At 39.6% G+C, this 263,407-nt stretch overlaps 19 protein-coding genes, 3 long non-coding RNA genes and 3 pseudogenes across 38 annotated transcripts; 11 read left to right on the top strand and 14 right to left on the bottom strand.

Moving 5' to 3' along the window:
- The first annotated feature begins 10 nt into the window (after positions 1–10).
- Positions 11–1,035, top strand: LOC146376625 (uncharacterized). Its single transcript, XR_014801851.1, has 2 exons — positions 11–302; positions 575–1,035. It is a non-coding gene; the product is annotated as an uncharacterized LOC146376625 (long non-coding RNA).
- Positions 1,036–1,226: 191 nt separating this feature from the next.
- On the top strand, positions 1,227–7,997 carry LOC146376624 (nuclear factor 7, ovary-like). The gene is made up of 2 exons (XM_084945244.1): positions 1,227–1,958; positions 5,886–7,997. The coding sequence occupies exons 1-2, from the start codon at positions 1,227–1,229 to the stop codon at positions 6,639–6,641; spliced, it is 1,488 nt and encodes a 495-aa protein (XP_084801370.1). The 3' UTR covers positions 6,642–7,997.
- Positions 7,998–12,835: 4,838 nt separating this feature from the next.
- On the top strand, positions 12,836–14,573 carry LOC146376623 (E3 ubiquitin-protein ligase TRIM35-like). The gene has a single exon (XM_084947450.1). The coding sequence runs from the start codon at positions 12,959–12,961 to the stop codon at positions 14,375–14,377; it is 1,419 nt and encodes a 472-aa protein (XP_084803576.1). The 5' UTR covers positions 12,836–12,958; the 3' UTR covers positions 14,378–14,573.
- A 6,007-nt stretch (positions 14,574–20,580) lies between these two features.
- On the top strand, positions 20,581–22,819 carry LOC146376622 (E3 ubiquitin-protein ligase TRIM35-like). Its single transcript, XM_084947368.1, has one exon. It carries the CDS (start codon positions 20,704–20,706, stop codon positions 22,120–22,122), a length of 1,419 nt encoding a protein of 472 aa, XP_084803494.1. The 5' UTR covers positions 20,581–20,703; the 3' UTR covers positions 22,123–22,819.
- A 10,247-nt stretch (positions 22,820–33,066) lies between these two features.
- LOC146376621 (nuclear factor 7, ovary-like) lies at positions 33,067–34,491 on the top strand. The gene has a single exon (XM_084945243.1). The coding sequence runs from the start codon at positions 33,067–33,069 to the stop codon at positions 34,489–34,491; it is 1,425 nt and encodes a 474-aa protein (XP_084801369.1).
- A 672-nt stretch (positions 34,492–35,163) lies between these two features.
- LOC146376620 (uncharacterized) lies at positions 35,164–45,379 on the top strand. 3 transcript variants are annotated; one of them, XM_084945870.1, is made up of 13 exons: positions 35,164–35,266; positions 35,874–36,573; positions 37,224–37,291; positions 37,541–37,621; positions 38,128–38,217; positions 38,327–38,416; positions 38,685–40,557; positions 40,874–40,954; positions 42,046–42,318; positions 42,835–42,987; positions 43,374–43,649; positions 43,816–43,971; positions 44,726–45,379. In XM_084945870.1, exons 2-13 carry the CDS (start codon positions 35,937–35,939, stop codon positions 45,022–45,024), a joined length of 4,077 nt encoding a protein of 1,358 aa, XP_084801996.1. In that variant the 5' UTR covers positions 35,164–35,266; positions 35,874–35,936; the 3' UTR covers positions 45,025–45,379. The 3 variants fall into 3 exon arrangements, with proteins under 3 accessions (XP_084801996.1, XP_084801994.1, XP_084801995.1); XM_084945868.1 differs by having other exon boundaries at positions 42,835–43,005; XM_084945869.1 differs by lacking the exon at positions 35,164–35,266 and adding an exon at positions 35,273–35,537 and having other exon boundaries at positions 42,835–43,005.
- Positions 45,380–45,968: 589 nt separating this feature from the next.
- On the top strand, positions 45,969–57,620 carry LOC146376619 (protein transport protein Sec24C). Of its 3 annotated transcripts, none has more exons than XM_084945871.1 (21): positions 45,969–46,206; positions 46,522–47,217; positions 47,311–47,369; positions 47,651–47,704; positions 48,001–48,112; positions 48,255–48,382; positions 48,516–48,651; positions 49,179–49,288; positions 49,397–49,509; positions 49,590–49,778; positions 50,675–50,771; positions 50,890–50,988; positions 51,114–51,281; positions 51,804–51,900; positions 51,980–52,128; positions 52,306–52,468; positions 53,024–53,145; positions 53,266–53,445; positions 54,266–54,463; positions 56,489–56,578; positions 57,087–57,620. In XM_084945871.1, the coding sequence occupies exons 2-21, from the start codon at positions 46,569–46,571 to the stop codon at positions 57,225–57,227; spliced, it is 3,054 nt and encodes a 1,017-aa protein (XP_084801997.1). In that variant the 5' UTR covers positions 45,969–46,206; positions 46,522–46,568; the 3' UTR covers positions 57,228–57,620. The 3 variants fall into 3 exon arrangements, with proteins under 3 accessions (XP_084801997.1, XP_084801999.1, XP_084801998.1); XM_084945872.1 differs by having other exon boundaries at positions 45,970–46,206; positions 52,306–52,444; XM_084945873.1 differs by lacking the exon at positions 54,266–54,463.
- Positions 57,621–62,460: 4,840 nt separating this feature from the next.
- LOC146376617 (calcium/calmodulin-dependent protein kinase type II subunit beta-like) lies at positions 62,461–144,328 on the top strand. 12 transcript variants are annotated; one of them, XM_084946529.1, is made up of 25 exons: positions 62,577–62,769; positions 69,841–69,935; positions 78,681–78,740; positions 79,261–79,315; positions 79,742–79,807; positions 94,549–94,621; positions 97,705–97,807; positions 98,223–98,306; positions 98,475–98,569; positions 100,838–100,960; positions 101,168–101,251; positions 103,650–103,692; positions 106,740–106,835; positions 113,483–113,517; positions 115,737–115,769; positions 124,609–124,677; positions 128,773–128,817; positions 130,946–130,994; positions 134,683–134,772; positions 135,408–135,551; positions 136,569–136,745; positions 137,347–137,422; positions 137,512–137,606; positions 137,894–138,127; positions 139,438–144,328. In XM_084946529.1, the coding sequence occupies exons 1-24, from the start codon at positions 62,708–62,710 to the stop codon at positions 138,124–138,126; spliced, it is 2,085 nt and encodes a 694-aa protein (XP_084802655.1). In that variant the 5' UTR covers positions 62,577–62,707; the 3' UTR covers position 138,127; positions 139,438–144,328. The 12 variants fall into 12 exon arrangements, with proteins under 12 accessions (XP_084802645.1, XP_084802650.1, XP_084802648.1 ...); XM_084946519.1 differs by lacking the exons at positions 94,549–94,621; positions 115,737–115,769; positions 134,683–134,772; positions 135,408–135,551; positions 136,569–136,745 and adding an exon at positions 87,986–88,058 and having other exon boundaries at positions 62,461–62,769; XM_084946517.1 differs by lacking the exons at positions 115,737–115,769; positions 134,683–134,772; positions 135,408–135,551; positions 136,569–136,745 and having other exon boundaries at positions 62,462–62,769.
- LOC146376618 (uncharacterized) lies at positions 79,814–83,082 on the top strand. Its single transcript, XR_014801819.1, has 2 exons — positions 79,814–80,294; positions 81,719–83,082. It is a non-coding gene; the product is annotated as an uncharacterized LOC146376618 (long non-coding RNA).
- A 1,354-nt stretch (positions 144,329–145,682) lies between the features above and the next one.
- On the bottom strand, positions 145,683–148,522 carry LOC146376616 (nuclear factor 7, brain-like). Its single transcript, XM_084946530.1, has one exon. The coding sequence runs from the start codon at positions 148,201–148,203 to the stop codon at positions 146,755–146,757; it is 1,449 nt and encodes a 482-aa protein (XP_084802656.1). The 5' UTR covers positions 148,204–148,522; the 3' UTR covers positions 145,683–146,754.
- Positions 148,523–149,883: 1,361 nt separating this feature from the next.
- On the bottom strand, positions 149,884–152,548 carry LOC146376615 (nuclear factor 7, brain-like). The gene has a single exon (XM_084947328.1). It carries the CDS (start codon positions 152,221–152,223, stop codon positions 150,796–150,798), a length of 1,428 nt encoding a protein of 475 aa, XP_084803454.1. The 5' UTR covers positions 152,224–152,548; the 3' UTR covers positions 149,884–150,795.
- Positions 152,549–153,903: 1,355 nt separating this feature from the next.
- LOC146376614 (nuclear factor 7, brain-like) lies at positions 153,904–156,375 on the bottom strand. The gene has a single exon (XM_084947320.1). The coding sequence runs from the start codon at positions 156,229–156,231 to the stop codon at positions 154,816–154,818; it is 1,416 nt and encodes a 471-aa protein (XP_084803446.1). The 5' UTR covers positions 156,232–156,375; the 3' UTR covers positions 153,904–154,815.
- A 1,977-nt stretch (positions 156,376–158,352) lies between these two features.
- On the bottom strand, positions 158,353–159,858 carry LOC146376613 (nuclear factor 7, ovary-like; annotated as a pseudogene).
- Positions 159,859–162,793: 2,935 nt separating this feature from the next.
- Positions 162,794–166,886, top strand: LOC146376612 (uncharacterized). Its single transcript, XR_014801878.1, has 5 exons — positions 162,794–163,774; positions 164,235–164,313; positions 164,609–164,645; positions 165,263–165,358; positions 166,137–166,886. It is a non-coding gene; the product is annotated as an uncharacterized LOC146376612 (long non-coding RNA).
- A 3,414-nt stretch (positions 166,887–170,300) lies between these two features.
- LOC146376611 (E3 ubiquitin-protein ligase TRIM35-like) lies at positions 170,301–173,664 on the bottom strand (annotated as a pseudogene).
- Positions 173,665–175,369: 1,705 nt separating this feature from the next.
- LOC146376610 (zinc-binding protein A33-like) lies at positions 175,370–177,890 on the bottom strand (annotated as a pseudogene).
- Positions 177,891–179,084: 1,194 nt separating this feature from the next.
- LOC146376609 (nuclear factor 7, brain-like) lies at positions 179,085–182,616 on the bottom strand. The gene has a single exon (XM_084947316.1). The coding sequence runs from the start codon at positions 182,301–182,303 to the stop codon at positions 180,873–180,875; it is 1,431 nt and encodes a 476-aa protein (XP_084803442.1). The 5' UTR covers positions 182,304–182,616; the 3' UTR covers positions 179,085–180,872.
- Positions 182,617–190,255: 7,639 nt separating this feature from the next.
- Positions 190,256–192,202, bottom strand: LOC146376608 (nuclear factor 7, brain-like). Its single transcript, XM_084947421.1, has one exon. The coding sequence runs from the start codon at positions 192,088–192,090 to the stop codon at positions 190,645–190,647; it is 1,446 nt and encodes a 481-aa protein (XP_084803547.1). The 5' UTR covers positions 192,091–192,202; the 3' UTR covers positions 190,256–190,644.
- Positions 192,203–194,329: 2,127 nt separating this feature from the next.
- Positions 194,330–196,085, bottom strand: LOC146376607 (zinc-binding protein A33-like). The gene is made up of 3 exons (XM_084946863.1): positions 196,080–196,085; positions 195,763–195,826; positions 194,330–194,808 (listed from the first exon to the last, which is right to left on the bottom strand). The coding sequence occupies exons 1-3, from the start codon at positions 196,083–196,085 to the stop codon at positions 194,330–194,332; spliced, it is 549 nt and encodes a 182-aa protein (XP_084802989.1).
- Positions 196,086–196,250: 165 nt separating this feature from the next.
- Positions 196,251–196,769, bottom strand: LOC146376606 (E3 ubiquitin-protein ligase TRIM39-like). The gene has a single exon (XM_084946862.1). The coding sequence runs from the start codon at positions 196,767–196,769 to the stop codon at positions 196,251–196,253; it is 519 nt and encodes a 172-aa protein (XP_084802988.1).
- Positions 196,770–207,378: 10,609 nt separating this feature from the next.
- On the bottom strand, positions 207,379–211,101 carry LOC146376605 (nuclear factor 7, brain-like). Its single transcript, XM_084947214.1, has one exon. It carries the CDS (start codon positions 211,005–211,007, stop codon positions 209,565–209,567), a length of 1,443 nt encoding a protein of 480 aa, XP_084803340.1. The 5' UTR covers positions 211,008–211,101; the 3' UTR covers positions 207,379–209,564.
- Positions 211,102–212,718: 1,617 nt separating this feature from the next.
- LOC146376604 (E3 ubiquitin-protein ligase TRIM35-like) lies at positions 212,719–217,075 on the bottom strand. The gene has a single exon (XM_084947247.1). It carries the CDS (start codon positions 216,959–216,961, stop codon positions 215,528–215,530), a length of 1,434 nt encoding a protein of 477 aa, XP_084803373.1. The 5' UTR covers positions 216,962–217,075; the 3' UTR covers positions 212,719–215,527.
- Positions 217,076–218,387: 1,312 nt separating this feature from the next.
- LOC146376603 (nuclear factor 7, brain-like) lies at positions 218,388–220,587 on the bottom strand. Its single transcript, XM_084947355.1, has one exon. The coding sequence runs from the start codon at positions 220,453–220,455 to the stop codon at positions 219,037–219,039; it is 1,419 nt and encodes a 472-aa protein (XP_084803481.1). The 5' UTR covers positions 220,456–220,587; the 3' UTR covers positions 218,388–219,036.
- A 2,531-nt stretch (positions 220,588–223,118) lies between these two features.
- LOC146376602 (retinol dehydrogenase 14) lies at positions 223,119–225,929 on the bottom strand. The gene is made up of 4 exons (XM_084945805.1): positions 225,518–225,929; positions 225,086–225,328; positions 224,372–224,674; positions 223,119–223,540 (listed from the first exon to the last, which is right to left on the bottom strand). The coding sequence occupies exons 1-4, from the start codon at positions 225,636–225,638 to the stop codon at positions 223,281–223,283; spliced, it is 927 nt and encodes a 308-aa protein (XP_084801931.1). The 5' UTR covers positions 225,639–225,929; the 3' UTR covers positions 223,119–223,280.
- Positions 225,916–249,122, top strand: susd2 (sushi domain containing 2). 2 transcript variants are annotated; one of them, XM_084945801.1, is made up of 14 exons: positions 225,917–226,328; positions 226,474–226,672; positions 227,006–227,154; positions 227,415–227,766; positions 228,561–228,762; positions 229,274–229,359; positions 229,458–229,726; positions 230,269–230,412; positions 231,190–231,342; positions 231,828–232,079; positions 232,825–233,103; positions 233,394–233,570; positions 241,956–242,052; positions 248,179–249,122. In XM_084945801.1, exons 1-14 carry the CDS (start codon positions 226,232–226,234, stop codon positions 248,228–248,230), a joined length of 2,508 nt encoding a protein of 835 aa, XP_084801927.1. In that variant the 5' UTR covers positions 225,917–226,231; the 3' UTR covers positions 248,231–249,122. The 2 variants fall into 2 exon arrangements, with proteins under 2 accessions (XP_084801928.1, XP_084801927.1); XM_084945802.1 differs by lacking the exon at positions 241,956–242,052 and having other exon boundaries at positions 225,916–226,328.
- The last annotated feature ends 14,285 nt before the right edge of the window (positions 249,123–263,407 follow it).

Genomic DNA, 263,407 nt, shown 5'->3' with positions numbered 1-263,407 from the left:
ATGTTAGTATTTTGAGTTCACTGTTAAGTTTTATTAAGTTAAATTATTTTGTTGAGAATTAATAAAATAGAAGATGTCTATAATGTCCTGATGGTCCTTGAAGTATACAGGGGGAAGTACCGCCTCCTGCCGTTCACTGCGTAGCAGCTACGGATATCAGGAGAGAGGGAGAGGAAGAAAGGTCCGGTTTTCCCAAGTGGAAAACGTGGTTGTTTTATTCAGTCGGATTGTACGGTGGAAATAAACTATCTGGAAATTGTTCTTAACCAGAAAGGAGTTTGTAACTGCTTGGATTCTTCTGGGTGAGTTAATTTGTTGTGAACAAGAATATTGTGAGTTTAAGCCCCTAACGATGACATGCTAGCGGCTATTGCTATTAGCCATGTGGCTGTACATGTGTGATTGTAAGGATTTAACTGTATGTTAGAGTTTGTTAGCTTCCTATGACGATGCATGTAAAGATTGTAAGTTATATGTATGCTGTAGATGTTGATATGTTCCAATATCAATCCTTAATTGTGTTCATTGTGAGGTGAATACAGTTTAAAGAAAATGGGGTTATCTTTCTTTGTAGTTGTGCTACAACGCTTCACCATCGCCATTTTGAAGCTCCAGGGGAGCCCATTTTATTGGTTACTTTGGTCAGGTTTGTTTACTTGGGAGTACAGTTCAGTGATGATCCAGTCCAAAGATGGCGAGCCACCCCTCCAGGATCCTTGAGATGATTGCTTTAAGAAGAGAACTAAATTCTTTGGACGAACCGTGAACTGTACAAACTCTACTTAAGTGGTAGGACAGATTTGCACGTCATTCCTCCTTTGCACATCCTGCAAAGAGAATCCTCATTGCTGGACTCACACTTAAGGGTGTCGGCTGACACGAGAGAGAGAGACTGAGTCAAATCCCCCGGGGTTGTGTGTGTTTTGTTTATTATTTTCCATGACTTGGGCCCAATTTTTCCTTTCATGTGCTGTTATTGTTCTCATTGTATGTATGTGAGATTCTTTAATTGTGAATACAAATTGATCAAACCAAGTTCTCAGAGCGTTTCATTAGTCATCCACTCTGCTCCAGTAGTCGAACCTCACCTATTGGCCCAACACACAGGTAACCATTTAAATCTGTATCCCAAGTGTTGAAAGGGGTGTTACACAAACATTTGGAGGATTGTAATCAGAAAGTTTGAGAGACACTAATTTGGTGAGTTAAAAATACTTAAAGATCAAATGGCTGAGAAACTTAGATTTTTTGAAAATTTCCTGAGCTGCCATGTGTGTTCAGAGACTTTCAGAGATCCTGTGTCTCTGAGCTGCAACCACAGCTTCTGTTCAAGCTGCCTGCAGAAATTCTGGGAACAAACTAAAAACAAAAACTGTCCCATATGTAAAAGAAAATCTTCAAAGGAATATCCAGATGTGAACTTTACACTCAAAGAACTTGCTGATTCATTTGCTGGGAGACAGAAATCTGGATCATCTGAGACAGAAAAAGGAGAGAAGAAAATAACAGTGGTGTGCAGTAAACATGAGGAAGTGCCTGAACTGTTCTGTGTGGACGAGCAGAGAGCTGTGTGTCCTGTGTGTGAGTTTTCTCTCCACCAGAGTCACAAAGTGGTTCCTGTAGAAGAAGCAGTCAGTGACCTGAAGGAGCAGCTGAAATCTGACTTAAAGTCTCTGCAGGACAAGAGGAACAAATACAAACAAGTGGAGGAAACATACAATGAAATGAGGGAACACATAAAGAAGCAGCTGTTGTCCACAGAGAAGCAGATCAGAGCAGAGTTCAACAAGCTCCAGCAGTTCCTGAAAGAGGAAGAGGAGTCCAGACTGGCAGCTCTGAGGGAGGAAGAGGAGCAGAAGGGGAGGACTGTCAGCAGAGAGATGAAGATGATTGAGGAGCAGATCTCCTCTCTGTCAGACAGCATCTCTGCTGTTGAAGAAGAGCTGCAGAAACACAGCGTGCCATTCCTTTTTTTTTTTTTTTTTTTTTCTTCTTCTTCTTCTTCTTTTTGCCTGTCCTGTTTGGCTCTTTTGCCATCAGAATTATTGTCTAAAGGCAAAGAAAGATGCCCAACGGATTTACTTTACCAAATTGACCATCCCAGCCTTGCCGTAATGGTCCATTTGATTCACCTTTTATTGTTTATTTTATTTTCACTTGCTGAATACGGGACAGACTTGACTGGGGGAAAGAAGGGGAGAAAGAAAGAGGGAAAGAGAAACAGCTGAGAAGAGGGACAAGGGCAAAAAACAAAAACCAACAGAATGGGCAGAAAAAAAAAAAATGCATCTATCGATCACCTGGATCACCTGTTGAGAAAGAAAAAAAGAAAACAAGCAGAAGAGAACAAGAGTAATAGAATAAACAACATCACAATGATATATGGGAATATGACAGTAAATACTAAATATTAAACATTATTGTGCAGCACATAAGATCAACAGAACACAGTGTGCTTTGAGGTAGGAGCCAAAAAGGGTGTAGTTTGTGTGTGTGAGCACCCGTGTGTACCCCTGTGAGCATGGACGCGCTTGTTTTTTTAAAAGGTTCCTTCATGTAATGATCTGCTAGAGGGTGTGGGGAGCCACTGCCCCGTCCTCCAGGGCATGAAGCAGGTATGGAGGAGATCAAAACTCCAGACATCCAGAGGCTCCCAGAACACAAGAGACCAAGGAAGACCAACAGAGGGGCAGCCGCGCCACTGTCCCAGAAAGAGCTGAGGAGAGTCCCAGATGAGGGTTCACCCAGCAGCCGCAGAGCAGAAGCCAGGGGGGGTTGCAGTGACGCGCCCGTGAGCTCCGCCGGCAGCCAGCTGTGCCTCAGTGACCGAGCCCCAGGCTGAGAGGCCGAGGGCACCCCACCCCCGAAGTGGCCCGAGCGAGCCCCAGGCTCCAGGCCCTGACAAGCAGCCACCAAGGAGTGAGCCGGTGTGTACCTGTACGCCCACCCCCGGACACAAAGAACCACCAATGCACCGATGTCTGAGGGCGTCTGCCACTGGCAGGGGAAGTGGTGGGGGGAGATAGGCCTCCAAACCTTGGAGGGCCTGAGATGTCCCCAGAGAGGTGGCGTCTGATACCCAACCTGACATATAGACACAGACATACAGGCACACACAGATACAAACATCCATTCCCACCCTCATGCTCTCATATGCACTTACTCCACACTCAACCAACGTGGAGACAAACATAAAGAGACGCTGTACACACGATCACACTCCCCAAGCGTACTCTACGAACCGGGTCTAGGTACCCTTGCCCCTGGAGGGGGGAACTGCACCCAGACCCAGGTGGTGTAACCCTTTTCCCTGCGGTGGGGAGAGGCAGACCGCCCCGACTCCGCAGCAGCAGGGAGGCCCCACACTCCAGACCGCAGTCGGACGGCCAACTCCTCCTTCTAGCCCCCCCCGCTCCAGCAGGCCGCAGAGAACGGGGGTGAGAGAAGACTCCAATCCTCCCTCCACCCGCTCATTGTAGTGTTGATGCATGTGTGTTCTAAGGTGCATTTAAAACCCAGGAGGGCATGGAGCTACCTGCCAGAGAGCAGCAGGTAAGCGCATAGTCCCTCCTGCTAGCCCTCAATGTCTACGTGTATTTAAAATTGAGAGGTGGGCAACGACGCCAGGGGTGAGGTGTACACCCTGATGGTCTTTTGGAATCCGTGTAGCGTGCCCACCCCCAAGATCCTATATGTATGTGTAATGAGAGTGTGAGTAATGTGAATGTCTAAGTTGTGGGATAAAATTGAGGCAGAGGCAGCCAGAAGGGGACAGAGGGGGGGGTAGCCTCCTCTGCACCCTGGTGATACACCCCTACTCCAAGGCCCTGCATGTGTGGGTGGTTGTGGTGGAGCGGGAAGAGGGAGGCAGCTGGAGATGGGGAGGGAAGGAAGGGAGGGGCAAGTGACCCCTCCCTGGGGCCAGCTCCCCCGCTGACCCCAGTAGGCACCCCCATACTCCGCGACCCGCCAGGGAAAGGGGGCCCAGGCCCATCCAGACCCAGCAGCGCCGCCCGGCCCCACAGAGCCCGGGACAGTCCACCCAACCCCACCACAGAGAAAACTGCACCCACCCCACCATCCACTCATCTTCCAGACTACATAAGACAATAGACGCCCAGGCTGAGATCTTCCTCCACCTCTCCTGTATCTCCCCCTCCTGCAGAGAGAGTTCCCGAAGAGAGGAAAGCTCCTGCAAGATGTGACAACCTCCCTCACCAGTTGAAGAGCCCCCCAGGTGGCTCGATGCACCGGCAGCACCCTGCGCCAGGGCCGGGCCCCCATGCACCCACCCGCCCACAACCCCGGCAACACACCAACCAGGACCCAAGCCCCCGAGGCCCGGCCAGGGCCCCAGCCCAGAGACGGAGCGCCCCCAGAACCTCACGCCCATCCCGGACCCACCCAGGGGCAGCCAGGCTACCAGGTCAGTAACCCACATCCGTCAGCACAAACCCTCCTCTAGCCCCGCTGCACGCAGCCACGAGGAAACGGTCACCTGAGAGCCAACAGAGCCCCTAATTGGACATGACCGCTACCCCGGGTTGAGCCCCCCAAGAAAGATGCCTCCGGGGAACCCCCCGACGCCCTAAGCCTGTCCCTACCCCCACACCAATCACAACAGTGAAGGCGGGACCAAACTATGACCCCCCACCCCCACTAGGTGATGGAGCTGATCAAAGGAGCCCAGAGCAATTGATCTGATGTGGTGGCAGAGGCTGTATCAAGACTAATGTAATCTAATAGATAATTTCTATATTGGTTAGAATTAAGATTATTTTTATTTTTCCAGTTCATGAGGACTGTTTTCTTGGCTATGCATAGGGCAGTGAAAACCATATGGGCTATATTCTTTTCTGAAGTGACATTATCTAAGCTGCCCAACAAACACACTAAGGGGGAAGTTGGAATGTTACATTTCAGACACTTTGATAAGTCTTCACATATCTCGCGCCAAAACTTCTGAACTGGTGGACAGAACCAAAGAGCGTGGATATAATTGTCCGGTGAATTGGTTTGGCAGTGTGAGCAGTTGTTGGTAGACGTAAAGCCCATCTTCCTTTTAATTCCCTGCCACGGCTTTTCACATGTTGCTTTTGTTTGAAGTGGCCGAATTTGGCCACGATAGGACGTGGTCTCCCGGCCGTAGCCCGAATGGGGCCGAGGCGATGCACCCGATCGAAGACGATGTTCTTCACCGTGTCCTCCGGCAGCTTCAGGTGGGTTTTGATGAAGCTTTTTACCGTGGTCTCCGCGTCCTCTCCAGCGGCTTCTGGAATACCAGAAAATACCAGATTATCACGCATGCTACGAGCTTGTAGATCAATAACTGTTTCTTTTATTTTTTTATTTTCTCTATTGAGCTGGGTAACATTTTCTGTGAGACATTTCACCGACTCCCTTAGCGTGGCATTTTCAGCAGCAAGCGTTTCCACCTGCTGCTGGCTGAACTCCAGGGATTCTCGCAAGCATTTAAATTCTCGGTGAAGAATCTCCACCAAGGACAGCCTTGCGTCGAAACTGGACAATCGCTTGTCGATTGACTCCAGTATGTCGGCAATATCTTTGCCGGCTGGCGATGTTGAGCTGGGGGAATCTGCCGGGCGTTGTCTTTTCGACGACGGCGTTTCAGGTTTGGCCGGGGAAGCTGCACACTGGGCCTTCTTCATCACGAGATCCTGAAAGCACTGATCAATATAATCTTGGAGAGTCTCTAAACTCTCCCCGTTGTTCTCCAGGGTGTTGGAGATTATTTAGACAAATATTGTTAGTTATAAGACAATTGATAAGTGTATTTGGTAATACTGAAGCTTAAATGAATTTGTTCAAATCTAAACTACCATTTGCTTTAATTTTCCGCCAAAATCTCCGGCGTCTGACGTCAGTTACAACATGAGTCGCTTACCTTGTCCGTCACTTACCTCACGTGTCCGTTCTCTATTCTTGCAGCCAGCGTGCCATTCCTCAGCAGTTATAAAGACACTCAGAGCAGAGCCAGAGCCCAGAGCTCAGTGTCAGATCCACAGCTGGTCTCAGGAGCACTGATAGATGTGGCCAAACACCTGGGCAACCTGTCCTTCAGAGTGTGGGAGAAGATGAAGGAGAAGGTCCACTTCAGTCCTGTTATTCTGGACCCAAACACTGCAAACTGCTGGCTCTATCTGTCTGATGATCTGACCAGTGTGCGACGTGGAGACACAAAGCAACGTCTTCCTGATAATCCAGAGAGAAACACAAAGTATCATACTGTTTTTGGCTCTGAGGGTTTTAGCTCAGGAAAACACAGCTGGGAGGTGGAGGTGGGAGACCATCCTTTGTGGACTGTAGGTTTAGTTAAACAGTCAGTTGACAAAAATGAGCCATCTGCTTCACCAAAGTATGGATTCTGGTGTTTAGTTTATCGCAGTGGAAAATACACTAATGTTGTTGGTCAGATTGTGACAGTGAAGAAGAGTCTCCAGAGGATCAGAGTCCAGCTGGACTATGACGGGGGGGAGGTGTCCTTCTATGACCCTGAAGACATGACTCACATCTGCACTCACAGACACACATTCACTGAGAAACTCTTCCCATTTTTTAATATTGGAAATGCAGGAGACGCCAAAACCTCTGATATCAAAATCTGTCAAAGTGAGATTTGATTGTAAAGTGATTCTTTATTTTAACTGGGTTTTTTTTTTTGTCTTGTTTTGTTTTGGGGTTTTTTTTTCCTTCAGTCCAGCAGCTTACTTTTAGGGAAATTATTAATCAAACTAACTTCATTATGAGGTTTTTTATTTTATTTTATTGATTCAATGGAACTATTAGCAATTCAGTGAAACCAAAGGAACTTTTTCTTGTGAAAATCTGACCCACTCGAGTTTCTGTAAGAAATTTTTGCTTTTAATATTCTTGTTTCTTTTAAATTAATATTTTCACAATATTTCTCATGTTGTTTATGTAAATATTTTATTAATTTTAAAATCTAAATGATGATGATTTCTTTGCTTTTCAAAGTTGTTGAGTGTGAACAGTAAACTGTGACACTTCTTAAAAGAAGGATTAATGATTAAACTTGTGTCACATCAGCAAGAGTCAACTTTACAACTACAAGATCTAAATTACCCTGATTATCAGCATCTTGTTTTCAGTTAAATAACATTTTATAGTAACATGTCTACTTTAAAGTTTTCCAAATTCAAAGAAATGACTTCTAAGTTCTGAAACTGTCTCATCAGCAGGTTAAAAATGTTTAAACAGATAAAATTACAATATGTTTACTTCAGCAGCATCTTCATTTCAGCCATTTCAGTTGATTATTGAAAATCACTAAATGTCTCTGTGAAGTGAAATAAATCAAATTCGGTGATTCTGTTGTTGTAGTGTTTGTCTGTAAATCAGCTTTCAGACACATTCAGTCATTGGTTCAGATTTATTTAACATGAAACTTCACTTTGATTGTTGTGTAAACATTTACTGACTCCTTAGAATAAATGATCATTTACTTCTGTTGGTTTGTAAATACAAACATTCACATGTAACCTCAGCTCTCTTAAACTGCATATCAGAGAAGACTTGTGCAGTTTGCTTTGATGGAGTCACTGATTCTCACTTTGGTCTGATCCTCACAGAAATCAAATGCAAATGTTAATGAAGTTTACATTCTCACACCTGTATGTTTATAAACTCTAACATATGTTGTGTAAGAGTAAAAATAAAATTCAGACGTATCCTACAGAAATATTTACACACCGACAGAGCTGAAAATAGTTTGTTTGAAAGCTGCAGAGATGTCAGCTGAAGGTCAGATTTTATAATATTTCTTTAAAAACATTTAACACCTAAACAGGACTGCAAAACAAATTTTCCTGACATGCTGCCATGTATGTTGTTGTGAGACCTTCGGAGATCCTGTGTCTCTGAGATGCCATCATAGCTTCTGTTTAAGCTGCCTGCGAAGATTCAGGGAACAAGCTAAAAACAAATTCTGCCCCACTAGCAGCAGGCAGCCATCTCTGATAGTTTGATCTTCTGATGTTTTATAATAAGGTTTTAATTTTACTTTTTACACTTCACTCTGAGTTTCAGTGTTTCAGTGAATCAAAAGTTATTATAACTCTCATTTCTATTTTATTTTTAGCTGACATGTTAGAATATTGATCACAAAGCTGTTCAACAAGTTGCCTCTGTAACGTGAAACAAAAATCAATTTAGGTGATTTTTTGTTGTTGTGGTCCACACTGCACAGAGACAAGCATAAAACACGAGTAGTTTATGGAACAACTTTAGTATTTGACAGCAGAAGTTCACCATTCCTGCCTACTGCACACAGTACATGACAAACAAAACTTATTAGAGCAACTTAGAGGTTTCTGTTTGCCTTATCCGGTGTCACAGAGATCCACTAGCAGACACATTTGAAAGGAATAGAAAAATAGGATTAATAAATAAAAACAGTAAGACCAGGGTAAATGACACAGAGGCTTCAATAAGAAGCCAAAACAGTATGTGCAGATTAAGTGCCGTAACTGGCTATTTATTAAAAACATTACTAAAACTGTATGAAAAATGGGAAAAACACGAGAAGACATATCTGACAACTGCAGGAAGCCAACCAACCCCACTAAACAAACATGTAAACAAATTCTATCACCAGAAAAAGTGAGTGAATTCCCAGCATGCCAATAGAATCAAAACATTTCAGAAAATAAAACTATGAATCACTAAGTAAAACAATATATCAGTACAGAAACAATAAAACATTACAATATCTAAAACAACTAATAATAAGTCCAACATTTTGTTGGTCACTTCAAACTACACGAGGAACCCAGCACAGTCAAAGGAAATGGCTGCAGGTAGTTTTCACCTATTTATCCACTTGTGCTCTACTTGGTTATTCTTCTGTCTGGAGTGGCTTTGCTACAATCTGGCCCATGACGTCCCAGGCACTATGAAACACTGGGAGGGAGTGTGACTTGATTTATGCAGGGGACAGTGGATCTGAAGTGGTGATTTTCTGTTTTCCTTTAATAACATTGTCTACCCTGCTAGGCCTTTCCCAGCATGTTGTGAGGTGATTCCAAAATTCCCCCAAAAAAATAAATAAATAAAAAATAAAAATCTGAAACTGAGATTTCTCTTTAATGTTCAGAAAAAAAAATGTTGCTCAATAATTATCTCATCCTGCCAATGGACAGCACAACCTTCATGCACACTACTTATAATTTCACCAAACACTGACTCCTGATGTACTGCAATAAAACTTGATCATGTGGACGAAACTGTGAACAGTTTTGTTCCTGCAAAAACCACAAGATGGAGACAAAGTTGATATTTTCTCAACGGAATCAGAATCAGAATTGGTTTTATTGGCCAAGCATATGCTCAAACACATACAAGGAATTTGTTTCCGGTAGATGGAGTCTCTACCGGCTCACAACAATATGTAAATGACTCAATACGCACACACATCTATTGCAGTCTAGGTGAAGCAATGTGAGACTTAGGAGGGAGATGGTGAGGGGAAAGAATATGTTCCTGTGTCGGGTGGTCCTGGTCTGCAGGCTTCTATACCGTCTGCCAGAGGGCAGCAGGTCAAAAAGTCTGTGTCCAGGGTGGGAGGGGTCTGTGATGATTTTCCCTGCGTGTTTCCTGGTTCTTGAGAGGTGCAGGTCCTGGGTGGAGGGCAGGGGGCGCCCATGATCTTTTCAGCTGCCCGTACAGTCCGCTGCAGTCTGCACCTCTCCTGTTTAGTGGCTGCACCATACCAGACTGTGATGGAAGAGCACAGGACAGACTCAATGACTGCAGTGTAGAACTGGATCAGCAGCTCATGTGGAAGACTGTACTTCCCCACTTGTCTCAGGAAGTACATCCTTTGCTGGGTCTTTTTAAGATGTTGGTCTCCCACTTCACCTCCTGGGAGATGGTGGTACCCAGGAACTTGAAAAACAGTATTATAACACAATTTATTTTCATTCTGTGACACTTTTTCATATGTAATATGATTTGCTTTAGTAACCTTAGTTCACAAGTAAAACAAAAAAATCAAGACTGATTTCTGAAAATATTGCAGATACATTCATTAAAACCTTGTACTGTGTCTGAATATGGCAGCGTGGTGGCAAGAAGCAAGAAAGTCCTGAGTTCAAATCCACAAACTGGCTTTCTGTTTGCCTGGGTTTTCATCAGCTACTCCCACAGTTAACTGATGATTTCAAATTGACCGTGGGTGTGAATGTGGGTGAAAACGGTCATTTGTCTCCTTGTGTTGGCCCAGGGGCAGACTAGCATGTCTTGATATGACAGCTGGGATAGGCATTTTGTAACAATGTGTCCGTTTATGAATTTTGAATCATCTTGATTAAAACATGACTGCTCTTTTTTTTTTTTTTTTTTTTTTAGCATTTTACACTTTCTCTTTTGGTTCAGTCTTGATTTGGATTTGATAAAAATTGTAAAAAGATTTCTTTATTTTCTATGCATGTTGATGTTGTTGTTAAAGTCATGCTGGGAAAGTGTTTCCTGTGGCAGTTGCTGAAAAAAAAATGTTGTAAAACTGGTTTAGTATCTGTCAGTTGAAATCCTCCTCAGCAGACTAAAACAAATCTGATTTCTCCTTCTTTCTGTCATTTTTATACTTTATTTAAGTAAAAGCAAATCCTGAGAGCTCAACATATAATTTTCTTCTTTCATTTTCTTTCTGTATGGAAACAAAACTGCCAAGATCTTCTAAGATTGTATTACGACAACACCATCGCCTGGTTGACTTGTTTTTAACAGTCATGAATGAAAACATTTCCACACTGTCAAACAGACTTTAAATTCCACTGCAAGGTGTGAGATCTCCTGCTGAAAAATATAACTACGAAGAACAGTCCTGTTGTTGGTTGGATTCTGAAAATAACTGTTAAGAGTTTTACACATTTTTTTTACATGCTATGTTATGAAGAATATGAAATTATTATCATTGGCCTAACACAGTTATATGTGACTCTGTGCATTTACTGTGCAACCTAACATTGATACTGTGGTTTCTTAGACATGTTAGTCAGTGCATTGTAGCATTATCTCGGCACTTATCTGTTTACACTGACTCTATTAGTAACAGTAATGTCTTCAGTGCACTGCTGTTTCTTTAAATGAATGATCAAAATATTTGTTAAATGAGTTTTGTGAGCAGACACCTGCTAGACTTCACATCACTAGAGAGAATCTGTAAGTGAAATCTACTGAACAAAACTTGGAGGAGAACCCATTTCTCTTTAATAAACTTCTGTCCAGCTGAATCTTGTTTCACGTGTTCTCCAAACCCTCTGCCTTTTCTTTCAACACATGTTCAGTCCCTTTAACTTCTCGTGTGTTAAGCTCTTCAAAGCATTGCAGTTGTTTCCTATAAATATGTTTGTCTTTAATTTCCTAGCAGTTACTGCACAGGTGCATTTATCTTAAAAACAGTAATTGTATGTTAATATATATTTTTAACAGGGAGTGGTGCTTGATGACAGAATTCATCATTGCTGAGTCACCAACCTGATTGGATTCCTCCATCCAAATGACTGCTGCTGTGGTGACCCAGACCATCCTCTGCACCTCTTACTGGACCTGCAGATAAACACTTCCTTCAACAACTGTTTCACCCTCACTGCCACAAGGATACAGAAAATCTACACCTCACACCACAATCCCTGTACTCAGTTTAGATGTAAGCTCCTTATTGTGTCATATTATGTATTGATTTATTGAACACTTCACTTTTTTGTATTTTTTTTTTGTGTGTGTGTCATTGGCTGCTGTAACAAAGTAATGTCACGACGTCTGGGATAAATAAAGTATCGGTTGTCTTGTCATGGATTCATTTAATGCATTTATAAGAGGTCTACAGTGTTCTTTTTCATTTAAAAAAGTGGATGTGATTGACAACTTCAAGGCAGTAGTACCTTAAACATGACTTTGACCAGCAACTGATTTGTGACATTTCTGTGTTGTCACAGTTTAATGTCATATCAACAAGTTTAAATCAGTTTCAGTTCAAGGCAAACTTGAAAGTTGGAGTCTAAAAGTTTAACAGCTTATGCAGGTTTGAGGTCACAGCCCAGGAAGTAAAAGCAGACAGTAGTGTGTTTGGTGTTTATTAATTAACTAGAACACCATTACAGCAGGTGAATTCTCTAAAAGAACTTTGCTTTCTTGAAGGACTGTAAGGTACAAGCTGTAAAGATGTGACATTTGATGAGTGTAGAAACTTGCCTAAACTGTAACGTGTTCAGAGACATTCAGAGATCCTGTGATCTTGAACTCTGACTACTTACAGGATGTCAGTTTACAATAATAGAGAAATCTTTAATGGAATCTGGTCAAAGGAAATAAACTTCACTGGTATACATTTAGTTTATAACAAGCATATTTTAATGATGTATTATTTGAAACAATGAACTTTTGATTTTATGTATTTCAGCTGCATTTTACTCAAAATTATTGCTTCATGTTCATGAGGGTCAAGAATTTTTTTTGAGTGTGAGAGCAGGGCTCTGGTAGGTTGACAATCTAAACCTTGTGATTAATCGAAATTTCTGTCCTTTTGAACTTTAGTTCAAACTGCAGATAAAAATTCTGAGAACATATTGACTTGTGCTACATGAACTTCTGAAACACCACAGCTTCATCTTCTTTGTGTCATTTTTATGTTCTGTTTAGCTTTTCTTTTGTTTTTAATTAAGAGGTTAAGACATTATCGCTTTTGTGTCGTTTTAAAGAGCACAAACTGGAAACTGTTTAAATGACACAGACAGCGCCCTCTGGCGGACACAAAAATTCAAAATGAAAATGAAAGTAAATTCCGACACTACTGAACTGAACTGAGCTGAGACGCCATTACAGGGAGTCAGATCTCTGCTGAAAAACACACATTTGGAGTATTTTAATCAGAAAGTTCGAGAGACACTAATTTGGTGAGTTAAAAATAATTAAAGATCAAATGGCTGAGAAACTCGGACTTTTTGAAAATTTCCTGAGCTGCCATGTGTGTTCAGAGACTTTCAGAGATCCTGTGTCTCTGAGCTGCAACCACAGCTTCTGTTCAAGCTGCCTGCAGAAATTCTGGGAACAAACTAAAAACAAAAACTGTCCCATTTGTAAAAGAAAATCTTCAAAGGATCATCCACATGTGAACTTTACACTAAAAGAACTTGCTGATTCATTTGCTGGGAGACAGAAATCTGGATCATCTGAGACAGAAAAGGGAGAGAAGAAATTTACAGTGGTGTGCAGTAAACATGAGGAAGAGCCTAAACTGTTCTGTGTGGACGAGCAGAGAGTTGTGTGTCCTGTGTGTGACTTTTCTCTCCACCAGAGTCACAAAGTGGTTCCTGTAGAAGAAGCAGTCAGTGACCTGAAGGAGCAGCTGAAATCTGACTTAAAGTCTCTGCAGGACAAGAGGAACAAACACAAACAAGTGGAGAAAACATACAATAAAGTGATTCAACACTCCAAGAAGCAGCTGTTGTCCACAGAGAGGCAGATCAGAGCAGAGTTCAACAAGCTCCAGCAGTTCCTGAAAGAGGAAGAGGAGTCCAGACTGGCAGCTCTGAGGGAGGAAGAGGAGCAGAAGGGGAGGACAATCAGCAGAGAGATGAAGATGATTGAGGAGCAGATCTCCTCTCTGTCAGACAGCATCTCTGCTGTTGAAGAAGAGCTGCAGAAACACAGGGTGCCATTCCTCAGCAGTTATAAAGACACTCAGAGCAGAGCCAGAGCCCAGAGCTCAGTGTCAGATCCACAGCTGGTCTCAGGAGCACTGATAGATGTGGCCAAACACCTGGGCAACCTGTCCTTCAGAGTGTGGGAGAAGATGAAGGAGAAGGTCCACTTCAGTCCTGTCATTCTGGACCCAAACACTGCACACCCCCATCTCTATCTGTCTGATGATCTGACCAGTGTGAGGAATGGAGACACAAATCAGCAGCTTCCTAATAATCCAGAGAGAAACACTTATGGTGCCACTGTTTTTGGATCTGAGGGCTTCAGCTCAGGGAAACACAGCTGGGAGGTGGAGGTGGGAGACCATCCTAGCTGGCTTGTGGGTTTAGTTAAAGAGTCAGTTGACAAAAATGAGCAATCTGCTTCACCAAAGTACGGATTCTGGTGTTTAGTTTATCGCAGTGGAAAATACACTAATGTTGTTGGTCAGACTGTGAAAGTGAAGAAGAGTCTCCAGAGGATCAGAGTCCAGCTGGACTATGACAGGGGGGAGGTGTCCTTCTATGACCCTGAAGACATGACTCACATCTACACTCACAGAGACACTTTCACTGAGAAACTCTTCCCATTTTTTAATATTGGAAATGCAGGAGACGCCAAAACCTCTGATATCAAAATCTGTCAAAGTGAGATTTGATTGTAAAGTGATTCTTTATTTTAACTGGGTTTTTTTTGTCTTGTTTTGTTTTGGGGGTTTTTTTTTCCTTCAGTCCAGCAGCTTAATTTTAGGGAAATTATTAATCAAACTAACTTCATTATGAGGTTTTTTATTTTATTTTATTGATTCAATGGAACTATTAGCAATTCAGTGAAACCAAAGGAGCTTTTTCTTGTGAAAATCTGACCCACTCGAGTTTCTGTAAGAAATTTTTGCTTTTAATATTTTTGTTTCTTTTAAATTAATATTTTCACAATATTTCTCATGTTGTTTATTTAAATATTTTATTAATTTTAAAATCTAAATGATGATGATTTCTTTGCTTTTCAAAGTTGTTGAGTATGAACAGTAAACTGTGACACTTCTTTAAAGAAGGATTAATGATTAAACTTGTGTCACATCAGCAAGAGTCAACTTTAAAACTATAAGATCTAAATTATCCTGAATATCAGCATCTTGTTTTCAGTTAAATAACATTTTATAGTAACATGTCTACTTTACAGTTTTCCAAATTCAAAGAAATGACTTCTAAGTTCTGAAACTGTCTCATCAGCAGGTTAAAAATGTTTAAACAGATAAAATTACAATATGTTTACTTCAGCAGCATCTTCATTTCAGCCATTTCAGTTGATTATTGAAAATCACTAAATGTCTCTGTGAAGTGAAATAAATCAAATTCGGTGATTCTGTTGTTGTTGTGTTTGACTGTAAATCAGCTTTCAGACACATTCAGTCATTGGTTCAGATTTATTTAACATGAAACTTCACTTTGATTGTTGTGTAAACATTTACTGACTCCTTAGAATAAATGATCATTTACTTCTGTTGGTTTGTAAATACAAACATTCACATGTAACCTCAGCTCTCTTAAACTGCATATCAGAGAAGACTTGTGCAGTTTGCTTTGATGGAGTCACTGATTCTCACTTTGGTCTGATCCTCACAGAAATCAAATGCAAATGTTGATAAAGTTTACATTCTCACACCTGTATGTTTATAAACTCTAACATATGTTGTTTAAGAGTAAAAATAAAATTCAGACGTATCCTACAGAAATATTTACACACCGACAGAGCTGAAAATAGTTTGTATGAACAAAGCTGCAGAGATGTCAGCTGAAGGTCAGATTTTATAATATTTCTTTAAAAACATTTAACATCTAAACAGGACTGCAAAACAAATTTTCCTGACATGCTGCCATGTATGTTGTTGTGAGACCTTCGGAGATCCTGTGTCTCTGAGATGCCATCATAGCTTCTGTTTAAGCTGCCTGCGAAGATTCAGGGAACAAGCTAAAAACAAATTCTGCCCCACTAGCAGCAGGCAGCCATCTCTGATAGTTTGAGCTTCTGATGTTTTATAATAAGGTTTTAATTTTAATTTTTACACTTTACTCTGAGTTTCAGTGTTTCAGTGAATCAAAAGTTATTATAACTCTCATTCCTATTTTATTTTTAGCTGACATGTTAGAATATTGATCACAAAGCTGTTCAGCAAGTTGCCTCTGTAACGTGAAACAAAAATCAATTTAGGTGATTTTTTGTTGTTGTGGTCCACACTGCACTGAGACAAGCATAAAACACGAGTAGTTTATGGAACAACTTTAGTATTTGACAGGAGAAGTTCACCTTTTGTTCCACCATTCCTGCCTACTGCACACAGTACATGACAAACAAAACTTATTAGAGCAACTTAGAGGTTTCTGTTTGCCTCATCCGGTGTCACAGAGATCCACTAGCAGACACATTTGAAAGGAATAGAAAAATAGGATTAATAAATAAAAACAGTAAGACCAGGGTAAATGACACAGAGGCTTCAATAAGAAGCCAAAACAGTATGTGCAGATTAAGTGCCGTAACTGGCTATTTATTAAAAACATTACTAAAACTGTATGAAAAATGGGAAAAACACGAGAAGACATATCTGACAACTGTGGGAAGCCAACCAACCCCACTAAACAGACATGTAAACAAATTCTATCGCCAGAAAAAGTGAGTGAATTCCCAGCATGCCAATAGAATCAAAACATTTCAGAGAATAAAACTATGAATCACTAAGTAAAACAATATATCAGTACAGAAACAATAAAACATTACAATATCTAAAACAACTAATAATAAGTCCAACATTTTGTTGGTCACTTCAAACTACACGAGGAACCCAGCACAGTCAAAGGAAATGGCTGCAGGTAGTTTTCACCTATTTATCCACTTGTGCTCTACTTGGTTATTCTTCTGTCTGGAGTGGCTTTGCTACAATCTGGCCCATGACGTCCCAGGCACTATGAAACACTGGGAGGGAGTGTGACTTGATTTATGCAGGGGACAGTGGATCTGAAGTGGTGATTTTCTGTTTTCCTTTAATAACATTGTCTACCTTGCTAGGCCTTTCCCAGCATGTTGTGAGGTGATTCCAAAATTCCCCCAAAAAAATAAATAAATAAAAAATAAAAATCTGAAACTGAGATTTCTCTTTAATGTTCAGAAAAAAAAATGTTGCTCAATAATGATCTCATCCTGCCAATGGACAGCACAACCTTCATGCACACTACTTATAATTTCACCAAACACTGACTCCTGATGTACTGCAATAAAACTTGATCATGTGGACGAAACTGTGAACAGTTTTGTTCCTGCAAAAACCACAAGATGGAGACAAAGTTGATATTTTCTCAACAGAATCAGAATCAGAATTGTTTTTATTGGCCAAGCATATGCTCAAACACATACAAGGAATTTGTTTCCGGTAGATGGAGTCTCTACCGGCTCACAACAATATGTAAATGACTCAATACACACACACATCTATTGCAGTCTAGGTGAAGCAATGTGAGACTTAGGAGGGAGATGGTGAGGGGAAAGAATATGTTCCTGTGTCGGGTGGTCCTGGTCTGCAGGCTTCTATACCGTCTGCCAGAGGGCAGCAGGTCAAAAAGTCTGTGTCCAGGGTGGGAGGGGTCTGTGATGATTTTCCCTGCGTGTTTCCTGGTTCTTGAGAGGTGCAGGTCCTGGGTGGAGGGCAGGGGGCGCCCATGATCTTTTCAGCTGCCCGTACAGTCCGCTGCAGTCTGCACCTCTCCTGTTTAGTGGCTGCACCATACCAGACTGTGATGGAAGAGCACAGGACAGACTCAATGACTGCAGTGTAGAACTGGATCAGCAGCTCATGTGGAAGACTGTACTTCCCCACTTGTCTCAGGAAGTACATCCTTTGCTGGGTCTTTTTAAGATGTTGGTCTCCCACTTCACCTCCTGGGAGATGGTGATACCCAGGAACTTGAAAAACAGTATTATAACACAATTTATTTTCATTCTGTGACACTTTTTCATATGTAATATGATTTGCTTTAGTAACCTTAGTTCACAAGTAAAACAAAAAAATCAAGACTAATTTCTGAAAATATTGCAGATACATTCATTAAAACCTTGTACTGTGTCTGAATATGGCAGCGTGGTGGCAAGAAGCAAGAAAGTCCTGAGTTCAAATCCACCAACTGGCTTTCTGTTTGCCTGGGTTTTCATCAGCTACTCCCACAGTTAACTGATGATTTCAAATTGACCGTGGGTGTGAATGTGGGTGAAAACGGTCATTTGTCTCCTTGTGTTGGCCCAGGGGCAGACTAGCATGTCTTGATATGACAGCTGGGATAGGCATTTTGTAACAATGTGTCCGTTTATGAATTTTGAATCATCTTGATTAAAACATGACTGCTCTTTTTTTTTTTTTTTTTTAGCATTTTACACTTTCTCTTTTGGTTCAGTCTTGATTTGGATTTGATAAAAATTGTAAAAAGATTTCTTTATTTTCTATGCATGTTGATGTTGTTGTTAAAGTCATGCTGGGAAAGTGTTTCCTGTGGCAGTTGCTGAAAAAAAAATGTTGTAAAACTGGTTTAGTATCTGTCAGTTGAAATCCTCCTCAGCAGACTAAAACAAATCTGATTTCTCCTTCTTTCTGTCATTTTTATACTTTATTTAAGTAAAAGCAAATCCTGAGAGCTCAACATATAATTTTCTTCTTTCATTTTCTTTCTGTATGGAAACAAAACTGCCAAGATCTTCTAAGATTGTATTACGACAACACCATCGCCTGGTTGACTTGTTTTTAACAGTCATGAATGAAAACATTTCCACACTGTCAAACAGACTTTAAATTCCACTGCAAGGTGTGAGATCTCCTGCTGAAAAATACAACTACGAAGAACAGTCCTGTTGTTGGTTGGATTCTGAAAATAACTGTTAAGAGTTTTACACATTTTTTTTACATGCTATGTTATGAAGAATATGAAATTATTATCATTGGCCTAACACAGTTATATGTGACTCTGTGCATTTACTGTGCAACCTAACATTGATACTGTGGTTTCTTAGACATGTTAGTCAGTGCATTGTAGCATTATCTCGGCACTTATCTGTTTACACTGACTCTATTAGTAACAGTAATGTCTTCAGTGCACTGCTGTTTCTTTAAATGAATGATCAAAATATTTGTTAAATGAGTTTTGTGAGCAGACACCTGCTAGACTTCACATCACTAGAGAGAATCTGTAAGTGAAATCTACTGAACAAAACTTGGAGGAGAACCCATTTCTCTTTAATAAACTTCTGTCCAGCTGAATCTTGCTTCACGTGTTCTCCAAACCCTCTGCCTTTTCTTTCAACACATGTTCAGTCCCTTTAACTTCTCGTGTGTTAAGCTCTTCAAAGCATTGCAGTTGTTTCCTATAAATATGTTTGTCTTTAATTTCCTAGCAGTTACTGCACAGGTGCATTTATCTTAAAAACAGTAATTGTATGTTAATATATATTTTTAACAGGGAGTGGTGCTTGATGACAGAATTCATCATTGCTGAGTCACCAACCTGATTGGATTCCTCCATCCAAATGACTGCTGCTGTGGTGACCCAGACCATCCTCTGCACCTCTTACTGGACCTGCAGATAAACACTTCCTTCAACAACTGTTTCACCCTCACTGCCACAAGGATACAGAAAATCTACACCTCACACCACAATCCCTGTACTCAGTTTAGATGTAAGCTCCTTATTGTGTCATATTATGTATTGATTTATTGAACACTTCACTTTTTTGTATTTTTTTTTTGTGTGTGTGTCATTGGCTGCTGTAACAAAGTAATGTCACGACGTCTGGGATAAATAAAGTATCGGTTGTCTTGTCATGGATTCATTTAATGCATTTATAAGAGGTCTACAGTGTTCTTTTTCATTTAAAAAAGTGGATGTGATTGACAACTTCAAGGCAGTAGTACCTTAAACATGACTTTGACCAGCAACTGATTTGTGACATTTCTGTGTTGTCACAGTTTAATGTCATATCAACAAGTTTAAATCAGTTTCAGTTCAAGGCAAACTTGAAAGTTGGAGTCTAAAAGTTTAACAGCTTATGCAGGTTTGAGGTCACAGCCCAGGAAGTAAAAGCAGACAGTAGTGTGTTTGGTGTTTATTGATTAACTAGAACACCATTACAGCAGGTGAATTCTCTAAAAGAACTTTGCTTTCTTGAAGGACTGTAAGGTACAAGCTGTAAAGATGTGACATTTGATGAGTGTAGAAACTTGCCTAAACTGTAACGTGTTCAGAGACATTCAGAGATCCTGTGATCTTGAACTCTGACTACTTACAGGATGTCAGTTTACAATAATAGAGAAATCTTTAATGGAATCTGGTCAAAGGAAATAAACTTCACTGGTATACATTTAGTTTATAACAAGCATATTTTAATGATGTATTATTTGAAACAATGAACTTTTGATTTTATGTATTTCAGCTGCATTTTACTCAAAATTATTGCTTCATGTTCATGAGGGTCAAGAATTTTTTTTGAGTGTGAGAGCAGGGCTCTGGTAGGTTGACAATCTAAACCTTGTGATTAATCTAAATTTCTGTCCTTTTGAACTTTAGTTCAAACTGCAGATAAAAATTCTGAGAACATATTGACTTGTGCTACATGAACTTCTGAAACACCACAGCTTCATCTTCTTTGTCTCATTTTTATGTTCTGTTTAGCTTTTCTTTTGTTTTTAATTAAGAGGTTAAGACATTATCGCTTTTGTGTCGTTTTAAAGAGCACAAACTGGAAACTGTTTAAATGACACAGACAGCGCCCTCTGGCGGACACAAAAATTCAAAATGAAAATGAAAGTAAATTCCGACACTACTGAACTGAACTGAGCTGAGACGCCATTACAGGGAGTCAGATCTCTGCTGAAAAACACACATTTGGAGTATTTTAATCAGAAAGTTCGAGAGACACTAATTTGGTGAGTTAAAAATAATTAAAGATCAAATGGCTGAGAAACTCGGACTTTTTGAAAATTTCCTGAGCTGCCATGTGTGTTCAGAGACTTTCAGAGATCCTGTGTCTCTGAGCTGCAACCACAGCTTCTGTTCAAGCTGCCTGCAGAAATTCTGGGAACAAACTAAAAACAAAAACTGTCCCATTTGTAAAAGAAAATCTTCAAAGGATCATCCACATGTGAACTTTACACTAAAAGAACTTGCTGATTCATTTGCTGGGAGACAGAAATCTGGATCATCTGAGACAGAAAAGGGAGAGAAGAAATTTACAGTGGTGTGCAGTAAACATGAGGAAGAGCCTAAACTGTTCTGTGTGGACGAGCAGAGAGTTGTGTGTCCTGTGTGTGAGTTTTCTCTCCACCAGAGTCACAAAGTGGTTCCTGTAGAAGAAGCAGTCAGTGACCTGAAGGAGCAGCTGAAATCTGACTTAAAGTCTCTGCAGGACAAGAGGAACAAATACAAACAAGTGGAGAAAACATACAATAAAGTGATTCAACACTCCAAGAAGCAGCTGTTGTCCACAGAGAGGCAGATCAGAGCAGAGTTCAAGAAGCTCCAGCAGTTCCTGAAAGAGGAAGAGGAGTCCAGACTGGCAGCTCTGAGGGAGGAAGAGGAGCAGAAGGGGAGGACTATCAGCAGAGAGATGAAGATGATTGAGGAGCAGATCTCCTCTCTGTCAGACAGCATCTCTGCTGTTGAAGAAGAGCTGCAGAAACACAGCGTGCCATTCCTCAGCAGTTATAAAGACACTCAGAGCAGAGCCAGAGCCCAGAGCTCAGTGTCAGATCCACAGCTGGTCTCAGGAGCACTGATAGATGTGGCCAAACACCTGGGCAACCTGTCCTTCAGAGTGTGGGAGAAGATGAAGGAGAAGGTCCACTTCAGTCCTGTCATTCTGGACCCAAACACTGCAAACCCCCGTCTCTATCTGTCTGATGATCTGACCAGTGTGAGGAATGGAGACACAAATCAGCGGCTTCCTAATAATCCAGAGAGAAACACTTATGGTGCCACTGTTTTTGGATCTGAGGGCTTCAGCTCAGGGAAACACAGCTGGGAGGTGGAGGTGGGAGACCATCCTAGCTGGCTTGTGGGTTTAGTTAAAGAGTCAGTTGACAAAAATGAGCAATCTGCTTCACCAAAGTACGGATTCTGGTGTTTAGTTTATCGCAGTGGAAAATACACTAATGTTGTTGGTCAGACTGTGAAAGTGAAGAAGAGTCTCCAGAGGATCAGAGTCCAGCTGGACTATGACAGGGGGGAGGTGTCCTTCTATGACCCTGAAGACATGACTCACATCTACACTCACAGAGACACTTTCACTGAGAAACTCTTCCCATATTTCTGTATTGGAAAGGCAGGAAATGCAAAAACCTCTGATATCAAAATCTGTCAGACTGAGATTTGATTGTAAAGTGATTCTTTATTTTAACTGGGGTTTTTTTTGTCTTGTTTTGTTTTGGGGTTTTTTTTTTCCTTCAGTCCAGCAGCTTAATTTTAGGGAAATTATTAATCAAACTAACTTCATTATGAGGTTTTTTATTTTATTTTATTGATTCAATTGAACTATTAGCAATTCAATGAAACCAAAGGAACTTTTTCTTGTGAAAATCTGACCCACTCGAGTTTCTGTAAGAAATTTTTGCTTTTAATATTCTTGTTTCTTTTAAATTAATATTTTCACAATATTTCTCATGTTGTTTATGTAAATATTTTATTAATTTTAAAATCTAAATGATGATGATTTCTTTGCTTTTCAAAGTTGTTGAGTATGAACAGTAAACTGTGACACTTCTTTAAAGAAGGATTAATGATTAAACTTGTGTCACATCAGCAAGAGTCAACTTTAAAACTATAAGATCTAAATTATCCTGATTATCAGCATCTTGTTTTCAGTTAAATAACATTTTATAGTAACACATCTACTTTACAGTTTTCCAAAATCAAAGAAATGACTTCTAAGTTCTGAAACTGTCTAATCAGCAGGTTAAAAATGTTTAAACAGATAAAATTACAATATGTTTACTTCAGCAGCATCTTCATTTCAGCCATTTCAGTTGATTATTGAAAATCACAAAATGTCTCTGTGAAGTGAAATAAATCAAATTCGGTGATTCTGTTGTTGTTGTGTTTGACTGTAAATCAGCTTTCAGACACATTCAGTCATTGGTTCAGATTTATTTAACATGAAACTTCACTTTGATTGTTGTGTAAACATTTACTGACTCCTTAGAATAAATGATCATTTACTTCTGTTGGTTTGTAAATACAAACATTCACATGTAACCTCAGCTCTCTTAAACTGCATATCAGAGAAGACTTGTGCAGTTTGCTTTGATGGAGTCACTGATTCTCACTTTGGTCTGATCCTCACAGAAGTCAAATGCAAATGTTGATAAAGTTTACATTCTCACACCTGTATGTTTATAAACTCTAACATATGTTGTTTAAGAGTAAAAATAAAATTCAGACGTATCCTACAGAAATATTTACACACCGACAGAGCTGAAAATAGTTTGTATGAACAAAGCTGCAGAGATGACAGCTGAAGGTCAGATTTTATAATATTTCTTTAAAAACATTTAACGCCTAAACAGGACTGCAAAACAAATTTTCCCGACATGCTGCCATGTATGTTGTTGTGAGACCTTCGGAGATCCTGTGTCTCTGAGATGCCATCATAGCTTCTGTTTAAGCTGCCTGCGAAGATTCAGGGAACAAGCTAAAAACAAATTCTGCCCCACTAGCAGCAGGCAGCCATCTCTGATAGTTTGATCTTCTGATGTTTTATAATAAGGTTTTAATTTTACTTTTTACACTTTACTCTGAGTTTCAGTGTTTCAGTGAATCAAAAGTTATTATAACTCTCATTCCTATTTTATTTTTAGCTGACATGTTAGAATATTGATCACAAAGCTGTTCAGCAAGTTGCCTCTGTAACGTGAAACAAAAATCAATTTAGGTGATTTTTTTGTTGTTGTGGTCCACACTGCACAGAGACAAGCATAAAACACGAGTAGTTTATGGAACAACTTTAGTATTTGACAGGAGAAGTTCACCTTTTGTTCCACCATTCCTGCCTACTGCACACAGTACATGACAAACAAAACTTATTAGAGCAACTTAGAGGTTTCTGTTTGCCTCATCCGGTGTCACAGAGATCCACTAGCAGACACATTTGAAAGGAATAGAAAAATAGGATTAATAAATAAAAACAGTAAGACCAGGGTAAATGACACAGAGGCTTCAATAAGAAGCCAAAACAGTATGTGCAGATTAAGTGCCGTAACTGGCTATTTATTAAAAACATTACTAAAACTGTATGAAAAATGGGAAAAACATGAGAAAACATATCTGACAACTGCAGGAAGCCAACCAACCCCACTAAACAAACATGTAAACAAATTCTATCACCAGAAAAAGTGAGTGAATTCCCAGCATGCCAATAGAATCAAAACATTTCAGAAAATAAAACTATGAATCACTAAGTAAAACAATATATCAGTACAGAAACAATAAAACATTACAATATCTAAAACAACTAATAATAAGTCCAACATTTTGTTGGTCACTTCAAACTACATGAGGAACCCAGCACAGTCAAAGGAAATGGCTGCAGGTAGTTTTCACCTATTTATCCACTTGTGCTCTACTTGGTTATTCTTCTGTCTGGAGTGGCTTTGCTACAATCTGGCCCATGACGTCCCAGGCACTATGAAACACTGGGAGGGAGTGTGACTTGATTTATGCAGGGGACAGTGGATCTGAAGTGGTGATTTTCTGTTTTCCTTTACTAACATTGTCTACCCTGCTAGGCCTTTCCCAGCATGTTGTGAGGTGATTCCAAAATTCCAAAAATTAAAAAAAATTAAAAAATAAAATCTGAAACTGAGATTTCTCTTTAATGTTCAGAAAAAAAAATTGTTGCTTAATAATGATCTCATCCTGCCAATGGACAACACAACCTTCATGCACACTACTTATAATTTCACCAAACACTGACTCCTGATGTACTGCAATAAAACCTGATCATGTGGACGAAACTGTGAACAGTTTTGTTCCTGCAAAAACCACAAGATGGAGACAAAGTTGATATTTTCTCAACAGAATCAGAATCAGAATTGCGTTTATTGGCCAAGCATATGCTCAAACACATACAAGGAATTTGCTTTCGGTAGATGGTGTCTCTACTGGATCACAACAATATGTAAATGACTCAATACACACACACATTACACACATACACACACATCTCTCTCTCTCTCTCTCTCTCTCTATATATATATATATATATATATATATATATACACATACATACATGCACATACACAACGGTGTGTAAACCAATCATATAACACCAATCTTAATCTTATATACAGAAAATATACAGGATTGCAGAAATGAAATGAAAGCCACAGAATGTACATAAGGTGCAGTTGCAGCCTAGCAGTGTGAAGCAATGTGAGACTTAGGAGGGAGATGGTGAGGGGAAAGAATATGTTCCTGTGTCGGGTGGTCCTGGTCTGCAGGCTTCTATACCGTCTACCAGAGGGCAGCAGGTCAAAAAGTCTGTGTCCAGGGTGTGAGGGGTCTGTGATGGTTTTCCCTGCATGTTTCCTGGTTCTTGAGAGGTGCGGGTCCTGGGTGGAGGGAAGGGGGCGCCGATTGTCTTTTCTGCTGCCCGTACAGTCTGCAGCAGTCTGCACCTCTCCTGTTTAGTGGCTGCACCATACCAGACTGTGATGGAAGAGCACAGGGCAGACTCAATGACTGCAGTGTAGAACTGGATCAGCAGCTCATGTGGAAGACTGTACTTCCCCACTTGTCTCAGGAAGTACATCCTTTGCTGGGTCTTTTTAAGATGTTGGTCTCCCACTTCACCTCCTGGGAGATGGTGGTACCCAGGAACTTGAAAAACAGTATTATAACACAATTTAGTTTCACTCTGTGACACTTTTTGATATGTAATTCGATTTGCTTCAGTAACCTTAGTTCACAAGTAAAAAAAAAAATCAAGACTAATCTCTGAAAATATTGCAGATACATTCATTAAAACCTTGTACTGTGTCTGAATATGGTAGCGTGGTGGCAAGAAGCAAGAAAGTCCTGAGTTCGAATCCACCAACTGGCTTTTTGTTTGCCTGGGTTTCCACCAACTACTCCCACAGTTAACTGATGATTTCAAATTGCCCGTGGGTGTGAATGTGGGTGAAAACGGTCATTTATCTCCCTGTGTTGGCCCTGGGGCAGACTAGACTGTCTCGATATGACAGCTGGGATAGGCATTTTGTAACAATGTGTCTGTTTATGAATTTAGTATCATCTTGATTACAACATGACTGCTCTTCTTTTTTTAGCATTTTGCACTTTCTCTTTTGATTCGGTCTTGATTTGGATTTGATAAAAAAACATAAAAAGATTTCTTTATTTTCTATGCATGTTGATGTTGTTGTTAAAGAGAAGTCACAGTTTAGTGCCGCGCAGCAGGCTCCCACTGTTACACCCTTAGGCTCTAAAGAGTCGAGAGTGTTTCTACTGTCATAAACCGGGACATGTCATTGCGGACTGTTTGGCCCTAAAACACAAAACCGTGAATTCTCAGCAACCCAAAGGTGTTGCCTTTGTGAAAGCAGCGTTCCATCCTGAGGTGCTTGATTGTGGTGGTAAAGTGCCAGACCCTTGTTTTGACCCATTTATCTTTGATGGTTTTGTATCACTAACTGATAGATCCACTGGTCTAAAGTCGGTGCGCATACTGAGAGACACCGGAGGATCTCAGACCTTAATCCTTTCTAGTGCTTTACCTTTCTCAGCAGACAGTGCATGCGGATTTAATGTTGTGCTGCGTGGAATAGAGATGGGTTATGCTCCTAAACCAGTTCACAAAGTCTATATCAAATCAGAACTCGTTACGGGATTTTTCCCGGGGATTTTTCCCCGTCGCAGTATGCCCAACCTTACCCATAGAGGGGGTTGCCATGTTGCTAGGAAATGACATTGCGGGCGGATTAGTGCGTCCTAGTCTAGAGGTGCTGGATAAGCCCCTCAGTTCTGATGTCCCAGAGATTTCTGTGACCCCAAAGCTGTACCCAGCCTGTGTGGTTACTCGTGCCCAAGCCCGTAAAGATGGTTACGTTACCCTCGCCGATTCTGTGTTGAGGACCTCGTTTTCTGAGGAGGGTGTCGCGTTATCTGAAGAAAACAATGTTTTGTCTCCACCAGACTTTGTGAAACCTGAGGAGCCTGGTCCATCTGAAAAAGATATTCCACTGCCTTTGACCCGAGAAAACCTGTCGACAGCTCAGATAGCTGGCAAATCATTAAAGCCATGTTTTAAGCGTGTGGTAAGTGCTGAGCAAGCCAGCCATGAGCAACAAGCCTGTTCCATAGAGCAAAATGTGCTAATGTGTCAATGGTACCCACCTGGTGCAGGAAGTGTGGACTGGGGTCAGGCCAGTGCTCTGGATAAGTGGCTCATTGTCATTTCACAAAGAAAGATGAAACGCACTTATGATGAGGCTTCTCTCAAGAGACACCTCAGAGTAAGTAAAGTACTTATTTATTTTACTCACTAACTTATTTTTACTTGGGTACCTTGAAAGTACAAAATCCCTCTTATGCCACGCTTCTGTGTTAACTGCTCCCGACTTGATGCAACCATGCAAGTTAGAAATTGACGCCAGTGCCGTTGGGGCTAAAGCAGTACTGTTGCAAAAAGACTTGCAGGGATTGGACCACCCCATTTGTTACTTCTCCCGCAAGTTTAAAAAGCATCAGGTAAATTACTCCATCATTGAAAAGGAGACATTGGCTCTGTTGCTAGCTCTTCAGCACTTCCATGTGTACTTGGGGTCCGGCACATTACCCAATGTAGAGTACACTGTTCCTATTCCTCTTGTATTTCTTGCCTGGATGTTTAGCCGCAATAAATGCCTCATGCGATGGGCCCCGCTGCTGCAAGAAAACAATTCAGAGCAGAGATTTGGCATTTACAAAAAAAAAAAAAAAAAAAAAAACATACTGATAAAGTACTAGTTGAGGACCTCTCCCGGTTGTGAGTATGACTTGTTTTGTTTGTCACGAATATTGAAATCTGTGTATACAAAACGTAGTCTTGTATTTTAAGGAAAGGGGTGTTACGGCCCTGGGCCTTGGAGGGAGTGAGACTGCCTTTTTGTGTTCATGCAAATCCATGTGTGCCATGACTTGTGTGTGATTGGTTACTGGGAGACCCGTGCCAACCCTCTCTTATGCAGAATGAAGTGTGCCAGGCCACACGGACGATTGGCTGCCCGGGGAGAAAATCCCAGCTCAGCCCAGAGCTAAGCATGTTGATATTATAAGCATTTTACTACATAACGTGTGTTTCAAATGATCAAAAACAAGAAAAGTTGAGAAAACTTGATAAGGCTGTGTAGTCATTCACACGACATCTCCTTTTAAGTTTACTTATCAAGACATAATGTGTTCTATCAAGTCATGCTAAGGTCAGTCAACGTGCTATCTTAGGTTTGTCATATTTAGCATGGGTCTACACAGGTGATGCAGAGGTTTACATATCTACTTTATGTATCCCTGGTGTAAGATCCCTGGTCACAACCTAATGTTCTCCTACTCCTACTGGGAGAGTTGCCCTAGGAAAGCTGTCTAATGTAAACATGTGGATCCATTGTGGTGAGCCATTTGGAAATAAGGGAGCAGTTCAGAGTAACTTCTTCTCCGCTGGTAATTTTATTAGGAATACTCAAGGGGTCTTCCAGTGTTTCAGAAGCTCGATGGTGCATCAGGTCTCAATCGATTCCCTCACTGAGCCCAAGAACTCGGGAATCATTTTTAAGCAAAAGCCATAACTGTTAATTTCAGCTATTAACTGCTTATCAATCAGGACTGTGGGTCACTGTTCCAGCCAACAGTCTGGAATCACAGGGCCATCACAGGGCCTGTGATGGCCTGCATGCATGCTATATTCACCATCTAATATAACATGCATGTCTTTGTACTGTGGGAGAAAGCCAGAGTACCTGGAGAAAACCATGGAGGCATGGGAATAATGTCATGCAAACTTGACACAGCAGTGCTCCAGTTAGCCAGCAGGTTTAAACTCATAGCCTACTTGCTATGTGGTGACAGTGCTAGCCGGTGTGCTACTGTGCTATGGATACGTTTCTTAATAGCCTTCACTTACTATAGATTAAAAACAGCCACCCACAGTGATGACAACAGCAGCTACCAATGCACTTACTCTGTGCCACAATTAGAGTTATAGTAGGTAGATAGCACTGTATTAATCATGCTTACTTTTCCCTCATTTCTTTACTTTCTTCTTATGCATAATAAAAGAAAAAAAGAACGAAAGAAATGAGCAGACACAACAGCATCAAAGCATACATAGTGAGGAAAAAGCTTATTAAACTGAAGCAACAGAAGCGTATGTGGCGATCATGAATTTCTAAAAACAAAGGAAACAAAACAGATGAGGAGTAACAGATGTGGACTCATTTTTCGCTGCAGCTGCAGAGTTTGTTTTGAACACAGTCACCTGGGGATTTAGCTTGTGCAAAGTCAAGTTCTGCAATGCTTTCATCTTTTTCTATCAATTCTGGATCATGGCTTATATCGCCTTGTCAGTCAAGACTGCAGCTACAGTGGCTCTGAAAGGAAGGAAGGTGGGTAGGCAGGCATGAAAGACCAGGTATTGGTCTAAAACTATGAATTAGATATAGGGCAGGAAAAACAGTAATATATTGTATTAGCCTCTTATCAATACTCTGCAACGAATATCAAAATATTTTATTTTTTCTTATTTTCAGGCGCACTAAACAGATGAGTCCTCATTTTGAGGCTTGTCAAATGAACAAGGGTAAACTTGAGGAACAGCAGACAGCACAGACCACGCCACAACTTTCAAGCAAAGAAATGAAGACAAGCCGATGAAGCCAATCCCCAAAGACTCCCAAATTAGAAAGCCAAAAAAAAGGCTTATAAAACTGCCAATAATTTAAATTTCATTTAATTTCTGAACAGCTCCTTGAGCATTTCTGTGAAGCCTCCAAACTGCAAAAATTAAGGATTCAGAGCGAGACTTCCCAAACCACAATTGTCTTTTAAATCTGCATAATCAGAAATGCCGTGTTGTCATTCTTACTGTTGGTTATCTATTACAGCCCTACTTAGAAATGTTCCACTTGCTACTATACTACATTTATCTGATAGTAATACTTGCATTGTGCCATCACCATTCTGCATAACGATTAAAGTAAAATTACAAAGAGGTTTTGATTACATTGCAGTTTGGCTTTTGTTAGTGTAAGTAAATTAAAATGAAAGCCCTTATAACAAACTGCTTTACAGTTATAAAGAGATTCAGTCATTTGACAGGGTTTTTTTTACCTTTTGTTCGATGAAAGAGAATATAAGCTTTCACACTTTCATTCAGTTTCTATCGATTCTGCACGACAGATAACAGCCTCGTGTCACTCTGAGGGTTTAATTTCAAAGCTGCTGTTTGAAAGCGAAGCAAAGGGATGTCTTATGTTTTTTGATCTGAAAATGTTCAGATCTCTCTACAGTAAAATGTTACTGATTGAGCAATCTGAGGTAGACAACCACTAATATAAAAACTACATTAAAGCCGTACGAGGATCAGTTGAGCATCACTGCTGCTGTTAAGTTTGGTTGTCCTAAAACAAACATTTTTGTAACTAAATCAACAGAATTTTAAAAACATATGTATCCAATCAGCATTCACTGTGTACTTTTTATATATACACAAGGAAATATACAAAATGATTTTTTTATTGCTGTTTCTTTTGGAGATGGACCTAAAAGTCAAAAGCGGTGATGTCATAACCCAAGCACACTGTGAAGACAGCATCTGTAAAGCAAAATCAGAAGTGGGCAATGTCACTGCAACCAAAAGCATGGATACACATAAACATACACCGATTGTTTTGTGCCACAGTACTGATAGATACTGGAGTATGTGGTGATTGAAGCCACAGACGTTACTCTCTGTGTTGTTATAACATCATATAACCTTCTGAATTTAGGCTGTTCAGTAGATTCTGAGGGGATTTTTGCCATTGTTACGGCCCTGGGCCTTGGAGGGAGTGAGACTGCCTTTTTGTGTTCATGCAAATCCATGTGTGCCATGACTTGTGTGTGATTGGTTACTGGGAGACCCGTGCCAACCCTCTCTTATGCAGAATGAAGTGTGCCAGACCACACGGACAATTGGCTGCCCGGGGATCCCGTGATGCTCCAAGAGGCAATCAGTGGCTGATCGTGCCCACCTGTGGCTACAAAAGGCTGGAGCTCCTTCACTCAGTGGCTGCTGCTTAGGACTGAACATGCAGTTTGCCCTTCGTGCCTCCCTCTTCGATCTTTGTTGAACTTGTTCATATTGCTGAACTTTGTCAAACCTAGGTGCATGCTTGAACTTAGCCTGATTAGAGTTTTGAGCTGCTAGCTGGCTATGAGTAGAATTTTGTGATGCTGGCTTGCCTTAGTTAACGCTTAGCTTTTATTTTGTGTGTGGCCAGCTTGCCTTAGTTAACCTTTAGCGTTTACTCTTGACTGTTCTTTCTTTATGTAATAATTGTTTGCCCAGTGGTCTGTTGAACAGCCCTGTCGGTTTTCTGTTTAAAGTTTGTAATTAAAACCTTTTTCTTTACTCAGTTTTGTGTTGGGGGCTTGTGTATGTCGTCGTAACATAAGTGGGGGCTCGTCCGGGATCCTCCTTTTCCCCATAAGGAGAATTCCCTTTTGTGAAAGAGAGAACGTGTGTTTTGCTCAGTTGTGGGGGTTTTTTCTTCTTCTGCCCTCTTCCCTGTTTTGAGCGCCATGTCGGCTCCATTTTGTTTAGAGGATTTTTTAAAAGCTCCGTCTGTTGTGCTCCTTGAGCGGTGCCACAAATGCAAATTGCTGCAAATTGCAGAACACCTTATGCTACAGGTCTCTAAAACACTCCGTAAGAGTGACCTGAAAAAGCGGGTAGTAGACGAGTTGGTGGAGGCTGATCTAATGCAAGTCCCCGATCTGCCTGAAGTGCCTGTGGTCTCTGGTGAGCCTAGTCAAACCTCCTCATTTGAGGGGGACCATAAAGATGGTACGGGTCATGACAGTGTGGGAGATGAGCGGGGGAAGACGCCGCGCACGCTCCCTCGCTATGATCCCCTTTCCTCTGGAAGTTCAGAAGCACGGGACGGGGCCCGGCTAAAGATGCGCTTGGCACGGCTCCAGTTGGAGGCCGAGGAGAACGCTCAAGCCAGGCGAGCTCAATTAGAGCTTGAGATCAGAAAGCTGGAAATGGAGGCAGATAAAACAGTGAGGCTGCGTAAGCTGGAGCTGGAGTCTCAGCCACGGGCCTCATCTGTCTCCGCTGATGGTCTAGGTTCTGCCCCCGTGTCTACTACTCCTTATGACATTAGTAAGTGCATTTCTTTAGTGCCTGCATTTAAAGAGGCTGAGGTGGATTCTTATTTTGCAGCATTTGAGCGCATTGCTGGTGCTTTGCGGTGGCCTAGTGAGATCTGGCCCCTTTTATTACAGTGTAAACTGACTGGAAAAGCCCAAGAGGTGGTAGCTGCGCTTCCCTTACAAGACAGTTTGGAGTATTCTTGTGTTAAATCAGCTGTGTTGCAAGCATATGAATTGGTTCCAGAAGCATACAGGCAGAAATTTCGGCTACAGAGGAAACTTCCCTCCCAAACGTATGTGGAGTTTGCCAGGGAAAAAGGTATCCTCTTTGACAAGTGGTGCGCTGCTTCAAAAGCCAGTGATTATGATTCATTGCGTGAATTGATGTTGCTGGAAGACTTTAAAAAGTGTCTTCCAGAGAGTATAGTGTTATACCTGAATGAGCAGAAAGTAACCACTTTAGCAACTGCAGGAGTTCTCGCAGACGAGTATGTGCTCACCCATAAGTCCTCTTTTCTGGTTAAGGCAATGCTGGGAAAGTGTTTCCTGTGGCAGTTGCTGAAAAAAATGTTGTAAAACTGGTTTAGTATCTGTCAGTTGAAATCCTCCTCAGCAGACTAAAACAACTCAGATTTCTCCTTCTCTCTGTTATTTTTACACTTTATTTAAGTAAAAGCAAATCCTGAGAGCTAAAACATATAATTTTCTTCTTTCATTTTCTTTCTATATGGAAACAAAACTGCCAAGATCTTCTAAGATTGCATTACGACAACACCATCGCCTGGTTGACTTGTTTTTAACAGTCATGAATGAAAACATTTCCACACTGTCAAACAGACTATTCCACTGCAAGGTGTGAGATCTCCTCCTGAAAAATACGACTACGAAAAATAGACAATTCAACAAGAATTTGTTGAGTAAGAAGGAAGTTCAAATGGATGAAAAAGTTCTTGAAAATTACCTGAGTTGCCATGTGTGTTCAGAGACTTTCAGAGATCCTGTGTCTCTGAGCTGCAACCACAGCTTCTGTTCAAGCTGCTTGCAACAATTTTGGGAACAAGCTAAAAACAAAAACTGTCCAGTTTGTAAAAGAAAATCTTCAAAGGATGTTCTATTTGTCAACTTTGCACTGAAACAACTGCCTGACTCCTTTACACTGAGACAGAAATCTGAATCATATCTGACAGAAAAAGAAAAAAACGTGGCGGTGGTTTGCAACATACATCAAGGATATAAACTGTTTTGTGTGGATGAGCAGAGTACTGTGTGTCCTGTGTGTGAGTTTTCTCTCCACCAGAGTCACAAAGTGGTTCCTGTAGAAGAAGCAGTCAGTGACCTGAAGGAGCAGCTGAAATCTGACTTAAAGTCTCTGCAGGACAAGAGGAACAAATACAAACAAGTGGAGGAAACATACAATGAAGTGATTCAACACTCCAAGAAGCAGCTGTTGTCCACAGAGAGGCAGATCAGAGCAGAGTTCAACAAGCTCCAGCAGTTCCTGAAAGAGGAAGAGGAGTCCAGACTGGCAGCTCTGAGGGAGGAAGAGGAGCAGAAGGGGAGGACTATCAGCAGAGAGATGAAGATGATTGAGGAGCAGATCTCCTCTCTGTCAGACAGCATCTCTGCTGTTGAAGAAGAGCTGCAGAAACACAGTGTGCCATTCCTCAGCAGTTATAAAGACACTCAGAGCAGAGCCAGAGCCCAGAGCTCAGTGTCAGATCCACAGCTGGTCTCAGGAGCACTGATAGATGTGGCCAAACACCTGGGCAACCTGTCCTTCAGAGTGTGGGAGAAGATGAAGGAGAACGTCCACTTCAGTCCTGTCATTCTGGACCCAAACACTGCACACCCAGTTCTCTGTCTGTCTGACGATCTGACCAGTGTGAGATTTGGAGACACAAAGCAGCAGCTTCCCAACAATCCAGAGAGAAACACTCAGTATTTTAATGTTTTTGGCTCTGAGGTTTTCAGCTCAGGGAAACATGGCTGGGATGTGGTGGTGGGAGACCATCCTCGCTGGAATATTGGTTTGACTAAAGAGTCATCTAACAGGAAGGGAGAGCATTCTGCTTCACCTGAATTTGGAGTCTGGTGTTTGCTATATGGCAGTGGAAAATGCTGTAATGGTTTTGGTCAAGCTATGACAGTGAAGAAGAGTCTCCAAAGGATAAGAATCCAGCTGGACTATGACACAGGAGAGGTGTCCTTCTATGATGTTGATGGCATGGCTCACATATACACCTACAAAGACACTATCACTGAGAAACTCTTTCCATATTTGCATATTGGAGAGCCTGGTAGCATAAAAGTCTGTCAGACTGATATTTCCCCCATAGTGAGAAAGATTTTTGTAGTATAGTCAGTGTATCATGCTTCTGTGTACTGTATGCACAAGTGTACTTAAATGTATGTTTATACACTACATGGACTGCATTAAACACATTTTGAGATGACTGTATGGAGATGACTTACATTTGTTACTTTTTTATATTGAAAATAGTCCGTGACTGATTATATTTTCTTTCATCCCACAAAAGAAATGATTCGTTGCTTTGATTGCTTTTACCCGAAATACTTGAGAAATTAGATATATTTTTGTTTTAAAAAAATATGTTAATGACAATGATAATAACTGTAAACAAAAGGAATCTTTCTGTTTTGAAATGTACTGAATGTATTTTGATGAGATTTATCACCAGTAGGGGGCTGTCTATGGGGAAATGGTCAGCCAACAAACTGATCTTAGGTTGATAAATTGGAACAGCACATATCAGATGCTGTCATGGCTACATGATGAGAAAGAACCAGTGTGGGTATCTCTTGCTTCTCTTCCAACAGATTTAACGTCACTTACGGCTGATGAATGTGACATCGTAAGGAAGGATGCGGTAACATTAATTTAAAAAATGACCTTTGTTTGCTCGTTATTGAGCTTTTACAGCGTGGCAGAAATTATTTTTAAATAAATACAATTTCTTCCACCTTTGGCTCATTAAATTTTTTTTTAAGTGAAAGTCCAATTTATTTTATACTTATAGAACTGTATCTTATTTTGGAAAAAATAGACGGAAGTTTTACTTTCTCAGTGATGCTGTGATGTAAACAACGACCACTACTTCCGGTTATGGCCGCAGGTATGGTTTTTCCTGGTTTCTAAAGCGGTTTGCGGGAAATTAAATTGATTTTTTGCACACTCTGTTTATTTCATATCACTAATTTTAGAACTAGTATCAGTTTTACGGATATTTTTATGGTTTTTGATGCTGAGCGCGCTAACAGCTAACAGCTAGTTAAAAAACTGACTTGATAGCACATTGTTAAGCTAGTTACGTTTTTCTCGTTTCGACCGTATTTGCAGCAGTTTAAACGCAACTGTCCATTTCTCGCTGTAAACATCAATGCCCAGTAAGTATTCATTTTTTAAAAATATCATTCAGAGACTGATATGTTATTTGGTGCGGTGCAGCTTCAAGGGTCGGTGACCCACTCAGCTAAAACACATTTTGGTGCTAAGCTGACCTGTTTTTCGTAAAGCGAAAGGCTGATTTCAGTTACTACATTTTCCCTTCTTGCATGTTCTTACGTGTGCGTTTTCCAAAATGTTTTGGTATTGATTCATTATTTTATGATTTTTCTATTGTCTTCTGCCCGTTTTCAGCTTTGAAAACCTGGATTAAAAATTCAAAACACACCACAGAAAAGTAATGAAATTCTGGTATTATAATGTTCTATTTCTGTTAGGACCTCTACTCAAGGAAGTAAAGGAGACTTTCAAGGAGTGAACTTTGATGGTGATGGAGAGTGATGGATAACCCGACAGCAAATAAGAGCCACATTCCCTGTCCGTCTTGGATGGCCCAGAATGGCTGGTCAGCAGCTTCATCTCAGAACCCGCTTGTCAGCCTTCTCCCCACCTCCTATGAGCACATGCAGGCATCCAATCAGAGTTGTACTAACAACTTGAACACTGTATCTTCCAGAAACAACCCCCATGCTGACATGTATAAAACCTCTCATATTGGCTGCATTCCATCATCCGGCTCGCTGTTTGCCACAGATATCCCAAATCTCTCTCAAGGTATTTCTTTTAATCAGCAAAGCTCTAACCTTTCATCGATCATGGTATCAGCGAACCAAGGAAAAAATGTTACCCCACCAGCTCTTCGACAGTCAAACCAAGGACTTCAGCTTTGTGGGCCCCAGGATTTATCTGTTCTCTCATCCCACAATGCCTTCAAGACATTTCAAAATCCAGTATCCAGTCAGGGTTTGTCAAGTGGGATTCAAGGTCTACCCCCCCGCCTGCCATCATGCAGACAACATCAAGCTGCTTTTGAAGGAGAAAATGTGGAGTCCGCTCATGGTGCAGGAAACACTCAAAGCTACACCTCATCCACCTCTCAGGAGCAGCGTGAGTGGTTACCTTCATCACATTGCAGAGGTAAGCTGTAGCTGTATTACATGCATGTTACAATGTATTTTTTCATATCATATTAATGTAGGTACGCATGCAAGGTTGGATTTAAACTCGGTCCAAAGCAGTGTTTAGTATTTTAGTTGGTGCATTAGTTAAGCGGCTTACATAAATGCAAATAGTTGATTAAGTGTTAGGGTTTTGAGGGGTGTTGAATCATATTCTATAGCTATCACGGGACAAAAGAACAACACTGTATGACAAAGCTAACAAATTAAATTCTTGAATATCTGATATTTAAGGAAAGCATGAAATTCAGAGATTAGGATTAAAACTTAAAGAGTTCAGTTTTGACTAAATCCTCAATTATTTTTTAGGTTTCAGATATATATATAGCAGTTGGCTCTAATAGATCCACCTGTTTGTTTTTTTTGTTTTTGTTTTTTCGGAAGTGTAGATGTCTTTTAAAGTCTTTTAGCTCTTCCTCACACAGTCTTTAAAAATGTAGCCAAAATGTAGATTATGTTACGTTAGACTGATCTAATTTGTCTGTTGTGGATTGTTATACTTAAAAAAATGTAAACTAAAAAGTTGACTTTGTTTCGCCTGTCTAAACAAGTGTTTGCAGAACTGTTTAACACTTTGTGTGTTTGTTTTTAACTTTACTGTCTTCTCAGCTGGAGCTGTGAATGACCCCGTCCCAAAAGCAGCTGTTCAAAACAAAAATATAAATAGATCTACTACGGTGAGGAAAATAACAGCAAATGCAGATGAAACTTCTGCTGTTTGATGGATGATTTGAAGATATTTGCATTTTTCCACACCTTTTTGCTTTTATTGCGGTTTATATTTTAAGTCACTTTTAACTGTAGTACTGCAGTATGAATCTTACCTTTTAACCAACATCATGTTAAAGAACCTTGGAGATTTTAGATGATTACTACTATAACTATTATATTTTGTCCTGTAATGGTTTTATTATGTCTGCTTTCAGGCCAGCAGTGAAAAGCGGCGTTCAGATGTTTTACAGCAGCGCGCTGAGCTGCTTAAACAACTGGCAGAGATGGATAAACTTGTAAGTGTGTTATGGCTTTTTTTTTAAATGAAGAAGGTAATTGATGCTTTTAAATAGTTCCCAACAAACATAGTTGAAACCCTGATAGCACATCTCTGGTCAAAATTGTGCGCAGTACAACAACAAAAACAGAACTGTGAAGTGGTGGACATACCGATTAATTTGTTAACTAAGTAGTCGTGAACAGATGGGAACACGTTTTCTCCATGTACAATAAGTAGAATTATGAGAGTCTGTTATTGCTATTTGTGTTAACATACATCAATTTTGTCTCACATGTTGCAATATGAACTTAAGTTAGTTCCCCCTGCCCATAATGTCGGCGTCTCCCAGACTGAAAGACGTGGTGTTTAATTTTCTTTCTTGCTAGAAAGTGTAATGATGAAGTTGATGTTTTTTCAAAGTCAAAATGTTTGCTGGGTTGTTATCTGGTATTAATACTTTAAAATACTTAAAGAAAATTCTACACAGTTCCTCCCTGCTTACTTCACTTTCCTCCTGTTAAGCTGAAAGCATTGCCATCAGATAACAGCAGCGATGGGCAGTCATCAGATGATGAGCCACCTCAGTGTGAACAGACTGCTGCAAATTCAAAGGTAACTGCACAATAAATTATTGCTTGCACATTCTTTGGGCTTTTCATATGCTGTGTGATTGTCAAGGTTGTTATCACATCATATCACCTTTTAATTATTGCTATTACAGTCGCGTAATTCAGCAAATGGTTCTTCACCTTCATACTATGACGAGGAAAATGATGCTTGTGATACGCCAGAGTCACCTGCAGAATCGCTGGTATTTACCTGCATTTTTTACTTTGTTTGTGATATTAAATTTTGCATGCTGATTACAGCATGTTGGATTTTATTATTGTATTACATTATGAATTTTAAATTATCATTAATAATAAAAAGTGACCATAACCCCGTGTTTTGGGGAAATCAAAAAGGACTTTTTTGAAGGGTATAATGTTAGAGATTTTTAATTTGTTTATATATGTTTTTGTTGTTGTTTTTGTTTAATCTTAAGTCAAGGAAAAAAAGATTTCTTTTATTTCTTTCAGAAAAAGGAAGTTGTTTCAGACATGTCAGGGGAGGACGATGATCAGGATTACTCACCAGGGAGTGATGAAGAGTTCAAAGAAGGTTCTTCAGATGAATCCAGTCATAGCGATCCAGAGTCCCCCGTGAGTGAAGAACCGCACCAAGAAGAGCAGAACTCAAAATCAGAAAATTCTTCAGAAAAGGATAAAGGAGTCACTCCTATAAAGAGGAAACCTGTGATTAGTCAGGCAGAAGCGTCACAAACGCCAGTGTTGCCAGCTGTAAAACGACCAAATTCAAAAGCTCGATTTTATGACAAGAAGAATTACTGCTTGTTTTGCTCCAAGGCTGTATTAAAACTGTCACGGCATTTTGAGTCAATTCACAGTGACAAACCAGAGGTTGCAGCTGCATTTCAGTATCCCAAACACTCCAAAGAAAGACAAAATATATGGAAAAAATTAACAAATGAAGGAAACTTTGCACATAATAAAAATGTTTTGAAAACAGGAGAGGGAACTCTTGTCGTACGACAAAGACCGAAAGTGCTTGGACAGGCCCGTGACTTTCTTCCTTGTCTTCACTGTCATGGTCTTTTTGTGAAGAGAAACCTGTTCAAACACATGAGGACGTGCCCAGCGAAAAGCAAGATTGAAAAGGATTCAGGTATTGGAAAAAAGCGCATTGCATCAATGTGTGTGCTGGCAACTGTGGACTGTGAAGACCGTGGCATAAGTGATGTCGCTAGGAGCATTCTGAATGAAATGATATACGATGATGTGACGCGAGCTGTCATGGATGACAGGATTCTCTTGCAGTTTGGGGAATACATGTACAATCATTATGGCCGTGATGCGAAAAAGCACCCATATATAAGACAAAACCTTCGTCAGATAGCAAGACTTGTGCTTGAGGCTCAAAAAACGACCCCAATGAAGAAGCTGGAGGACTTCTTTCACCCTTCAAACTTCCAGCGTGTGGTGTCTGCAGTGAACGTCCTGGCAGGCTATGATTCAGAAACCAAAATTTACGCCGCTCCTTCAGTTGCAATCAAGCTTGGTCACAGCCTGCAGAAGACCTGCAGTATTGTTAAGGATAACGCGGTAAAGTCTGGTGATACAAAACAGGCAGAGGCTGCTAAAAACTTCCTCTCTGTGTACCAAAAGAAGTGGACTAAGCTTGTTTCTTCGGCCGCATTAAGAAGTCTCAGAGAAATTAAATCAAAACGAGCAAAGCAGATACCACTTGTTCAAGATATGAAGCGCTTGCATTTCCACTTGGAGAAGGTTCATACTACAGCTGAGAAGAATCTACGAGACAGTCTTTCTACAGAAAACTTTGTCGCTCTGGCCAGAGTCATGCTTTCCCGGATAATCCTCTTCAACAAGAGAAAGCCTCGAGAGGTTGCAACGATTCAGCTGACGGAATTCATGTCACGAACAAAATCAGATCCGCCTGATGACTTGGACCCGTCTGTCACAGAGTTGGAAAAAACCATGTGTAGGTTCTTCACCAGAGTTGACGTACGTGGGGACTGCGGGAGAAAAGTCCCTGTTTTACTGAAGCCCTCATTTGAGTCGGCTCTGGAGCTTCTAGTGGATTCTCGTGAGGCATGTGGGATCACCAGTAAGAATCCCTTCGTCTTTGCCCGACCAAATGCTCTGTCTAACTACAGGGGGACAGATTGTCTTCAAGGATTTATCAAAGAATGTGGAGCTCAAAACTCTGAAGGTCTGACATCAAAAAATGTCCGCAAGCATTTTGCAAAAATGCTACAACTGATGAACCTGGATGAAAATGAAGCCAACCAAATTTTTGGGCCTAATAACAAAATCCAGATCCTGCGGCAGTGCAATGACTCCACATTGGATGATATTGAAATGGATTCTGAAGGTAATAAGGCTTATAAAAAGTAGGCCTACACTACATTAGACTAATTGGCACTGATTCCTGACTCCCATCACTAGCTAGAAATATACGAAAAAAGTAAGAAAGTTGGATATTTTTAACTGGTTAAAAAAAACGTACGCCATGAGCTACTCAGTTGTGATTGTTTACAGAAGGCAACATGCTGAGTGAATATATAAAGCAGGAGTCACTCAGTTAAGTTAAAAAAACAAGTGTGTGTAAATCCTGCAATTTATTTGAAGAAATGTGTGTATACGTGCGGGGATTTCTGAGAGAAAACATCTTTTTGTCTTTAATTCAGCTGACTCGTGGGATCATAGTGAAGGCAGACCAGCATCTCTTAAAAAACGTGGAGGAAAAAGTGCCAACAAATCTATCAGAGGTAATCATGGTGAACTTTAACAGACTTTCTCATGTTTCTTTTTCATTTTTAGCCAAAAAAAACAGGACAGAAAAAAATAATTAATGGCAGTTAAGTCATTAAAAAAATAGCAGGTCATGAAACAGTAAAAGAAGCAAAAGATTTGTTAAGCTGTTGTGTTCAAAATGTTCCAAAAGAGGTGCGCTCGTTGGCTTTTTTGCTGTTGATAAACCTGAACCTAAAAAACATTCTCACTGTCATCATCTGTCAGATGATTCTGTCCTCGATTATGCTCTGCATCCGTGAGTCCGCTTGGGTCCAAGTGACTTAATATTCATGATAAGTTAAAAGGGTCTGTGCAGACGTCCATGTGCTTTGTGTTTTGTGACTGTGTAGACTCGTCCACAGGGAATTTCCATTACAGTGCAACAGTAACTTGACACAGAAAAAATCCAGATTACAACAAGCGAAAGTGAAAATGCACAAAACACAGTTTATGTTTGGATGTTTTACATTTTCAGTGGAAAACATGTTCTCAGGTTCAAAATGTTAATTTGAATCATTTTACTACTATATTTATATGTGCAAACATGTTTCAACACATGGCTGAAATATGTTGGAGGTCACTAGAAAGATTTTAACGTGAAATGCATTCAGAAAAAGATTGTCTTACAGGGAATTGCAAACCTTTCTGAAACCCTACACCGTAACCTGATGTCCACCTCCCTTGAAATGTAACTCTAGTCTGGGTCAGTGCAGCCCACAACTCTTCTGATTGGCTAACTCAGTACTGTTGATTCTTTCTATGCATTTACTGCTTAATATCTAAGCACGTTTGTAAATATGTAAATGTGTGCAAATTGCTCCAATATGAGATTTGACATCGACTGTATCAATAAATAAGGGAGAACTGAGTGATGGTGGAGGTGTAGCAGGAGAGGGTGAGATTCAGAGCGAATCTGTGGAAGAAAACCTGCCACCAAGCAGGTTGATTTCAGTCTGTTACCCCAGTAATTGTCAGAGAGTTTAACTTGGTTCTGTTTCTGGAACAGAAACTCCACACATTTCCTCTTCTCAGGATTAATGTGAGTTCTCTTTTTTTATTCTGTCAGGCTCCAAATGTACACCCAAACACGTATGGGGGGATGCTGAGGTTTGTGCTGTAGAAAAACACATGATGCGCTTCATTCAGGAGCACAAAGTGCCCCAGAAGGACGACTGCGTCAAGTGTCTTGAAGCTGAGGCAAAAGCACTGAGGAACCGCACGTGGAAAGGTCTAAAGAACTACGTCCGAAACAGGATCACAACTCTGAAAAGACAAAATGACTCTTCGCAGGATTCACCGACCAGCTGCAAAAGGCCCAGAGAAGCAGAACCACAGCAAAGTACTGCACATTACCTACAGCTATAGATGTGATATGTTGTTAAAGGCCAGACCTGGTTTTTTTTGTTGGTTTTTTTGGGGTGGGGGGGGATTGTGAATTTCTTCAACAACCCTTTTTGCTTATTCTTTGCTATTCTTCCTTTGCTTATTCTTTACCTCCTTCTCTCACTCTTCGATCTCTCTGTTCAGCTTTTTTTTGGTATCTGTCTCTTTCACAAAGTCATGAGTGTCTTCCTCTATTAGAATGGCCAACAAAACCTAATAATTGCCCACCACTTTAACAATACCAGTCTGTTCTTTTTATGATCACAGCAGTTTTCATCGTGGTGTTGTTTCAAATAATCCAGCTGATTTTTTTGAATACTCACAGTTTTATGCTGTACCCTTAAATGCTGTTTTAGGGTACAGATTAGAGTTATATTTGCTGTAAAATCTGTATTGTATTTGCATGTCTGTGTATATGTGCTGGGATTTCTAAGGTGAACATAAACTTACTTACTTACTTATTTATTTATAGCGAGACAGCCTACGAGTGGACGACAAGCTGACTCACAGGATCACGATGAAGGCTCTACTGCAGACAATGGAGAGGCACCTTTTAATCATCAAAAAGCACATGGAGAAACAAGAAGCTCCAGCAAGACTACACGTCCCAAATCTGTCAAATCAGGTGGACAAGCTAATAATGGTAGTCTTTAAGACTGACACGGTGTTTTTAGGTAATATCATGTCATGCTAGCTACTACCTGCTGCAGAGATGTTTTCATTACCAGACTTTCGGACTTAATTTTACTTACAGTTCAGTACATTAGTAGAATTCAGTTGATCTTTTAGACCTCCATGGCTCTTACTCTGTCATTGCGTGGCTAGCATTTTAGCCCAGGTTTTAGGGATACCTGCTTTTTATCAGTGCAAATTAAATAATTAGATTTTATTTTTGGTTTTGGGCTTGCACGCAGATCACAAGGAAGTTCTCAGAAAAATATTCCTATACTCTCTGCCCAAGATGAATTTTAATGTCAGGATCATTGATTTCTTTTCTTTTCGTCCTGACAGGTTCCCTTCATAAAACTAAACACACGTGGGAGGAGGCAGAGGTCCACGCTGTAGAAAGACACATGATGAGTTTCATTCAAGGCCACAAGGTGCCTCAGAAAGACGACTGCATAAAGTGTCTTGATGCTGAGCCAAGAGCGCTGAGAAACCGCACGTGGAAAGGTGTGAAGGACTACGTCAGAAACAGGATCACAACCCTACAAAGACAAAGCGGCTTCTCCCTGGATTCACCGAAAAACAGGAAAAGGCCCAGAAAATCAGCAGAGCCACAGCAGAGTACTGCACATTACTAACCGCTGTAGATTTGATATGATGTTATTTTCTTCAACATTCCCTCTTAATTGACTTATCTCTCCCCATACTCTCCCCATTAAGATTCCCAGTAAAAAGTAATAAAGTAATAATTTTCCTTATACGTATATATTTTTTGTCTTCAATACAGTGAGACAGTCTGCAGGTGGAGAACAAGCCAGTTCATGGGATCACAATGACTTCTCCTATGCAGGTGGTGGAACAGAAATGTTTTATGATCAACAAGAACATGAAGAAACAACAAGCTCCAGCAAGACGAGCAGATCTGTCAAATCCAGTGAGAAAGGTAATAATGGTCACCTTTAATATACTTCCTGTCTATTCATTTCTGTTTGCCTTTGGTTTAGATTGCCTTCATCAAAATAATGGGACTGTCACACAAACTTATTATAAATTAATAAAAATACAAGAGTCAAATTAGTAGGCCAACCACCTTTTATGTGTTGCTGGTCCTGAACCTTACATCTTTCTTCATCTGCCTCGTTCATCTTTGCCAATTTTTGGAATGTTAGCTTTTTACCACGATGAATGAAATAATCACATATTTTGTCAAACAATATTCAAACTATTTCACAATATATTAACAGTATATTAACACAATCTAGACATGGTGGTCCTACATGCAGCATTTTAGGTGAAAAGAGCTCATGGAAAATAAACAAATGTAAACAAATAGTATCCAAAATGGAACAAAGTCTGTGTGTGGAGCATTTTACTTATAGCCCTTCCAGTTCAATATTATATATTTCATAAAAAGTAAAGTAGTCATTTATATTTAACATCTAAAAATAAACGGAATAGGTATACCCACTTCTTTGTTGGGCATGATGGATGCACTTTCTCAACAAGCAGTCATTAGCATCCAAATGAAACAGTCATCTGGTTTTATCTATAAAAACAAGGTGAGCAGAAATACAGCAAATAATACATTCAGTTGCATGATAGAAGCATCTACAGATGGCCCCTGACAAAATCATAAAAAGAAATAACCATGAAAAAATAATATATTGTTATATGTTTGTTTTTTTTCATCCTCATAGGTTTCCACCATAAAACGAAACAAACGTGGGAGGAGGCAGAGGTCCACGCTGTAGAAAGACACATGATGAGTTTCATTCAAGGCCACAAGGTGCCTCAGAAAGACGACTGCATCAGGTGTCTTGATGCTGAGCCAAGAGCGCTGAGAAACCGTTCATGGAAAGGTGTAAAGGACTACGTCAGAAACAGGATCACAACCCTGCAAAGACAAAGTGACTGTTTCCAAGATTCACCAAAAAGCAGGAAAAGGCCCAGAAAATCAGCAGGACAGCAAAGTACTCCACATTACCAACAGCTGTAGATTTGATATGATGTTAATACTCAAACCTGCAACATTTCACATCCTTCAGCCGACTTATTGTTCTTTAATCTTTCTGTCCATTTGTATATCAGATGTGAGAATATCTTTCCATTATAGTTCTCAGTTTTTGTTTTCATGTTTTTTTTATGTTTTATTTTATCAAATTTGTTTAACAGAGACTGTTCATGAATACTGAAAAATTACTGTTTTATTCACATTTAGATAAAAGGTTTTTTTTATGGTGTTCCTGGGTACTGTGACCAATTTTGAATACAGTATCTGGTTACATTGGTTGGTATACTGGCACATGATGCTTTGTTAAAATAAATGTTCAACAGTAAAGTCTAAAAAATAATATTGTAGCTTTTTTTTTTTTTGGTCAGGGGGGCAAAACCTTGTGTCTTGATGACACATTATTGTACACCGAGAGTGTACAGGAGTGGTAGGAAAATTAGTCATTCAGAATGTTTGAATTTGATCAAATATAACTATAAAAGGTTCATCAAAACAGTATCTTAATTTCTCAAAAAGAAAGTACTTGGTGACAGAACTGCACTGTTCATTCTTAACAGTAACAGAGAGATGCATGGTACACCCTTAGTAGGTCGCCAGTCTGACACTCAGCACTCTGATATTAATATTATATTGCAACATTTAAAAAAGTAATGAAGCATTTAAGCACGTGTTTAGTATTGTAGCTTCTTGTTGGCTGACCTTATTTCATTTACCATATTTGTATTTAGTTAGTTTTCAGGTTTTCTGGGCATCTTCAGCTGGAAAGAATTAGCAGCTACTTTTAAATTATTTAAATAAATGTGCAATAATCTGAAATTCAGCACAGATGATATAGTATAGAAAACATTTTCATCTAGTCCCATTGTATAACTCCAAATTAGTAACCGAATTAAATATGTACGTTTTGGAGGATTTTACTGTGAAAGGACATGCGGAAACGTTGCGTGATGACGCTTCCATTGCAGTGAGGCTCAGGTGTATAACGGGAACCGGGGATGCTGGAGCTACTAACAAACGCTTACAAAACTACTATTATCGCATTCGTGCATTTTTCTACATTTTAATATAACGTAAAGCATTTCGCTTCCGGTGTAGGGGAGGCGAAAATGAGGACGCAAATGTTCAAGTGCTGCATGCGGAGCCCGCCGTTTCCTTTGATGTCCGAGGGTATTAAGTCTTTTATAACCGAATATCAATTTGTTTCTTGAGTCATTGGTGTTTTATCTCATCATGTTTGCTTATGTGTACTGTTACTGATCTGTTTCATGATCATTTAGATCCGGTGCTATCCGAAGGACAGCTAGCGGTTATGTAGACTCGACAGTTTCTGCTAAAATTTGCTTAAAAATCATAGAAACTGAACTCATAGCGAAAAATCTGTGTTTTTGAAAATGCAACGTATTCCAAAATATTACCTGTGTCAGTGGAGAGCGCAGGATCACATTACAACCCTCCTGATATATTTTTCTGTTTTCTCTTTAGGTAACGCCTCCAAAGAGAAATACACCTATCAGTGATGGTTGTGGAGCATGATGGACGTCCCCTCAGCCAATCAGAGCCAGACACCCTGCCAGCCGTGGGCGGGTCAGAAGGACTGGTCCACAGCTTCACCTCCAAGACACCTCTTTGACCCTCTGCCCAGCTTTCAGCATCTCAACCTGAGGTCTCCTTCTGATTACACTCCCTGCTACAACCACCTCCAGATGTCCAGCTCCAGCTTCCAGAGAGACTTCACTGCATTTTCACCCAATAACAACAATCCTCATAACAGCTTGTTACATGTTAATAACACTGACCACAGTGTGCAGCCAGTCATTCCTGATGTTTCAGCCACGATTCCAGCTGCAAGCCGAGGAAGTAACATGAATGAAGACATTCATCCTTGTGACACCCAATGGACATCACTTCATTCCCCTCACAACCCTTACCAAGCTGTAGCTCAACATTTCCAGCATCTCTACACACAGCAGGATTTAGTAAATGGACCTCAGTCACCACATCCAAATCATTTGCCCATTAGGCCTCCATTATATGGAAACGAGAGTCCACAGTGTATACCTCAGCCTGGATTTGAGGGAGCAAATGCCAGATCATCTGCTGTATTTACTCACAATCATGCCTCGCCCACCTCTCCCATCCAACAGCAGCCTCAGTGGACACTTCCAGCACACTCTGGAGGTGAGTTCATTAATATTAATCAGATGTCATGTGCTGTAGTGTGAATAAAAATAGACCACTTATTACTATTCTGGATCTCCCCTTTCTCCCCAGAAAACATAAACCAATTTGTTCCCACTGCAGCTACACAGGTCAAAAGCTTCACACCTCAGGTGAGGAAACATCTAATATTAAATATGCATATATATAATTCTAATAATTTATAGCGAAATAATTTCTTAGTCTTTAGAACCCCATAAATTTAAGGAAGTTGTTTATAAGTTTCTAACATTATAAGCTAACTTCTTCATGTGTGTTTACTCTGCTGTAAAACTGAGGAACCTTTATTCTTTCAGAATCAGAAAATAGGTTGAACATCAGCTCGTGTTGACTCTGTTATCACCTGTGTGTCATCTTAGCTCTGAGAATGAGCTTTTACGTTTCCTCTCTGCAGTCTCTTAACTCTGAATCTCGTTATGGTCTGGACCCAGAGCTCCTGCCTAGCGCTGTAAGTTCTTTTATCCTCTTACCTTTCTGTCTTTTCCTAACTAACTCCTGCCTGCTCCTTTAAAATGAAGAAAAAATTTTCTCTTGAACTTCTCTCAGGCTTTTAGTCTGAAGGACGATGCATGTTCTCTCTAATATGTCTAATGTCCATTAATGTAAAGTATCGTTAACTATTTCTGCTTGTTTCTTTTGCAGCTTAGTATTGATCCTTAATTCCATGCATTTACACGTATATGTCTTTCCTCTGAAATGTTAACATATTCATGATTCCACTTCTTGTTTCTCTCTTGGCCTTAGGTGAAGGTGATGACGGAAGACAAGGCTGAGTGGGAGGGGAAGGTTTTTACCTCTGAGCCTTTTTCCAGTCTTCCTCCATTGGCAACTACTTCCTGTATCGTGGAGGACAGAGGTGAACACACACAAAACTGTCTGTTTTCCTAAATTTATTTTATCCAGCACTCTGGTTGCAGATGGCATATTCACCAGTGCATCACCATTACTTAAAACCTGCATCCCATCTGTGATCCTCTGTGTGTTTATCTCTGTTGTAGGTAATGCAAGTCCTTTTGCCATCCGCTCCACTTCGTACTGTGTGCCCTGTGAGGGTCAGGCCGCTCTGCTTAGCCGTCTGCCGCTGGGCGCTCTGATCACCCCTCTGGTAAAACAAAGTGCTGAAGAGGTTAGTTTCTCGCTGCTCAGTTTGCTTCATATTCTGTTAAAAATGGAGATGAAGCTACAATACCGTTGCTACAATTAACTAATATGGCATTTAGATATTAGATGCATTAAATGTGTTTGTTTGTTGCCTCTAGAAGCCTCTCCCACTGTGCAAAGAGACAGAGTGTGTTGTGGGCTGTGGGGGGTGTGGAGCTTCCATGTGTCCAGCGATGGGCTGGCAGGATTGTGGTCAAAGGTTTTACTGCCCCTTCTGTGGCAAACTCAGTGAAGGTAAGATTTAACAGAGAGAAGGTAAACTCACAAATACAAAAAAATACAAAAAAACCCTAATTTGATAAAATTCAAATACAGTAAACTTCATCTATGCAGTAGTTATGTGGTCTGTACAAACACTGAGGTCAGTCGTGTATTCCAGGGGTCGAGCTCAATAATAAAGGAGGCAGAACATTTGTAGTCATTGTCCCAAGGCTCTGGCCCTTTAACTCCTTGCTTTCACTTTAAATTAAATTAAATTTGTGCTGTCTTTTGTTTCCTTTAATAGTTTGTCTAACTTTTTCTACACTGTACTGTTTATTAACAGAAAAATATTTTGTGTCTTTTTGACCTGAAGACTTTATGGATTTATGGAACGTACTTGTTTGAGTAAAAATACTTAAAATATTGGTGGAATGAAGACAAGTAAGAAGTTTAAAAGCCATTTCAATGTATTGAACTGCTGTGGACAAACTGAGTGTAGTTTGTTGTATTTTGTTGCTTTTTGTGTAGCTGCAGTTTGTCTGTCTTCTCTTGTGTTTCAGTACCATGGCAGCACTACCAGCCTACCAATGGTGTGAATGGGGTTCGGGTCGATAAGGAGAAGAGGCCTGAACTCAGCACGGGGTCATATGAAATCCTCAATTCTCAGAAGGTTACCCATTTACAGTTTTGTTTGCACGTTGATGATCACTAGCTGCTCTTGAAAACAGGCTTTGTGAAATTTAAGTACAACTGTGACACACTTGTCATATTGTTTCAGGGGGAAGCTGCTGCACTCCTTCTAGCCATAGATGTGTCTGTCTCAGCACTGAGAGGAGGACACTTGGAATTTGTAACACAACAAATACAAATGCTGCTTAACTCTATGAACAGGTAAAACAGTGTTCAGTAATATTCCTGTGCAATTTTGATAAATCCTGGTTTGTCTTTAAGGTTTCATCCTGTGTGTTTAGGGAGGATGGTGATGCTTTAGATGTCCGTGTTGGTTTGATGACGTATGACAGCAGGATCCACCTCTACGACCTCAGTCCTGAACTGTCCCGCCCACACATGCTGGTCATCACAGAGACAGAAGACCTGCAGCTTCCTGTGAGGGAGGGACTTCTGGTGCCCCTCAAAGACTGTATCAGCAGCATCGACAGGTAACAGAGATGCTAACAGTTTTTTCAGATTTTGCCGAGTCTGTATGACTAACTGATGCAGTGGTGCTACTTTGTTCATATCAGTGTTTCATGTATCACTCTTTCAAGTAATATTCTTTTCTTCTTCTTTCTTTTACCAATCTTTTATTGGTAGCAAAGCAGGCAATCAGCACAGGCAACCACAACGTTTGAGGTCCATGTTGATAAAGATCTGTGGAATTTGGCACATTTGTCATGGTTACTCCCCTGATCTCATTCAGTGGCCTTGACCACTGTGGTGCCACAAATGCTGCAGTCACTATAGTGAAAACGCTGGCTGGAGACTATAGAACAGGCAAAATAATTGCAAATGTATGCAATAAACCTGCAGTCATGTTGCCTCTAAAATGATTGCTTCAAACACAGGTACCAGGTGTGCGACCATGTGGGGTCAAGCTGGCATTTACATGCAGGCTGTTTCTGATAATGCAGCAATTAACTTGACCCATCACAAACAGGTGAACTCTGTCTTATTGCCATTTTATTTCTCACCTTTCCTCGTTTACAAAAATTAAACTCATGAGCTGCTTTTATGGCTTAATAAGGTAGATAATAGCCCTATTACCCTAATAACCCTAACCCATGGTAGACATGTTTTTAGGAAAACAATACTAGTATGCTAATTGCCACAAAACCCTGGCAGGCAGGCGGTTAGGTGTCATTTACATTCAAGTTTGTTAATGCACTTACTTAGGAAGTCACCCAGGAATTTCAAATTGATACCATAAGTGCATCTACTAGGAGGCTGATTGGTAGCACTTGCAGGTGCCACTGTTTTTAAAGTCTGATGAAAGTAACTTCTTGTCTTGATGTCTTTCATGAGTTTCACAATCTGTTTGTCTCTGTTCTTCATGCAGCGTGTTACAACTCGTTCCTCAGTTCAACACAGAAGGAACTGACTCCGGTGGAGTTCCCATGGAGCTGCCTGTCAAAGCAGGACTTGCTGTACTACAGGTTTGGCATAACTGCACTAAACTTCATTAGGCTAAATGTCACAATTAAAGGTTTTTCTTTGTGCGATGTGGCTGCATTAAATATTGATAAAATCATAATTGACTGTATTACAAACTAGGGTCTGGGTTGTCCTGGCAAGCTGCTGATCTTCCATACTACCTCTCTGATAGAGACTGGACACACAAGCTCAGGCTTCTTTGGCACCAACAAACCAAAGGTAGACTATCTCAATGCTATAAGGTGTAAACACCTGTGGGTACTAGGGTTGCAATGTAACCGTTGAACTCATCCTTTGGCGAATGACCACTCTCCATATGTTTCTTTCTCCTCCCCCTCCCACAGTCCATCTTTCAGCCATCAGAACAGGCCGTGTCAGTGGTCAAGGAGTGCGTCGGTCAGGGATGTGGTGTTCATCTGTTTGTCCTCTCTCACCAAGATGTGGGTGGGGCTTGGCCAGGTGACATTCCATATTTGACAGGTGGAGCTCTGCACACTTACAGCCACCTCCAGGTAAATCAGCGGCTTTTCCTACTGTATCACTGAGAATTCCACAAATTAAATGGTTAAAATCCTGGATGTTGAATAATACTGAATTAAGTGATGGTTGTAAACACCGCAACATCAAACATGGCATATTTATAACCATGAAGGTTGCCACATGGGAGACACAGTAACAAAAAATGACACTACACTAAAGTCCAGCTCAATTTAAAGCCTACAGCCTGCAGTTAGTTATCCTAATGGGGTGACAAATTACATTCTGCTTCACTATTACAAATCTTGTTTAAAATGTGTGTAAATACACGTGACAAATGGTGCTTTTTAAACCAAGAATAAAAACAGGAGGTCTAGATTCTTACATCAGCAGACAAGCAGATGGAACTAGAAAAAAGCCATCTGGAGAAAATTAAAGAGGCCATCAGATTTATCAGTACTGCAGGAGGTCTTTTATCTGTATCTGTATAATGACGATTTGGAAAATGTTTTGTGAGGTCTGGTTGTAAACTGGTATTTTTTTTATATGCTCCACAGGGAGAATTGGACAGAGAGCGTTTCAGCACTGATCTAAAGAGGACTGTAGAGACACACACAGGCTACAAGGCTGAGCTCAGGATATTTGTCAGCAAAGGTGAGATTTATTTCTTACTTAAGATTTTGCAGGGAGTGCTCTGCAGAAATGCTTCCATTACTTGTACGCGTCTCACTAGATTTACGCGTGTCCGGCTGTTACGGGCTGTTTGTTCCTGGTTCTAACCCTGGACGTGTCACCTTGGCCACCCTCGACACGTGGACCACACTGGCTGTGGAGCTCGCACACACCAGAGCTCTGGATGAGACGAGGGGCGTAGCCATACAGGTGGGTCTGTCATTTAAATCCATTATAGTGACAATTTTAAAGCTTTTTTGCTGATGTAGTTTACAAATAAGGTGATATCGATGTATCGATGAAACGGTAAGTGCACATACTGGGAACCAGTTTACATGTTAGCTGTACACTAAACCTGTTTTTTTTTTCTTTTGTCCTGTGTGTCAGGTTGTTTTATCTTACACCCTCCAGACAGGAGACCGGAGGACCAGGGTTCACACTCTGACCCTGCGGTGCTCACGTCAGCTACAGGACACCTTTCGTCACTACCAGGCCCAAACACTACTCACCTTCTACTGCAAGAAGAGTAAGGAGTTTGCACTGTTCACGGGTAGACTATTAGAGCTGTCTTTGATCTTTTCTAACTTTATAACAATATAAATTATATTGTGTGACAAAATCTACCTACACAGTTAAGTTAAAGGAAGGAGTCCTGCTGGGATTTCAGCTCTACTTTCATGGAATATGAAGACTCAGAGAGCTGCAGCCTTCTGTCACTCGATAAACAGAACAGGAGCAGAGAGCAACACCAAGGAAACGAAAGTCAGATTAAACAGCTTTCTGCTTTTTAAGACGAATAAATAACTAAATCCTTAAAGTGAACAAATATTCAAATACTAAAATATTTAGGTAAATATTTAGGTGAGTCAATCCTAAACATAATAAAAATTGCATGAAAACCTGAAATTAAGGTTGGTAAAATTATTCACTCACCCCTGTAAAGTGACGGCATTTACACTGAGGTCTGAATGAAGCTTGATGTAAAGATTCTGAGGTATTGATGTTGTCTTCTCTTCTTTTAATAAAGGCACCAACATCCCCATAAATATTGACATCTGAAGCTACCAAATGATATTCAAATGATGCCTTCGTTCTGTCTGGTCAGTGTACTGTGCAGTACAGGAGCGCCCCCTGCAGGAGCTGAGGGAGGAGCTGCAGACGGAGGTTACGGAAGCGCTGGCGTCCTATCGAAAACACTGCTGCTCTGCTTCAGTGTCCGCGGGGCAGGTGAGAACATTGTGTACACATGTACGTCAATGCCGCTGTTTATGGTTTTATTATATTGCACATAGTTGAATTGTTTTGAATCTTGCTGACCATACGTACTGCACTGTGTGCGTCCTGTAGCTGGTTCTTCCTCAGTACCTGCGAGCTCTTCCTGTTTACATCAACAGCCTGAGGAAGAGTGAAGTGCTGCTGCCAGGCTTGAGGAGCTCCATCCATCAGCGCCTGCAGCAGCGCTGCCAGGTGCTGCGCATGGACACCTGCAGCACTGCCACACACTTCTACCCTCTGCTGCTGCCTCTGGTCAGTGCCATCAACACATGGGAGTTTGTCTTACATGTCTTTATTCTGTTAAATAAGGGTGTTCTTGATCAGAGTGACACTAATATGTCAGGATAAAGTTGTGCACACTTTAGCTGAAGAACAGGAGAGAGATTACCAAATTGCCTGTTTACAGTAAATAAAACTGCCTTCAGCCAGCTATCAAGTATTGTGTGCGATAAAGTAACTTTAAAATAGTGTCAGATGCTCATTCGGATGAAGCAGAGAGAAATGGTTAGAATTTATGCTCACATTACGTGATGACATATTCTAAAAGCAAGAAGAAACTCCTTATTCTTATGGTACAATAAGCATCATGAGCTGTATTAAAAATTATTTATTTTTAATTGTATCATTACCGTGATTTTTAAATTTAAATATATATTTAAATGCAGTGAGGTTTCAGCAGAAAAACTGGCTGCACAGTTTAGTTTCTCATTCATAAAACGAAAGGAGAAAGAGAAAGGATTGATTTCCTGTTACATGTAGCAAACTACTGTCTATTTTAAGAACAGAGTGCAGTCACAGCCCAGCAGCACAGGCCACGGTGCTGATGAGTCATTGACAAACTGGTATTTCTCCAGCCCTGCATTAGTGGTGAACTGTGACCTCTTTTTCCATTGAACAAGTCAGCATAGAGATTACGCTTAAAATAGCAACGCTATGTATTTAGTAAGTGATTGCTCCCTTTAAATAGTCACCATTAGCTTAGCCTTTGCACCATTGGACAGTTCCACTTGTGCCATTTTGAGCTTTGAAGACTTTTACTAAATTCAGCTTTTCACTCCTCCGTCACCTGCAGCCTTTATCAACTGACGGCTCCAACCCTCCGAAACCAGAGGAGGCACTGCGCTGCTCTGCAGCTAGCCTGGAGCCCAGAGGTCTTTATTTGGTTCATACACCCCTCACGCTGCTGCTATGGGTGGGCACCCAAGTCCCAGCATGCACACTGGTTGAGCTCTTCAACACCAGCTGTTTTTCATCCCTGCCCTCTGGAGAGGTGAGGATTGAGGAAAGATATGGATGCATAGAAGAGATCATGTCAGATTTTAGTGGTATTTAAATTTTCTTTCTTTATGATGATAAATATATTTATTACTTTATTGTAAATAAAATGTGATCACTATAATAACTGATTTACAGAGCAGAGCTTTGTTATTTTGATGGAAAGGGTCACAGAAGTCTACCATAATGTAATTTCTGCTTTCATTTTTGATGCACTCATTAAAATGAGTCATATTTAATAACATTACATTTTCAAAAACAACTTCATTACAATAACATATACACAGAAAACACTATGCATTTATGAGGGCATGGAGATAAAAGATAAGAGACACACCGTACGGTCGCTTCCCACATCAACACCACATGAATCGGATGAATGATTTATTTTCTGCAGTTACAGCAGAGACTAAAGCGCTGCAGTCGTCGTGCCTAAACAGGCAAACATGAACTAAAGGGACTGAAGCTGGCTGCTTATTTGAGTGAAATTAAATGTATCAAGGGAGGTTGCTGCAGAGGCAATGTTTTTTCAGTTTTACATCTTCACTGTTTTATTTCATTCTGACTGCTGAACCCTCGCTCTGCTGCCCCCCTGGACACTAAAATTACCGTCAACATTTCAGCTAATTTTATAGTTGGGCAATATTTCTCCCATGGAGGTGATCACAAGTCAAAAACCTCTGAGTGTGCAGCTTTCTAATCCTGCAACCACCTCACAGAGAGTGAAGAATGCGGTATCTGTTATAAGAGCGCAGAGAAGATGAGTAGAGATGCACACCGTGTGGTCACTTCCCGGTGGAGCAGCACATAGAGCAGAGATTTTTTAGCCCATTGTGACCATGGAGGCCATTAAAGCAAAGCAGCCACCGTGTTAAAAAATAAACTAAATGCACTTAAACTGGAAGCTCGTCTGATCATCAGAGATTACTCCAGAAACAAATGGCATTCAGTGTAACATGAATGCTTGTCTAACCAGAGCTCACAGCATAATCATCTGGGTTGGGATGCACGCTCAATAATCTGAGTAAAACCCAGGAAAGTTGATTCTGTTTATCTGCAGCGCTTTCACTCATCCGAGTGACTTCTTCAGTCTCAGCTGACTGCAGGTTTCACAGCCTTTTAAACAGTACAGCTGCATAACAACCGAGACTATCACCGCTGACTAACAATGAGCCATGAGCTCAGTCTCTTTAAACGTATACTTTCCCGTCAAGTCAGAGTTATTGAATCACATGACAGAGAAAACAAGTCGAAAAAACTCCACACACTAGGGCCCAGCTGTAACTTTAAATGTATGATTTAGTGTCTTTTCTGATAATTGAACTTGTCTGGACTCTACCAAAGAACCACCTAAGTTTCCTGATCCTGCGAGCTCGTTTCTTCTGGAGGAAATCCTGAAGCATGAGCGTCGTCCACACCAGGGTGCAGCTGCTTCCCTCTATAAAACTTAGTGGCCACAGATGCACTCCAGGACCTTGAGGGAGGATTCAGCAGTGTCATGTTGGATGTTAGGAGTAAGATAGACCACTGATGCTGCGAGCACTGTTTCTGACGGTCCTGCTTGTTTATTTAAAGGTGCAGTAGCTCACCGTCAGTGTTAGTGAGCCTGTAGGTCATATTTCAACATTTAGCCAGTGGTGGAAAATATCCAGTTTGCATCACTGAATTAACAAACAGTAAGGCCATCATTCTGTAATCATTTTAATATGTGTGTGTGGGGGAGGGAGTTTAACTGTCCTACTCTGTTGAGTCAGTAGATGTTAGTCAAAAGTGGCCAGAGTAAAAAGAAAAAACACAAAATCCCATAAAACTGTTAAATCTCAGCTCTTTTAGTAAAAAAAAGAAGGTAAAAAAAAGATTTTAAGTACATAAAGTGATGATTGCTTTTGTTTGTAACAAAGTGCTATAAAAACACACCTATAAAAATCCACAAAGCAGTTTATGTGGAATGAGAAGTTCTTTTAAAAAAAAATCTTTTTCAGGTGTTTCTTTTTAATTTTTGTTACATTTTTTCCTCCAGACCAAGCTGCCAGTTCTGGAAAACCATCTGTCCATCAGTATCCGATCCCTGATCAACACACTGAACTCAGGGGCATCGTGCACCCGCAAGGTGAGCGGCTGTGTCAACTGCAGCTGAAGGCTGAGTTTATTTGTTTAGACAGCATCACCCCAGTATGATGACCTTATGTTACACATCTGCTGTCATCTCAGCGAGTTCAGTCCACATCTGTTCCCAGCTCTCATTTGAGCTATAAACCTGCACGCTGAGATACACTGCTTCTTTCAGGAATGGTGATGCCGTTTTGTACAGAATCAGTCAGTAGGCAACAGTTTTGTAGGGGCTTATTTATTATCTGGAACATAAACTCCTCTGGAGAAGGTGAGTTATGCATCAGCTGCAAGCTGAAATCTTGCAAGAAAGTTTCCCTGCAGAGCCCAATGCCTTCTTCACAGTAGCACCCTGTGATTTCAGGTCATAGACAGAGACAGGGTTAGCTGCAGAAACTCGTGTTTTGAGTCTTGGTGTGTATATGTAATGCAGCTGTGTACAGATTAGCACGACTTAAGACCGGAGACGCTTTCGAAAGCGTAACCTCCTGCGTATCGTTCTTTTTCAGCTGTGGGTGGTAAAGCAGGGCGACAGTTGCGAGGAGGCCCTGCAGCGCCACCTTGTGGAAGACAAGAGCCCCAATGGAGGCGCGTCCTACGCAGACTTCCTCTACCATCTCCACGTCAACTCTGTCCGCCTGCTGCAGTGACACACACACATATTTTCAGATGTGGATACAATGTCTTTAACACAAGAGGAAACCACAGAGTATCCACCTCAAACAACAATCACAGGAGGAACAAAGCTCTCATACAGTAATGTAATCGAGTAATGAGGAAAGTCTATAGTCAGATATATAAGGAATGCATGGAGACATTTCAAATGATGCAATATTTGATCTGTTCAAGGACTGCTGTGATATTATTTATGTTTGTGTGACTTCTTTTGTTTTGAATGGACTGTTCATTTATTCCTCTATCATGGAAAGTCTCTAATCTTTGCCTGAGATTTTTGTGTACGTGTGTCTCAGTGTGTGTGCGATGCCCAGAATGTGCTTCTGTGTGAGAAATATGTCCAATAAATAAATGAACTCAGTCAAGAAGGGAAGTTTCAGGTGTCATCTTGCAGCAGCAGATTCATTTGTGACTCAGGAAGCCAAAGGGGCAACTGTCTAATGAGTCCACGTGGCTGATAACATTAATTCGCAGCAATTATGTTGCTACAAGCAACACTCAAGCATGTTGCTGAAGCATGGGCGAGGGGCTGCGGGGGGCACGTGTAGTTTGACTCACTCTGTGAGGTTGTAGTTGAGCCCTGGGTGCTTTGAGCTAAATGCCAACAATTGCTCATTGGCTGTCAACAGAAAATATGTAAAAAAAAAATGTTTCAGGTTTCTTTCATAAAGTGCATTGGACCAACAAACCATGGTGGTGTCACTGCAAAGAATACGAGAACAACAGAGTTTTCTCAAAAAACAGCAAATATAAACCTTGTGATTTGGGTGAAACTACACAGTGTCATAGAATTACTGAAGGTATTGTCTTCGTATATTTTGGGAACTGTAAATTTACCTCGTCCACGAGTCATTCTTTGAAATATCTGAGATTAGACTTATTTCAGACCAACACCTCTTGTAATCTCTTCTTGTGAGGAAAGGTTTTATTGACAGAAGTGCTTAAGTAGAAAGAGGTGCTTATTTTTAAATAACCTATGAAGATTTGATCTCATAACGACAGAGTTTAAAAGGTCAGTGCTGTAATATTATTTGTCCTGCAGCGAATGGTTTCTTTCAGAGGTAATCTGATTACCAGCAGCCATCTGGGCCTGCATCAAACTCTGTCTCATTCTTAGTCCTCGTGTCTCTGATCTCACAGCTTTTATTTTTAGATCTTGTTACCTTCTTATCCTCCCAGATTCTCACGATTAATCACAGTTATTTTTTTGTGTGCATTTCTCTGAAGAGTATTTGTTTCTGTTCTAGCCCATTTCAGGCTTTGCCGGCCAATTTCACAATGTCCTCTGTCCAGGTCTTGAGTCCAGCTCATTAAGAAAAAGAAAAGACGCAGATAGAACATTCAACATTCATTATTAGTCAGCGTGTCCTTCCAAGAAATCTGCTAACTGCTGAGTTGATGTCTGTAGTTTTTATTGGCAGTGTGTAGGCTTTTCACGCATTTTGGGTAGAGCTCAGATCAGTGAAACCATTTTCACTAAAGAGGATGTGGACCTCAGGAGTAGAGGTTAAACTGCAACCAGTCATTGTCCAACACTATCTGAAAGGAAACTTGACTTCTTGGGAGAGTCCAGACGGTGATGAGGGACAAAAGCTGTGGATAATCTGAATCCTCACAAATAAGTAACAAAATTTAAAATAAAAACAAGGTGGTAAAGAAGGTATTCAGATCCTTTACCTAAGTTAAAGTGCCAAAACTGTGCTTTAGAAATAAGCTATGAAATATATACTGAAGTAGAATACTTTAGTAAAAGTACTTTTACATACGCTTAACATTAAAGTAACCAGTACTAAATACAGTTTTGCACTTTTTCATAGTTAATGAGTTTTTTATTGTATTTCCTGCACAGCTGTGTCCATTACTTGACACATATTTGTTGTTTTGTGGAAGTCACGACGATGCTGATGTAACTCTTCCTCAAACTTGAAGAGAAAACTTATATTTACTGCACACATAGCGGCACGTTTTGACAGCAGAAACAAGCTCTCTCATATTTGCCCCTATTTGGAAATACGCACCAAGCTGGCGGGAGGTGTGTTCGATTACGTTGTCGCGCTTGCCGTTGGACTGTTTGTCCAGCAGAGAGCGACAAAGAGTCGAAGCTCCGCTGCCGCTCAGGAAGCCGCAAACCAACTCAAGCTGACTGCGTCAATTTAGCCGAGCTGATCAGCACGAGACCGGAAATTCATTATTGCTGTTTTCATAATAGAATCCAACATCGTTTCTTAGACGAAAATAAAGACGGATGCACTCATTTGGATAATGATAATTAGGTGAACTATGACATTTAATTACTAATCTTCACAAAGGTGCATGAATAAAATTATTAGATTTAAGGATAAATTATATGCTACCCAGCTCTGTTTTCTGTCAACTTGCATGTAGCTAAAAAATAGTCCTGATGTGGTGGCATGACCAAAGCGATGGTGAGAGGAGTGGTTTATGCACACACGTCGATACAGACTATACTGAGCGCCTCCAAATATTAATGAATGACAATACAAAATAATACCAAATACAAAATTTCTAACTTATTTTTTTTAGATAAAGAATGAGGAAATGTAGGCTGTGCATCATGTTCAAGTATTTCAAAGATTGAACATCACATATTCAAATTGCTCCAAATACACACTTAAATGCATGCAGAGAGAATATAGCTGTATTGCTGACTTTAACCACCAGGAGCATTACAACCCGAAAATAATCTTTGCTGTCAGGACTTAGTATCAAAATATATAGTCAGTACTCTTTTCTGATTTTCAGTAAAAAAATAAATAAAAAAAGGAAACAGTGACGATAACGTTATGGTATTACAACTTTTATCATATTATATAATGGTATTATTTTCTAAAGGCAAATTTGCATTTTCTCTAATTTTCTCACTATAATGCACATTTTTTCAAAAAGCTTCAAAATTATTTTTTGTAAGTAATGAATTTCTGATCAGTTCTTCCTGCTGGAAAAGGGTCCATCTGGTTATATAGCCTAGCCCTTAGCCAGGCTTATCCCACTTTTCGGGTGAGCTTTAATATTTTAGGTGAACCAGTCAATAGTCAGTAGCAATGTTTAAAAATCAAATAACTCTGGGCACTCTTCTTTTTCAAATAGCTAAAATGCTTTTATTCTCATAAGACTGTAAAATAACATGAAAAAAATTCATTTCAGCATACAACCCATTTCATGGAAACAATGGCTGTTTGCTAGTGATATTTTCCATTTGTGCTTTTCCACCGACTGGAATCTTCCACTTGTGGTAATATACCAATAGGAATCATCAGCTTGGAAAATGTGTAGGAATCAAAAAATATGTTAACTTCTAAAAAGCTTTTAGCTGATTGAAAATGCTGCTGAAAGAGTGCTAACGAACACTGGAAAGAGAAGTCATGTTTCTCCCATATTAGCTTCTCTTCATTTTCTCCCTTTTAAATCCTTCTTTTCACATCGTGCCAATTTATCCTAACAGTGCTCTTTGCTCTTGCACTGCAGACTTACTTCCCGTTACTCATCCAGTCTGAGAAAGCACTGGTTAAAGTGTTTGTGTATTTATTGATTTATTTTAAGTAATTGTGTTTTATGTATATTATGGTTTTATATTTTTACAAATGCTTTATATACTTATATATATATATTTAATGGTTTATACCTTGTGTTGGGGGGGGGGTTGTGTGTGTGTTTCTTGTTTCTTGTCTTGTTTTTATGGACATGAAGTCTGCCAATAAAGATTGAATTGAATTGAATTGAATTGAATTGAATTACATGTGGCTCCTAGAGTTTCCAAAAATGGAACAGGAGACAGAGCCTTCACCTCTCCTCTGGATCCAGCTCCCAGTTTGGGCTCGGGAAAAAGACAGACCCTCTCTACTTTTAAGATTAGACCTTTATATATATATATATATATATATATATATATATGCTTATTAGAGGTGAATAAGGTTAGTGTAAAACATCCTTTAATTTTTCTTTCCTGTCTCTTTGCTATTCTACTTTATATTCTTTTCCCCCTCGCCCTCAGCTGGTTACATATATGGGTGCTGAACACGGTTCTCTGTTGGCATTATATTGACAGGCAGCTAAGGATAGTTTGATTGCCTGCAGAGAGCATTTGTTGCCAGATGGAGGCTGTGTCCAAAGTATATGGTACAGCTGGTCTTGCTGTCTCTCTTGTTCTGTTGTTGGTCCATCAGCCACAGAAACTGATTGTTAAAACAATGGATTACTGTATTTTTTTTTGTCTATCTTTAATGTTTTTTCATGTTTCTTCCAATCACGGAGGACTCTGGAATGGGGGAAAGCCTGATTCCTCTCCCTGCTCTGGTTCCACCTTTCAACAAATAAGTATTCAGACTACAAACAGCACTACACACTGTTGTGTTTTCAGAGAACTGCATTGGAGTATGTTGGAAAAATACCTACTCAAACAGACACAACCACAAAACGATACCCCTTCCTGACTCTTCGGTCCGTCCGAAGGAGTCTTCCTGTTAAAAGGGAGTTCTTCCTGCACACCAGGAAGAACTATAGTATTTTAGGGTCTTCATAAATAACATTATGAACAGCATTAACATAAACAGTTTAATTGTTTCTGTGGTACTGGTCACATAACCACCTGAGCCCTATGGTCCTGGTTGGGATGCATGGGATGCAACAGGTCTATGCAGAGCAGAATGATGAGGTGTATAAGGTGCAGAAAACCCAAATGTAATGTTCTCCTCTGAGGGTGAAGGGACACAGGAAGTAGCAGTAGAGCATTTTTCCCTTTATAGACAGGTTAGCAGTGAAGACTAGACAGGGAACAGAGTAAGAGACACAGCAAAGAACTGGGGTCAAACTTCAACCTTGTTTTAACTATAGGAGATATGAGTACCTGCTCAACCAGTGAGCTAAACTGGTGCCCAAATATGGGACATTTAAAATCTCTGCCAGACTGCTTCCAAACAGCAGCAGAGACAAAGAAAAAAACCCAAAACAAAACATTGTGACACTGTAGCCAAAGTGCTTGCTCGCAGGGGGTCATATGATTGTTGGGTTTTTCTCTGTATGTATTATTGTAGTGCTTAGGCTAAATAAATGTCCGTTTAATAGAAAACCAAAGGTTGCAAATTTTTCTGTTTTGAACGTAGACAATGTCAAAGCTTTTATTATGAAAATCTCAAAAGGAAGTGGCTTGTCGTAGCTCAACTGGCTTGTTTATAGGACCGCAGAGCGCGGTAGCTGTCAGATAGTGCAGAGAGAGGGAGGGAGAGAGAAAGAAAGATAGAGTGAACACCCACCCAGGCTTCCTCGGCTCTTTATATCAAACCCTCCGTCACTCGGCGCCTCCTAAAAGGCACTTCTCCGCTCCACCGGCCGTCTCGCTGTTGGGCGGACCTGCACTTTTTTTACGCACATTCAGCCCGAACTAACCGCGAATCTTCGGAGTTCATTAACAAGAAGAAGCGAGAGACAGGGGAGAGACATGGCCACGACAACCTGTACGCGATTCACAGATGAATATCAGCTGTACGAGGAGCTGGGGAAGTGAGTATCTGTCGCTGTTTCTCTGTCAAAATTCACGTATTTATTATTTTAGTTGTGCATGTTTGCGGTACAGTTGTCTGCTAGAAAGTGTAGTGTAGTTGAAATGTAGGAGGAGGGCAGGTTTCCAGGCAGTGCAGAGCTGAGCGAGTCTGCAGGCCAGCAGTGCTGAGCGTGTGCGCGCTCTGATGGTGCGCGTGTGTGTGCGCCTTTTCAAAGTACCCCCCCCCCCCCCCCCCCCCCCCCACACACACACACACACACCTCTGTTTAAGCTCACCAAGTGTTTTGTTTGTTTCCTGATCATCACGAGAAACGGACGTCAGAGGCAACAATATTTGCAAAAACGTTGCCGATGTTTTTGACGGGTTCGCTCGTTTCACGGTGAAACACAGAGAAACGTGGGGTGTCAGCAGAGTCCTGTGGTGTAACCATTTGAACCACAGATGAAAAGAAGACATCTGCGGTTTATGGAAAGTGCAGTTGCACGCTTTTTTTTTTCTTTTTTGAAGACTGAGAGTCAAAGTTTACAGAGAAAAACTAAGGGTTTCACATATGACACTTGCGGGTATGACCAAATATCAAATTCCTGTCTTCTGCAAAGCTATGCAATAAATATCCGATCAAAAAACCCTTTAAGACCGCATCTCGATTGACCATTTTGTCCTGTTTTATTGCATTGGTTTGAAGTGTGTGTGCTTTACTAACCTTTATATGAACAAACAGCCTTTTTTCCCTAGAAGACATTTTTTTTGCAGCACTATGGTGGCAGATTACACCAGATAAGATATTCTGCAGTGCAGCAGCAAGCAAAAAAAAAAATCCATCCGATAAAAGCCGATCTGTCAAAACCATAGGAATCATACTTTATCATACTGTAGGAAAAAACAACCATATGGCAGTGCATATGCAAAATATATTCTAGGTACTATTGTTGTTGTGGAAAGTTTTGATACCATAGGGAATTAAAAGTAGTAAATACGGAAACTGAACTCATATTTTTTCATTATTTGTGTAACTAAATACTTTGTGTATAATAATAGATGGAGGGAAGGGAATAGGTATGTAATATGTCTGAACCTAATCTTTGAACATGACACACGGTGTGTAGTGTGTAGCCCTTAAAAGGGCTGGGCAGTTCATTAAATATTATTTTAAATTATGGTTGTGGTGTCCCGTAATTATAAAAAACAAATTATTCGTGATTTAAAAAAAATACAAATTAGTTGTTTTGCATCGATGCTCTCATTTTCTAGTCATTTAATAACCCAACACACCTTTTCCTGTCCAGCAGTGGCTGTTGCGTCTTCCCAGAAGCATGTTTAGTTTAGTTATGTATAAATTTTGTTATATTTTCGTATTTAATTGGAATTCTACACACCAGCCACTTTGTTAGGTACACTTGTTCACCTGCTTGTTAACCCAAATGTTTAATCAGCCAATCACATGGCAGCTACTTGAACTACGCTTGAAGTTGAAACTGAACATGGGGAAGAAAGGTGATTTAAGTTACTTTGAATGTGGCTTGTTTGTTGGTGCCAGAACAGGCTGGTTTGACTGTTTGGGAAAAAAACTGCTGAGCTACTGGGCAAAGTCACCTCTAGGGTTTACAGAGGATGGTCCGAATAAGAGAAAATATCTAGTGAACGGGATTCCTCTGGATGAAAATGCTTTGTTGATGCCTGAGGTCAGAAGAGAATGAACAAGTGCCTTTGAGTTGACAGAAAGGCTACAGCAACTCAAATGACCGCTTGTTACAACCTCTGAACCTTGGAACGCACAACATGTTGGACTCGAAGTAGATGGGCAGACACAGAGTTCCAGTCTAACCAGCTAAGAAGAGGAAACTGAGGCTACAGTTCACAACCTCACCAAAATTGGCCAACAGAAGACTGGAAAACTTCTGGCTGCTCTGATGAGTCTCAGTTTCTCTTGCAACATTCAGACGTTAGGTTTAGAATTTGGTGTAAACAACATGGAAGCATGGATCCATCCCGACTCATATTAACAGTTCAGTAATTGTGTAATGGAGCAGGGGCATATTTTCTTGGCATACTCTGGGCGCCTTAGTACCATCTGAGCATCCTTTAAATGCCACAGGCTATCTGAGTATTGTTGCTGACCACTTCCACCACTCTGGGACCACAGTGTACCCATCTTCTGACAGCTGCTTCCAGCAGGATAGTGCACCATGTCAGTGCAGCTCAGATAATTTCAAACTTCTTTCTTGAATGTGACGATGAGCTGAGTGTGGTCAAATGGCCTCCACAGCCACCAGATCAGAATCCAAGATAGCTCCATTGGGATGTGGTGGAGCGGGGGATTTGCATCATTGATGTCCACCTGTGATGCCACCGTGACCAAAATCTCTGAGGACTGTTTCCACCACCTTGTCTAATCTATGCCACCAAGAATTAAGGCAGTTCTGAAGGCTGAAGGGATTCAATTTGGTGCTCTTAAGGTGTACCTAATGAGGTGGCCAGCATATCGTTTCAGGGATTCCAGAGTTCAGTAAATGCATGATTATTAGTTAATCAGTACTCATTTTAAATAATCACAATTTGATCACGATGATTATGAGAGATAAAAAAAATTAATATAGAGGCAAACAAAACTTTTGGTGATTTCATTACAGTAGGTGATCTACACTTGGCACAGGGCAAAGGAGTAAAAGGGACAATTTCAAATCATCCTTCTGTGTCTATTGTTTACTTTGTTGCTGCAGCCCGTCATGCATCTTGCACTGGCATTATTTGATTATCATTCATATCACTCGTTATGTACTGCTAGCTTGATTTGCCTAATGCTGTTTATTCAGCCACCACAGTGATGACAACTTCAATGAGAACACAGAAACGGCCAAGTTATCTGGAGTGAAGTGCAGTTAATGTTGTGTTAGCTTTGTGGCTCTGACAGAATAGAGACTGAACTATGCTGTCATTGAGGAACACTGGAAAAGACCCTAGTGCAGGGCTGTCAAACATAAGGCCTGGGGACCAGAATTGGTCGGACAAAGACTTTAATTTTTTTTTTTTTTTACAATAGATCCACAGTTTTAAAAAAAAAAAACTGAATTTCTTTCATTTAAGTGGTGCTGACAGATTTATTTAATTTACTACAGCACCATTTCTTTATCATGTTGAAAAATTGAGATGTGCTGTTGAAATTGCACTTCGTTTTCTTATGTTAAGATCTCTCAGTGAATAAATGTTTAGTTAATCCTCTTTACACAGACAGAAAGGGGAGTTTCACTGGTCTGGCCCACTTACGATCAAAGTGGGCTGTATGTGGCCCTCGATGTAAAATGAGTTTGACGTCCCTGCTCTAATGTAATCCACCTCCGTGTTCCAAAGATTATATAATGACAGATATTTTTCTTTAAGTTTTATTAGCTGTTGCATGATGATGTATAAACATGGAAATCGTGTTTTTCTTGGACTTTGTTGGCTTGAATCTTTAATCTATTTAAAAACAATGGAAAACGAGCCATGTTAAAGTATTCTTTTAATCTATTAAGTGTTGTCCTAGATTTATATTATTTACAGGCCTGTGGAAAGATAGCAGGATTATTCATAGGTGCTGAGAGACTTTTTAAACATGACGGCATAGTACTATTTTGTACATTTGGAGTGTTAACAGGTGTTTGTGACAGCTCATTTGATGTCTCTCTTCAAAGGCTGGAAAAATACGCACCTAATATGCAAATATGTCAAGAAAAAGTCAAGATTCATTGAAGGATTAATAAAAGGAACTGAAAAGATGCGTCACTAGAAGCCTTTGATTTTGAATATTTACATTCACTCCTTGCTAACTTAAAACTGGCTCAAAAAGATGGCAGTTATCTGTGATTGATTATGAGAAACAGAAAGTTAGATAAAAAGCATATCTGGTATTTAACCATATTGTGGTGATGATGGGTTTTACAAAGCACACTTAATGCAGGGAGTTGTAGCAGAGAGGTAAATTAGTAATTAGTTTATATGAATATTTTTAAGTCATGAATCTAGGTCGCCATTTCAATTTCATGCACTGCAACTGCTGTGAAGCTAATCTAGCCACGGCTGCCATCCATAGTGAAGTGCAATCTATGAATTCTTCAGAGTCTTCACTTACAGGAGGGGAGTGTATATACTCAAGTCCTGTTTCCTTGAGCGAGCATAAATAGACAGAGTCATCGTCTATGTGACTGACTGCTGTAGAAGACACGGGGATCAGACTAATTTACGACACTGCATCCCTCCCATTCTCTTTTCATCCCATAAGTAATAAATACTGTTCGCAGGGATCATTATGCCAGCGTAGCTCCAATGCCTCCTGAACCCTATGAGATTTCATTCTATGGTGCCGGCTGTTGATTTGGGAAAAAAAAAAGAAAGACATTATAAAGACTGTAACTTATCAAATGCATTGGCTTCGCTGTGTTGAGATAAATCTCAACTTCTACCAGAAACTACCGGCTTTGAAGCTCTGGGTGCATGAGGGACTAAGCTGCACCCCCCGGTATGCAAAAACCTTTTTCTGTAGGCCCATCTTATTATTCACCCAGGCACATAAAGCTTGGAGGAAGGAGTGCAGGTGTGAGTGGCTTGGCATCCTTATGGTAACACTCTCTGGAACTTGGTAATACTAATCCAACATCTGAGGAGAGCTAATGATTGTGTGCTCGCTCTCTGCTGGTGTCACTTTCTTAGCAGGACTCGTGACATTTAAGCTCGCTCCTTTTGCTTTAGTGTGCTTAGCCCGTTTGTTACAAATATTGCCAGGCTTGTTTTAATAGAAACACCACAGCACCGATTGAGGTGTGCTGAATACTGGCTCCTGGTTAGATAATGCTTCTGTGTTTTGTTCTTGCACAGAAGTAATGCACATCATTGCTTAAATTGGTCAAATTGATCTCAATTAGAACACAGATAACAAGCTGAACAATAACGTGAACAATCGCAGAGGCTTGAGTGTAGCTTGTGTTTGTCCTTCTGCTGCACAGCTGCTAAAAAGAAGTCTGTAACAGCACAAAGGCTTTTGAAAGACTTTTTAAACACATTTTTTGTTGTTTGTCTCAGTTAGGCTTGAAACCTAAGAGTATAGATTTACACATCACACAGTATTTAATTCTTCCACATCAGAGGGAGACTGTAACAGAACACCAGAAGCTCAGACTTCTCCAGTTACAAAACCCTTCACTTCTGAAGGCACCAGTGTTTTTCCCTCAAAAATAGTTTTAGGCATGTTTAAATCTCTCCATGTCAACTTTCTGGATGTCAGACCACAGTCGTGATTCATGACCTGTTACCCCATTTAACCGTCTATGTGTGCTAAAGCATATTTAGTCCAGACGTTAGATACTTACCTCATGGTGTATGAACTTTCCAAGCACAGCTGTGGAGTTTGGTGTCAGTAGCATATGCGTTTGTTTGTGTGTGTGACTAGTGAGTTTTTTGCTTCAGGCGAGTTGATTCCTTATCAGAATTCTGATTGGACAGTGATGACCTTGACGTTGGGGCATTAAATGCACTTGTGTTGAAAAAGTGATGAAATGCCCTTTGTATTCTACAGAGTTTGTGCCTTTATATAGAAGTTTACCCCAGTGTCAGGTCAGCTGGCCTTCACCTTTGGCACTGACCTTGCTGGCTGTCTGTAACTATCCCAGTGTGAAGGCAGACTAGTGGCACCATTCAACATCAGACTGTTTCACACCCATCTAAATCCAAAACCAAGGCTGGACAGGACTATGTAGTCTTGTCCAGCCTTGGTTTGTATAAGTATATTCAAACATTTGTTTTTGGTTGAGCGTTTATTGAAATTAATGGTTATATTTTGCAGAAATGCATAGCTGTAATAGCAAAATTTGGCTTTGGACACTAAAACGAAGGTTTAGATGAGTTGGCAGTAATTCAGCTTTCATTCAGTTTAATTTGATTTAGATAACGCCAAATCACAACAACAGTTGCCTAAAGACCCTTCAATAACACAATACAGTACGGCATTATGATTTGATTTTGTGTTTGACTAAACGTGCCTAAACAATACTGAACTTTTGAATCTGGTATGTCAAATATGTATTGTGTGTTAAGTTATACTGGTGGATCTAAAGGGGAAAAAAAAAAATCTAAACATCTGTGACGGCGCAGTGAAAAACATTCAGGTATTAGGGCGACATATGCTGTCCTACAGATGGTCGTTCCCTTTTTCGCTTTCTCTCATTTTTAAAATGTATTATCATTAGTTTTGGGGGGAATATTCTGCTTATTTACTTTTTGCTATTTATTTATTTATTTTTGATTAAAGTAAGACCGACAGTATTTGAAGGTACAAAACATAAGGTGCAAAGACATCATGCTTAAATGTCACAATAGGAGACCTGTCCATAGTCCAGACCTGTCACCCACTGAAAACATTTGGTACATTACAAAACAAAGAAATAAAACGTATAACGCAGGAATAAGAACACAAACTACACCAGCAGGTCTCTATGGGTTCCAGGTACAAGACAGTGGGAAACACGGTTGTAAGTGAAACAAATTTTAAGCTTTATGTCCTGACAAAAAGAAAATCATATTCATGCATATCAAACAACATAATATTGATATTGATATATCCGTGATGGGCTAGTGTTGGCTGATAATATGGGCTGTGTGACTCTACATCTAATGTGTTTGAGAGCCCAGTTTAGCTCTTACATTTTACCAATTTACCTTTTGACATCCGACGTGTTCACATTACTTGTATCCTGACTGGAGATCTCATGGGATCTTATTAACTAAGCAGCAAAGTGTTTAATGTATCCACGGTGAACATGAGAAGTGTTATCAGTTCTGTTATGTTCTGAGTCTGAAAAATGCTCATTCTGCAAAGTTGTGTGCAAACTTGTTCACTCAGCAAAACCTTCACCATACTCATTATTATCCAAGGTCCATAACCACTCAAGAATTTGCACGAGAACAATGGTCCTAACTTGTTAATTTATGATAAAGAAATGAAGTGTTGTTTCAGCTGTTATTTTTTCCTGATAGAGTTGTCCTATGATAACCATGCATGAAATGTTAGTCAATGGGGTTTTTTTTCTGTGTTTTCCAGGGGAGCATTTTCAGTGGTGCGCAGATGTGTTAAGCTGTGCACAGGACAGGAGTATGCTGCTAAAATAATCAACACCAAAAAGTTATCTGCAAGAGGTAAGCACAACTTATTTCAGTGTTCTATCACATATGCATCCAGTTCTATTGAATCACAGCTTCCATGGGAACCAAAGTGTGATCTCAAACAACACCACTGTTGCTATATTTAACTGTTAATTCATGAGCTAAAAGTACAATTTGCAACCATTCAAAAATGACTAAGTTGTTCATAGCTTCTCTGTCCCAGTGGTCACCACCCCCACCTGTAGTGTAGACAGTTATATAAGCAAAATGTAGCAGCAAAATTTGGTTTCCTTCTCAGATGCCACTTCATAGGACAAACTTTTAATTACATTCATGTCTGTTTATAAGAAATGGAGGAAGCTGGAAAAGCCCTAGCAGCAGTAGAAACAGCACTGGTATGGTGATGTGACAGTGTTACAGTAGATTTGCTCAACACTGGTTCACCTTTTACACTACCCTGTTTCTGAGTTGTGTTGAGGAACCCCTAGAGAAAAATTATATGGTATTGTTTGTGTGCCCTATATATGACTGCAGGAAAGATCGTAGCAGTAATTGTCTTTAAATCAAGTCCAAAGAGTTCAACGTAAATCAGTCAGGACCATTAAAGTCGAAGCTATTTTCAGCTGCAGTGATTTCTTTTTAGCTGTATGCTCTATTCTGGGATCTTCCTGCCCTTCTACATGCATACATGCAAATGTGAAAAGCAAAAGTGGGCAGAAGAGAAGTAAAACTCAGCACAGCAGAGAACAGAGCAGGCATCACTGATAACCAACCCTATACACACTACTTATCTTGAAACCATCTAGTTTAGTTGTTTAGCTGCAATTCATATTCTGCTGCATGTGTTGCAGGATAATATGGGCGTGCCAATAAATCAGTCAGTCTTCAAATACTGGCTTGTATAATAATGTAAAGTGAAAAGGTTTTTCTATATATTGGGATTTTGTTTCTTCTGAATAACAGACTGTGTAACCACCGTAATTAGTGTCACATGCTACTCAGCCAGTAATGACTTAAGCCAAAGCCAAGGCTAAATGCCTTTGCCACCAAAGCCAGTCGAGCACCACTGTGGTCACCGTGGCAATTTACACCACCACTTGCCCAGTGTAAATCTCCTGCTGCCCTTGCAGCCTCGTAACTGGAGACCCAGTGCCGTGGCCCTGCCAGGTGGCACCACACTGTCACTTGACTGTTACCCTGCCTTGACATACGCTCACCAACGGATTGTGTGTTAAAATGTTGAGTGTGGTAGAAAAGGCATTTTAACAGGCATGAAGCAGAGGGCTTGATCCTGAAATGTCTGTCCTTATCTGCCTTCTCTCTCAAATGTTACCCTCAGTTCGGCTTGTCAGTTTGTAGGTATTAATTTTCTTACCAAACCATCAGTGCTGTATGCAGACAATTTAAAAAAATTATGCTTTGTGTGTTCACGATTATGTGAGCTTCTTAAAGGTCAGGCTCCTGGGTATAAAATTCAATAATAATGTTTGAAAATATTAGACTTGAATGTTTATATAGTCAGGTTAAACTCATGTGTGTTCATCTCCTTTACTATGCAGACACTTGGAAACAGTGCAGTGTAATAAATAAATGAGATGATGTTGTAATGCACTTTTAGCATTGTATTTCAGCATACTATTTCCAGCTCCAGCAGGCATCAGACACAAATGAGCATTGCTACTGTCACTCATAACTCATCACATTTTGTGCAGTGAAATTACAAATGTGTTTCTGATTTCAAACATTACGAGGGTGGTAGAGGGTATATGATCTGAGCGTCTGTATTTATCTTTCTTACTAAGCCGTAACGAAAATATAGTCTAATATTAAACTTTGCAGACAAGCTTTTTATAAAAATTTAAGTTTCTATAAAAAATAGAAGAAGTCGACTGCAACAAACATTGTTCTAATTGTGGTGTCACATTATTCTTGGCAGTAATTCTATCTCATTTTTTGCCTGCATTTTATTGCATTGTGCAGCATTTAATGAGATTAAACCCATCCTAGATTATCCGGCCTCTATTAACTGCAAGAGGCTAGCAGTTCATTCTAGAGATTGGTTTAATGAGACTTAAAGTTACACATACACAGACACACAGAGTATAAATACACTTCCTATAGGTTATGCTATCATTCTGCATAATTTCACTCCAGCTGCTTTATCGGGCAGTGCAGCTGCTTTCCACCATTTTTCGGAGGCACAGTGTAATCTCTCTGCTTCAACATTTGATAGGGTGACTGATCTGACCTGACTGAGCGGTGCGCGAGGCCCGTGCTGCGCTCCTTACTAATGGATGAGCCATGTTCTGTGAAATAGCAGGGCTATGCTAGAGCCAACAGAGCTGCTGCATACTACTTCTACTCAAAGTCCTTTTTATAGCTCCATGACCTTTGTGACATGGGCTGCTGCTGCATTCACGCTTTATGGCAGCCCTGATGGCTTGCTGCTCTACTTTAGAAGTGGGATTTGGTTTAGGCCTTTTATGATGTTGTAATATTTCTCAGGCCGCAGGTAGGGTCGGTGAGTTTACAGCCCTGGTTTCACCAACTTAAGAGGAGCGTTTGTTTAGGATCAGCAGATGGAGATGGTAGCTGAGGGGAGGGTGGGGTCATCAGAGCAAAGGCACCCCAGGCATTTGGCAGCTGAGGGCCATGCGCCTGTACGCCTACATGCCTTTAGCACGGGATACTCATCTGACTCTCCCTCTCTTTCTCTCAGACACACACGGGCAGATATTCAGACAGTCACAGCAGAGAAGCGGTGTCTGTGATGCAGGCAGTCAACTGGACAGTGAACTCTATCAAGAAACTATTAGTTACAACCAAAAAGTGTCACAATTTGTTGGTTGTTGTAGTCATAACTCTTGGTTCACATACTAAACATTCAAATTTATGAATAGAGTAGTAGTCGGGCTTCCCATTACATCTTCCCACCACCCCACCCTGCCGTTCCCTTTTCTAGCCGACAAACGGTTAATGCCAATCCAACACATGTCAACAGGAAATATAGGGCAGGTCTGCTGGGCAAGGCTTCCAGCCAATCATAGGACTTGTCTATTGGCAATGATCTCTGGACAGTGGATGCCAGAGGTTCCTGTATGGCCATGTAATTATATCATGATAGAGTAGAGCTTGTGTGGGAGTGTGTGTGTCTATATACAGGTGTGCCTCTGTATATATATGTGTGTGTGGGGGGGGCTTGATGTTCACCTGCAATGCAGTAGAAGTGATCTGACCTGGTTTTGGCCAGTGAGCTTTGTGTCAGTGTCACATAACCAGGACAGATATAGTCAACTAAATCACTGCGGCTGCAATTACAAATGTAAATAATTCAAGATGTGTTGGTACTTTTTCTGTGTTTATATGGAAGTATTTCACTCATTATGTAATTATGTAATGTCATGTAATGAGATTACAAGTTCAGGTGTTTCACTGGAAAAATGATGCTTTCTTAATCATATTACTCTCAGGAATCCACTTAGATTTCTATATACATGCAGCGCCTCTGCACCACCACTGTCATGCTTCACCTTAAACTCAGAGGCTGCTTTTTGATGCTGTGCTTCTGTGGGATCTATAGGATATAGGAAACTTTTCAATCCGCACTCCACATTTCCCTGCTGGTAGGGCTCACGCTGTTACGAGTCAAGTGTTCCGAACAGTGGTTATATCTGGCTGTCTTTGTGGCTGTCTTTTTACATCTCCTCCCTCTCTAGAGACTTAAGTCCTCACTGGTGATGATTAACCCAAATATATTCCTCTCCTCTGCTCTCTTCTCCTTCAGCATGAAGATTCCCACTGATTTCACTGAATGTTGTCCTTGGGTTATCTCACTCTGTGCATGTGTTCTTGTCCTTGCCTTTCTTCCTTACCCCACTCCCTGGTCTCATTTCTTATTTACCCTGCTGCTTCTGACTGACCGGCACTTTTAAAGACTCATTAAATGAATATTTTAAGCAGCCTGCACTAAAAGAGCCGCATGGCCACAGTTGCTAACAGTCAAGTAATTACAGTGAGAACCACACAAGGAAGTTCTCATTTGATCTTGTTTGTGTGTCATGTTTTTACAAAAGAGTACTTTTTTTTTTTTTTTTTTTTTTTTTTAACCCCAGAGTGAATGCATTTTGGACCAGCTTTTACGTTTTCAGCATATAACTGTAAACTGCAATAATTAATTAAAGTCCAGAAACAAGTGTAATGTTGGACACGTTTCAAGATACGTGTTTAGTGTTTTCTGACTAGAAATGGGCCTTTGGGAGTGAAAGGGTGGGGGTTGGAGCGCCTTACTTAACAGAAATCAGTGCATTTTACATTAGGTGGAGGGCCAAAAAGGCCTTTTTTTTTCCTTTTCTCTGTGGAATAAAAGTTCTTGGTGTTTTAAGTGAGTGCCGTTATGCTCATGTCCTGCTCCATGTTTTTATTCTGACTCTACTGGAGGTGCTATGCACAACTCAGATTTCACAGTAATCTTCATTTATCTTATAATTGGTTGTTTCTTTATCTGAAACGAGTTGTCTCAAATCTTTCGTCCGTTCCTTTTGGTTAACTTTCTTTGAAAACTCGCCACATGTATTTACATCACCAACAGCCTAAACCCTGTTAATAAAAGGCAGCATTGTTCTGTTCTTTTATCTTACTTATACCAGATTATGATCCTATTATCTAAATGACAGAGCAGGACTAGTCTGAAGGCCAGGCAACATTTTTCCAATATTTTATTGTTTAGTTTTGGCCATCCAGTCGAACTGTAGCATCAGTGTCCTATTCTTAGCTGACAGGAGTGGTGTCTAATGTGGATTTCTGCTACTGTAGGCTTTATGCTTCTGTTATAACTTGTTGTGCATTCAGAGAAACCCTACAGGTGGTATTGCGGGAAAAATCACAGAAGATCATCAGATTCTGAAATGAGACCAGTCTGTCTGGCACCATTTGAACAATGACATGTTCAAAGTCACTTAAATCACCTTTCTTACCCATTGTAATGCTCGGTTTGGTCTTCTTCACCAAGCTTGTCTGAGTGTGCTGAGTTTCGGCCATGTGATTGGCTCATTTGCATTAATGAGCAGTTGAGCAAAAGATGAAATTAGGAGTGAAAATATATTAAACTTGTAACTAGATAACAATAATGCACATGATAATCTTATTATATGATCTGCCACTACATCAGCTGTCCCTACTTAGAATACTTTCTACCTAGCTAAACATGTAAACACAACTATGAAAACAGTAAATCTATTTAAGTAAATGTTTAGTGTTGCAGTAGCTCTGGCAAATCTCCCACCGTTTATACATGAGAGAAGGTACCTTTTATAAACCGGGTTTTTAACTGTCAGTTACATATCAGTTTTATTCTGATACACTACATGCAATACATAAATAAAATTACATTAATCTCCATAGTTCTTGTTAAACTACGCTGACCCCTCATATGCAGTACTAAAAATACTGTCGTACAGTTGAACCTGATAGCTGACTTCTTCCTTGGTGTACACACACACACACACACACACACACACACACACACACACACACACACACACACACACACACTCACACTGCATAGACAGTTATCAGTTGTGTCCTCTTTTATGCAGGGCAGTTGAGAAGAGCATCTGTTATGAGTGTTCTGCCATGGGAAGGTCATCTGTCATACACAATTTTTTGCTGTAGTGTTATCTCCCAGTCTGATAAAGCTCTGATAAAAGACCTGATAAAAGACCATGTTCATTTCAGGGGAGGTCGTGTATCTCATCCTCAGTTATCCTCCATCTGTAAATCCTATGATGAGTTTTTTTTTCTATTACCTCACCTCAAAATGCCAAATGAGTTTTAAGCAGAAGCAAGGCAAGAAAAAAAGCCCAGTAATGACATATGTGTTATATTTCAATAGATCTTTCAATACTTGATATCACAATATTAATAATAAAACTGTCCCACGTAGATGATGGATTGATAACAAAGGCACAGATGGTAGACGATAGATGATGCACCACAGCAGCTACTGTGAGCCAATTCTGTACTTGCAGAGTAATATTAGCAGATGCCACTGATAGAATGAAATGCGATGCGAGTGCCCATGACAAGTTTTCCAACACTTGACATTAGTATGACAGATAACATCTGGGAGTGCTAAACACAAGCTGAGAGTTGGTAGTTTTTAAGAGTCAGTCAGATACAGTTCAACTGGAGTGAAAGCTTGCACAATCATGCAGTAACGTGATCGCGCAGGAATGATAGCTTTATTTAAAGTGCTAATTTGCAATAGGTCTCTCCCAGTAAATCACAAACATTGTAATCGGTGTGTTTCTGAGTAGGTCAGATGTGAATCCATGTTTTGAAAAGATGAAATTCAGTCCCATTAAAATGCAGTTTGTTACACATGGACAAACAAATAAATGGGGAAACAATATTCAGTGAGTTCATAGCCTCAAACAAAAAACAAATGTGAAGAATAAATGACTAGAGTTAAAAAGAAAAAAAAAAGTAGCAGGCAGTGATTAGCGGTGTCTTATTGTTTCACCAGAAAGACAGCAACCAGGCTTTGTGCATATTAAACGTCCTTGTATTTTTTTCTCTCCTTCCTTTTTCCTCCTCCTCTCCTGTCCCCCTTCAACACTCCTCCACTCCTTTCTCCGCCTCACTCCTCTCATCTTCTGAGACTACAATCACCACGCTTACACTTCACTGTCACTCCACAGTGCCAGTGTGAATGTGTGCACTTGAGTCTGTGTTCTCTTAAACTCGTACAGATTGTACGCGTGTGGGTGCAACCTATGCATATGTACGTTTGTGCTGACAGTCACGCTTTGTGGATCCGGTGATCCACCCCGTGTGTGTACGTGTGTCTGTATGTGTGTGTGCTTTATATGCCTGCTGTGACTTGCACGATAACCCTGTAATGCATGTTGGTTAGCATCAGTAATCTGTTATGTAAAGGGACATGCAGATGTAAATATTTTAGCTGCATACATACATAGTGTGCCTTGAAGTATATATGCTCATATATTTGTACTTCCACTCACAGTGAATTACACCCACTGATCACTTCGTTAGTTGCACCTTGCTATGACCGGATTGGCTCCTCTTTTGTCTTCAGAACTGGCTTAGAGTCAGAGATTTTGGTCTGTGTTGACATGTCAGCATCACACATTTCCAGCAGATATTTTCATCTGAGCATCCACGATTGAACTCTGCTGTTCCACCCATCGGCGTAACTTTGTACTGAACATAGGAGGGGTCAAGATCTCTGTCTAAATAAATAAATACATCTGGGTGAATTCCCAGATGATTAAACATGCAACTATTTTGCTGGTAGTACCTGAAAAGAGTAAAGAAAATCAAGAGCCTATTTATGCAAGATCATTCACAATTTTATTGGGGGGGGTTATATTGGTTGGGTCTGATTATTGGGGGGGTCATAACCCTCTAACCCCCCTGGAAATTACGCCCCTGGTTCCACCACAACCCAAAGATGCACTATTGGATTGATTCAGGTCAGGTGAAGGAAACCACCAGACATGATTTCAGCTTTGTGACACTGTATTTCATCCTTAAAGTAGCCATCAGAAGATGTGTAGATAGCAGTCATAAAAGAATAAACATGGTCAGCAGCAGTAGTTGGTATGCTCTGGTGTCAAAATGCTGCTCAGCTAGTACTGAAGCCCAGAAAATATCCCTATAAAATAATTCCCACATCATTCCTTTATTGATATCCACTGTGGAACCACTGTTTCATGTTCTCAAAGTAGTTTTCTTTGCAACCAGGAATGGCAGGCAGTGTGGTCTTCTGCTCCTTCCTGCATTCAGAGATGCTCTTCTGCATATCTTGGTTGTAACAAGTGGTTATTTGAATTACTATTCTCTTCCTTCTGGGCGGAAGAATTATGGCTATGCTCCTTTGAAGTCTGGGAGTAACAAGGTATCTTCTCCTAGTGAACCGCTGCTCGTTTTCTCTTTACGGGACCAGTCTCTGTAAACCCCAGAGTTGGTTGTGTGGGAAAATCCCAGTAGATCACGAGTTTCTGAAATACTCAAAGTTCAAAGCCACTTAAACATAATATATTAAATTTATGTTGCTTCATATATTTCTTACATTTTTCTCCATAATGCAGAAAATATAACACACACACAAAAATTCGGCAACATTATTTAAATTCAGTTTGTTTTATAATTTGAACGACTTGCTGTATTTTTGCTAAATATTCATGCTCTGTTTTTACAGACTCTTGAATTCATGGACACGAATAATGCAGGTCTCAAAATGCTTTGTGTGGATGGATATTTATTTGATCTTTTTGACCTTTTTTTCATTACCTCTTCATTTTTATTTATTTATTTTTAGTGCAGTTTTATGTTTAAGGAAATGCTGCTCTGACTAGATAACAGTTATGTTGTCAGTCACCAATACAGAAACTTGCTGAATCTTGTGGGCCTTAGTGAAGATCACCCATTAAACTATGGAGTAAATCAAGAATGTGTTTGTTTGTTTTTTTTTTTTTAAATTATCGTATGTAGCACTGGAATCCACCTTGAGCTTTCTTAGTTTAAAACTTGGAAGAACAACACGCCTTATTATGTTTCACTTTTTCCATATTTTACACCCACTGGGTTCCTTTGCGTTCTCTTCTTCCTTTGTGACATGAAACCATTTTCTAAATTGTTTTTGACACATTTAACCTGGTCGTCCTAAAAACCCTTCTACAATATAGAGATAACATATTTATAACCCAAGTTTAACAATAACTCTGACATACCTCTCTCTCTTTTGTTGCGCCTCAGATCACCAGAAGCTGGAGCGAGAGGCTCGTATTTGTCGTCTGTTGAAACACCCCAACATCGGTGAGGACATGCTTTTCTTATTTTCAACCCACTGAAAATAATTTATTTAAATGAGTTTGAATCCATTTAAAAGTAAAGACCAGTTTAGATTTGATTAACAGTCTTTTATTCCTGATACAGAACAATTTCTTTTTTTCTTTTTTTCTTTTTTTTTGCCAAAGCCAAAACACACACTTAACATTTTTTATTAAAAGATCCAATAGAAATATATAGTTTTATTCATTTGTTGTTTAAACCGAGCCCTGTATTGCCAGAAGCTCCTACCCTATTGTAAACACATATGACGTAAGACTCAATTATTTCGACTCCCTGTGGTTTCTACCCCACGCGCACTCTCACTATCTCTTTATCTCACCTTTTTCCTTTTTAAAAAAAAACAACCAAAAACTTAAAATGCAGCAGTCATCCCCAGTGTTTTTCAGAAACTCTTTGACTAACCATCATAGCTTGAATGCTCCAGCTACACAGAGCCCAGGTATCACTTTATCTCTCTCAATCTCTCTTTTTTTTCCTCTCGCAGTTCGTCTTCATGACAGTATATCAGAGGAGGGCTTCCACTACCTCCTGTTTGACTTGTAAGTCATCGTCGTCATCCTCTCCTCTCTGCTCCTCCTCATCCCTTTTCATCTTCTGCCCCCCTTTTCTTTTAGCTCCTGCCTCTCAGTTTTCCCAGCTCTTCCATATACATATACAATTGCATAACTCTCTCTTATATTTGCCCCACCACCACTGCCACTATCACCACCCACGCTATCCACATCTCTCAGCAATTCCCTCTAGTTTCCATGGTAACGGTGTGGGAAGGGGGGATGAAGTGAAGGAGGATTGGGGGGAAGGGGGGAGCTGTAGAAAATAAGAACTGAAGTAGGAATCCTTGATTTGAAGCATTTATAACCACACACCACCATCACTACCTCCTCCTTCCACTCCAACCATTCCAGCTTTCCTAAATAAACGTGTGTGTGTGTGTGTCTGTGTGTGTGTGTTGTCTGCTTTTACAGGGTGACTGGAGGTGAACTATTTGAGGACATCGTAGCCAGAGAGTATTACAGTGAGGCCGATGCCAGGTAGGAGCGCAGCCTTCACTCCTGTATGTGGGGCTTCTCTTTGCCCTTAAATGGTCTTTGTCCTCTGTTGTCTTCTCGTCTGTCTTTTTTCTTTGATTGTACATGTTCTTCCTCTTCTTTTGTGACTCTGCTCTACTCTTCCTTCCCCTCTTCGTCTCACTGTCCTCTCCTCTTACTACTTGCTCTGTGTTGTCTTATCTTGTCCCCTGTTTTCTGCCCCTTACATCCTTTGTCTGCATGTGTTGCTGTTCACTTCTGTTCTTTCTCTGTATTTTACTGTCTTCTTTTGTATCTTCTTGCCTTTTCTATTCTGTTAGTGGTATTCCTTCTACTTCCTGTTTTCATTGCTATACTACTACCACCGCCACTTTCTTTGTTCTTTTCATCTTTATCCCCCCTTTGTTTGTTATATTTCTCCTCTGTCCTTTGCCTCTTCCTTTACATCAGAGTACTTCACCTCTCACACTGACACAGGACTACCTTTAAGGTTTGACCACTATAGGTTTTCAGTACCAAATCACAGTAAATTGTGGTGACTAAGATACTTGTATTTTTGTCACCTGTGGTTAGGGTCGAAGTTGCAAACACATGCATAACACAAGATATGTGTTAAGATGTTTATATAACTACAAAATATCTGAGCAATAACAATAACTGTTGTTGTATTGATATAACATCCTTAAAAACACAGTTTACCAACTTTTTGGATGAAAAAGCAAAACATTCTTTTGTTTCTTTCTTCTGTGAACTTGTTATTATGGAGCTGATTTTTCTGCTAAGTGGCTTAAAGTCGGACCCAGACGTGCTCAGCAAAATCTTAAATCAGTACTAAAGCATACAGAGAGCAGGTGGGCACAAACCAGCTATGGGTTTAGACACTTGCCACAGGACGGTTAAACCGTGATGTCGTTTGTATTGGAGTTCTGTCTCTGTTTAGTTACAGCTGTTTGTTACAGCCATACATTAAACTCCAGCTGACAACACAGCCATCAAACATGACATGATGCAGTCAGAAGCTGTTTGACATCAAAGTTTAGAAAAACATTTCATTTGCCTTTTAAAGGTGATCAGTCGGCACAGAATAGACAAGTGGCTTAATTTGAGACTCACTCGAAGTCATCTTTAACCTATTCAGGTCTATACAAACAAAATCTAGGTAGCTTTTTATTACATTTCATATTATTTTAACATAAAAGTATAAATCTTAATGTCTTTCAAAACATTTTCTTAAATTAAATCAAAAGCCGTCTGTGTGAGTAACCTCTTAAAATGCACCATCGAGTCTTATAAGGAAAACAGGAAAAAAAAAACATGAAGCCAGAAAAAAGTGGCGTTTGTTGTAAACCTACAAATGGGCTGCAAAGCGTAAAACGTGTCACAGAAAGAAGCTTTCGGCACAAGTGTTTTGATGAATATGTCGTTAGATTTTTTTGTTCTCAAAAAGAAAATAAATAATTTCACTTGAAGTGCAGCGTGTGGTGCTAAAATAGCCTCAAAAGCAGTAATTATTTACTGGCACAGGAAAATCGAAACCCCAAGATAATGACAGCCTTTGCTACAAAGACCAAAAAACTGCATTGTATCTCTCACATAATAGGTTGCTGGTGTTTGTAACTATGTGTAGAACTCTAATTGGTCAAACCTCAGGTATGTTTCTTTCAATGATTCAAATAGCTTAGCTGGTGTGGATGTTCAGGGTACACCTTTACACTGTTGTGTTGCTCATTCATGTTCCTCACATGCTTTTCCTTTAAACACTGAGAAATATGAAAACAAGAATATAAGCATGACCCTGTCCACCTCGTGCGTGTGCGCGTCCTACCTACTTTCTTGCTTTTCTCTTTCTTTCTCTTTTGCTTCCGTCCTCCACTTTACTTTCTTTTTCACCCCCCCCTCCCCCTTCCCCCACAGCCACCCATGCCGTTTTATATCTCACACCCACCACTCATGCTGACTCATCGACACACATACACACAGTTTGCTTTTTAACCAATGGCGGAAGAGGAAATGGAGTGGGGGGGGTGGACAGACAATAGGCTGAGAGAAGAGTGAGAGAGATGCTTGAAACTGACAGTTGTGATGTGGGTGTTAGTCCATTCAGCAACATTAAAAGCAGAACTGAATAGTCTGCTGTTGTAGAAAATCACACCAGTTTGGCACAGTAAATGGCCAATTTCAGCCCAAGTCTCCACTCAGAGTTTGACTTAGTTTGTTTAAAGTGCTTTTACTCTTTAACATCGACTGTGTAACTGATGGAAAAGGCTAACTTTTATTTTCTGAGGTTTCTTCGAGTTAACGAGGATGGTGAGGGTTCAGGTAATCATGAAACTTTGTTTCTTTGATGTCCTTGGGTAAAACATCCCCGACCAGTGAGCTGTTTACACACTTTACTGTCATTGTTTGATTTGTAAGTCAGGAATCATCATCATCATCAAATTCAGTAACTCTTGTTAATATTTTCCATTAAAGTAAGATGCACTGTTCTTCCCTGACACCATATATCTCAATCTATATGTCAGTTAAACCACAGTAATCTTGTTATTTTTAATCACACTATGCTCCATCAACAGGTAAATCAACCCTGATATGGCCTGGTCCTTACTGTCAATAATTTTAGCACTGGGTCCAAGATTAGCTCATAAGATAGACTGGATATACATTGACGTCTTTGTGGGTGAATTGTTTTGTTTTTCAGGAAAACATTCATATAGATGTCAGCTGCTTATGTCAGCAGTTACAACAGGTGGCTAAGAGGCACTTATATCACTCACAGCAGAAAGGTCATAACCCACAGTGCTCTGTAATTTGTTCACTTTAATGCAAATGTACCCACTCACAAGTCTAAAATATAAGAGATTTTTTTTAAATCTTTATCTCAAGAAACGATTTATGCTTCCAACAAACGTAAATGTGGTTTTGCTGTTTCAAATGCATTTAAGATTCTCTGCTTTTCAGAAACTTACAGTACGATAGAAATTGTATGAAAAGGCAAACACCTTGCTTACTGTCATTACGATGGTCATATATATAAAGCAATATAGATATCCTATAAATATCCATGCAGGCACTTCCCGACTCTTTTTGTTGGTGCTTATCAAATAAAATTGATAAAGGGGATGGAAACAGTATTTGCAGTGAAATAGAAGGAACACACAAGACGGCAAATCCAAGAACTAATTTGTTAAGCTGGCATATTGAATTATTATCAGATAATAACGATAACATACATACTCATGCGGATTACAAGTGAATTAAAAGTATACATGATTACTGCCTTCTGCCTTTTTAGTGGTTTTCTTTACTCAGTTACACAGAATTTGTGATGAATATCTTGTCTCATCACAGAATCATTCTATATCGCGATACCACTCAAACTGTATTAGTATCATCTTGTGAGATTTTCTGATTCCCACGCATACTATAATTTATGTAATGAGGGTGACAGCATATCAGAGACATGCAGAGACATCTGCTATATATAAATCTGACTTTCATTCACTAAATTACCATTTTGATGGTGTCAGAGAAAAGAATGATGAAATACTAGATGTAGCTCTGTTGTGATGGTTCTTCTAAATTAAACGTGTGATTTTTCCTTTTTTTTTTTTTTTTTTCATTCTGGATTAAATGTTGTCTTTCTACTGGGCATTTTCTATCAGAGGCTACTGTCTCATGTATTGCATACTGGCATCTCACTGCGTGTGTGATGCTTTTAAACTAATAAAACAAAATGCACTTTATTTATTTTAGTGGCCAAGTAAAGGCAGCTGAACTATACTTCCACAACAGGATATAAAGAAATGTTCTTGTATATGTTTTTGAATTTGTAATCTGTTTTGACAGCAGCGATGCAGTGGTTTACTCTTTATGTGTAGGCCGCCAGGCACCTGCTTTATCCTACAGTACACATAAACCCTACAGCATTTGCCGCCCACCTTGCAACCCTTGAAATGTTCATCCCTTGCTCATGCACACATACACACACGGACTCACTTTCCTTTCCCCTCCTTTCTGAATGTCACTCATTCAGGCCAGTACCCCACCTCCCCCCTCCACCTACCACCCCCACCCCAGTCCTCCCCCCTCGCTCCCTTGGAGACCAGCAAGAAGTGGGACTTTAATTAGCTACGATAATTAGTCTCACTCACACACAGACCCCAAACTGTGCAGCATAACACCTTGTCGCCCCCCGTCAGAATCGAGTTTCTCTTAAGCAGCGTTTGATTGGATCGAGGCCATCGTGCTTTATTTGATTACAAATAAAGCTGCATTCAGGAATATTTAGGGAGCAGGAGCAGTGGCACACAAACATTGTTGATTTATTAAGTTGTTTTACTGTTAAGGTTAGCAAACCATTTTCCCCACACACTTTCTGAAACATCTTAAAAGTAAAAAATATATAAGGTGTGGGTCATGGATTAATATATTTCCAGATGACAATGCCAGGATTCTTTGGTCTTAGGTTGTGAGAGTGGTTTACAGAGCATGAGGCATCATTTTTATACATGGATCGGCCACCAAAGAGCCCAGACCTTAACTTCTATTGAGAATCTTCTGGATGTGCTGAAGTAGATTTTAGGGGCTTAGTAAAAAAAATAACACAACTCTGCATGGAAATCAATATTAAAAAAGCTTAAAAGTAGTGCAGTGAAATGTAATTTTTTTTTTCTTTTGACCAGGCAGATTATGTGAGCTTTTTATACCAGCCAGCAGTTTAGTGAAACTCTCCGTGGAGTGAAATCTGATGCACATGCTCAGACTGTGCAGCCTGAGATTAAAAGAGATTCAGTTTAGTGTTTAATCTAGATTTGTTCCTGTCATAAGAAGGTAAGTTTAGTCCTGATTTGTAGATCAGCGTTGGACTACGCATCCTCACACCACCCCGCAGCATTAGACATTAAATATATTGTGAACTTTGATTCTGTCTTGTGTGTTTAATATGCAAAACATTGCTCTGAGAATTTACTTTCTGCTTGGCTACAGTGATGCACTGCCACGAATGGTTTGCGCTTTAGTTTCCATGGTGAAGCATTTTGAAAGATTGTTTTGTTTGTTCTTACTTGTTTTTTTTTTTTTTCCATCCTCATCTTTACGTAGCACAAAAAACATGGCAGCCAATCTATTTTTTCTATGATCCTCTTTTAAAAAAAACTTTTTAACCATGTTCACAAGAGAAAGCACGGTGTAGTTTGAAAGCATACACAGGCATATGAGAGGTACAGAAGGTGCCCCACGCTTGACACATTCACTGATGCTGTATTTGATTTTCCTCCGAGTGTCACTTCAGTTTCCTGCAGAGAACAGTGGGACGTTATAGCTGAAAGTGCTGAGCAAGTCACATTTTTTTAGCCAGTAAGATGAGCGTTGCACTTTTTTCCCCCTCTTTGCCCTGCCAGGAGTCCATAAACAATCACTCGGAATGACAAAATGGTTTTGGACAGTGAGATATTAGAGGCATGCACAAATGGATAAACAAAGGAGCAGCATGGAGACGCTCCCCTATTTCTAAATGCCATACTCAGTGGGTTTCTGTCAGGCCAAACACTGTGTCCACACAGGCATGCAGTAAACTTTCAAATCACTGTCACTTTATATTAACTGACAGCCCAAACAGCAGCATCAGGAAGTGTGAAAAAGCAAATATAGAGCAGGTTATATTGAAGAGAAGAAGCCAGACAGTGTGGTGTTCTGTGCAGGATTTCACCTCTTATCTGAGTAAGTCACAGGCACATCCTTCCTGAAACAGTCAAACACAAATAGTTATCATAACCATTTAATGATAACTGTTAACTTTGTGACTCATAAAACAGCTTTATCTGTGCTGTACACCCACCTATGCTTTTCTGCGGTGCTGCTGTTAAGTCCTTACTCTAGGGTGGATTTACTACATGTAGCGCCCTTTCTTGTTTCGTCAACCATTCAACTATCATGTATAGAATCTGGAAAACCTTTAAAACATTTTTTTAACATTACATGGAAAACCAATACATGCTTTTAATAGATTATAATTATAAAAATATAATATTTAAATTTTTTTTAATTTCCTTTTGATTGTCATTAAAATTACACTAACTGCTACTGCAAAGTAACTTTCCTTGATTGTTATGAATAAATATTATATGTTTACTTTGTTTACTTTTACTATCTGACTCTGTCAGATGGATTGTTCACAAGTTAAAGTACACTAACAAAAATATAACCGATTATTATTCAACAGACTTTGGCTGCATTATGCTCACTATATTATATATTTTCAGCTGTATATATCTGATTATCCCTCCAAACAAGACCAAAAACCACCTATTAGTGACGTGTCAGCATCTTTTTTGTCTTATCTAATTTGAGATTAAGTATCAGAATTTCAGGAGTGGGACCACACCTCCAAACACGCACCTTCTGGTTCTTATCTATATAGGTTCCCCCAGTTCTAAAAGTTGTTCATTCTCGTGTATGTGCCCCACCCTCCCTGACCTTTTCAATTCTTTAACTTCTTCACTTCGATTTAGTACATGGGGACTGGCCAGGCCCGGGAGCTGCTGCCACTCCCCTTCGAGGCCTTCCCCAAACTGCGGCTCAATTAATGTCCAAACCATTCACCTTTACCTACTAAAATTCTGTCAAACCTAAAATGAGGACGTGGGCCCAGCTAGTGAAATGCCTACAAAATGTTTTTATTTTACTGATTTTATTTTTAAGGAAAATACATTTTAAGTAAATATTAATCTGTAAATCTGCAGGGTACCATCTAGCTTTTCTATATTTAATATATCATAACATTTAACTCTTGATGTTGGGTGGCTCCAGGTGCCACACGAATGGAGTTTGGAAACCACTGACCTCCCGTTTAGTATGCTGTGGGTTAGAAATCATTTAACACAAGAGCTCAGGTCAGGAACTTGTGACTAGGGTTAAATTTTAAACAGTGCTGCACCGATCTTTGATGCTGATGATGGTCAGTTGGTTCATTTTGAAGTTCACTGCAGCAACGGTGCAATGCTGAGACTGCAGCTTTTTTTTTTTTAAGTTACTCTTTAAGATTAGAAAAAAGTATTATATTACATCTTCTAAATGCTGAGACCTTTATTTACATACTCAGGTTTCTTTTTTGAAACGCATTAAATGTAATGGTAGGATTACCATGTGGCTGCAGATTGCTTCCAGGATCAGGAAATTAGTGCAGTCAGTAGGATTTACTATAACAGAAATATGCCTTTTGGTGTTGACGAGTATCAAATCATAAGCTAGCCATGTGTTTTGTTTTTTTTTTTGTTTTTTTTCTGTGTGTGTGTGTGTGTGTGTGTGTGTGTGTGTGTGTGAGCAAGCATGCACATACGTACTGTATATCTCTCTGATTCTCTCTCTCAGGCCTCCCACTCATTAGACACTGTGTGGGTGTGGATCCTGCAGGCTGCCTGTCTCCTTGCGCCTGCTATTAGTCACATATTCTGCACATTAAACTCTCTCATTGCACTAAGCCTACATGCACACACAGTAAAATACAAACGCACACACATCATAGCGAGTTAGTTTCATGTGTCTCTCTGCAGTGCACACGCATGGTGATGTGTTTTCCTTTTAGTGATGGAAAAATAGCCTGACAACAGCCCACCAGTCTTCTATGATTCAGTTTCATCCTATACATAAGTGTTCCATTTCTCTTATGTATTATTATCATTTTCTTTCTCCTCTGCAGAACATTTTTATCTTCACTTTCAAAATCTGTCATCTTTTTTCGTTTCCTCCTCTCCTCTCCTCTCCTCTCCTCTGTCAGTGTTTGATGTGTTTTTTGTCTGCCAGGTTGTTCTGCTGTGGCTGCCCCTGTCTCTCATCATGTTTAAAGAAGAAAAACGAAACGTTTTTGTCTCCTCCACCTGCATTCACTCACCCATCCCTCTCCTTCCACCTCTGTCTGCATCAATCTCTCTTGCCTTCTCCTTTCTCCCTCCCACCTGTTACATGACCTCTCTTCCTCCTCCTAACCTGCCCTGTTCTCATCTTTCATTTTGTCTTTTCTCTGTCACTCATTTGGCATCCCTCTTTCTTTTCCTCCACTCCTCCTCTATCATTTCTCCACCTTCACCCCTCTCTATACATTCCTGTGGTCCATCCAACTCCATCCATCCTCTCACTCCCCTCTCCACTCCCACCGTCCCTCCTCTCTCTGTTTTGTCTTCACAGTCACTGTATCCATCAGATTCTAGAAAGTGTCCATCACATTCACCAACATGACATAGTGCACAGGGACCTGAAGGTTAGTAAAAGTAGAGAAGCATCTGCATCCCTCACCCTCCTAACGTCCCCTTCCCCCCCATCCTTTTGCTTGCTTCCTTCGTTTCTTTTCTCCTTCCTTCCTCCTCAATCTCGTCAGTTCGTGGTGTCGTTCCTGTCAGTTACTGGTCTGTCCGCCTGTCCGACTTGTCTCTTGGTATGCTGTTTACGTTTTGCTGTCTTATTGTGTCGTGTTTTAAATTTTAATTGGAGGACCCTGGCCTACCTCACTCACCCTCCCTGATCCATCTGCCCTCCCCTTTCTTTTCAACCTTTTTTCTTTTTACAGCGCCCACATAACAAAAGCTCCTGTTGCACTGACTGACAGCCAGATCTATTAATGAATGCACTTCAACAAATGTACACACAGTCACCTGCAGCAAGCACACAACTTTCTGCAGGTGCAATAAATATCCAGGCCACGAAACCATCAATTTCTCCCACCAGGCTCGTTAGGAAAAATCTACAGCTATATTTACTGTGTTCTTCATTGATTTTTTTTTTTTTCTTTTTCTTCCTTCTTTATCTTCTCTTCCTTTAAAATGCCGACTTCTCTTGTATTGATCCCTGAATTTTCAGGACAGCCTCATTTAACACCTTTATAGATGTGTTACGGGATCTTAGGCTCGAAGACAGACACAGCAAAATAGGAGCCGAGATTATAAAACAAAGAATATTTTCCTTAATATTTTTGATTTTCTTATTAGATATTCAATCTGTCTCTTCCTAACATCACTGTAGTCAGACTCAAAGTAGCTCTAATATAATAAAATGAAACCTTAGGATGCTGCTATAATATTACTCATATGATAATATTAAAACATCAGAGATATCACAAATTAAACCCACTTAAACAAACTCATTTTAAACACAATTTCATTCTGATATGAAGTCTTAAAGGTGATTTCATAAACAAGTGTAGTGCCTTAAAAAAAGCTTTTATTCTAGACCTTCAGCCGTACAGTACAATGCAGGAGTTATTATTATTAATATTACCGCTCATTCAATCTCAGGTAATAGATATCAGTGCAGTATACTATGATATTTAGTCTAACGAGACATACATCGCTGTAGAATGACACACTGAATTCATTGTATTTTAAAATGAGGATTTATGGTTATGCATCCGTGTCCATTTGCATAGTTCTCAGGCTATGCTGAGAGAAGGATTATGGGAATTCAAGAGTGTAAAGGCTCTGGAGACAGACTTGTATGGTCCTTCAGTAAGCCAACAGTGTGCCAAAGGTGTGTGCAATTCACTGCGTGGGTTGAATGGTGATTATTTGAAAATCTAAAGGAGGAATACTGAAGAGCTGACAAAGGCACGGTATGAACAAGAATAGTCCCATTACACTGCCTCTAAGTGGCTGTGAAAAATCTACAACTTGTAGATGTTGATCTATGAATCTCTGCAGGAAAAGACCAACAATCAGTGCAACAGTGCAGTGAGATCTCCACACGGTTGAGTCTACCTGTGGATATAAAAACAAAAAGGAAGAAAAGATGTTGTTTTCTTTGCTCTTTCCCTTGGACACCTGTTAGAGTCGCTGTCAAACATTTCCTTTTTGGGGAGAGTTAGAGATTAGACTTTAAAAATTTAAACACTGCAACATTGAATATTGATGTTAAATGATAATATGTTAAGGAATTTATTAGCATTAGTGATGTTAAAGTAGTAGTGGCAATGGCAATGTGTATTGCTACCTATAGACTGGAGCATTTAGGGTATCTGATTGCTGTTTTGAGCTCATGTTTCTCAGGTTTAGACAACAGAAGGCATTCTTCTGTATACTGCACCTTTAATTCAAGGCACAGAAGCAAAAATAATTCTGACCAGCTTATAATTTATCAAACGCCTGCTTGAAAATGTACAATTTAAACCACAAGTGAAACATTGTTTTTGTTGTCACATACTGTCATAGTAATGTTTTCTATGTAGAACCACAACACAAAAAAACAAGCACAAATTATTCCTGTCCTGTGGTGCATCTGCTGCTGTGATCTGTCGACCTAATTATTCACTTCCTCTTTGAAGAATATTGTAAATTGGACTAACTTGTTAGTTTGCAGCAGAACTACAAGCAAATGTGGCTTGTTAGAGCAGATTGTATTGCTTATACACAAAGTGTACAGAAAGCCATATGTGTTGTTTTACAGTTAAACAGAAAGTTTGGCTGTGTTTGTTTCTGAATCCAGGATAATACTATATGCAAAAACTCCAACTTTATATTGATGTTAAATGCAAATGCGTATACATATATTCTGTTTGATGCAAAAGGATGGCTTCACCAAAGAAGACCTGTTCTCAATTACAAGTTGTAACATACTAACACTTGCTCAGGACCTGTAGGTATCATATAGCATGCTGGTTACTCGCGTACGGTCATTTTACAAAGTGCAGGGCAGTGCTATTGAGCCAGTAGTCTGTAGTGCTCTGCTTCTGTTGTCACTGCGAGTAACATAAAAACAAAAGAAATGCAAATGGGAGAAGTTCGCTTTAAAACACGTACTTAACACTATGAAAGGGTGTATTTTTACCCAGTAAAATACCCAATAAACACTTGTGATTTGTACCATCTGGCACACCACCTACCTCTCAAAGCGAACTTTTGTAGTTTTCATTGTTGCTTCACTCTAAAAATGACGCTAAAGGGGTTTCCCTTGTAGTAGGAGTCTGTATATGATGTTTCAATGACCTGAAATAAATGCTGCAGAATGCCTGCAAAAATTGGACATGACTTGCATGACATGACCACTCCTAACAATACCCAATTCAGGAGTGTTTGGGTTCATGTGGTTTTGCTTACTGGACGCTCAAACACACATACAGACAAGTAAGAGAGCTCAACAGCTGATAAAAGTGTCGGAGGAAGCTTGAAATGTGCATATGCACACAGTCTCTCATTTTGAATTTCTTACATACCAACATATTTATCCATGAACATGAATACAAAAGAGCACAGACACATTTCATGGAGAGAAGTTGTTTTAGTCTTGACCGCACGTTTACAGCCACATGCTGGTGTGACCTGCCTAGTATTTATTCACTGGGAGACCTTTAGAAACAAGACACAGGATTCTAATTTATAGCCCTGAACTTTACAGTCTTGCCAGTCCGTCGCTCTCTCTTTCTCTCTCTGTTTCTGTCTCACCCTGTCTCTTATTTCTCTCATGTTATAATATTTCACAGACTGGCCCGACTCGTGCTTTATTGCACTCTATGGCTGTAATTCAGCCTTCGAGGGTTAACATGACTGCAGTATCAAAACATCTCCCTCATTACAGCTCAGTTTCTGATAGTTAAAATCTTCAGCTGCTGCTATACTGATTTTTTTCTTTCATTGTTTATTTGTAAGAACTTACTGAAAATTTAATTTGCCTACCTGTGCAAGTACGCTTTCACAATGTTGCACTGTTTACAGCATCTGGGATTGAATAAAACATCAGATAGCATTTTAAAAAATACTTGACTTGGTTCTGACTTCTCTTACACATATCCGGTTTCCAGGATTTTAACCGTATAAATAATGGAGACTTAAAGGCTGCACACAAGAAATAATCCATCCGGCTGTGGTTACTAAAGGATTTTGTGTAACGGAAAATCCCACAAACACGATAATGATGATGCTTGTGGTCTTCAGTTCAGTTCAGTTTTTTTTTTTTTTTTTTTTAATGCAACTAACTTCAAAATAAATGCCATCTGTAAGCTATTTTTTTAAATGTTTGGTACATCTCGCACCAGTCAAAATGAATTCTTGAGGATGACCTTGAGAGCAGTGGAGAGGAAAAATCCAGGATGTGTGACAAATTATTTGTTGATTAACTGCCAAGCCATTAGAACATACTGTCCTCAAAGTAACGAAATAAAAAATGTTTAGAAAGAAAAATGAGGCCAGCTAATTTCTGTCTGACTTTTCAACAAACATCGTTTCTTAACCCTTGGCAAGTAAATTCCCTTTGTGAAGCTTTGAGCTTCTCTGTGCTGAGAAATTAATAATTCATGCTTTTTCCGACTTTTGAATGCTTTGAAATATAGGAAAGGTATTTTCTTCTCATAATGTATTTATTACTCTGTATTATCGACAAGGATCAAGTGGGTTTTTTTTCCAATGAAGGGAGTTCATTTTCACCTTCTGACTGGCTGTGCAGTGGTAAAAAAAAGGTGCAAAAGCATTTTCATAGTCGCTTTAACGATGCCACAGAAAATATGCTTTAGTTTCATTTCCCAAGTATTAGTGGTGAGAACAAGTGAGCCCAACTTTTCAATATTTCCACTGCCTTCAGACTGAAAACAAGCCTGGTTTCAAATATAAGCAGCTGCTTAGTAGGACGTGACACAGGTGAGGTGGTGAAATATAACTCAGGATTAAATGAATCAGTGACGTTGAAATGCCATACTGCTTTGGAAAGATATCTCTGTCTTACTTGTTTTTCTTTTGTCTCATTTTGCAAGAACTGTCAGACAATAGAAATTAAACTTTCTTATTAGAAAATAATCCCCCCGCTAGTTTTAATGCTTTTCAATAATGACTCAATTTTTTCATTTTGATTGAGAAATCAGGGTTGTTAGTAGAGACAAAAGCCCTTTCCCTTTGCACCCTCAAATACTGGTAACTGAATCTAGTAGATGTTGGATTACATTTCTAATAATACCATTTTTTTTTTTTTTTTTTAAACAGTAAACCTGGAATTTTTTTTTCTCTCCTCAAAAGAATTTCTGTTTAAAAATAAATAAATAAAAGGTGGAAAAACGTTGTCAGTGCACAGGAAGCATATATGCACGGTCACAGCAAAACATTTCCAACAGTACATTTGTGAGTGTGTATTACTGCGGCTCTGCATTAATTCACACCTCACCCTGCTGAGGAATATCATCTAATTTCTGCATACACTCACACCTCGATCGCCCCTCAGCGTCCCTTGTACAGTTTTTGGCTTTATTTTTAGTGTCTGGAGGCTTGCTGACATCAGAATGACTACTCTTGTCAGCATAGGCCAGCTAGACTGGCAGTAGACATGGCATTGATCCCAGACACATCTTGTTATTAATTGCACAATGACTCACTCCTTCCCTTACCTCCTTCATCAACGCTTTCTGTAGCCCCCCTTGGCTAGCCATTTCCTCACACCCCTCTTTCATCACTCAAAGCCTGCTGGCTAGTTCATGGAGGGAGGTGGGGTATTGAGAATCCGCCCTTAGCAAACAGTAAATGTGTTCCTTAGATTGGGTTGTCATCTACCAAGAATAGACCACCTAAGACAAAGATCATAGGCTGTATCCATTGGTTATTTGCAGATTAAACTGACTCAAAGGAGTCTTCTGTTGCATACCTCTGACCTTGCAGTCCACAGAGTCAAACTCATGGCTACAGCCAGCCCCCAAAAACTTCACTAATGAAGGTCAATGATGACGTCTGATATGCTGGAAGGTGTTTGTTTCACAGCCACAGTCGCCACCTAAAACTTAGGTCACCTTTTAAGTGAGAAGCTCACCACAGATGAGCAAGCCTGAGCAATCCATTTTTTAGTCTTGCAGTCTAAGAAATTAATGTTATAGTAGGTATTATGCCGGGTTCAGCCTATATGATATCAGCCTAGTTATGGCCACAGCACAGGGGCGTCAGTTTGGGTAAAGCGTGAAAAGGGTTGATTATTCAGCAGGACCTGACTGATAGTCAGTCATTTTATCTTGTGTAGTGTGTCATAATGGACAAAAAACATTCTTGCATCTGGACACTAGGTTGGTATATGTGTTATGATTGGACATGATGTGATCATGTGACCAGCAACAGGTAATTTAAGATGCTGTTATTGTCTAATGAAGAGCAGGAGTGGTAGATATCATCAGACATTAAAAAAGACTAAATTGGAGTCTTGCAGCATGCATGCTGTTTTTATGGACACTTCATGATGTCCACTTTTAACTCCTGTGATGTTGACCAAAAGTAGCACAGAGAGGTCCACCAGCCATTGAACCATTTATTTATTTTTCCCAGCTGTGTGTACACCTGTAAACATCACAAAATGAAAGAGGAAGTGGAATAATGCCAGCTGGCCAGTATCACATACACTGTGGCAGTGGTTGCCATTGTCGGTTTACATTCTTTGCTTGGAAATAGCCAGCTCCTCCTTCCTGATGACATCATGCACAATTTGTAAGAGAGCCAGCATGATTGATAGTGGAGCAGTCTACGGTGTCTCTCGGTCAAACAGATGCAAGACTTTATGACTCTATAATCACCTCGAACAATCACAAATATTGTGTAGTCTGAGCTCGGCATCACATCGGCAAGAACCCTGATTGGCCAGTAAAAGGTCAAAGCAACAGAAGAGCCCTTTCTACCTCTTTTCTAACCCTCTTACCTTCCATAACACCCCCACTCCTCACCTCACACCCTACTCCCTTGGCCTGTGCACGCGAGTGAAGCGCTGCTGAGACTAACATGAGCCCCCTCCTTGGTGTTTGCATGCAGTCATTGCATCCAGCAGATCCTGGAGGCGGTGCTTCACTGCCATCAAATGGGCGTGGTGCACCGGGACCTGAAGGTGAGTAATTAGGATCACCTTGCTGTCCCTTGAGTTATATATTCGTGTTGGGGGGGTTGTGGGTGTGTTATTTGTCTGGTCTGGTTTGTCTGATTTAATGACAGACTGTCTGTATTATTTGTTGATGTAATGTCGCTCGCAAAGCCTCCTGCTTTCTGATCTAACTGTAAAACATATAGTATTTACTTAGATTTAGGTAAAAGCTTTTGCCCCCAGTCAGCGCTCTAACAGCCCCTTTAGGCTTTGTGGTGATGACTGAGGGACTGTTAAATGCTTTTTCCAGCTTTTGTCTGGCTCTCTTCTGTCGTACGCAGCCTCCAGCTCTCTGCAGTCACCTTCTTGTTGTATAAACATGACTTTCCCTGGTGTAAGAGGATTTTAGACATGCACGCAGGTCACTCCACCTGACCTGCGCCTTCTCTCTGTAACCTTTTTGGAGCAGGAATTTGTCATTTACACAGCTGTCCCATTTTTATCGATGGATCCATCTAAGTTCTACCAAGAGGATACTTAATCTGATCTCTGGTTCATTTACCAGAGAGAGATGGATGTGAACTATTGATTATCAGGCACCCTGTGAGGTTTAGATTGACTTAAACGTGACAGCTCATTTTTTGTAAAGGCCCGTTAATTAACTTGTAGTGTTCTGAAGTTTGCCTGTGTTAGCTGACTGTCAGCTAGTTCAGTCCATTTTAGAGCTGGAAACAGTTAATGCATTTTCACATTGTTCTCACTGCTCTCAGGGATTTTTTTTCTTTTCTCAAGATGCCTTTTAGTTTTCCAAAGCAACACCTTAAATATAAACCATGTGTGAATAAGCATCAGAATAGAAACAAGTCTTTTACCTGTTTGTGTTTTGCATTTGCATGCCTTTATGTTGCATCTTGTTTTACGTGATGCACCTCTACTGTCCAGTAGACCTTTATGCAAATGTCAGTCCCAGCATTCCAGTAAAGGCGTGTTGTGTTTATCAGAACTGTTGTGGCTTATGTCTTTATTTAGCTGACACACCTATCTGGTTTCACACCCAAGCGCTGGAGAGTGTTTCATGCAGTAGGTCATAGTGTGATGGCTGAGGACAGTCTGAGTCACAAGAACCCTCAAATTGGGAAAATGGGATACAGAAAATGAGATGACAACACACTGTGTACTTTCACGTGTGTGCCCCAAAAACCCATATCTATGTACAGACTGTAAAGCAGATGCTATATAGTGTTTTTGACATCTCAGAAATTAAATGTGTACTGATCCCAAGGCTATATGTCTTTGTTGCTGGAAACCTCAGCAACAAAAGTAATGAAGGTAACAGGTCTTATAAGATGCATTAATTAAACTGTATCAAACTTAATTACTTGGGTATATAAGACATAACCTTGTTATTTTACTCTTGAATGACTGTTTTTTATGCTGCTAGTTTTTAAACCATCTATAAGATAAGGGTTTGCGTGTCTAGTGCAAAAAGAATCTGTACATATTAATCTCTTTAAGCATTTATGTCACTGTAAAATGAAATGGGAGCAATTTTCCTTCCACACCAGGGCAACATATTTGAAATGGTGAACCTTCTTATTAGAGGTCTACATCCGTGCTGCTTTATCTAATGGCAGGAATGCCACAGCATCTCCAGATCCTCTACAGGCAAAGAAATAAAAGGGAGAAGAGAAAGCTGGGAATCATACCATTTAAAACACCCACTCATGACCTGCTCTTCAATACAGATTTTTCTGTCAGCTGTATTCTGTCCTTTTCTGCCCTCCTCAACCAAACCAGTTGCTAGTCATCTGTGTGCTGAGCTGTGTGTAGATGTCCAAGTGTATGTGTGCGCTGAAGAGATGGAAAAGGAAGCTGTGCTTCTGCCAAATTCTGATGGTGATTGCTGCTGTTATGTCTGAACGTTTGGCCTGCTTGTTTTGCATCACATTTATGCACCTTTTTGATGGAAGCGGATGCTTCATCGTGAATTCCGCCCACATTCGTTTTCACGGATTATCTTAGTGCTGCAGTGTTGGCAAGTTCTAACTCCCCATTTACAAAAGAGTAAAGCCTAGCGAAGTGGTAGAGCCGGGAGAATGTGATGACACAAGGTAGGCTCAGAACCTTCGGATTACTGCTTCACTCACTCAGTCGCTCTCTTTTACTTATGGCCTCAAAGACTGTGAAAGAACACTTTCAACAATCTGTGCTTCAAATACACAGTATGCCTCTAAACATATTAGGAGAGGGAACAGATAGAGGAAGGCAGAGGATGCGAAAACGCATGCTGCTGCATTGCAGGGGAGTCAGTGACAGAAATGCAGTCTAAATATATTGTCCTCATTCTCATAAAGTTTAGATTAGTGTTGCTGTCTACTATTTAAGGAAACAACTACAGCGACTAATTGGACGAGCAGAGTGACTTAACGGGTGGAGTTAAACGAACAGAGGGAAGGACTTAACTGTCTCTGTCTCAGATTCAGTGTACAGGTTGGTGCGCAAAGCCTAGTATTATCAAGCCTCTGGTTGTCGGCTGAAATAACACAGTATGTCTATGGACGTCAATGGAAAAGTTACTGTATTTCCCACCAGAGTGCTTTATTTGACATTCAAGATTGTCAGTTGCTTTTACGTAGGCACTGATTAAGTGAGATTGAGAGAGATGTAGTGAGTGAAAGTGAAAAAGAACAGGGACCAGTGGGGATTGCAGCCCATTATTAGAGCCCTCCTCTGACAGAGAATAATGAGGCTGACTGTATTATCTGGGCCACAGAGATGGAGACTACAGGGCCACAGCTCATCACATGAGCCTGGGACTAAAAAACACTGAAAACCAACAGAGTCTCTCCAGAAATGCGGACTAACCTTTATTGTATAATTTCCATGCATGTTGTTGAAATAACATCTGTTTCTATCTGTGTGTGCGTGTGTGTGGGCGTGCACGCACTGGAAAAAAGTGAGAAACTGTCCAAACTTTTGCATGCATGCCTAGCTATTTGCCTGCAACTCTTTCTCCCTACTAGGACAGTTTATTTGTTTTGTACCCAATCCTCCATTTCAAAATCTTAATGCCAGTGTTGTTGTTTTTTTTGTCCTCTTTCCCTCTTCAGCCAGAGAACCTGCTCCTGGCAAGCAAGTGTAAGAATGCTGCAGTGAAACTGGCCGACTTTGGCCTCGCCATTGAGGTGCAGGGGGATCAGCAGGCCTGGTTCGGTGGGTGCAGTCACATCTGCATTTTAACCCATAAGCTATTGATGGGCTCACAGTGACTGCAGTGATAGAAACGTAGACTGGTAATGAAAGATAAATTTAGCTTCCAGTTCTGAAAAAGCCACTGAACAGAGGCATTTGCACGAGTCAGTCTGGCAATATCAAGATTAGTAGTGCTGATACACCCGTACTGATCAGTGAGTGTGTCTGTGGCATTTCTCAAGGAAGAGATTAGCCAGTGCTTCACAATCAACTCATCTTAAATCCTCAAGATTTCAGTCCTGTTTGGACCAATAGGTCATATCTTACTGAAGATTATGTTGCTTCCTGTATAAGCTGATCCACAGATAGCACCAACACAGTCTATTGCCTTGAGCATGTCAATCAATTGTTTGGTTGTTTTTTTTTTTTTCTGCAGGATTTGCTGGCACACCGGGGTATCTGTCCCCTGAGGTTTTGAGGAAGGAGGCATATGGCAAACCTGTGGACATCTGGGCCTGTGGTGAGTTGTTCAGAGAAATATACACAAGGCGCATATGGTATTTCCTAGATGATAAAAACTGAGAAACAGAAACTGTCTGAAATCCAGTTTCTAACAAAATGTGCATTTTGTGTGTTTGTGTGTGTGTCTGTGTACTTGTTTGTCCATGTGTTTTTGTGTGTGTCTCAGGGGTGATCCTCTACATCCTGCTGGTGGGCTACCCTCCTTTCTGGGACGAGGACCAGCACAAGCTGTACCAGCAGATCAAGGCTGGGGCTTATGATGTGAGTCTCCTCTCCCGCTCTCTCATTTCTCCCTTCCTGCTGTAATGCCCTCCCCTCCCCTCCCACTGCCCTCTTTCCTTTTTGGCTGCTATTACATAACTCAGTCACCTCATTCATATTTCAGGGGGTGCAAGGGAATGAGCCTCACCTTAGAACACATGGCATGGAGATCAGATTGAGCTCCATGTCAGACAGAGATAGTGAGATAGTGTGAGAGAGAGAGTGAGTGAGTCTTCCTGAGTCTGGCAGTGATTCTGGGCTCATAGGACACAGTGTTTATGCCTAAACACAACAGGACCTGATGGGTTGAGAATTTCTTAACAAATTGCTTGGGGCTGTGTTGGACTGGCCTTTTGGTATCGTTAAACAACACATCCGCAGGGAGCCACAGTGGCTGCAATGTTGGATGGACATCTACTGGCAACATCCTGAGGTCATGTGTGGTCAGGGAGCTGGGTTGTTTGTTAGTCCCTCTGTGTTTCTCTGCTCTGCAGATTTCCAACAAAGACACGTAAGCTCTAAGTAAAGCTGCTATTTTAACACATCAGGGTGTGTTACATACAAAGTTGCATTTCAGAATTGTAATATATTCTAGATGCACTGCAAGGAGGGTAAGCCACAGAAGTTTCATTGCTGAACAGTCTGGATGTTCACAGTGCTGTGTTGAAGCATTTTAGTGGAAGGTTGACTGGAACAGAAAAGTGTGGTAGGAAAAGGTGCACAAGGATGACCGTAGCCTTGAGGATTTTCACGTAAAGTCAATTCAACAACTTGGGAGAACTTCACAAAGAGGCTGATGATAGTGCATCAAGAGCCACCACACACACGTCCTCGAAAAAAGAGCTACAGCGTTTACATTTCTATATCAAGTCTCTTCTGAACCAGAAGTATCTTACCTGGGTTAAAGAGAAGAAGAACCGGGCTGTTGCTCAGTCGTCTAAAGTCCTAATTTCAGATAAAAGTAAATGTAGCATTTCGTTTGAAAATCTTCCATCTGCTGACAAGCTTCATGGAGATGCTGGTTTTCTTATTCAGCAGGACCTGGCACCTCCCCACAGTCCCAAAAGTATTAACATGACCATGTTGTTACTGTGCTCAACTGGCCAGCCAACTGGTCTGACCTGAACCCCACAGAGAATCTCTGAAGATGAGGTGAAGGCTGCGATCAAAGCAGCCTTAGTAGTGCCACAGCCTGATTGCTTACATGCCTCGCCGCATTTATTTATGGTAAAGGAGCTTGAACAAAGTTTTGAGTATATCAGTTAACGAATTAAATTGGACATTTTTGATTTTTTTTTTTTTTATCTTAATGAAATGTTTACTGGTGTTTACTGTGCTTTATTTTTTTATATATATATTTTTATTTATTTACTTTTACTTATTTGTTTGTTTTACTGGTTTTCTGTTATTCACGACCTATAAACTGTAACCATCAGAATGGAAACAAAGAAGGGTTGAAATATTTCACGTTTTTATTGAGTGTCGTATTTATGGAAATGAGGTTTTTTTTTTTAATTTAATAATGAAGAAACTGAACTTTTTCAGTACTCAGTACTTTCACTCTGTCAAACAAGAGAACGAATGTTGGTTCATCTACATGCATTAAATTTTGTAGTCACACTGTAAAAAGCATGCCTGAAAATTAGAAGATTTGTACATGGTACAGGTGAAATACTTACAGAGACATAATATCAAAGAAAATAACTACATAAAGTCATGATAAAAGGCCAAGGCATAGTTAGATTTGCTATTTAAAATCTACTGACTGCAGCATAGATTTAGGAAGGATGTAAGATTGCCATAAACAGCTGGAAATGAGAAGGTAGTCAGAACCACTAATGTTTAAAGAAGATGTGCCTGAGCTGAGGAGAGCAGCAGAAAGACAGCATAGAACAGAGCAGGCATCAGTAACGGCACTTATTAAGACAGAAACGGGAAGAAAAGAAGGAGCTGGGGTAGAGGTGGGTTGCAAAGCAGCCTACGGTGCTAAGGATATGGTAACTTAGAGAGCCAATTGGATAAATAGAGATAAACACAGATATGTGTTAATTTTCAGATGGTGATTATGAAGGACAATTTTGAACATATTTTTTATAATCTTAGAAATGACCATGAAAATTGCTTAAATTGCTCCCCTTATGTGAGGTGTTTATATGAAGATAGGCAGCAGGTGTAATATGAAAATGTGTTTTAATCCATTTAAAGACTATCTAAGGACATTCTATATCCTCTCTGTGAATGTGAGATTTATGTTTTCTCTGCCTCTAGTTCCCATCCCCAGAGTGGGACACAGTCACCCCAGAGGCCAAAAACCTGATCAACCAGATGCTGACGATCAACCCAGCCAAGAGGATCACTGCTCAAGAGGCCCTCAAGCACCCATGGGTCTGCGTAAGTGTCCTCTGCTTGATAGACAAGCAGACAAAAGTTATTTGTACACATCTGGAGTACACTACTGGGTGGCTTAAATGCAAATCTAAAGAAGGCAGACAATGTTCTTTTTATCTTTTTCTTCTCCCTAAATATAATTCTGTATTTGTCACCCTCTTCCTCTACCCACCCCACTCCTCTTCTTCCGTCTCTTCTTCCTTTTCTCAGCAACGATCCACAGTGGCATCTATGATGCACAGACAGGAGACCGTGGAGTGCCTGAAGAAATTCAATGCCAGGAGGAAACTCAAGGTCTGTTTGCATACTCACCCTATTACACTTCTTCCCCTTCTGCTCTAATAAGCTCTCAGTCCTTCTGCTGCTGTCCTCACTCACTTTTATTACCTCATTACTTTAGGGTTTACCAAAGTGATTCAAGAAAACACAAGTGGGTTTAATTGGCCTGCAGTATAAAATATAGCATTTGCTTCATCTATATGATATTTACATATGCAAAGTCATTTCAAATTTTGATTCAGTGTTATGCATGGTTTCCTTTTTACACTGATTTATTGCTTAGATTTTGTGTGGACGTAACAGCTTAGCCATTGGAGCATGACACTGTTACCCTGCTGCTTTTGGCCACTCTTGGCATGGCTTAAATACCAGCACATGGCAAGCTGAAGTGCAGGTGGCTGCAGGCAAATGTTGCACCATTCAACTAACATGCCAACAGCGTCAAACAATTGTCTCAGGATTTTCACATTTAAAGTCAAGTGGCAAGGTTAGATGTTTTGCTACATAGTGAACAGAAACTGCAAAAAACAACAAGAAATATAAGAAAATCAAAGCATGCACAGTATGAAAAGAGGACAAAATGTACAGACAATCAATCTGTGATTTAGTGCATTTAAATAAAAATGAACACAATAACAAATTTTAATTGAATAAATCCAATTCCAGGTTCATGCTAAAATTTAGCATACTATGATTAACTTATGGTATTCTGGATACTTCCTAAAGCAGGGACATGTTTTATGTGTTAGTGGTCAATAGGAAAAATCTACAATAACCTTTCTGCACACTTAATTTTTGCCGTCTCAAGTCAAACCAATCTACTGTTTTTAGATTTTAGAAACTCTAATCCATGACAGGAGGCCAATCGCAAAGAGTTGATATCCAGATTTAACAAGTCCACACAGGAAATAAGAAGGGAGGCCCAAAGCTGATACATTTCAAGCTGAGAGAGTGGGTTTTAAATTGTGTGTCAAGCCAAAATTCAAAATTGACTTCTTTTTAGTGTGCATTGTCTGGTGAGAGGCTAAAAAACTGAGAGTGAGAGAGTGGAGAGCATCAAGAGGAGGGCTGTTTATTTTCAAGCTTTTTTGTATGTACTTTGTTTTTTAAGTCTTTTTTTTCTAGATTTTACTCTAGTGTAGCTTTAATTTTTTGTAATATGTTGCATAAAATCATTTAGAGATGCAAAAATCTCTTAGACATTTACTGCCTGTTCTTTTCTCTTTAATTCTGAATTTGAGCTGGATATTTCAGATGTGGGCTTCATATCTATTTCTGACCTTTTAGACATTTGTTACTGCCACTCTATTCGCTCTGATTACAGGGAGCGAGAGATGTGTTATGTGTTATCTATTCTGATATTAGGCATATCATCATCCCATCGTCTGTTTGAAATTCAAAACCATTTTTAAAAAGTTTTCGCCTCCAGTTTGAGATGATTTCTCCAGAGAAAAAAAAGTGCTAAGACGAGCTGCTTTCCTCATTGTTCTTTGTTTTTTCTCTCTTCTGTTTTTTTGCTTGTCCTTTGTCTCCTGTCTTTGTATCTCACACATTTTTGTTTGACTAGGACAATACTGCAGAACATTTTCGTGTGCCAGGCTATTATACGGACTCACTTTGCAGTCATGCTGCATTTTATCAAGTAGTTTTTTTGCTGTTGATTTTCATAGCCTGGCCTTGTTGTCAGCGCTTTAGATGTGAGTAGGTCTGAGTGGGTTATATGTGCAGCTTGGTGTTCTTTGTTATTGTGGAGGAAAGTTTTTGTTTTTTCTCTCTATAATTTGAATCTTAATTTGGGGTTATATCTTTATTGGTGATGAATTACTGTGTGTATTTTACACTCCACATTTAAGAAATCATTTATAAATCAAACACGAATAGTGGCATCTTTCAATTGACTTTTACCCCTCAGCTGTAAAAGACTAATGGGGTATTATTGTCCCCCTGCTGGGCGGGTGGTGTAGACACCTAATTTTGAGAGAAACTTGAGAATACAGTGATGTAGGAGCTCCGAATTGATACTATAAGTGTGTCTACTAAAATTTGGCGTTCAAATCTCAGTGACGTCAACCTAAAGGTCAAAGGTCAGAGGCCAACTTTTCTGAAAATCGTGAATGTGATAACTTCAGAACAAGGCGTCATAGGATTTTGATACCATAGATATGTCTACTCGGAGGCTCAGGGGTAGCACTGGAAGCTTCCAGTGTGACTTTCACCTGCTGCAAATCAGGATTGTTCCAAATGAAGACAGTTTTATTGATTCAAGCGGCAAATATAACACTTTAATGTTGGTTAATGTTGGTTAAATGATGGCTGTGGCAAATCAATTGCTAGCAGAAGAGGGAAAAATGGGTTTTAATTTCCATAAAAATACCAAAATCATTAAGTTTATGTCCTTTTGTTTTCTTCTCAGGGGGCCATTCTTACTACCATGCTGGTTTCTCGAAATTTCTCCGGTAAGTGCTTCTTGAATCCTCCATTTTTGTAAACCTACCATTCATATCTGTGAACCAACACCTGCCGGTATTAAAATTTCTAGAAGCATTTTTAAATGCAAACTTGTTACAGTCTGTTTGGGACATGCCACTATGTTGGAGGACTCATTCTTTGAAAAAATACTCCACCTAAGAACTTGACTTATCCTATTGATCTCTGGTGCCTTCCACCACACATCTTTTCAGCCACAAACAAATGACTGTGTTTCCCACAGATTTACATTCTGTCTGTGAAAATATAGCCAAAGGACGGGGTGGGGGATCTGGTTAGGGTATGTAAGTAAAAGTAGGCTGTCCTAAAGTCTCTGTTTCAGATGCAAAGCTATTGTAGTAGAGCGTAGGAAGAAAATTAATTGGCAAAAAAAAACCCCTGTAAATTATGCTCTATATACAGTTTGTGACAATTAAATAAAGGACCAATAATTGGCTCGGTCTCCAATAAATCACTCATTAAGTAGACTAACTCCACCTTAAACTGTATTTGGCGAGCGTAGCTGTAGTTTTGCTCTGCAGCACTGATGAACTGCAATGTAGTGGCATGTGAACTACTCTACTCACTTTGGGTTCTGGTTAGAGTGACCCTACATTAACCACAGATCCCTGGAGTGGATATATGTCGGTGGAGTTGGAGTGTGTTTCCAGGAGAAAAACCTCTGAAGAGGTAGCTTAACAATATCAAGGGCTGCCACATCAGTGACCTGGTCAGCCTGCCGGTATGGAAATATGAGACAGGCTAAAGCCATTAGTATCTGGTTAGCAATGACAAAACTTTTAAACTGTGAAAGGAAGTGTGAAAAGATTGTCCACTAGTAAATTGGTAGCTGGCGTCATTCTCCCGGACAGGTGAAAAAGAAAACAAATTGCGAGTTGTTATTTTATGTCAGTGCAGCCCACTCGAGTAAGGTATTTCTGTGGGAAACTCAGTTTTTATTTCTTACAGTGAGAAAAGCAAAGCAGGTAAAATGAGGCTTTTGATGTTTAAAAAAATGGTGGCATGCACCTGGTAAGCACAGGTAAATGTAAATATTTAATGACAGACTCATTTGTCTCTTTTTCAAGAGTTATATTTTACATAAAGATTAAAGAGCATGCTTTCAGATTCACATTTCCATTTCATTTCGATGCAGCTTCAGTGTTTCCCTTGGTTTTCTTGTGTATGTAGCTGTTAACATGTAATGCAGGATGTTTTTATGAAAAGAGCTGTTTTTATGTGATATTTTTCCAATAATTTCACATTTTAAAACCACATTTAGTCTAATAAAAACAGCTGCACATTGTTTCTTCGCTGCTCTCACGTCCCGATGTCCTGAGAATATTTTCACACTCTATAAATATGAGGTACAACGCCTAATACCATTTCAACCTGACATTATATTAACATTTAATGACAGTTTTTCAGCTACAGGAAGTGAATCACCCACACCAGAATCTTAAAGTACAGCAACAATAGTTGGAAAATTATTCAGTCATTCTGTGTGTGTCTTTTGCACCACGCTGAACTGGAACAACAAAATGTGGGGAAACACTGAATTGATCCGCAAGCTGTTGATGTCTGTGTACTTGTCTTTGTATTTGTGTATATCTCTGTAATAATAACTTTATTGAAGTTTTACATGACCTTGAATCTGTGCTTTAATTCAAGCATTCAAGCAACATGGTATACTTTAGCACTCCCTCTTCCCCTCCCAAACTTTGGGAAATTAATTTTTCAAACTGAGAATTTTTTTTACCTATGATGTATTAAATACAGTAGATGGTTAAATAGGAACTTACTAGGTTGATTTTTATCGGCACTGTTGTGGTCTATGAAACGGGAGCTCGTCTACTGTACAATGAGCAAAATATTTTGTCATTTACTGTGTATGGAAGAACGTTATAGTGCTTTTATGCATTCAGGGTAATCGCTTTGGAAGAATTATACCCACTGAGTCTTCATTCTTGTACAAATGTGTATTTTGCATATATAAATGTGTGTATACGTCTGTCTATAAGCATGCTGCTTTAGTAAACATGACTCACAGCAGCTGATTTAACACTGCAAGCATCGGCATGGGAAGCAGTCTGAATATCCACTAAACAATCAGTCAATTCTTAAATCCCCCCACACATACACACATTGACCCAGGTGTGTGGCCTGCCTGTGCGACCGCTCTCAAAGACCTTTTTTCCTACCATTTTTCCTCTTGTGAGAAAGCAGTACTCAAATATAAGAGTGAGGTCAGCAGGTGAATGAGTCAGAGAGAAAATGAGACAGAGTTAAAAAAGTAAAAAGTGAGAGATAGGCTTTCAGAGAAAGATAGCTGTGGCACATTACATCAAGGCAGGATCCAACGTCAGTGCTTTATGCAATGGCTTGCTGTATTTTCAGCATATATTATGAATCATGTGTTACACAAATCAGTTTCAGTGTCTGTGCTGGTACAGAGGTGGTTCTATTTCTCATCACATTTCAATGTGTAACGTACCAAATAAAGATGCTGTCAGGAAAAGATGATGTTTTTTTAGTTTAGTTTTAAAAGCACAGACGCTACAAATCTAACACATACTAACTGCGGCTTGATTCTGCATCATCATTGCCATCATCATCCTAACATTAACACTCTTCTCGGGTATTCTTTGAGACAAATGGCAAGATTTAAAGTGTCCCACATGGAAGTAAAGATTTGTGTCACTGCCTGATGTTTTTCTGTGGATTCTTCTGTCAAAGCAGCGACTCCATTTATAAAAATGCTTTCAGTGGTCTGTGTATATAAATTAATCCTCCTTCTAAACTAATGAGCCCCGTGTGTCTCCGCCCCTTTTGTTTCTCACCTGTTATTTCCTTCCCCCACCCTACCTGCCTACCTCCTGTTGTATCCGACTCCTCGTCAATCACCTTCTTACTAAATATCACTCCACCCTTTCTCCATCTTGACCCCTTGTTCCTCTTTCACCCTTTTCTCACATTCCTTTCCTCCTGGCTTTGTAACTCTTTCTTCACGTGTGACTGGGTATTTGACTCTTAACAGTGGGCAGCAGGCAGACCACCGCTCCAGCCTCTGTCACTGCAGCTGCAGCAGCTGTGGCTGCAGCCGCCGGCACCACAGCAGGGCTGGTGGAACAAGGTATCACGGTGGCTCACCCAGGGCATGCCACCCCTCCCACCCTGCCCCTTGTCTGCACCTGTCTTTGACTCTTTGAACTTCTTCTTCTTCTGTTTTCCCTTTACTCAATCTTCTCTGCTACCCCTCCCTCCTTTCCGAGCATGGGAGTTCAGAGCATGATGGCTGACAACATTGCTAACTACACCTCCCCTCATCTCAACAGCTGCAGTATTAGCTATGCTTCCAGCTAAGTATTACCATGTTTTACATACGATAAATGAAAGAAATTTAAGCTTTTTCCTTTTCACATCTATTATGTTAATAATTTTTAATGTGAAAGAGTTTTGCTTCTAAAACATGTGTTTAAAATGCTCATTTAGTTTCTTTTTGATAACCTGTTATTGGACATTTATACAAATTAGTGACTATTTAATAGATTTTTAATTACAGATACAATATTTGCATATTCTATTTTCAAAAGATTGCAGTACATTTAAAAAATCCTATCACTTTAAAAATAAGCTGAAGAAGCTGTATAGCAATAATGATATATTTTTACACGTAACAATATATTCTTATAAAAATGATTGGAATTTTACAAACTTTAGTAGCACTGACACGCACCAAATGTTTCCATATGACACCAAACATGACATTTTTTAAAACCAATTTACAGTCAATGTGCACTATATGCTTTTTTCCCCAATGTAAAAGAAAGATACCCAATTTTTAATTTAAGCTAAATTAATTAATAAAACAAGTATTTTTACTTACATACAATGTTAAGATTTTTAGTTATAAAATTTTAATTGGCAAACCCTTTTGATGCCCCATATCCTTTTCTAGAGGATCCTCAAACACAAAACACAGAATCATATTAATACATATTTAAAAATATCATTAAAAATGCACTGACACAAGAACAACTAGCAGAGTAACATTAAAACAAACACATACGTTCTCTCCCACTATACAAACCCACACCTTCTGCGTCTGCTGGTAGTGAAAACACGTAAGAAATAAAATAAATAGTCCAACATTATGACTAACTCTGTCTACTCCAAGTATGTTAAAAAGCTTAAAAAGAATGGGATCAGTGCCGCAGAATTGATATATAAGGCCTATTTAATGTTTTAATGTAAGTTTCTTTTAATGTAACTGGGAAGTATTAATGGTGATCTGATCTACTGGTTTATACATATCACCGATGGAGTCTCTTCTTGATGTTAAAAACACCACTAACTTTAAATTTAATTTGGTAAGAAAGACTGAAAACATTTTTGTTTAACGAGAAAACCAGAAATTAATTTCCGCAAGATAACTAAATATTACAGCTTCCGTCTTTTTCAATCTATGTTTAGGCTTTTAAATTTGAAAAGGACCTAAAGAGTGGAAGCCCAGCTACTGCTGTCATTTACTATGTCAGCACATCTCTCATCTCCTGTCTGGGATTTGATAGTTGCTTCAGAGCCCATCACTGCTCTGTCATTACCACACACCCCTGTTCATCTTATTATCTTCATCTCTGCACAGAGTCACCGAGCATGGCCCAAACGCACTGCTGTCCTGTCTCTCAGTTTCTCTTTTTTTCTCCACTCTTTTCCCGCCATCTCAGTTGTGCCATCTCCGTCATCACTCAGTTTTACCCCATTCCCTTTTTCTGTATTCTGGCATTTTTACTTCTCTGGACATTGTTGATTCTTGAGTCATCCAATACTTTTCCACAACTTCACCAGTTTCACTCCCACTTTCCCTGTTTCCTCAAATGTCACATCTTACCTTTCCCCTCACTCCTCACTCCTCTTTACCTTTCTCTTCTTTTCTCTGTCTGACAATGACACTGGAAAGTTCACCCCTGTAACTTTAAGGATGGAACTGCCTGAGAGCTGTCGGTGAATGCTGCATGGGGCACTGGACTGGTGCATGCGCTGCAACACAAGGGGACTCTGGTGCATGATGAACACTGTAAATGATGCAAGGCTGGGCTTGTTTTCATGAAGTCGAAACCTTTTAAAGTTATTGTTTATTAAGATAAAACCCGTATTAGTACTTATTCAGTAATTGTGCTGTGAACTGAGCTGTAGGCTTTACAGTCCAGTTTCGTATGTAGCTGTATTGCTGTAACATGTAGTCATTGGTCGTTGGACCAATGTTTTAATTGTAAATGTTGGAGCCTTGTTGTTTTACTTTTCAGACTGAATGTAAGGCTTTGTTTTAGACAACCAGATCTAATTAAAGTCTGTTAACTTCAGCTTAATTTTTCAGTGGTAAAACTGAAAAGTGCTTTACAAAAAAAATGTCTATTTGTAGTCCTGTAAACTAACCAATCACATTTGAGCAATATTTAGTTGCCTGTACATAATAGTCCACGTTGAAAGCAAGAAGTATTTTCCAGAATCCAAAAACAATAAATCTTGAACCATCTACATCTGCCCTATCCAGGTATCCTGACTAAGAAAAACTCCAAAAACTTTACAAGGCTAAGTTCACGGGTTCCCAGATTGCAGTTGGCACATGCATTTCTGGATAGTTTAGACCAGATAGCAATAATTGTTTGGCCCAACCTTGGCACATGCTTCCATGATGCTTTGGTCTACATGTGGCCTTGACTCAGACATTAACTTGTGGCTCCTTTAACTCAGTCATAACTCAAACATATATTGGTTTGTTCTCAGGTGTGCTGTGGTATTTTTTTCCCCACATCAGACCACAGAACACTCACCATAACCAATTTCAAGCCCACTATGTGGGGAATCAACACAGTGGTCATGTTTGAAGAAGTTATGCAAGGCAAGACAAAAAAGACTTCATCGTCTGTCTGAACACATTAAGACAAAAAAATGATAAAACTCTGCAATGGCTGTATCAAGTGGTTCGGGTTGACCTCGCTGCCAAACAGCTGCACATCCAGCTGACGCACAACAGCCTAAGCAACTCCTGTGAGCTTTATATCTTCCCTCCTGACAAATGTAACTTAGCTTGTAGCTTGAACAACCACTTCAAAAAAAATGTCTATCTTACTTCCTCCTTTATTTAAAAGATGTTAAGTCTGTTAAATTGAAATGTAAGCTTAAAAGCCTCCCTTCACAGACCAACGGATCACCTAAATTTTTTACCGTATTGTTCCTTGATGCCATTGTGCATCAGGGAATGCTCTTAAGCCGCTTATCACTGTACATTTGCTTAGTAGGGTGCCCTTTATGAACAACAAAGAACTTCATGTGACAATCTAGCATTGAGCTAAGGAGACAGAAACAGTGGCTGTGTCCTTGTTTCTATAATCTACTGGGACACCACCGTCCTCTCTGTGTCCCTCAGCCTCCACGAGACTCCGATCAAATATTTATAGTGGACTGCCTCCCCATATCAGCCTCACTTTGCCTCACTGGATTACTAGAGGCCTTGTTCTTTTACACGTATTCATACATTAAAAGTACAAGTAAAATCTACTCAAACTCACTCCAACATCCTGCAGGACAGCAGCGGACAGTCTTTTAATCTGTCCTGGACTGTGTTATATGAAGAAGATATTGAGGGGCTCTTCATTATAGGCATATCTCTCCATTAACTTATTCCATTATGTGGGACTTCATGTGAATCAATGCCCATCCCTGCTTTGTTCTTGCAGTGGTCCATCTTGCATGATTTTAATAGAAATTTATTAGTGATGCCTTTGATTTAATCTCTTCCTCCTCTCTCTTCTTGCTTCATGTGTAATTTGTGGCAAGGTAAGGAGCACCCCTTGCTTCTAAACCTTTGGGTTGAACTAAGCTAATGTTGGCTCTTTTCAGATTTCCACAGCTATGCCTGGAACTTAGACATTTTTGGAAGATCCAGTTTGACTGAAAAATGTCACTTTGGAAAGCACAGTTGAATACCTTCATCACTTCCACTCACGTTCTCCTTACTCTTCCTCTCTGCTCTCATATCCTCTCATTCTCTGCTAAGCCATCAGAGAATACGAGAGAATGAACTTGACACTATTTCTGACCCCATTTCTTCTCCTCAGTAACAACCGGCCTTTGGAAGGAGACTGAGGAAGAACAGCACAACAATTAAACATGCACATTCATGCCATCCTCACATCCCTCCAGATTACAAAGTGCTTATTTATCACTTCCTATTGCTCCCTTTTTGGCTGCTGAATATGCAAACCTCACTTCAAGCACAATATACTGAATCACTGAGGCAGAAAAGAAAAAAACGATGTAGTGTGCACACCCTATCTTCCATGTGTTTTTCTCTCTTGATCTTTATCTTAATGGCTATTTCAAATGTGCTCTTATAAGGATACAGTTTAAATTTGGCATGGCCTGCAGTGGTCTTTGAAGTGACCGCTCTCTGTTTGGACTTCTGCTCCCCCAAAGAAATCAGCACATAGTCCGAATTCTCATCGACTTGAAGCTTCTGTTCACTCAGTGTAGCTGCTTTGGTACATGTTTTGAAATGGAAGTGGGGAAATCAAACAGGAGGTTGATGTTCAGAGAAAGAGGAATGAGGGAGAGAGGGAAGGAAAGAGGAAAAAGCAAAAAGAAAAGAAAAAACAGCCAGACTGCCATAAATAGTATTTTATGTAACATGGCTGGATACTGATGTGATTGCATCTGATTAGACTTGAAGCTGCACTCAGGCTCTTAGCAAAAAGTCACAGCAAGCATCTATGGAAGTAACACTGAGAGGAATCTGGCTTTTTAACTCCCAGGTGATCACAGCTAGATTATTTACTATAAGATAGGCACACTATGGCAGTGATAATGTAAACATCTTTGTACAAGGTAATCTGTATGAGATCTATGTATAGCACTGACATCTATACTAAAGCAAAACAATTTTTCTGAGAATCTTTTTTTCAAAAACAACACAATTTAAGCATGTTTAAATATATTTTATTTGCCTTTTGAGAGGGTAGATTTGTGCCTTCTATATCATGCTCTAGCTATTGTCTTCAGAAGTAATTGAGCAATTAAATTAACTGAGTTAAGTGTTCGCTTTGGTAAATTAAGACATCGCAGACAGAAAATAATGTTCCTATTGTAAAATAATATCAAATGATGATCAAAATAGGAACTCTAAAAGTCATAACTATGCTCTCCTGAAGTCATTTTTCTATCCTTGTGTTGGTGTTTACAACTGTAAAATACCAACAAGCAAGAAAGTGCATTTTGGTACCAACTTTAAAGCTGTAGAATTGCACTAATTTGCACGTCCAATCTCATCATCTGGTGTCGTGTTAGTGTTAATCCTCTGTCCACATCCCCACAGATGCAGCCACAGGCTCCACTGACCAGAAAGCCAGAGTCTGGCTCTTACTTTGGAGCCCTCTGGGTGAACATGTAGCTATCTAATGTAATCAGACCACCTTACTTTCTGGGCATTAGCAGTGCAGTCACAGTAAATGCCCTGCGGACTGTCTTCTGTTGACTACACGCACTTTCCACTGTTGTAAAGGATTATGGGTATTATGCTCATCAGTGGACTTTTTCTATAGTAGCGTTCTTTCTTTCCTGCTTTCCTCCCTCACCCCCTCGTTCATTACCCCTCATTAGAGAGCAGACTGAACACTAATCCTCCTTTAGGCCTCTGTGGAGTTCTTTAAGGCAGGGCTTATTGTTGGGTTTATGGCTGCCGTGTGAGGCAGCCATCTTTACTTCGACTTCCTCATGGCTTCAGGGAGACTTTAGCCTGAGAATTCATGTGAAACAATGCAAATGGAGAATATTTTTATTTCACTGACAACAGCGTCTTTGTGCCAACTATTCTTAAGACAAACTGATGTGAAAATTCCATATTTGGAAAATTTCTAGTCTGTCTGCTTGTAGCCTGTTTGAGTGGCTCGGGGACTAGAGTGGGCTGGCTTATAATTGAAAGGTTGGTAGTTCAATTCCCCGGCTCCTCTGCTTTATATGCTGACGTCTCTTTGGGAGCAATACTGTTCCCAAGGAGACGGTGAGATTTGTGTGGCTGTTTAAAAGCATAGAACTATGGTGGGCATTTAACATAAGAGTCAATGGGGATTGACTGGTATTTAAAGCCAGCCTCAATGACCATCTTTAAGTACTGGTTTTTCTGCATTGGCTTAACTTTTCACCTTGCCACTTTGCAGTTTGACTACCTTGACATTAGTATTAAACATCTTTGAGTTGTTGTGCATTTGTAGTTCTATGTAAGCCTTATTAAGAAAGGTTGGTTTTAACATTTAGATGTAAAAACTAGTGTCTTTGAAGGGACTTTACTTTTCAGGCAGTCAAAGAATTCAGTTTTACAGGTACATCCTGTTTTGAAATTGGGGGGAAAAAAAGATCAAGGCGAGTTGTTTGACTAATAGATGAATCAATATACTCATACTGTATCCATCTGTAGACTCTAGTAAATTCAGGAGGTTGTAGTTGTTTAGCTTTGAGTCATTTTGTAAAAACACTTTTTTTTTTTAAGTTCAGTGTGCAAAAGGTTCCCTTTCTCTTTCAGCCTCAGGCAGCCTTTACTTATCATTACTCAAAAAAAGACTATTACTACTACGGTCAGTAAAGAACATTATTTCAGTCAAATCCAGATTATCTCTAAAGGCTTCAATGTAGGTTAAGGTTGTAGCTCATACCAAGAATCGCTGAGAAACATGGAGTTGCTATTGCATTTAACTGGTTGTTTTTCCCTGTTTGTCATTGCAGCAGCCAAGACTTTGCTCAACAAAAAGGCAGATGTCAAGGTAAGGGGCACACTCTTACTTCTCTACCTATCTCCTTCCTTGACTTTTCGTCCTTTCTTACATTTTCTGGGCTCGAAACTCTGCTTCTTCTTCCTCTTCCCCATTTTTTTCTGCTTGATTGTTCATTTCTTTCTTAATCTTGCTAGTCTCACTTTTGCCTACAATGTCTTTCTTGTCAAGTATGTTCTGTCATTGGATGTTTGTCTAGTGTTACATGTAAAAGTTGTGTTTTTTGGCTTGAGATGTTGTGTATCAGAATGAGAGCTGCTGGATTTTTAAGTTATTATCTAATTATTTTATTAAAGTGAGTGGCCCATTCTGAATACACATCTGTACACACATCTGGATGTGTGTCTACATGTATGCGAGTCTGTGTGTGCTATGCGTATCAGCCTTCATGCCACTTGCCAGTGCACAAGCCTCGAGTAGCGCATCCTCCTGAAAGGACCTCTTATTTTGATTTAGCATTATTTAGCTCATTGCCACCTCTCCATCTCCATTATTAAATCTAACCATCTGTCAGCCCTTCACATTTTGTTTTTTCATCACTTCCTCTCTCTCATCCCTCCATTTCTGCCTTTTGCTCCTCTTTCAATGCTTCTTTTTCCTCCTCACCCCATCTGGTCTTTAACCCCACATTCCTGTTCATCCATTTAATGAAGATCTCTCACATCCCACGCTCTCACATGCACACGCTGCAGTAGCACATCCCACACACAGCTATCATGAATGTGTCTGTGTGCGCCACGTACATGCAACGTGCTATTCATGCTTCTCAGCATTATACATTATGTTAGGCAAAGGTTTGGGCACATGCACGTGGACATGGAGGTATGTGTGTGTTTGTAAGACTGTGTGTGTGTGTCTGTGTGAAAACATCCCATTTGTTTATCAGCTTGAAAAGAGACTGAACGTGCAAACGGGGCTGTGAGCATGCCTGCACACAAGTGTGCGTAAGCGTGGGTGTCCATGCGTGTGTTACACTCATGTGCAGCATCGAGTGTCCATGCGTGTGTGTATGTATGGATTTGGTGTGAGTGTGTGTGCGTGAATGTGTCCCCCCCCTCCCGTTCCTCCCTGCGCAGTCGGTTCAGCAGGGAATGTGACTCCGGTTCCAGGAATAGCTGCCAGTCTGGACCCTGGAAACTCAGACGACAGAAATAGACGCTTACTTCCACTGCGGCGCACTCATTGCCTAGCAACAGGCTCCCCACACACTCGCCCCAAACCATTTCTAAAGGCGTCTTCTTCATTTGCTGCCGTCCCTGCTTGCCTCCTTTTTCTCCCTCTTCTCTTGTTTCTTCTTATAATCTCCAAATGTCCTTTTGTTCCTTTTGAAACTCTGAGCTCCTCTCATCGTCTTCTCCTCTTCCTGCTCTTTCTCCCGCTGGCTCATTAATGCCTAATGACACCTGACGCTTTTCAGTTGTAGCACCTGTCCAGTGCAAGCAAGCGGTCTCTCTCTGGCACTGGTTGTCCACCACCTTTCACCTCCTTCGACGCCAGCTACTGCTCAGAGGAACCAACATATTCTGCATTTTAAACAGTGTTATTATATGACACACTGTTTATCCTTATTAAGTTTACACTAGTTATTATATACACAATGTGCAGATTTCTTTAGATTAAAAGCTGCAAAACAGTTTTAGAAGAATGTAAAATAACAACATTGAGAACATTTGTTTTGGTCTCCATTGTTGTGCCGATAAATTATTGATGCATTAATGCAACATGTAACAACAAAATTCAAGCCAGTTGTGATTTTAAATTTAAGATGAAGTCTGGGAAAACGCTTTCATAATAAATCTTGCAGTTCCTTGTCATGCTATTTTCTTACAGTGCCATCTTCCCTTTCACTATCCCTGAAGCAATAGGTTGAATTTTTGCCTTCTGACTCTTCCATGAGCTGACTCCTCTTCTAATTTTCTCTCTCTGATGGCCTTCGCTTCAACCACTCCTCCTTTCACTTCTTTGAAGGAGCTGCTCCTCCTTCTACCTTTTCTAAGCTGTATAGGAACTTCTTCTCTTCACTTGCCATCAAAGTGTACAGCTTTTGGTTTATGCTGACAAGTTCTATTTTGCTCTTTGTTTTTTAATTTCATTTTTTTTGACAGTACACTCGTTGTTTTTTTTGGTTACTTTATTTTCTTTCTCATCCCTCCTCCTTCTACCATCTGCTCATCCATCAATAAATCCATCCATCAATTGCCTGAGGACAGAAACGCAAGTCCAGCTCTACTGTCCAGTATATGGTGAGCATGCGATTTATGCATTTTGCCATGTCACTTCTTTTTTGGTCCATCCCTTATGGTCTCCTTTCTTCCTTCTGTGTAATAGATTTGAGACTCCCTTCCTTCACTAACTTATTATTCTGTGGCACAGTGGGTGCCGATTCATAAATCATTTTTATTCAACAGCAGTCAGATGTCATGTAGGCACTTCTTGTTAAAAATGCTCTGGTGTACACGAGGTAATGCATTTTACATGACGGCAACAGCAGCACCTTGTTAGGAGCTACAGAGGCTGAGTAGCTTCTGAGCGGCAACAGCTGCCATGTCACATAAAGAAAATGACAGCGTATACAGAAAGTTATATTTCATTGACAGAAAAAGCCAGGCACAAGTCACAGCAATGGTCTCACTCGCTTGATTGACAGGCTGGGATGATCCTTGCAAAGTACGGCGTCACGAGAATACTCTGAAAACGTAATGGAAGCAGGGTGTTTTAGTTCCATCAGAGTTACTCCAGGGATGTTGCTCCAGATCTGTCAGGCACACACTTTTAGAACGGAGCCAGTACTTGTAGTTTTGAGACAGAGCCCTTGAGTTTAACAAGGTACATACTTCAAACAAGAGTAAAAGTATAATTATTTAATCCTCCACCTCTAAGAACGCTATAGTTTTCACCTACTACGCTGAATCTGTAACCTATACTGACCATTCACAGAGCAGATGCTGCAGCAGCCGGGCAGCATATGAAATTCCATACAAAACATGTTGAATATTAAATATTGTTTAATAAGGGTTTCACCCAGGGTTTCATCCAGTGTGTTACAAGCCCAGCAGCCCACCTGGCCTAAGGTGACTCCCCACTGAGGCTCCGGAGTTAAGTTAGCTCAGGACTCTTATTAACCTACTGTTCCTGTTAGCTATACTTCATCTATTCAAAAACAACTTTGGGGAAAAAAACTATAATAAGATTACAAACGTCAAAAGTATTATCGGACCCTCGTGGACGTTATATCATAGTTACAGGGAAACTTTATAACAATCAGGTTACACTAGCAAATATTTATGCCCCTAATGTTGATGATGCAGGTTTTATTAAATCATTTATATCCTCTTTACCTAATATGGACACCCATAAACTGATAATTGGTGGCGATTTTAATTTCGTTTTGGATCCTAGTCTTGATAGATCATCACAAAGATCAGTATTTAAATCAAAATCTGTGAAAACTATCCAAGAATTTATGAAGACATATAAACTGATAGATCCATTTAGAGCTATTTCCCCTAACTCTAAGCAATTTTCATTTTTCTCTTCTGTTCATCATACTTATTCTAGAATAGACTTTTTCTTAATAGATTATAGATTTCTTACACAGATCCAAAGTTGTGACTATAAGGCAATAGTTTTATCTGACCATAGTCCAGTACTGCTACAACTAGCAATAGGAGATAGACCTACTGCACCAAAATGGAGATTTAATAATGGTTTGCTGTTAGATAATATCTTAGTAAATGAAATAAAGGATCAAATTAAGCTATTTATTTCAATAAATGACACACTTGAAGTCACGAGATTCACACTATGGGACACATTAAAAGCCTACTTGAGAGGCCAAATTATCTCATTGAGTAGCTATAGGAATAAGCAACGAAAAGAAAGAGAGTTAAACATAACAATGGAACTTTTAGAAATAGACAAGGAATATGCCATCTCTCCTTCATCTAAACTTTATAAAAAGAAGGTCTCATTGCAGACAGAACTTAAATTGCTTTATACAAATGACACAATAAGATTACTTACACAACTTCGACATAAGTACTATGAACACGGGGGAAAAAACAGGTAGTTTACTAGCAAGGCAAATTAAAGAAGTTGCAGCTTCAAGACTGATTACAGAAATAAGAACTAGTGCAGGGCAATTAACAACTGACCCAAAGAGAATTAATGATGTATTCCGAGAATATTATAAAGCACTTTACCCTTCAGACTCAAAAAAAGATCCAGACATAATCGAAAGTTTTTTCGATTCTGTTCAAGTTCCATCTATCAATATAGAACACAAACTATTGTTAGAACAACCAATAACATTAAGGGAGATAAATCAGGCTATTCAAAATGTCTGTGAAGGTTCTCAGTCATCCAGGTCATCGTAGTCAAAGGAGCTTGCAAAGAAAAGCGTCTGGTGAACCAGTTTTTGTCTGAGCGTGTTGCTGGGTCTGAAATGCACCGGGATGTCATGCTTGGAGAAAACTCTCCTAAGTTTTTCTGATACACCGGCTACATAGGGGATGACAATGTTGTTGCGTCTGTCCTTCTTATCCTCCCTCGCTGGTGTCTGGTCTTCTTTTCTGTGCCTCTTTGCTGACTTTAAGAACGCCCATTTAGGATAGCCGCACGTTTTGAGTGCTTCCTTCCTTCCTTCTTCTAAAAGAAGGAACACACACATGTAAAGGAAGCACTCAAAACTTAGGAGAGTTTTCTCCAAGCATGACATCCCGGTGCATTTCAGACCCAGCAACACGCTCAGACAAAAACTGGTTCACCCGAAAGACAAAACGCCAAAACACAGACTTAACAATGTGGTGTATGCTGTACAGTGCAGCGAGGAATGCCCAGACCTCTACATTGGAGAGACCAAACAGCCGCTTCACAAGCGCATGGCACAACACAGAAGAGCCACCTCCACAGGACAAGACTCAGCAGTCCATCTGCATCTTAAGGATAAAGGACACTCTTTCGAGGATGCCAATGTTCACATTTTGGACAGAGAGGACAGATGGTTTGAAAGAGGAGTGAAAGAAGCCATCTATGTCCACTGTGAGCGACCATCTTTGAACAGAGGTGGGGGTTTACGACACCAACTCTCTGCCATCTATAATCCAGTTTTGAGATCCCTTCCCAGACGCCTTAACGCCCACTCACATCCTGGGCCATCTGACCTCAGGAATTCGCATGATAAGGTGGGGCCAGGTTTCACAATGAACACACCCGGAACTCTGGCTGATTGGGACCCACACCCAGTTTCACACCTTGGCTCAGGCGATTAGAGGATCATCAGGGGGTCCTTTTGTCCCTCTGTGGGGGGATACTCCCACTAGGTTTATATCTGGGACTCTCCACCATTTGACCTTAGAACTGAAGAAGCTTCTCGGATGAGAGGTGAAACGTCTTCAAGTAACTTAAAGAAGTCCAGACGCTTTTCTTTGCAAGCTCCTTTGACCAGGCTATTCAAAGTATCCAGTGCTCAAAAAGCCCCGGTCCAGATGGGTATAGTGCTGAATTCTATAAGACCTTTAGCGAACAAATTTCACCCGTTCTTTTGGAGGTATATAACGAAGCTCTAACTAAAGGATGCTTACCTTCAACCATGTATGATAGCACTATCTCTCTAATCCACAAGCCTGGTAAGGATCCTTTGGAACCTGGTTCGTATAGACCAATAAGTCTATTGAACGTAGATAATAAAATATTGGCAAAAATTCTGGCTATGCGATTAGAGATGGTTCTCCCAACGGTTGTGTCGGAGGACCAAACGGGATTTGTAAAAAAAAGACAGTTATCTTTTAATATTAGAAGGCTATTCAATATTATATATACACATAATACTTCTGATCAATCTGAAATATTACTCTCATTAGATGCTGAGAAGGCCTTTGACAGGGTTGAGTGGGATTTCCTCTTCTTGACCCTGTCAAAGTATGGCATAGGCCCTAATTATATCTCCTTTGTTAAGCTGCTTTACACAAAACCTATGGCCTCGGTTAACACAAATAATATAACTTCTAGTCCTTTCCTCCTCCACCGCTCTACAAGACAAGGGTGCCCTTTGTCCCCATTGCTATTTGCACTTGTCATAGAACCTCTCGCCATTCTATTACGCTCTACAAAAGATTACAAAGGAATAAGGAGATTTGGTGTAGAACATAAGGTGTCTCTCTACGCAGATGATTTGTTGCTATATATCACTGACCCTACTAAATCATTGCCAAAAATTATGACAGTTTTAACTGAATTTGGGAAAATTTCTGGATACAAAATCAACTTAACAAAAAGCATATTGTTTCCGATTAGTTCTTTAGAAAAATTAGATAGCGCTACATTGATCTCGTTTCCTTTTACAATCTCAAATACCTTCAAATATCTTGGAATAACTGTAACCCGTGAATTCTCTAGCCTTTTTAAACATAATTTTATTATATATATACCATCAAACTGAACAGAACTTGGAAAGACTATCTAAACTGCCCATCTCGCTTGCTGGCCGAGTAAATATCATTAGGATGAGCACTTTACCCAAATTTTTATTTTTGTTTCAATGTATCCCAATATTGATCACAAAAACTTTTTTTAAGAAAATAGACCAGTTAATTTCTCAGTTTATCTGGAACAAGAAGACACCCAGAATAAAAAAGATATTTCTCCAAAGAGCCAAGATTACAGGAGGAATGGGGTTGCCTTGTTTTCAGTTTTATTATTGGGCCTGTAATATACGTTGTATGTCATTCTGGGGCGGGGAACATAGACCTGATTGGGAACGGATGGAAAGTATGACTTTTTTCTCTAATACTCTTAAATCTTTGGTTCATTCAAACTCAGATCTGGGTAAGCATAAATGTAAAAATCCGGTAGGGTCTGACTCACTAAAAATTTGGTCTCAAATTAGAAAGCATTTTCATTGGCATCAATGTTCAATCTTTACACCACTAATTCATAATCAAGCACACACATTGCTCTCAGGATCAACATTCCAGCTATGGACTTCCAAAGGGATACACACAATCAAGGATCTGTTTATTGATAATCGTTTTCCTTCATTTCAACAACTTCAGCAAAAATTTTCCATAGAAAACAGAGATTTTTTCAAGTATTTACAAATACATCATTTTATTAAAGAAATGTTTCCATCCTTTCCCAATGAACCACAAAAGCTAGCTTCAGCTGATCTATTCTTAATGAACCCGCTGAAGAAAGGAGCTATTTCTAGGATCTACAACCAACTTTTGCAAATAGACAGTACAACTACATTGGACCACTTGAGAAATGCTTGGAGTGAAGAACTGGCTACTAACATCACTAAAGATCAATGGACTAAGGCACAAGAACTGGTTCACTCCACTTCTGTCTGCTGCAGGCACGGACTACTACAATTTAAGGTCCTGCATAGGCTCCATCTGTCTAAATTGAAGGTTTCAAGGATGTTTCCAGGGGCTGACTCAAGATGTGATCGATGTGGCCAGAATTCTGCCTCATTGTCACATATGTTTTGGACATGTCCTAATATCGCTACCTACTGGTCTAAAATATTTAAAACTTTGTCTGATATTTTTAAAAAACAGCTCCCCCCAGACCCAGTAATGGCACTATTTGGTGTAGCTACAGTTAAATACTTAAATAATAAACAAATTCGTGCTCTGAGTTTTATAACATTGCTTGCAAGACGCCTTATACTTCTAAATTGGAAAAATAAAGCCCCCCCCAACTCATTCTGCTTTGTTAAGAGACACAATGTATCATTTACAGTTGGAGAAGATTAAATTTTCATTGAGAGATAATGGTAAACAGTTTTACCTAATTTGGCAACCCTTTATAGATTACTTTAATAAGTAAAACTGGGAGGTATGGCCTCCTCCCATATCTGCTCCAAGATTATATACATTGGTCTGGGCAGGTGTATTGTTTTTTGTTTTTGTTTTTTTTGTTTTTGTTTTTGTTTTTTGTTTTTTTGGGGGGGGGGGTGTTTGTTTTGGGGTTTTTTTTTGTTTTTGTTTTTGTTTTGTTTTTTTCCCCCTCTCTCCCTCCTCTGAATATACTTATTTAGGTATATAAATGTGTATGTATAGACTGTTTATATAATGGTAATTATATTTTATGTAAAAAGGACGGGGAGAGGAAGGAAGGGAAGGGGAAAAAGAGGGGAGGGGAAGGGAAAAGGGGGGAAAAAAACAAAACAAAAAAAAAACTGTCACTGTAAATGAGAATACATACTTTGTTGCCTGATTTGAATAAAAAAAAATAAAATAAAATAAAAAAAAAAGATTACAAATGAATAAAGAACCAGGCAAATATCAGAACCTAATACTGTTCAGCTGATATTCATGCACTAATGTCCAGTAATTACTGATTACAGTAGGCTAGGTCATTGATTGCTGTGGCTCGGTTCTCTCTCACTGTTACGGGCTGTAAACGGGAAATCAACTCCTCACTTCACTCGTTACCCACGGTGTTTGCAGAGGCCAACATGCATGTGCATCAGAATTGGCCATTACAGCGGATCAGCATACTTTACTGTAGATAAACATTAGTGTGCAATTTTTCCAGTGTACTACTCACAGTGTATCAATGTATTTACTGCCACATTAACCTGTGAACATGGCTATATGAGGTTTAAGAGCAGAATATACAGTATGTGGTTCACATATGCCACTGAGTTCTCCTCTGCAAATGTAAAAATAGACCAGTCTTTTACTTTTAAGCAAGGCGCGCATGTTCCTTTTACACAGAAATGGGTCAAAAAGTGTTCCAGTTTTTAAATTAAGCTTCTGGTATACTGGAAATGACTCCAGCATGTGCACTTATTTTGTCAGTACCAGCTTGACTTTAGACAGTCTTAGGTAGCGTTTAGATGTTTACTTATTTGTTTTAAACAAACTTGGGAGAAAAAAGCAGGTTTATAGCACAGTACTGCATCCAAACGCTGAAGACACGATCACAAAACAACAGCCTGGCTTTGCCTGACTAAACACAACATGCAGTACATGCAGTACAAAAGTCTGATCTAGGGCACATACACTCTGTGAATGGTCCATGTACACTACATGTTCAGTGTTATACTTGGAGGATTTAAAATAAAACAGGAATTTGCATAAGAATATTAAACCACACAGAATTACTAGTTTCAGTTTACTTATTTCTGACCCATAACTTCTTGCCCTGCCATTATGCAGAAGGAACCTTTTTTTCCTCTCCGATCTTCTAATCTGGCTCATCCTTTTTTTTTTTTTTTTTTTTTTTTAAATCTACCACACTTGTCATCTCTTCTGCACCTTTCCCTCCTTTGTTCTTCCTGTGCCCATCCTGGAAACCTTGTGTGGATACTTTAACCCCCTTTCAACCCTCATCTATGGTTATAATTGTCTGTGATCACTCCTGATGTCCGATGTTCTGTTTCATAATTTAGAAATGATCTAATGGACATTTTGCTTTCAAGATGACAATGATTGGCAGTCGTCTCCACAACTGGCGAGCCGTAGCACTGCTGTCATCATTCCTTCTTTTTTTTTTTTTTTCTTTTTCAATGCCTCCCTGAAGTGTTAGCAGTTTTCTCTCCACAAACACACATGACGTAAATGCTAAGGCCCCGAGTTGATACTGCAAACACGCTCTGACTAAGACGGCTCACGATGGTATCGTTGCTTTGAGGAATGCATTTCATCGTCACAAAGGCAGCGGAGTGACAGCCACTTTGTTTGGTGTAATTTGTGTGTGAGTGTGGAGATTTGTTTGGGAGTGGCTGTGTGTGGATTACTGTATGGGTGCTTAAAATTTCTATATGTCAGCTTATTGTCAGCTTACACCAGCTTTTACTTGCTGTTTAGTGCGTGCTTGCATTATGTGGTGTTTTCGCACCATATGTGTGCTGGCATCCTCTCCTCTTCTCTCTCCTCTCCTATACTCCTCTCCTCTCGTCTCGTCTCCTCTGAGTAAGCCCAGTGGCTTAAAAAATTCATATTATGGTAAACATACACACCCACAACCACACACACATCAGTCTTCATCTTTCCATCTTGAAAGTCAGTGTTAAAGAGTCACCATTCCAGTCACTCTGATTCAGCACTGCTGCAGCACCAAGATTACCAAACATTTTGTTTTATTGAATCTTCTGGGCTTGTTTAAAATGTGCACTTTTAAATTCTCATATTTTGGGGAATTGTGCTTATCTAATTAATGTTAGGTGGAATCATTCACTAGCTTGGCAGCACACCAACATCATGCCATATCTTAGCCAAGTCTTAATAGGGGATTAGGTAATCCTCCTGATTACTTAAGACCTCTTGAAAGTTCACTTACAAGCAAGATTGCTTGCATTTTACTGTATCAACTCAGATAATTACCATTGACGTAATTGTAGCTTATTCACTGTCACACCCAGGGCTTGATCCTTTGTAGGGTTTAAACTGGATATTTCCCCCCCAGCAGGATTACAAATGTAATGTAGATTCAATGCAAAAATAATTTAGATCAATCTACGCTCCAAAGAGCCGGCCGCTCTTTGATGTTTGATCTTCAAAAGAGCATTTCATCCAGGCTTCTAAAGGTGATTCACTACGGCCAAACGGCACAATTGAATCGTCTTGATGTGGAATCCCAAGCAGGGGAAGTCACTTGTGACATCACGATGATGTCAGAGTACCCCTCAGCCCGTGGTGTCACCTGAGAATTACAGATCAGTCTTGAGAGTGAACGTTTTAGGATAATCCCTTCACAGTTGCTGCGTCTGCCTGCCACCTTCAGGCCTCACTGGGATGCACACCTACATGTATCCTACTACTTTGCTCTGATCCGCACGGTACAAATTAAATAAATGTAACACAGAACAGCAGATAAATTCTGAACGATGAATATCAAAATGTTGCATTGAATGTTTTCTGAATGAAGACAAATCCTAACTCTTTACCTTACATGAGAGCCACTAAGGTGAGACCCTCAAAGTTGATTCTGTCAAAGAGACATATATGTGCTAATTCCAAAAACACACGAGCACAAGCATGGACACACACTCACAAGCCCACCTCTTGCTGTTGTTAACACTCTTGTTGTGTCTCCTCCTTATCCTTACCTTTCCTTTCCTTTCCTGCACAGCCCCAGACAAACAGCACCAAAAACAGCATAGTCACCAGCCCCAAAGGAAACATCCCTTCACCCGCTCTGGTATTTATCTCCTAACCTGACCTTCACCTGTGTGTTTGTGCGTGCCCGACTTCCCGCCGCCCTTATGTCCTTTAAGACCCTTACCCTCACCCTATCCCACACCTTTTCCTTCACCTTTGTGTGTTTTTCTTTTCTGTCCATTCTTGTTGGTTTTGTTTGGTCTTTATCGAGCCACTGAGATGGCCAAAGCAGTCGGGTAGGTCGTAAACCAGCAGTCGTGTCAGGAAGCATTTTCCCACGGCAGTTGGGAATGCTTTGTGACTTGGACTCGGGTTGATAGTCTACCGCCATGTTGTTTTCTCTGTCAGTGTAAGTTTGCCAAAGACAAATAGACAACCAGTGCCTGCAGGGACTGTCACTGCGATTTACCCCCTTTCTCCTGTATTGAAGCTGTCCCCCACCGTGTCAGTCCAAAGGTCTGCAGATTGTCCTTCCAGCGAAAAAAATTACACCCGTGGATTTTAGAGAATTCCTCTGTAAAATTGGCTGATGTTTTGGAATAAAAACCTGTAAGCTAAAAAGGCCCACAGTACTCAGTCTTGCTTGTCAGCTTGTTAGAAAAAACATGTTTGAACTAAATCCAGCTACTCTCTTGCCTATGGATTTGTCTTTTATGTCAAAAAATGATGTTAAGTCCATTGTCAAATAGTTGGGAAAATTCAGCAATATTGCGAGTGAGGTTCTTATGGAACAGAAATGGGGAGTTCTAGTTTCCCTTTGGGACTCTTTATTGTTCTGATTACTATATATACACAGGGCAGCAGTTTGGCTTTATGTTCTAGAGGGCACTCTAGTAATCTCACCAAAGTAGATACAGTGGGATGCAAAGGTTTGGGCAACCTTGTTAATAGTCATTATTTTCCTGTATAAATTGTTGGTTGTTACAATAAAAAATGTCAGTTAAATATATCATATTGGACATTGCACACTTTCTGTAAATCCAATAAACTTCATTTCACTTCTCAAATATCACTGTGTTTCTCCTATATGATATATTTAACTGACATTTTTTATTGTAACAACCAACGATTTATACAGGAAAATAATGTCTATTAACAAGGTTGCCCAAACTTTTGCATCCCACTGTATGTAACACAGCAGTAAGTGAGCCAGTACCATTTAGCATCATGTGTAGCTATATGAGCTTTTTTTTTACACAACAGAATGTTTTTCTTTTTGCCAATGTGTGTTTTCTGTTTGACTACATGTGATGCTAACTTTAGCACTCTGCTTGGCACATGTACAATGACTCACATTCAGGGTTTGAATGGAAGTTCACATTTACGTGTTTCAAAGTCTTTGTGGTAGTGTGGGTTCAAGCATGGAGGACAGGTGTTTATTGCTGATCCTTGAAGGGAATAGGGAGTAGGAGGGCGGCTGCAATAATCGCACTGTTACCAGGGACTTCATCTAGTTTGTGTTCAGCCATTTGGTGCATTATCTCCTTAATTACAGCAGGGGACTGACATTCTTCCCACCTGGAAGCAGTAGGCAGGTGGTGGTAAATCCACATGAATATATGTTTATATATATGAATACATTAGTGCTTCATTTAAATGAATACCATCTAGAGTGAAAATAATCATTTAATTAGCTGCACAGCAAAAGCATCCCTAGTAAAGCATCAGTGTTAATGTGGGGCCAACAGGGACGTGTCACCATCGAACCCTTCCCCCATCTGATGATGCCATCAGCACGTGTCCCCTCCCCCTAATCTGCAAACCCCAGGTACTTTGTTCTCACTCATCGTCTTGTCCCACGTTGCCACCGGTGTCTGTTGCCCTAGGAGATGGTTGCCTTGACAACACCACCATCATCACCAGGGAGACAGCTGATGATTGGTCATCACAGAGGTGTCACTTCGTGGCGGGGGGGCTACACAGGATATTCTACATCGAGTGACAGCTCCTAGTAGAGGGAGAAAATATCTCTGTCTCCAGTCTGAGTCATCAGCAATCAGTGGCTACTGTGTGAACTTGAGAGGAGGCAAGCCTTTGAGGGTTTCAAGACAAAGGTCAAGTACTGGTGTAAATGTGGTAAAACTATAACTGTTATAGCAGAAAGTGGCAAAGAAAGAGTACAGCTTTGTACCTCATGTGGTGATTTGCAAGCTGCAGTACAAGTGCTAAAGGAGATACTATCGAGGTGGTACGTGGACAGAATTGCACAGTGAATATGAAAAACAAAACAAAATTGCAATGTAATTTAGGGTTTTTTGTTTTTTGGTGGATTTGAACAGCTTTTATCAGAAGATAGCATTGATAAACAGCAGAAAGTGAGACTCTAGATAAAAGCACTTTCATGGATTCAAATAAAGTAATTGTGAATTTTATTAATTACCAGATGAAGTAATAGAAAATAGTCCAGATAAATTACTGAAATTGCAAATTAGAAAATGGAAAAATATATAGTAATGAATGATTGTTTATAAGGAAACTGTATGGCAAGCAGTTAAACGTAATTCTATATAGAGTATGTAGAAATATACTGAACTAGTTTGCTGAAATGATTGATAAAAAGTTGCAATTTATTAGCTAGACGTAACTGCAAGCAAAATGGTTAAAATAGCCAAAAGTATAAATTAATAAGTAAAATTGCTAGATTAAAAGTATAAATTGAAATTGTTAGCTAAAATAAGCGATTGGAAGTGGTCCCTGCACATCAGTAGTGTTTAAATGGAGACTATACCTAAAGCTAAATGGTCATCATTCAGAAATGGTAAGCTAAATGCTTTGAGTAACTGGTGAGGTGAGAGTGGTTTGGGTCTGCCTGACAGGGTTTGGGGGGTATGTCAGATAAAAGATAAAAGTTGGGAACCACTGCCTTGCTGTACTTTAAGACACAGCTTAGTTTCAGCATGAAGTTTAGTGCTGGTAGCAGCAAAATTAGCATGACAAATTGTTATATGGCTAATCCTGTTGAGTGATTGAGCCATTTCTTTGCACATAGTCCTGAACAACATTAGCTGTTTCTGATTAAATTCCATTTCAAAAAGGACCCTGAAATGATGCCAGCGTCTGCCCGGCAGTGATCGCCGTTTCTGTTGAGACGAGTGTGAAAGAACAGAATGACCCGTTTTTCATCTTGTGGGGCATCTGAGTCTTTCTGCTGGGTATGCCAATGTTTTGCAAGATGTTGAGGCCATTTTTTTTTAAAAATCTGTCACATTATATTTTATGCATATTGTATGAGCTGGCTGATTTTTGTCATTATGCCTTTGTCCCTTTCGATTTGCTATTTCTGTGTTTTGGCATGCATTTCCATCTTTTCAGGCATAGAAAGCAGTTTGAAATTATGCATGCACAGCAGGGTGGTGCAGAAATAAGGAGTACCCATGTAAACAAAAGCCTAGATAAGTTAAGGTTCAAAAAGATGTCACAGCTTTGAGTGCAACTTCATGTCATCCCTTAGGCTGTGTACTTTGTGTATGTGTGTGTTTGCACTTGTATTACTTATGTTGTGGGGACATATGTAGAGCTGTTTATATTACGGGGACTCTCCTCCGTTTTGAGATTTTAAAAAACAGGTCATTCGATTTTAGTGTAAGGATGTAGGATAAAATGATGGTCGCAGTAGTTGGAGCGCAGTTTGGATCAAGTCTTCAGGAAAAGAAGAAAAGTCAGTGTAGTGTCCTCTGAAGTGATGCAAAAAAACTGTGTGTGTGTGTGTGTGTGTGTGTGTGTGTGTGTGTGTGTGTGTGAAATTGTATGAGCACTAATGTGCTCATTGCAGATTAATTTGTTTGTGTGTGTGTGTGTGTGTGTGTGTGTGTGTGTGTGTGTGTGTGTGTGTGTGTGTGTGTGTGTGTGTACAGGCAACAGAACTGACTCCAAATTACAGTTTTCAGTTCATCCACCCACTCTATGACTTTGGAGGATTCTCCCCCTCTCTTTTCTGCCATCCTTAACAAGCACTTTCTCTTCATACAACATTCATGTCACTCTTTCTGGTACACTTGGTTCATTTATATTTACGTTTATGTCAAATTCTGCTCTCTTCCTTTCCCTCCCTCTCTCTCTCTTCCACTTTTTCTTTACTTGCTCTCTTTTATTTCATCTTCCTTCATCTCCCCACCTCATCTTCCTCTTCCTCCAGGAACCTCAGACAACTGTCATCCATAATCCGGTGGACGGGACAAAGGTATACGTCATTCCCCAGTCCAGACCTCTTCTTTCTCCTCCTCTGTCATTCTCCTCCTCTTCCTTATCTTCTCCTCTCCTTTGATATTTCTTTTCATGCTGCATCTGTGCGAGTGCAACACGGCTTTGTGCACTTGTCTATGTGTGTAACTAAATATTAATCTCAGATAAAAGTCTGTCTGAAGGGAACAGGTGCTAGGTAGCGAATGTTGTTTACCCCAACAACCAAATTTGTGTTAGTCTGCCACCAAGGGGGACCTCAACACACGCATGTATTAGGATTAAGGGGATTCTAACTATACTTAATGTCTATTCAAGTGAGAATAGTGGCAGTCCTTATAAGCTTATATGTCATGTTTGAGCTCAGCTGTTATATTTTAGCCAATGAATGGAACCTGAGACTGGTGTCTTTGGATCTTTAAGGCTGTTATATGCAGCATTCAGCATTGTAATTTATTTATATATATGATATAGGTAAAACTTTTTATTTGCATTATACTGACTGATGGTGTTTTGTTGTACCCTCTCTTACTGTCCTATGATCTCTTAAAAGTTGCTGGTGTAATCAGTGTGAATGTGTATGTGTTTATAGCTTGTGCATGAACATGCATGCCTTTGCAGTAAGATCACTTCCTCATAGGCATGACTGAGGTGTTTTTCCCGAGTTGTTATACCCAAAGTGAGAAGTAGCAGAACTTTGTTTGAAAGAGATATTCATGTTTTTTAATAAAGCGCAGTGATCTTTTGATTGTGGGTTAGGGTTAGTTAGGGTCAGTTATGTGTGAAATACAGTACATGACTTTGAATTCTCACTCTCCAAGCTCAAACAGAGGCTATGCAGGAAGGCGATGAAAGTATCTGGAAGATTAGTCTTCAGTGCAGTTTATGTTTTCACACCCGCCTGGTTTAAAGAAGCACACTTGACCTCTTTAGCACTTACTCACTCAGCTCTGTCCATCTGGTAAGTTAAGTTTGATAGATTCTGGACTTTGTGAGCCAACAATAAAAAGGAGTCGAGATCAAGTAAATGTGAGGCTTCAATATGTGACCCGAGAAATGAATGTCGCATAAAAGAACAAAGAAAATGAATTCACCATATTTACACAATGAATAGTTTTCAAAGGAGGGTCAAACAAAACGAATAAGATGCAGGATGTTACAGGAAACATCTCAATGATTCAAACCAAAGAAAACAAACTGTAGGCGTAATCACACTTTTAATTATATTTCAAATAGTTGACAATCCTTTCCACACTTCTTTCCTTCGCGTTCACATGAAAACAGTTTTTCTTTTCGCTCTTCCTCTCCGGTCAGGCCACCAGCTGCTCTTTAAAAGGCTATGTATGAAACCACTTTGGTGCTTTGTGCTCGTGATGCTGTTAGCACACGTGCATGCTTCTAATGAGGTCACAAGAGTCTCTCAACTCTTCATGCAGGGGAATTTAGGCCCATTTAATCTTCTAATTGGAAATGAGAAACTCCTCCTCTGGCAAAAGCCTAAGAAGAGGGAGACAGCCAGGCAGGCAAGCAGGCAGACGGGTAGATGATTAGATTTGAGGGATGCAGCCCCTGATTAAGATGACAACATATCGCCCTATGAGAATCTGTTCTGTCTACTAGCGTTATTGAAATGGAAAGCATTTTCCATTAAGTTTCTGTCAGTTTCAGCATGATATAAGTGCTCCCACTGAAGCAAAGGCATCATTTGTCCACTTGGTGCAGTACACAGATAGGACGAAGCTGCATGAGTAGAAGAAAAGAGGTTTGAGGGTAAAAAGGTTAAATATAGACGGACACTTTTAAGTTTTTGAATTGTTAATGCAAAAATAAGTAAACAAATAATAGTTACAAAGGCTGGATGATAGTAACTAACGTATTTGCAGTTCGATTTTGTGTTTTGCTTATGAACTAAATCCACAGTAAGTAACTGGTCTTGGTGTATTTTATGCTGTTTTGGGTTTGTAAAGACATGACATGGCAACATAGGGTGCCCCCTGCTGGTCAGTCTTGTGTCTGTGTAAATCAAGTCTCATTGCCCTTCTTGTGACGTCCCTCTTCATGTGCATTCAGCGCGAATGTGTGCCCTATCATGGCCGAACCTTAGCTAACTGTTTATCTCTGATCTCCAGGAATCGTCGGACAGCAGCAACACCACTGTGGAGGACGAAGATGTGAAAGGTAAGACTGCAAATAAAAGGAGAAGCTGTTTGCTCCGAATGAAAAGTCACAACACTCCAGGGGTCTTGACCAGTTTTGGATCCTCACTTGACATTTCCAGGCTTTTGTTTGTCACTGCAGTCAGTCAGTGAACAACTTGTGTGACAGCTGAACTTAATGTGCATCTAGTAATCAAAAATTTCAGCAGCCAGAAATGTAATTTTTTAAACAACAGAAACACTAAAACTGTTCATTACAAGTCGATGACAATCGTGTAACAGTGCACTTTAATGGAATATGTTGGAGATTTGGCTGATTGCCTTTCAGTTGTTAAGTTCTCAGCTTTATAATGGTGGATTTTGACAGGCTCTGTTATTGCTCTTTAGTTGCTGGGAAAATGGATTCTCCTTGCGGTGAAAGCTGCTCTTTGTTACTGACATAATTGTACCTGAATGAATGCCTCTTTATGAAATTGCTACAATTTTTAAAAGCTTAAAAATTACAGTCAAATGTACTGAGGGTCTAGGGAGGCTCTTAATACTTACATGCTCTGCTTTGCATGAGCTTCTCTTGTTTATTAGACTGTATTATCACGAGCCTTGGGGCAGAAATGTTTTTTTGATGCCAACTGCTGACAAACTCTCATGCGACCGGCTTTGTGTTCATAGTGGCTTCGAGTGGAATGAAGAGAGTAATGACTGGATTTATTTAAAATTCTGTTGCTTTGCAAAAGGCTGAGCAGCACATGCTATATGTACTAAAAGGGTTATTGTTTAAAAAGAGTCCTACATGCACATCATGTGCGGTGCACATGCAGTAGATGAGCTCTAATTTAGTCATCTGGCTCACATCTAACCTCTTACTGATTCCTCACGGAGCTCTATAATGAAGACATGTATGGTTATGATTTTGTGTGTTTGAGATGTGAGACGAGGGCTGTGAAATGTAAGAGGCCTTGTAATGCTGTTGTGGTTTGGCTCAAAAGTGTTTGGCTGAAATCTTAATACTGAGGAGCACACACCCCTTAAATACCAACATGCCTGTGTGGGGTGTCAGCTTTTGGAGCTGTGTAGTTGTGGTTGTGTGTGCGTGTGTCACTTGGCTAGAGTTGCGAGAGAGGAAAAAAACACTCTTTCAAAGGCGTATCACACATATCAGCAAATAACTCCACAAAGTGTTTTTGTGTCTAGCCTTTTGTGTCCACTCGGTGTGTGTTTTTCTCTTGTGTTACTGTGAAAGCATAATTTCAGCTTATCTGTACCAACACACTCAAACACCCCTGTTCTCCACATCTCAGCTGAGTACAATGCATCTAAATCGGGTCATGAATGTCTCATTTTGGTGCCAAGCATACAGAACAGGATGTGCGCTTCCATCTCCTCCTCCTCATCGTCCTCCTCCTCCTCCCTATAGAGGTTTTGCTGCTATGTCACAAATTCCCTAGCAACCGCAGAAGAGCCATCATGTAGGTCTCGTAGAAAAAAAATGTTGGAAACAGTACTCCAAATGCTTTTATTATAGTTGTTTATTACCTCTGCCAAGGAAGCGATGTGATCAGTACAGGGCGTTTGCCAGCACAAAACTTGCTCCAACTTGCTGGATTTGAATTAAAATTTTAGCACCAAGTTGAGAGTGATTAGTGTTTCGAGTTAATGCATCCTAAAAGTTTTTCAAAAGAAGATTTAACCTTTTCTTCATATATTCAAAAATACCTATTAAGTTGAAATAAGAAAAGTTGGGAGACATTATCTCGATGTTCTCGAGAAAACATCAAAAATTGATCCTGATCCAGATATCCTCCTGGAGTCAGGAGATCGGTTCATACAGAGGTGTGCAGTTTAGGATTCATGTTACTTTGATGGCTCTGAAGTCAATTAACGCGTTGTACTAAATGATACATGAAACTAATTTATTATTGAGACCATAAAATCAGTAGAAATGTGTTTATTGAAGTCATAAATCAAGCGAGAAATAATTTTATCATGCATTTCTCCAGTCACTCTTTTTATAAACAGAGGTGTAGCACCCTGCTGGCTGTCAAGAAGGGTGCAGGTTTAGTGTCTATAAATAGCATTTTTTCTTTTTAATCTATCAGTTTTTTAAAAAAAAAAATTGATGCAGTTCCAGTAAATTTGGTCTTTTGGCGCTTTGATTAATTTGTCTGAAATCTTTCAGTGAACTGATTGGAAGTATTTCTGTACTGCACCTTAGTCAAATTGTCATCCAATGTCAAATGATGTGCCTAAACGTTAGCGTTAAAACAAACGTTATGAAGGTAGGGCATCTTGACAGAACATTGTATCGCCTGGAAAAACTTTATGCACAAAGGAAGTACTGTATACTACTGTACTTTTCCTGCATCATCCCCCTACTCTAAATTGGAGCGCCACCACCCCACCCCTCTGGCAGAAGTGGAGGGGGCTAGGACACCTTTGGATGGAAGTCTGGGCTAAAGGGAGAGGTGTCTAAACTTAGCACCAGTGGCAGGAAACCGAGACTGAGCTCCCGGAGAGGTGTTAAAGACAAACCGCTCGGCTAGCGCCACCCTTGGATAGCAATAGTTTGAGGGCTCTTAGGGAGCTAACACTCAGATTGCTCAGAGAAAACTACAAGAACCAGGTGAGTGTGGCGTGTTTGGTTGGAGTAGTTTGTCTCTCGCTTGGCTTTATAGGATCTTCTTGTGAGGTCAGTGCTCGACAGCTGGCTTGTAACCCAACACCTGCACTGGCTTTCAGAGCATCTGAGTACATATCTGTTCTGTTAGCCTCAATAAGTCTGTAGAAGAGAATATGTTGCATGCAGCTTTCTGAGGGCTGATTGCTGTTTTCAGTCATTAATTTACATGTTTTTGTGTCAGAATTTGAAGGGTTATTGGGTGTTAATTTAATAGTCCCAGTATTCTTCTTATTTGACATCTGTTGAATTAACTGTCCATCGCTGGAATATTTATGCTCTGCACTTCCTGAAGAGATATCGCTTGTCAGTCACCCACTGTTGGTTGCACACTGACAGATTTTCTTGGTTTTCCGTCATTATACTTGGTTTCTGTACTTAGCACAACTAATTTTAGTGATAACAGAAAAATGTCAAAATTACTGTTGCAGAAGGTGTGGATTGTTTAATAGTTGGTCTGTGAATTTCATGTAATTGTTTTTGAGTGGGTGTACTTCCAGTGGCAGCAAATTCCTTGTTTCCCTGCAGGGGCCTTTTCTTTCCCTCTATCTGTCAATGAGTTGTTCGCGTGCCAGCTGATTAAACAGACAAGCGATAATGAGTAACATCCAACTCTCTCTCATTATCATCATGGCCATCACTGTTGTCATCATCTGTCCTCTGCTTACTGGCAAGACTCCCATTAAAGTCTCAGTAAAACCTCTCATGCAGCGGCAGCCGCAGTTGTAAATCCTGCCAAAATGGAGTCATTAACTGAGATAACGAGAAAAAAGCTTCTTTTTTTTCCCCTCTTTTTTTCTCTCTTGCTCAATCTATTGACAGACAGCTGTGCCAAATAGTAGCAGTCATTTTTCTGAAAAAGTAAAGACAGACTGCGCTCATCACATTCATCTGCCCCCTTCATGCCATCTCATATGTAGTTCCAACCGTTCCTCACTGGGACATTTCTGTTTTTGTGTGCAAAGTATGAATATGGCTCTCATCTCTCTTGTGATTGGTGTCACTCTATATATATGTGTGTGTGTGTGTGTGTTAGGGAAGAGCTTAGACAACAGCTCGCTTAAGGCGCAGTCCAGCACAAGCTCCCAACCTGATAGCTCTCAGAGCTCCTCAGCTGCTGTGCACTGTAAGTCAGCATGGCCGCCAAATGCCTATAACGCATTCAAAAAGTTGACTAAATCACTTTCTGCGTGTTTTGCTTGTATTAAATACAGTCCTCGCTTATATTAAAAGCATGTATCTGCTGCTGTGTAGAGCCACTAAATCCCTGCAACGCCTTGACTTAGAAAGCCTTGAATCTATTTCGGCATCAGTCTGAAATTAACAACTTAAATACAGAAAAGGGAAAAGTTCTATAAACCACCAGAGTGCTCTGTAGCATATCGCTCCTCTACCGTCCCTTCCTCCCACCTACACCACATGGGATTAGGACAACTCTTTGTCTCCCTCAATTGGATGTTCATGGAATAACAACACAATGCGACTGCTTTCCAGTTCTTGGCATGAACCCTGTCTTATGTTTCTTTCACTGTCTTTGTTTGAGTTTAACTTTGTCTTGAAGAGCTCTGATAATGTAGTCAGCACCTTAGCGCTACATCAAATGATGTGTCATTTGATATATTCATGTAAATAAATATAGATCTTTTTTTTTTTCACATTAGTCTGAGAGGACTGCTTGTCTTAGTGCTCTCCTAGACAAACTTTCATTCATGCGGTTACATTTAAGTGTCATTCCTCATGTCCCTCCGTTCCTAAATTCAGCTGCCGCAAAGTTCGCTGACCTGCTGGGCTCAGTGCGTAGGGGATCAGGGCCCGTAGCTGACGGAGAAGGGAGAGCCAACACTCCACCTCCCTCTGCCCTCTCTGCCCCCTCCCCTCCACACACCCCGGTAGTCCCCATGCAGAGTAAGTAGAAAAGAGCAACAACAGACAGAGAAAACTAAATGAGAAATATATGTATAAGTTAGCATCTTCCTCTTGCTCTCATTTATTGCCAAGATGATGCATGAAAAGATGCACTGATACTGATCTGATTTTCATGTGCTATTTTGGGAAAGATGAGGAGGAATTTTAAAACTGCAGTTTTTTCACAGCTGTTTTCTGGATATTTCTGCAGTCCCTTTAACAGTTTTAAAAATAACATTTATAGTTGCAGGAGAGATATAAATAAAGCTTATCCATCTAAAGCAGGGGTCCCCAATCCCAGTCCAAGGGGGCCGGTGTCCCTGCAGGTTCTAGATGTGTCCTTGATTGATCACAGCTGATATAAATGGATAAATTACCTTTTCAACATATCTTGAAGTTATCCAGAGACCTGGCAATGAACTAATCATGTGATTCAGGTGTGTTGACCCAGGGTGAGCTCTAAAACCTGCAGGGACACCGGCCCTCGTGGACTGGGATTGGGGACCCCTGGTCTAAAGCTACCTCAAAATGCAGTCTCAAAATATATGTAGTGCAAATAGGGTTTTTTAATTGAAAAATGTCAATATTTATTGCATAATCATCACATATTATTACTTTTGTATCCTGACATGTTTTTAGTTCAGTGTTACATTCTTTTAAATTTGAGCTTTCTTACATTTCACACATTTAATTAATTATTTAAATAAATGTGCACTTTAACATGTCAGACTGATGATAAATTATTCTTAAGACTTTATATGTAATCTTGCCGTACAAAGGCAGCTAAACCTTGCAGATCTATGATGGTGTATCTATGATTACCTGTAAAATTACTCTGCATAATTTAAGTTCACTGTATTGTTATAGTGAACTATAGTTCCTGAAGGGATTTCCTTGTTTATTCATTCCTCTCTTCTCCTTGTCTCTACCACCTTCTGACAATGTTTTTAATCTGTTTCTATGCGTTCCTCCATCACCCATCCACCCATCCATCCATCTTGCCTGGACTGCACTCAGTGTCTCGGCTCACAGACCTGGTAAGCAGCGTTCGCAGGGCGCCGGCGGCCCCTGCGCCCGAAGTCGATGCTGCGCCGGCGCCGGTACCTAGTGCCAGGCCTACCCCTCCACATGCACACACCATTTCCCCACCTCCCCCTCACTCCCCCTCCAGCCCTCCCCTGTCTTCCTCCCAGAGTGAGTACTGAGTGAGCCAAACCCCAACCCTGCGCATGGTATCCAGTCAGGAGCCCTTATCAAATGACGTGTTAGGATTTCACAGGGCGCCTGTTTGGTAGTTTGTGTTCTGATTGTGCGAACAGGTGTATATGGAGTGAAGTACTTTGTGTTTAATGTGATGCACTTTACTTCTGAGCCTTATTAACCTCCTGTGTGCTGTGCCACAGAGAGCACCGCTAACAGCACAGGGAATCTGTGTGTGTTGACTCACTGTTATGCCCTTAAATATATAGGTGACACGGTTTGTGGTGATATAAAGAGAAGCCTGGTGTGTGCTCATATTAAGGTGTGTTTGACAGTGTCCAGGATCACATGATCACCCGGCCTCTTGTATGTGTCTCTGTGGCGTGTATGAATTAACCTGCTGCTGCTACACTTTGCTCATTGATTTATTTTCTCAGTTTTTCTAGCGTAGCTGGTGCGCTAACTGCCTTTGCCTGAGCATCTGTTTGGTTTAAATGAGTTAAAACTGTTTAAATGAACTGAAGTTAAATGAGCTAACATTGATGGCTCTTGTGTTTGCCTCTGAATAACTTTTTCTCGTACATGTTCACTGCAGCACGCAAGCAAGAAATTATCAAGATAACCGAACAGCTGATAGAGGCCATCAACAACGGAGACTTTGAGGCATACGCGTGAGTCTCTTTTTGTATGTACTATGTAGTTTCTGTGGTTTAAAGTTAGTGTTTGGCGTCTTTAAAATGCGCTCATGTGTGCTCTTCAGTAAGATCTGCGACCCTGGACTGACTTCATTTGAGCCGGAGGCCCTGGGCAACCTGGTAGAGGGAATGGATTTCCACAGATTCTACTTTGAGAACCGTAAGATTAATAGATACATTTGAAGAAAAGCATATTTGCCTAAACCACAAACCGAGATTAATATAGACGAATACTCCATGGCAGTGCTTACATTTACACTTGGATAAGTGTGTACTGGTAACACAATATGTGCTTTTGTATGTTTACCTACTTTTTTCCTGCTTCCTGGTATTGTGAATTAATTTCCATTGATAAAACTAAATTGAATCATCAGTAGTAACACTGGTCCTGTCATTATTGTAGTTGTGCCATCGTATTTGATGACGTTGTCCTCATCATCCTTTCAGTTTTGGCTAAGAACAGCAAGCCGATCCACACCACCATCCTGAACCCCCATGTGCACCTGATCGGCGAGGATGCAGCCTGCATCGCCTACATCCGCCTGACTCAGTTTGTTGACGGCCAGGGTCGGCCGCGGTCCAGCCAGTCAGAGGAGACTCGTGTCTGGCATCGCAGAGACAGCAAGTGGCAGAACATCCACTTCCACTGCTCAGGCGCACCAGCTGCGCCACTCCAGTAAGGTATGGACTGAGTAAGCTGAAAGCAGAAGGATCTGTTATGCTCATTTCCAATTCCATGTGTATTTTCTTGGACCTTACCAGTGTACCTTTGCATGATTGATAGTTTAAGTTAAAAAATGATTTTTTTAAAAACTGCATCTTGGTGCACCTCCTGGGCTCTGAATCAAGCTGTTTCTCTTACTCTAAGCCAAATTCCTTGTGATTGGCTGCCCCTCATAAACGTAAAGTTTAAACAGTAGATGCTCACAGCTCTCATTGACACTCTCTTTGAAATAATGCAGAGCCAAGAGCAGAAGAAAAGTATTGAGTACTCAAAGCATTCCTGAGCTTTTTGCTCACCTGTTATATGCTGAACCTGTTATGCCAAAGTGAATTGATATCAGCACCCACTTCTGTATAATTTCAACTGGAAATAAAGAAAAAGCCCCTTAATCAATTTGCTATGAACAGCTCTTTATATAACCAGACTGATTTTTTTTTAATCCTTGGGTGCATTTTGGTTTGTTCTCTTTGATTGTTTATACTGTTTAATAGTAGAAAGGGTAAACAGCTTGGCTATTCTAAGCATAATCAGCTGCTTTTATAGTCTGTACGTTATATCTGAGAGCTGTCTCTCTGTACTAGGTCATTTTGACACATACAATCCAGCCCTGATGTTTTCCAGAACTTAGTCAAGAGAGGTGCATGTGAGAATCCACATTGTGTCAGATTTACCGATGTGCAAACTAAGTGCAGTGGCGTGATGTGTGCTGCTTTCTGCACGCTCTGTCCAGGCAGCTCCCTCTCTGGAGTATTTTCATTAGTGTGAACACATCCGAAGCAGGCTATTTCCTGCTGTGGGCTACACATTATGTGAGAAAGGACAAAATATTCCAACCTGATTCTCCTAAAATTTATAAACATTCTTGTGTCGAAACTGCAAGATTTGCATGCTTGTTAGTCGCCTTTCAACCGCACAGCTTCCTGGAACAAAGTGTGATGTTCGATTGGATCAATGTGGCAATAGTAGTAACAGGCTGGTGCATTCACTGATAGCACGTGGGCATCGTGTGTGCTGCCTCCTACGTGCTATATCTATATATTATTCAGGGCAGATGCATCAGAAGTGGCTATTTCCTGTTGTGTGCTACATGTGAGAAACAGCTGAGGAAAATATTCCAGCTCGATTCAACTAACAGTTGTTATGAATCCACTAAACCCATTTACCAGTGTTTTAAAGCCATTTTTTAAATTATGTATGTGTGTGACACTTTGATTTGTGTAATTATTTAATGTTCAGGGGTTTTTTTGTTGTTGTTTTTCCTTCTCAGGGTTAAGTGCTGTAGTTTCGTCTGTCAGGAGTGCTCTGCTGGAGAGAGGAGGAGGCAGAGGAGGAGGATGAGGAAGGGGTGAAAGAACACGTCCAGTAGTGCTCTGGGAGCTCTTTGTCCTCCAACAACAAACTGGACGCCCGGCCTCAACCCCCTCCCAGCATGCGTCTCTTCTTTTACTACTACTGCCCCCTGTTTGTCACCTGTCCTACCGCACCTTCTGACAACCGTCGAACAGCAGCAGCGTCCTTCATCCCCCACGACTTCCTCTTCTTCCCTCCGGCACGCTGGGTGTTTGATAGGGGTGGGGGTGTTTTTCAGCACTGAGTGTGATTCCTTCCTGTGGTCTTTTGTGACACCAACCCTCTTGTCCTCCTGTGAATCCACACTTGTGTGACATAAACACTGCACTGGAAATACAGTATGTAAAGTTTTAAGTAAAATCTATTATCATTACTCTATTATTATGATTATTATTATAATTATTATTACACATTTGCAATTGTATATGTAATTTGTATAATTCAGAATTCTTGATGCCAGTGGTTTTTAGAGTTAAAGAAAATCTTTTTTTTTTCTCTATCTTTTTAAGGAAGCATGTCCCCCTGCCCCATATTTACAGTGGCTGTTTTTTATTGTGGCTATTAAGTGGAAAATGATATTGGCAGTTTTTGTAATTTGCTTCTTGTATGTTAGCTATAACAGTGTGCCCAAACTCATGGTTAACATGTTTTTGATTGTGCGTTTGCAGTTTTATTTTTTTAATTTTATTTTAATTGTATTTTTTTTTTTTTGTTCTTTTTTTTTTGGGAGGGGTGCGTCTGATGGGCGTCCATGTAGAGATCGAGCCCTGAAGTGTGTGTATGGGTGTGCTGAGTAAGTGCATGTTAGTCCAGTCACGATAAGTCGGTACAGTTGGAGGAACTTGTCGTTTCTCCCTTGCTGCAAAGTAAAAGACAGGAGAACAGGTTCGCTTAACTGGGCTTCAAATCAAAGCAAACAGCATGCAGCAGGAGTGCTACTTTCCAACACCGGTGACGCCCTGATCTCTAAATGTCTGAGCTGAAGGGTATAAAGCAAAGCAGTCACAAGAACATGCATATGAAGAGGGGAATACGTTTGTCTCTGTGACCAGGATGCTTGATTCTAGAGTGATGTATCAAGCTGTTGTAAGAAAAATGTGTCACGGTGAAAACTCTGCTCCAATGAAGGCTATTCTTTGCTGGTATTTGAAAAAACACAGATGATTAGGAATGGTTATAAAGTAACTGAAGCTGAGTACATCATAGTGCCTGTTGCCTCTTAGGTTGTTATAAATAATTTCTTTTGATGGGATAAATTGGCTTCTTTCAGGTGAATTATATGAGGCATTTATTCACATTCAGTATATTACTTACACTAGATCGAGGTCAGCAGGCGACTAGCTTGGTGAAGCAGGGAGGAGTACTTTTATAGAGGCTGTATTGTACTGGGCTCGATTAACAGCAAAACCCAGTTAAAAGAAATTAAAGTTTCTATTATAATTTAGAATATTTTCAAACCTTTTCCAAGCTTGAACCTTACATGTCAGACAGCTCCATCGAATACAAAACCACAGCACTCCCTTGACAAAAACAGCTATTTTTAACTTGTGAAAGCTAGAAGTAACTGATGAAAGACACTGACTATGGAAATACCACCACACGACTCCTATTGAAACAAACTAAACTGTTTAAATGAGGCCAGATGCTTGTCCCAAAAGCTCCAAAATCAAAAAAATATTAATTTGCTGCATGACAAATAAGAATAATGTTCCTGCGACTGAAACTTTACAGCGTTGAAGAAACGCTTGTAGAGTTTCAGGAGAATAACTCACGCCAAGCAACTCTATGTGAATTGGAACAAAGTGCTGTACTAAATTTAAATTATTAATGGATTTCAAGACTTTCAATCAGGTTAGAAAGGACCACAATTTATTAAACGATATCAGATATATGTATTTCATCTTATAGTGACCATCTTGTGAAGGTGAATGTATTTTGTTATAACCAATAATGAATCAGATATGCAGAATATTATTATAGCGTACAGATAATTTGTTCTGAAATAGTCTGGTCAGGGTTGCTTTGACGTGCTGTTTCCTAAACCTTGCTTCTCTCACCAATCTCTGTGAATGCTGGTTCAGCCTTCACCCCACCTGGAGATGGTTTTATTTTCTGGTTAGTAGTGCAAAAAAGGTGTTTGGTGGAGAGATGGGATGTTGGGCGAGTCCTGCTGTTTGCTAGGCGACAGCTGAATACCAGAGCTCTGTGGTCTTTTCTGAACGTGTGAGGTATTTTTAAGTTCCAAAAATCTCGGTGAAAAACAGCAGGTCCTTTTTTCCCCACTCAAAATGACAAAAGCAGTCAGCACATTGAAGAAAGGATCCCGGTAGATGTTTGAGCTTTCTCACTTCCAGAGCCACAGCACAGCAAGCTGGTGCTGCAGCTTTGTCTAAACGAAGCACACGCAGATTACAGGCGCGTAACGCCCATATCAGCGATGAAGAATGAAGGCTGCGTTTGGCTGGGCGTGTGCATTTTGCTAGTCTTTTGCCACAGGTGCAATATTTATGTGAGAGTGTCTGCACGCATGTACATTGGTTGCTTTCAGTGTGTATTCTTTACAAGCCTGGGAGGATATTTTGGAAGTGTGTGCAGTGTGGATGATGAAATGAGAAGGCTTTATTTTTCGGAGGACACATCAGTCCCCTGCCTTCAGCCCAGGACTCTGTTTTCATCTGCTTTCTTTCATGTGTTTTTTTTTCATGCTTTTACTCTGTTATTTTGGTTTGTTTGTGTTACAGTAAAGTGTTATCAGCTTTTTATGATATAAAGTGCTTGTGCCAGAGGTGGCAGGACTGAACGGATGGACTTTGCAGCACTGAAAACTGATTTTGTGGAGGTTTGACTTTTCATCAGCTCCACTTTACTTTGCTCATCCACCATTGGCTGCCTTCACATTTGTCTCGCCCCTATTGGTCAGACCAAGATAGAAAAAGACCGCTCAGTCGTCTTGGTGAACAGTCCTCAGGTTTTAATTTATTTTGAATATTTATTTATTTATTGTAGTCGACATTTTTACTGTGCTTTTTTTTCTTTTCCTATTGTACAAATCATGCACTTGTGCAAGTGCTGTCTGCAGTTGTTTAAAGAGACGATGCTTCATGTATAAACATGACTGCTTTTAAATGGATAGTACACCCAATCTGCATTCTGCATGTGTTTTTGTGTAACGACCAACATGGTGGAAATGACTTTTGCTTTTTCTGCTGTTTTTCTTCTGCAGATTTACATTTTTTGCTGTTTTATGTTGTCCATTTTTTCCTTCTACTTAATGTCATTACCACTTTTACAGAGTGGGATACATGTTTGCTTTGAAATTCATATGATACAGGACTGTATTTTGTGTGAACTGTCCCACCCAACACTTCGCCTTTTTGATAAGATGGTGAAGATTTTGTCAGATTAACGTTTTGTTTTTTTTCCTGCAGTAAACAACAGTAATGTTGTATCATACTTGTGTCTCATCTAGTAATGATGTTCATGTCTAGTTCAGCCTGTTCTAATACTCAAAGGTTGACCACACATATGTGCGTGACCGTGCTAACATGACCCCCCCTCCAGAAAAAGAAGAAAAAGCAGCATGTACAGTACAAAGGTGTCGTTCTTCTGTTCTTCTTTGTGTGTTTCTAAACTTTAAAATCATGATGAGATTCACATATTTAAAATGAGGGAGTTCACAGTATTACACAACTGCAACTAACAAGCAGAGTAGCTGGCCTTTTTTTCTTTGCATGACAGTCAACGGGACACTTGTTTTTACTTGTTTTTTGGTGTTTTTCTTTTTATTTGGGTTCATTTTCTACTGAATGCTGGTATACTCGACCTTTCTCTCTCTATTTTCTCAGCTTTTTAAGTGCATATAACTATTTTTGTCTCCAGATGATATAATGAAGATGATTATAATGATAAGGAATATTATATATAGATTATAGCACTGAGGATGATTATGAGGAAGTTGACAGTTATGATGATGATGTGATGATGATTATTTGGCATGCTTCTCTATGGGGCTCTGTGTTGCCAGTGCAGACTGGCTGCCTTTTGTACATAGCTGAGTGACCGTCAGCACCAAGAGTCACTGCTGCTTCAAAGAGTAAAGATGCTCCAGCAGGGGGCGCTGTCACACAAAATAAAGCACAAACACACACTGAGGCAGCTTGATGCTTCTAATGTAGCTGCAGAATAACTTTAGATCAAACAGACAATCCAGTCAGAGACATCGGCAGTTCATCAGTGTAGAAGAAGAACCAGCTTCCATTCAGATTATTGATCAGAGCTGCACAGTTAGGACTGAAATGACACTGATGCCTCTAATAAATCATCATCTGTATGAATTATCAAAGGTGAAATAAGGAACAGTGATTCATTGTGCAGCCCTGCATATAAACTACATGAAGTGTCCTCCTCTTGAGGCCACTGTGAGCTCTGCTGCCTTCCTGTTATTTAGTCAGATGAAGCATCACTGAGATGAGCTGGAGCCACTCTGAACTTCTGCCATCTTCTTTTTACAGTCACTGACTGAGCTGCACTGACAACACTGAGCCGGCTTCTCTTCATAGGGTGTCTTTCACTCTTTCCCCACTCTCTCTGTTTCCAACCTTGTTCCATCATTTCTCTGCAGTTGGCTCTTTCTACTTTCCCCTTTGTCTCTTTTTGTCACTTTGGGTTTCTTCTGTATAATAATATTAATCCTCTAGTTCTCTGATTCTTCTGATTATTGCTCTGTTCTCTTACGTGCTTCACGTGTTTCTCTAACTTCAATAAAATGTGTTAAGGTGTTATCAATAAAATGACAGTTTAAATAGAAAGTTCAGCGTCCTTCTGTGTTTACAGACACATCAGACTGCAGACAGGCTTTGATATATTTAACTGACAGAAAAAAACAGGAGATTAATGAACTTGTTTTTCTGATATTTTCACAATATTTGTTCATCAGGAGAAAAACTTGAACTCCACAGTTAATAAGACTAATTAGTATCAAATAAAAATACAGAGGAAATGTTCTCACCTTCAGTATTTGTATCAAGACTTGCCTGATGAGGTTTTCAGTGAGACTCAAAATGTTCAGTGTTTTCATTATAACATCTTCAGTGAGTTTTGTAAATCCTCCATGCAACAATAATAATTAAAAAGACTCAAATTGCTTTCAAATACAGCAGGTGTCCAAAAAAAGGAGAAAAAACATTATTTCTAGTGTTTCAGCCACAGAAACAACCAAAAGATGAACTAGTCAAATTGTTATTTAAATGGTTTTTGATCAGTTTTAGTCGCTCCAAATCACAGTGACTAACAGAAAAGTTTCAGATCAGGCTTCTCAGATTTCTGCCTGCAGGCCTGTAGTGACGGCTCTTGACCTTAAATGACAAGAAATGAACACATGACTGTTCTGTGTTTCAGTCATCAGCAGTTCATGTTGTGCATTTCATTTACTCCAAGAGATATTTTAGTGTTTTCTCACATAGAAAGAAGTTGATGGAATTGATCAAAGATTGAAAGATGAAACAAATACATTCACAATAATTTACACAAAAATTTAAAATAAACCAAAGGAAAGAAATTCACTAAGATCTCACTGAACTACAATGAAAAGTTCTAAAAGTCTAAAACATGTTATTATCAGTTGTTTTGGCATCTCCTGCTTTTCCAATATTACACGTATCTCAGTGAAAGTGTCTCTGTGAGTGCAGATGTGAGTCATGTCTTCAGGGTCATAGAAGGACACCTCCCCCCTGTCATAGTTCAGCTGGACTCTGATCCTCTGGAGACTCTTCTTCACTGTCACAGTCTGACCAACAAATCAGGGCTGCACAGTGGGGACTAAAATGGCACTGATGCCTCTAATAAATCATCATTCTGTTTGAATTATCAACGATTAAATAATAAACACAGGTTTTTTGTGCAGCCCTACACATAAACTACATGAAGTTTCCTCCTCTTACTTTCCGCTTTGTCTCTTATTGCCACTTTGGATTTCTTCTGTATAATAATATTAATCCTTAAGTTCTCTGATTCTTCTGATTTTTGCTTTATTCTCTTAGGTGATGCACGTGTTTCTCTAACTTCAACAAGATGTGTTAATGTGTTACCAATAAAAGGACAGTTTGAATACAGTAAGAATTAAACAATAAAAATTAAGAGATCAAATTTCCTTCGATTTTTATACACAAATCAAAACGCAGCCAGACTTTGATATTTTTATTAACAGGAAATAATCCAGGAAATCAGTGAACTCGTGTTTCCAACATTTTCATCATATTTGCTCTACAGGTGAAAAACAGGAAATCCACAGTTAACGAGACCAAATGCTGAATGTGCTGATGTGATCTGGAATATGAAGTGAGAGTTCACAGAAACACACTGGAACAAACAGCAGCTCCAACTGTACAAATGTTCAACAATTATGAAATAAATGTTTCGGGTCAGTCAGTAGCAAAGAAAACAGTGTCTGTATCTGACAAAGCAATTTATACAGAACTTAGGAACAATCTAAAAAACAAAGAATGAGCTTTAGTTTGTATGAATACAACTGAATAAATGTCAGACAGTCAACATTATTCTGCAATGACACATTTTAAAGAAAAACATGGCTGAATTATTACGCCAATGTACACAGTTTGGTTTATTTTGCAACATAATGGAGAACATGCTATAAGAAACACATTTAAATGAAACAAATCACTTAAATGAGTCACTGACAGTTAAGTATTAAAAGAAGACATTATGATTATTTAAGTCAAGTCTATTTATCATTTTGAAACCATTAAAACACAAATTGTCACGATGCTGTTATTAGCTGATATGGATCTAAATAACTGATGAAGGAAAGGAAAGTAACATTTATCAGTGCTTGTTCATCAATGTCTGACACATGGAAGTATGTTCAACTTCGCACTGTTTAAATGTTTAAAAACTGTTTCATGAACACCCAGTGACTTGAAACTGCTATATATTTGTCAAAAAAGGAAAAAATCAACCAAAAAAAGAAGAAATAAATATAAAGTTTTAAGGACCTTCAAACTGAATTTGCAAGAAAACAAAGCAAAAATTACTTTTATCCTTTAATTTTACTGTGTTTTGAAAATGATTTTTATCACATTGTATAAAATGCTTCAGATACTAATCTTTCTTTCTGCAATTTCTCACATAAAAAATAAAAACAGGAGTTGCCTAAATTGAAAAACAAACAACCACAAAACAAGCTGTAACTAAAAGGATGAGACAAGAGAAGAAAAGTTCACAGAGACCTCGTTGCAGTTTTCAGAGAAATCTCAGTCTGACAGATTTTGATATCAGACGTTTTGGCGTCTCCTGCCTTTCCAATACTGAAAAATGGGAAGAGTTTCTCTGTGAAAGTGTCTCTGTGAGTGTAGATGTGAGTCATGTCTTCAGGGTCATAGAAGGACACCTCCCCCCCGTCATAGTCCAGCTGGACTCTGATCCTCTGGAGACTCTTCTTCACTGTCACAGTCTGACCAACACAATTAGTGTATTTTCCACTGCAATGATTTAAACACCAGATTCCAAATTCTGGTGAAACAAAAAGCTCTCCCTTCCTGTCAACTGACTCTTTAACTAAACCCACAATCCAGTAAGGATGGTCTCCCACCTCCACCTCCCAGCTGTGTTTCCCTGAGCTGAAACCTTCAGAGCCAAAAACAGTGGCATACTTAGTGTTTCTCTCTGGATTATCAGGAAGCTGCTGCTTTGTGTCTCCTTGTCTCACACTGGTCAGATCATCAGACAGATAGAGACAGCAGTTTGCAGTGTTTGGGTCCAGAATGACAGGACTGAAGTGGACCTTCTCCTTCATCTTCTCCCACACTCTGAAGGACAGGTTGCCCAGGTGTTTGGCCACATCTATCAGTGCTCCTGAGACCAGCTGTGGATCTGCCACTGAGCTCTGGGCTCTGCTCTGAGTGTCTTTATAACTGCTGAGGAATGGCACGCTGTGTTTCTGCAGCTCTTCTTCAACAGCAGAGATGCTGTCTGACAGAGACGAGATCTGCTCCTCAATCATCTTCATCTCTCTGCTGATAGTCCTCCCCTTCTGCTCCTCTTCCTCCCTCAGAGCTGCCAGTCTGGACTCCTCTTCCTCTTTCAGGAACTGCTGGAGCTTGTTGAACTCTGCTCTGATCTGCCTCTCTGTGGACAACAGCTGCTTCTTCATGTGTTCCCTCATTTCATTGTATGTTTCCTCCACTTGTTTGTATTTGTTCCTCTTGTCCTGCAGAGACTTTAAGTCAGATTTCAGCTGCTCCTTCAGGTCACTGACTGCTTCTTCTACAGGAACCACTTTGTGACTCTGGTGGAGAGAAAACTCACACACAGGACACACAGCTCTGTCTTCATCCTCACAGTACCAGTAAGGGACGTCTGGATGTTTATCACACACCACCTCCTCCTTCTCTTCCTCCTTTTCTTTTTCTGTCTCAGGTGAGCTCTCACTGTGTCTCTTAGCAAAGGAGTCAGCAAGTTCTTTGAGAGAAAAATTTATCGATGTTTGATCCTTTGAAGATTTCCTTTTACAAATGGGACAGTTTTTGTTTTTAGTTTGTTCCCAGAATTTCTGCAGGCAGCTTGAACAGAAGCTGTGGTTGCAGCTCAGAGACACAGGATCTCTGAAAGTCTCTGAGCACACGTGGCAGCTCAGGAAATTTTCCAAAAGTCTGACTTTCTCAGCCATTTGATCTTTAAGTATTTTTAACTCACCAAATTAGTGTCTCTTGAACTTTCTCATAAAAATCCTCCAAACGTGTGTTCTTAGCAGAGATCTGACTCCCTGTAATGGCGTCTCAGCTCAGTTTAAAAGTGTCGAAATTTACTTTCATTTTCACGAATCACAGTGACGTGGTAAACTGAAATGTGCATATAATATTTGTATTCGCTAGAGGGCGCTGTCACAGTAATTCAGATAGTTTCCAGGTTGTGCTTCACAAAAAACACGAGTGAAAATTGAAAAATCGTTGACTTCTCTAAGTGTTTTTTTTAGAAAAACTAAACAGATATTTCAATAAGGAGAAGAAACTGAAGATGATTTATTATATAAGAATTCAGCTATGCTATGTTGTGATTAGACTACGACAGCCCGTCAGGATGAAAGCAGGATGAAATCCCAGCTGTGACAGGAACCAGGGCCGGTGTCTTTTGTCCTCTGTGTGCTGCTGTGATGAAATGAGTCATGCTAGATACGTTTATAAAAATGTACATAATTGAAACTAATGAGTCTAATGTGTTGTTAGAGTGAGAATTCACTAACTTTGAAGCAGAGTTGAGTTCAGACATTTAGCATGAACCAAACTGCTCTGGTGAGTTTGTATTGATGCACATTCATTTTAGTGCTGTGCCTTGTTATACCTCAGCAAAATGTTAGAATAACTGCTGTGATGTTTATAGTCAAAGGAAGAAGCTATGGTACAGACCCTTAGTACCATCATCACTTTTCTGCCCCTTATCTGGTTACATAAACCAATTTTAAAAATATGAATAAAGTATAAAAAGTGTCATAAAGACTATGGTTCAGGGCAGACTGACTAAACAAATACTTTGTTTGCTTCTCCAACATGTCAGCAGGTCTGTGCTCAGGACTGAAAAACAAGATTCAGTCTGCAAAGAGGATAAAAAAAAGTTTTATTAGTTTTTAATTAATAATCTACTTTCTTGCTCTCTTAATAATCTTACTGACTTTAAATCTCCAAACGCATAACAAATAATGTATTTAGAGCCAAAGTTTATGGAAATACTAAAGAAAAAATGTTTTGTGTATTTTTAGCGATGAACTGAGAAAAGTGTTTTTGCTTTACTTATTGAGTAACGGCATAACTAACATGTAATGAGTCATATATAATAAAAATGTGAGAAAGTGGAAATAAAATGTTGGAAAAACATTTTTACCAGAGAAAAAAATATGAACTTTGTCTTGTGAGTAAATATAATATACAAATAAATACCAATATTATAAAGTTGGACCTTCATCAAACATCTCTGCAGCTTTAAATTTACTGTTAAACAACATAAGTTAGAGTTTATAAAGATGCAGATCAGGTGTGAGAATGTGAACTTTATCCATGATTACATTTGATTTCTGCCTGGTAATTTTTCACACTGAGGATCAGACCAAAGTGAGAATCAGTGACTCCATCAAAACAAACGGAACAAGTCTTCTCTGATATGCAGTTTAAGAGAGCTGAGGTTAAATGTGAATGCAGGTCTGAAAATAAAAATAAAAATTTTAAATGTAGTTGCTTAAAATAAACTGAATTTTATAAAATCTGATAATGATTATTTCAAGAAAACAGCTTCAGCACAACAAGATTATTTACAAACCAACAGAAGCAAATAATCTTTTATTCTAAGGAGTCAGTTAAATATAAAAAGAACACTGAAAGTGAGTTTCCATGTTAAATAAAACTAAACTAATGACTGAATGTGTCTAAAAAGCTGATTTACAGTCAAACAACAACAACAACAGAATCACTGAATTTGATTTATTTCACTTCACAGACACATTTTGTGATTTTCAATAATCAAAGAAACCAGTTAAAGAATAACATTGAAGTTTCAAAATCAAATTTAAAACCTGATTATAAATCATCAGAAGATCCAGAAATCATTCAAACGTTAAGCGACGTCTGCTGCTGATTAAAGTTAAAAATAACAAAAGAAAGACGATTTTTAATCCAATCAATCTTAGTTACACTGATGAGACCGTTTCAGAACTTAGAAGTCGTTTCTTTGAATTTGGAAAACTTTAAAGTAGACATGTTACTATAAAATGTTATTTAACTGAAAACAAGATGCTGACAATCAGGAAAATTAAGATCTTGTAGTTGTAAAGTTGACTCTTGCTGATGTGACACAAGTTTAATCATTAATCCTTCTTTTAAGAAGTGTCACAGTTTACTGTTCACACTCAACAACTTTGAAAAGCAAAGAAATCATCATCATTTAGATTTTAAAATTAATAAAATATGTACATAAACAACATGAGAAATATTGTGAAAATATTAATTTAAAAGAAACAAGAATATTAAAAGCAAAAATTTCTTACAGAAACTCGAGTGGGTCAGATTTTCACAAGAAAAAGTTCCTTTGGTTTCATTGAATTGCTAATAGTTTCATTAATTCAACAAAATAAAATAAAACCTGAGAATGAAGTTAAACAATTTTATTAATAATTTCACTAAAATTAAGCTGCTGCTGGACTTAAAAAACAAACATAGAAACAAACAACAACATAAAAAAAACAAAACGGTGAAAATAAAGACTTGCTTTACAATCAAATCTCAATCTGACAGATTTTGATATCAGAGGTTTTGGCGTCTCCAACATTTCCAACACCGAAATATGGGAAGAGTTTCTCAGTGAAAGTGTCTCTGTGAGTGCAGATGTGAGTCATGTCTTCAGGGTCATAGAAGGACACCTCCCCCCTGTCATAGTCCAGCTGGACTCTGATCCTCTGGAGACTCTTCTTCACTGTCACAGTCTGACCAACACCATTAGTGTATTTTCCACTGCGATGCAATAAACACCAGATTCCATATTTTGGTGAACAAGAACACTCTCCCTTCCTTTCAACAGACTCTTTAGCTAAACCCACAATCCACAAAGGATGGTCTCCCACCTCCACCTCCCAGCTGTGTTTCCCTGAACTGAAAACCTCAGAGCCAAAAACAGTGGCACTATAAGTGTTTCTCTCTGGATTATTAGGAAGCTGCTGCTTTGTGTCTCCACGTCTCACACTGGTCAGATCATCAGACAGATAGAGACGGGGGTTTGCAGTGTTTGGGTCCAGAATGACAGGACTGAAGTGGACCTTCTCCTTCATCTTCTCCCACACTCTGAAGGACAGGTTACCCAGGTGTTTGGCCACATCTATCAGTGCTCCTGAGACCAGCTGTGGATCTGACACTGAGCTCTGGGCTCTGGCTCTGCTCTGAGTGTCTTTATAACTGCTGAGGAATGGCACGCTGTGTTTCTGCAGCTCTTCTTCAACAGCAGAGATGCTGTCTGACAGAGACGAGATCTGCTCCTCAATCATCTTCATCTCTCTGCTGATAGTCCTCCCCTTCTGCTCCTCTTCCTCTCTCAGAGCTGACAGTCTGGACTCCTCTTCCTCTTTCAGGAACTGCTGGAGCTTGTTGAACTCTGCTCTGATCTGCCTCTCTGTGGACAACAGCTGCTTCTTCATGTGTTCCCTCATTTCATTGTATGTTTCCTCCACTTGTTTGTATTTGTTCCTCTTGTCCTGCAGAGACTTTAAGTCAGATTTCAGCTGCTCCTTCAGGTCACTGACTGCTTCTTCTACAGGAACCACTTTGTGACTCTGGTGGAGAGAAAACTCACACACAGGACACACAGCTCTGTCTTCATCCTCACAGTACCAGTAAGGGACGTCTGGATGTTTATCACACACCACCTCCTCCTTCTCTTCCTCCTTTTCTTTTTCTGTCTCAGGTGAGCTCTCACTGTGTCTCTTAGCAAAGGAGTCAGCAAGTTCTTTGAGAGAAAAATTTATCGATGTTTGATCCTTTGAAGATTTCCTTTTACAAATGGGACAGTTTTTGTTTTTAGTTTGTTCCCAGAATTTCTGCAGGCAGCTTGAACAGAAGCTGTGGTTGCAGCTCAGAGACACAGGATCTCTGAAAGTCTCTGAGCACACGTGGCAGCTCAGGAAATTTTCCAAAAGTCTGACTTTCTCAGCCATTTGATCTTTAAGTATTTTTAACTCACCAAATTAGTGTCTCTTGAACTTTCTCATAAAAATCCTCCAAACGTGTGTTCTTAGCAGAGATCTGACTCCCTGTAATGGCGTCTCAGCTCAGTTTAAAAGTGTCGAAATTTACTTTCATTTTCACGAATCACAGTGACGTGGTAAACTGAAATGTGCATATAATATTTGTATTCGCTAGAGGGCGCTGTCACAGTAATTCAGATAGTTTCCAGGTTGTGCTTCACAAAAAACACGAGTGAAAATTGAAAAATCGTTGACTTCTCTAAGTGTTTTTTTTAGAAAAACTAAACAGATATTTCAATAAGGAGAAGAAACTGAAGATGATTTATTATATAAGAATTCAGCTATGCTATGTTGTGATTAGACTACGACAGCCCGTCAGGATGAAAGCAGGATGAAATCCCAGCTGTGACAGGAACCAGGGCCGGTGTCTTTTGTCCTCTGTGTGCTGCTGTGATGAAATGAGTCATGCTAGATACGTTTATAAAAATGTACATAATTGAAACTAATGAGTCTAATGTGTTGTTAGAGTGAGAATTCACTAACTTTGAAGCAGAGTTGAGTTCAGACATTTAGCATGAACCAAACTGCTCTGGTGAGTTTGTATTGATGCACATTCATTTTAGTGCTGTGCCTTGTTATACCTCAGCAAAATGTTAGAATAACTGCTGTGATGTTTATAGTCAAAGGAAGAAGCTATGGTACAGACCCTTAGTACCATCATCACTTTTCTGCCCCTTATCTGGTTACATAAACCAATTTTAAAAATATGAATAAAGTATAAAAAGTGTCACAAAGACTATGGTTCAGGGCAGACTGACTAAACAAATACTTTGTTTGCTTCTCCAACATGTCAGCAGGTCTGTGCTCAGGACTGAAAAACAAGATTCAGTCTGCAAAGAGGATAAAAAAAAGTTTTATTAGTTTTTAATTAATAATCTACTTTCTTGCTCTCTTAATAATCTTACTGACTTTAAATCTCCAAACGCATAACAAATAATGTATTTAGAGCCAAAGTTTATGGAAATACTAAAGAAAAAATGTTTTGTGTATTTTTAGCGATGAACTGAGAAAAGTGTTTTTGCTTTACTTATTGAGTAACGGCATAACTAACATGTAATGAGTCATATATAATAAAAATGTGAGAAAGTGGAAATAAAATGTTGGAAAAACATTTTTACCAGAGAAAAAAATATGAACTTTGTCTTGTGAGTAAATATAATATACAAATAAATACCAATATTATAAAGTTGGACCTTCATCAAACATCTCTGCAGCTTTAAATTTACTGTTAAACAACATAAGTTAGAGTTTATAAAGATGCAGATCAGGTGTGAGAATGTGAACTTTATCCATGATTACAATTGATTTCTGCCTGGTAATTTTTCACACTGAGGATCAGACCAAAGTGAGAATCAGTGACTCCATCAAAACAAACGGAACAAGTCTTCTCTGATATGCAGTTTAAGAGAGCTGAGGTTAAATGTGAATGCAGGTCTGAAAATAAAAATAAAAATTTTAAATGTAGTTGCTTAAAATAAACTGAATTTTATAAAATCTGATAATGATTATTTCAAGAAAACAGCTTCAGCACAACAAGATTATTTACAAACCAACAGAAGCAAATAATCTTTTATTCTAAGGAGTCAGTTAAATATAAAAAGAACACTGAAAGTGAGTTTCCATGTTAAATAAAACTAAACTAATGACTGAATGTGTCTAAAAAGCTGATTTACAGTCAAACAACAACAACAACAGAATCACTGAATTTGATTTATTTCACTTCACAGACACATTTTGTGATTTTCAATAATCAAAGAAACCAGTTAAAGAATAACATTGAAGTTTCAAAATCAAATTTAAAACCTGATTATAAATCATCAGAAGATCCAGAAATCATTCAAACGTTAAGCGACGTCTGCTGCTGATTAAAGTTAAAAATAACAAAAGAAAGACGATTTTTAATCCAATCAATCTTAGTTACACTGATGAGACCGTTTCAGAACTTAGAAGTCGTTTCTTTGAATTTGGAAAACTTTAAAGTAGACATGTTACTATAAAATGTTATTTAACTGAAAACAAGATGCTGACAATCAGGAAAATTAAGATCTTGTAGTTGTAAAGTTGACTCTTGCTGATGTGACACAAGTTTAATCATTAATCCTTCTTTTAAGAAGTGTCACAGTTTACTGTTCACACTCAACAACTTTGAAAAGCAAAGAAATCATCATCATTTAGATTTTAAAATTAATAAAATATGTACATAAACAACATGAGAAATATTGTGAAAATATTAATTTAAAAGAAACAAGAATATTAAAAGCAAAAATTTCTTACAGAAACTCGAGTGGGTCAGATTTTCACAAGAAAAAGTTCCTTTGGTTTCATTGAATTGCTAATAGTTTCATTAATTCAACAAAATAAAATAAAACCTGAGAATGAAGTTAAACAATTTGATTAATAATTTCACTAAAATTAAGCTGCTGCTGGACTTAAAAAACAAACATAGAAACAAACAACAACATAAAAAAAACAAAACGGTGAAAATAAAGACTTGCTTTACAATCAAATCTCAATCTGACAGATTTTGATATCAGAGGTTTTGGCGTCTCCAACATTTCCAACACTGAAATATGGGAAGAGTTTCTCAGTGAAAGTGTCTCTGTGAGTGCAGATGTGAGTCATGTCTTCAGGGTCATAGAAGGACACCTCCCCCCTGTCATAGTCCAGCTGGACTCTGATCCTCTGGAGACTCTTCTTCACTGTCACAGTCTGACCAACACCATTAGTGTATTTTCCACTGCGATGCAATAAACACCAGATTCCATATTTTGGTGAACAAGAACACTCTCCCTTCCTTTCAACAGACTCTTTAGCTAAACCTATAATCCACAAAGGATGGTCTCCCACCTCCACCTCCCAGCTGTGTTTCCCTGAACTGAAAACCTCAGAGCCAAAAACAGTGGCACTATAAGTGTTTCTCTCTGGATTATTAGGAAGCTGCTGCTTTGTGTCTCCACGTCTCACACTGGTCAGATCATCAGACAGATAGAGACGGGGGTTTGCAGTGTTTGGGTCCAGAATGACAGGACTGAAGTGGACCTTCTCCTTCATCTTCTCCCACACTCTGAAGGACAGGTTACCCAGGTGTTTGGCCACATCTATCAGTGCTCCTGAGACCAGCTGTGGATCTGACACTGAGCTCTGGGCTCTGGCTCTGCTCTGAGTGTCTTTATAACTGCTGAGGAATGGCACGCTGTGTTTCTGCAGCTCTTCTTCAACAGCAGAGATGCTGTCTGACAGAGACGAGATCTGCTCCTCAATCATCTTCATCTCTCTGCTGATAGTCCTCCCCTTCTGCTCCTCTTCCTCTCTCAGAGCTGCCAGTCTGGACTCCTCTTCCTCTTTCAGGAACTGCTGGAGCTTGTTGAACTCTGCTCTGATCTGCCTCTCTGTGGACAACAGCTGCTTCTTCATGTGTTCCCTCATTTCATTGTATGTTTCCTCCACTTGTTTGTATTTGTTCCTCTTGTCCTGCAGAGACTTTAAGTCAGATTTCAGCTGCTCCTTCAGGTCACTGACTGCTTCTTCTACAGGAACCACTTTGTGACTCTGGTGGAGAGAAAACTCACACACAGGACACACAGCTCTGTCTTCATCCTCACAGTACCAGTAAGGGACGTCTGGATGTTTATCACACACCACCTCCTCCTTCTCTTCCTCCTTTTGTTCAAGTGAGCTCTCACTCTGCCTCTTAGCAAAGGAGTCAGCAAGTTCTTTGAGAGAAACGTTTATAGATGCTTCATCCTTTGAAGATTTTCTTTTACAAATGGGACAGTTTTTGTTTTTAGTTTGTTCCCAGAATTTCTGGAGGCAGCTTGAACAGAAGCTGTGGCCGCAGCTCAGAGACACAGGATCTCTGAAAGTCTCTGAACACACATGGCAGCTCAGGTAATCTTCAAAAAGAGCTCTCTCAGCCATCCGTGATAATATCAGATAACTTAAAGGACAAGACTCACCGAAATACAGTTCCTTTGACTTTTGAGCTAATTTGTATTCTTCAGTACAGATCCTAAGCTTTAGTGTAATGGCGTTCCCGTCAGATCGACAAAGTGAATCTTTAGGTTTCATTTACTCTCTTATGGGTGGAGCTGATATCAATGACCCTGCCATTTCACTCTGTCACCACTAGGTGGTGCGGTTGCAGTGTTAAAGAAATACTGCATAGACATGCTGTGTCTGTGAAGTTGCGCAGAAATACTGGTCATTTACGCTGCTGTTTTAAAGGCAGGGTATACACTGAGCAGGTCAACAATCTGTGGCAGGGCTAACATATAGAGACAATTAGCTAATTTAGGATAATCAGCTAACCTAACTTGCGTGTGTTTGAACTGTGGGAGGAAGCCAGATTCCTCAGATTGAACCCGCAGAGACACAGGAAGAACATCTAACCTCTGCAGAGAAAATCCCCACCGTGAATTTAAACCCAGGACCATCTTGCTGTGAGGTGTGTCATGTTCAGAATTGTCAGAAACATCTATCGTTTAAAAGATTTAATTTTCTTTGGCAGTTTAAATTACAAGTTACCGCGCTGGACCGTGGTGTGAAACAACAGTCTGCCTCACACTAAGGTTATCCCTGAAACGGGCTGTGCAGCTTTTATACTTTGACAATAACAAACGATTATTATCTTCTCCCAGCACCCCTCTTGATGGCTCCCTTCCAATCCACTCCGTTCAGTCCAACCTTGCCTTGTATCTGCTCCTCCTGGAATCAGAAAGACAGAGAAGAAAGAGAAAGACAGAAGAAAAACAACCCTACGTAGCCTTGATTATCTAATATTGTCTAATATTGTCCCTCAGCTGATTTTAAGCTGATTTTAAGACCCAGTTCAGGACATCTTGTTTGGACTGTTTGGACTTCCTGACCCAGAGAGACTTATTGTAACCATATTGTAACCATTATCAGCAAAAAAAGGACCCTCAAGCGCTCTACGTCCACTCTTCAATGTTTCAGCACAGGCATAGTGCCGGACAAAGCTTATGGCCCTCAAAACACAGAGAGCCAACTCATTCATGAGCACGTTTGCATTGTGTATAAATAGAATAATTAAAACAGCTTTATCAAATAATTTAAAAAAAAAAAAAATCAAGGATTTTCAACCCTAACAGGTGACAGGACTCACCACTGCATCACTCTTCACTAGGATTAATCTGAAAATGTTCTAAACAACATGCAGTGGTAGGTAAACTGGTAAAGTGTGAGGTGGCATGATTTTTTTTTCCCCAAACCAGCATTTTATCCAAACAAAGGTGAAAGATGCACCAGTTACCAGTTTAATATCTTATTCTCTGTTCTGAGAATATATCAAACAACCAAGACTGAAACTGATCAGATAATTTTTAGAGACTTTATTCCGCCTAAACGCCTTTTCTCAGTTTATAGTGTGTTTGGTTTCCCTTTTCATTAGAAATCATTAATAAGAAAAGAACATTTGTTACCTTATAGCTCTTAGTATGTACTTTGTGTCATCCGCTTCATTAAGATGGCAGTTACTTTTTTCAGGGTGAGCAGCTTTGTTGTATCGCACTCATGTTTCATTCCATAAAAATGTTTGTCTAGTTCAGCCTGTTCTAATACTGCAAGGTAAAAGGTTACCTGAAGGCATTTCTGCATGCTAATGCTAAACAAACATGACCTGAACTGAATGTTGTAAAGTGCATGTAATTATTTTTAACACAGCATGAAATAATACAGATAATGATAGGGATGTTTTTGTTAATATATATTACTTTGGTAACTACTGTTGACAGTAATAACAATGATGATGTGATAAATATTATTTCACATCCTTTTTCTACATATCTGAGTAAAGTAAGAGTACACCAACTGTACTACTTCATCCACCATCTTTGATGTTGTAAAAGTCTCAGAGAAATGTAAAACTAGAACTGTTTCAGTACCATCTCTTCTTGTCATGACGTCTCTCCTGCTGCCCAGGACCTGATGTATCAGTCTTTAGGGATGCCTCAGTCTACCCTGCAACAGTACAAATCACATCATAGAATATGAGCATGTGCTGCCTACACTGCCACTGGGAAACTATGATCTCCAGCAGGCCTGGGAATCAATGACCTCGTCCGTCCGTCCGTCCGTCCGCCCGCTCGCCCACCCGCCCAGTTTCTCAGTGAAAGTGTCTCTGTGAGTGTAGATGTGAGTCATGTCTTCAGAGTCATAGAAGGACACCTCCCCCGTCATAGTCCAGCTGGACTATCCAGTCAGGATGGTCTCCCACCTCCACCTCCCAGCTATGTTTCCCTGAACTGAAACCCTCAGAGACAAAAACATTGATATAATTAGTGTTTCTCTCTGGATTATCAGGAAGCTGCTGCTTTGTGTCTCCATGTCTCACACTGGTCAGATCATCAGACAGATAGAGACAGCAGTTTGCAGTGTTTGGGTCCAGAATGACAGGACTGAAGTGGACCTTCTCCTTCATCTTCTCCCACACTCTGAAGGACAGGTTGCCCAGGTGTTTGGCCACATCTATCAGTGCTCCTGAGACCAGCTGTGGATCTGACACTGAGCTCTGGGCTCTGGCTCTGCTCTGAGTGTCTTTATAACTGCTGAGGAATGGCACGCTGTGTTTCTGCAGCTCTTCTTCAACAGCAGAGATGCTGTCTGACAGAGAGGAGATCTGCTCCTCAATCATCTTCATCTCTCTGCTGATAGTCCTCCCCTTCTGCTCCTCTTCCTCCCTCAGAGCTGCCAGTCTGGACTCCTCTTCCTCTTTCAGGAACTGCTGGAGCTTGTTGAACTCTGCTCTGATCTGCCTCTCTGTGGACAACAGCTGCTTCTTCATGTGTTCCCTCATTTCATTGTATGTTTCCTCCACTTGTTTGTATTCGTTCCTCTTGTCCTGCAGAGACTTTAAGTCAGATTTCAGCTGCTCCTTCAGGTCACTGACTGCTTCTTCTACAGGAACCACTTTGTGACTCTGGTGGAGAGAAAACTCACACACAGGACACACAGCTCTGTCTTCATCCTCACAGTACCAGTAAGGGACGTCTGGATGTTTATCACACACCACCTCCTCCTTCTCTTCCTCCTTTTCTTTTAGTGACTCAAGTGGGCTCTCACTCTGCCTCTTAGCAAAGGAGTCAGCAAGATCTTTGAGAGAAACATTTATCGATTGTTCATCCTTTAAATATTTTGTTTTACAAATGGGACAGTTTTTGTTTGTAATTTGTTCCCAGAATTTCTGCAGGCAGCTTGAACAGAAGCTGTGGCCGCAGCTCAGAGACACAGGATCTCTGAAAGTCTCTGAACACACGTGGAAGCTCAGGAAATTTTCTACGATTGCAAGTTTCTCAGTCATTTCCACTGATTTTCAGATATTTTAGTTTAGTTTATAGGTGAACTCACCAAAACAAAGTCCTTTTCAGTTATAATCCACTCACTGTCAGTTCGTCAGTTCAGATCCCAGCATACAAACGTATCTGTGTTGTGATAAAGAAGTAAGTTTTATTTTCTCTGTAATGGGTGGAACTGATAGTAATGAACCTATCATTTGACTCAGTCCCCACTAGATGTTGCCATTTCTTTGTTATAGATGTCGAAGGAAAATTCCATGCTAAAGAAGAACCATGTGAAATTGAGGTGAAATTTTAAGTGTGACTATATAAATTATGCTACGATTTTGGCTAAACTGATATATATATTTAAGAATTTTTAGCTCCTATTCTCAGAGGTCCATTGTTTTTCTGTTAATTGCTTGTAAACCCGAAAAAAAAAAAACAACTAACAAAAATCCTATGAATTACATTTTCTTTTCTATGCATAATGTGTCTCTGTTGTAAAAATATATTTAAAATATAGCATTGAATTTAATCGTGTAATGTAATGGTAAATGGCCTGTATTTGTATAGCGCTTTACTAGTCCCTAAGGACCCCAAAGCACTTTACACAACCAGTCATCCACACATTCACACACTGGTGATGGCAGCTACATTGTAGCCACAGCCACCCTGGGTCAGACTGACAGAGGCGAGGCTGCCGGACACTGGCGCCACCGGGCCCTCCGACCACCACCAGTAGGCAACGGGTGAAGTGTCTTGCCCAAGGACACAACGACCGAGACTGTCCAAGCAGGGGCTCGAACCGGCAACCTTCCGATTACAAGGTGTGTGTTAGAAAACCTTTTTTTTTTTTTTTTTTTTCGTGTAACCTGTATCTTTTAATTATTTTGATGTTTCTTTAGTTTACATGAATCTGACCCAGGAATGAATCGTAACTGGTGGTGCAAGAAAAGCATGAGCATCATAGAATCCTAGTAAATCACAGCATTCACCACTTCTTTGACAGATTTGTGACATCAGAGGTTTTCACATCACTAACCTGAGTTCTTCTACTCTTTTTTCAGCTTCAGATGGTCACCGTCTGTAAGACCTACTTTATCAGAGGCACTTCAATGAGTGAATGAGCTTCAGCAAGGGTGCAGCTACTCAAAGGGATGGTGAGTCTTTGTGTCAGTGAGTCATCTACTAATTAGAGAGTCAGCAGTTCAGTCCTGTCTCCTCCTCCTGCAAGATACTGAACCCTGATTTTACCCTGATGACTGTGTGAGTGTGTGTGCATGTTAGGATAAAAGTGCACAGGCATAGAGTGTGAATGGGTAAGTGAGGCTTCTAGTAAAATGTACTTAAAATGTGAAAATATAATACAAAAGTACCATGTAAGTACCAGTCCATTTACAAAATAAAGCACAATCACACACTGGTGGCAGATTGATGGTACTAATGTAACTACACAATAACTTAAGTGTCAATTCAAACGGACAATCCAGTCAGAGACATCAGCAGTTCATCAGTGTAAAGAAGAACCAGTTTCCATTCAGATTATTGATCAGGTCTGCACAGTTAGGACTGAAATGGCACTGATGTCATTTAACATAATAGATCAGGAATCGACATGATTGATTGTGCAGCCTTACATTAGTGTAGTGGTATGTATAAGTCTCTATTGTAGCACTGTGATGTTTGGCAGATATTACCCAAAATCTGTGGCTGTAACTGCAGCCATCACAATAGGAAACAATCATGTGCAACCATGCAGCTGCACTGCTTTTTAAAGTTGAGCTGCATGTGAGGATAGAAAGAACAGACACAGAAACCACATCCTGAAGAATGAACAATAAATGGACCTTCCCACAGAGATTAATAAAATTCTATTCTATTCTATTCTATTCTATATTCTATTCTACATCAGTGACCTGCATGTAAGGGAAAGATGTGTCCGGGAGAGAAGCCAGCACCACTGAGTCAGATCAAAAATGATCACAATCAAATTATCCCCCCTGTGCCTTAAACTTATGTCCTGTTTCTACACGGACTGATCTGCTGCTCAGTGTCCATCGCTCCCTCCTTTTAAATCCTGTTTATCAGTTTGAATTCAGATGTGTCAGTGAACACAATCTAAATAAATCTAAATAAAACCAGGTTGAAGGCCTTTTACTAAAATTTAAAATAATTAATTGTTGTCTGAAAGTAATATTGAAGGGTATATGGATTCCCAAGAGCTGGAGTGGGGAACCTTTTTTCTTTGCCAAGGTCTTTAATCTTCAGGTACGAGAATCCATGAACACATAACTCCAATTTAAATTTTGTTCACTTTTAATATTCTGAATAATTTAGCGCCCAGCTATCTTTCTGAACTACTCCACTTATACAATCCCAACAGAGCACTTAGATCGTCCAATCACAGGCTCCTAGCACAACCTAGGTCTCGAATGAAGTCGAGAGGTGACCGGGCCTTTGCATCCGTGGCACCTAGACTCTGGATTAACCTCCCTGTTCATATTCGTACTGCCGAGTCTATCCAGTCTTTTAAATCACGTCTTAAAACTTATTTTTTTACTTTGGCTTTTGATTCTGTCTAGTTGGCTGGTCTAGCTTGTTGTGTTGTTGCCTATTGTTTGTTGTCCTCTTTTATTGTTTGTTTTAATTGTATCATGCTTTTACTGACTGTGAAGCACTATGGTCAACACTGTTGTTTTAATATGTGCTATATAAATTAATTTTGATTTGATTTGATTTAATCTTGAAAACTGTGTGACTCACAGGCAGACAGAAAAGAAAATCAATTCTGGGGATCTGGAACACAGAAAGTAGAATATCTAAACAAATGGAACCAGCTAACCTCAAACACCGGTTATTCTTTGCGTATCTTCTGTGTTTTTCACCACTGGTTTGTACACACGTACAGAAAGACATTACTATGACATCCACTTCAAATTGGCCTACACAATGATGCTATGATACATGATATTGAGACACACAATTCTAATCTGATATGACATTCTTAGCAAATTTAAAGCAAATAGAACAAAGCACAAATGTATTCAATTTGATCTTTTTTATTATTAATTTTTATTTCCTTTTGTTTAGTGGTTTGGTGCTGTTTCTCAACTCAAAATGTCCTGTTGTAATTGGACATTTTGAGTTAAGAAACAGCACCAAACCCCAACAACACTTCCCTCATGGTGCTTTATATTGTAAGGTCAAGACCCTACAATAATGCACCAAAACTCCAACCCCCTAGAGCAAGCACTTTGGCGACAGTGGGAAGGAAAAAGTCACTTTTAAAAGAGAGAAACCTCCGGCAGAACCAGGCTCTGGGATGGGGTGGCCATCTGCCTCGGCCAGTTGGTGATGAGGGAAGGAAGTTGGGAAGAGAAGAGTGGTTATTTTTTAACCACTCTGGTTTTAAAATTAAATTTAGATTGCCCAATGTAAATGCATATTTTAAGCCAGTTTCAGAGCTTTGTCACGTAATCACATGCACGTTTCAGTTCAATTTTAGCGTGCACATGAGAAAGCCCTAAGGATGACATTTTGGCTCCTCAGTTTGGCATGTGTTTTGAAGGTTTTGACGATTGCTTCGTCAACCACTGGGTTGTTTGACTTCATTAAGAAGACTGGAGAAGGCCACCTGTCATGGAGTTCGTTGTACACCGTCAGGCTGAGCTGTTCAATGTTCTCTAAGGACATTTTGTAGTTTTTGGACAAGATTTTGTTCCGGATCTTATGGGAAAGCCTCTGTATAATGAAATCTGATGTTCCTGGGTGCCATGTCGCTGTCTCATTTTCTTGGCTCATGGCGTGCATTACCAGATCTTTAGTGAAATTTTTCACCACTTCTTTGTACACTGTAAACCCCAACAGTCTACCTGACTTATAAAGTTTGTGGATATAACAATTGAAATTCCTCACAAAGTTGAAAGAACTTAAAACTTTTCTGTTCTGTTAACGATTCAAACAGTTATAATTGTACATGGCTTAGAAGTTAAGAGTAAATACTGCTTTCTTAATTATGATTTTTGAGTAAATGTTTTTTTTCCGAGCTCCGCATGTGTACGTCAACTACGTCATGACGTTTTCTCTCTAACCTGAACGACGTTGACAGAAAATTCTGTTCAATATGGCTGCCCTTCTCGAGCGACTGGAGAGCACATTTGGAGAAACTTGTAAGTAAAACGGAACCTTCGTTATGTTTATTTTTTCCGTAAAAAAAGCAAGTATATTAATATGTTGCAGCCAATAACTTGTTTTCGAATGCGCTGTTGTTTTAAAAAGCACAGACCCAGGTGGTGAGTAGTTGTTCGCTGTTGTTCGCGCTCTTTTTCAAACCGATGATGTCGTTAGTTTTACAGTTTTAACCGATTAAAACACAGTTTTAATAAGAATTGCACATAAAGAAAGTGTCTTAGTGATATTTTAACGACCTATTGGCAACGCAAGAAAGTTGGCGTTTTTACAACAGCAGCCTCATTGTTCGGCAGGTTTTTTTTTTTCTTCTCATTAGCATCGTTCAAAAGTGACTTAGCTAGCAGTGGCAACTTCTATCTAAAACAATTGAAATATAGCAAGGTGTTGTATATTTAGTGTGCTGATAAGGTTTTCAATATTTTTATTTTTTCTTCCAAGGCTGAAGACCGAAGACAAAAAGACAGAAGAAGAAAAAATTCAGACTGCAATTAATTTCAGGTGGAGACAGTAAACACAGGTGAGTTGAAAGATCTATTGAAGAGTCCTTTCTTCATGGCCATTAAAACATTTTTAGGTTAAAAGACCTGTTTTTTTTTGTTTTGTTTTTTTTAAATCATGCCCCTGCTTTGTCACACTGAATCATGTTGAAAAGATATATTTTCATGGCTCCCCCCATTACCATTACCTTGTACTTCTTTCTACCAGTCTATTTTATTTTGTGACATTAACATCTTAAATGTACCCCGCCAGTTTAATTATTAATAGCTGTGTTAGTATTTATAATGCTTTTTTTTTTTTTTTATCATGTGCAGATCTACCAAGGGTCAGTGGCACAGTTCACCTTTTGTGGTAAGTTATAACACTTCATATGTGGTCACATAAGTAAGTTGTTTCATCAGTTGTTCAGTTCTTATAAAATAATATTGTATAATTGTACCAAATCACTGAGGATACATCCAATGTGTAAATCCCAATCAACAATTTTACTGTGATATTTGCTCGTGTTTAGAGAATCTCCATTATCTTTGTTACTGAGTTTCCATTTTTGTAGGGCCAAATTTGTATTAAAAATTAATATTTTCATATGATGTGAAATGACTCAATCATTTCTAATTTTTAGAAGAAACCATTCATTAAGTCCCTTAAGGTGCAGATTTCATATATTGATAATGATAAAATTAACACAAATTAAAAGTTTCACTGATAAACACACAATTTTTCCTTGCTTTGAACCCCATGTTCTATATAGATCTGGAGAACACTATTTTAAAATATTGTGTAGGGTTTTTGTCAAATGATTAAGAAACAGACTCTTTGTCACAAGAGACAGAAAGGTTGTATCTTAAAAGAAATGTCTCCAAAATTTAGTAGAGTCAGATGTCATGCAGTTTCATAAACATGTATTCTCCCCAAAGAATGACACCTGAAAACTTTGCATTAAATGAACTTTTCTTTTCCCTTTTTAGGAGGCGCCTGATATCAGCGTGAAACGCACTGCAGTACTTCGTGCCTTTCCTGTATACCTGCGGGAGGAGGACCCAGAATTCTTTAAGACATGTAATGTAAGTGTATTTTTGCATCACTTAAATTCTGCCAGTGAGATAAAATGCCATGGATTTTTTTTAAATACAATTTAATACCCTAGCAGCTACCAAATTGTACAAGAAAAATACCCTCTTATTAGAAAACCCTCACACACACACACAAACGCACACACAGGGTCAGGAGCAGGGCACAGGCGTATCACAGCACTTTGGCTATGCTGCAGGTGGCCCCAAAACCAGGCTGAAGTCGAGATTTAGTTTCTTTTTGAGATAAAGTCATGAAATAAAAAATTACTTTTTTTTAGAAAAATAACAAACATACAAATTATGTAGTGCAAGAAGCTAACACTTTAGCTTTAGTTAATGTACATTTTTCAAAAAAGTAGAGTACCCTAACTCGTTACAAAGTAACCCACTACACTGCTGAATGTTTTGCTAGATTACAGGTCATGCTTGTCTCATTCTCTCAAACCAACCTTACTTATTTAATTGGGGCGATCGTGGCTCAAGAGTTGGCAGTTTGTCTTGTAATCGGAAGGTTGCCGGTTCGAGCCCTGGCTCCGACAGTTTCGGTCTTTGTGTCCTTGGGCAAGAAACTTCACCCGTTGCATACTGGTGGTGGTCAGAGTGCCCGCTGGCCGCAGTGTCCGGCAGCCTCGCCTCTATCAGTGCACCTCAGGGCGGCTGTGGCTACAATGTAGCTTGTCATCACCAGTGTGTGAATGGGTGGATGACTGAATGTGTAAAGCGCTATACAAATACAGGCCATTTACCATTGATACTGTGTCTATTCCAGGCGGACGCATTGGATGAGTCGACCCTAATTGACACTCCAGTTGCCCTTCTCACTGTGGTTACCGACGGCCAGTCCAGTCCATTTTACTTCCTCAAGCATGGCTGTTGTGGTGAAAGGCGACTAGGGTGATGCGTGATATTCCCAGATTTGCAGATGCATTTGCTTTATTGTTTGGCTTGATCTATGCTCTGCATTTAGACGACCCCAGGAAGCTGGTTCACACATTTGCCTTTGTCCAAAATATCTTCATGGGGCTTGATGACGGCAAACCCCTGAAACCCCTGCCTACATGCTCTTAAAGAATATAAGGCAATGTTTGTTAGGACATGCACTCTGTTACTGAGCACTTTGTTTGAAGCACTTTATTTAAAGCACTCTAAGTTTACTACAGGCTTTGGGTGGATTTAACTCCATCAGTTTATCTAATTTTCCTATACTTGACTGCCTGTTCTGGTTATTTGGAAGCTGATCGTCTTTGTACCCATTTTAAAAAATTGTTTTTCATTTCTATTTAAAAAAAAAAAAAGTGATTAGTATTTTACTTTTTGTTTTGCATTTTTGTGTATTTTGTGAAAGTTGCAATTAGGACTGATGTCGTCCTTTGTGATTTTATAAAAAGATAAATGTTCTACACTGAATTTATAATGCTCACTTTATGGTGCCCATGTCCATGTTAGTGGTTTTATAAAAACATTTGTGATGTTTTTAAATTTTCATGAAAAAATGTTAAATAAACAAAATGTAAAGTAACTGAATTTCTGTACTTTTTTTTTTTTAGTAGTCTACACTCAAACATTGAAACATAAATATCTTTTAATTAATAATCATATAATTTGAGTTTAGGTTGTAATATAATTGCATTGTGTTGCATCAAAATAATAAACTACAAGAAATACAAAATATTGAAATTAAAGTATACAGTCTTTGAGTAAAGCTCAATTAATAAAATATAATTTTAAATTTTTAGGTTAACAATAAATACAAATTTTGAGTACCCCCATACTTAGAAGAGATGAGTTTGTGTACTTAAATCTTTTGAGGTAATCAGTTTCCACAAAAGTTTTGAGTTCAGTCAACTAATTCGGGTTTACAGTGTACTCTTCCCTGTTTTTAGAGACACTGAGTACTCGTCTTGGTAAAGCCAACAGGTGTTTGGTGAAGGTTGGGACTGTGATATTATCAAGTTGTTCCCTCAGATTAAAAATCAGATACTTTTCCTTGCAGTTGTGTGTTTGGCACAGATCCTTGAGAATGGCCTTGTCTATCTTTTTCAGCCATGTTCAGTGTTTTCGTGTTGACTCCGCCCTTCTCAGCGCTCTGATTCACCTCCTGTATTTCTAATGAGGAGGACTCTGGGGTTGCCGTGTCTTCTATCTCCGTCTTAGCCTCCGCTAATTCTTTTCTCTGCGTGTCCAGTTTGTTCTGCATTTCTTTTGTGTCCTTCACCAGTTTCTGATCTTCCAGGACTTTCTCTTTTTCTTCCTCCAGATTTTCTGTCTGTGTTTTCTGATTCCACTGAGTTTCTTTCAGAGGGGCCTCGTGTTTCTGAAGCTTTGTGAGCTCGGCAGACAGACCGTCCTTCTCCTGTTTCAGGATCAGGATTTCACTGTCCCTCTGCCTAAGCTGCTCTTTCAGACGGTTCATCTCAAGGTCAAAGATGCTGGTCTTTTCCTGATCTGAACAAGCCTGAGCCCCTTTTTCGTTAGTGGTGCTCCTCATTTGCACTTTGCGTGACACTGACTCATCAGTGAGTTCTCCAGCTTGGATCTCATATTGGTCCAGCTTGGCACGCATCAGTGAAATGCCCACATTTCTCTTGGCTTTCATGTTTGAAACAGGCCCCGCCCTCCACAACGTTCCATATTGGCTCATTGAAAATAGATCCCGCCCACAAAGAACAGGCTGCCAGAGTTATACAATTAAATTCATATTTAGAAATAATAAAATAGAAATTATTGAAAAATATATTCATTTAAATTTATTATGATTCATCCCTCTTCATTTACCCGAAAACCATTTTCACCACTTACTCAAAAGCCCTTCTCTGTGGTAGAAAACCTTTATTTTCCACGCTCTCTTCACTTCCATCCGCCTCTATCACGTCTTTTTGCCCACTCCGAGATTATTGCCTGTGCCCCTGTTGCTTACTCATAATAAGGTAGGAAGGAGAGTATTTCAAACCAGCAGGTGACCTGATCTATTAATGTTTTCGACACACAGTTTACTTCTAACTGCGCGATTTTTAACAATGAAAAAATTATATCTTCATTTTCTTTGTTATATATTGAAATAAGCGGAACTCTCTTGTGTTTAGAAAAGAATGCAAATTTTTAAATCAACCTTAAAACCAACCACACCGATAAAACTTATTTGCTGTTTTAATAACGTTTAATTGCCACTGTATGAGCTTATCTTGTGTTGCATCCTTGAGAGAGAGACCTGCAGCTGCCTCCTTCCTTTGGCTCCTTGTTTGTCTTTATCTCAGCATCACTTTTGCCTCCACTATGACGCCCCTCGTAGCAACATTTAACTTTCAAGGCAGATAAAAACAAAGTCTCAGTTTTGAGTGTAATCAGCTCTTAGTTATTCTGACCTCACCATAACGCCATCTGTTCAACATGACGTCTGTGTGCAGACTCATGACCAAGGAATTAATTGTGGATTTTAGGAATACCGGGAAACCCTTGACCCCTTTGACACTCAAGGGGGTCAACGTGGACATTGTGGAGGACTATAAATAACTCGGAGTACACATAAACAATAAATTTGACTCGGTCAAAAACACCACAGCACTTTACAGGAAGGGCCAGTGTCGTCTCTATTTTCTGAGGCGGCTGAGGTCCTTCATCTGTCGGACAATGCTCAGAAATTTCTATGAGTCTGTTATGGCCAGAGCTATCCTCTATGCTGTTGCATGCTGGGGCAGCAGGTTGAGCATTGCTGATGCCAACAGACTCAATAAACTGATCCACAAGGCCAGTAATGTTGTGGGTATGGAGCTTGACTCTCTTAAGGCGGTGTCAGAGAGGTGAATGTTGTCCAAGATAAAGACAATGTTGGACAATACCTCCCACCCGCTCCATGACATGCTGGCTAGCCACAGGAGCACGTTCAGTGAGAGACTGAGATTACCTAAAAGCACCACTGAACGACACAGGAAATCATTCCTGCCTGTGGCCATCTCCCTGTACAACTCCTCCATCTAACACACTGTAAACACTGCAATAGTTACATCTTTTTAGATCTTTTTGCACATGCTCCTTCCTGCTTGGTAATGTTGCTGTCTATTTTCTGGAAATATTTATTATTTGGTGATTTGTATATATTGTGCTATTCCTTATGCTCACCTAGTTACACCTACAGTGAGTTTTGTAAATCGTGCCTCTGACATATGCCCTCCATACAATAATAATTAAAAAGACTGAAACTAATAAAAAAACTAAACAAACTGAAACAGTTTTAAACAATAAAAACTAAACTGATATGAGCAAACACAGACTGGAAACTAACTGAAGGAAACTAACTGAAACTAAAATCAATGAAGTAAAATAACTTTGCAACAATTTCAACAGGTCTCTCACAAATAATCAGTCGTCATGTAAACAACCCTGAGTAGTAATATAAATCGTGTCTGAGATTACTAAGTAACGACAGAATGTTGCAGCATGATAACCGTTAAAAAACAAGCAAACCAAAAGTTCAAATAAGACTCTTCTTTGGTTTTATATGTATAATATAAACTGTATATTTATTCTTAGGGGATATACTGTATTTAAAAATTATCTAAACAAAATGTCAAATAATTCCTTAAAGACTAGGAAAAAGAGAAAAAAACACACAGATGGTTAGTCACTGCTGCTGATGCTCCAGCAGGGGGCGCTGTCACACAAAATAAAGCACAAACACACACTGAGGTAGCTTGATGCTTCTAATGTAGCTGCAGAATAACTTTAGATCAAACAGACAATCCAGTCAGAGACATCAGCAGTTCATCAGTGTAGAAGAAGAACCAGCTTCCATTCAGATTATTGATCAGAGCTGCACAGTTAGGACTAAAATGACACTGATGCCTCTAATAAATCATCATCTGTATGAATTATCAAAGGTGAAATAAGGAACAGTGATTCATTGTGCAGCCCTGCATATAAACTACATGAAGTGTCCTCCTCTTGAGGCCAGTGTGAGCTCTGCTGCCTTCCTGTTATTTAGTCAGATGAAGCATCACTGAGATGAGCTGGAGCCACTCTGAACTTCTACAATCTTCTTTTTACAGTCACTGACTGAGCTGCACTGACAACACTGAGCCGGCTTCTCTTCATAGGGTGTCTTTCACTCTTTCCCCACTCTCTCTGTTTCCAACCTTGTTCCATCATTTCTCTGCAGTTGGCTCTTTCTACTTTCCCTTTGTCTCTTTTTGTCACTTTGGGTTTCTTCTGTATAATAATATTAATCCTCTAGTTCTCGGATTCTTCTGATTATTGCTCTGTTCTCTTACGTGCTGCACGTGTTTCTCTAACTTCAGGAAAATGTGTTACGGTGTTATCAATAAAATGACAGTTTAAATAGAAAGTTCAGCGTCCTTCTGTGTTTACAGACACATCAGACAGGCTTTGATGTATTTTACTGACAGAAAAAAAAGTAGGAGGTTAATGAACTTGTTTTGCTGATATTTTACTTGGTCATCAGGTGAAAAACACCATTTACAAGACTAAATCCTCAGTGTGCTGATGTGTGTTTCGCATCTAGAACATGAACGAGTCTGAAAACACTGAACACACAGCAGCTCCAAGTGGGGAAAAAAAAGGTCATGGGGGAAAAAAAAGCACCAAATATTAATATATTATAATAATATATTAATATATATATTAAAAAAATAAATAAAAAAGGATAACAAGATTAACCTGAAGATGGATAATTGCAACGATTGCAATGATTATGTGGCAAAAATTACAGCTCTGCTCATATGCTCATCTTAGGTGTCTTTTTTTAAACTGTTTTCTGTTGGTTTATTCACAAAAGAAAAAAGAAAAAAGGTCAAGGTTATTATCAAGGTTACTACAAACAAATTAAAAACTACATGAGAAAAGGAAAAAAACTGTTTAATTTTAAAAAAAAAATCTAGACTTATTAAGAACAAAAATACTGGGCCTCCTGCCTCTGAGATATGCCCTCCATACAAAATACTGAAACTAATAAAAGAAAAAGAAAAAACTAAATTGAAACAATTTTAAAACAAAAACTTAACTGAAATGAGCAAACCCAGGCTGGAAACTAAAATAAATGAACTCGAAGAACTTTGAAACAATTAAAACAGTTCTCTTAAAAATAATCAGTCTAATATTCAGATAATATGTCTTATATATATTGTACATTGACATTTCAATTTATCCTTATGGGATATACGGTATTTAAAAACATTATTAATAAAACTGTCAAAAAAGTTCTTAAGGACTAGGAAAAAAAAATCACGTCGACCTCATCGTTGTTTTCAATAAAATCTCAGTCTGACAGATTTTGATATCAGAGGTTTTGGCGTCTCCTGCCTTTCCAACACTGAAATATGGGAAGAGTTTCTCAGTGAAAGTGTGTCTGTGAGTGTAGATGTGAGTCATGTCTTCAGGGTCATAGAAGGACACCTCGCCCCTGCCATAATCCAGCTGGACTCTGATCCTCTGGAGACTCTTCTTCACTGTCACAGTCTGACCATCACCATTAGTGTATTCTCCAGTTTGACGCTCTAAACACCAGATTCCAAATTCTGGTGATGCACAAGGTTCATTCTTATCAGCTGACTCTTTAATTAAACCTACAATCCAGTCAGGATGGTCTCCCACCTCCACCTCCCAGCTATGTTTCCCTGAGGTGAAGCCCTCATAGCCAAAAAGAGTACAATACTTAGTGTTTCTCTCTGGATTATCAGGAAGCTGCTGCTTTGTGTCTCCACGCCTCACACTGGTCAGATCATCAGACAGATAGAGACAGCAGTCTGCAGTGTTTGGGTCCAGAATGACAGGACTGAAGTGGACCTTCTCCTTCATCTTCTCCCACACTCTGAAGGACAGGTTGCCCAGGTGTTTGGCCACATCTATCAATGCTCCTGAGACCAGCTGTGGATCTGACACTGAGCTCTGGGCTCTGCTCTGAGTGTCTTTATAACTGCTGAGGAATGGCGCAATGTGTTTCTGCAGCTCTTCTTCAACAGCAGAGATGCTGTCTGACAGAGATGAGATCTGCTCCTCAATCATCTTCATCTCTCTGCTGATAGTCCTCCCCTTCTGCTCCTCTTCCTCCCTCAGAGCTGCCAGTCTGGACTCCTCTTCCTCTTTCAGGAACTGCTGGAGCTTGTTGAACTCTGCTCTGATCTGCCTCTCTGCTCGTCCACACAGAACAGTTTGGCCTCATCTTGATGTTTTCCACATGCCACCAATAATTCATTTTTGCCTTTTTCTGTCTCAGATAATCCAGATTTTTGTTTCTCAGCAAATGAATCAGCAAGTTTTTTCAGTGTAAAGTTCACAAGTGGATGAGCCTTTGAAGATTTTCTTTTACAGATGGGACAGTTTGTGTTTGTAGTTTGTTCCCAGAATTTCTGCAGGCAGCTTGAACAGAAGCTGTGGTTGCAGCCCAGAGACACAGGATCTCTGAAAGTCTCTGAACACACATGGCAGCTCAGGTAATTTTCCAAGAGTTCCTCAGCCATCTCAGCTGGTTTGCAGATGTTCTTAAATATTCAAACTTACCAAAATACAGCCGCTGACTAGTATTCCAGGTAATTTGTCTTGTTCAGTACAGAATGTACTAATGTAATGGCGTCTTCGCTCTGAACGGCAAAACGTGTCTGTTAGTTTCATTTACGCAGAGGTGGAGCAGGTAACTACACTGAACCTGGTATTTGACTTTGTTCCCACTAGATGGTGTAGTTGCTATGTTGTCAACCAGACTACAAAGTACTGGTAGCTCCTGAAGAAAAATGGAGACTTAAACTGTGAGTCTGTTGTTTATTTCACCAGCTTTGCTCGATACAGTCAGACGTAAACAAAAGAGCACATTAAACACTATTAACAGAAACATTTTGATTTCACTATATGAAGCTAAAATGATTAAATACAATGCATGCATTTGGTAAAATGTCAAGTGGTTCTATTAGAAGACTCAGTGAGGGAGCCAAGGTAGTAGAGAAATAAAACTGTTGCTAAAATACAATTTATTTACCACATAAAACAAGCAATAAAACAATCCTTGCCAGGGACAACAAATTTAAATATGTAAAAACAATGAAACTAAAAAGTTTCAATCGCCTCAGCCGATCAATTAGAACCGCTAAAAGTCCAGTAAGATTATTAAAATCCAAAAGCTGGCAGCATCCTCACACGTCCTCTCCACTACCTCGCTCCGGTGAGCCCGAATGGGCAGAGCTCTTAACTGTACTTGACACGCGTGACTAGTATCTCGCCGTCCAACGATGTATGATGCGATACTATCGCGTCACCTCTTCACTCTTCACCGATGGTGTTTATTTCCGTTTTAGTCTCCAGTTGGACCGCCGCCAGGCACTCTTATTGGTCTGTTTGTGGCGCGAATGCGAACTGTGATTTGTCAAACGCGCAATCCTTCCAGGGCATGAACTCTCACAGGTGCGTGATAGGGGAAGTGGGGAGTCTCCCGGAAACAAGTCAACAAATGTCACAATAAAAGCATGCAATAAAACTGCAAGAGTACCACCCTTCACATTATTAAAAGATTAAAAATAATAAAATACAGCTACACATGCAAAATAAGACGACATTTAAAACACCACTCTTTCCCAGGATGACAAAATGATATTTACTTTAAAGGCCTGCGGTTTTAGGCTGAAGTCAGCGTTTTCTTCTCTGCACAAATGAGCAAAATTCAAATTTCAAGGGGCTCGAATTAATAAATACTGATTACCTGTCCAGTCATACACATAAACTACATGAAGTGTTGTCCTCTTAATTTGAGCATGAACTCTGCTGCCTTCCTGTCATTTAGTCAGATGAAGCATCACTGAACTCTGAACATCTGCTGTCTGCTATCTCCAGTCACTGCCTGAGCCGCACGGACATCACTGAGACGGCCTCTCTTCACAGGGTGTCTTTCCAAACTTACTCCATCATTTCTGTTCAGGTGCCTTTTTCTAGTTTCCCTTTGTCTCTTTTTATCACTTTAGATTCTTCCTCTATGTCTCTGTTTTTTCTGATTATTGTGGTGTTATTTATCAAATTATAATTCAGTATGAAATTCTGTTTTTGAAGAAATATCAGACTATAGCCAGGAGTTTATATTTTTTATTGATAGAAAACTCAAGAGATCAATAAACTCTTGATTTTGACATTTTATTATATTTGCAATACCTGCATTAAAAAAAACAAACAGGAAATCCACAGTTAACACAACAAAATCCTGAATGTGCTGATGTGTTGTTTCACATCTGGAATATGAAGTGGGAGTTTCCAGAAACAAACTGTGACAAACAACAGCTCCAACTGTACAATTTTTACAGATTTATGAAATAAATGTTGCTGTTCAGCCATCAATGTGCATCCACAGTTAGGTAACTCTGCATCCCAGTGTTACATTTATGTTGTATTAAAACAGAGACAAATAGAGATCCAGATTTTTTTTTGTATGAAGAAAACAGAAAAATATACAGAAGATTTTGAGACAGTAATCTGCACTGATGTACAGCAGAATAAATTTTGCATTAAAGTCCACAATTGGATTCGTTTTGCACAGTAACACATAGTGCGTTATTACAATAACAAGAAAAAATAACACAATTTCCCAAATGCTTTAAAACAGAGATTAGAGTCTAATAAAAAATATTTTAGTGTTCATTTTAGTGTTCTGTTAAAGCGCTGCTATAATTGGGAGACACTGACTTTGGTAAATGATATCAAAATATCATAAAATATCATCTTAGTTACAGATATTTATCTGAATCATCATATGTTTGGAAATATTTAAATGTTTAAAAATAATTTGATGAAAAAGTAAGAGATTTTAAACAGAGAGGGGCAAATACCAAAATCAAAGAAAGTGACATTGATATCAGCTTCCAGGATCATTGTTATCAATCTCATATTAAGTGGATGATATTTGAAACCAACTGTTAAATAATATTGCATAGTCTCAAAAACCACAAACTACATTCATGACTTTGTTTAATATAAAATATTATAATGTATAATAATTTTAGACCTCCAAGTTTTCAATCAAATCTCAGTCTGACAGATTTTGATATCAGATGTTTTTCGACTTCCATCCCCTCCAAAACTGAAATATGGGAAGAGTTTCTCAGTGAAAGTGTCTCTGTGGGTGCAGATCAGAGTCATGTCTTCAGGGTCATAGAAGGACACCTCCCCCCTGTCATAGTCCAGCTGGACTCTGATCCTCTGGAGACTCTTCATCAGTGTGAGAGTCTGACCGTCACGGTTAAAGTATTTTCCACTACAATACAATAAACACCAGAATCCACAGTCTGGTGAGCCAAAAGACATCCCCTTCCTGTCAAGTGACTCTTTAGCTAAACCTACAAAATAGCCAGGATGGTCTCCCACCTCCACCTCCCAGCTGTGTTTTCCTGAGCTGAAACTCTCATAACCAAAAACAGTTATGTAATAAGTGTTTCTCTCTGGATTATCAGGAAGCTGCTGTTTTGTGTCTCCAAGTCTCACACTGGTCAGATCATCAGACAAACAGAGAGAGGCATTTGCAGTGTTTGGGTCCAGAATGACAGGACTGAAGTGGACCTTCTCCTTCATCTTCTCCCACACTCTGAAGGACAGGTTGCCCAGGTGTTTGGCCACATCTATCAGTGCTCCTGAGACCAGCTGTGGATCTGACACTGAGCTCTGGGCTCTGCTCTGAGTGTCTTTATAACTGCTGAGGAATGGCACGCTGTGTTTCTGCAGCTCTTCTTCAACAGCAGAGATGCTGTCTGACAGAGAGGAGATCTGCTCCTCAATCATCTTCATCTCTCTGCTGATAGTCCTCCCCTTCTGCTCCTCTTCCTCCCTCAAAGCTGCCAGTCTGGACTCCTCTTCCTCTTTCAAGAACTGCTGGAGCTTGTTGAACTCTGCTCTGATCTGCCTCTCTGTGGACAACAGCTGCTTCTTCATGTGTTCCCTCACTTCATTGTATGTTTCCTCCACTTGTTTGTATTTGTTCCTCTTGTCCTGCAGAGACTTTAAGTCAGATTTCAGCTGCTCCTTCAGGTCACTGACTGCTTCTTCTACAGGAACCACTTTGTGACACTGGTGGTGAGGAAACTCACACACAGGACACACAGCTCTCTGCTCGTCCACACAGAACAGTTTAGATTCTTTTTGGTGTTGATTGCAAGGCATTTCCACCATCTTCTTTTCTTTTACTGTCTCGGATAATCGAGCTGTATTTATCCCATCATACTTATCAGCCACTTCATTGTGATCAAAGTTGGCCAGATGGGTAAGAGAGTGCATTTGATCTTCCATGTGGTTTGAGGGTCTCCTTTTACAAATAGGACAGATTTTTTTGACTTGTTCTCAAAATTGTTGCGGGCAGCTTGAATAGAATCTGTGGTTACAGATCAGAGACACAGCATCTTTGAAAATCTAAGAACACAAAGTGGATTAAATTGCATAAGAAAATAAGTCTTTTTCTGCATTTTCTCTGTTTTCAAATGAGAAACTCACCTAATCAAAATTCCTCACAGTTTTCCTCCTACTGTCCACCAAGTAAGTACAGACTGGTAACAGACACCAAACCCTGTAATGACTACTTGGTTTCAACAGTCTCTTCAAGTTTCATCTAAATCATTCATTGGTTGATTATTAACTGCATTGTGCTAGCTTTTACTACCCTTATGGAGAATGGGATCTGTCCCGAAACAACCATAAACTAACCTACTGACTCAAAACTCTCGAGAATCTTTTTTTGGGCATAAAATTATTACTTTTTTAGTTTAAGTTATTTGTGTTTTCCAAGCAAATGTCAAACATTTGTTTACATTATAAATCTCCCCTTTTATTTTAGATTGCAGCTCTTTCTTTGGATGTTGCTTCACAGCTTTTATTGTCCTCCTGTTGCAGCCTTGATGTCAACAGTTATTACCTTGTGTATTCTTATAGACAAAGGAGTTCTTCATACTTCCCTGTGGTTTATGATTTTATTTTATTTTTTTTGCAATAAGTCATTGTATAGGCTCAGTTCCAAAAAAGGCCAAATTTCAATGTACAAACTTTTTTTAAACTTACATTTATTTTTAAAAACAAATATTTTTATTTTTAAAACAGATTTTAAAGTTGGAGGTTTTTGCATCTTTTGCCTCCAAATATGAAAATAATGGAAGCGTTTCTTTAAATGCAGGTCTGAGCCCTGTTTTCAATTGATATTTGTCCTTTTATGTTCACAGACACATCAAACTGGAGCCAGGCTTCTCAGTTTTTTCCCATCTGACATATGAAGTGAGAGTTTAAAGAAACAGCAGCTCCAACCGAACAAATGTTTAAGGATTACTAAAGTAATGTTAGTACTGAATCGTTATAACAGACATCCATCTAGATTCTAGATGGTTAATCAGAAGAAAATCACTTATCATTAAAAAAATAAAAGATTAAAAAAAAATAAAGGTTGATTAGCTTCCACTTGGATTTAACCCCACCAGCATGGACCTCTTTGTATGGTATTTGCATATTCTCCATGTCCAGAGTCTCTCGTCCCATAACAGCTCAGATAGGCAGCAGTCCCCACCATCCGCCCACATGGATAAATGGAAGAAAACGGATGGATGTTCTGAGACTTTAAAAACCACAGAAAACAAATATTTGTGAAAGTCAGATTTTATTACATTTTTTCTAATCTGTTGGATTCCATTGCTAACTCCAGTATTAGTACTCATTAACTGATTACACTTAAATGTAACCTGATGCCTTTCAGTGCATGTGTGGCTGAAGAGCCCTAATTTTTTAAATTATTATTAGAAAACTGATATAGAGCTTGAGCACTGTTCATCAGATACATTACATTTCCATGTTTGTTTCCACCAACTCTAGATTTGCCCAGAATTTTTAAAGAGAAACACAAAAACATCATAAAAACATTTATTGACTGAGAAAATCAGCGATCACTGATTCTCTTTTTTCAAATGAAACCTTGCCTTGAACTCTCTGCCAAGGAAGCACAGTTCAGTAACAGATGCCACGCCCTGCATTGGTTTCAAAATACTCTACTTGATACTCAGATTTCATGTGGATTTTTTTTCAGTTAGTTATTAACTGGATTCTGCTGTCTTATATTACCTTTAGGCAGAACAGGATGCAGCTGAAACATGTATCATGGACTTCAAACCCTGGAGATTTTGCTTGACTATCATTTGATCAAATTATTTTTACTTCATAAGCCATTTGTGTTTTTCAAGCTCACTGTCAAACATGAGCTTCATTTATGTCATAAATCTCCCCTTTGACTTTGGTTTATGGTTCTTTCTTTGGACTTTGCTTCACAGCTTTTATTGTCCTCCTGCAGCTTTGATCTCAAAATGTATTACATTGTGTATTGTAAGAGAACCAGGGATTTCTCATGTACTTCACTGTGGTTTATGACTTTATTTTGATTCATTTTTTACAATGAATGTTTGTATGGTGGTGGCGATTTTACTACATTGCTGTTTGTTCATGTCTGTACAGTAGTACAGAAATGTAGTAGCAGCTTAATAACCTCCTGACTGAAATGTGAGGAGTAAATGCTAAAATCCCCCAAACAATCTCAAGCGCTTTTTTTTAGTATATGCAGGACTATATTGTGAAAATCAGTACAAATATTGTTTACATTAAAGACTTTTAGTTGAAATTCATTTTGTGGATCTATTTTACAAATTTGGAGAATGAAAAAAATACATTAAATATTTAGCATCTCATTTTATTCTTTGTGGTTATGAGGATCATTATTTTGCATGCTGTTCTATGGGTTTCTTATGTACATAGCTGAGAGGAGATGAGACACATTCGCTGCTGTTTCACTGACCCTGCATGTTAATGCTGTGCAACATGTAACTGCACAATAACTTTGGTGTCAGATCAAACAGACAAGCCAGTCAGTCAAGTTTTTTTAAGCTTGGAATAAAACAAAACAGCTTCCATTCAGATGAAATATCACAAATACCTTTAATGAATCCCACAAAACAAAAAAGATTTTGATTGTACTAACAAAACCAAATAAATATATACAGAATGCAGTACAGCCAGTACTGATATACGTATTAAACAGACAACAGACGAATTAGTATTTGGTCCATTTACACAGTAGCACATTATATTGTATTTAAAATTGTAAAAATTTATTTTCCCTAACTGAATGATTTGACAGTGAGCTCTGAATAACTAACCTGACCAAAACATCAGCAGCAAAAGTCCAAAGCTCCAGGGCTACAACAGTTAACTCACCTAAAAGCTGTCTTGAAATGAGCCCCCCATTATGTTACAGCTGGCTTGAAATTGAATTGAACTAAATTATTTTAATTTAGCCACATTGGAGGATTTTTGTGCATGAATGATCTGTTTAAGGTCATCACAAACCAGCTCAATCTGATTTATTTCTGCACTCTGACTAGGATACTCCAAAACCTTCCTTTTATTCACTTATTCATTTATTATTTGCATCATTTAAAGGTGGACTTGCTTGTTTTGTATCCTTCTGCATAATCCAAGTGAATTTAAATTTCAGAGCACTGATGGCCGGACATTTTCCTTCGGGATTCTGAATTTCCAGGATTTAAATAGTAGATAGCTAAATTCATGGTTTCACTAATTACAGCAAGTTGTCCAGATCCTGAAGCAGAAAAGTACCCTCTATCCCTCTATGACTCTTAATATGATATATGTTTTACGAAATGCTGTTAATTTTATGGCAGATACAAAGGAATGTGAACCTTCCAAGAAGTTCAACTTTTATCTCATCAGTCAACAGAATTTTTTCTTAAAAACACACAGCAAGATGTATTTTGGGAAATGTGAGATGAGCTTTTGTGTTTGTTTTGGTCAGCAGTAGTTTTCACTTTGGAAGTCTCCTATAGATGCCAATTTTTAACCCAGTCTCTTTCTTATTGTTGAATCATGAACTCTGATATTAACTGGGGTAAGTGGAGTCTGCAATTCTTTGTTCTGGATTCTTTTGTGATCTCCTGGAGTAATTTTGGTAGGCTGGCCACGACTGGGAAAGTTCACCACTGTTGTAGGTTTTCTCCATTTGTGGATATTGGCTCACAGCGTGGTTCACTGGGGTCCCAAGGTCTCATAATTGGCTTTAGAACTCCTTCCAGACTGACAGATGTCAGTGAGTTTGTTTCTCATCTCTTCTTGAGGGTCTTTATATTTTGGCATGAAGTTTAATGAACCATTAAATCACTGTTAATGGTTGGTTCATTCTTCATAATAGATTGCATGTATTTTAATCAAAAGTATCAATAAATGTTAAATGTCAGAAACAAAACAAAGTAAGATGAAGGTTTTCAACAGCTTTCTTCTTCATGAAACCAATTTGCTTGAACTTGGTATTTCCCTTCTTGGATAAAGAAGAATTACATTCATGATTTGTGGCATTATTCCATCCTTTTTGAAAATCTTGTTTACATTTTAAAAATAAATCAAACTAACATTTACCAACAGTTTACAAAATAAACAGATATAATAATCACCACAAATTAAATATCAAACCAAAACAGAAACACTCCCCTCAACTTTACAATGAAATGTTAGTTGGACAAATTTTGATATCAGAGGTTTTGGCATCTCCTTTTTCCCCCACATTAAAATACGGGAAGAGTTTCTCAGTGAAAGTGTCTCTGTGAGTGCAGATGTGAGTCATGTCTTCAGGGTCATAGAAGGACACCTCCCCCCTGTCATAGTCCAGCTGGACTCTGATCCTCTGGAGACTCTTCTTCACTTGTAGAGGCTGACCATCACCATTAGTGTATTCTCCACTGTGATGTGTTAAACACCAGAATCCACATGTTGGTGAAACAGATGGCTCATTTTTGTCAACTGACTCTTTAACTATACCCACAATCCACAAAGGATGGTCTCCCACCTCCACGTCCCAGCTGTGTTTCCCTGAGCTGAAGTCCTCAGATCCAAAAACAGTATGATACTTTGTGTATCTCTCTGGATTATTAGGAAGATGCTGCTTTGTGTCTCGACGTCTCACACTGGTCAGATCATCAGACAGATAGAGACGGGGGTGTGCAGTGTTTGGGTCCAGAATGACAGGACTGAAGTGGACCTTCTCCTTCATCTTCTCCCACACTCTGAAGGACAGGTTGCCCAGGTGTTTGGCCACATCTATCAGTGCTGCTGAGACCAGCTGTGGATCTGACACTGAGCTCTGGGCTCTGGCTCTGCTCTGAGTGTCTTTATAACTGCTGAGGAATGGCACGCTGTGTTTCTGCAACTCTTCTTCAACAGCAGAGATGCTGTCTGACAGAGAGGAGATCTGCTCCTCAATCATCTTCATCTCTCTGCTGATAGTCCTCCCCTTCTGCTCCTCTTCCTCCCTCAGAGCTGCCAGTCTGGACTCCTCTTCCTCTTTCAGGAACTGCTGGAGCTTGTTGAACTCTGCTCTGATCTGCCTCTCTGTGGACAACAGCTGCTTCTTCATGTGTTCCCTCATTTCATTGTATGTTTCCTCCACTTGTTTGTATTTGTTCCTCTTGTCCTGCAGAGACTTTAAGTCAGATTTCAGCTGCTCCTTCAGGTCACTGACTGCTTCTTCTACAGGAACCACTTTGTGAGTCTGGTGGAGAGAAAACTCACACACAGGACACACAGCTCTGTCTTCATCCTCACAGTACCAGTAAGGGACGTCTGGATGTTTATCACACACCACCTCCTCCTTCTCTTCCTCCTTTTCTTTTTCTGTCTCAGGTGAGCTCTCACTCTGCCTCTTAGCAAAGAAGTCAGCAAGTTCTTTGAGAGAAAAATTAATTGATGTTTGATCCTTTGAAGATTTTGTTTTACAAATGGGACAGTTTGTGTTTGTAGTTTGTTCCCAGAATTTCTGCAGGCAGCTTGAACAGAAGCTGTGGCCGCAGCTCAGAGACACAGGATCTCTGAAAGTCTCTGAACACACGTGGCAGCTCAGGAAATTTTCTACGATTGCAAGTTTCTCAGTCATTTCCACTGATTTTCAGATATTTTAGTTTAGTTTATAGGTGAACTCACCAAAACAAAGTCCTTTTCAGTTATAATCCACTCACTGTCAGTTCGTCAGTTCAGATCCCAGCATACAAACGTATCTGCGTTGTGATAAAGAAGTAAGTTTCATTTTCTCTGTAATGGGTGGAACTGATAGTAATGAATCTATCATTTGACTCAGTCCCCACTAGATGTTGCTATTTCTGTGTTATAGATGTCGAAGGAAAATTTCATGCTAAAGAAGAACCATGTGAAATTGAGGTGAAATTTTAAGTGTGACTATATAAATTATGCTACAATTTTGGCTAAACTGATATATATTTAAGAATTTTTAGCTCCTATTCTCAGAGGTCCATTGTTTTTCTGTTAATTGCTTGTAAACCAAAAATCAAACAAACAACAACAAATCATATGAATTACATCTTCTTTTTCATGCATAATGTGTCTCTGTTTTAAAAATATATTTAAAAAATAACATTGAATCTACTCATGTAATGTGTTAGAAAACCTTTTTTTCTTTCATGTAACATGTATCTTTAAATTATTTCGATGTTCCTTTAGTTTACATGAGTCTGACCCATGAATTAATCATAACTGGTGGTGTAAGAAAAAAAGAAGCATGAGCATCATAAAATCCTAGTAAATCACAGCATTCACCACCTCTTTGACAGATTTTTGACATCAGAGGTTTTCACATCACTAACCTGAGTTCTTCTACTCTTTTTTTCAGCTTCAGATGGTCACCGTCTGTAAGACCTACTTTATCAGAGGCACTTCAACGAGTGAATGAGCTTCAGCAAGGGTGCAGCTACTCAAAGGGATGGTGAGTCTTTGTGTCAGTGAGTCATCTACTAATCAGAGAGTCAGCAGTTCAATCCTGTCTCCTCCTCCTGCAAGATACTGAACCCTGATTTTACCCTGATGACTGTGTGTGCGCGTGTGTGTGTGTGTGTGTGTGTGTGTGTGTGTGTGTGTGCATGTTAGGATAAATGTGTATAGGCATAGAGTGTGAATGGGTAAGTGAGGCTTGTAGTAAAAAATACTTAAAATGTGAAAATATAATACAAAAGTACCATGTAAGTACCAGTCCATTTACAAAATAAAGCACAATCACACACTGGTGGCAGATTGATGGTTCGAATGTAGCTTCTTGATGCATGCTCAATCATTCAGATAAGTAAATCTCCAAAAGTTGATTCTGTTCATCTGGACGTAGCGTTTTCAGTGGGAGAAACATTTCGTCACTCATCCAAGTGACTTCTTCAGTCTCAGCTGACTGCAGGTTTCCCCAATCTTATAAACAGTACATTTGCATAATGACTGAAACCAGCCCACTGAAGGAACAGTGGGCTGGGAGGTCAGTTCCTTCATCATAATGCACCTTTAAGACCGATTGTCTGTATGATCAACTCAGTCACCTATAACATCTCTAAGTTTCTTGCTTCGAACCTCGACCGGCTGGTGGGCAGCTCTGAACACCACATCCAGAACACCCTGGATTTTGTTGAGATGGTGAGAGATATCATTATGGAGGCAGATGAAACCATGGTCTCATACGACGTTACATTTCTCTTCACTTGCATCCCAGTCACAGAAGCGTTGGAGGTAGTTCGTAAGAGATTACAGGATTACCCCAACCTCAGCTGCAGGACCACTCTCAGCATCGACCAAGTGTCTTTGCTTTTGGAACTGTGTCTTCATTCCACCTATTTCACATACACGGGTCAGTTCTACAGGTAGAAACATGGGTGTGCCATGGGCTCCCCAGTTTCACCCATCGTGGCCAATTTGTACATGAAAGAAGTGGAAAAGAGGGCTTTGCTATCCTACCCTGGAACTCCACCAAGTCATTGGTTCAGGTATGTGGATGACACGAGGGTGAAAATCAAATCTCAGGACGTACCGCACTTCACGGATCACATTAACTCGATGGACCGACACATCAAATTCACCAGGGAGGATATGAATAGTGGCAGGTTAGCCTTCTTAGACTGTGAGATTTCCATCAGTAATGGGGGACATCTAAAAGCTGATGTGCACTGCAAACCTACGCATACAGATCAGTCTTTAAGGTTTGACTCTCATCATCCACTGGAGCACAAACTGGGTGTTATCAGGATGCTACAACAAGAGTGAGCACCATCCCCACAGAGACAGCGGCCAGGGAAGCAGAAGAACATCACATCAAGAAGGCCCTGAGTAAATGTGGTTATCCCAGCTGCAATTTTTGTCAAAGCTGGGAAGGCGCCTAAAGAAAGCTCCAGCCGATCCAGGAGAGACGGACAACCGCTGCCCAAGGGAAAACCTGTAGTGATCCCGTATGTGTCAGAAGTATCGGAACAGTTGAAATGCATTTTTTCTAAACACCGCATCTCTGTGGCTTTTGAACCCCAAAACACGCTGTGCCAAAAACTGGTCCACCCCTCTCGTCCACCCCAGTAACATAACGCTGATAAGTGCCAGGAGGATTGCCAGGATTTATACATCGGGGAACCAAACAACCTCTGGCGAAGCGGATGGCACAACACAGAAGAGCTACCTCGTCAGGCCAGGAGTCTATTTACACATACAGGCCAGTGGACACTCTTTCAATGATGAGGATGTACACATCCTGGACAGGGAGGAACGCTGGTTTGAGCGTGGAGTCAAGGAGGCCATTTACATGAAAAGGGAAAGACCATCTCTGAATCGAGGAGGGGGCCTAAGGGTACATCTTTCACCATCTTACAATGCTGTGATTGCAGCCATTCCCCAACTCTCTGTGAATGGTACTCATGGCCATTGATCAGTGGTCTTTGATCAGTGGTTGTTAATCAATGGTCATGAGATTTTGCATAATTATGATGAAGGAACTGACCTCCCAGCCCATTGTTCCTTCAGTGGGCTGGTTTCAGTCATTATGCAAATGTACTGCTTATAAGATTGGGGAAACCTGCAGTCAGCTGAGACAGAAGAAGTCCCTTGGGTGAGTGAGGAAACCTTTCTCCCACTGAAAACACTACGTTCAGATGAACAGAATCAACTTTTGGAGATACTAATGTAGCTACACAATAACTTAAGTGTCAAATCAAACAGACAGTCCACTCAGAGACATCAGCAGTTCATCGGTGTAAAGAAGAACCAGTTTCCATTCAGATTATTGATCAGGGCTGCACAGTTAGGACTGAAATGGCACTGATGTCATTTAAAATAATAAATCAGGAATCTACATGATTGATTGGCTGGTTTTTTTTTTTGATAGATTGGCTCATTTTTCCTAACAAACTGCAGCCATCACAATAGGAAATAATCATGTGCGACCATGCAGCTGCACTGCTTTTTAAAGTTGAGCTGCATGTGAGGATAGAGAGAACAGACACAGAAACCACATCCTCAAGAATGAACAATTAATTGACCTTCCCATAGAGATTAATTCTTTTCTATTCTATTCTATTCTATTCTATTCTATTCTATTCTATTCTACATCAGTGACCTGCATGTAAGGGAAAGATGTGTCCGGGAGAGAAGCCAGCACCACTGAGTCAGATCAAAAATGATCACAATCAAATTATCCCCCCTGTGCCTTAAACTTATGTCCTGTTTCTACACAAACTGATCTGCTGCTCAGTGTCCATCGCTCCCTCCTTTTAAATCCTGTTTATCAGTTTGAATTCAGATGTGTCAGTGAACACAATCTAAATAAATCTAAATAAAACCAGGTTGAAGGCTTTTTACTAAAAATGTAAATAATTAATTGTTGTCTGAAAGTAATATTGAAGGGTATATGGATTCCCAAGAGCTGGAGTGGGGAACCTTTTTTCTTTGCCAAGGTCTTTAATCTTGAAAACTGCATGACACACTGGCAGACAGAAAAGACCATTCGGTGAAAATATCAATTCTGGGGATCTGGAACACAGAAAGTAGAATATCTAAACAAATGGAACCAGCTAACCTCAAACACCGGTTATTCTTTGCGTATCTTCTGTGTTTTTCACCACTGGTTTGTACACACGTACAGAAAGACATTACTATGACATCCACTTCAAATTGGCCTACACAATGATGCTATGATACATGATATAGACACACAATTCTAATCTGATATGACATTCTTAGCAAATTTAAAGCAAATAGAACAAAGCACAAATGTATTCAATTTGATCTTTTTTGTTATTAATTTTTTATTTCCTTTTGTTTAGTGGTTTGGTGCTGTTTCTCAACTCAAAATGTCCTGTTGTAATTGGACATTTTGAGTTAAGAAACAGCACCAAACCCCAACAACACTTCCCTCATGGTGCTTTATATTGTAAGGTCAAGACCCTACAATAATGCACAAAAACTCTAACCCCCTAGAGCAAGCACTTTGGCGACAGTGGGAAGGAAAAAGTCACTTTTAAAAGAGAGAAACCTCCAGCAGAACCAGGCTCTGGGATGGGGTGGCCATCTGCCTCGGCCAGTTGGTGATGAGGGAAGGAAGTTGGGAAGAGAAGAGTGGTTATTTTTTAACCACTCTGGTTTTAAAATTGAATTTAGATTGCCCAATGTAAATGCATATTTTAAGCCAGTTTCAGAGCTTTGTCACGTAATCACATGCACGTTTCAGTTCAATTTTAGCATGCACATGAGAAAGCCCTAAGGATGACATTTTGGCTCCTCAGTTTGGCATGTGTTTTGAAGGTTTTGACGATTGCTTCGTCAACCACTGGGTTGTTTGACTTCATTAAGAAGACTGGAGAAGGCCACCTGTCATGGAGTTCGTTGTACACCATCAGGCTGAGCTGTTCAATGTTCTCTAAGGACATTTTGTAGGTTTTGGACAAGATTTTGCCTGATGAGGTTTTCAGTGAGACTCAAAATGTTCAGTGTTTTCATTATAACATCTTCAGTGAGTTTTGTAAATCCTCCATGCAACAATAATTATTAAAAAGACTCAAATTGCTTTCAAATACAGCAGGTGTCCAAAAAAAGGAGAAAAAAACGTTATTTTTAGTGTTTCAGCCACTGAAACAACCAAAAGATGAACTAGTCAAATTGTTATTTAAATGGTTTTTGATCAGTTTTAGTCGCTCCAAATCACAGTGACTAACAGAAAAGTTTCAGATCAGGCTTCTCAGATTTCTGCCTGCAGGCCTGTAGTGACGGCTCTTGACCTTAAATGACAAGAAATGAACACATGACTGTTCTGTGTTTCAGTCATCAGCAGTTCATGTTGTACATTTCATTTACTCCAAGAGATATTTTAGTGTTTTCTCACATAGAAAGAAGTTGATGGAATTGATCAAAGATTAAAAGATGAAACAAATACATTCACAATAATTTACACAAAAATTTTAAATAAACCAAAGGAAAGAAATTCACTGAGATCTCACTGAACTACAATGAAAAGTTCTAAAAGTCTAAAACATGTTATTATCAGTTGTTTTGGCATCTCCTGCTTTTTCAATATTACACGTATCTCAGTGAAAGTGTCTCTGTGAGTGCAGATGTGAGTCATGTCTTCAGGGTCATAGAAGGACACCTCCCCCCTGTCATAGTTCAGCTGGACTCTGATCCTCTGGAGACTCTTCTTCACTGTCACAGTCTGACCAACAACATCAGGGCTGCACAGTGGGGACTAAAATGGCACTGATGCCTCTAATAAATTATCATTCTGTTCAGTTTCAGTTTTATTTGTCATATGCAAGTTAGCACAGGGTCAACATTGCAATGAAATGTGTTTGACGAGCAGCAGTCACTCAGCAGCATGGTGCGGTAGAAGAAAATATATATAAAAAAAATAGAAAAATAGTAAAGAGCAAAATATTAGAGAGACGTGGTAAAAGAGAAAAGATCACTAAATATATGTATCTATAAATATAAATATATGTACACTAGTGATTAAATAAGAAAATCTTGAAAAGAAATATGACCGAGGGGGGACAGATGGGATATTGCACAGGAATGAGCAGCAGAAAATTACAGTATTGCACTTTTTCAATATAAATATCAATAACAATAAAGTGGAGTGACCAGTGCAGATTAAACAGAGTACTTGTGAAGCTGCAAGGTAGCTTCTGAGTGCGTCCTGTGGACTGTGTTGTGTGTGTTTAAGTGTTGTGGTTGAGGTGTCGTATGGCTTGGTGGTAAAAACTGTTTTTAAGTCTTGTAGTCCGAGCAGACAGACTCCTGTAACATCTGCCAGATGGTAGCAAGGAAAACAGCTGATGTGCTGGGTGGCTGTGGTCCTTGATGATGCTGTGTGCTTTACGGAGGCATCGCTGAAGATAAATGTCCTGAATGGCAGGAAGCCTCATGCCAGTGATGTGCTCTGCTGCCTTCACCACCCTCTGTAGTGATTTACGGCTGCTGGCAGAGCAGCTTCCATACCAAACTGTAATGCAGCTCATCAGCAAGCTCTCGATTGCACACCTGTAGAAATTTGAGGTGATGTTGGCATTCATGCCAAACTTCCTCAGCCTCCTCAGGAAATAAAGCCGCTGGCGAGCTTTCCTGATAGCAGTGTCTGTGTGAAGGGTCCAGAAGAAGTCCTCGGTGATGTTGACTCCAAGAAATTTGAAGCTGCCTTTCGACCTTGACACCGTTGATGTGGATGGGCTGGTGTTCCCTGACTGGTCGTTTCCGGTAGTCCACTATCATTTCTCTAGTTTTGCTGATGTTGAGAGTCAGGTTATTTTCCTGACACCACTCGTACAGCGCCATCACCTCCTCTCTATAGGCCGTCTCATCATTGCCTGTGATGAGGCCTATGATGGTTGTGTCATCCGCAAACTTGATGATGTTGGACTTGTGTTTGGCAACACAGTCGTGTGTGAACAGGGAATATAGGAGGTGGCTAAGCACACAACCCTGTGGCGTACCTGTGTTTAGGATGAGTGGTGAGGAGGTGTGCTTACCAACTCTCGCCACCTGGGGCCTGTTTGTGAGGAAGTTTAGAATCCATCTGCAGATTGGTGTTCCCAGCCCAAGGTCGACGAGCTTCGTGGCAAGTTTTGAGGGGATGATGGTGTTAATTCTGTATGAATTATCAACGATTAATCAATAAACACAGGTTTTTTGTGCAGCCCTACACATAAACTACATGAAGTTTCCTCCTCTTACTTTCCCTTTTGTCTCTTATTGCCACTTTGGATTTCTTCTGTATAATAATATTAATCCTTAAATTCTCTGATTCTTCAGATTTTTGCTTTATTCTCTTAGGTGATGCATGTGTTTCTCTAACTTCAACAAGATGTGTTAATGTGTTACCAGGACCGTTTGAATACAGTAAGAATTAAACAATAAAAATTAAGAGATCAAATTTCCTTTGATGTTTATACACAAAACGCAGCCAGACTTTGGTATTTTTATTGACAGAAAATAATCCAGGAAATCAGTGAACTCGTGTTTCCAACATTTTCATCATATTTGCTCTACAGGTGAAAAACAGGAAATCCACAGTTAACAAGACCAAATGCTGAATGTGCTGATGTGATCTGGAATATGAAGTGAGAGTTCACAGAAACACACTGGAACAAACAGCAGCTCCAACTGTACAAATGTTCAACAATTATGAAATAAATGTTTCGGGTCAGTCAGTAGCAAAGAAAACAGTGTCTGTATCTGACAAAGCAATTTATACAGAACTTAGGAACAATCTAAAAAACAAAGAATGAGCTTTAGTTTGTATGAATACAACTGAATAAATGTCAGACAGTCAACATTATTCTACAATGACACATTTTAAAGACAAACATGGCTGAATTATTATGACAACCTACACAGTTTGGTTTATTTTGCAACATAATGGAGAACATGCTATAAGAAACACATTTAAATGAAACAAATCACTTAAATTCATTAATGATTGTTAAGTATCAAAAGACGACATTTGGATTATTTATGAGTCAAGTCTATTTATCATTTTGAAATCATTAAAATACAAATTGTCACAATGCTGTTATGAACTGTGATGGATCTAAATAACTGATGAAGGAAAGGAAAGTGACATTTATCAGTGCTTGTTCATCAATGTCACATCAATTTTGCACTGTTTAAATGTTTCAAACCAGTTTCATGAACACCCAATGACTTTAAAATCGCTGTATATTTAGAAAAAAGAAAATCAACAAAAAAATGAACAAGTAAATAAAAAGTTTTAAACACCTTCAACCTGAATTTGCAACAAGACAACACAAAAATGACATTTATTATTCAGTTTTGCTCATTGTGTTTTGAAAATTGCTTCGGGTGCTACATTTTCTCTCTGCAAATTTATTGCATAAAAATTACAACAGGAGTTGCCTAAATTGAAAAAACAAACAAACAAAAACAAACAACCAAGAAGTAAAAACAAAACAAAAAGTTCACAGAGACCTCGTTGCAGTTTTCAGAGAAATCTCAGTCTGACAGATTTTGATATCAGAGGTTTTGGCGTCTCCTGCTTCTCCAATACCAAAAAATGGGAAGAGTTTCTCAGTGAAAGTGTCTCTTTGGGTGCAGATCAGAGTCATGTCTTCAGGGTCATAGAAGGACACCTCCCCCCCGTCATAGTCCAGCTGGACTCTAATCCTCTGGAGACTCTTCTTCACTGTCACAGTCTGACCATCACCATTAGTGTATTCTCCACTGTTATGCCATAAACACCAGAATCCACATGTTGGTGATGCAAAACACTCTCCCTTCCTGTCAACTGACTCTTTAATTAAACCTACAACCCAGCCAGGGTGGTCTCCCACCTCCACCTCCCAGCTGTGTTTCCCTGAGCTGAAGCCCTCAGAGCCAAAAATATTGGCATACTTTGTGTTTCTCTCTGGATTATCAGGAAGCTGCTGCTTTGTGTCTCCATGTCTCACACTGGTCAGATCATCAGACAGATAGAGCCAGCGACTTGCAGTGTTTGGGTCCAGAATGACAGGACTGAAGTGGACCTTCTCCTTCATCTTCTCCCACACTCTGAAGGACAGGTTGCCCAGGTGTTTGGCCACATCTATCAGTGCTCCTGAGACCAGCTGTGGATCTGACACTGAGCTCTGGGCTCTGCTCTGAGTGTCTTTATAACTGCTGAGGAATGGCACGCTGTGTTTCTGCAGCTCTTCTTCAACAGCAGAGATGCTGTCTGACAGAGAGGAGATCTGCTCCTCAATCATCTTCATCTCTCTGCTGATAGTCCTCCCCTTCTGCTCCTCTTCCTCCCTCAGAGCTGCCAGTCTGGACTCCTCTTCCTCTTTCAGGAACTGCTGGAGCTTCTTGAACTCTGCTCTGATCTGCCTCTCTGTGGACAACAGCTGCTTCTTCATGTGTTCCCTCATTTCATTGTATGTTTCCTCCACTTGTTTGTATTTGTTCCTCTTGTCCTGCAGAGACTCTAAGTCAGATTTCAGCTGCTCCTTCAGGTCACTGACTGCTTCTTCTACAGGAACCACTTTGTGACTCTGGTGGAGAGAAAACTCACACACAGGACACACAGCTCTGTCTTCATCCTCACAGTACCAGTAAGGGACGTCTGGATGTTTATCACACACCACCTCCTCCTTCTCTTCCTCCTTTTCTTTTTCTGTCTCAGGTGAGCTCTCACTCTGCCTCTTAGCAAAGGAGTCAGCAAGTTCTTTGAGAGCAACATTTATAGATGGTTCCTCCCTTGAAGATTTTCTTTTACAAATGGGACAGTTTGTGTTTGTAGTTTGTTCCCAGAATTTCTGCAGGCAGCTTGAACAGAAGCTGTGGCTGCAGCTCAGAGACACAGGATCTCTGAAAGTCTCTGAACACACGTGGCAGCTCAAGTAACCTTCTAAAAGCAATTTCTCAGCCATCCCTAATAATTTTCAGATTATTTAAAGGACAAGACTCACCGAAATACAGTCACTCTGACTTTTAAACAAAATTGTATTCGTCAGTACAGATCCCAACCTTTACTGTAATGCATTCCCGGGTGATCGTGAAAGTAAGTCTTTAGGTTTCATTTACTCTCTTGTGGGTGGAGCTGATATCAATGACCCCGCCATTTCACTCTGTCACCACTAGATGGCGCAGTTTTTCTGAGTGTTAAAGAAATACTGCATCAGACATGCTCATGCCTGTCTGTGTCTGTGAACTTGTGCAGAAATACTGTTCAGTTGTGCTGCTGTTTTAAAGGCAGGTTAGACACTGAGCAGGTCAACAATCTGTGGCAGAGTTAAAAAAGTAGAGACAGACAGACAATTTTGGATCATGAGTTAACCCAACCTGCGTGTGTTTGAACTGTGGGAGGAAGCCAGATTACTCAGACTGAACCCACAGAGACAGAGGAAGAACATCTAAACTCTGCAGAGAAAACCCCCACCCTGAATTTAAACCCAGGAACATGTTGTTGTGAGGTGACAGGACTCACCACTGCATCACTCTTCACTAGGATTAATCTGAAAATGTTCTAAACAACATGCAGTGGTAGGTAAACTCTAAAGAGTGCGGTGACGTTATTATTATTATTTTTTTTTTTTTGCCAAACCAGCATTTTATCCAAATAAAGGTTTAAAGACCAATAATTTATTATTTGGGAAAGATGCATCACTTACCACTTTAATATCTCATTCTCTGTTCTGAGAATATATTAAATAACTGAGACTGAAACTGATCACATAATTTTTAAGAGACTTTATTCCAACTAAACTCTGTTTCGCAGTTCATGGTGTGTTTTGTTTCCCTTTTAATTAGAAATCATTAATAAGAGTAACATCTCTTCTTGTCATGACGTCTCTCCTGCTGCCCAGGACCTAATGAATCAGTCACCAGGGATGCCTCAGTCTACCCTGTAACAGTACAAATCGCATCATAGAACATGAGCATGTGCTGCCTACACTGCCACTGGGAAACTATGATCTCCAGCAGGCCTGGGAATCAATAACCTGGTCCACTCACTCACTGACTCACTCAGTAGCTTGCAAGTATAATTCAAAGTAATATCTTTAAACTGGACTTACTGTCCAGTACAACCTTCAGGTAACATGAAAATATTATGTTTAAATTTTCTGTCAAAGACATTTATCTATACAATATAGAATAGAAGGTCCGGTGATGACGTAACTGCCTTCGTCACCTGGATATCTGGGAAGGTGAACCAGTCCTTTCACTTGTGACACCACCATGAAACTGCAGTTTCTTTTTACATGTCTAATCCTTGTAGCCGATTTAGATACCAACAAGTCAGATGAGGCATCACTGAGATGAGCTGGAGACACTGTAAACATCTGCCATCTTCTTTCTCTAGCCAGTGACAACACTGAGTCAGCTTCTCTTCTTAGGGTGTCTTTCACTCTTTCCCCCACTGCCTCTGTTTCCAATCTTAGTGCATAATTTCTCTGCAGTTGGCTCTTTCTACTTTCCCTTTGTCTCTTTTTTTCATTGTGGTGGGGCCTGATCTGCAGTGCCGCTGCAGGTGAGGCGGACACATCAAAGCGGCATCCACAATCACGCCTCTCCGGCATAAAACAATGAACTGAGTCCAGAGTGAATGTTGTTGTTGTGTTCGTGTGGCTGGCAGCAGGGAAGCTGCAGCTGCGGGGTGTTGTGACAGCAACCGTGCAATAAAAGTGGTTAAAGATGCTGAAAAGCATAAGTGTGTCATCGGGTCTGTCGTGGGTCGTTTACAGTCATGTTTGGTTTCTTCTCTATGATATTATTAATGTTATACGTCTCACTCTGTGGATTTTTGCCCACATGTAACTTCCAGAAAATATGTCAGTATTAATAGAAAATAGAAAATTCTTCTGAGTTTACAGACACATAAAAGAGCAGCCAGGCTTTGATATTTTGATTGAGAGAAAACTCAGGATTTTGTCACAGTCACTGTGATCATCCTGATCAAATATAATAGTGCTCTTTATTATTTTCTAAGATTTTTGTAAAAATAAATATTTGAAAAATCATCGACAAAAACAACAATATATATTTTAGCATTAAAATATCATTTCAGTTAAAGAGGATGTTTACTTTCATGAATGAACCATTACAGAAACATAATCTTACACAGGTGGTGCTCTTTTTTTTTTCTTTTTTCTCACATTCACCTCATTTTCAAAGAAATCTCATCGGACACATTTTGATATCAGAGGTTTTGGCGTCTCCTGCTTCTCCAATACCCAAATATGGGAAGAGTTTCTCAGTGAAAGTGTCTCTGTGAGTGTAGATCAGAGTCATGTCTTCAGGGGACATCTCCCCCCTGTCATAGTCCAGCTGGACTATCCAGTCACGATGGTCTCCCACCTCCCAGCTATGTTTCCCTGAACTGAAACCCTCAGAGACAAAAATAGTGATATAATTAGTGTTTCTCTCTGGATTATCAGGAAGCTGCTGCCATGTGTCTCCATATTTCACACTGGTCAGATCATCAGACAGATAGAGACGGGGGCTTGCAGTGTTTGGGTCCAGAATGACAGGACTGAAGTGGACCTTCTCCTTCATCTTCTCCCACACTCTGAAGGACAGGTTGCCCAGGTGTTTGGCCACATCTATCAGTGCTCCTGAGACCAGCTGTGGATCTGACACTGAGCTCTCTTAGCAAAGGAGTCAGCAAGTTCTTTGAGAGAATCGTTTATAGATGCTTCATCCTTTGAAGATTTTCTTTTACAAATGGGACAGATTTTGTTTTTAGTTTGTTCCCAGAATTTCTGCAGGCAGCTTGAACAGAAGTTGTGGCCGCAGCTCAGAGACACAGGATCTCTGAAAGTCTCTGAACACACATGGCAGCTCAGGAAATTTTCCAAAAGAGCTCTTTCAGCCATCCGTGATAATATCAGATAACTTAAAGGACAAGACTCACCGAAATACAGTTCCTTTGACTTTTGAGCTAATTTGTATTCTTCAGTACAGATCCTAAGCTTTAGTGTAATGGCGTTCCTGTCAGATCGACAAAGTGAATCTTTAGGTTTCATTTACTCTGTTATGGGTGGAGCTGATATCAATGACCCTGCCATTTCACTCTGTCACCACTAGGTGGTGCAGTTACTCACAGTGTTAAAGAAATACTGCATAGACATGCTGTGTCTGTGAAGTTGCGCAGAAATACTGGTCATTTACGCTGCTGTTTTAAAGGCAGGGTATACACTGAGCAGGTCAACAATCTGTGGCAGGGCTAACATATAGAGACAATTAGCTAATTTAGGATAATCAGCTAACCTAACTTGCGTGTGTTTGAACTGTGGGAGGAAGCCAGATTCCTCAGATTGAACCCGCAGAGACACAGGAAGAACATCTAACCTCTGCAGAGAAAATCCCCACCCTGAATTTAAACCCAGGACCATCTTGCTGTGAGGTGTGTCATGTTCAGAATTGTCAGAAACATCTGTTGTTTAAATGATTAAATTTTTTTTGGCAGTTGAAATTACAAGTTACCGCGCTGGACCGTGGTGTGAAACAACAGTCTGCCTCACACTAAGGTTATCAATGAAACGGGCTGTACAGCTTTTGTACTTTGACAATAACAAACGATTATTATCTTCTCCCAGCACCCCTCTTGATGGCTCCCTTCCAATCCACTCCGTTCAGTCCAACCTTGCCTTGTATCTGCTCCTCCTGGAATCAGAAAGACAGAGAAGAAAGAGAAAGACAGAAGAAAAAATAACCCTACGTAGCCTTGATTATCTAATATTGTCTAATATTGTCCCTCAGCTGATTTTAAGCTGATTTTAAGACCCAGTTCAGGACATCTTGTTTGGACTGTTTGGACTTCCTGACCCAGAGAGACTTATTGTAACCATATTGTAACCATTATCAGCAAAAAAAGGACCCTCAAGCGCTCTACGTCCACTCTTCAATGTTTCAGCACAGGCATAGTGCCGGACAAAGCTTATGGCCCTCAAAACACAGAGAGCCAACTCATTCATGAGCACGTTTGCATTGTGTATAAATAGAATAATTAAAACAGCTTTATCAAATAATTAAAAAAAAAAAAATCAAGGATTTTCAACCCTAACAGGTGACAGGACTCACCACTGCATCACTCTTCACTCATTTCATTGTATGTTTTCTCCACTTGTTTGTATTTGTTCCTCTTGTCCTGCAGAGACTTTAAGTCAGATTTCAGCTGCTCCTTCAGGTCACTGACTGCTTCTTCTACAGGAACCACTTTGTGACTCTGGTGGAGAGAAAACTCACACACAGGACACACAGCTCTGTCTTCATCCTCACAGTACCAGTAAGGGACGTCTGGATGTTTATCACACACCACCTCCTCCTTCTCTTCCTCCTTTTCTTTTAGTGACTCACGTGGGCTCTCACTCTGCCTCTTAGCAAAGGAGTCATCGAGTTCTTTGAGAGAAACGTTTATTGATTGTTCATCCTTTAAAGATTTTCTTTTACAAATGGGACAGTTTTTGTTTGTAATTTGTTCCCAGAATTTCTGCAGGCAGCTTGAACAGAAGCTGTGGTTGCAGCTCAGAGACACAGGATCTCTGAAAGTCTCTGAACACACGTGGCAGCTCAGGAAATTTTCAACGATTGCAAGTTTCTCAGTCATTTCCACTGATTTTCAGATATTTTAGTTTAATTTATAGGAGAACTCACCAAAACAAAGTCCTTTTCAGTTATAATCCACTCACTGTCAGTTTGTCAGTTCAGATCCCAGCATACAAACGTATCTGCACTGTGATAAAGAAGTAAGTTTTATTTTCTCTGTAATGGGTGGAACTGATAGTAATGAACCTATCGTTTGACTCAGTCCCCACTAGATGTTGCCCTTTCTTTGTTATAGATGTCAAAGGAAAATCCCATGCTAAAGAAGAACCATGTGAAATTGAGGTGAAATTTTAAGTGTGACTATATAAATTATGCTACGATTTTGGCTAAACTGATATATATATTTAAGAATTTTTAGCTCCTATTCTCAGAGGTCCATTGTTTTTCTGTTAATTGCTTGTAAACCCAAAGAAAAACCCCAAGTAACAAAAATCCTATGAATTACATTTTCTTTTCTATGCATAATGTGTCTCTGTTGTAAAAATATATTTAAAATATAGCATTGAATTTAATCGTGTAATGTAATGGTAAATGGCCTGTATTTGTATAGCGCGTTACTAGTCCCTAAGGACCCCAAAGCACTTTACACAACCAGTCATCCACACATTCACACACTGGTGATGGCAAGCTACAGTGTAGCTACAGCCACCCTGGGGCGCACTGACAGAGGCGAGGCTGGCGCCACCGGGCCCTCTGACCACCACCAGTAGGCAACGGGTGAAGTGTCTTGCCCAAGGACACAACGACCGAGACTGTCCAAGCAGGGGCTCGAACCAGCAACCTTCCAATTACAAGGCAAACTCCCAACTCAAGGCCAAAATAGAGAGGAGGAGCTTCTTCCCCCAGGATATTTGGGCCCTGAACCAGGTGTAGGACTGGACACTCCCACACACGTCACTATAAGACTGGACTCTCACACACATCACCACACGCACCACCACACATTTCCTATAATCCTATAATTCCTATAATTTATAATCTTTATAATCTCTTCTGCTATTTGCACATTCTTTACTGTAAATTCCTAAGTTAATTTGTAAATTTTGTAGTAAACTGTAAATTGTAAATATTGTAAAACTTTTCTTCTGTCATTTAATGGTCGGGCATTGTACAGCTACAAGCATTTCACCCCCATGTCATACTGTGTATGGTTGTGTGTGTGTGTGACAAATAAAATTTGAATTTGAACTCTTGAGCCACAATCGCCCCGTGTGTGTGTTAGAAAACCTTTTTTTTGTGTGTAATCTCTATCTTTTAATTATTTTGATGTTTCTTTAGTTTACATGAATCTGACCCAGGAATGAATCGTAACTGGTGGTGCAAGAAAAGCATGAGCATCATAAAATCCTAGTAAATCACAGCATTCACCACCTCTTTGACAGATTTGTGACATCAGAGGTTTTCACATCACTAACCTGAGTTCTTCTACTCTTTTTTTCAGCTTCAGATGGTCACCGTCTGTAAGACCTACTTTATCAGAGGCACTTCAACGAGTGAATGAGCTTCAGCAAGGGTCCAGTTACTCAAAGGGATGGTGAGTCTTTGTGTCAGTGAGTCATCTACTAATTAGAGAGTCAGCAGTTCAGTCCTGTCTCCTCCTCCTGCAAGATACTGAACCCTGATTTTACCCTGATGACTGTGTGAGTGTGTGTGCATGTTAGGATAAAAGTGCACAGGCATAGAGTGTGAATGGGTAAGTGAGGCTTCTAGTAAAATGTACTTAAAATGTGCAAATATAATACAAAAGCACCATGTAAGTACCAGTCAATTTACAAAATAAAGCACAATCACACACTGGTGGCAGATTGATGGTACTAATGTAACTACACAATAACTTAAGTGTCAAATCAAACAGACAATCCAGTCAGAGACATCAGCAGTTCATCAGTGTAAAGAAGAACCAGTTTCCATTCAGAATATTGATCAGGTCTGCACAGTTAGGACTGAAATGGCACTGATGTCATTTAACATAATAGATCAGGAATCGACATGATTGATTGTGCAGCCCTTCATTAGTGTAGTGGTATGTATAAGTCTCTATTGTAGCCCTGTGATGTTTGGCAGATATTACCCAAAATATGTGGCTGTAACTGCAGCCATCACAATAGGAAACAATCATGTGCAACCATGCAGCTGCACTGCTTTTTAAAGTTGAGCTGCATGTGAGGATAGAAAGAACAGACACAGAAACCACATCCTGAAGAATGAACAATAAATGGACCTTCCCATAGAGATTAATAAAATTTTATTCTATTCTATTCTATTCTACATCAGTGACCTGCATGTAAAAGAAAGATGTGTCCGGGAGAGAAGCCAGCACCACTGAGTCAGATCAAAAATGATCACAATCAAATTATCCCCCCTGTGCCTTAAACTTATGTCCTGTTTCTACACAGACTGATCTGCTGCTCAGTGTCCATCGCTCCCTCCTTTTAAATCCTGTTTATCAGTTTGAATTCAGATGTGTCAGTGAACACAATCTAAATAAATCTAAATAAAACCAGGTTGAAGGCTTTTTACTAAAAATGTAAATAATTACTTGTTGTCTGAAAGTAATATTGAAGGGTATATGGATTCCCAAGAGCTGGAGTGGGGAACCTTTTTTCTTTGCCAAGGTCTTTAATCTTGAAAACTGCATGACACACTGGCAGACAGAAAAGACCATTCGGTGAAAATATCAATTCTGGGGATCTGGAACACAGAAAGTAGAATATCTAAACAAATGGAACCAGCTAACCTCAAACACCGGTTATTCTTTGCATATCTTCTGTGTTTTTCACCACTGGTTTGTACACACGTACAGAAAGACTTTGCTGTTTCTCAACTCAAAATGTCCTGTTGTAATTGGACATTTTGAGTTAAGAAACAGCACCAAACCCCAACAACACTTCCCTCATGGTGCTTTATATTGTAAGGTCAAGACCCTACAATAATGCACAAAAACTCCAACCCCTAGAGCAAGCACTTTGGCGACAGTGGGAAGGAAAAAGTCACTTTTAAAAGAGAGAAACCTCCGGCAGAACCAGGCTCTGGGATGGGGTGGCCATCTGCCTCGGCCAGTTGGTGATGAGGGAAGGAAGTTGGGAAGAGAAGAGTGGTTATTTTTTAACCACTCTGGTTTTAAAATTGAATTTAGATTGCACAATGTAAATGCATATTTTAAGCCAGTTTCAGAGCTTTGTCACGTAATCACATGCATGTTTCAGTTCAATTTTAGCGTGCACATGAGAAAGCCCTAAGGATGACATTTTGGCTCTTCAGTTTGGCATGTGTTTTGAAGGTTTTGACGATTGCTTCGTCAACCACTGGGTTGTTTGACTTCATTAAGAAGACTGGAGAAGGCCACCTGTCATGGAGTTCGTTGTACACCGTCAGGCTGAGCTGTTCAATGTTCTCTAAGGACATTTTGTAGGTTTTGGACAAGATTTTGTTCCAGACCTTATGGGAAAGCCTCTGTATAATGAAATCTGATGTTCCTGGATGCCATGTCGCTGTCTCATTTTCTTGGCTCATGGCGTGCATTACCAGATCTTTAGTGAAATTTTTCACCACTTCTTTGTACTCTTCCCTGTTTTTAGAGACACTGAGTACTCGTCTTGGTAAAGCCAACAGGTGTTTGGTGAAGGTTGGGACTGTGATATTATCAAGTTGTTCCCTCAGATTAAAAATCAGATACTTTTCCTTGCAGTTGTGTGTCTGGCACAGATCCTTGAGAATGGCCTTGTCTATCTTTTTCAGCCATTTTGGGGATAGGTCCAAATGTTTCAGCTCAATTTCAGGCCAGATTCTCTCAATCAGGCGATCGCTGATGCAGTCAGGAGTCAGGCGCTCTGTGAAGAGCCTGTATTTAGAAGAGACTTTTTCTATGGCCTGTGAAACCACCAACTGAATAACTCTGTGGACACACAACTTTTCCCCCCATGTTCAGTGTTTTCGTGTTGACTCCGCCCTTCTCAGCGCTCTGATTCACCTCCTGCATTTCTAATGAGGAGGACTCTGGGGTTGCCGGGTCTTCTATCTCCGTCTTAGCCTCCGCTAATTCTTTTCTCTGCATGTCCAGTTTGTTCTGCATTTCTTTTGTGTCCTTCACCAGTTTCTGATCTTCCAGGACTTTCTCTTTTTCTTCCTCCAGATTTTCTGTCTGTGTTTTCTGATTCCACTGAGTTTCTTTCAGAGGGGCCTCGTGTTTCTGAAGCTTTGCGAGCTCGGCAGACAGACCGTCCTTCTCCTGTTTCAGGATCAGGATTTCACTGTCCCTCTGCCTAAGCTGCTCTTTCAGACGGTTCATCTCAAGGTCAAAGATGCTGGTCTTTTCCTGATCTGAACAAGCCTGAGCCCCTTTTTCGTTAGTGGTGCTCCTCTCCTCCTATTTGCACTTTGCGTGACACTGACTCATCAGTGAGTTCTCCAGCTTGGATCTCATATTGGTCCAGCTTGGCACGCATCAGTGAAATGCCCACATTTCTCTTGGCTTTCATGTTTGAAACAGGCCCCGCCCTCCACAACGTTCCATATTGGCTCATTGAAAATAGATCCTGCCCACAAAGAACAGGCTGCCAGAGTTATACAATTAAATTCATATTTAGAAATAATAAAATAGAAATTATTGAAAAATATATTCATTTAAATTTATTATGATTCATCCCTCTTCATTTACCCGAAAACCATTTTCACCACTTACTCAAAAGCCCTTCTCTGTGGTAGAAAACCTTTATTTTCCACGCTCACTTCACTTCCATCCGCCTCTATCACGTCTTTTTGCCCACTCTGAGATTATTGCCTGTGCCCCTGTTGCTTACTCATAATAAGGTAGGAAGGAGAGTATTTCAAACCAGCAGGTGACCTGATCTATTAATGTTTTCGCCACACAGTTTACTTCTAACTGCGCGATTTTTAACAATGAAAAAAATTATATCTTCATTTTCTTTGTTATATATTGAAATAAGCGGAACTCTCTTGTGTTTAGAAAAGAATGCAAATTTTTAAATCAACCTTAAAACCAACCACACCGATAAAACTTATTTGCTGTTTTAATAACGTTTAATTGCCACTGTATGAGCTTATCTTGTGTTGCATCCTTGAGAGAGAGACCTGCAGCTGCCTCCTTCCTTTGGCTCCTTGTTTGTCTTTATCTGAGCATCACTTTTGCCTCCACTATGACGCCCCTCGTAGCAACATTTAACTTTCAAGGCAGATAAAAACAAAGTCTCAGTTTTGAGTGTAATCAGCTCTTAGTTATTCTGACCTCACCATAGCGCCATCTGTTCAACATGACGTCTGTGTGCAGACTCATGACCAAGGAATTAATTGTGGATTTTAGGAATACCGGGAAACCCTTGACCCCTTTGACACTCAAGGGGGTCAACGTGGACATTGTGGAGGACTATAAATAACTCGGAGTACACATAAACAATAAATTTGACTCGGTCAAAAACACCACAGCACTTTACAGGAAGGGCCAGTGTCGTCTCTATTTTCTGAGGCGGCTGAGGTCCTTCATCTGTCGGACAATGCTCAGAAATTTCTATGAGTCTGTTGTGGCCAGAGCTATCCTCTATGCTGTTGCATGCTGGGGCAGCAGGTTGAGCATTGCTGATGCCAACAGACTCAATAAACTGATCCACAAGGCCAGTAATGTTGTGGGTATGGAGCTTGACTCTCTTAAGGCGGTGTCAGAGAGGTGAATGTTGTCCAAGATAAAGACAATGTTGGACAATACCTCCCACCCGCTCCATGACATGCTGGCTAGCCACAGGAGCACGTTCAGTGAGAGACTGAGATTACCTAAAAGCACCACTGAACGACACAGGAAATCATTCCTGCCTGTGGCCATCTCCCTGTACAACTCTAACACACTGTAAACACTGCAATAGTTACATCCTTTTGCACATGCTCCTTCCTGCTTGGTAATGTTGCTGTCTATTTTCTGGATATATTTATTTTTTCGTTTTTTCCACACTGAGCAGCTGACATGTTGTACTGCACTCATGTCTCATCCCATAAACCAGTTTCACCCTGCTCTAAAAAAAAACAGTCAATGCTTTTACTTGTATTTTTCTTTTTATTTGGGTTCATTTTCTACTGAATGCTGGTATACTCGACCTTTCTCTCTGTATATTTTCTCAGCTTTTTAAGTGCATATAACTATTTTTGTCTCCAGATGATATAATGAAGATGATTATAACGATAAGGAATATTATATATAGATTATAGCACTGAGGATGACTATGAGGAAGTTGACAGTTATGATGATGATGTGATGATGATTATTTGGCATGCTTCTCTATGGGGCTCTGTGTTACCAGTGCAGACTGGCTGCCTTTTGTACATAGCTGAGTGACCGTCAGCACCAAGAGTCACTGCTGCTTCAAAGAGTAAAGATGCTCCAGCAGGGGGCGCTGTCACACAAAATAAAGCACAAACGCACACTGAGGCAGCTTGATGCTTCTAATGTAGCTGCAGAATAACTTTAGATCAAACAGACAATCCAGTCAGAGACATCAGCAGTTCATCAGTGTAGAAGAAGAACCAGCTTCCATTCAGATTATTGATCAGAGCTGCACAGTTAGGACTAAAATGACACTGATGCCTCTAATAAATCATCATCTGTAAGAATTATCAAAGGTGAAATAAGGAACAGTGATTCATTGTGCAGCCCTGCATATAAACTACATGAAGTGTCCTCCTCTTGAGGCCAGTGTGAGCTCTGCTGCCTTTCTGTTATTTAGTCAGATGAAGCATCACTGAGATGAGCTGGAGCCACTCTGAACTTCTGCCATCTTCTTTTTACAGTCACTGACTGTAACGTTAACTAGTAATGACTTCATGAACTTCTTCACAAATAAAATTTTTATCATTAGAGAAAAAATTACCAGTAATCATCCCACAGATGTAATATTATCTACAGCTACTCTTAGTACCATTGATGTTAAGTTAGACTCTTTTTCTCCAATTGATCTTTCTGAGTTAACTTCAATAATTATTTCCTCCAAACCATCAACGTGTCTTTTAGACCCCATTCCTACAAAACTGCTCAAAGAAGTCCTGCCATTGATTAATTCTTCGATCTTAAATATGATCAACCTATCTCTAATGGTCGGCTATGTACCACAGGCCTTCAAGCTGGCTGTGGTTAAACCTTTACTCAAAAAGCCATCTCTAGACCCAGCAGTCTTAGCTAATTATAGGCCAATCTCCAACCTTCCTTTCATATCAAAAATCCTTGAAAGAGTAGTTGTCAAACAGCTAACAGATCATCTGCAGAGGAATGGTTTATTTGAAGAGTTTCAGTCAGGTTTCAGAGCTCATCACAGCACAGAAACAGCTTTAGTGAAGGTTACAAATGATCTTCTTATGGCCTCTGACAGTGGACTCATCTCTGTGCTTGTCCTGCTAGACCTCAGTGCAGCGTTCGATACTGTCGACCATAATATCCTATTAGAGCGATTAGAACATGCTGTAGGTATTACAGGTACTGCACTGCAGTGGTTTGTATCATATCTATCTAATAGACTCCAATTTGTGCATGTAAATGGAGAGTCCTCTTCACACACTGAGGTTAATTATGGAGTTCCACAGGGTTCAGTGCTAGGACCAATTCTGTTTACATTATACATGCTTCCCTTAGGCAGCATCATTAGAAGACATAGCATACATTTTCACTGCTATGCAGATGACACCCAGCTCTATCTGTCCATGAAGCCAGATAACACACACCAATTAGTTAAACTGCAGGAATGTCTTAAAGACATAAAGACCTGGATGGCCGCTAACTTTCTGCTTCTTAATTCAGATAAAACTGAGGTTATTGTACTCGGCCCTGAAAATCTTAGAAATATGGTATCTAACCAGATTCATACTCTGGATGGCAATACCTTGGCCTCCAGTAACGCTGTGAGGAACCTTGGAGTCATTTTTGACCAGGACATGTCCTTCAACGCACATATTAAACAAATATGTAAGACTGCTTTCTTCCATTTGCGCAACATCTCTAAAATTAGAAATATCCTGTCTCAGAGTGACGCTGAAAAACTAGTTCATGCATTTATTACTTCCAGGCTGGACTACTGTAATTCATTATTATTAGGATGTCCAAAAAACTCACTGAAAAGCCTTCAGCTAATCCAAAATGCTGCAGCAAGAGTACTGACAGGGACTAGAAGGAGAGAGCATATTTCTCCTGTTTTGGCTTCCCTTCATTGGCTTCCTGTTAAATCCAGAATTGAATTCAAAATCCTGCTCCTCACATACAAGGTCTTAAATAATCAGGCCCCATCTTATCTTAATGACCTTGTAGTACCATATCACCCTATTAGAGCACTTCGCTCTCGCTCTGCAGGCCTACTTGTTGTTCCTAGAGTATTTAAAAGTAGAATGGGAGGCAGAGCCTTCAGTTTTCAGGCCCCTCTTCTGTGGAACCAGCTTCCAGTTTGGATTCGGGAGACAGAAACTATCTCTACTTTTAAGATTAGGCTTAAAACTTTCCTTTTTGCTAAAGCATATAGTTAGGGCTGGACCAGGTGACCCTGAATCCTCCCTTAGTTATGCTGCAATAGACGTAGGCTGCCGGGGGATTCCCAAGATGCATTGAGTTTTTCCTTTCCAGTCACCTTTCTCACTCACTATGTATTAATAGACCTCTCTGCATTGAATCATATCTGTTATTAACCTCTGTCTCTCTTCCACAGCATGTCTTTTATCCTGTCTTCCTTCTCTCACCCCAACCGGTCGCAGCAGATGGCCGCCCCTCCCTGAGCCTGGTTCTGCCGGAGGTTTCTTCCTGTTAAAAGGGAGTTTTTCCTTCCCACTGTCGCCAAAGTGCTTGCTCATAGGGGGTCATATGATTGTTGGGTTTTTCTCTGTATCTATGAAGCGCCGTGAGGCGACTTTTGTTGTGATTTGGCGCTATATAAATAAAATTGAATTGAATTGAATTGAATTGACTGAACTGCACTGACAACACTGAGCCGGCTTCTCTTCATAGGGTGTCTTTCACTCTTTCCCCACTCTCTCTGTTTCCAACCTTGTTCCATCATTTCTCTGCAGTTGGCTCTTTCTACTTTCCCTTTGTCTCTTTTTGTCACTTTGGGTTTCTTCTGTATAATAATATTAATCCTCTAGTTCTCGGATTCTTCTGATTATTGCTCTGTTCTCTTACGTGCTTCACGTGTTTCTCTAACTTCAATAAAATGTGTTAAGGTGTTATCAATAAAATGACAGTTTAAATAGAAAGTTCAGCGTCCTTCTGTGTTTACAGACACGTCAGACTGCAGACAGGCTTTGATATATTTAACTGACAGAAAAAAACAGGAGATTAATGAACTTGTTTTTCTGATATTTTCACAATTTTTGTTCATCAGGAGAAAAACTTGAACTCCACAGTTAATAAGACTAATTAGTATCAAATAAAAATACAGAGGAAATGTTCTCAGCTTCAGTATTTGTATCAAGACTTGCCTGATGAGGTTTTCAGTGAGACTCAAAATGTTCAGTGTTTTCATTATAACATCTTCAGTGAGTTTTGTAAATCCTCCATGCAACAATAATAATTAAAAAGACTCAAATTGCTTTCAAATACAGCAGGTGTCCAAAAAAAGGAGAAAAAACATTATTTCTAGTGTTTCAGCCACAGAAACAACCAAAAGATGAACTAGTCAAATTGTTATTTAAATGGTTTTTGATCAGTTTTAGTCGCTCCAAATCACAGTGACTAACAGAAAAGTTTCAGATCAGGCTTCTCAGATTTCTGCCTGCAGGCCTGTAGTGACGGCTCTTGACCTTAAATGACAAGAAATGAACACATGACTGTTCTGTGTTTCAGTCATCAGCAGTTCATGTTGTACATTTCATTTACTCCAAGAGATATTTTAGTGTTTTCTCACATAGAAAGAAGTTGATGGAATTGATCAAAGATTGAAAGATGAAACAAATACATTCACAATAATTTACACAAAAATTTAAAATAAACCAAAGGAAAGAAATTCACTAAGATCTCACTGAACTACAATGAAAAGTTCTAAAAGTCTAAAACATGTTATTATCAGTTGTTTTGGCATCTCCTGCTTTTCCAATATTACACGTATCTCAGTGAAAGTGTCTCTGTGAGTGCAGATGTGAGTCATGTCTTCAGGGTCATAGAAGGACACCTCCCCCCTGTCATAGTTCAGCTGGACTCTGATCCTCTGGAGACTCTTCTTCACTGTCACAGTCTGACCAACAACATCAGGGCTGCACAGTGGGGACTAAAATGGCACTGATGCCTCTAATAAATCATCATTCTGTTTGAATTATCAACGATTAAATAATAAACACAGGTTTTTTGTGCAGCCCTACACATAAACTACATGAAATGTCCTCCTCTTACTTTCCCCTTTGTCTCTTATTGCCACTTTGGATTTCTTCTGTATAATAATATTAATCCTTAAGTTCTCTGATTCTTCAGATTTTTGCTTTATTCTCTTAGGTGATGCACATGTTTCTCTAACTTCAACAAGATGTGTTAATGTGTTACCAATAAAATGACAGTTTGAATAGAGTAAGAATTAAACAATAAAAATTAAGAGATCAAATTTCCTTTGATGTTTATACACAAATCAAAACGCAGCCAGACTTTGATATTTTTATTGACAGAAAATAATCCAGGAAATCAGTGAACTCGTGTTTCCAACATTTTCATCATATCTGCTCTGCAGGTGAAAAACAGGAAATCCACAGTTAACTAGACCAAATGCTGAATGTGCTGATGTGATCTGGAATATGAAGTGAGAGTTCACAGAAACACACTGGAACAAACAGCAGCTCCAACTGTACAAATGTTCAACAATTATGAAATAAATGTTTCGGGTCAGTCAGTAGCAAAGAAAACAGTGTCTGTATCTGACAAAGCAATTTATACAGAACTTGGGAACAATCTAAAAAACAAAGAATGAGCTTTAGTTTGTATGAATACAACTGAATAAATGTCAGACAGTCAACATTATTCTGCAATGACACATTTTAAAGAAAAACATGGCTGAATTATTACGACAACCTACACAGTTTGGCTTATTTTGCAACATAATGGAGAACATGCTATCTTTTCTTTGGCTCTCGGAGGAGGCGGACGCACTTTTTCTCGTCTCCCTTATCTTCCCTGCTAGTTCTTATGTCCTTGTCTAGTCTCGTGTCTTTTTTGTATTACTTTCCCTGGAACACTCTCTCACAGTCTGTGTCTAAAACCTAAAAGAGAATTAAGGATTTGATCAACTGGTCTCTGAATGCTATTGACACCCTTTAACGAGAAGTCTGGGCTCGGGAGAGCCCGAGTGCCCTGTCGGGACTTTCCCTGCCGGATACATGATGGACGGGTGGCAGAGGATCGTGTGCCTGGCGGGACTGTCGATCGAGGACGCTGAAGATATCTACCTATTCGGAACCATGATAACAGGGTTCTTGCTGATCGGAGCTGACTTGGCCCTGGCTTATCGGAGAATTAAGAGAGCGGAACCGGCTGTTCAAACCCCCACAAGGCTGCCCGCTGGGATTGGAACGACAGGTGCGACTTCTCAGAAAGGGCTCACTGAAGGCAGCATGGTTAAGAGCTTGGAGGTGCTTACGACTGCAGTGAATGCTCAGAATAACACCTCTGAGCATATGTATGTTGGATTATCAGGAAAGAATCAACTCAGAACAACATCTCTGGGCGGAAGCTACATCTCGGATCAGTTGGCTGCGGTCGTGAGGTCTCAGAATCTGCTATGTGAGCAAAAAAGAGTGACAAGACCACAGAATCGATGGCTAACAACATCACGGAGAAACTCGCAGCTATTAACGTGTTGAGTCTGTTCCTTCCCATTCCCTACAAGGCCACCTGGGTTGGCTGGAAGACTGTTTACTTAGCCTGGCGAGGCGAAGGACACTGTCTCAGCTGAACTATGGACACGCACACACATACATATACTGATACTGATAAGCACTCACTGACGCATCACCCTCCCTATCCAACGCCACCTCCAACGCTTACCTCCCCCATGATGTGGACATCGGGTCAGCTGGAGGCGCAGTCGAAGATTGCAGCGGTCCCAGATCAGATGTACACACTGGAACACTTTCCCATGTTGCTTGTCTGTGTTTATTGTGTTATAGTGTGTTGATACCTGTGCATTCCTGTATTATCCTTTTGTGTTGCACATTTTGATGGTTTTTTTTCCTCGCTACCTGGTCTGACCTGTCTCCCCAATGTGATGTTTGTATTGTATGTACGGTCGGCAAGGTCTGTCATCTCGGTTGTGGGCAAAAGACCTGCAACTGACAAATAAAGGCGCTCTCATCTCATCTCTCAAGAAACACATTTAAATGAAGCAAATCACTTAAATGAATCACTGACAGTTAAGTATTAAAAGCAGACATTAGAAGCACAAATTGTCACGATGCTGTTATTAGCTGATATGGATCTAAATAACTGATAAAGGTAAAGAAAGTGACATTTATCAGTGCTTGTTTATCAATGTCACATCTATTTTATACTGATTAAATGTTTAAAAACAGTTTCATGAACACTTAATGACTTTAAACATCTTCAAACTGAATTTGCAACAAAACAAAAAAATATTACATTTATGATTTTGTTTTACTCTGTGTGCTTTGGAAATAACTTGTATGTCATTGTATAAATTGCATCAGGTACTAAATTTTTCTTTCTGAAATTTCTCACATAAAAAATAACAACAGGAGTAGCCGAAATTGAAAAACAAACAACCACAAAATAGGCTGTAACAAAAAATGAGAAAGCTTGAAACAAAGAAAAGGGAAAAAAAATTCACAGAGACGTCGTTGCAGTTTTCAAAGAAATCACAGTCTGACAGATTTTGATATCAGAGGTTTTGGCGTTTCCTGCTTCTCCAATGTTAAAAAATGGGAAGAGTTTCTCAGTGAAAGTGTCTCTGTGAGTGTAGATGTGAGTCATGTCTTCAGGGTCATAGAAGGACACCTCCCCCCTGTCATAGTCCAGCTGGACTCTGATCCTCTGGAGACTCTTCTTCACTGTCACAGTCTGACCAGCACCATTGGTGTACTCCCCACTGTGATGTGTTAAACACCAGACTACATATTCTGGTGAAACAAATGGCTCATTTTTGTCAGCTGACTCTTTAACTAAACCCACAATCCACAAAGGATGGTCTCCCACCTCCACCTCCCAGCTGTGTTTCCCTGAGCTGAAACCCTCAGAGCCAAAAACATTGGCATACTTAGTGTATCTCTCTGGATTATCAGGAAGATATTGCTTTGTGTTTCGACGTCTCACACTGGTCAGATCATCAGACAGATAGAAACGGGGGTGTGCAGTGTTTGGGTCCAGAATGACAGGACTGAAGTGGACCTTCTCCTTCATCTTCTCCCACACTCTGAAGGACAGGTTGCCCAGGTGTTTGGCCACATCTATCAGTGCTCCTGAGACCAGCTGTGGATCTGACACTGAGCTCTGGGCTCTGGCTCTGCTCTGAGTGTCTTTATAACTGCTGAGGAATGGCACGCTGTGTTTCTGCAGCTCTTCTTCAACAGCAGAGATGCTGTCTGACAGAGAGGAGATCTGCTCCTCAATCATCTTCATCTCTCTGCTGATAGTCCTCCCCTTCTGCTCCTCTTCCTCCCTCAGAGCTGCCAGTCTGGACTCCTCTTCCTCTTTCAGGAACTGCTGGAGCTTGTTGAACTCTGCTCTGATCTGCCTCTCTGTGGACAACAGCTGCTTCTTCATGTGTTCCCTCATTTCATTGTATGTTTCCTCCACTTGTTTGTATTTGTTCCTCTTGTCCTGCAGAGACTTTAAGTCAGATTTCAGCTGCTCCTTCAGGTCACTGACTGCTTCTTCTACAGGAACCACTTTGTGACTCTGGTGGAGAGAAAACTCACACACAGGACACACAGCTCTCTGCTCGTCCACACAGAACAGCTCAGGCACTTCCTCATGTTTACTGCACACCACTGTTAATTTTTTCTCTCCTTTTTCTATCTCAGATGATCTAGATTTCTGTCTCCCAGCAAATGAATCAGCAAGTTCTTTCAGAGCAAAGTTCACAAGGTGATCCTTTGAAGATTTTGTTTTACAAATGGGACAGTTTGTGTTTGTAGTTTGTTCCCAGAATTTCTGCAGGCAGCTTGAACAGAAGCTGTGGCTGCAGCTCAGAGACACAGGATCTCTGAAAGTCTCTGAACACACATGGCAGCTCAGATAGTTTTCAAAAAGTACAAGTTTTTCAGCCATTTGATCTGATTTTCAGATTTCTTTTTACCCCAAATAACACGACTCACCATAAATACAGATCCCAGCCTTCAATGTAATGGCGTCTCTGCTCTGATCAACGTTATGACTCTTTCGGTTTCATTTACTCTGTTGTGGGTGGAGCTGATAGTAACAAACCTGCCATTTGACTCAGTCCACAATAGATGGAGCTCTTTCTGTGTTAAAGGAATACTCCACCACCTTGTCAAATTCAAGTAGTTGTGTAAAGAAATTTTGCTGCAATAACTTTCATATGCATCACTGAATTCTGGTATGATTCAAGGCTGACATTAGCTGCAATTCTACACCAAAGGTTGAAATTCATAAGTTTTGAGCTTCCTCTTAAGCCAGCAGTTGGAGAATGTTTGGTACTCACAGGTCCAGCTTTCTATGGATGAACATTTCCTAAAATCCTAATAAATCGAAAGCAGTCACTGCCTGGCTGAAAATCATGGGGAAACCAGTATGGCAGATATTTAATATCAAAGGGTTTAACACCATTATTTATTACCATTTTAATAATATTTTTATTATTAAATTACATTTACGAGTTTTTTATTCATCAGTTTACTCTTTTAACCAAGCTTAACAGGTGACTAAAACATGAAGAGTGGATCACAAAAATAAACAGTGTAAAATTTATTGTAGCATATTTACACCAAAAACAAAGAAAGACTCCTCAGTTGGTAAACAATCCTATATTGATACTTTAATATTTCAATATATACTACTGTAATATATATTATAATGATATAATTATCTACAAAGAACAACTACTACACACTTAATTCTCTCGCGTTTGTGTCCTATATGATGCTTTGTCTCCCAGCAAAGAAGTTCTTTCAGTGTTCAGTGTCTTTAGCAGAGGTTTTGGTGTCTCCTGCCTCTCCAATATTAAAATATGGGAAGAGTTTCTCAGTTAAAGTGTCTCTGTGAGTGCAGATCAGAGTCATGTCTTCAGGGTCATAGAAGGACACCTCCCCCCTGTCATAGTCCAACTGGACTCTGATCCTCTGGAGACTCTTCTTCACTGTCACAGTCTGATAGACTTGTAGTCAAGACCATCTAAACCAAGACCTTAACAAGACCAAGACAAAGTCGAGACGAGACCAAGACCGAGACCGAGATAAAAAAAAGTCTTTAGACTCTTCTTTAGTGTGAGATTCTGACCATCACCATTAGTGTATTCTCCAGTTTGATGCTCTAAACACCAGATTCCAAATTCTGGTGAAGCAAAAGGTTCATTCTTATCTGCCGACTCTTTAATTAAACCCACAAGCCAGTCAGGATGGTCTCCCACCTCCACCTCCCAGCTGTGTTTCTCTGAGCTGAAGCCTTCAGAGCCAAAAAGAGTACGATACTCTGGATTATAAGGAAGCTGCTGGTTTGTGTCTCCACATCTCTGTTTATCAAACACCACCTCCTCCTTCTCTTTCTCCTTTTCTTTTTCTGTCTTAGGTGAACTCTCACTGTGTCTCTTAGCAAAGGAGTCAGCAAGTTCTTTGAGAGAAACGTTTATAGATGGTTCTTCCTTTGAAGATTTTCTTTTACAAATGGGACAGTTTTTGTTTTTAGTTTGTTCCCAGAAGAGCTTCAACGTCCAACAAGAAGAAATAGGAGTGAAACAAAAACATTTTTTCAGCATGCAGTTTATTGAAAACAATGCTTAAACTGAAACAGGCTGTTTTACAGCTGATCTAAAGTTTAGGACAACACCTTCAAAAAAAACCCCTGTAAACCCCCAAAACAGAAATCAAAGTTTCAAACATCAACTCAGTAATGAGTAGCTCCACCATTATTGTTGATCACTTCAAAAATTCTTTGAGGGATGCTTGATTCAAGTGGTTCCATGAGGTTAGTGGGAACATTTCTCCAAGTGGTAAACACAATTTTAAAAATTTTCAATGTGAGTTTAAAGTGACAATTTCTGATCTATAATGGTGCCTAAATACTCATGTGGTGTGACCATTTCAGTTTTAGCGAAAGAAAAGGAAGATCCAGCTTGTCAGGACCTGCAGATTTATTAAGATCTAACTGGTTTAAGAAAAGCAAATCTGTGATCACTGAAATTGGTCTTCTGACAGGGAAAAAGTCTGCAGGTTACCTGTGGCTAGAAGTCCTATGCACATGCATCAGTTGCGTCTTTTGTTTAATTGCAATATTAATGTATGCAATTCCTGTTGTAAAAATAAATTAAATACAAAATATAAGTACAGTAAAGAAGTGGAGAATATCAGATTTTTCAGCTACAGTAGAGTTGGCGTGTCATCACAATCCCATATGAAGATTTTATTACTTTCCAAAGCTTCTTAGAATCATTGAGGTGTTTAGTCATTTTTGAAAGGTAGAACTCAGATTTGGCTGTTTTACTTATTGAACGGCGTCTGAGCTGTTTAAATCTCGGTCAGCATCAGATTTTGTTTTCTTGACCTGAGCCCAGGCAACATCCTTTCCATTGAGGAGACTGGAGAGCTAAAGGGCAAAACCGTTGTGTTGGCATTTACCTCATAATTTGCACAAGGGGCATCATGTTAATCTGTAATTTAAATAAACACATCATAAAAGTATTTCCATATTGCATGCATAATCAGGTAGATCTTATTACAGTCCAAGTCAGGTCAATCATAAAGGAAAATTTGCCAACAAAAATACTTGATGTCTTGCCTAAGAACCATTTGTGATCAGGATGTTGGAAGCTTAGACAGTTTCACTGTATCTGCACTGACATTTTTGTGAAAAAGACCAATATCTGAATATTTACAGGGAGTATTAGTCAAAAAATGAATCAAGAAGCGAGGATCTCTGAGACTTTAAGATTTTGACTAGTTGGGCTTAATTATCCATCCATCCATTTGCTTCTGCTTATCCTTTTCAGGGTCACGGGGGGCACTGGAGCTTATCCCAGCTGTCATAGGGCAAGAGGCGAGGTATCTTATGCTATGTTATACCCCTAATTAAAGATTGTGAAATTATTATGTAGTTTTAGTTTGCAGTATTCTCCTGAATTAGAAGAAGGTGATAACTATTACAGTTATTAAACTGATTTGTATTACATTAGACGGCTGATTCAGTGTGAATGAATGATATTGTTTATGATGCATTATACTGCTGAGTTATAAGAAATACTGTTTTTGGAGAGTCAGGACTTTGCTTTTTCTGATAGTAGAGGAGACAGAGAGCACATTCCACAGGAGCTTGACCCCCACCGTTGTTGAAGGCAGACAAAATAGGGAGCCAAGGCCATAAGTCAGGCTCGCTAGGAGTTAGAAAGAATGCGAATGATTAGGTTTTTACGATTAGGTGGGGACCACTAGAGGCTATAAGAGTTTGAGTAACCCTCCACAAGTTTGAGATTAGCTGTGTCCTTCTGCATGCATGTCTCCCCATTCGGATGGTTTGTGCTCTTAAAGTGTTGAATTCTATGGAATAAAGGATTGTTGATTGAGCATTTATTTTAACAACACCCTGGACAGGTCGCCAGTCTGTCACAGGGCTAACACACAGAGACAGACAATCATTCGCACTTACATTCACACCTATGGGCAATTTAGACTAATCAATTAACCTATCCCCACAAACTGCATGTCTTTGGATGGTGGGAGGAAGCCAGAGAACCCGGAGGGAACCCACGCAAACACAGGGAGAACATGCAAACTCCACACAGAAAGATCCCAGCCTGATGGTGGAATTGAACTCAGGACCTTCTTGCTGTGTGGCAGCAGTGCTAACCACCGTGCAACCCGTGCTTTTGGGCTTAGTTAGTTGTGCAATATTACAGGCATGATATAGATTTAAAACTGTGAGAGACCCAAATATTTCATACAACAGACAGTTCCAGTTAAAATCTACAACCAGGAGAATTTTATGAAAACATATATAACTGATATTAAAGTGATGTTAAAGCCTTGCTGCTTTCTTAGGTGGAGCTAGCCTCAACAAGAGATACTGATGACTGGATTACATGATTTTTTTTCTTTTTTTACAGACATACAAAACAAAAAGAAAAGAAAATCCATTTTACATATTTTTGCCCATATTTTCAATAAAGTAGAAAGTAAATGTCTGATTTTTATGTGAATAATAAGCACTTATCTAGCTTAAAAATCACAGGGAGTTCTCAGACATTTACAATCTGGGCCAGGCTTAAGTTGCATATTTACAGTTAACAGAGGTAAGAGATCACATTCACTCCCGTTTCTCTGGACTTGAGAATAGAAGGAAACAAACCAGTCATATTCAACAAATCAATAACTAAAATTAGGCAAAACCCTGATATATGTGATCAAGTTAGAAAAGTTCCTAAATGATTTAAAATTCAAGTTTCACCTTTTGAAAGGAATACAAAAAATATGACACCTGTTCATGTATCTCAGACTGAAACAGGAGCAGTCGGCAGGAGAGAGACACTCTGATGTGGGCATGTCCAGAGACGAATGTTAATATATTAATATTAATAAAGATTAACAATATTATTCACTTCTACATAGAGTGCAAATAGAAATTCAGACCACACTGGTCTGCGGAACCTGAGTCTTAGAGATTTTGATATCAGAGGTTTTGGCATCTCCCATGTTTCCAATATAAAAATATGGGAAGAGTTTCTCAGTGAAAGTGTCTCTGTGAGTGCAGATGTGAATCATGTCTCCAGGGTCATAGAAGGACACCTCCCCCCTGTCATAGTCCAGTTGGACTCTGATCCTCTCGAGACTCTTCTTCACTTGTAGAGGCTGATTACCATTGTTATATGTTCCACTGCGGTGCAGTAAACACCAGACTCCATCTTTTGGTGACACAGACTGTTGGTTCTTGTTAACTGATTCTTTAATTACACCTAAAAACCAGCAAGGATGGTCTCCCACCTCCACCTCCCAGCTATGTTTCCCTGCGCTGAAGCCCTCAGAGCCAAAAACTTCAGGATAATTAGAGTATCTCTCTGGATTATCAGGAAGCTGCTGCTTTGTGTCTCCACATCTCACACTGGTCAGATCATCAGACAGATAGAGACGGGGGTTTGCAGTGTTTGGGTCCAGAATGACAGGACTGAAGTGGACCTTCTCCTTCATCTTCTCCCACACTCTGAAGGACAGGTTGCCCAGGTGTTTGGCCACATCTATCAGTGCTCCTGAGACCAGCTGTGGATCTGACACTGAGCTCTGGGCTCTGGCTCTGCTCTGAGTGTCTTTATAACTGCTGAGGAATGGCACGCTGTGTTTCTGCAGCTCTTCTTCAACAGCAGAGATGCTGTCTGACAGAGAGGAGATCTGCTCCTCAATCATCTTCATCTCTCTGCTGATAGTCCTCCCCTTCTGCTCCTCTTCCTCCCTCAGAGCTGTCAGTCTGGACTCCTCTTCCTCTTTCAGGAACTGCTGGAGCTTGTTGAACTCTGCTCTGATCTGCCTCTCTGTGGACAACAGCTGCTTCTTCATGTGTTCACTCATTTCATTGTATGTTTCCTCCACTTGTTTGTATTTGTTCCTCTTGTCCTGCAGAGACTTTAAGTCAGATTTCAGCTGCTCCTTCAGGTCACTGACTGCTTCTTCTACAGGAACCACTTTGTGACTCTGGTGATGAGAAAACTCACACACGGTACACACAGCTCTGTGCTCGTCCACACAGAACAGTTTAGGCACTTCCTCATGTTTACTGCAAATCATTTCCAATACCTTCTTTTCTTTTAGTGTATCAGATGATCCAACTTTCTGTCTCCCAGCAAAAGAGTCAGCAAGTTCTTTGAGAGCAAAGTTTACATCTTGATGATCCTTTGAAGATTTTCTTTTACAAACTGGACAGTTTGTGTTTGTAGTTTGTTCCCAGAATTTCTGCAGGCAGCTTGAACAGAAGCTGTGGCTGCAGCTCAGAGACACAGGATCTCTGAAAGTCTCTGAACACACATGGCAGCTCAGATAGTTTTCAAAAAGTACAAGTTTTTCAGCCATTTGATCTGATTTTCAGATTTGCTTTTTTTCCCCAAAATAACAAAACTCACAATAAATACAGATCCCAGCCTTCAATGTAATGGCGTCTCTGCTCTGATCAACGTTATGACTCTTTCGGTTTCATTTACTCTGTTGTGGGTGGAGCTGATAGTAGCAAACCTGCCATTTGACTCAGTCCACAATAGATGGAGCTCTTTCTGTGTTAAAGGAATACTCCACCACCTTGTCAAATTCAAGTAGTTGTGTAAAGAAATTTTGCTGCAATAACTTTCATATGCATCACTGAATTCTGGTATGATTCAAGGCTGACATTAGCTGCAATTCTACACCAAAGGATTGAAATTCATAAGTTTTGAGCTTCCTCTTAAGCCAGCAGTTGGAGAATGTTTGGTACTCACAGGTCCAGCTTTCTATGGATGAACATTTCCTAAAATCCTAATAAATCGAAAGCAGTCACCGCCTGGCTGAAAATCATGGGGAAACCAGTATGGCAGATATTTAATATCAAAGGGTTTAACACCATGATTGTGATTTTTTATTTCTGCTTTGTTCTTCAGTTTCAGATTTTCACAGCCTTAGACACACTTTTATTATGTTTATTTTTATCTACTTAAGTCATTGCCAAGTTGCCAGAGAGGAAAATCTTTCACTTTAAAATTCATATAATACAGAATAGTTTGTCCCACTAAACACCTCATCAACTTTTTTGTAAGATGGTAAAGATTTTGTCGAATATTTTTTATTTCTCTTTGTTTAACATATTTAAAGGTCAAAGGTTACCTGCAGGCATTTGTGTTTGACTGTGCTAACTGTGCATGTGAGTACAACAGTGTTGTTCTTCTTTGTGTGTTTCTAACCTTGAAAATCACTGTAATGATATTCACATATTTCAAATGAGGAAGTGCACAGTATTACATAACTGAAACTAACAAACACAGAAGCTGTTTTTTCTTCTTTGGATGACAGTCAACAGAAATCTTGTTTCTACTTTTTTCCTTTATTATTTTGGTTTCATTTTCTACTAAATGCTGGTATAATCAGCCTTTGTCTCTCAATTTCCTCAGCTTATTAACCGCATATAACTATTTTTCTTTGAAGATCATTGAAGATCAATATAATAAGGATTATTATTTCTCTTTGTCACTTTGGCTTTAACTTGCCTTTAGCTGCTGCTCTGATCTTCAGTTTTCAGTTTTCTTACTAATTCTTAGTTGTTGTGAGTTGAATTGAAGATTGAGGAGTAATAAGAGTTGTATCTGACAAGTCAATTTACACAGAACTTAGGACAAAATCTAAGAACCAAAGAATGAGCTAGTTTGTATGAATACAATTGAATAAATGTATAGAGTGTTAGACAGTCAAGATTATTCTGCAATGACACTTTCTAAAGGAATTATTGCTGAATTGATATATACAAGTGCACAGTTTGATTTATTTTGCAAAGTAATGCAGAACATACCATAAGAAACATATTCAAATAGAGAAAATCGCTTACTTAACTTACTTAACAAGACATTAGCATTATTTATTAATCAAGTTATCAATCAGGGTTTTTTTTTTTTACATTTTGAAACCAATAAAACACACATATTAGCCAGAGATTGTTATCAGCTGATTCTGATCTCAACACTGATAAAACCAAGCTAAGTAACATTTATCAGCATCCATTTATATTTGTCACGTCAATTTTGGACAGTTTTAATGTTCAAAAATAGTTTCATGAAGAGTTAAATGACTTTAAAACATTTATATATTTAATTTAAAAAAAGGAAAGAGCAGGGAATGAATTGAAAATGAAGGAATGAACAATAATGGATAAAAGATTGCATCACCTCACATTTGGGGCATCATTTTTGAATCACCTTTAAACTGAATTGGAAAAAAACAAAACAAAAACAAATTACATTTATCATTTTGCTCTCTGTGCTTTGAAAAGAATTTATATTATATTGTGTAAATTGCTTTATGTGTTATATTTTTTTCCTGCTTTGTTCAAACAAACAAACAAATAACAACAAAACAAGATGTAATAAAAGAGGGAAAGTGCAAGAAAAGAGAAAAGAAAAACAAAAAGTTCACAGAGACCTCGTTGCACTTTTCAAAGAAATCTTAGTCCGACAGATTTTGATATCAGAGGTTTTGGCGTCTCCTGCCTCTAGAACACTCAAATATGGGAAGAGTTTCTCAGTGAAAGTGCCTCTGTGGGTGTAGATCAGAGTCATGTCTTCAGGGTCATAGAAGGACACCTCCCCCCTGTCATAGTCCAGTTGGACTCTGATCCTCTGGAGACTCTTCTTCACTGTCACAGTCTGACCAGGACCAATGTATTTTCCACTGTCATAATTTAAAGACCAGATTCCACATTTTGGTGATATAGAAGATCCATTCTTGTCAAATGACTCTTTAACTAAACCTACAATCCAGCTGTGTTTCCCTGAGCTGAAGCCCTCAGAGCCAAATACTTCAGCATAATTTGTGTTTCTCTCTGGATTATCAGGAAGCTGCTGCTTTGTGTCTCCATGTCTCACACTGGTCAGATCATCAGACAGATAGAGACGGGGGTGTGCAGTGTTTGGGTCCAGAATGACAGGACTGAAGTGGACCTTCTCCTTCATCTTCTCCCACACTCTGAAGGACAGGTTGCCCAGGTGTTTGGCCACATCTATCAGTGCTCCTGAGACCAGCTGTGGATCTGACACTGAGCTCTGGGCTCTGGCTCTGCTCTGAGTGTCTTTATAACTGCTGAGGAATGGCACGCTGTGTTTCTGCAGCTCTTCTTCAACAGCAGAGATGCTGTCTGACAGAGAGGAGATCTGCTCCTCAATCATCTTCATCTCTCTGATGATAGTCCTCCCCTTCTGCTCCTCTTCCTCCCTCAGAGCTGCCAGTCTGGACTCCTCTTCCTCTTTCAGGAACTGCTGGAGCTTGTTGAACTCTGCTCTGATCTGCCTCTCTGTGGACAACAGCTGCTTCTTCATGTGTTCCCTCATTTCATTGTATGTTTCCTCCACTTGTTTGTATTTGTTCCTCTTGTCCTGCAGAGACTTTAAGTCAGATTTCAGCTGCTCCTTCAGGTCACTGACTGCTTCTTCTACAGGAACCACTTTGTGACTCTGGTGGAGAGAAAACTCACACACAGGACACACAGCTCTGTCTTCATCCTCACAGTACCAGTAAGGGACGTCTGGATGTTTATCACACACCACCTCCTCCTTCTCTTCCTCCTTTTCTTTTTCTGTCTCAGGTGAGCTCTCACTGTGTCTCTTAGCAAAGGAGTCAGCAAGTTCTTTGAGAGCAAATATCATGGATGGTTCATCCTTTGAAGATTTTCTTTTACAAACTGGACAGTTTTTGTTTTTAGTTTGTTCCCAGAATTTCTGCAGGCAGCTTGAACAGAAACTGTGGCCGCAGCTCAGAGACACAGGATCTCTGAAAGTCTCTGAACACACGTGGCAGCTCAGATAGTTTTCAAAAAGTGCGACTTTGTTCGCCATTTCGTTATGTTTTTTATGACTCACCGAAATACGACCTCTTTGCCTGATAATGCTGCCAAATTGTGCTCTTCGGTACAGAGCGCAGGTTTTAATGTAATGGCGCCTCCAGTGTAGTCGACAATGAATTTAAGTTTCATTTACTCTGTTAGGGGTGGAGCTGATAGTAACGGATTTGCTATAGTCACACTAGATGGCGCCATTTCTGTGTTACAGATGTTGAATACTCCACCAAACTTCCTCTGATGCTTCAGAATGAAATTTGGCTGAACCAACATGAATATGCGTCGTTGTTTAAATTCTGGTTTAACTTTAGGCTGCACCGACCTACCTCTGTATACCAAGGATCGACATTCAAAAATATTGTTATACATGTTATTCATGGCACACCAAAATGTGTCCATATTGGTGTAAAGAAAATTAATTACTGAATTAGATTCAGGAGTTTTTTATTTATCAGTTGTCTCTTTTAACCAAGCTTAACTAGTGACTAAAACATGAAGAGTGGCTCACAAAAATAAACAGTGTAAAATCTTTTGTAGCATATTTACACCAAAAACAAATAAAGAATCCTCGGTAGGCAAACAATCCTATACTGATACATTAATATTTCAATATATTACTGTAATATATATTATAATAATATAATCATCAACAAAGAACAACTACTACACACGACCATTTAATTCTCTCGCTTTTCTGTCTCACATGATGCTTTATCTCCCAGCAAAGAATTTCTTTCAGTGTAAAGTTCCTTCCTGGAAAATCCTTTCAAGATTTCTTTTCACATATGGGACAGTTTTTTCCCCAGTTGCCAGAATTTTTTATATAATATTTATTATTCCAGTAAAACTCTTACTAAGATTCATAATATCAGGAGACAGGACTGATAAACTGGTCAGACTGAAGACAACATCCAGACAATATGTAATAATTTACAGTCCCAATCAAAAGTTTAAGACCACTTGAAAAGTGGCAAAAATCTTATTTTACATAGTTGGATCTTAACAAGGCTTCAAGTAGAGCTTCAACTTACAACAAGAAGAAATGGGAGTGAGACAAAACATTTGAGCATTTAAAAAAAAAACTGAAACAGGCTGTTTTACAGTTGATCCAAAGTTTAGGACCACATGCCTGTGTGAATTCATTGTCACCTGTTTTTCCACCTTGGGGCGGAGCCGTGGTGTCTACACGCATTGGCGACACCTGTGTGTGACATAAGACATAAGACCAGCGCTCACAATCCCTCTTTGTGAGATCATCTGCTAATCACTTCACTGTTAGTGAAGGCTGCCACAGTCAACGTGTTTAGTTATTGTTGCGCTGACAGTGTTTCTCTTAAATGATATTTGGAAATTCATTATTAATCGAAAACACTGTCCTTTGCTTTTATTAGTACTTTTGACAGAACTAGGTGGGGCTGAAAACCTGTGCAATGTTCCCATCAGACTTTGGCTTTTAGGTTTATTGTGAACTCAGACCTGATGAAATGAAAAAATGTGGAAAACCTACTTTGTCACAGCACAGATACCTGTGATGAAAATAATGAATGTAAAGTGAATTTCAAATTCATTTTGATAAAATGTTTGGTTTTAGTTTGAGTACTGACAGCTTTAATATCCTGATCTTTGCTGTATGCAGCATCTTAATAAACAACAGACTCCTCATGTATTTCCCTTTGGTTTGTGTTACTAATTTCTTTCCCAATTGTATAAATTGGATGATTTTCTATGTGCTCCCCTCATTACCTTTTTTTAAAAGTGAATTTAACATACACTAACTTCTCACTGTATTTATTGCCTGGTAATATATGATCCAATATAGGCATTCTTTGCTTTTTAAAAACCAACCAAAAGTTTTAAGGCCTAAGTGCTTCCAAGCTTCTCATATGCAGTGCATGTATGGATAAAAAGCTACTTCTAAAGAAAAAATAACTTAAAATACATTTTACCAAGAAACAAGAAATGAAAAAACTCTAAATGTTAACAAACTGATGGTGAATTTACCCCTAAGACAATCTGTAAGGGAAGTGTTAGCTTTGGTTTACCTGGTGGCTATAAACACAGAGAAATGTCCACACAAATTCAGATGAATTTTTGCTAATTAAATATAATATAAACAAAAAATGAGAGTTAGTAAATCAGCCTTGATATTGTTTAGGTGGTCAGACTGCTTTATATGCGTGCACAAGCTTGTCCTTGTTCCACAGCAGTAAAACACCATTCTTCATCCGTCTTTCTCCAGTGTTGTCATCACTTGCTTCTTATATTTGAAATATCCTTTTCAATCGACTCGCTACATGTCGCTTTGTTTGATTTACAGTGTTTGTGTTTTTATGGTCTGGAGCTCCATTCAGCAAAGTTGAGAGTACTCAAATTAGCTTCCCTGGAGGAAAACTGACACCACATCGTCTTAACAGCCCAGGGTGCAATTTGATTCATTAACAATTTAAAAACTGTAACACTCCCTATGAAGATCCTTTAATACAGATAGATATCTAATACTATTGTGGTTGCTTTATCAAAATATAACCCATCCTGTTTGAACAATCACCACATAAATTATGCTATAAATCAAGTGTTTAAACCATGAAGTCACTGATTCATTAAATGAATATTCATGTAAAAATGCAAGAGAAATAAGGCAGAGTAAGTCTTCCACAAAAATTTGTGTTTGTAAAATAAAGTATTTTACTTGAAATACACAAGTACATAAAAGAGAATTTACAAAGCAAAATGTTCACGAAAACATAACAAAATCTGCTTAAATAATATAGAAAAAGACAAGAAGGGGTGGGGTCATTTCAAAAGTGCCTTCAGATTCCTCAGTTAAGCCAGCTTCACCAGTCTCTCACTGGCCTCCCACAGCTTTTTGGCCACACCTGCATCTTTTGCAAAAGGACGGAGCACTGCAGGTCGGCAGTCGACGAAGTACCCCCCGCTGTGTTTGGCAGCTTCATCTGACACGGCACAGTAGATGACAGTCTGAGCTCCAATCTCACACGGCACAAAAAACATCCACATGATCACCTGCATCAGCATCCGGAACAGGAAAGAGTAGTGGCATGTCCAGCTGCTTTGCACAAAACCTGGAGTAACATAAAAATCCAAGATATGAGGATAATTATTAAATTTTTAGGTCTTTAAATAGTTGAATGACACAAGTTTGTATTTTTGCCTCTGTACATCACTACAATGGATCAAACAGTCAAGATGCGGTGGAAGAGTTTGGTACTGTTAATTTCAGCTGTCATGCATGGTACCATTTTTTTCCTCAACCAGGTAATTAAATAAAACGAAAAATCATAATCTCCTATACTGCTATTCTCTCTAAATGGTTTCGTGAGCAAAGGTGGATCTGACTGAAAAACCATGGACTATGCTCATGTGAAACGTGATTCATTAATAACACGGCAGACCCAAACGGTTATCCCAAAGCAAACCCTGCTTTATTGCCTTCTCTGACTCTAAAGAAACCATAATTTTAAAAAAAAATCAACTGCATGTTTCATTCAGTAAGTTGTGAAACTTGCACTTGAAACCTCAACAGGTTGTTCAAGTCATAGATCAAGAAAGGTGAAAAGTTTTTTCTCAAAGACTAAGCACTTCTTTTTGCAACCAGGAGTCGCCCCCTGCTGGCTATGAGAAACAATGCAGATTTAACCACATTTAACATTGGTCTCACTTTTCAAAACCAGAAGAGACTTCCCAAATATTGTATAAAAAGGAAGGGGAGAGGGTGTTTTTCTTTTTACAGTAAAACTGCAAGCTCTGTTAGGAAAATGTACCTCTTGAAGGATAAAGATGGAAGGGTAAAACAAAATCTCTTTATAATTTTTAACCATTCTACCTCAAGGCAAATTGTAGAAAGAAGACATAATAAAAACTAATTAAAGAGAACTGTTGATAAAAGGTTTTACCAGGGTGCACAGCATATGAAGTCACTCCTTTCCCGTCAGTGATGCGAGCCAGTTCCTGACTGAAGTAGATATTAGCCAGCTTGCTGCGGCAGTAGGTGAAGAAGGGAAGCAAGTTGTAATTGAGGTCCTGGAAGTCCAATTTCTGGTATTTGTAAGTGGAGCATGTGAGGGTCACCACCCGGCTGGGGGCACACTCCTTCAGGCGAGGAAGAAGCAGGTTGGTTAGAAGGAAGTGCCCCAAGTGGTTGATGCCAAAACACATGCTGAAGCCATCATCCGTCCAGTCAAGGATGCTGGGCATGCCTGCACAAAGAGAAAGAAAGAGATCAAAAAACAATGAGATGGTGAGGCAGGAAACAGGTGACTATAAAATCCTGCTGCTTTTTTTTTTTTTTTTTTTTTACATACAGTGTAGTTATAACACAGATGTTTATGACAATGTGTGCTGGGAAGCATCTGTAGGTTTAAAGTAAAACTATCAGTCTACAGTCTGAATAAGCTTCTGCTGTCACTGCAAACTTTTCTATGCAGGATTTTCTGCACGACATCAGCAGCTTGCTTCTTTTAGATCCGACATGGAAAAACAAACCTAAATGGCGTAAGCTAATCAACTCCAACCAAATACGATTTATTAAAAGGAAATAGTTCCTATTCTATATTGCTTTTGATATTGTTTCATAGATCAAGAGACCTAAATGTGGTTGACACACTCACCTGCATTATTGATCAGGATATCAAGCCTCTTCTCTTTCTGGAGAAAGTTCTTACAGAATTCCCTCACTGAGCGCAGGTTGGCCAGATCCAGCTGCATGTGAAGGACGTTCAGACTGTGACTCTTTAACTTGATCTCTCTGACGGCCGTCTCGGCCTTGTCCGGGTCTCTGCAAGCGATGACGACACGGGCGCCTCTCAGTGCCAAGGCAACAGCGGTCTCCTTACCTATACCTGAATTACCACCTAGGAAAAGTGATAGGACATTTATATATTAGCGCTTATGTGAAATCTATTACTGTAACCCAGCTTGGAATAATCTAAGTTTTATTGTAATATTATTTAGTATTTTGACTTCTATTAAAAACTTAAACCCCACTAACACTGCATCAACAACAAAGCTTACAAAAGGTGTGTGCTGCCCCACACATTTACCTGTTATAAGAACTGTTTTACCATCAAGTCTTTTCAGGTCGGTGAAATATCTCCTCTTTTTCATCCATTTCAGAATGAAGAAAAAAACTAAAGATGCGAGAATTGTGTAGAGAACATACATTTCCCAGCGAGCAGTCTCACCGACACTGATGTCTTTAACCAGCTGATGATGCTGCTAGCTGGTTAGCTTGTTAGCTAGATGACTGAGCGCAAAGTCGCATTTCCCCCCGTTATTCCGACATTTGGGTTCGTTGTCGCGGTAAACGTAGGAGACAGGGGATGAAGCAGGACGAATTTCAGACACAAATATAGCTTAATTCAATACAACAATCCAACGCTGCCCATTTCAAGTCATTTGCAGGAAGATGCGAGGTGTGCGCATGCACGAACCGCTCGCCCTAAAATCTCGCGAGTTTATGCGTGGATAAACCCATATGTTAGTGGAGTGAACCAAGCACGAGTTAACGGTTAAAGTTGTAACTTTAAATAGCTGAAAATGAAATTAAATACGTGACAGTGCGAGTTTTGGGAAGAATATATACATTTTGTTGGTTTCCTGTAGGAAAAATAAATAAAAACGTCAGACCTTAGCGTCTGTTAATCAGTACCTCGTGATTTAGAACTGTTACTAAAGTCGAATACTTAATTTTGTTTGCTTCCTCAAATGACCTTTGGCAGACTTTCAGCCAAAGATGGTGTAACACAGGCAGGAGCATGAACGTTATTTTGTTGTCCAAGCTAAAGATGAGGGGAAACTTTAAGATATTTTGTCTCAGTGGGCTTCTTATTGTTTTCTCATATAACACAGCTGGTAAGTCATTTTCAAAGTTTTTCATTAGACAGATAATCAGAAATTACGCGCACCCTGTAATGGAATGTGGCTGTGCTGTTGTAATATAAATTCGAAATATATTTTGAGGTATGAAGTGCAAATATTTGTTGTTACTATTCATTAGGTCAAACATGCAGGGGACGCTGTGGAGATGTACTGGAGAAGTGCTCCTGCCATGCCACCTGTATGTCTTTGATGAGCTGCTGTGCAGACTACAATCAGTCCTGTTTCCAGGTGATCCCTTATTCCAGCTCCATGCTGGGCGGAAAAGCGCTCAGGATCCTCGGATTGGACCTTCATCCCCATGGGCAGCTTCTCTGCAGGTGTGTTTTTGTAGTATAAGAGTGTAATCCTCAATTTTAAGGTCAGAGATATTTTACTAGGATTTAAATGGTATTGTGGGTAATTAGCCAGATCCCAGCAAACTGATGGGAAATGTGGGGCGGAAAGTGCTTTACCTGTGCTGAAAGGTGGTCTAAGATGTTAACATAGCTTACTAAACTGTGAAGGTGAAAGGTTTGGCGTTTATGTTTATACACTTAGTGTGAACGGAGGCTAAGGTTTGTAGTCAGATTTCACTAGTCTCTCTATATTTGTGTTTTCCATTTGAATCACACAGTTCTTGTTACTAATAAATTGTGTTCTTTTTTTTTCAGGTTTAAAGGTGAAATTTTACGTGATGGATTTATTGATGCTGAGGGCCGTGCATACTGTATTTCTCCTCTGTTGTATGAGACGGGTTGGATACCATTTGATGTCTCAACAGATGGCATTAAGTTTGACAGATCTGCACAGTATTTCTCAGGTAAGCTGCTGAAATATAAAGTTGTTGATGTCCTGTCTCTAAACTGATTTAGAAACTATAGAAAATATTTTAAGTGCTATTTAAAGAAGACTTTATTGCAGATACAGTATTTTAATTCCCACTTCCCCAACTAGATATTGGCCAGTGTGAAAAAATTAAATAATATAGACCCACTTTGCAATTATTCATGCTGCATCCAATACATTATTAAAACTGTTGCTACAACTTGTGAATTCCAATTTGTCGTGTTTAACTATCAGTCCATCCAAGTAAAGCAGATCCTGCATATAAAGTTACCCTGGTGAGTGCAACGCAGTGGCAATACTACGGCACGCCAAATGTGGCAGGACGACTTGAGTTCACTTGGAATAGTTCTTTGATCAGCGCAGAGAAGGTCAACATAGAGCTGTGGGGTTACAGAGAGTTTAAAGCAAAAGAAGAGACAAATGCATCAGCCCTTTTAGAGGCAGAGCTGCGGTATCTGTATTCTCTCGGAAGAAATCTGACCAACACTGGTGCCTTCAGCTTCATCCCTGAGCCCAAAGAGGACTACTCTGACTGGGAGTTGGGCAATATCCGCATTACTGCGAGTTCTAACGTGGAAGGAGCAAGGTATCTATAATACATATCAGGCATTGGACATGTCATATTTAAACATTATTTTGTCCCATATTTGTAAAATCTTGCTATAATGCTAACAATTTTGCATCCTTTTCATAGTTGTTAAAATTCTAGGAATACGGTGAAAAAATGTGAACTGAAACTATTATGCTAATTTCAAGTTCTGTATTGTTATTCTTGCAAGACTCCCATATCAAAATAACCTTTGTTGTTATACTGGCCATCATTTGTCATGACAGCTCCTCAGTCTTTAAGGCCATCTTAACCCTTTCTTCTGATTGGCAGCCCCTCACAGGCAAAAGATTTGAGCAGCAAGTGGGTGTGGCTTCTGTACTTACAACCAAAGCTCTGTGACTGAAATGGAGAAAAACATGTCTGAAACAAAGAGGCTTAGCTTTTTTTGCTCAAACTTACGCTGACCTCAGTGTTCAAAACTGTGGCCATATTTATTATTAGCATCCACCACTGAAACAGTGTACTTATGAACATGGATAAGAATAAGAGGTTCATCTTAAACGTATGGTTTTATATCTGTCAGATATCAGAAAGAGGTTATTTGGATTTAATCTGATCATAAAATGTGCCTGGCTTTAAAAACTTAGATTTAAGGTGACTGTCTTTGTAATAACCAAAGTTTTTATTTAAGGTTTGACATTTGGATTGATTGTAAACCTTGTCTACAACCCTTCATCATTGCAAATGTCTGCTAGCATCTGAAACACGATGATCTACTACTGTTTTCTGTTTTTGTTTGTACCAAAATCACAGTTTTGTTTATAACACAGAGATGTACAAGGCCTCTGGAGTGGAGGCCACGTGTTGGCCTGGCACCTGGAGCAGGCTTTCAGAGAAAACTCTGCAGCCTGGGCACACAATAAGTGTCTGAAGTGGGATGTCCTGGAGGAAAACCTGCCAAACTTCCTGAATGAACTCATCGACTGTCCTTGCACACTGGCTCAGGCCCGAGCAGATACAGGCAGGTTTCATGTGAGTACATGTACCTCAGCGAATCCTCAAATAATATCTGTACAGATTGTGTGTCACATGGTCAGATACAGTAGAGCATAAGACTCCTGTACTGGATTGCCTTTCTTCAGTTGTTCTAGACTGAAGTCTACATACCCTTACCCTTAGTAAAAGTATATTTACATCATGTCCTTAGGGATTAATAAAGGACTGTGATTCTGATTTACAGCTTAAAAAATCCCAACTAAGAACCTTTATTGTTCTGAACTATTTTTAAAAGGAAGCTGTTCTTTAGTATTCTCAGGGTTACGGTTAGTAAGGCTAATAAGGGTGGAAATTAAAAAGATAGCAGGGGAGGATTTTGGATTTTGTTCTCCTGTCTTTTTGAAAATATTTATAATCTCGTTCTGTTAAATTGTCAGTCTGGCTGATTTGTGCCTCTGTAGTGGACTGCGAGGGTAATATTGTCAAGACCTGTTAAAGATTTACACCGGTCATTGCTATTTATTTTCCATCCATTTTGGTGTTACAGACTGATTATAGTTGTGACATTGAGAGGGGGAGTGTGTGCACTTACCACCAAGGTTGTGTCCACTGTGTCCGAGCAATTCATGCCAGGTAGGCGTGGCATAATCAAGAAAAAATCAAGTTTTTAAAAATGTAAAATTGAAATATGCTTTTCCTTTTTATTGTGATTTTTGTTTTATTATTTATAGTCCCATCCATGGATCAGGGCAGCAGTGCTGCTATGACAGCACAGGTGCTCTGGTGCTGACTGGAGACTCAGTTGGTGGAAGCACCCCAGACAGGGCTCACGACTGGGGCTCGCCACCCTACATTAAACCCCCACGGGTGCCAGGGTATTCCCACTGGCTTTATGATGTCATGAGCTTCTATTATTGCTGCCTGTGGTCGGACCACTGCCATATATACTTAAAACGTCGACCTTCAAGTGGGTGTCAAAACTACCAACCACCAAGAGCAGGTGACGACTCTTCAGTCAAGTCACATGTCTTTATTTAATTCATAGATTGGAATGAAAAGCGGGTATCAAGACCTGATAAAACCTTTTTTATTTGAGTCTTACATCAGAATTATTGACTAGTTAATTTTGTTGTTTAACTTCAGTAAGTAAGTCAGCTATATAAAAATGTGTCTTATACTGCATACTGCAGTAGTAAGTATCTTTTTTTTTAAGTCAAACATCCTTATTTATTGCTAAAATAAATAGGCCCACAGTGAGTGTTTGTTAATCTTTATCCAAATACTTCTGTCTTCCTTGAACCTTATAATATATTCTGCAAACGGTCATTAGAGCAGCAGGTTACACAAGATTGGTTTACAGGTAAAGTAAATGAATGACAGAATATTGCTGAGAGTTAAAATGTGAAAAACAAAAAACTGACTCCATCTCATTAGTTTAAAAACAACATCGCAACCTCTATGTTGATATTAGAAAAGCTCTGCGAGAGATGAGAAATAATTATGTTTGTGGGCATCGCTGCTTTGTTTCTCAATGCCTCGCAGGTGTCGTCCTCGGGGATCCACATTTCATAACGTTCGACGGCCTCAGGTACACTTTCAATGGCAAAGGAGAATATTACCTTGTGTCGTCACCAGCAAAAGGCCTGAGTGTTCAGGCCAGAACAGAACAGGTGAAACTTAAGAACGGTGAGTCCACGTTTGAGGTGAATGGCCTGTCTGAATCCACTCTTTGATCCCCATGGTGTGCCTCTGGAATTTGCCCACGCATACTGACGCATTCTGTCTTGTTTTGCTTGCACTGTTCCTCTTAATTTTTTACACACTGAGAGGAAGCAAACTAAGCCCCAAGTTTAAGAGAATGCACTAGTGCTACAAAATGACAGCCTTGTTTTTTTACTCAGTGCTTCTTAGAGTCAGATGTGTTGAAGAAGAACAGATGTTAGCTTCGTTCGTTAGAATTTTTTCCAAGTCATTATATAAGAGCCATGGGCCAAGTGACTTGGAAAGCCAGATGCCATTAATAGTCCCCTCATTAGATCAATGAAGACAAACATCTGGATTATTTGAAACGGCAGAGACTTAAAGTCAACCTTTATTTCCTTTTTTTAAAAAATACATTTATATTATTACTCTTGTTACAAATAAGAGTTAGTAAGAGCCAAAATCTAAGGCCCTCCTGAAACGCACCATGTTTTTTTTTCTACTCTTGGCCCTGTCTGATGTCATTAAGAGGGACTGTCCCAAATAGGGTTCTAATATCTTAAGCACAGAGTTCTGACTGTGACCACAGGAGCAGAAAAAATTGCTTGTTTCTGGCAGAGGATGAAATGAGTGTTTGTACCGAGACCCAGCATAAGATAAACAAGGAGCTGTAAATTATGTTAATTGCATGATAGGTCCCCTTTTATGTTGACTTCAGAGTACATAATGCATATTTAAAATGTAATTATGTCCAAAAACCAGGTACTTTGGCCAAAGCCACACGGCTGTCGTCAGTGGCTATGAAACAGGATGCATCAGATGTCATTGAGGTGCGTGTAGCAGGGGCCCATCTTCAGGTGCTGAGGAACCAAAACATCCTACCATTCACTGAACAGAGATGGATGGACCTGCATGGTGAGGTGCTTTAGATTCTCCTGACTTGGTTAAAGCTCTGATAAAAATCGTTCCACTTTTATTACCCAAAGTTACAGCAAAAGAAGGATCTTAATTATTAACAAAGTAACTTTAATAAAATAAAAACTCTGATTTTGGAGGTGATCTTTTGTGACTTCCTGTCATTACTGTGCATTCCTCCAACAGTTTATTCACTGCTTTTTGTTCTCATACTTTTCTCATGCTTTCTTGCTTACATTTTAAGGATTGCCTGTTATGTGATGCAAAGCCTGCAGACAGTTATTGTTTAGGATGATAAAACACAAGTTTTTTAAAATTTAAACCATGTCTTGTGTTGCTTTAACTATAGTGGCATCACTATAGTTCAGTACTATTGCAAAATGTGACTTATACATATTTTAGTTGCTTAGTTTTTTGTTTTATTATTACATTTATTAAACTGGAACCGTTTGTTATAAACTCATGGACGAATCTATGTTTTCTAGGAGTGTATGTGTTCAGCCCCAGTCCTGGGAACGTGACTGTAATCTTTTCCTCCGGTGTTGGCGTGGAGGTTCGTCTGTATGAAGGAACCATGGCAGTGACCGTGCTGCTTCCAGGAGAGTTTTACAACCACACCCAGGGTCTCCTTGGCTCAATGAACTCTGACCCATCAGATGATCTGACCATCCAACTCGGAGAAGTCATCTCCTCAGCTGATGCCACGTTGGAAGAAATCTTTACCTTTGGAGCCAGCTGTAAGTGAGAGAGCCTGTTGTTTGTGAAACAGCAGAAAATCAATCACATTGAGCAAACGCTGACAACCAGTTATCAATCGAAAACACTAAATATGCTTATGAATCATTTTGTTTTTGCGAGCTCTTTTCTGTGTTTACAAAGGCAAAAGGTCATGGGGAATTTAAAGATTTGCTAATAATCCTCACATCAAATGTTTTTTTTGGCGTTTTAATAAAAGGACTACATATTTGGCTCAATTTATGATAAATATTTTGAGAGTGCACAGAAGGAGAACATGCATGTTTTAAGTTAGCCTTAACAGATTTTAGAGAGTGAGCAAGTAAAAGCACATAAATTGGTGCTTTTCAATTGTTACAGATCCTTAAAAACTAGTGAACAGCTGACATACAATTAACCGGTTAACTGATTTCATGTGCTGTTTTAACTGAAACAGACACTCAAAACAAAACGACAGCATGTATTTGACTCTGCTCTGGGTTTTTTACTTGCTTACATATTGTGTACTTCTAATTCTTTACTTTTCATACCACATTCTAGAAAATAATCAGTTTCATCCAAGGTTTAAAAATAGTTGTTTTTTTATTCAGAGATATGTCCCCTATATGTAACAGACCTTTAGCTTCACCATTTATAAGCCGTTTTGTTAAGTCCTAACCTAAATGACAGTGTGTAGTAATTTCACAAATATACTTGTATGGTTTTTGTTTTTTAACCAATGAAAATATTGTGTGTTTCTGCCCATAGGGAACATTTCAAAGAATTCCTCCCTTTTCACATATGATTCAGAGCACCTTTTGGATATGTATAATATCCCACCGAGCCATGACCCCACTTTTGTTCCAGCTTTTTCTCTACCCGAGAGCCTTGATGACCCTTTGGTGGCAGACATGTTGACGATGTGTTATGGAGAAGGTTCACAGTTTTGTAAATATGATACCCTGACGACTCGGGACCTCACAGTGGGAAATGCCACACTCAAGGCCTACCAGAAACACCAAGCCCTACTGCACGCCCTGAAACCAGGTACCACAGGAAATAAGAGGAAGCCTATTCATATGTAGTTTGTGATTACATGTTTATTCTTACTGTTTCATTTTAAATAAAACTGAGTATCTGAACAACACTGAATACCAGTGTTGTTACGTAGAAAGGATTATACATCACATTATGCCATAAGAAAACCTAATAAGAGAAAATATTAGTTTTGGAAATTTTTTTATAGTCATACGTCTGAAAGTAACCCTTTTTAACCTTTTCTTTAGTACTTGGCAGAGCACAATGAAATGATAGTTTAGTGTGTTATTCTTCCTTAGTGGTGTCTTGTGGCTGGCTTCCCACACCAAGGAATGGGAGGAAGAATGGGACTGATTACCTGGAGGGGAGCACTCTAAGCTTCGTCTGCAACAAAGGCTGCATAATGTATGGATCTGCAGAGCGCACCTGTCTGGGTGATGGGACCTGGACAGGAGATCAGCCCTTCTGTATTACAGGTACGCTCTAAAAGTAAAGCCATAATAAACAAGAAGCTCTCTGAGAACGCAAATCTCTGCCGAGGCAGGGCACTCTGTGGGCAGTATTCACCTTTAATCGAATTGAAATTGTATAAATTTCTTGTTTTTATACACACTTTAAGAAGTTTATAATTTAAAAAAAAATCTAATTTTGATGGATTTTTGACCCCACTCTACACCCCTGCAAAATTTGATCAGATATCATGCAAAACTTTTTGAGCTATCATGTTTACAAACAGATTAATGACATGCGCGCACACACACACACACACACACACACTCACACACACACTCTAGTAAAAGTATATCCTTCTTGGCGGAGGTAATGAATAGCTTTCTCAGTTCGGTAAAATGAGTTCAGCGAATATGAATGTGAGAAAAGCAGCAATAATATGAACACATATGATCCAGTACTATATAACTATTGCAGACATTATTAATGAAAATCTCCCCTTCCAAGTGATTAATGAGCTGGGGTTTTTTTTAAGACAAACAAGTGTGTTGATGATCTGAACAGAATCACGTGCATTTGATCAATTTTTTTTATGTCTTTAAAGATGGGAGATGGTGGATATTTCAAAACAGTTCCCATTGGCAACAGAGTTCAGTGCCACATGTCTGAAAAACATTTAGAAAAAAAAGAAGTCCCACTTTCTTTGTGATAGATTCCATATCTCAAACTCTTTGTAACTCCCTGCCAGCTGAGTCTTGTAGCATGATGTATACTGTCATTGGCACTGAAGTATAATATAATTTAGACTGGAGGGAAAAATGTGAACGCTGTAATTTCTCTGTCAGTTTAAACTTACATGTTTCATGCTCCACAATTGGTAGCAGCTTCCTCTTGAAATTGAGATGACTGGTGAATCTCTTTCTTGTCATGCAGTCTTTTGGACAGCAAAGATTACATAGACTTGGCTCGCGGTTGCTCATGCAGACCTTCAGTAACAAAGCCATAAACGTCTGAACCTGAACAGGCTCGGCTTTGTGTCTGTGAATTAGAACCACCTGGAACCATCTAATGCTTTCATTCATCACCTCATCTAAGAACTCAAAATGAGTATTGTAGTTTTAAGCTGATGCCATCAGATGGCAGTATTTCCAATTGAATACTCTTAGTGTGGTCAGTACCAGTTCTCCCAGTATGTCAAGATTCGTACAGCATCAGAATTCATTTTGCAGCCTGAAAACCAGAATGTTTTTTTTCTGGTAACTTTAACAGAGTTTTTATTTTCTATGCTCTGAAAAAAGCCTCACACATATGCACAGCCAAGCTGTTGCCAATTAAAATCATTTTAATAACGTTTTTTTTTCTTTTTGTTTTGCCTTTTTTGGCTCTACAGACGTGACAAATGTGTGAGCATCAGTTTATCTCACAATGTTATATTCACGCAGTACGCCCTGTTTGTTTGCATACTGCTTGTAATGCATGTACTTTCTGTAGTATGTGTGCAGTATATTCTTTGTAACATCAGTCGCAGTGTTTATGGAAGTAAAAAGAAAGTGAGCTGGAACGCAGGCCCAGTATAATGTGTTTGTGACAGAGCGGGTTAATGCCTCATTTTGTGGAAATAAATGGTTGGTTTTAAGAAAACAACTGGTAATGACATAGTAATTATTAGTATTGCAGTTAAATTAAGATTTGATGAAATGGTGCATCTGAGAAGTGATGAAGCAGAGAATCGAAAGCGCTTAACTTATGATCCACCTCTGCTTTCGTCCTTTCGTGGCCTCACTCCTGCCCTCCATCCTTTCCTCGTTATAACCACAAACACAGACTTCCTCTTGATAGTGATCGGGGATAAATGAGCTTCACTGAAAAGATTTGGAGTCCCTTGTAACAAACAGCTTGGTACAGCTGGATACAATTGATCCAAACTCAATTATTAGCATATTGGTTTCATAACGTGGTTATCTAGAGCAGAACTGTTTAGAAATGTTTGTTATTAAGCCTGGTGATATCTCTTTGTTTTTCTCTACATCTGTTATTTTTCTTTCTTTTCACAGTGATCTCCTTTCTGACTTTTTTGCTAAGGTTTCATCTAAATTATTATTACATTATGCATAATTGGAAAATACCATGCATATCCCTTTTCTGACTACTTGAACTTGTGCGACTGTGATGGATGACTCTCCTTCAGTGTGTCAAAAACTCAATTTGAATTTTATTTGGGAGAAGAACTTTTGGGCCTTCAATTGTCACAATTAGGATTGGTGGTGAGCAAAGATTGTGGGCGAAGAGCACAGTAGTGCTACTGACCCCCTGGGGAGAGAAGTCATGCTGTGAAAGCTTGCAAATGTTGGAAAAAATGACAAGAATTCTCCCGGTCAGGCTCCTGACCTGATGGGCTGCCTGTGGCCTTAGACACTGTGAACTTTTCCACTGCTGAAAAACTGCTGGGTCATTGCAGTAGAGCGGTGATGTTCATCAACACTAATGTCAAGTTAGTTTGAAACAGGCTTTATACTTAGTTGAAGTTTTGGACACATTCCTGCTATACTTCTCATCTCTTTATGGGCGCAGAGTGCGAAATTGTTGATTGTAGCTTGTGCTGTCTCTCTGACAGATAGGTGCACAAATAAACAGTCATATTCTGTGAGGTAGTGCTTTAATGTGACCGTTCTACACGGGCGTACACACACACACACACAAAGGTGGGCCTTTTTAGCTATGTGGCAATGATTATATTTGCTGTGGCACTCTCGTTACACAAATCAGAGCTAACAACTGCAAACATGACCTGAGGTTCGGAATGGCAGGTGTTGCATGAGCTGTTACCTCCGCCATTCGAATGTGACCTCTAACCAAGTAAACATACTAAATACAGACAGAGCTGGAGACGCCCTGGTGGATCTCGCCTCCTCCCCTTAAATGAATCACTGCAGCACGATGTGCAGGCTGAACAGTTGCAGAATTGGAGTCACAGCTGAGATGAAAAGGCTGAACAACAAATGTGACCACATCCAGTTTGACTTCTTCTCTGAGTCACTTTAATGAGTTGCTGCTGAAATGTTGCCTGCTATCAGCAGAGGTGACAGTAAGTCCTTTCCATCAAAAATGGATCTCTGTATGAATTTTCCCATCACTAAACTCCCCAGCTATTTGAGATGGATGCTGTACTTGTCGGCGTGCTTTTTTAGCCATTTTAGATTTTAGGTAGTGGTGGTGCAGTGTGTTGTGAGGATAATGTTAATATCTTCTGCTGGAAAGATGGGAGTGTTGGAGAAGTGAAGGTGGAGTTTGGACTGAAAGTCCTCTGAGTGCTTTTGATCTCACGACTGACAGGGCTGTGAGAGACTTACAAGGTTATAGAGCTTACTAGCATTGCTGTGCCTTGTCACGGTCTTCTGAAAAACAATACCCCTGGTTGAGTACCAAATACATACCAATAACAGGTTTGGCCCACCTTAATGGCCTTATAATATTAATACAGTTTCTTGCGTAGAGGGGAAGAAAGTGATTAAAGGGAAGGTGACAGCTGCCAGAAGGGGATCGAGCAATTTTCATAGGGAGTAGTGACGTGGGTTGCAAGACAAAGCCTCACTCAATTTACTCGCTGTGGTTCTCTCTTAGATTCCCCTGAGATAGTGCAGCGGAGCATTGAGAGAGAGGCAAAAGTGGTTGGTAAATTCAGGTTGCGTAGGAGAATGAGAATTGAAATGCCAACCAGGGGCAGCTCGAGACCTTAAAACCAGTCATGTTGCTCACATTTTAGTGTCTTGCTTGTGGCCATTTCTGTCACTGAAAGTCTCTACTTGATAAATTCCACTTAGCAGGCTTTTTCACCTCTGTCATATTTTAATTTTGAGTTCAAGTTACATTTAATTCAAATTAATTCAACATTTAATTAAAAAATGAATACAAGAATGTGAAGTCAGCAGTGTTGAATGTTGTTGCAAGATTAGGAAACATTTGACATGTGTTGTTTCACACTGTGCTGAGCAAGATTAGAAGAATTGCAGCAAGTACTTCATATGGCCTTCACACTGCATTTTTCTAACTGTTAGTATCATACACAGTAGAAAAGATGGACGTGTACTATTGCATTACCCAGTGGTTTGTAAAGTCCTGTTACAAAGCCACAGTTTGATTATTTTCACCTCAGCCATCTTGATATATAGAAACCAGATGTGATGAGTGCGGTGGATCTGACTGTGAAACTTCACAGTTATTGATTTGTGACTGGCAAGTGACGAGCAGAGATGGGCAAGTAACACATTACTTGTAATGCGTTACTGTAATCCGATTACTGTTTTCAAGTAACGAGTAAAGTAAGGGATTACTATTGCAAAAACTGTAATTAGATTACTGTTACTTTCCTGTAAGCACGCTGCATTACTGCGTTACTAAAACCGTGATTTTTTTTTTTTTTTTGCGAGAGTGTCTCATGACAGTGACGTAAGCGAGTGCGACGTTCGTGACAACAGCTGTGTGCAGATCAACAATGGATAATATATCGAGTGCGGGAGAGAGTATGAGCGTGCAGCGTTTAAAGCGTGGAAGTACTGACCTTATTTTGAGTTTGATTCCATAAAAAGTGACAAAAACATTAGCGTCCGTTGTGCGTGGGAAGAAAACAAATTTTTACAGTGAAAAAAATCCCCTAAACTTCCAAGCAAGCACCGAGTGCGCTACGACGTAATGGGAAACTCACAGAGAAACTCGCGGATTCTTCAACTGACCGCTGCGGCACATCTGCACCAGGGCAAACCTCCACCTACCCCACTCCTGCTTTGCAGGTGAAAATAGAGCAACAGGACCGCTAGTGTTTGATTTTATTTATTTTCTGCTGTGTTTTACTTGCAAAAGATACTTTTCCATTTGATTACATTTTATATGATGGATTATGCAGAAAAAGTAGAATTGGGCTGAAAGATCTATCGCTTTATCACCTATTCAGGTTGTAAATCGTGTTTTTAAAAAGTAACTAAGTAATTAATTACTTTTGAAAATGAGTAATCAGTAAAGTAACAGGATTACTTTTTTGGGGAAGTAATCAGTAATTAGTTACTGATTACTTTTTTCAAGTAACTTGACCAACACTGGTGACGAGTCCACCAGCATGAACAGATAAGCCTCTTATGACTCTTAGAATGACCATAATTTACAAAAATAACTTATTGTTCTATTCACACATGTCACAGACATTGTGGTGGATGATCTGCTTCAGCTCATCTAAGAGAAGGTGTATAAAGCGACAAAAAGGTTAGGGTCTGCTGATGCACAGCACTGGTATTTGCCTTTTCCTTAACCAAATAAGATGCATTCAGATGTAACGTTGCCATTTTTCACCAGCTTTCCCCCCTGTGCTGCCGTCATGAAGACCAGATCACTTCTGTTTTTTTTTTTGTGTCCCGTTTGGATCTTTAGCCATCAGAATTGTTGTCTTAAGGCCAAGAAAGATGCCAAGCAGATTTATTTTACCAAGTGGATCATCATGGCCTTGCCATATTGGTCCATTTGATTGACCTTTATTATAATTATGAATTTACTTCACTTCTGGTTTTAAAACATCCACTTGCATGGAGCTCATAAGATATTTTTACTTACTGATTTTTCTCCATCTTCATCTTCTTCATCTTCTTTACCTTCTCCAACACTCAACACTGAGTTTTTCTTTTAGAATGCAATGTGTGCTTTCACCTGCTGTTTCTAGTATTTGATGGACAAATAAAATCTCATACTTGAGTTATTGAAACCCTAGTCAACAAAACAGGTTAATAATTATTTTAAAAAACAGTGATTCTTCTTTAGATCTAATGAAAACCTCTTTGGAGGTCGCCATTATGCATGAAAAACCCAGACAAAGGAAAACAAAAGAACCATTTCTGTTTTGTTTGTGTGTTCAAGGCTTTATTTTCAAAGGAGATTTTGTACCAATCTGTATTGTTACTCTGTAGCCACTGATTTGTGCAATCAACATCTACTTCACAATGCTAAGTAGAGAAGAAAATGGGCAAGAAACGAGTACAAATGCAAGAAATTGAGGAGTGGATGTAACATAAATATATTTTAAAAATTCTGTGTTAAAACATACACATATGCTGTAGCTGTCGATGCAACTACAACTACAACTGCTGTAATTTTGTGTTCAAAATTACATTTTTAAATGCCAGATGATTGACAAGCAGTGTTGTTAGTTAGCGCCTACCTTACTTTTTGTAAGTGTGGTGATGCAATGCAGGGGTTTTTTTTGTTTTTAATTTTGTACAGGGAACCTATAATGACAAAAGTTTCAATCATATACATGTTTCAAATTCCAAGAATATTTGCACCTGTCACAATAAGTCAGGCAGGTTGAGAAGCACACAGATGGCGACAAGAAACGTCTTTGCTATTACCAAGGAGAGAAAAGTCAACAGAATGATTTTGAGATGGTATCAGCAATGACAGAAAAAAAAAAGGAAAACCCAGAAACGTATCTCTATGTTAAGAAAAGCATTAAGAACATAGCTCAAGGGTGTCCGGGTGTGTTAGCGACTAGCAATTTCTTTCAGAGATAAAGACAGAGGAGTGCATTTTAATCAGTCCAAACATTATGAACTCAGAAATATTCTGAGGTTGAATTGATAATATGTAACATATAATTTCATCTGTTTTCACTGTAGGATAGGTGAAGCAGGTGAGGGATACTCTCTGTCAAACCCTGTGATATTTATCATGTGTTTATTTCATCTCAGTGGAAATGTGATGCTTTCAACCTGAGTGCTGTTGCTCACTGTGGGTTTATTATTTGATCATTGAAGTTTGAGTGGACTAACCAGATTGATTTTAATGGTAAAGATTATAACTATACTGGGAGCATGTGGAGGACTAGCATTCAGTCGTTGTGCAGAAGTTTGATGTCAGTCCTGCTGCATCCAGATCTGATCCATTCATATTAACACAGAGTAGTTTAGAAGCTTGTGAAGCTATTAGTACATTGTCAGTGCGCATCTCAGTGTAGTTCTTTATTAGCTTTAGTTCTTGCTTGGTTTTTTGTTTTTTGTTTTTTTTCACACAGCTGAGGTTATTTTTAAGGACTAGCATCACACTTAACATGTGCTCAAATTAAGAGTCAAATAGAAAGTCGTACAGTTCATTTGTGCTTGCCAATTCCCAAAGGAACATTTTAGATTTTTTAATTTAATCACAGTGTCACCTAAACAAGTGCGCACAATTTAGAGTCAAGTTATTTTTTTTTAAGCCAGGTTTATCATTTTAGTTTTGTTTAAGCCCGTTGGTATGTTTAAAAACTGCTACACTGCCTAGTAACTGTTGCTTTCTGGCTAATTGGCCAATCATAATTTTTTAATATTTTATGAATTGGTTTAGATGAGAAAATACCTGCGATTTGTTTTTTATATGAATGGCATGCATAACAAAGTAACTCGTTAGAACAAAATGAAACAACAAGAAGCTTTCTAATATGAGCACAGTGTTTGCCTGTTTAGCACAAAGGAAATTGTCAAATCTGATGATTCTCTTTGGTTCATATTCACTTTTATACTGACTCACCATGCCAATGTTAAAATTCATAGGACAAAGTCTTTTTAATTCTGTACTTTATGTGTCTGTAGACCACTTGGCACTGTCCACTTGGTGCATTTATTCTTGTCTTGCTGTTACAACGGTTACTAACCCCTTCATTCTAGTTATTGTAATAAAATGTTTTGTATATCCAGTTAAATAATAAAGCTCAGGGCTTCAGCATTGTAGCGTATTTTCCTGTTGTCATTTTCCTCTGTATACATACTGTCATCAGTTCCCTGCTGTAAAAATAAATACACTTTTTCAGTGTTAATATTACCAAAGTCTTTGTAGATTAAGTGTGCCTGATATGTCACACTAATGTTGAAGAACCAAACTGTCAAAAAGCAAGTGAGGGACTTTTATATTCAGGGATATTCAGTGTACCAGTTGGATGACTAATAGATTTTTAACACTGTGAGCAAAATTTATGTTGTGTGGGGAAAGAGTACTTTCTTTTTTTTTTTCTCACCCAAAATCACCCTGAGCCTGACACTATTTATAGTGCTCACCAGACTTATTTGTCTGGTGAGCACTATAAATAAATCTTATACTACTTAATAACCATTTATGCCTCTGTGTGTGCTTCCTCGGCCACTCAACCAGTCCTTGGATACATAAATGTTCACTATATATGTAACAGTTTAGCCAAAAAAGGACTTTAAGTCATTCATCATTTGTCACTGTTTATAAAGTTTCTAAGCTTGTGCTGAGATCTTAAAACAAGCTCACTGTTTTACAAACTCTTGATGTTGTTGATACTCCAAATAATAAAGTTGCGATGGGTGCATGACTGTTCTGAAGGATAAATAGTTTATAGCAGTGTTTAACTACATTCTTGTGATTTCTCACAGACGATAAAGTGGGCTTTGTTCTCGGTGCTGTTGGTTCCCTCTTAGCACTCGTCACTGTGGGAATAATAATCAGTCTACAAAACAGAAAACAAAAAAGGTGAGATGCTCATGATTTGCTACACATGAAAATCAATATTTTTGTGCTTATGCCACTAAAAGTAATATAGGACACAAGAAATATAAAAAAGGTAAGTATGGCAGTATTAGGAGTCACAGTGCTCTTCACAGCAGTTAACATGATTAACTTGATTGATTTTCTGTTTCTCTTAATTAGATTTTTTTTATGAAAAGATGAATTCGCATTTTAGGTACAGTGTTGGTATCCAGCAAGTTTTATTATGTGTTACAACAGTAGGTTTATGTTTATAGTGTGAAAAAAAGGTAAGATTACCTCACTAAAAAGTAAGAGTAAATTAAAGAGCATGTTTCTACTCTACCAGTATTCAGACTTTATTCTTGATGTCTGATTAATTTCCTTTGAAAGTATAAGATGACATGTATTGTAGTTCCTAAATATTCCTTTCTATTGTCTCTGAGTCTATTTAGAGTTCTTGATTTCTTTCTTCTTTTTCTGTGTCCAATCTGTTCTAGCGTCCGTGTTCTGTCTTCAGTGTCATCATGTTTGTTTACCTTCAGTCTCGCTAGTCTGTTATCTCTGTGTTTACTCCTTCCCTGAAGCTAGTTTTGAGTCTGGAATCTGGGTCTCTCTGTCTGTTGGTTTCCTGTCTTATTTTGATAGTCTCTCATCCTGTGTGCACTGAGTTAAGTTCTGCTTGCCCTGTTTCATTAGTCTGATTTAGTTCACCTTCCTGATTACCTCATGTGTATATTTAAGCCCTTAGTTTCCTTCTGTCCTTGTTGTGATCTCTTCAAGCTCCGTCCGGTTGCCCTCGCACACCCATTCATACAACCACTTTCTTATCTGTGCTTTTTCTGCCTAACATTTGCATATATTCATACTGTGATGGATCTGTTGGAGAGCAACTTGTGGTTAGTATTTTGCCAAAGGATATTTAGTATGCAGACGTGGATAGAATCACCATGACCTGTGCTACCTGCTGAGGTACAGCCACTTCTCAGGCATGCAGCATGTCCCCTTTATCACCACATCATGGGACCAGACAGCATTCTTGTTTCATAAATGCATTTTAGATTGAAAAAAATACACGGGATAATAATTTATTTTTTCTGTCAAGGTTGCACAAAAATTGTGTCCACTGTATTTTACCAACTGAATACTTTAAATTTGCACTTGCAGTAAATTTAATATAGCCTGAGCCTGAGACCCTGCATTCTCAAATGGGGCTTTTGGTTTTTCAACACCTTGTAGTTGATTGTGCTCTATAGTGTTTTATATTTGTTAAGCCATGTAAGGAAATTCTGACTTTCTGTCCTAAGAGAAAGCTTGGTTTGTATACTTATCAGATCCAAGTAATCACAAGCTGACAGCAGAAAGCAAAACTTGGCTCTCAGGATGATAATGCAGAGAAAACACTGCAGCTGATCAGTAAGATAAAATTACACTAATAGCAGATAACATACAGAATACATGCATGCATGTCTAAAAACTATGGTTATCTCTGATCTGTGTCTCTCTTTCTGTGTGAAGCAGCAATGCCAAGGTCTCCTCAGGTCAGGCACACTGTGAATTAAGACATAACTATTGCCTTGTTTTTGTTTGGTAGGCCTCCAGCCATAGCCACCCATATATCTTTCACTCAGTCTTTGATGAGATTATATGTTTGAAGTTGGAAGTTCTTGTCATCTTGTGCAAACTGGTACATAGCTAGAGGTCCTCTTTCCCTCTCATTTCCTCCCAAGTCACCTTTTTGCTGTGCTAGCAGAGACATACAGATGCAATGAATCCCACCTGCTTATTTGATATTCAGCATGTCCCAGCCTTCTAAACGTTACTCATAAATTTTCTTTCTGATCTGATCAAACCCATATACCCTGCAGAATCATGCTTATGACTGCAGTCCAGAGAAACAAGAGGCTAATAGTAGTGCTTGCTCCTGGGCATATACAAGCAAATTAAAGGCCTGTTTTATGGCCTCGTAGATTTCATTTGGGCTTTCCCCCACTATAACTACGGCAAGGGAGGGGAAAAAAGATGGATGTTGGGAGTCAAGAGCCGCCTCCCGCTTCCAGCATCACTTGGGGCAGGGGCTTGATGAAACTACTAGGTTTATAAGTCATGAGGGCAGGGAGCGCGCACACCTGCCCTCTCTTCTTGAAGTCTTGATCATAGGAGGCCAGGTGCAAAAAGATATGATGAGTGTCAAAAGGTCTGCAGATGTGAGTCAGGTGATCTCACACATACAGCATGCTGGTACACATACTGCAATTGGAGACCTAAGGTGCATACACACTAGAAAAAATACAAGTACGCTTTGAAAATTATGCAAACTTAAATTGATTGGTTAGAATTCCTTTTTATTGAAAAGAGCGGAATTTTAAATGATGTACAAAATACTGAGCCAAAGTAACTGACCATGGCTTAATTTATCCATCAGTAGAGAGTTTTCTCACTGAAAATAATTAATCACTACAAGTCTCATCCATGGTGGCCTGTTGTTATAGCCAAGCCATAACACTGTTCTTTACCACACAAACATTAAAAACCACATCACATATCCAGCATGCTCACACTATTAAATTAGTGATTTGAAGTTAAACATTAACAGTCCTATGGGTCTTAGCACTCACCCATGTGGAACTGTCAAAATAGTCAAGTATATGTTATTAAACAACTAATTCTCAAAAAAAGCGCAGAAAACTTTTAAGTAAATCAAATTATAAAACTAATAGAAATTAGGTTTAATTAAACATTTAATTTAAGGACACAGATTGTTTGTTTTATAGCAAATACTACTAATAATATAAAAGTTTTTCCATATACAGTAGCCCAAGTGTGTTGAGACACCTTATACATTCACATGCATGAAAAGTCTCCTACCGACAAGTGCAGACACATCGATTCCTCTTCAACATCAGAAGCATATCAGGATGGAAGTAGCTGGGGTCTTACCGTATTTCAGATCATGTCTGGGTTGTGTGTCTGGAGGAAAGAAGCAGTGAAACTACACAGCTCTGTGTGTGCATGAGGCTATGTGTGTTTGTGTATACAGAGCTCCTGAGCCTCTGTTCCATGTGTCTTAGACCTGTAGGGGTACTTTCCACATCTAGGGTTACTTTGCAGGTTTCAACAGGTTGACTGGCAGCTCACCACAGTAGTAGGAAAGTCATTACACCATATGATGTGAGTCTGTGTTTGTGTGTCTGTGTGTGTACTGTGATGTCTTCTCCACTTCTGCTTTATGACACATCAAAAAGGTAGAGGGGTATTTGTCTGAATGTGGAAAAGGGTTCAGAATAGATTTAAGGATTGATGTGGGAAGCACATTTAGAAAAGAGAGGTAAACCGTCTCAACACCAAATGGTAGGAAACTCTAGTGTCTCACTTATGCATCTGAAAATATGACTTAAAAATATCTCTGAATTTAGGAGGTTTCTTCTCTGCTTCTCATCATGAAATTTTAATCACAGTCCAAATGTTGACATATCTAAAATGACTGTCAGTATCCCATTTGGACACATCATTAGGTGCACCTTGCTACTATCTGGTCTTTAAGTCTGACATCATTAGCCGTTTCTGGGTCCAAACTCCTCTTCAGGTCCCAAAGTCAAACGAACACTGCCAAATCTCTGAGAGTTACAAACTGTATAAATTCTTTCATCTTTAATAAAATGATCAGTGTGGCTGCTCTACCAGGTGTAACAATGAAGTTTAACATCCAGGCATCCATGCAAACAGAATTTATTAAATTTAACAGAGTTAGAAGTTAGCAGGAAGTTAGCTCGCTAGTTTCCACCTCAACATAACATACCATGTTCTGACTGAGAGACTGAGAGAAGACAGAAAACTAAACAGTAGTGACGTTTGTAGGGTTCCTGAAGTTGGGCTAGCTGGTATGTAATGATGTGCTACGTGGTGGCTAGCTACACAGCTATGTTAGCATAATATAAACACATTAGCACAGTGAAGCTGGAGGATGAATGCTAACTTTTTTTCCACTCGATAAAAGTTAGGGACAAATGGAATTGCATGGCAGGATGCTGTAAACGGACCAAACTTCAGTCAGGAGAACAACTGAGATAATCCATCCACAATACGAAGTTAGTCATTAACATACTGCTGCATGGGCTGCGCTGTAGTTACATCATAAGGTTTTAAAGACTGAGCTTTAAAATGAATAGTGGTAATAAAAACCGAGAGAGGCCGACAGTGATCACTGACTTTTTTAGGGACTTGTTCAGATTAAATATAACAAGATACAAAGCATTAAAACACGTTAAAAACACAGCAGCCTCAATAAATGCAGAGTAGTTTGGACCCAGAAGCAGGGTTCATATGTCATCACCGAATTGTGTCAGGACTGCCATATTTTCTGTGGCATAATTAAACAAGGAGTTGGAAACATTTCTTTGAGATTTTGCTGTAAATTGACATCATATTATCACACAGTTGGTGCAGATTTGTCAGCTATGCAAATCTCTTGCTCCAGCACATCTCAAAGGTTTGACTGAGATCAGTTGACCGTGGAAGTCATTTAAGTTCAGTGAACTCACTGTCATGTTTAAGAAACCAGTTTGAGATTATTTCAGCTTGGTACGTGACATGGTACGTATGATGGAAGCAGCCATTACAAATGTGTCCCTGAAGGGATGGACACAGTCAGGAACAATACTCGGGTAGGCTGTGGCATTTAAACAATGCTCAGCTGGTACTAAGGGTCCCATTATAATTGCTGTGCAGTGCCTCACACATCACACCATAAACCAAAGTTGATGTCAAACTGCTTGTCGCTAGCTGCCAATTTAGAAGGTCTTGCACCCCTGGATTGTGGTAACCCCTGCGTTGTGCAACCACAGCAGGTATACTGGGCCTTAAGAGGCCCGAAGTATGCCAAGAAATGTATGCCAAGGTCTCTCACACCACTACACAACTACTGCTACTAGTGTGAACTATTGATACAAAGCAAGATGGATCCATGCTTTCATGTTTTTCACACAAGATTTTCACCCTACTGTCTGAATGTTGCAGCAGACCACGCAACGTTTTTCCAATCTTCTATTTTCCAGTTTTGGTGAGCCTGTATAAAGTTAAGCCTCAGCTTCCTGTCTTTATCCGACAGCAATGTCACTCGGTGTGGTCTTCTGCTGCTGTAGCCCATCTTCTTTAAAGTTCCAAATGTTGTGCATTCAGAGATGCTCTTCTGCATCCTTTGATTGAAAAGAGTAGTTATTTGAGTTGCTGTTGTCTTTCTGTCATTTTGGAAGCTCCATTGTTCTGATGCTCGGCTTAAATTTCAGCAGGTCTGCCATTTATCACATGTACCTAACAAAGTGAAGGGTGAGTGTTTGGGTTCTTTTAGATTACAAAAAAATTGCTCAGATATTGCCAGCGCAGATGCTGAAATAATCTAACCCTGAATAACTACCGAAGTATGAATGGTGATCTGTGAATAGGACTTAAAGGATGGGTTACTATTTTATCAGATCTCCCTTAAAACAATACTGATCCACTCAACATCCACGTTTTTAAAACTAGGTTTAATCTTTCTGTTCTTCAGTAAACAGTTCTTTCGTAATGCCCTTCCAGTCATTGTAGGATCAAATCCAGTTTTTTTTAGTACAAGTTTCCTTCTTTTCATCAAGTTCAAATGATCCCAATGAGCCCTAAGGTCAAAAACCACCTAATGCTTTACTACTGTAGTTTATGTACCACAGAAGGCATAGTACAGTTTCCTTTCAACATTTATTTCCTTGTTTTGCAAGTTTTATAAAAGCTGCTTAATATAGCACCGTCAATAAGAGCAATAAAATGCTTTTATTATGAGCCGAGTTGAAAATAATGCTTGCCCTGATGCAAGGTCACCACACAATTTACTTGCAGTTAGTTTTGATTAAACAAGTGTTCTCTAGTACTTCTACTACTCCCATGAAGCTGCAGGAGAAACAGTCTGGAGGGCAATGTTTTTCCCCCCACAGTAACTTTGGAAAGATGACAATGATCATCTTTGAAATAACAACACACCCAAAAGGGATTTAGGATGAAAATGTGTGTTTTTCTTGTTTGTTGGTTGCTTTTCAGGTCTCACTGTTTAATTTTGTTTTAACAGTTTGTTCAGTGACTATTTTCTTTTGTCTGTATTTCCAGAGAAAGGAAAGACAAACCAATCCAGATGGTGAACCAACAGCAGCCTTGCTAAACTCTCAAAGTCCTTTTGAATTATGGATCAACCATATCAGCAATGGCCACAAATATGTTCAGAGCTGAGCATTTGGAAACCAACACACACAGTTGCACTACAGAATAGGACGGCGCTCTTCTCTTGACCTGTTGACCTTATCAAGAAAACCTGAGGCGTTAGGCTTTCAGTCTGTTGTTTGGCCTCATGTTTTTCTTCTTGTTTAGGTTGGAAAACCTCCAGGTTGTGGTAAATGGTGCATGGGGTGACGATTGAGGGAACTGAAGAAAAGGAAAAATGCCATGATTGTTTTTATATCCCAGTTTTGCATGACTGAACGCCCGATCTTTGCTAGAGAGAGAGAACTGTGTAAATACTACATGGACATATCATCATTACAATCAACACTCCCTTCTCCCATTCAGTTTAAAATAGGACCAGATGTGTTCAGACTCATGTCAAATGTGAAGTGAACCTGACCAGTTTTTGGTTGAAAAACTTTGAACTCTGTTCAGCCTACGTGTGGGCTCGTAGCCTTCAGTCAAACGAAGGGCTTTGCTGAGTGACTGATCCAGAGAAATCCGCAAATGTTACATAAAGGTCAACTTTTTGCACTCTGTCAACACTTGCTTTCTGAATCTTTGTGTACACGGAAGACGTTTGCCTTCAATGCTTTAAGAAGCTCTGTGAATTGTGGTTAATGTTTTTGAAATGTTGCCTTTAAACTAAACTAAACCTTACCATATTTGAACCTTAAACTGAAAATAATGCAAAGAAAGAAGCTTATTTTTATGGCAAATCCTTTAATGTGAACTTCTCCCACTGGAAATCTTTGAACAACATTATATATCTGTATTTGAAAACAATGATCGAGTATCTATAACTCACATAAAAAAAATCAATAAATCTAATGTTGTCCCATGGTTTTCTAGTTGTTTCTCCTTTATATGTGTACACTACTGTTTAGAGCTCAGAAATAAAAGAATCATCCATATTCACCCCAGCAGCACGCCTCATCGGACAGACCATCATCTCATGTTACCCCACGGTCTTCTCCTCCACTTTGAACCTGACTGGCTTCTCCTTTTCCAAAACAAAGCCCTTGGGGGGTAAAAGGAAACACAGTGACAGGGTCCCCTGTGGCTGATCTCTGCGAGTGATAGGTGGGGGTCCAGCTGGGGTAGAAGAAGGGTTTTTGTTGAAGGCTAATTGAAATAACCTGGCCTTCTGCACATGGAAGGCTTTGAAGTTTTTGCTGCATGTGAACGCTGTTTCCCGAATAGCAGTTGTGCAATGATGTATCTATTACTAGCTCCTGCAAACCCTGGCTATTACCGCTCTGCTATCCCTCAAGGACCCTATCGTTTTTCACATAAAGTCACATTAATGTTTCCTAAAAGCATAAATAAGTACACATGTTCCAACTTCCTCGACTTTGTTACCTGGTAACAGGTCCTGATACTCTTACAAAGGTCAAGTAAACCTCCCAGTGTGTCGATGTCTGGGGTCTTTCTGCACTATCAGCTCGGATTTGACTCACTTGCTGTATAATCTCCTAACTGGGTGCAAATTTCCCTCCTTTCATGTGTCAGTCAGTGCTTACAAGAGAGGCAATGGAGCAAGCCTGTTTGCAGAGTCAGATGCTGATTAATTGTGTATGGATGAAAGTAGAGGTTTTTCATCTCAGTGGGGGCCTGTTCTAACCCTCAGTGTTTACACTCGCCTAACATCTCAATAACCCGCCGTAATTAGTTCAATCATATTCAAACACAAGTAAATGCTAATGCACTCTGTGCAAGCTTGTTGCTTTCACGTGGGACTTTTCCCATTTCTCAGATCTGCTCTACATCCCTAGATTATGAGGAAAGACTTCTGAAGTGGCTTTTGGATGAGGCCTTTGTTTTGGGTGTGCTTTTTGTTTCATGTCAACTGCAGCTTTGCAGGTGTGCTTTGTCCCTTAACTTCTAATGCCTCGTAGCTGAACAGCACCTTCTGATGTTCTCCTAATTTTAAGGCGTAGGTTGAAATAAAGATTGATTTTGGGATTAAGGTGTTTGCCCAAACACAGAGTTTTGTCAATGGCAACGTGAACACTTTACTTCGAAAAGAAGATTTTGGAAAAGTCGTCTAATCCTAAAATGGATAAAAACAAAAGCTTTGCTTTTTATATTGCAGTTATACTATATTTTTACATTGTCTTTTTACAAACATGACAAAATCCTAAAACCAACAGGCAATTAACAGACTAATTAAAAATCATCTTACTATCAGTAATTTACTTGCATCTGTATGTAGCATATTAGCACAACCACACAAAAGCTTGAGGTCAATTGGAAAGGGCCGTGATTTTGAAGGAACTATTCTTGTTTTTATGCAATATATTTAATATATTATAATTATAATTATAATAAAAATATATCAGAAATGTTGTAAATGCCAAAACTGTATAATGGGGTCTATAGTTTCAGGCCTCTGTGAAGTAGTTGATTCTCAAATCTAGAGAGTGAAGTCCCAGTTTTGTTTATCAGTTGTGCACCAGTGCCTCCCACTTCTATTGCTATTCTGGTTGGAACCAGTTTGTGCTGTTTTATGGAAGGTGTAGTATACACAGTTGTAAGAAGTCTTTTTTTGGACAGTTTTCCACATGAAATAACATCCCCTTTTTTGGCCCCCACATGAAGAGTATATACAGTATATCAGCGGTCCCCAACCTTTAAGGAGTCGCGGATAAATACAACAAAATAAAACTAGTACCGAAAAAAAGAAGATTTATTCATAACACACGTGAAAAGACCCAGGAAAACCGAGTTAACGAAAAAAACGATAACAAGATAACGCTAAAAACTGATAAAAACCCTGAAAACCATACATTTCACACCCGAGTCTCAACTCTCGCGGCCCGGTACCAAATGACTCGGGTCCGTGGCCCGGGGGTTGGGGACCGCTGCAGTATATGACTATATACTTTCATATAACTATATATAAATATATAATGTTCTGTACAGTGGGTGTCACTGCCCTGAGTGCTCCGATTACCACAGGGACCACTGTTACCTTCAACCACATCTTCTCCAGCTCTTCTCTTAGTCTTTGGTATTTCTTGAGCTTTCCATGTTCGTTCTTCCCGATGTTGCTACCACTTGGTATAGCTACATCTATCACTATGGCCATCTATGGACAGTAGTTTATGTAAAATCATTAAAAAAACATTTCCTAATTATAATTAGAAAATAATATTATTATATGGAAAATTTTGCATTAGATATCACAATGTTCTACTTGAAAACAAAAATGGTGGTTGCTGAAAACAGGCTACTGTGCACCTCTACAACAGGCTGATTGTTGAGCCACAGCTGAACCCAGCATCTTTGTATATCAGACATTGGCAATTGGCAGTTGGCTGGTTCAGTTTGCACAGTGAGATTCATGTTTACTTCCACATGAAGGCTTCATGTAAAGAAGCCCAAATGCCATCTCGGCAACAGTTTTATAGTCAGATGAGACAAAGATTGAGCTTTTTGGTCACAAAGACAAGATATATGTTTGGAGGAGTAAGGTGAAGCCTCGACATCTAAGAACAGTGTACCAGCTGTCAAGCAACTGTCTTGCTCTGGTGCTGTTTTGCTGCCAGTGGTAGTGGTACATTGTACAAAGGATATGAAATAATGAAGGAGTATCACCTCGAAATTCTTCAACTTCACCTCAAATCAGGAGCTAGATGGTTGAAATTTTGACACAATTTGGTGTTCCAGCAGGACAATCATCCCATATAAAATAGGCTGACCATAAACTCCTGGAATAATGGCCTTTTGAAAACCGCTGACGTCAACCCTATTGAAAAGATTTATGCCCTTGAAGAGTGTAAATGTCTGACCAAGACTACAAGTTGACATATTGTTAACCTTGATTTATCAGGGATAATTTGGCAAAGATTTTATACTAAATGCAGTTTGTAATGTAAGGTGCCATAATCCATAGCATGGGGGGGGGGATAGATGAATAATTGCAAATGTTACAGCACTGCAACAAAAAAAGGGTAAACATGATGCATATCAGACATTTTATGCATAAAAGAAACCCATCTTAAAACTATATTTTAATTTTACAAAACCAGAGTACTTTTTTTTTCATAAAAATACCCCCCAATTTAATGCTTCTCATGAGCTAATTTCTTTGTTATTGAACACTCTGAGTTTTATTTTCAGCTAATTTAGTTTTGGCTTGATGTTCTTTTCCAATTTCCTGTGATTTGCTTCAGTGCTGTGGGTCTAAAGATTTTTAATAAATATCCACAACGTTAATTTACTTGGATCTTAAGCAATTTTACTATCTTATCAGAGCTGTGACTACTAGAATACCAAGAAGATGGAATCCATAGTGAAGCTGACTAAAATAGCCCAAAGCTGAACCCTTAGCTTCTGTATTGACTCAAAGAGATGAGTCTTCAAACTACTCTGGACATTAACACTCAGTATAACTTTATCACTCGTAGACCAGCTGCTATAACCCCCCACCCCCTAAATCATCTGTCATCAACATCTGAGGCTAAACTTCATCCCCTGAGGCACTATGAGCCACTCAGCAACCAGTGGCCGCTAGGACCCATGGCTCATTTTTCAGTGGAGTCAGTGCTTTTTATAATGGAGCACGTCATTCTCTCAGGCCACAGTAAAGGCAGATACCTCACTTTACTACACCACAGATGAGCGTAGCAGAGCAAAAGAGAACCAGTATGCCCGATCCACCCTTACAGATGTTTGTCGTATGCTATGCCCAGCACAGGAAGCCATTAAACAGCGAATCAATCAACGGGATCTGTGGAAACTGGGGGGGACAAACCTCCATGGAAAGCCTGTGGACGGGCACATTGCCAAGGGAGTGAGATGCACTACACAGCTTGTACCAAATATAAATTCATTGCAGGCTCTTGGAAACATGTGTTTTCATAAATACGAAAGCTGGGTGGAAGCGATTTCCTGATTTTTGAGGGATTCAAATGCAAAGCGGTGGAAGGCATCAACAAAAGAAAAGTGCGAGGAGAAAATAAATAAAGATTGTTGGTGTTCACTTTCTATTTGCCCAGAGGGGAAAAAAATCAAAGCTTATTCTCTTGCTAAGAAATCATTTTGGCGCTCATAATCCTCAAACAACATCCCGTTCCGATTTCTCTACTGAAAGAAATAGCAACTATTTTCAAAATAAACTTTTATGCTCAGATGTATTGTTCTCATGAATAAAGATGTACGCCCTGGTATTTCTTCATGGTGTGCAAAGATGCAGTTGTTCTTTGTGCTGCCTGTTTGTTTATGAATAAGTTCAGCCCTTGCAGATATGAATTCGTTTGTCCTGTGACCAACTTCACTCCTTTCCCTATCTCTATTCACCAAGCATGAAAAGCTGCCTGCACACTTTGTGATTTCTTTCCATCTGTGTTGATTAGATCCTACTTAGAGCCACATGGTTTAATGTTGTGTGGTCTACTCAGAACCAAACTGAGAACGACATCAGGTTTGTAGGTTTAGGTTGTTAGTTGTAAAAGAATGCAGTATTACAATTAGTTTATGAGTTTAAATGAGGATTTGTACAATACTATACTTTATCAATCTTTTCTAAGCATAGGCACACTCCAGATGACATCAAATATACAACTGGCTGCTGGACTCGTTGCTTTTCTTGTACCTGGGATCATTCTTCATGACTCTGCCACATGTTTGGGTTCCTTTTCAAGCTGAGTCAGATGATCTGATGGTTTGTGAGATGGATATTCTGCATGCTATGCTTTTCACAGTATATATTCATTCCAGGTTTCTTTTTCCCCCCATTTATATTTCTAAATCTTTGATTTATTGTCACGTGTCACTGGCAGGCATTAAAATACTGGCGTCAGTCCGGGGCAGAACCTTCAAGCTCTAGATATACGGTAATCTGTCAAAGGATAACTTTATCCCTATATGCCCAAGTCCCAGTATGTAAAGCTGAGTCAGTAATTCCCTGACTATAGATTTATGATAGCACCTGTCTGTTAGCACAGATCAAAATGTTTCAAAGTAAACTGTTCCAGCAGGCATGGGAATTCCCATCAAATCCAGCTCCAGAATCCCCCAGATCATCAAGAACTTTGTTCTTGCCATTAGAGATAAAGCTTTGCAATCCTCGCCAACCATTACACTTAATGATCTGCTTAAGTAGCCACGTTACGCCAAACCCAATTCCAAGAAGAAAGACAACTTCAAAAGGCACATATTCCTCCATGCTTGGTTTGTTTTTTCCTCCTTTTTTCTCGTTATCATGCGCTGTGGAACTTGTACGATGCATAGATATGATAAAGAAAGAATTAAAAGTCTGTTTTGTGCATGTGCATTTTTCCCTCTAAGGATTTTTGTGTGTGTCTGAGTGGGTGTGCACGTAGTCTGAAACCGTGTGAGTCGTAGTACAGAGACACCACACACATGCACTGGAGATATCTTTCGAATGAAACCATGCCAGTAGAGACGAAGGCAAGCCTGGGCTGGTATCTTTTTTTTTTTTTTTTTACATTTACTGACATTAATCAAAAACATCTAAATATTCAGTGCTTCAAGCACAAGTGCTTGAAGAATCATTTAACCTGGTGCAACCAGCTTGACCGACTTCTATTGAGTCTACTGAGTGCATGAAATGATTCATTCACAATTGTTTATGCTCACTTTCAAGACACTGTCGCACTCTGTTTTGTATCTGTTTAGCCCACATTCAGAGGCCCTGGAGGCAGATATTGTTTACTGTCTAGGCGCACTTGCTTGTGATGTCTCTGGATGTTCTGCTCTGTTTGTGTCTGGATATACCTGCTTATGGATGTGCGATAAATATCACCGGGGCTTTGAAGGTCCTTTATTTTTCTCTCTGTCTCATTATGAATTCTTATTGCTGTGATTCACTGTTTTCTCTCTCTTCCTCAGTGCGTCCAAACTCACAAGGTCAAAGATCTCATAAGTATTCATGTCCCTGCTGCACTACTCTATTCTATGTCTATAAACTTTAGGAATTCAGCACTCGCATTTTTTTATTCACACATAACTTTGAGGATTTAAAGAGAATTAATTAAAAACTTTAAACTGCAAAGCTAAAAGAATAGTTTAATTAATATATTTTGCTAATCAGCTAATTGTTTCCTTTAAGCAAAAAATGGCAGACTTTGCCTAGTTCCCCTGTTTATCAAATATATTCTTTGTCTCATCAGAACACTATTAATTTTTTTTTTACTATATTCTCATAAAATAATTACTTTTTAAAATTTTATTTATTACTTTTTCACTAAAAAGAATAACAAAACACGTATTGCCTATTTTGAACAGAATATTTATCAATGTCTTAATTTTCTGTGGGCTTTTTTTTTTTTTTGCATTATACACCATATATTCAGCCCTAGATAAAGGTATTCTATATCAAGCTTACCAAACACCCCAGATTCTATGTGGCAAATTGTACACTCACCAGAGGCTTTGTTAGTTACACCTTTCTAGGTGTCGAACCCTCTTTTGGCTTTTAAACCATAATAGCATCACAGAGTTCCTGCAGATTTGTTGGCTACGTATCCAACATACAAATTTCACATTCAACAATCTCTATTGAGACCTGGTTACCACTGAGGCCATTTGAGCAGCGATCATTTGAGCTTCGTAACATGTCTCAGTAACCTGCAGTTTTGGGCAGATGAGAGAGTGTGGACATAAATGGATGGATATGGTCAGCAACAGTAGTCAGGTAGTCTGTGGCATTTAAATGATGCTCAGTTGGCACTGAGTGGCTCAAAGTGTGCCAAGAAAATATCCCCCACACAGTTACACCACCACCATCGCTGATACAACAAACACTGGATCGATGATTTCATGATGGCTGCACCAAATTTTTCACCCTTCCATTTTTTCATGTTGGAGCCAAAATCGAGACTTATCAAAGCAGACGATGTTTTCTCGATCTTCTGTTGTCCAGTTTTGGTAAGTCCATGTGATTTGTAATCTAAGTTTCCTCTTCTCAGCTGATAGAAGTGCCACTCAGTGTGGTCTTCTGCTGCTGCAGCCGATCTACTTCAGTGCTCTGATGGTTTGTGCATTCCAAGATGCTTTTCTGCATACTTTGGTTGTAATGAGTAATTTTTTGAGTTACTGTTGCCATCCTGTCAGCTCCAAACAGTATGAGCATCTCTGCCTCTGACATTAAGAAGATAGAAAGCTACCACTTACTAGATATGTTCTCTTACTTTGACCTCTGTAAATCCTAGAGACAGTTCTGCTGCAAATTTCTAACAGATAAACAGTTTCTGAAACACACCAGCATGTCTGGCATCAACAACTACGCATGTTCACAACTACTGAAATCACTTTACTTCCCCATTCTGATGCTGGGTGTAAATGTCTACAAGCCTAAATGCACTAAGTTGCTACTGTGTGACTGGCTGATTACATATTGGTGTTAAAGAGCAGTTGAGTAGGTGTACCTAACAAAGTGGCCGGTGAGTCTACGTGTCTCTCTACATAGACTCTGAAGAGAAATTCATTTAAAATGAGCTTTTAAGGAAATGTTTGATATTTTGGGAAATGGGTTTATTTTATTTTTTCCCCCCTGCAATTTAAATTAAAGAGAATTGATTCCACATTTTTTTCCAGTAAATATGTTGCTGGAGCCAGCAGCTGGCTAACTTAGCGCATAGACTGAAGCCAGAAAGGAAACACAGTAAAAAAAAACAAATGATTAATATGAAAAACCACTGTATTCTGGAGTTTACTGGATGTACTTTATCATTTCTTAGAACTTCAAGCAGCAGAACCTCCAAACCTATTAGTCCTGACTACAACTCAGTTTCACTTTGCAAGCAAGGATTTGACATGCTTTGTGAACTGACTGTTCATGGATTGCATGTAAGAAAGTCATTTCGTTTCAATTTGTGACTACGATGTAATGGGAGACCAACCAAACAACAGCACAACGTGGCATATTAACAGTGACCGTGCAGGGGTCGGGTCGGCCTTGTTTGTATGCTGAAGCCATAAACCTGTAAACATACATTTGTCTTTGCACTCTGAGACCTGTAACGGGGCTCATGAGTGTTGTCATTGTAGTTATGTGACTCTACAGACCTTTGTTTCTGTTTTCCCATGGCCATAAAGTGTTTAGTTGCGGAGATTAAATCTGACGTCAAGACCCTTGCCATCATCTTTTTGTGTAGCTTGTGTAAATGCTGTAGCCATACCATGTTTTGGAACCTCAAAGTGTGTTTCTCAGAAGTTTACATTATGCATATGGTGGACTGTGTTGCCTTGTTTGCATACCCTGCTTAGGTGACATGAAAAACCTATCCATCACAGCATGTTTGCAATTGTCCCTCAATATATGCCACAAAGGTAAACTGCTGGAACTGTTTGTGCTCAAAATGAGGATTTGAATGAATGCTGATTCAGGCCTGGTGACCACTTTTTGAAATCCTTTGAAGAATCTTCCACAAGTCTGCAAAGAAACCAGAATTAAAGGGAGTCTGTGTAGACTTTTAGGTTTCACATGAGCAGTCCCAATGATAAATTGTGTTTTGTGGTTTAGACGCTAAATTTGAGCTTTAGTGCCACGGCTTTGGACCTGTATGCTCCATAAGTTCTCGAGATAAATAAGAGATACCGCAGATATGCTCAGTTTTCCATTAGCTTCTCTTCCTCTGTGTCTTCCTGTGAATCAGATTTTCTGTCACTGTCAGCCCACAATAAAGATGTATCACAAACGAATGCTCTGATTAGGGACTTTATAGCGGGAAGTCCGGAACAATTGGCCAACGAGCTTCTGGCTCTTTCCCTAGTCTATGATGAGTTGGAGGAATGATTATAATAACAACCGTGATGTCCTTACCTACACTGTTTTTATCATTTATCCTACTCAGTAAGAGTGTAACAATTCTCCAAATCCACTGTTTATTTCATACCACTTTCTTTAATTTCGACAGAGGACATAAATAAGAAAGAATTAGCAGGAAAAAAAATAAAGCTTTGTCTCAGAATTGTTACACCTCTACGAATCTTCATAATCAGGAAAGACTGAATCGTAGTCTTCCAGTCACAGAAGAATGTATTAAGAACCCTGTAACCAAATGCACTTACTTTCCACTTAATATATGAGAGATTTCAAATATAAATAGTAGACTTTGAGTTATAAACCATATTTAGTCAGTAAGTTATCTAAGTGTAGTTTAAAACTTCAAAGTTTTTTTTAAAGGAGACATATGATGCTTCTGTCTAATAAAAATAATTAGTTATAGATAGATAGATAGATAGATAGATAGATAGATAGATAGATAGATAGATAGATAGATAGATAGATATAGATATATGTGTGTGTGTGTGTGTGTGTGTGTATGTGTGTTATGGTTTAACACAATTTTTTTAAACATACTAGGGTCTAATTTGCTGTATGTCACAGAAGCTCCACCCACCTGTGCTTGACAACCTTCTATTTACGAGCAGCACCCACTCAGATCAAATTTAACCTAAAGGGAGAAGTGCTAAATTGGCTTGTTTCAGACAGCGGATGAAGTGAATGGCTGTACCATAAATAAAGGTTATTTTGAACTATGACTCATGCAAAGACACTCATCAAAATATGGACCTAGAAAGGAGCATTATAGGTTTCTTTTAACTTTGGGACCACGTGTGTTAGATCAGTGATGAGGAGGAAAGACATTAGCAATAATCTTAGAGAATTATAGCACAGTTATTGCTACACACTAATCTGGAAAGGTTTTTATAGCCATTTCCAAACAATTTGAAGTCCATCATTCAGCAGTGAGAAAGATTAATCATAACATTCAAGACAGTTACCAATTCTCCCAGGAGTGGACGTCCCTACAAATTCACAGAAATGTCAGACCATACAGTGCTCATAGAAACTGCAAAAGACCCAGAGCTACGGGCCTCACTTAGCATGTTAATTGTTAAAATTCATGACAGTATAATTAGAAAAATACTGAGCAAGAATGGCTTGTTTGGAAGGGTTGCCAGGAGAAAGCCTCTTGAAGGGTATGGCAGTATGGCTTAGATTTGCAAAGTTGCATCTAAACAAACCACAAGACTTCTGGAACAATTTCCTTTGGACAGACGAGACCACGAACATATTTGGCTGTAAATGCAAAAAGCCACATTTGGTGGAAACCAAGCAGCATATCAACACAAACTCCTCATGCCAACTATTAAGCACATACACCTCACATTCAGCAACCGGTGAAAAACTGAAATAACAACTGGATTTTCCTAAAATCCAAAAAAGAGACTTTTGTTTTTCTCTTTTATGTCTGTGCTTGATTATGGTGATGTGATTTATATGCATGTGTCCTCACAGTGCTTACACATGCTGAATTCTGTCTGTCATGGAGCACTGAGATTCATTGCAATCTTTAAAGCTCTTACTGACCACTTTTGTTGCATGTTCGGATTAGGTGGTCTGTTTTTCATGTCCTTGACTCGACCACTGATATATTGTTATTTATAAGGCTGCTTTTGATTTGCCCCCATCTCACTAACGGAGTTACATTCATTAAAAAATTATTGTCATAAAGTAGGTCCCAAGATTAATTCCTTCTGTCCAAAAGGCTCACACTGTATTTGGTAAAAGATCTTTCAAATTTGCAGCTCCTTCCTCCTGGAATCAGCTGCAGAATCAACTAAAACTTCAGGAATTGGTCTCACTTAATGATTTTGAAGCAATTTTAAATTATTGTATGCAGTTACTTTAGGCTGCAAATGTTTCACCTGAATTTTATTACCTTTGATTCTGACATTAAACAGTTACCGAGGTATTCAATTTTTATGGACATAGAAACACACAAAATATATAATCCCATCTTTTATGTTTTTTGTACTTGGTATATTGATTAGGATATGTGCATGTGTGTGTGTGTATAATTGATTGGACTGCTTTCTTTCTTTGCTAAGACACTCCTGTAAAAATAGTTTAATCTTATTGTTTTCTTGGTTAAATATCAGTTAAATAAAATAAATTAGAAAAATAAAGCATAGTGGTAGTGGTGGTGCGGGGGGGGGATATCATTTGGACATGTTTTGTAACTGCAGGACCTGGGCATCATTCAGTCATTGTGGCCACCATGAATACTCTGTCCACCAGTGAATAGAGTATTCTAGAGTCAAATGTGAGGCCATCTGTTTGACTGCTAAACTTTAACCGAAACTGGGTCATGCAACATGACAATGCTCCCAAGCACAGCAGCAAATCTACAACAGAATGGCTGAAAAAGCAAAAGGTGAGGCAATGGCCCAGTCGAAGTCCAGACTGCAAGAGAGCTGTGCATAAACAAATGTCTGCAAACCTCAATTAAACTGAAACAACATTGTAAAGAAGAGAGGGCCAAAATTGACTTCAAGTTATTGCTGCTAAATGTGGATCTACAAGCTGGTTAATCATGAGGCATGCTTAAGTTTTCATACACTGCATCTGTGTTTCGCACAGAGTAACATATCAAGTATTGTTGTTCATCTCAGCGTGTATTTACCTAATTTTAACACTTAGTAAGGCCCAGATAATTTTTTATTGTTTCCTGATGTACAAAACCTTAGAAATAAAACTAAATTGAATTGAACTGACAGAGAGTGTAGCTCATTTTTATACAGCAATAAGGTAATTTTATGTTTGAGTTTACAACTCATTCTGATAGCCACCAGAAACCAAAACTTTGGTTGGTTTATGTTTTTAAAAAAAAATCTGCTTTGAAGATATCATTTCATTGGTTCAGTTTTAGTGTGTTAATCCAGTAATAAACAAAACAATGTTTTAGAGGATTGTTTTTTTTGGTTTGTCTAACTCATAGATTTTCATTTATGTCTGTTGTACTTTAATAGGCTGTATGTAATACAAATTTGTGGCTTGGTTGAGCTCTACTCTCAGCAATTAAAAATATTTTTACTGTTTTTTTAAAGAATTATTTTTCTGCTGTTTCTCTGCACCACTGCTGTTGTTGCCACCCTTTCCCCAGTAAATTGTCTTGCATCACCAAATAAATCCATCACTTTTTATGGGATTTCCGAAAAAAGAAATGATCACTTATGCAGGAACCAGGGTCTGGTTTACAAGAGTTGAAATGCTTTAGGTTTGGTTTTTGGTTTGGTTATAAAAGTTTTTGAGGCCTCCAGTGTGTTTGGCCAGTGAGCCTGATAGACAAGGTGCAAGAAACATGAATGATGTGCATTCATTGTGCCTAAAAAATGAGTCCTGGGTTGCAGCGTTACCAGGTCATTTTGTTTTTGTGTTCGGAGTTTATCCACTGAGGGAGGGGCAGCCTCCCTGAGCAAAACAAGTGGCCTGGTCTGATGAGTTTCCATTTCGCTGCAACATTTGCATGATGGGATCCAAACAACATGAAAGCATGGATATATCCTGCTTTGCATCAACAGTTTAGGCTGCTGGTGACGTAATCGTGTGGAGAATATTTTGAACTCCATAGTACCAAATGAGTATTGTTTAACCAGCAAAGTCTTTTATTACCACAGTGTACCCGTACTCTGATGGTGGCTAACAGCAGGATAATTCATCATGTCACCTACCTCAAACTAGTTTTTTGAACATGATGATGAGTTCACTGTACTCAAATGGCAACAGTCAAAAGTTCTCAGTCCAAACAAGTGCCTTTGTCATGTGGTGGAACAGGAAATTCACATTGTGGATATGCAGGCAAAAAAATCTGCAACAACTGCTGCAACGTGCTGTCATGTTGGAATGGACCAAAATGTCAGAGGAACGTTTCCAGCACCGTGTTGAATCTATGCCATGAAGAATTAAGGCAGTTCTGAAGGCAAAAGGGGGTCCAACCCAGTTCTAGCAATGTGTACCTAATGTAGTGGCTGATGAATGTATAACTGATTGTTTGTGGTTGGGTTGGCTGAGGAGCTCAGGAGGTAAAACAGGTGATCTGTTAATTGGAAGCTTTGTATTTCAGTAGCTTGCTGTGCTGGTCTGTGTGCCAAAGTATTCTTGGGTGAAATGATGAACCCCAAGTTGCCCTCAGATGCAGACAGAAAAGAACTTAGGCATAAAAAATGCTTTTACGAATGTGTGAATGAGTTGAAAGTTGAAAAGTGCTATATAAGAATGAGTCTATTAACCCAAATTTTACATGTAAAATGAAATAAATAAATATAATATAATTTGTATGTTATGTTATAGAAACCTGCTCCGTCTTTCTTTCTCTGCTTCTGTGACTGTTTTTTTCTTCTTCTCTTCTTTTTGTCTCTCTTTTAAAGCAGATATAGCTGAAAGATGTTACAATAAACATTCCAGAGGGTGTCACCCACCCGGAGACTAATTAGAGACCTGGGAGGCTGAGCAAGATGGATGACTGCTGTGTGTGTCAGTGAAGAGAGGCGGAGGAGGAGGGGCCGCGCTGCTACAGCGGCTGATGGTTATATGCAGGTGGCTGGATATAAACAGTGGCTTTTATCTTGGCTTTGAACACGGGTAAGCTCAGGGGCCTGTACAGGTGTGTACGCAGGGCGTGAGAGTTAAGAGAAGATGGTGGTTGGGGAGTCGTTACTGGTTCAGAAAAGGCCAGAGGCAGTCATTTGTCAAAGAGAGCCCACTTTGGCGGATCTTTGCTGGGGTCATAGAGTGCCACAGTAATGTGTGTTGTGTTGTGTGTGTGCAACCACTAATGATGTGGATCATATAGACACTGATGTGGCCATGTGGGGAGGGGGGAGGGGGGGTGTTGGCCAGGTCGCACAGACTTCAAACAACAACCAGATGCTTTGGTTGAGTAATCGCATTGACTCACTGTGTCCCCCATAGGACTAGACAAAAGGAGTTGTGCGTCAATGTGTGTGCCAGGGTGTTTTGTTTTTAATTAGTGTAATGAGCCAGGCGATGGCAGAGATTATTTTGGCACTGAGGAGAATGATCCCGACAGCAAACAGTGACTCAGTGTTGATGTCAAACAGGGAGAAAAAATATCTTTCTTCTTGTCACGTTGCTGCCAAAAAGAAAAAAAACGGAGGAGTTTTTGTTCATAAGGGTTTGAGACGCACGTCCCAGTTCTCCTTAATTTTAGCCTCAGAAGTGTTGCCTGTCCCTGCTGGGATGTGCTAGTTTTTAAGATTAATCCATCAAATTACATTCGAGTTTTCTTTCTTTGGAGATAGCTTTAGTTATGGATATACAGATAGTTCAGGTATTCTT

This window comes from Perissodus microlepis, chromosome 12, assembly GCF_051167445.1.
Source record: "Perissodus microlepis isolate ML-2025 ecotype Zambia chromosome 12, ASM5116744v1, whole genome shotgun sequence".
Classification (NCBI taxonomy): domain Eukaryota; kingdom Metazoa; phylum Chordata; class Actinopteri; order Cichliformes; family Cichlidae; genus Perissodus; species Perissodus microlepis.
This window is presented reverse-complemented; position numbering and strand designations above follow the sequence as displayed.

Coding starts and splice junctions, on each gene's coding strand:
- LOC146376609 (XM_084947316.1), bottom strand. CDS start 182,303: ATGACTGAGAAACTTGCAATCGTAGAAAATTTCCTGAGCTGCCACGTG.
- LOC146376602 (XM_084945805.1), bottom strand. CDS start 225,638: ATGTATGTTCTCTACACAATTCTCGCATCTTTAGTTTTTTTCTTCATT. Junction 224,675..225,085: donor TATCCTGATCAATAATGCAG/GTGAGTGTGTCA, acceptor CTCTTTGTGCAG/GCATGCCCAGCATCCTTGAC. Junction 223,541..224,371: donor TTCATATGCTGTGCACCCTG/GTAAAACCTTTT, acceptor ATGTTACTCCAG/GTTTTGTGCAAAGCAGCTGG.
- LOC146376620 (XM_084945868.1), top strand. CDS start 35,937: ATGGATAACCCGACAGCAAATAAGAGCCACATTCCCTGTCCGTCTTGG. Junction 40,558..40,873: donor TATTGAAATGGATTCTGAAG/GTAATAAGGCTT, acceptor TCTTTAATTCAG/CTGACTCGTGGGATCATAGT. Junction 43,650..43,815: donor ATCAGCAGAGCCACAGCAGA/GTACTGCACATT, acceptor TCTTCAATACAG/TGAGACAGTCTGCAGGTGGA.
- LOC146376617 (XM_084946529.1), top strand. CDS start 62,708: ATGGCCACGACAACCTGTACGCGATTCACAGATGAATATCAGCTGTAC. Junction 78,741..79,260: donor GTTGAAACACCCCAACATCG/GTGAGGACATGC, acceptor TTCCTCTCGCAG/TTCGTCTTCATGACAGTATA. Junction 136,746..137,346: donor TCCCCTGTCTTCCTCCCAGA/GTGAGTACTGAG, acceptor TGTTCACTGCAG/CACGCAAGCAAGAAATTATC.
- LOC146376604 (XM_084947247.1), bottom strand. CDS start 216,961: ATGGCTGAAAAACTTGTACTTTTTGAAAACTATCTGAGCTGCCATGTG.
- LOC146376606 (XM_084946862.1), bottom strand. CDS start 196,769: ATGACTGAGAAACTTGCAATCGTTGAAAATTTCCTGAGCTGCCACGTG.
- LOC146376603 (XM_084947355.1), bottom strand. CDS start 220,455: ATGGCGAACAAAGTCGCACTTTTTGAAAACTATCTGAGCTGCCACGTG.
- LOC146376605 (XM_084947214.1), bottom strand. CDS start 211,007: ATGGCTGAAAAACTTGTACTTTTTGAAAACTATCTGAGCTGCCATGTG.
- LOC146376621 (XM_084945243.1), top strand. CDS start 33,067: ATGGATGAAAAAGTTCTTGAAAATTACCTGAGTTGCCATGTGTGTTCA.
- LOC146376624 (XM_084945244.1), top strand. CDS start 1,227: ATGGCTGAGAAACTTAGATTTTTTGAAAATTTCCTGAGCTGCCATGTG. Junction 1,959..5,885: donor AAGAGCTGCAGAAACACAGC/GTGCCATTCCTT, acceptor GTCTGACGTCAG/TTACAACATGAGTCGCTTAC.
- LOC146376622 (XM_084947368.1), top strand. CDS start 20,704: ATGGCTGAGAAACTCGGACTTTTTGAAAATTTCCTGAGCTGCCATGTG.
- LOC146376615 (XM_084947328.1), bottom strand. CDS start 152,223: ATGGCTGAGAAAGTCAGACTTTTGGAAAATTTCCTGAGCTGCCACGTG.
- LOC146376608 (XM_084947421.1), bottom strand. CDS start 192,090: ATGGCTGAGAAATTGCTTTTAGAAGGTTACTTGAGCTGCCACGTGTGT.
- LOC146376623 (XM_084947450.1), top strand. CDS start 12,959: ATGGCTGAGAAACTCGGACTTTTTGAAAATTTCCTGAGCTGCCATGTG.
- LOC146376607 (XM_084946863.1), bottom strand. Junction 194,809..195,762: donor GAAGGGAGCCATCAAGAGGG/GTGCTGGGAGAA, acceptor TCCTTTGCTAAG/AGAGCTCAGTGTCAGATCCA.
- LOC146376614 (XM_084947320.1), bottom strand. CDS start 156,231: ATGGCTGAGAGAGCTCTTTTTGAAGATTACCTGAGCTGCCATGTGTGT.
- susd2 (XM_084945801.1), top strand. CDS start 226,232: ATGAACGTTATTTTGTTGTCCAAGCTAAAGATGAGGGGAAACTTTAAG. Junction 232,080..232,824: donor CTTTACCTTTGGAGCCAGCT/GTAAGTGAGAGA, acceptor TTCTGCCCATAG/GGAACATTTCAAAGAATTCC. Junction 233,104..233,393: donor ACTGCACGCCCTGAAACCAG/GTACCACAGGAA, acceptor ATTCTTCCTTAG/TGGTGTCTTGTGGCTGGCTT.
- LOC146376619 (XM_084945871.1), top strand. CDS start 46,569: ATGATGGACGTCCCCTCAGCCAATCAGAGCCAGACACCCTGCCAGCCG. Junction 47,705..48,000: donor CAGAGCTCCTGCCTAGCGCT/GTAAGTTCTTTT, acceptor TCTTGGCCTTAG/GTGAAGGTGATGACGGAAGA. Junction 53,146..53,265: donor CTTCAGTGTCCGCGGGGCAG/GTGAGAACATTG, acceptor TGCGTCCTGTAG/CTGGTTCTTCCTCAGTACCT.
- LOC146376616 (XM_084946530.1), bottom strand. CDS start 148,203: ATGGCTGAGAAAGTCAGACTTTTGGAAAATTTCCTGAGCTGCCACGTG.